The sequence below is a fragment of the Ixodes scapularis genome, unplaced genomic scaffold (genome assembly GCF_016920785.2).
Source record: "Ixodes scapularis isolate PalLabHiFi unplaced genomic scaffold, ASM1692078v2 PGA_scaffold1__304_contigs__length_218370807, whole genome shotgun sequence".
Lineage (NCBI taxonomy): Eukaryota > Metazoa > Arthropoda > Arachnida > Ixodida > Ixodidae > Ixodes > Ixodes scapularis.
This window is the reverse complement of record NW_024609846.1, coordinates 217,221,783-217,504,344: the sequence shown is the minus strand read 5'-3', so window position 1 is coordinate 217,504,344 and position 282,562 is coordinate 217,221,783.

Below are 282,562 nucleotides of genomic sequence, written 5' to 3'. Positions count from 1 at the left end.
GATGCGACTTGTAGTCCTGGCGTCCATGTAGCTAGTACGGTGCACGACCTCATTCTGAAAATGAATAAACAGTTGCGTTTGCTTTTTTTTCGTATAGCTGAGGTACACAAGTTGCCGCACTCTACAGCGGAGAGCATCTTCAACAACTTCAAGGTGACCTTTCTTGACATGATTCGCGCGTTCGCAGCCCAGATTCAACAAAACATCACCCCTGAGTCGGCAGGAAACGAGTTGCGCGTGTTCCTTGCTTCTGACGTCCTGGATGACATATTTCAAGCTGCAAGGAGCATGTACCATAGAGACCAGTTCACCAAGCAACACCTTCCGTACGTAAAGACCGAGAAACACGTGCTTGATGTCGGCGACGCATTCCAGTACGTGCCCATAAATGGTGTATTGCGGAATTTAATGCTGTCCGAGAGCTTCTGCAACCACCTTGACAACGACTTAATAGGCTGGGCAAATTCACCTGTTGTTTCAACAGAGGACATCCGTGCCAATTTTGTACTGTACCGCACTCAAAGATTAGCACTATTTTTTATGAAATTGACGTGCAAGTCCGAAATAAGACTTTGCACAGAAGCCACGTCGAAAGTGCGAAAGTGAATCGGCCTCTAAGTACAGCACTTTATGGGGTAAAACGTGAGTCTCCACTTTTAGGTATTGGGTACTTTGGTGTGACACTACCGGCTTGATGCATGACTTACTTAAAGGATCCATGCATCACGTGCTCATAGAGGTGATGCGGGGCCTCATCAGCAGTAATGTGATCAAGTACTCGGATCTCGATAGCATCACAACATTCAGTTTCGGTACACAGGATATAAAAAGAACAAGCCTGAGGCAATGGAAAAATGCTTTTTAAGTGGTGAAAGTGCCTGCAAGGGTACTGCTCCTCAGAGGTGGTGTCTCTTCGGGTTTTTTTCGCTCATGTTCGGAGACATTGTTCCAGTGAAGAATGAGCACTGGAAAGTGTACCTTCTGCTGAGGAGGATTGTACACATGACATTTTCTGACGAGATTCCACGTGACCACCTGGCGTGTCCGCAAGATGAAATTCGGTATTTCTTGACGGCCTTTGCCACCCTTTACCCAGGCAAAATGATCCCAAAGCTCCATTTTTGGTGCATTATCCACGGCTAATTAACGAACTTGGTCCATTGAAGCAATACTGGTGCATGCGCTATGAAGGCAAGCACCAGTATATTAAGACGATAGCTTCACGCAATCAGAACTTCAAGAACATATGCAAGTCAATTGCACAACGACACCAGTTACTACAGAACTTTGAGCTCTCCAACTTTCAGTTTGATGGTGGTACTCAGACAACAAAGTCTAGGACTGTGAAGCAAGAAGACTTGGCCCCATGTGTGCATGGAGTCTTTTCAGTTGGTGTGTCTGTGTGGGAAGTTGCTTCTGCCACTGTGGAACACTCAGCATACAAAGAATTGGATGTTGTCATCCTAGAGAAACTCCGGTTTCCGACTTTCGGAGAAATTGCAAGGCTGTATGTATATTGCGGTAGCCTGTTTTTACTTGTAAATGTGTTAAGGACTGTGACGTTTAACCCACACCGTTGGTCATATGTTGTCTGCAAGACAGAAGAGGAGAAACTTGTAAGAGCCATGAACCTCGCATCACCCCAGGTTCTTGACCTCTATTCTGAATCCGAGCTGGAGCTAAGGCCTGAAATAATGATTGGTGAGTGAATTGACAGCACTCACTAGTAATGGCTCAGTAGACATGACATCTACGCGTCATTGAAAAGGCTTAAATAAAAGTGTTTATCTTCATTGAGAACTGTCTCCACTCTATTAGTGATTAGGTAATATTACTTATGACATTAATTACCACATTTTAGCTAAATAACCGTGTGGTCACTGTGGTACAGAAGCCTTCACTTCGTGTTTTTCTAGCCCATTAAACAGGTATGGACAGCGGCGTAAATTTAAGAACCAAATCACATGTTTAGATACATTTCGTTCAGCTATAAAAATAACATTCAATATGAAGCTTAATAATTAACTACTCCAAAGGCTTATTCTGGTTGGGCTCAAGCGATATCGAGATAATTTCAGCTTGTAATTCACACTAGCTTTGCCGCTCTGGCTAGTAACTACGCTATTTACTACCTCCGGGATTTTAGAGGTAGTAAATCGTTAGTAGCGGTCAAAGGGATTTAGGAACTGCTGTACTTACTAACTTTTTTAAGAGTAGGAGAGAATTTCCTCAACCGAAGTAGTTTGCAAACAACAACTGCCGCATGTACGCGCCTTCGGGACTGGCCTGAGCCTAGCGTCCCAGATCAGCTTTGTAGATCGGTCTTGCTTGATTTCTTTCTTTCCGCGTTGTTATGCTGAATGAAGATGTTGGTTCCCGCAAAAGCGGCCCCGCTGCTCTGTGAACTGTGCAGCCGTCGTGATGTCGACCATGGTTTCAATACCGAGAAAACTCCTACATAGGTAAGAATTTGCAAGAGATTCGGTTGGAGTCAATCGGGCGTTCGGCTCGCATCACTTTTGCCTGTTTATGTTCCCGTCATTACGCCGCGACGACAAGCTTTGAAGTTTTTCAGTGCACCTCGCCCACCAAACCAAACATTTTTACGTCGGGATTTAATTTGCGCGTCATGACGCTTAGCCACGTAGGTCGCGGACGCAACGTGAAAAAAGAATAACAAGAACAGTAAAGCTGGAAGGGAGAGATATTTATTTTATTGAGTTATTTAGTTCTCACGGCCGCTTATTATTTATGATCGCACATCGATGGACGCTGACAGACGTGTGTGTTGGACTGTGGTTCGTGCACGAAGGAACGCTAAAACGCCGCTTCTATGGTCGTCTCTTCTGAGCGTTGCAGAAGTTTTTAGACGGCGGCTGAATCACAGGCGGACGAGGCGAAAATGGACGCCGACGCGCAGCTTTCGTGTCTGCGACTCACGGCATTGCAGACAACAATAGATATGGTTCACAGTCATTTCGGCGTCTAAAGGGTTGATGGGCTAAGGGGTTTAGGCTGATGGGTCTGACGAGTTGAAAAATAGTGGGGCTGGAGGGATTGTTTGTAGGGTATTTTTGAAGGGTTTTGAAGGCCAGTGAGGTCCCATAATCCTTCAAGGCTGATGGGCCCATTAGATTTTCAATAGGGCCCTCATCGCTTTATTCTTCCAGAGGTGAGCATCGCAGTGCCATGGCGTTTAGTTTGTGCCGTCTTCATGACGCCATGAAATACCCTCTTGAAGCAATTAATTTGCTTCAGGGCATGGGCCTGCTCCTGGATTCTCGTGCGTGCCCAGAGTGCGAAGCTGCGATGACGCTACAAGTCCGCGCTAAATCTGCGGATGGCTACTCGTGGAGATTCGGTGTGTGGATGACTCGTGAGGTGTCCAAGAGGAAGCCGGTCAAGGTTCAGTGCCGGGGCGAAGTCTCGGTACGGAGCGGTTCATTTTTCGAAGGATCCCACCTGACGCTTTCCCAACTCATGAAAATCATCTACCTCTGGTGCAAGAACCTACCGTGCGCCGTCATTCAGCGGGAGACTGATGTCGCAAGTAAGACAATAACTGATTGGACGAGCCTTTGTCGGGAGGTTGTGGTAAATGCCGTCTTTACGCATTCAGAGATGATTGGCGGCGAAGGCGTGACTGTAGAACTAGACGAGAGTATGTTCGGGCGGCGAAGTACCATCGCGAGTATTTAAGGCCGGGCCAGTGGGTTTTCGGTGGTGTGGAGCATGGCAGCGGGTGCTGCTTACTTGTTCCCGTGGAGACCCATGACGCTAAAACCCTGCAAGGGCTAATAGCCGAGTGGGTCCGCCCTGGAACAAGAATAATCACTGACTGTTGGGCTGGCTATCGCAAGCTTGCAGATGACGCTCGCTTCACGCACCTCACCCTCAACCCCAAGCTGCACTTTGTCGACCCGAACACCGGTGTGCACACCAGTACGGTGAAGGGCACCTGGGCCCACGTCAAAAACTCTCTTCCATCTGGACGGCGCGAAAGCCACCATTTCACTGATTACCTTGCAAAGTTTATGTTTTGGAGCAGGGAGAAGGCGCGCGGAAACACTGATAGATTTCAGTCATTTGTCGCCGCGGCCGCCAAAAAACTACAGCCTCGACGCAGACAGGAACCTTTCCTATAGTGCGGAGAACGAGGATTCTGACGGCCCCGGTGACTTCGAGTGATCCGCTGCGCTGAGCCCGACGCCCGCCTGCGTGTATAAAGATGACTTATGCGCCAACCGCTTGTCAAGTGCTTGTTACGTCAGTTATAGGTTATGGTAGTGGTCTAAACGGCCCCTTTCAGGGCCCCCATATTTTGCAAACGGAGCTGTTTTCTCAATGCGGCACCTCGTGTCTCTGTAAAAAGTTCACAGGAAAGACCCAGCAAAGGTATCTGGTCTCAAACTTGGATATCAAGTGTTATGATTCAAATAAAATTGCTCTTGCTTATTTCGCGCCTTTGAACCCAATAAATGCCGCCGTTGCAGTCGTCCCGCGGTGCTGTTGCTTGCTCAATCGCCGTCGGCGTGTCTCAGCTTCGTCGTCTTTGCCAGCACCGCAGCGGCGGAGGTGGTTGATCTGACACACCGTGTTCGGCTTTGGCTAGCAGACGGCGTTCGTAAAATCGCGCCAGCTGTTGCTGGCTTCACGCGGCGGTACCGTGCGTGCTTCCATTCATTTGGCGTTCGTTCCCATGGTGGCGGCGACGAAAGCAGACAAACTTTATATTGCGGAAGAACGCTGCGGCGCAGCGATACCAGGTGCGTTCTAAGGCCCTTCCCGCATGCTTTTCAATGGGCGGAAGGCGAACAAAAAGAGTTCGAAATAAGGACTTAACCCAGAAGGCTGCATTTCTCCAGCACCTCATAATTTGACGAGCCTTACACGAACAGAGCGTTTTTTTTTGTTTTTTTTTTGCCATCCCGCGTCCTGTTTTTTTTTTTTTTTTATTCGTAACATGGGTCTAAAGTATGAAACTGCCGTTCTTTTTGTACTGGTCCTGCTGCAAGGGCCACGACTGTGGGAATTTTTCCACGAGAGAAATTAAAGCGAACGTCTCTTCGTCACTCAGTCTCTTCGTCTTTGTCATCTTCTCTGCCAGATTGACCTGACGCTGGCGGGATGCTAATCGAGCACCACGTGCGCTGTGCGACGGTTCCCTCTTAGCTTGGATTGCAGAGAAAGCTAAGGACGCAAGGTCATTATGTTGAGAGCTGATGATCTTGTGTGGTAGCACGTGCAGTGAAAGCGTCAACCGAAGCTACGAGCTCGGACTCACAGCCCTCACTTCGGTGATACAAAACCATTTTAAAAAGGGAGCCGCACCCAATGAGTTACTCCAAGCCTGCTGTCACGAGTTCATTTCAGAAGTTACTGCCAACTGTGCCTCCCCGACATAATTAACATCGTGTTAGTAGGGTTGTGCGAATACACTATTCTATATTCGCTTTCAGAAGAACTGCACTATTCGTGTTTTTCGAAGTGCTGGTTGCGGCGGGCTAGTCCCGTTGAGTGCGCTTCTTACCGAGCACCGTTGCACTGCGGAGAAGCAATACCCGCAGAAGCGAGCTACGCGTGTGTTGCTTCGCTGCATTTTATCAATGCTCGGTAAGAAGCGCATTCAACAGGATAACCCGCAATGATAAACACTTGGGAAAGTAGAAATATCGCGATTGCCGGCTTGTAAGAAAAGTATAGTGCATTGAACGCGGGATGGTGCACGCGTGCCGGCTGTACTTCAAACAAAATGGAAACTTTTTGAATGTGCATATCTACTTCGTGGTAATAGTTTCAAAATTAAACTTACTGTTATGCAAGAGTATATACTATGTTAGGTGGAGATGCCCTTGCAACCTGCATTCGTCATGCGCGATTCATTCTTTTAGAGCGCAGCTCTTAGGCGCCCGTTTCCGGCTTGAGCGGCGTCGGCGTCGGCGTAATCGCGCGTTGCATTATGGGAAGTTTCCAATAATGACGTCACGAGGGTTACCCTCGTGACGGTTACGCTCACAAGGGTTACGAGGGTTATCCTCACGAGAATTACCCTTACGAGAGTCCCGAGCGTTACCCTCATGAGGGTAACACTCGAGAGCGAGAGTTAGTTACCCTCGAAAGGGTTACCTCACGAGGGTCACGAGGGTTACTCTCACGAGGGTCACGAGGGTTATGAGAGTTACTCTCACGAGAGTCTCGTGACCTCCCCCCCTGAGGTCACGTGACCTCAGGGAGTCACCTATCCCTCAGTACACTTCCATCCTATCCCTGAGTACCCTTCCATCCTCCTCCTCAAGAGCTGCGCTCTAATTCGGCGTTACAGAGAATTGTAAACGGCTTTTTTTTTAAACTCAAATTAAAGAAAGATTATTTATATAGCAAGATTTGTTAATTCACTCAATTGGGCATCTCTATAGGATTCATTTTATGTCAAATCCATCGTTTACTTGCCATCTCAAGACATCAGAACTTCTGAGGTCACAGTTCATAAATATAGACATAATATACTTGGCTTAAAAACGAACAAGTGGAACAACCTTCACGAGTTTAGCTGGGTTTTCGTCTAAGCATTATGCAATGATAGTAAAAAGCGTGGAAAAATATTCGATATTCAAATTGAAAATATTCGGCCAATCCCTCTATTCGCTTCGAACTCAAAATCTACTATTCGCACAAGACTATGTTTTAGTAAGAAATTTCAAGAAAGTGCACGTAAGATGCAGTACGAAGTGAAACATGTTCATACCTTCATTCTCGAGAAATAATTAGTGGGCCACGTCCAGCTTTCATGTAGAAGGCAATCTAACTTCCAGAACAATCAAGTACTCATGGAGAACTACAAAACCTGAAAAAAAAAAAAATGTGGAATGTGATTAGATTATGAACAAGAATGCGATGACAGAATAAACCTTCCAATTTCTACAAACTACGAGATACATGTAAGCGCATTGCAGGAGCCTCATCCTAACTCTGGAGGGCACTAAACGGTGAAACCACCCTGCGACCTAAGGGTCTCTTCAGACGATGCATCTTTTAGGCGCGCAACAGTTTCGCGACACTCAAGTTTCGCGAAATGTGCTCGTTCACAAGTACCGCTTCACGTGCAACAACGATGACGTTTGGACTCGCGAAAATAGTTTGGGTGTTGACCATAACGTGGCGCTTCAGTTGAAAGCTAACATCATCATCATCACCATTAGCCATTCAGCGTCGTGTTCTCCATCTCCCGCCACATTCTCAGAGTCAAAACGCAGGCGAGCTGGTGAGCAATCATAATTAAGAAATAAAACCTTAAGACAAGGAAACAAAAAGGAACATACACACCACCGTCTTAAAGCCAGCACAGCATACTGCTGTCATTTACTTCCATTTACTTAATTTACTCTTAAATTGTCATTTACTAGTTGTTGAATTGTCATTTACTGCCATTTACTTTATTTACTGTTGAATATGTATAATTTGGATGGAGGTTGACAAAGAAGAAGACTCTTGTGGAAGTAAATTAGAGCTACACGCTGTGCTGGTTTTGAGACGGTACTGTGTACGTCCCTTTTTGTTTCCTTGTCTCAAGGTTTTATTTCCTAATTATGACTAAAAATAGACGCGAATTATCATCATCACCAATTACGTCTTCGTCCACCGCTGGAGTTTGTTTCCGATACGCTACTCACTTTTCCTTCAGTGGTGCTTGACGTGCTTGCGGAAGCGCCGGCAGTATCCATCGTTCGTGGTTTCGGGTTTTTTTTCGGATTTGGCTCGGCTACAACACCGGCAGTGAAGTGGACTTCTCAAACAGCTCGCTCCGCCCTCAAAGGCCACGTGAGAGCGTTTCTGAGCGGCCATTGGCGGCGCCCTCAGAGTGATTGACAGGACTCGGCAAAGTTTCAGCAAAAGCTCGCTCCAGAAGCGAGGTGCGCGCGCAACTTTTTTTAGATGCGCGCGTCCTTTGCGGACTCGTTCAGACGGCGCAACCATTTCGCGAAACTACGTTTCGCGACACTAGATGCGCGAGAAAAATGCATCGTGTGAACGGGCCTTAAGATACGAAACCATTTTAACAAAAGTTCGAAAAATGCCTTTGAAGACGGAATTGCCGCGTCCAATGAGTTTCTTCAAGCCTGTTGTCACGAGTTAATATCTGAAGTTTCTGCCAACTGTGCCTTCCAAAGATACTTAAACACCGTGCTAGTAAGAAATTTCAAGCAAGTGCAAATAAGATGCAGTACGAAGTAAAACATGTTCATACCTTTATTCTTGAAATAATTAGTGGGCCACGTCCAGTTTTCACGTGGAAAGCAATCTCTAACTTCCTGAGCAATCAAGTTCATATGAAGAATTACAGAACCTGGAAAAAGAAATGTGTTATGTGATTAGGTTCTGAACAGAATGTGATGCCAGAATAAACCTCCCGATTGCTGCAAACTATGAGTTGCACATAAGCAGTGCTTGAGGTCTCCCGAAAGTTGAGGGGGTCCCTACAAGAAGGGGGGAGGGCGGGGGTCCTGACGAAATGTAATAAATGCACATAAAATAAAACCTACTGCTGACTCTGTCCCCGCCGTACCTGCAGCCCTCAAATTGCTAACCCCCAAATGTCACATCCCTGAAAACAAGCTATTTTATTGCAAGATATGATTTTGATTTCACTAATGCTGGGGCTGTGGAGGAGGGTCTCAGACCATCCGTTAAAATCATTGAGGGGTCCGAGACCCACATAAGACCCCCCGACTTTAAGCCCTGCAAATAAGTGCAGTGCAGGAACCTCAGCTTAATCCTTGCAGATGCTAGACAGTCAAACTAACTTGTGACTTATGCCACGAATCCATTTTAGCAAGGGAATTTTGAAAAATGGCTTCGAAGATGGAGTTGCTGCATTCAATGAGTTTCTTCAAGCCTGCTGTCACAAGTTAACTTCAGATGTTACTGCCAAACGCACCTCCCAGAGATAAACTGGTGCTTAACACCATGTTAGTAAGAAATTTCAGGGAAGTGCACATACGATGCAGTAGGGAGTAAAACACGTGCATACCTTTATTCTCGAGAATTAATTAGTGGGTAACGTCCAGCCTTCATGTGGGAGGCAATCTTCATAACTTCCACAGCAATCAAGTCCATATGAACAACTACAAAACCTGGAAAACAATTGTGAACTGTGGTTAGGTTTTGAATAGAATGCGATGGAAAACTAAACCTCCTGATATCTGCCAACTATGAGTTACACGTAAGTGCACTGCAGGTGCCAGTGTATTTAAGAAAGTGCACCTCCCAGAGATAAACAGGTGCTCGAACACCGCGTTAGTAAGAAATTTCAAGGAAGTGCACACAAGATGCAGTAGGGAGTAAAACACGTGCATACCTTTATTCTTGAGATTTAATTAGAGGTTCTATTCCAGCTTTCCTGTGGAAGGCAATCTTCATAATTTCACAGCAATCAAGTCCGTATGAACAACCACAAACCCTGGAAAAAAATGTGGAATGTGGTCACGTTTTGAATATAATGCGATGACAAGCTAAACCTCCCGATATCTGCCAACTATGAGTTACACGTAAGTGTATTTATTGCAGGTGCCAGTGTGATTTAAGAAAGCTGTAAACCCAAATGAAATTACTTGAAAGGGGCATGGACACAGAAATTAGGAAAGTTAGAGTATTTGTTACATGACAGCACCATAGGTTATTGGACATGCACGAAACATTTCAGAATACTTAAAACTCCAATAATTACAAAATTATTTTTTTAATGTTCGTCGTTTTTATCTGGTGACCAGGATACCTTGACACAACTCCTACTGGGGCGACGGCAGCACGTCCATAAGCCATGTGACTCTGATTGAGACGTCGAACACTCTCTCTTTCATCGTTCTCTACCAGCGTTCGCCACGTCACGCATGTCCGTTACTCAGGCTCTGTACCTGTTTCTTCATCTGCCGTCTCCCTCCAAAAGTGACGTTGAATTCGAAGGAGCAAGATGTGCCAGATATTCCAACTGCCCAAAAATTGGGAGGGAAAAGTGGGGTAAAGGAGCACATTGGGGCGAGGGACGCCTGGGCGCCTTCTGATTTATGCCTGGAAGTGCATACAAGAGATCAACGAGTGGCACCACCTCGCCGCTTGGGACTGACTAGGGACGCTAAAGGGACAAGGCAGATGTCGTCACCGACGCCTGAAAATATGGCTGGCTCGCTGAATAGGTGGACCCGAGGGTCCCGCAACTATTTAAACTTTTTGTGTGAAACTTGTGCGTTCTTTGATAAACAAATTTGGTAGTTTTATCGTAACATGTAATGGGCTTAAGTGACACACTTAGATTTAATTTTTTTCCTTTCCTGAAAAGTCTAGAACCAGTTGAATGCTAAAATAATTTCTACAGCTGTTTCTTGTTTTACACCTGCACATAAATTGTTTATGTGTATGCCAAATTAATGCTTAATCTATTTAGTATGTTGTTATTGCCGCTACAAATTCTTGTTCCCCCCCCCTAATGCATTCCACGAGAATGCCCTTGAGGGTAATGAACTTCAACTGAAGTAACTCCCATGAAACATAGTGTGGATTTTTATGGTGCTCCAACAACCAAAACAGAGCCACAAGTGATCCTACTGGTCAATATAATTAGGAGAAAAATCCATCGTGAATAAAATTGTAGTTTGGCTTGTTGATGCGTCACAAAGGAAACATAATAAACAGGTACGGATAGAAGTGACTCGGCAAAGAAAAGGATCACTCTCAGTGGAGGTTTGCTACCAGGAACTAAACATAAAGCACGAAACATAGAAGACAACTTAAATCATATGGCACCACCTACCCCACATGGATATCAGTTTGTGTATTGACCAGAGAAGGGGAGCGAAAAAAAAAGTTGGAAGAGGAGATACCTCCAGGTGCATTGTGTGGTGGGAAGAATATATGATTTGCTTTTGCGTAGCCTATGCAGGTCAAGCAAAGCCCTATATCAAAGACAGCCCTCGGTGCCGTGTGAACATTTGGCAGTACAGTTACCAGATGCGGTTGCATGACAGTGTTCAATAAGATCATATAACTGCAGGCTATCAGGATAGAATCACAAGGATATGTGGAAGCTGGTGAAATTTCGACTCGTGACAACCACAACTGCTTCCTCATCCGGTCCATCTCTGTTTTAAAAAGGGATCTTGATTACCAATACCAATAATATATACCAATAAACAAAAGCAAGCATCCTCAGCATTCACATAACGTAGGTGGCACAGGGTGATTACTTGTCGTGTCCCTATTGGAAAAACGTACAAGAAACAAACCTGCCGCTTATACAATTCTGGTATGACACCACCATAATTTCTTGGTATTATGTATGCAGCTAGTTTGGTTTGGCGTTCTGCATAACTGGAGATACCGGCACCGCTATGGCTCCGGGTCTGTCTATACTGGCAGCCAGTTTGCTTGCCGATATGATTCCGTGTGGCTGGTATGATTTTGCGTCCGATGACGTAGGCGACCGCCTTCTTTCCAACAAAACGCTTACACCACAGGACCACCGGTATAACTAAATCATACATGCAGAAAGACGACCGCCATCTTCCACCAAAAACGTCCATCGTTCACCACCGGTATCGTACATACACCATGTATGTCGAAAAAGAACATAAGCCGCGTTTACATGAATGCGACTTAGTCGCATTGAATCCAGTTGCCGCATTCAATATATGATCATGTAAACGGCATAATGCGCAAAGCGCATCGCATTTTGGAACGGGAAGGATAATCGCAAGGCGCTCGCTGCAGGAGCGAGTGAACAGCTGAGAACATGGCGGCGGCCAACCTCGTCAGCGGCGCGGAGAGCGGTCCCGCAATTTTTTTTCCCGAGAACAAACGCAAGCTTTTGTTGCGATCATAAGTAAGCGGAATATAGCGGAGCTGCTCGGTGAGGGCGGCCCCGTCCAAACCTTTGCGAAGTACGACTTGCGCGTGCGAAGGGGTCACAATGGCTTCAGTGCAAGCACGAATGACACCCGAGAGCTCCGAGCACTGTAGAGCACTGCATGGTAGCGCAGAACGAGCAGCTCCTACTTCGGTGCCGTTCCTGGCTGCGCAAGAGCCTCTCGGACTCGGGGTCCGGTTGGTCCTGTCGCGATCGGCGAGGTCTGGCGCGGCGAAACGCGGAGGCTTCCTCAAAGCGTGGGCACACACGTCGCCTCTCATTCAGAGTGAACCGGCGGCCCGGCCTGGAGTCCTAAACGCCTTGGTTTTGATGCTTCTTCCGTCTCGCAACTTCTTCCACTGCACCGAAGAGAGCGGACACGATCTTTACTTTCACTGAATGCGTCGAAAGGACTCCACGTGCGATGCACCGGAAAACGTGGTGCGGCTGGTGCCGGAACGGAACTGCGGAACTTCGAGCTTTGAGTTAACGTGCACGGCAAGAAACCGATCGTAACACCAAGCCGCGGATACCGCATCGCCGGTCGACAGCGGCAAACGGCCCGTTGCTCGTACTCGGCAAACTCGGCGTCTTTTCGTGGCCCCTCGCGTCCTCGCAACCAGCCACAAACTCACCAGCCCGCAACCGTAGCGACCGTAGCCGGCGTTGGAGAAAACCGAAACCGAAACCGAAACTTAAGGCTTCCGCCCAGTGACTTCGGTGCTTCCGCTGCCGCGGCTTTTCTAAGGTTCGCGGCTTCCACTTCCGGTCGTCGCGGAGATGGCGAACAATGGCGAAGATAGCGCGATGTGGTTCGTTGGCTCGTTTACGGTTACGGGACAGATGTTTTGCGGTCCGTTTCTACTGCGTCTCTGGTTCTAAACTCGACGGCGCCTCTCATAGTTCAACCAGGTGTGGTCGGCCTGGGTCAGCGCGGTCGGCTCGCCTCGTCCGATCTCCGGACCGCCGGCGACTTCCGAGTTCTTTAGGCCTGGGATCCGAAGGCGTCTGTCTCCGTGAAACGGTAAGCGAATCTCGTCCCGTTTTCGTTCTACTTTTAAACTACGTTTGGTGCGCTACTGTGTAAGCATGCGTGCCAAGTGTTCGTGACAATTTTGAACTAGAATAATTGTGCTTCATTGCGGTTTGTCATTTACCGCAAATGTAAATCGAGCAATGAACGAGGAGTAAATCGAGCAATGAACGAGGAGCCATGCTTGAAAACGATGTATGTACGATGTTAACTTCTACCTGTGCGGCTTTAAAGAAAGTCAAGACTGGTTACGGTTGGATGCGAGGCTGGTCCCAATTCAATGTTAAGCACTTAGAGCGCCTTTCTGAACGGCATGTAAGCAATATAGCGATCAACGAGACGAGCGACGGCGAGAAGCTACGAGTGCCGGCGCCGAGCGACGAAGATTTCACACTCCCGCTGCTTGCGCCGCTCGGTTCTTGGGCTTCTAGAAAACGTCGCTCATCGCCTTGGTCGCTCGCACCAATCGCTTTCATAATGTGTGTGTCGTCGCGCGGCCGTGTTTATTCGAATATAAGTCGACCTTTTTTTTTTCTTTTTTTTTTCGGAAATTGTGACTAAAGAATTTCGACACCTGTATTCGCGACCAAATTTTGCGACCCTACCGGAGGCATGAAGCTATCGAGTCACCGAGCCGGCGTTGCCGTAGAGCCGCGCCGCTTCTTGTTTCAAAAAGCTTTAGGTAACCGAAATGGCTCGCCGCCCGCGGTGGCCCGTGCCGCTCCTCGGGCGTCGGATGTCGACATCGCGCCTCTAGCGTTCCCCTTGCTGGGCAACGGGGAAGGAGAGGAACGCGATGCGCCACGCACTTTACCCTCCATCCTTGCAAACGCGCACACACAAAAAAAAAAAAAGTTACTTTTGTTAGTTGCTTGAGGCGGCTCGGCTCGCGTGTTGCTCATGGCGACACGGCGGCTTTGCTTGCGTCTTTGTAGTTTGTCTTCCGTCGCTTCGCACCTTCTTTCGTTTCCTGTCGTCATTTTACAACGGTGTCAGTGAAGTATTTCTGCGAATACGCGAGGATGTCTACCCAGCTGAAGAAGCTTCGGACGACGATGACATGTCCAGAAGTTCTGACGGTGATGAAGTTTTTGGCATCGCCCCGTGATTTAGCTGAGAGTGATGTAAATAAAGGTTTATTTCTTTCTTTTGCCCAAAATTTCCCCTGTTCTTAAAAATAAAAAAAAAGTCGACCTATATTTGAATTACTTTTTTTTTATTCTCTATGGACCCAGTAAATAGGGTTCGACCTATTTTCGAGTAAATACGGTAACTTTAATTTTTATTTTGGTTTACGTCGGACGCAACTCGAATGCTTGACAGTTACGTTGGGCGTAACTTTAATTTTTATTTCGGGTTCCGTCGGACGTAACGTTAGACACTCCGTTACACTTAAGGAAAATAGGGGCTGCTGGTTCATCATATAAACCAACCATTTGTGTTTAATTAAAATGCATCACTGACCTCAAAAAAAAAAAAATGGTACTGCTATCCTAGAGTTTATGCTATAGGAATGTAGCGCTTCAGATAAATTTGTTAATTTTTACTTTTAGTCCCTGCCCCTCCAGATACCACATCTGGCCTAAAGCAGTGTTCCGGATCTCCTTCCAAGACCTCAGGCGGGTCGTCATTCAATCCATGAGTCGGCGGCGTCTCATGGGCGTGTTGCTGTTGCTTACTGGATGGTGCTACCGAGGGAAAAGTGGTCATGCTTGGGAAAGGCAAGTATGGCCGCCGTAAGTATACATATTGTCTTTACCTTTGCTGGAATCCACTTTTAAGAAATGCACAGTTCGCATGTGTACATCTCTCAATGTTTCCACAGTCGGCTGTGTGTTTTTTTTTTTTTTTGAGTGCTCCAACTCTGCTAGGCTAGATTCTCTAGATCATGCAAATGGGATGCAACACTAAACCACATATGCTCTCGCAACAAGCAGTGCTGTGCAGAAGCACAGTGGAATTTACTCTAGCTTTATAATGCAGCACAAAATAGTTGACTCCAAGTATAGCTACTTTTATGACTCCGTTTAACCAAAAGCTCTGCCGAAACAAACTTGCCGCCTTATAGGTAGTGCAAAAGAACCTCGCGTGCCTAACCTGGAGAAGGGCATTTTTTTATAGGTCAATTTTTTCTTAAACCAATACCTTCAGCCTCCTTGAAATGTTAACATCATGTGACACACGGAAGAACAGTAAACTCTTTAATGTTGGCGAACCTTTAATTTTCGCGGCCTTTAATTTTGCAGAATTCAGTGGCTGCGATTATGTGCTCTCTGACCGATTCGAGAAGAAATAGGGGCCACGAAGATAAGGGGGTTTTACTGTACATCGGAGGAAAGAGGAAGTCACTTTTGTTTGTATGCAAGAGTAAAACCAACAACAACAATCATGGTGTCGACACTTTGTGAGCCTATCTGTGTCTATTGAATGATATCAATTTTGTTTTAGTTCGTTAAACATTGTTGCCTGTACACTGTGGGATGTCGTCTTCAACACGAGCAGTGGTTTTCCCTGAAGTAGGCAGCATGGACGCGTGCCGCAGCGCAACATAGTTCATTTGCAGGTGGTACCGCAGGTTGAAGGATGGTTGGCACAATATGGGGGAATCACAATTCAATGTTCTACCTCGGGCGTAGACAAAATTTGCTCATTCTAAATCATTTTGTCTAAAAATCTGGGATTTGCGATGAATGTACCCGCATGGTTGGAAGGGCCAGACAAGCCTTGTGAGCGCTTCGTTTTCTAGCGTCTCAGTCCTGAACCCACTCACGCACCACATGTGTAGATGCTCCAATACATGGGACCACTTATTTGGAAAATGGTGAATGGCAACTGTTATCTTTATCAGACTTCTGTATTATGGTCAAAGTTGGACTGCCTATTTGCAATACTTTTTCTCACTTAAAAATATGTCATACTAAAATATGTAGAATAGCCGATGACAAAAAGAGAATGACTGGGCGTCCTCCAGCACGTGCTTGTGCTTTTTACCCCACTTTGGACAGATGTGCTCGCTCCAGGTTCATGAGGCGCTGAAACGTCATCGAAGGTAGCAGACGGGCTGGTGGTGGAACAACGGAGACTTCTCCCTGCCTTCCTCATGCTGTCAGTGAGCGTGTACCTCTATACTCTAACTTAGCTTAACCTGCACAGAGCTGAGGAGAATAGGCTTGGCGAGTGCCCTTACTGCATATGCATTTGTACAGCTGAGGCACTTTCTGAATCAAGAACATTGTGTATCTTACCTTCAAAAACACATCATTTTGGGGGTGCAAGAGGAATTGTAAGGCATATCTTTGTTTGTATTGTCCTATTACGTATCGCAGGCACGTAGCCAGGGGGAGGCTTATGAGGCCCGGCCCCCCCCGATATCTTCCATTTTGCATGGGTCCTCCTCTCCCCCCTCCCCCTCATACAGCATTTTGTTATGAGTGGGCCCCCCCTGAAACAAAATCCTGGCTACGTGCCTGACGCATCGACTCCAACTTAATGCGGAGTCGACCCACCTTGTTGATAAATTTAATGCCTGCCAGGTAATTTGTTTTGCATTCAGTTAATATATCAGTATTCAGTTAGGTATCCCAAGTCATTAGTCGTTGAGATGCAGTCTCTCTGTAAGTCAGTCATGTTTAACATTCATAAAACTGCTTGTCAAATAATGGCACTGTCGAGGACATGTACTCGGCTCGAGCAATCGCTGTCCACAAGCTGGTTGTGTGGATACAGGCAGCAAACATCCCGGTTGAAACGTCCTTCCTCGCAATGTAGCTCAAGACTAGGTCAGGGCCCCACTCACAAACGTCTATACTTTGCATCTCTTTAAGCTGGACCACTTTTTACACTACAAGCCATTGCAGCAAAAACAGTGTGACACATGATTATAAGCTCGACGTACCATGGCGTCCAACTTGAAGGTCACATGGCTTGCAGCTTCTGTTGTGGTTAACTTTAAACTGAGATAGTTTGGAATAATGCTCTCGGTTTTTAGTGTTGCCCGGCACGGTTAACAATTTGGTGATATAGTGCTGCATTGAAAAATCTGCATTCGTGACTGTATCACCTTATGAATGCATACTAGCTATTAAACTCTCCATTCTGCAGAGAAATGAAATGCACTTTGCTTCCAATTGCAGCTACTTCTGGAACTTCATGGTATGAAGCACCTTATGGCTGCAAGCTCTGACCGATCTTGTTCTCTGGTCTGCGCAGGCCCATTGCAGGGAGTCACTCCGAGAGCCTCACCAGAGGTTCCTGCCCGTGGTCGTTCTAAATTTTTTTCTTGTAGGTATGCATCCTTTCTGTCTTTCCCTAATGTACTCGGGCGTTTTCTTTTCATTGTCGCAGATTTGCCTCAAAATTGGTTCAGCACAGAAATGGATGCTGTACAACCGTATCCCGCATATTTTGTTCAAGATAACTTTTCTTTGCGAAAGCTAGATTTTTTTTATAAAGGTTAGTTTTTTTTGTTTTTATTTACAAATTTATTTGAGTTTCCATGGGCAACACTAAGACGTTATGCCAAGGGCAAGGACAAGTTCGCTGCTCTAACTTGTTCTCAACTGATTGCAAGAAATTTTGTTAATGTCGTGAAACCTCTTTCCAGCACTTGCTTTGCAGCATGGAAACAAATTATACATGGGACATACTCTTTTTTAGACTGCTTGCTCATTCTGCAGGTCTGCCTTCTATAGATGTCGTGCTACTGGAGAGCAGGCGAATTCGATTGTTGGTTTTGCCATTGCTTTTTTTTAGCTGTTTTCTTAATAGTTCTTGTAAATTTAAAAATTTTCCTAAAAAGCAAGTCGGCAGGAATATCTAGTTTGACTAGTTAGCTGGAAATAATGATCTAGTACCCTTTAGTCAGTAAAATAGATAGTGTATGCCGCTGTTAGTGTCAAGTTGAGATGCACGCTTTTTAGGCATTTTGCGCAGAGTGGTACCCATTTTTATTGGTTAGCCTCTTGGTGCGCCAACTAAACTCTTTCTATCCAGACACCTGCCCTTTGCTTTTATTTGGCAGGCTCTGGCAATAAAATAATATAGTGTTATTCCTCGGTGGCTTAAAAACCTAAAGAAAGAAGTTTCTCCATGTTTAAACGCAAAGTTTTATAAAGGCAAAAATGAATTAAGCCAGTAGCAGACGACACATAGCCTCAACAGTGCTCCGCGCCAACAGCGTTGCGTCAAAATAGTGGTCGTCTCCTTTTTGCTGCCTTCTCTCTCCCTCCTTCGGCGCTCTCCTCCCTTTCCTCCTTTCCGCCACCTTTGTCACCACACCCACTGGCTAAACTCTCCCACTATACGGCTCTGCATTGCAATAGTAGTTTTTTTTATAGTCTTTAGAGTTAAATGTGAATATTTGACAGAAATCTCCCAGGTTGGGGTGAAAGAGGGTTAAATGAATGCATTTGATCATTCGCCTTAATTCAGTACCCATCATTTCAAGGCCTGTGTGGCCTTTTCCTGGGGTGTGTCTATGACTGTGGCTGTGAAGGAGCAGTTTTTTAATAGGTACAAGTACAAAGTATAAAAGCAAAAGGATCTATGTGCTGATCACGAAAGAATATGCTAGCCATTCTAATGTAGCTCTGCCAAGTACTTGATTGTGATTTCTTTTTATTTCCCGCTACTTGGTTGCCTCAAGATCTGGGGATCCTAGTGGCCACAAGCTTGGACTCAATCTTCTTCTTTGGTCCGGCCAGGACCATGGGGGAGGTAATCCCAGCAACAAGAGCATCACAGTATCTCCCTGCCTGTGACTTTCGATTAGCATCACGACAAGGGCGTGCTCATGCCACCAAGTGTTAGGTATGCTACTCGGAATAAGCATTCTTACCTATTCTTGAAGTGAAACAGCAAAAGCACTGCTAAGCCTAAAATGCAAAAAACATTCAAATCTCGGGTTGGATGGAGTTCCAATTACAAAAAGGCGTCTGCAGACATGATTCACATGTGAACTTAAAGCCCACGGATGTAGGTTCGACGGAGTCACAGAAATAACTTCCCGCAGATGGCTTCGCTAGTGCTATACCCAAACAAATTCTTAAAATAATCATTGTGTTACGTTGGTGTCATCAATCTTATGTACCTACCCCACCCAGCAGTCGGGAGATTTGAAATATAAAAAAAATGGGAACTTGCACATTGTCAGCTCTGCAAAGATAATATATTGAACCGAGCATAGCACGTTCAACTTAAGAAAGCAATTCAGTGCAGGCCTAGTTTTAAGGTTCACATATTTGTTACTGCCCTTCGTAATGAAGTAAAAACTGCTGAAGTTGTGGCCCACTACAGGCTTTCTATTAGTGTTAAAAAGTGTTATGGCAGTTTAAACAGCTCGCTCCAAATATTTTCTAGAAATGCATAGGTTTATGGAAATTATTATGTGGATGTTTGCAGACAGTCATGGTGAGACCAATCTTTAGTGCCAAGTGTTCCACTTATTCAGAGTTGGTTGAGTCTGTAAATATTGTAGGTCGCAAATTAAATTTTTATGGTATGCAATGGGCACAATCATACGTAATGACTAGCTCTACCTAGGGGAACTTTATACGTTTACTACGGCAAGATGGTTTCGCAAAACTAAGTATTTAGTTTATTCAACTCCTGCACTAACCTTATCTATAGAAACTTTTTATATTCTTTACGATGCTGAGTTTGGATTCTGGAAGTAGTTTTTCTAGAACTACGCTAGACATTTCCAGTTGATAATTTTTCTCGCAAAGCATTCGAGAGAGCCAAACCCTATAATATACGGATGGAGTTCCAGAATGATGCGACTGGCAGTTTGAAACATTCGGCACTGTAACAGTAATAATGCCATGTCACTTGCCTATGTAATGCTCATTTTCGCAGATCAAACTGCTTTTTCCGTCTGCACTCATTTTCAGTGGACTCATTCAGCGAACTCGCACCCGAGACTGCAGCGCTGGGTTCTGCGAAGTAATTTGAATGAATATAGATGCATCAGGTTTCTTCGAGTGTGCGTCTAACACGTATTCTTCACATTGAATCTGCTACTGTATTTATGACCGTGTCCTTAAATGTATCCACATTCCAGCTTATTTTTATTTTGACGTTTGAGTTTTCTTCAGTACTTTTCTCAACATCTGTGCTTGTTGAGCCGTACTCAAGACCATACATCTTGTCTTTCCCTATTACATTAATATATAAAACTGTTGATGCCGAGTGAGAATTCAAGGTACCGAATCTGTCGTGCGAGTTAAATAAGAACCAATAGAAAGCTCTATAAAGGAAATTTTGTTAAAGGAGGCTGTATAAGCATTAAAATAGCACATGCCATGCTAAAAAAAAAAATACAAATTCTTGTTAGGTATGCAAGGATGACACTGCTGTGCTGTTTCTGATGTGTCACAAAAAAAATCAGTGCCATACAGTGTTCCTTATGGAAGTACAAACTGTCGAATTCAAAGCCCAGAAGTTTTATTCAAGAATGTTCCTCAATACAAATGTATTTAGAGATCTGAGCCACTGACTCATACATGACTATGTGGCGAACATTCATTTTCATGTGCATTATAGTTTACAAGGTCTAGTCTGCATTGATTTATTGCATTCATGCTGAAACTGGGAGGGGTTCTCTGGGTATGAATAAAGATATAAACATTTCTTAAAATCAAAACATTTGAGAACAGACTATACGGCTCTGCATTGCAGTAGTAGTTTTATTTGTAGTCTTTACAGTTGAATGTGAATATTTGACAGAAGTCTCTCAGGTTGGGGCGAAAGAGGGTTAAATGAATGCATTTGATCATTCGCCTTAATTCGGTGCCCATCATTTTAACGCCTACGTGGCCTTGTCCTGGGGGGTGACTGTGACTAAAATAAGAGGATCTATGTGCTGATCACGTAAGAATATGCTAGCCATTCTAATGTAGCTCTGCCAAGTACTTGATTGTGATTTGTTTTTATTTTCAGCTACTTGGGTGCCTCAAGATCTGGAGATCCTAGTGGCCACAAGCTTGGACTCAATCTTTTTCTGTGGTCTGGCCAGGACCATGGGGGAGATAATCCCAGCAACAAGAGCATCGCAGTATCTCCCTGCCTATGACTTTCGATCAGCGTCACGACAGGGGAGTCCTCGTGCCACCAGGTGTTAGGTATGCCACTTGAAATAAGCATTTTTCTTACCTATTACTAGAACAGCAAAAGCACTACTAAGCCTAAAATGCAAAAAAACATATTCAAATATTGGGTTGGATGGAGTTCCAATTACAAAAAGGAGTCTGCAGACATGATTAACATGTGAACTTAAAGCCCGCGGATGTAGGTTCGACGGTGTCACAGAAATAACTTCCCGCAGATCGCCTTGTTCGTGCTTTACCCAAACAAATTCTTAAAATAATCATTGTGTTTCGTTGGTGTCATCAATCTTATGTCCCTACCACACCCAGCAGTCGGGACATGTGAAATATAAAAAAACAGGAACTTGCACGTTCAGCTTAAGAAAAAAATTCAGTGCAGGCCTATATTCATGGTTCACATATGTGTAATTGCTCTTCATAATGAAGTGAAAACTGCTTAAGTTGTGGCCCACTACAGGCTTTCTATTAGTGTTAAAAAGTGTGATAGAAAACATGATTGCGCTTGGAAGATGGGGACATAGGAAGGACAGACACAACAGAGCGCTAACATTCAACTGATTTAATTCAAGAACCTCAGCGTAGAAACAAACTTTGTCACCGCACCACATCTCAACCAATCCGTTCTGCCACGGACCGCAAGTATGCCAACTCCTTATCCGCCAAGTCAATTGACGCCATACTGACACAACTTGTGCCGGAACTATTTATAGTGTCAGCCTCCATAATCTCGCTAACAGTCCTATCTTTGTGCCTCTCAAGAACAGTAGACGAAGCAAATAATTGTTTGCACCCTCAGTCATGACAGTGACACGACAGATCATCACTGCGAGTGCAAACCATTATTTGCTTTGTCTACTGTTCTTGCTAGGCACAAAGATATGACTGTTAGAGAGATTATGGAGGCTGATGCTATAAATAGTTCTGGCACGTGTTGTGTCAGTGTGGCGTCAATTGACTTGGCGGATAAGGAGTTGGCGTACTTGCGGTCCGTGGCAGGGCCACGGATTGGTTGAGATGTGGTGCGGTGACGCAGTGTGTTTTTACGCTGAGGTTCTTGAATTAAATCAGTTGAAAGTTAGCACTCGGTGGTGTCTCTCCTTCCTATGTCCCCGTCTTCAAAGCGCAATTATGTTTTCTAACGTACCGTACCAACTTGCCCAACAATCAGCACTCGTTAAAAAGTGCTATTGTGTTTTAAGCAGCTCGCACCAAATATTTTCTTGAAATACATAGGTTCATGAAAATTATTATGTAGATGTTGGCAGACAGTCATGGTGAGGCCAATCTTTAATGCCAAGTGGTCCACTTATTCAGAGTTAATTGAGTTTGTAAATATTGTATGTCGCTAATTAAATTTTTATGGTATGCAATGGGCACAATCATCCGTAATGACTAGCTCTACCTAGGGGAACTTCATACGTTTACTACGGCAAGATGGTTTCGAAAAACAAAGTATTTAGTTTATTCAACTCCTGCACTAACCTTGTCTTTTTATAACTTTTTATATTCTTTGCGATGCTGAGATAAGATTCTGGAAATAGTTTTTCTAGAACTACTCTAGATATTTCCAGTTCATCATTTTTCTCGCAAAGCATTCGAAAGAGCCAAACCCTGTAATGTACGGAGGGAATTCACAGAATGATGCGACTGACAGTTTGGAACATTCGGCACTGTAACAGTAATAATGACATGTCACTTATGTAATGCTCATTATCGCAGATCAAACTGCTTTTTCCGTCTACACTCATTTTCAGTAGACTGATCCAGCGAACTTCCACCTGAGACTGCAGCGCTGGGTTCTGCAGAGTAATTTGAATGAATAATGATGCAACAGGTTTCTTTGAGCGTGCGTCTAACACATATTCTTTATATTGAATCTGCTAACTGTATTCATGACCATGTCCATAATTGTATCCACATTCCAGCTTATTTTTATTTTGACATTTGAGTTTTCCTCAGTACTTTTCTCAACATCTGTGCTTGTTGAACCGTACTCAAGTCCATACATCTTGTCTTTCGCTATTACATTAATATATAAAACTGTTGATGCCGAGTGAGAATTCAAGGTACCGAATCTGTCGTGCGAGCTAAATAAGAACCAATCAAAAAGCTATACAAAGGAAATTTTGTTAAAGGAGGCTGTATGGGCACTAGAATAGCACATGCCACGCTAAAAAAAAAAAAATACAAATTCTTGTTAGGTATGCAAGGATGACAGTGTTGTGCTGTTTCTGATGTGTCACAAAAAACAAAAAAAATCAGTGCCATACAGTGTTCCTTATGGAAGTACAAACTGTTGAATTCGAAGCACAGAAGTTTTATTCAAGAATGTTCCTCAATACAAATGTATTTTGAGATCTGAGCCACTGACTGATACATGACTATGTGGCAAACATTCATTATTATGTGCATTATAGTTTACTAGGTCTAGTCTGCATTGATTTATTGCATTCATGCTGAAACTGGGACGGGTTCTCTGGGTATGAATAAAGAGATAAACATTTCTTGATATCAAAACATTTGAGAACGGACAAAAGGAATGATCTGAGAACGGTATCTTAGATTCTCTTCTTTTTCTTACAGTATATCTAATGTTCACTTTATTTCACCTGATGCATTTAGTTTTTAGCGCAGCTGTTAGCACCCGTTTCCGCGTTTCGCGGCGTCGCTGTCGGCGTAACCGTTTAACTAAACTTGGCAGGAAATTGAATTAATGTTGTGGTGATGTGACGTTAATATTTCCGCTAAGTCTAGCTGAGAAACTGAATGTTTTTATGGATGACGTGACACGGTCATGCGACGTCATTTTCCCCGCTACTTTTAGCGGAAAAACTGCATTTGTGTTGAGGTTATGTGACATCAATTTCCGCGCTAAATTTATTGGGAAACTTAACCCGCTAAATTTAGTGGGGAAATTTCCCCCTAAATCGGAGGGAGCAGAAGTGGAGGAGGGGAGGGGAAGGAGGGGCATACCCTCCCATCTTCCTCTTCGAGAGCTGTACTGTATTTTCTCATTACAGAGAATTGTAAACGTCTCATATTTCATCTCATGTTTTTTCAACTTTTATATTGCAGGTGCGCTTGCAGCACAAATCTGGGTTGTGCTGATCCTCTACGCACAAGTTAGGAACTCCTGAGTGACAAGAGTGGGAGTTTGTCTGACAGCTCAAGGGACACCATTGTTCAGTATTGAATTTTTAGTTATCTTCTTTTGAGCAAAGTTGAGCTTTGCTGCATGCAGTTCTTCTAAAAATAAATACCTGCAACCAAATTTACCAGGTCACGACATTTTGCCTCTGCTCTTAGTGCTCCTGGTGAGCCTCAGATAAGAGCTTACTGGTGAGCAAACATCATAATTGTTTGAAACCACTCACTGATGTAGGGACTCATTGACATCCGGCATTCCAATGAAACGCTGGATATCCACAAGTCTTTCTTGAACAATGCAAGCGAGAAAGGAAGCATACAATCATATTGTATTGGGGGACATTCTACAGAGTGTTTTTTTTGTATATTTTACAGATTTAAAAAAAAAAAGCTGTAAAAGCTACATTTACGCAGTCTGTACATGTGAGTTATATGGCCAGGGCGGCATGGTATAGAAGGCTAATTTGTAATGATCAGTCGGCTTATTACAGAGATGTGCCAGACTTCTTTCAGAAAACTAGATGGAGGTTCATTCTCGCGTGGTTTTATCCCGCAAATCTGAATATCCCGTTCGTTTTCCACAAAGATATAACTAAACGTGAGAAAACACAAAAAAAACATCCTACCAATAGTGACATCGTAAGAAGACCTTTCAGCCGCCAAGTGTGTGTCGCTTAAGGGCCGCGCGTCCAGTCGCAAGTTTTCTAGGTATATTCTCCTGCATTGGCACCAGTCGTGACACATTTTTCTGCCCCTTTAAAAAATAGCATGTGCGTGCATAGCTTTCATAGGCGCTGAAGATGCGTGAACAAAGATTTTGAAAGCTGCTCTTGTGACGTCGCTCTCTAGGGAAGTGCTTTCAAAGCGCTTTAAAAATGACTCTATGCAGCCTCGATTAATTAAATTGGCAAATAATTTTGATATTTGAGATTCTGGAGGTCAAATGGAGAAGATTTAAAAGTGTTTTCTCAAATACAAAACCGCTTCAGCCTCTCTCTAAGTATAGTATGTTCCTGAAATTTTTAATCAGTGAAAATAGACCCATGGTTCCAATTAGAAACTTCTAAGCATCATCAAAACACACTAAATCAATTTTCTTTGTGAAGATATAAGACAAGAGCAGCATTTTATGGTGTTCTAAAAAAATGGTCAATTTGGACGCGTTTCCAGACTTCGGTTTCTTACCAGAGCGCATCTTTGCACCTACGGTCCTGCTGCCCGGTGGCCGCAGTGCGAAGCCGCCCCCTCGCCTCCCTCGTAGGATGGAGGGAGGCAAGGCGCACGTGTGTTGCGCGTCTAAGCCCCTGGGGAACAGGACCGTGGGCGCAAAGGTGAGCTCTGATAAGAAACTGAAACCTAGAAACTCGTCCAAATAAAGCAGTTTTACAGAATGCGTAAAATGCTACCCCTGCATTATATCCTTCTAAAAAGAGTTGATTTTGTGGTTTTCAGTGACTCAGCAAGTTTCCAATAGAAACCATGGTTTCATTTTCACTAATTAAAAAGTTAATTAACAAATCGTATTTAATTATCTGACTGATCGTTACGACTAGGTCCCTATACTACGTACGCCTGGCCATATAACTCGCCTGCACAAATCGCATTAATTTAGCTTTCACGACCTTTCTAAACATATATGTAAAGCTTAAAACTAAATTGCCGTGTACAACAGTGAAAAGGCGAAACCACCATGTTGGAGCCATATGGCTCCAACCTGCCGGTATCGCCTTTTCGCTGGTATAGGATGTCCCATATTACGTTATCCATGTATGGTTCCGTCCGCCTACGTGGTTCCGCCATAATCCACTACGCCGGTATAGGACGTCCCATAATACGGCACGCTTGTATGGTTCTGCCTACCTGTATCGTTCCGCCGTAATCCACTATACTGGAGCTGCCTTTTCGCTTGTATAGGATGTCCCATATTACGGTTACGCTTGTATGAGCCTTTTCCATCATCTTTCCATCATCAATATTTTCCAACAGGGAAGCGAGAAGGTCTTTTTGAGAATGGTTGTTTTACAAGGCAAAGTGAGAAGGGCGAAAAGAGAACGGGCTCAAATGAGGGGGATTGAAATACGGACGACGAAACGGGAAGGGCCAAATGCAACGGGTCAAAGCGATAAGATCTTTTTGAGAATGGTTGATTTGAGAACGGCCAAGTGAGAAGCGCGAAAAGAGAACGGGCTCAAATGAAGGGCGTTGAATTACGAAGAACGAAAAGGGAAAGGGCCAAATGCAACGGGTCAAAGCGAGAAGATCTTTTTGAGAATGCTTGTTTTGAGAAGAGCCAAGTGAGAAGGGCGAAAAGAGAACGGGTTCAAATAAGGGGCGTTGAAATACGAAGGACGAAACGGGAAAGGGCCAAATGCAACGGGTCGAAGCGAGAAGATCGTTTTGAGAATGGTTGTTTTGAAAAGGGCCAAGTGAGAAGCGCGAAAAGAGAACGGGCTCAAATGAAGGGCGTTGAATTAAATAAGGACGAAACGGGAAAGGGCCAAATGCAACGGGTCAAAGCGAGAAGATCTTTTTGAGAATGCTTGTTTTGAGAAGGGCCAAGTGAGAAGGGCGAAAAGAGAACGGGCTCAAATGAAGGGCGTTGAATTACGAAGGACCAAACTGGAAAGGGCCAAATGCAACGGGTCAAAGCGAAAAGATCTTTTTGAGAATGCTTGTTTTGAGAAGGGCCAAGTGAGAAGGGCGAAAAGAGAACGGGCTCAAATGAAGGGCGTTGAATTACGAAGGACGAAAGGGGAAAGGGCCAAATGCAACGGGTCAAAGCGAAAAGATCTTTTTGAGAATGGTTGTTTTGAGAAGGGCCAAGTGAGAAGCGCGAAAAGAGAACGGGCTCAAATGAAGGGCGTTGAATTACGAAGGACGAAAGGGGAAAGGGCCAAATGCAACGGGTCAAAGCGAGAAGATCTTTTTGAGAATGCTTGTTTTGAGAAGGGCCAAGTGAGAAGGGCGAAAAGAGAACGGGCTCAGATGAAGGGCGTTGAATTACGAACGACGAAAGGGGAAAGGGCCAAATGCAACGGGTCAAAGCGAAAAGATCTTTTTGAGAATGGTTGCTTTGAGAAGGGCCAAGTGGGAAGCGCGAAAAGAGAACGGGTTCAAATAAGGGGCGTTGAAATACGAAGGACGAAACGGGAAAGGGCCAAATGCAACGGGTCAAAGCGAAAAGATCTTTTTGAGAATGGTTGTTTTGAGAAGGGCCAAGTGAGAAGCGCGAAAAGAGAACGGGCTCAAATGAAGGGCGTTGAATTACGAAGGACGAAAGGGGAAAGGGCCAAATGCAACGGGTCAAAGCTAGAAGATCTTTTTGAGAATGCTTATTTTAAAAAGGGCCAAGTGAGAAGCACGAAAAGAGAACGGGCTCAAATAAGGGGCGTTGAAATACGAAGGACGAAACGGGAAAGGGCCAAATGCAACGGGTCAAAGCGAAAAGATCTTTTTGAGAATGGTTGTTTTGAGAAGGGCCAAGTGAGAAGCGCGAAAAGAGAACGGGCTCAAATGAAGGGCGTTGAATTACGAAGGACGAAAGGGGAAAGGGCCAAATGCAACGGGTCAAAGCGAGAAGATCTTTTTGAGAATGCTTGTTTTGAGAAGGGCCAAGTGAGAAGGGCGAAAAGAGAACGGGCTCAGATGAAGGGCGTTGAATTACGAACGACGAAAGGGGAAAGGGCCAAATGCAACGGGTCAAAGCGAAAAGATCTTTTTGAGAATGCTTGTTTTGAGAAGGGCCAAGTGAGAAGGGCGAAAAGAGAACGGGTTCAAATAAGGGGCGTTGAAATACGAAGGACGAAAGGGGAAAGGGCCAAATGCAACGGGTCAAAGCGAGAAGATCGTTTTGAGAATGGTTGTTTTGAGAAGGGCCAAGTGAGAAGCGCGAGAAGAGAACGGGTTCAAATAAGGGGCGTTGAAATACGAAGGACGAAACGGGAAAGGGCCAAATGCAACGGGTCCAAGCGAGAAGATCGTTTTGAGAAATGTTGTTTTGAGAAGGGCCAAGTGAGAAAGGCGAAAAGAGAACGGGCTCAAATGAAGGGCGTTGAATTACGAAGGACGAAAGGGGAAAGGGCCAAATGCAACGGGTCAAAGCGAAAAGATTTTTTTGAGAATGGTTGTTTTGAGAAGGGCCAAGTGAGAAGGGCGAAAAGAGAACGGGTTCAAATAAGGGGCGTTGAAATACGAAGGACGAAACGGGAAAGAGCCAAATGCAACGGGTCAAAGCGAAAAGATGTTTTTGAGAATGGTTGTTTTGAGAAGGGCCAAGTGAGAAGCGCGAAAAGAGAGCGGGCTCAAATGAAGGGCGTTGAATTACGAAGGACGAAACGGGAAAGGGCCAAATGCAGCGGGTCAAAGCGAGAAGATCTTTTTGAGAATGCTTGTTTTGAGAAGGGCCAAGTGAGAAGGGCGAAAAGAGAACGGGTTCAAATAAGGGGCGTTGAAATATGAAGGACGAAACGGGAAAGGGCCAAATGCAACGGGTCCAAGCGAGAAGATCGTTTTGAGAATGGTTGTTTTGAGAAGAGCCAAGTGAGAAGGGCGAAAAGAGAACGGGCTCAAATGAAGGGCGTTGAATTACGAAGGACGAAAGGGGAAAGGGCCAAATGCAACGGGTCAAAGCGAGAAGGTCTTTTTGAGAATGCTTGTTTTGAGAAGGGCCAAGTGAGAAGGGCGAAAAGAGAACGGGTTCAAATAAGGGGCGTTGAAATACGAAGGACGAAACGGGAAAGGGCCAAATGCAACGGGTCAAAGCGAAAAGATCTTTTTGAGAATGGTTGTTTTGAGAGGGGCCAAGTGAGAAGGGCGAAAAGAGAACGGGTTCAAATAAGGGGCGTTGAAATACAAAGGACGAAAGGGGAAAGGGCCAAATGCAACAGGTCAAAGCGAGAAGATCGTTTTGAGAATGGTTGTTTTGAGAAGGGCCAAGTGAGAACCGCGAAAAGAGAACGGGCTCAAATGAAGGGCGTTGAATTACGAAGGACGAAAGGGGAAAGGGAAAAAATGCAACGGGTCAAAGCAAGAAGATCTTTTTGAGAATGCTTGTTTTGAGAAGGGCCAAGTGAGAAGGGCGAAAAGAAAACGGGTTCAAATAAGGGGCGTTGAAATACGAAGGACGAAACGGGAAAGGGCCAAATGCAACGGGTCAAAGCGAAAAGATCTTTTTGAAAATGGTTGTTTTGAGAAGGGCCAAGTGAGAAGGGCGAAAAGAGAACGGGTTCAAATAAGGGGCGTTGAAATACGAAGGACGAAACGGGAAAGGGCCAAATGCAACGGGTCAAAGCTAGAAGATCTTTTTGAGAATGCTTGTTTTGAGAAGGGCCAAGTGAGAAGGGCGAAAAGAGAACGGGTTCAAATAAGGGGCGTTGAAATACGAAGGACGAAACGGGAAAGGGCCAAATGCAACGGGTCAAAGCGAAAAGATATTTTTGAGAATGGTTGTTTTGAGAAGGGCCAAGTGAGAAGCGCGAAAAGAGAACGGGCTCAAATGAAGGGCGTTGAATTACGAAGGACGAAAGGGGAAAGGGCGAAATGCAACGGGTCAAAGCAAGAAGATCTTTTTGAGAATGCTTGTTTTGAGAAGGGCCAAGTGAGAAGGGCGAAAAGAAAACGGGTTCAAATAAGGGGCGTTGAAATACAAAGGACGAAAGGGGAAAGGGCCAAATGCAACGGGTCAAAGCGAGAAGATCGTTTTGAGAATGGTTGTTTTGAGAAGGGCCAAGTGAGAAGCGCGAAAACAGAACGGGTTCAAATAAGGGGCGTTGAAATACGAAGGACGAAACAGGAAAGGGCCAAATGCAACGGGTCAAAGCGAAAAGATCTTTTTGAGAATGCTTGTTTTGAGAAGGGCCAAGTGAGAAGGGCGAAAAGAGAACGGATTCAAATAAGGGGCGTTGAATTACGAAGGACGAAAGGGGAAAGGGCCAAATGCAACGGGTCAAATCGAAAAGATCTTTTTGAGAATGCTTGTTTTGAGAAGGGCCAAGTGAGAAGGGCGAAAAGAGAACGGGTTCAAATAAGGGGCGTTGAAATACGAAGGACGAAAGGGGAAAGGGCCAAATGCAACGGGTCAAAGCGAAAAGATCTTTTTGAGAATGGTTGTTTTGAGAAGGGCCAAGTGAGAAGCGCGAAAAGAGAACGGGCTCAAATGAAGGGCGTTGAATTACGAAGGACGAAAGGGGAAAGGGCCAAATGCAACGGGTCAAAGCAAGAAGATCTTTTTGAGAATGGTTGTTTTGAGAAGGGCCAAGTGAGAAGCGCGAAAAGAGAACGGGTTCAAATAAGGGGCGTTGAAATACAAAGGACGAAAGGGGAAAGGGCCAAATGCAGCGGGTCAAAGCGAGAAGATCGTTTGGAGAATGGTTGTTTTGAGAAGGGCCAAGTGAGAAGCGCGAAAAGAGAACGGGTTCAAATAAGGGGCGTTGAAATACGAAGGACGAAACGGGAAAGGGCCAAATGCAACGGGTCGAAGCGAAAAGATCTTTTTGAGAATGCTTGTTTTGAGAAGGGCCAAGTGAGAAGGGCGAAAAGAGAACGGGTTCCAATAAGGGGCGTTGAATTACGAAGGACGAAAGGGGAAAGGGCCAAATGCAACGGGTCAAAGCGAAAAGATCTTTTTGAGAATGGTTGTTTTGAGAAGGGCCAAGTGAGAAGCGCGAAAAGAGAACGGGTTCAAATAAGGGGCGTTGAAATACGAAGGACGAAACGGGAAAGGGCCAAATGCAACGGGTCAAAGCGAAAAGATCTTTTTGAGAATGGTTGTTTTGAGAAGGGCCAAGTGAGAAGCGCGAAAAGAGAACGGGTTCAAATAAGGGGCGTTGAAATACGAAGGACGAAACGGGAAAGGGCCAAATGGAACGAGTCAAAGCGAAAAGATCTTTTCGAGAATGGTTGTGTTGAGAAGGGCCAAGTGAGAAGGGCGAAAAGAGAACGGGTTCAAATAAGGGGCGTTGAAATACGAAGGACGAAACGGGAAAGGGCCAAATGCAACGGGTCAAATTAAAAAGATCTTTTTCAGAATGGTTGTTTTGAGAAGGGCCAAGTGAGAAGCGCGAAAAGAGAACGGGCTCAATTGAAGGGCGTTGAATTACAAAGGACGAAAGGGGAAAGGGCCAAATGCAACGGGTCAAAGCGAAAAGATCTTTTTGAGAATGGTTGTTTTGAGAAGGGCCAAGTGAGAAGCGCGAAAAGAGAACGGGCTCAAATGAAGGGCGTTGAATTACGAAGGACGAAAGGGGAAAGGGCCAAATGCAACGGGTCAAAGCAAGAAGATCTTTTTGAGAATGCTTGTTTTGAGAAGGGCCAAGTGAGAAGGGCGAAAAGAAAACGGGTTCAAATAAGGGGCGTCGAAATACAAAGGACGAAAGGGGAAAGGGCCAAATGCAACGGGTCAAAGCGAGAAGATCGTTTTGAGAATGGTTGTTTTGAGAAGGGCCAAGTGAGAAGCGCGAAAAGAGAACGGGTTCAAATAAGGGGCGTTGAAATACGAAGGACGAAACGGGAAATGGCCAAATGCAACGGGTCAAAGCGAAAAGATCTTTTTGAGAATGCTTGTTTTGAGAAGGGCCAAGTGAGAAGGGCGAAAAGAGAACGGGTTCAAATAAGGGGCGTTGAATTACGAAGGACGAAAGGGGAAAGCGCCAAATGCAACAGGTCAAATCGAAAAGATCTTTTTGAGAATGGTTGTTTTGAGAAGGACCAAGTGAGAACCGCGAAAAGAGAACAAGTTCAAATAAGGGGCGTTGAAATACGAAGGACGAAAGGGGAAAGGGCCAAATGCAACGGGTCAAAGCAAGAAGATCTTTTTGAGAATGCTTGTTTTGAGAAGGGCCAAGTGAGAAGCGCGAAAAGAGAACGGGTTCAAATAAGGGGCGTTGAAATATGAAGGACGAAACGGGAAAGGGCCAAATGCAACGGGTCAAAGCGAAAAGATCTTTTTGAGAATGCTTGTTTTGAGAAAGGCCAAGTGAGAAGCGCGAAAAGAGAACGGGCTCAAATGAAGGGCGTTGAATTACGAAGGACGAAAGGGGAAAGGGCCAAATGCAACGGGTCAAAGCAAGAAAATCTTTTTGAGAATGCTTGTTTTGAGAAGGGCCAAGTGAGAAGGGCGAAAAGAAAACGGGTTCAAATAGGGGCGTTGAAATACGAAGGACGAAACGAGAAAGGGCAAAATGCAACGGGTCAAAGCGAAAAGATCTTTTTGAGAATGGTTGTTTTGAGAAGGGCCAAGTGAGAAGGGCGAAAAGAGAACGGGTTCAAATAAGGGGCGTTGAAATACGAAGGACGAAACGGGAAAGGGCCAAATGCAACGGGTCAAAGCGAAAAGATCTTTTTGAGAATGCTTGTTTTGAGAAGGGCCAAGTGAGAAGGGCGAAAAGAGAACGGGTTCAAATGAGGGGCGTTGAAATACGAAGGACGAAAGGGGAAAGGGCCAAATGCAACTGGTCAAAGCAAGAAGATCTTTTTGAGAATGCTTGTTTTGAGAAGGGCCAAGTGAGAAGGGCGAAAAGAAAACGGGTTCAAATAAGGGGCGTTGAAATACGAAGGACGAAACGGGAAAGGGCCAAATGCAACGGGTCAAAGCGAAAAGATCTTTTTGAGAATGCTTATTTTGAGAAGGGCCAAGTGAGAAGCGCGAAAAGAGAACGGGCTCAAATGAAGGGCGTTGAATTACGAAGGACGAAAGGGGAAAGGGGCAAATGCAACGGGTCAAAGCAAGAAGATCTTTTTGAGAATGCTTGTTTTGAGAAGGGCCAAGTGAGAAGGGCGAAAAGAAAACGGGTTCAAATAAGGGGCGTTGAAATACAAAGGACGAAAGGGGAAAGGGCCAAATGCAACGGGTCAAAGCGAGAAGATCGTTTTGAGAATGGTTGTTTTGAGAAGGGCCAAGTGAGAAGCGCGAAAAGAGAACGGGTTCAAATAAGGGGCGTTGAAATACGAAGGACGAAACGGGAAAGGGCCAAATGCAACGGGTCGAAGCGAAAAGATCTTTTTGAGAATGCTTGTTTTGAGAAGGGCCAAGTGAGAAGGGCGAAAAGAGAACGGGTTCCAATAAGGGGCGTTGAATTACGAAGGACGAAAGGGGAAAGGGCCAAATGCAACGGGTCAAAGCGAAAAGATCTTTTTGAGAATGGTTGTTTTGAGAAGGGCCAAGTGAGAAGCGCGCAAAGAGAACGGGTTCAAATAAGGGGCGTTGAAATACGAAGGACGAAACGGGAAAGGGCCAAATGCAACGGGTCAAAGCGAAAAGATCTTTTTGAGAATGGTTGTTTTGAGAAGGGCCAAGTGAGAAGCGCGAAAAGAGAACGGGTTCAAATAAGGGGCGTTGAAATACGAAGGACGAAACGGGAAAGGGCCAAATGCAACGAGTCAAAGCGAAAAGATCTTTTCGAGAATGGTTGTGTTGAGAAGGGCCAAGTGAGAAGGGCGAAAAGAGAACGGGTTCAAATAAGGGGCGTTGAAATACGAAGGACGAAACGGGAAAGGGCCAAATGCAACGGGTCAAATTAAAAAGATCTTTTTGAGAATGGTTGTTTTGAGAAGGGCCAAGTGAGAAGCGCGAAAAGAGAACGGGCTCAATTGAAGGGGGTTGAATTACAAAGGACGAAAGGGGAAAGGGCCAAATGCAACGGGTCAAAGCGAAAAGATCTTTTTGAGAATGGTTGTTTTGAGAAGGGCCAAGTGAGAAGCGCGAAAAGAGAACGGGCTCAAATGAAGGGCGTTGAATTACGAAGGACGAAAGGGGAAAGGTCCAAATGCAACGGGTCAAAGCAAGAAGATCTTTTTGAGAATGCTTGTTTTGAGAAGGGCCAAGTGAGAAGGGCGAAAAGAGAACGGGTTCAAATGAGGGGCGTTGAAATACGAAGGACGAAAGGGGAAAGGGCCAAATGCAACTGGTCAAAGCAAGAAGATCTTTTTGAGAATGCTTGTTTTGAGAAGGGCCAAGTGAGAAGGGCGAAAAGAAAACGGGTTCAAATAAGGGGCGTTGAAATACGAAGGACGAAACGGGAAAGGGCCAAATGCAACGGGTCAAAGCGAAAAGATCTTTTTGAGAATGCTTATTTTGAGAAGGGCCAAGTGAGAAGCGCGAAAAGAGAACGGGCTCAAATGAAGAGCGTTGAATTACGAAGGACGAAAGGGGAAAGGGGCAAATGCAACGGGTCAAAGCAAGAAGATCTTTTTGAGAATGCTTGTTTTGAGAAGGGCCAAGTGAGAAGGGCGAAAAGAAAACGGGTTCAAATAAGGGGCGTTGAAATACAAAGGACGAAAGGGGAAAGGGCCAAATGCAACGGGTCAAAGCGAGAAGATCGTTTTGAGAATGGTTGTTTTGAGAAGGGCCAAGTGAGAAGCGCGAAAAGAGAACGGGTTCAAATAAGGGGCGTTGAAATACGAAGGACGAAACGGGAAAGGGCCAAATGCAACGGGTCAAAGCGAAAAGATCTTTTTGAGAATGCTTGTTTTGAGAAGGGCCAAGTGAGAAGGGCGAATAGAGAACGGGTTCCAATAAGGGGCGTTGAATTACGAAGGACGAAAGGGGAAAGGGCCAAATGCAACGGGTCAAAGCGAAAATATCTTTTTGAGAATGGTTGTTTTGAGAAGGGCCAAGTGAGAAGCGCGAAAAGAGAACGGGTTCAAATAAGGGGTGTTGAAATACGAAGGACGAAACGGGAAAGGGCCAAATGCAACGGGTCAAAGCGAAAAGATCTTTTTGAGAATGGTTGTTTTGAGAAGGGCCAAGTGAGAAGCGCGAAAAGAGAACGGGTTCAAATAAGGGGCGTTGAAATACGAAGGACGAAACGGGAAAGGGCCAAATGCAACGAGTCAAAGCGAAAAGATCTTTTCGAGAATGGTTGTGTTGAGAAGGGCCAAGTGAGAAGGGCGAAAAGAGAACGGGTTCAAATAAGGGGCGTTGAAATACGAAGGACGAAACGGGAAAGGGCCAAATGCAACGGGTCAAATTAAAAAGATCTTTTTGAGAATGGTTGTTTTGAGAAGGGCCAAGTGAGAAGCGCGAAAAGAGAACGGGCTCAAATAAGGGGCGTTGAAATACGAAGGACGAAACGGGAAAGGGCCAAATGCAACGGGTCAAAGCGAAAATTCTTTTTGAGAATGGTTGTTTTGAGAAGGGCCAAGTGCGAAGCGCGAAAAGAGAACGGGCTCAAATAAGGGGCGTTGAAATACGAAGGACGAAACGGGAAAGGGCCAAATGCAACGGGTCAAAGCGAAAAGATCTTTTTGAGAATGGTTGTTTTGAGAAGGGCCAAGTGAGAAGCGCGAAAAGAGAACGGGCTCAAATGAAGGGCGTTGAATTACAGAGGACGAAAGGGGAAAGGGCCAAATGCAACGGGTCAAAGCGAAAATATCTTTTTGAGAATGGTTGTTTTATAAAGGGCCAAGTGAGAAGCGCGAAAAGAGAACGGGCTCAAATGAAGGGCGTTGAATTACGAAGGACGAAACGGGAAACGGCCAAATGCAACGGGTCAAAGCGAGAAGATCTTTTTGAGAATGCTTGTTTTGAGAAGGGCCAAGTGAGAAGCGCGAAAAGAGAGCGGGCTCAAATGAAGGGCGTTGAATTACGAAGGACGAAACGGGAAACGGCCAAATGCAACGGCTCAAAGCGAGAAGATCTTTTTGAGAATGCTTGTTTTGAGAAGGGCTAAGTGAGAAGCGCGAAAAGAGAGCGGGTTCAAATAAGGGGCGTTGAAATACGAAGGACGAAACGGGAAAGGGCCAAATGCAACGGGTCAAAGCGAAAGGATCTTTTTGAGAATGCTTGTTTTGAGAAGGTCCAAGTGAGAAGGGCGAAAAGAGAACGGGTTCAAATAAGGGGCGTTGAAATACGAAGGACGAAACGGGAAAGGGCCAAATGCAACGGGTCAAAGCGAAAAGATCTTTTTGAGAATGCTTGTTTTGAGAAGGTCCAAGTGAGAAGGGCGAAAAGAGAACGGGTTCAAATAAGGGGCGTTGAAATACGAAGGACGAAACGGGAAAGGGCCAAATGCAACTGGTCAAAGCAAGAAGATCTTTTTGAGAATGCTTGTTTTGAGAAGGGCCAAGTGAGAAGGGCGAAAAGAAAACGGGTTCAAATAAGGGGCGTTGAAATACGAAGGACGAAACGGGAAAGGGCCAAATGCAACGGGTCAAAGCGAAAAGATCTTTTTGAGAATGCTTATTTTGAGAAGGGCCAAGTGAGAAGCGCGAAAAGAGAACGGGCTCAAATGAAGGGCGTTGAATTACGAAGGACGAAAGGGGAAAGGGGCAAATGCAACGGGTCAAAGCAAGAAGATCTTTTTGAGAATGCTTGTTTTGAGAAGGGCCAAGTGAGAAGGGCGAAAAGAAAACGGGTTCAAATAAGGGGCGTTGAAATACGAAGGACGAAACGGGAAAGGGCCAAATGCAACGGGTCAAAGCGAAAAGATCTTTTTGAAAATGGTTGTTTTGAGAAGGGCCAAGTGAGAAGGGCGAAAAGAGAACGGGTTCAAATAAGGGGCGTTGAAATACGAAGGACGAAACGGGAAAGGGCCAAATGCAACGGGTCAAAGCTAGAAGATCTTTTTGAGAATGCTTGTTTTGAGAAGGGCCAAGTGAGAAGGGCGAAAAGAGAACGGGTTCAAATAAGGGGCGTTGAAATACGAAGGACGAAACGGGAAAGGGCCAAATGCAACGGGTCAAAGCGAAAAGATATTTTTGAGAATGGTTGTTTTGAGAAGGGCCAAGTGAGAAGCGCGAAAAGAGAACGGGCTCAAATGAAGGGCGTTGAATTACGAAGGACGAAAGGGGAAAGGGCGAAATGCAACGGGTCAAAGCAAGAAGATCTTTTTGAGAATGCTTGTTTTGAGAAGGGCCAAGTGAGAAGGGCGAAAAGAAAACGGGTTCAAATAAGGGGCGTTGAAATACAAAGGACGAAAGGGGAAAGGGCCAAATGCAACGGGTCAAAGCGAGAAGATCGTTTTGAGAATGGTTGTTTTGAGAAGGGCCAAGTGAGAAGCGCGAAAACAGAACGGGTTCAAATAAGGGGCGTTGAAATACGAAGGACGAAACAGGAAAGGGCCAAATGCAACGGGTCAAAGCGAAAAGATCTTTTTGAGAATGCTTGTTTTGAGAAGGGCCAAGTGAGAAGGGCGAAAAGAGAACGGATTCAAATAAGGGGCGTTGAATTACGAAGGACGAAAGGGGAAAGGGCCAAATGCAACGGGTCAAATCGAAAAGATCTTTTTGAGAATGCTTGTTTTGAGAAGGGCCAAGTGAGAAGGGCGAAAAGAGAACGGGTTCAAATAAGGGGCGTTGAAATACGAAGGACGAAAGGGGAAAGGGCCAAATGCAACGGGTCAAAGCGAAAAGATCTTTTTGAGAATGGTTGTTTTGAGAAGGGTCAAGTGAGAAGCGCGAAAAGAGAACGGGCTCAAATGAAGGGCGTTGAATTACGAAGGACGAAAGGGGAAAGGGCCAAATGCAACGGGTCAAAGCAAGAAGATCTTTTTGAGAATGGTTGTTTTGAGAAGGGCCAAGTGAGAAGCGCGAAAAGAGAACGGGTTCAAATAAGGGGCGTTGAAATACAAAGGACGAAAGGGGAAAGGGCCAAATGCAGCGGGTCAAAGCGAGAAGATCGTTTTGAGAATGGTTGTTTTGAGAAGGGCCAAGTGAGAAGCGCGAAAAGAGAACGGGTTCAAATAAGGGGCGTTGAAATACGAAGGACGAAACGGGAAAGGGCCAAATGCAACGGGTCGAAGCGAAAAGATCTTTTTGAGAATGCTTGTTTTGAGAAGGGCCAAGTGAGAAGGGCGAAAAGAGAACGGGTTCCAATAAGGGGCGTTGAATTACGAAGGACGAAAGGGGAAAGGGCCAAATGCAACGGGTCAAAGCGAAAAGATCTTTTTGAGAATGGTTGTTTTGAGAAGGGCCAAGTGAGAAGCGCGAAAAGAGAACGGGTTCAAATAAGGGGCGTTGAAATACGAAGGACGAAACGGGAAAGGGCCAAATGCAACGGGTCAAAGCGAAAAGATCTTTTTGAGAATGGTTGTTTTGAGAAGGGCCAAGTGAGAAGCGCGAAAAGAGAACGGGTTCAAATAAGGGGCGTTGAAATACGAAGGACGAAACGGGAAAGGGCCAAATGGAACGAGTCAAAGCGAAAAGATCTTTTCGAGAATGGTTGTGTTGAGAAGGGCCAAGTGAGAAGGGCGAAAAGAGAACGGGTTCAAATAAGGGGCGTTGAAATACGAAGGACGAAACGGGAAAGGGCCAAATGCAACGGGTCAAATTAAAAAGATCTTTTTGAGAATGGTTGTTTTGAGAAGGGCCAAGTGAGAAGCGCGAAAAGAGAACGGGCTCAATTGAAGGGCGTTGAATTACAAAGGACGAAAGGGGAAAGGGCCAAATGCAACGGGTCAAAGCGAAAAGATCTTTTTGAGAATGGTTGTTTTGAGAAGGGCCAAGTGAGAAGCGCGAAAAGAGAACGGGCTCAAATGAAGGGCGTTGAATTACGAAGGACGAAAGGGGAAAGGGCCAAATGCAACGGGTCAAAGCAAGAAGATCTTTTTGAGAATGCTTGTTTTGAGAAGGGCCAAGTGAGAAGGGCGAAAAGAAAACGGGTTCAAATAAGGGGCGTCGAAATACAAAGGACGAAAGGGGAAAGGGCCAAATGCAACGGGTCAAAGCGAGAAGATCGTTTTGAGAATGGTTGTTTTGAGAAGGGCCAAGTGAGAAGCGCGAAAAGAGAACGGGTTCAAATAAGGGGCGTTGAAATACGAAGGACGAAACGGGAAATGGCCAAATGCAACGGGTCAAAGCGAAAAGATCTTTTTGAGAATGCTTGTTTTGAGAAGGGCCAAGTGAGAAGGGCGAAAAGAGAACGGGTTCAAATAAGGGGCGTTGAATTACGAAGGACGAAAGGGGAAAGGGCCAAATGCAACAGGTCAAATCGAAAAGATCTTTTTGAGAATGGTTGTTTTGAGAAGGACCAAGTGAGAACCGCGAAAAGAGAACGGGTTCAAATAAGGGGCGTTGAAATACGAAGGACGAAAGGGGAAAGGGCCAAATGCAACGGGTCAAAGCAAGAAGATCTTTTTGAGAATGCTTGTTTTGAGAAGGGCCAAGTGAGAAGCGCGAAAAGAGAACGGGTTCAAATAAGGGGCGTTGAAATATGAAGGACGAAACGGGAAAGGGCCAAATGCAACGGGTCAAAGCGAAAAGATCTTTTTGAGAATGCTTGTTTTGAGAAAGGCCAAGTGAGAAGCGCGAAAAGAGAACGGGCTCAAATGAAGGGCGTTGAATTACGAAGGACGAAAGGGGAAAGGGCCAAATGCAACGGGTCAAAGCAAGAAAATCTTTTTGAGAATGCTTGTTTTGAGAAGGGCCAAGTGAGAAGGGCGAAAAGAAAACGGGTTCAAATAGGGGCGTTGAAATACGAAGGACGAAACGGGAAAGGGCCAAATGCAACGGGTCAAAGCGAAAAGATCTTTTTGAGAATGGTTGTTTTGAGAAGGGCCAAGTGAGAAGGGCGAAAAGAGAACGGGTTCAAATAAGGGGCGTTGAAATACGAAGGACGAAACGGGAAAGGGCCAAATGCAACGGGTCAAAGCGAAAAGATCTTTTTGAGAATGCTTGTTTTGAGAAGGGCCAAGTGAGAAGGGCGAAAAGAGAACGGGTTCAAATGAGGGGCGTTGAAATACGAAGGACGAAAGGGGAAAGGGCCAAATGCAACTGGTCAAAGCAAGAAGATCTTTTTGAGAATGCTCGTTTTGAGAAGGGCCAAGTGAGAAGGGCGAAAAGAAAACGGGTTCAAATAAGGGGCGTTGAAATACGAAGGACGAAACGGGAAAGGGCCAAATGCAACGGGTCAAAGCGAAAAGATCTTTTTGAGAATGCTTATTTTGAGAAGGGCCAAGTGAGAAGCGCGAAAAGAGAACGGGCTCAAATGAAGGGCGTTGAATTACGAAGGACGAAAGGGGAAAGGGGCAAATGCAACGGGTCAAAGCAAGAAGATCTTTTTGAGAATGCTTGTTTTGAGAAGGGCCAAGTGAGAAGGGCGAAAAGAAAACGGGTTCAAATAAGGGGCGTTGAAATACAAAGGACGAAAGGGGAAAGGGCCAAATGCAACGGGTCAAAGCGAGAAGATCGTTTTGAGAATGGTTGTTTTGAGAAGGGCCAAGTGAGAAGCGCGAAAAGAGAACGGGTTCAAATAAGGGGCGTTGAAATACGAAGGACGAAACGGGAAAGGGCCAAATGCAACGGGTCGAAGCGAAAAGATCTTTTTGAGAATGCTTGTTTTGAGAAGGGCCAAGTGAGAAGGGCGAAAAGAGAACGGGTTCCAATAAGGGGCGTTGAATTACGAAGGACGAAAGGGGAAAGGGCCAAATGCAACGGGTCAAAGCGAAAAGATCTTTTTGAGAATGGTTGTTTTGAGAAGGGCCAAGTGAGAAGCGCGAAAAGAGAACGGGTTCAAATAAGGGGCGTTGAAATACGAAGGACGAAACGGGAAAGGGCCAAATGCAACGGGTCAAAGCGAAAAGATCTTTTTGAGAATGGTTGTTTTGAGAAGGGCCAAGTGAGAAGCGCGAAAAGAGAACGGGTTCAAATAAGGGGCGTTGAAATACGAAGGACGAAACGGGAAAGGGCCAAATGCAACGAGTCAAAGCGAAAAGATCTTTTCGAGAATGGTTGTGTTGAGAAGGGCCAAGTGAGAAGGGCGAAAAGAGAACGGGTTCAAATAAGGGGCGTTGAAATACGAAGGACGAAACGGGAAAGGGCCAAATGCAACGGGTCAAATTAAAAAGATCTTTTTGAGAATGGTTGTTTTGAGAAGGGCCAAGTGAGAAGCGCGAAAAGAGAACGGGCTCAATTGAAGGGCGTTGAATTACAAAGGACGAAAGGGGAAAGGGCCAAATGCAACGGGTCAAAGCGAAAAGATCTTTTTGAGAATGGTTGTTTTGAGAAGGGCCAAGTGAGAAGCGCGAAAAGAGAACGGGCTCAAATGAAGGGCGTTGAATTACGAAGGACGAAAGGGGAAAGGTCCAAATGCAACGGGTCAAAGCAAGAAGATCTTTTTGAGAATGCTTGTTTTGAGAAGGGCCAAGTGAGAAGGGCGAAAAGAGAACGGGTTCAAATGAGGGGCGTTGAAATACGAAGGACGAAAGGGGAAAGGGCCAAATGCAACTGGTCAAAGCAAGAAGATCTTTTTGAGAATGCTTGTTTTGAGAAGGGCCAAGTGAGAAGGGCGAAAAGAAAACGGGTTCAAATAAGGGGCGTTGAAATACGAAGGACGAAACGGGAAAGGGCCAAATGCAACGGGTCAAAGCGAAAAGATCTTTTTGAGAATGCTTATTTTGAGAAGGGCCAAGTGAGAAGCGCGAAAAGAGAACGGGCTCAAATGAAGGGCGTTGAATTACGAAGGACGAAAGGGGAAAGGGGCAAATGCAACGGGTCAAAGCAAGAAGATCTTTTTGAGGATGCTTGTTTTGAGAAGGGCCAAGTGAGAAGGGCGAAAAGAAAACGGGTTCAAATAAGGGGCGTTGAAATACAAAGGACGAAAGGGGAAAGGGCCAAATGCAACGGGTCAAAGCGAGAAGATCGTTTTGAGAATGGTTGTTTTGAGAAGGGCCAAGTGAGAAGCGCGAAAAGAGAACGGGTTCAAATAAGGGGCGTTGAAATACGAAGGACGAAACGGGAAAGGGCCAAATGCAACGGGTCAAAGCGAAAAGATCTTTTTGAGAATGCTTGTTTTGAGAAGGGCCAAGTGAGAAGGGCGAAAAGAGAACGGGTTCCAATAAGGGGCGTTGAATTACGAAGGACGAAAGGGGAAAGGGCCAAATGCAACGGGTCAAAGCGAAAAGATCTTTTTGAGAATGGTTGTTTTGAGAAGGGCCAAGTGAGAAGCGCGAAAAGAGAACGGGTTCAAATAAGGGGTGTTGAAATACGAAGGACGAAACGGGAAAGGGCCAAATGCAACGGGTCAAAGCGAAAAGATCTTTTTGAGAATGGTTGTTTTGAGAAGGGCCAAGTGAGAAGCGCGAAAAGAGAACGGGTTCAAATAAGGGGCGTTGAAATACGAAGGACGAAACGGGAAAGGGCCAAATGCAACGAGTCAAAGCGAAAAGATCTTTTCGAGAATGGTTGTGTTGAGAAGGGCCAAGTGAGAAGGGCGAAAAGAGAACGGGTTCAAATAAGGGGCGTTGAAATACGAAGGACGAAACGGGAAAGGGCCAAATGCAACGGGTCAAATTAAAAAGATCTTTTTGAGAATGGTTGTTTTGAGAAGGGCCAAGTGAGAAGCGCGAAAAGAGAACGGGCTCAAATAAGGGGCGTTGAAATACGAAGGACGAAACGGGAAAGGGCCAAATGCAACGGGTCAAAGCGAAAATTCTTTTTGAGAATGGTTGTTTTGAGAAGGGCCAAGTGCGAAGCGCGAAAAGAGAACGGGCTCAAATAAGGGGCGTTGAAATACGAAGGACGAAACGGGAAAGGGCCAAATGCAACGGGTCAAAGCGAAAAGATCTTTTTGAGAATGGTTGTTTTGAGAAGGGCCAAGTGAGAAGCGCGAAAAGAGAACGGGCTCAAATGAAGGGCGTTGAATTACAGAGGACGAAAGGGGAAAGGGCCAAATGCAACGGGTCAAAGCGAAAATATCTTTTTGAGAATGGTTGTTTTATAAAGGGCCAAGTGAGAAGCGCGAAAAGAGAACGGGCTCAAATGAAGGGCGTTGAATTACGAAGGACGAAACGGGAAACGGCCAAATGCAACGGGTCAAAGCGAGAAGATCTTTTTGAGAATGCTTGTTTTGAGAAGGGCCAAGTGAGAAGCGCGAAAAGAGAGCGGGCTCAAATGAAGGGCGTTGAATTACGAAGGACGAAACGGGAAACGGCCAAATGCAACGGCTCAAAGCGAGAAGATCTTTTTGAGAATGCTTGTTTTGAGAAGGTCCAAGTGAGAAGGGCGAAAAGAGAACGGGTTCAAATAAGGGGCGTTGAAATACGAAGGACGAAACGGGAAAGGGCCAAATGCAACGGGTCAAAGCGAAAGGATCTTTTTGAGAATGCTTGTTTTGAGAAGGTCCAAGTGAGAAGCGCGAAAAGAGAGCGGGTTCAAATAAGGGGCGTTGAAATACGAAGGACGAAACGGGAAAGGGCCAAATGCAACGGGTCAAAGCGAAAGGATCTTTTTGAGAATGCTTGTTTTGAGAAGGTCCAAGTGAGAAGGGCGAAAAGAGAACGGGTTCAAATAAGGGGCGTTGAAATACGAAGGACGAAACGGGAAAGGGCCAAATGCAACGGGTCAAAGCGAAAAGATCTTTTTGAGAATGCTTGTTTTGAGAAGGTCCAAGTGAGAAGGGCGAAAAGAGAACGGGTTCAAATAAGGGGCGTTGAAATACGAAGGACGAAACGGGAAAGGGCCAAATGCAACGTGTCAAAGCGAAAAGATCTTTTTGAGAATGCTTGTTTTGAGAAGGTCCAAGTGAGAAGGGCGAAAAGAGAGCGGGTTCAAATAAGGGGCGTTGAAATACGAAGGACGAAACAGGAAAGGGCCAAATGCAACGGGTCAAATTAAAAAGATCTTTTTGAGAATGGTTGTTTTGAGAAGGGCCAAGTGAGAAGCGCGAAAAGAGAACGGGCTCAATTGAAGGGCGTTGAATTACAAAGGACGAAAGGGGAAAGGGCCAAATGCAACGGGTCAAAGCGAAAAGATCTTTTTGAGAATGGTTGTTTTGAGAAGGGCCAAGTGAGAAGCGCGAAAAGAGAACGGGCTCAAATGAAGGGCGTTGAATTACGAAGGACGAAAGGGGAAAGGTCCAAATGCAACGGGTCAAAGCAAGAAGATCTTTTTGAGAATGCTTGTTTTGAGAAGGGCCAAGTGAGAAGGGCGAAAAGAGAACGGGTTCAAATGAGGGGCGTTGAAATACGAAGGACGAAAGGGGAAAGGGCCAAATGCAACTGGTCAAAGCAAGAAGATCTTTTTGAGAATGCTTGTTTTGAGAAGGGCCAAGTGAGAAGGGCGAAAAGAAAACGGGTTCAAATAAGGGGCGTTGAAATACGAAGGACGAAACGGGAAAGGGCCAAATGCAACGGGTCAAAGCGAAAAGATCTTTTTGAGAATGCTTATTTTGAGAAGGGCCAAGTGAGAAGCGCGAAAAGAGAACGGGCTCAAATGAAGGGCGTTGAATTACGAAGGACGAAAGGGGAAAGGGGCAAATGCAACGGGTCAAAGCAAGAAGATCTTTTTGAGGATGCTTGTTTTGAGAAGGGCCAAGTGAGAAGGGCGAAAAGAAAACGGGTTCAAATAAGGGGCGTTGAAATACAAAGGACGAAAGGGGAAAGGGCCAAATGCAACGGGTCAAAGCGAGAAGATCGTTTTGAGAATGGTTGTTTTGAGAAGGGCCAAGTGAGAAGCGCGAAAAGAGAACGGGTTCAAATAAGGGGCGTTGAAATACGAAGGACGAAACGGGAAAGGGCCAAATGCAACGGGTCAAAGCGAAAATATCTTTTTGAGAATGCTTGTTTTGAGAAGGGCCAAGTGAGAAGGGCGAAAAGAGAACGGGTTCCAATAAGGGGCGTTGAATTACGAAGGACGAAAGGGGAAAGGGCCAAATGCAACGGGTCAAAGCGAAAAGATCTTTTTGAGAATGGTTGTTTTGAGAAGGGCCAAGTGAGAAGCGCGAAAAGAGAACGGGTTCAAATAAGGGGTGTTGAAATACGAAGGACGAAACGGGAAAGGGCCAAATGCAACGGGTCAAAGCGAAAAGATCTTTTTGAGAATGGTTGTTTTGAGAAGGGCCAAGTGAGAAGCGCGAAAAGAGAACGGGTTCAAATAAGGGGCGTTGAAATACGAAGGACGAAACGGGAAAGGGCCAAATGCAACGAGTCAAAGCGAAAAGATCTTTTCGAGAATGGTTGTGTTGAGAAGGGCCAAGTGAGAAGGGCGAAAAGAGAACGGGTTCAAATAAGGGGCGTTGAAATACGAAGGACGAAACGGGAAAGGGCCAAATGCAACGGGTCAAATTAAAAAGATCTTTTTGAGAATGGTTGTTTTGAGAAGGGCCAAGTGAGAAGCGCGAAAAGAGAACGGGCTCAAATAAGGGGCGTTGAAATACGAAGGACGAAACGGGAAAGGGCCAAATGCAACGGGTCAAAGCGAAAATTCTTTTTGAGAATGGTTGTTTTGAGAAGGGCCAAGTGCGAAGCGCGAAAAGAGAACGGGCTCAAATAAGGGGCGTTGAAATACGAAGGACGAAACGGGAAAGGGCCAAATGCAACGGGTCAAAGCGAAAAGATCTTTTTGAGAATGGTTGTTTTGAGAAGGGCCAAGTGAGAAGCGCGAAAAGAGAACGGGCTCAAATGAAGGGCGTTGAATTACAGAGGACGAAAGGGGAAAGGGCCAAATGCAACGGGTCAAAGCGAAAATATCTTTTTGAGAATGGTTGTTTTATAAAGGGCCAAGTGAGAAGCGCGAAAAGAGAACGGGCTCAAATGAAGGGCGTTGAATTACGAAGGACGAAACGGGAAACGGCCAAATGCAACGGGTCAAAGCGAGAAGATCTTTTTGAGAATGCTTGTTTTGAGAAGGGCCAAGTGAGAAGCGCGAAAAGAGAGCGGGCTCAAATGAAGGGCGTTGAATTACGAAGGACGAAACGGGAAACGGCCAAATGCAACGGCTCAAAGCGAGAAGATCTTTTTGAGAATGCTTGTTTTGAGAAGGTCCAAGTGAGAAGGGCGAAAAGAGAACGGGTTCAAATAAGGGGCGTTGAAATACGAAGGACGAAACGGGAAAGGGCCAAATGCAACGGGTCAAAGCGAAAGGATCTTTTTGAGAATGCTTGTTTTGAGAAGGTCCAAGTGAGAAGCGCGAAAAGAGAGCGGGTTCAAATAAGGGGCGTTGAAATACGAAGGACGAAACGGGAAAGGGCCAAATGCAACGGGTCAAAGCGAAAGGATCTTTTTGAGAATGCTTGTTTTGAGAAGGTCCAAGTGAGAAGGGCGAAAAGAGAACGGGTTCAAATAAGGGGCGTTGAAATACGAAGGACGAAACGGGAAAGGGCCAAATGCAACGGGTCAAAGCGAAAAGATCTTTTTGAGAATGCTTGTTTTGAGAAGGTCCAAGTGAGAAGGGCGAAAAGAGAACGGGTTCAAATAAGGGGCGTTGAAATACGAAGGACGAAACGGGAAAGGGCCAAATGCAACGTGTCAAAGCGAAAAGATCTTTTTGAGAATGCTTGTTTTGAGAAGGTCCAAGTGAGAAGGGCGAAAAGAGAGCGGGTTCAAATAAGGGGCGTTGAAATACGAAGGACGAAACAGGAAAGGGCCAAATGCAACGGGTCAAAGCGAAAAGATCTTTTTGAGAATGCTTGTTTTGAGAAGGTCCAAGTGAGAAGAGCGAAAAGAGAACGGGTTCAAATAAGGGGCGTTGAAATACGAAGGACGAAACTGGAAAGGGCCAAATGCAACGAGTCAAAGCGAAAAGATCTTTTTGAGAATGCTTGTTTTGAGAAGGGCCAAGTGAAAAGGGCGAAAAGAGAACGGGTTCAAATAAGGGGCGTTGAAATACGAAGGACGAAACGGGAAAGGGCCAAATGCAACGGCTCAAAGCGAGAAGATCTTTTTGAGAACGGTTGTTTTGAGAAGGGCCAAGTGAGAAGCGCGAAAAGAGAACGGGCTCAAATGAAGGGCGTTGAATTACGAAGGACGAGACGGGAAAGGGCCAAATGCAACGAGTCAAAGCGAGAAGATCGTTTTGAGAATGGTTGTTTTGAGAAGGGCCAAGTGAGAAGCGCGAAAAGAGAACGGGCTCAAATGAAGGGCGTTGAATTAAATAAGGACGAAACGGGAAAGGGCCAAATGCAACGGGTCAAAGCGAAAAGATCTTTTTGAGAATGGTTGTTTTGAGAAGGGCCAAGTGAGAAGCGCGAAAAGAGAACGGGCTCAAATGAAGGGCGTTGAATTACGAAGGACTAAACGGGAAAGGGCCAAATGCAACGGGTCAAAGCGAGAAGACCGTTTTGAGAATGGTTGTTTTGAGAAGGGCCAACTGAGATGCGCGAAAAGAGAACGGGCTCAAATGAAGGGCGTTGAATTACGAAGGACGAAACGGGAAAGGGCCAAATGCAACGGGTCAAAGCGAGACGATTTTTTTGAGAATGCTTGTTTTGAGAAGGGCCAAGTGAGAAGCGCGAAAAGAGAACGGGCTCAAATGAAGGGCGTTGAATTTAATAAGGACAAAACGGGAAAGGGCCAAATGCAACGGGTCAAAGCGAGAAGATCTTTTTGAGAATGCTTGTTTTGAGAAGGGCCAAGTGAGAAGCGCGAAAAGAGAACGGGCTCAAATGAAGGGCGTTGAATTACGAAGGACAAAACGGGAAAGGGCCAAATGCAACGGGTCAAAGCGAGAAGATCTTTTTGAGAATGCTTGTTTTGAGAAGGGCCAAGTGAGAAGGGCGAAAAGAGAACGGGTTCAAATAAGGGGCGTTGAAATACGAAGGACGAAAGGGGAAAGGGCCAAATGCAACGGGTCAAAGCGAGAAGATCGTTTTGAGAATGCTTGTTTTGAGAAGGGCCAAGTGAGAAGGGCGAAAGGAGAACGGGCTCAAATGAAGGGCGTTGAATTAAATAAGGACGAAACGGGAAAGGGCCACAAGCAACGGGTCAAAGCGAAAAGATCTTTTTGAGAATGGTTGTTTTGAGAAGGGCCAAGTGAGAAGCGCGAAAAGAGAACGGGTTCAAATAAGGGGCGTTGAAATACGAAGGACGAAAGGGGAAAGGGCCAAGTGCAACGGGTCAAAGCGAGAAGATCGTTTTGAAAATGCTTGTTTTGAGAAGGGCCAAGTGAGAAGGGCGAAAAGAGAACGGGCTCAAATGAAGGGCGTTGAATTAAATAAGGACGAAACGGGAAAGGGCCAAATGCAACGGGTCAAAGCGAAAAGATCTTTTTGAGAATGGTTGTTTTGAGAAGGGCCAAGTGAGAAGGGCGAAAAGAGAACGGGATCAAATAAGGGGCGTTAAAATACGAAGGACGAAAGGGGAAAGGGCCAAGTGCAACGGGTCAAAGCGAGAAGATCGTTTTGAGAATGCTTGTTTTGAGAAGGGCCAAGTGAGAAGGGCGAAAAGAGAACGGGCTCAAATGAAGGGCGTTGAATTAAATAAGGACGAAACGGGAAAGGGCCAAAAGCAACGGGTCAAAGCGAAAAGATCTTTTTGAGAATGCTTGTTTTGAGAAGGGCCAAGTGAGAAGGGCGAAAAGAGAACGGGTTCAAATGAAGGGCGTTGAAATACGAAGGACGAAACTGGAAAGGGCCAAATGCAACGAGTCAAAGCGAAAAGATCTTTTTGAGAATGCTTGTTTTGAGAAGGGCCAAGTGAGAAGGGCGAAAAGAGAACGGGTTCAAATAAGGGGCGTTGAAATACGAAGGACGAAACGGGAAAGGGGCAAATGCAACGGGTCAAAGCGAGAAGATCTTTTTGAGAATGCTTGTTTTGAGAAGGGCCAAGTGAGAAGGGCGAAAAGAGAACGGGTTCAAATAAGGGGCGTTGAAATACGAAGGACGAAAGGAGAAAGGGCCAAGTGCAACGGGTCAAAGCGAGAAGATCGTTTTGAGAATGCTTGTTTTGAGAAGTTCCAAGTGAGAAGGGCGAAAAGAGAACGGGCTCAAATGAAGGGCGTTGAATTAAATAAGGACGAAACGGGAAAGGGCCAAATGCAACGGGTCAAAGCGAAAAGATCTTTTTGAGAATGGTTGTTTTGAGTAATGCCAAGTGAGAAGGGCGAAAAGAGAACGGGTTCAAATAAGGGGCGTTGAAATACGAAGGACGAAAGGGGAAAGGGCCAAATGCAACTTGTCAAAGCGAGATCTTTTTGAGAATGCTTGTTTTGAGAAGGGCCAAGTGAGAAGCGCGAAAAGAGAACGGGCTCAAATGAAGGGCGTTGAATTACGAAGGACGAAACGGGAAAGGGCCAAATGCAACGGGTCAAAGCGAAAAGATCTTTTTGAGAATGCTTGTTTTGAGAAGGGCCAAGTGAGAAGGGCGAAAAGAGAACGGGTTCAAATGAAGGGCGTTGAAATACGAAGGACGAAACTGGAAAGGGCCAAATGCAACGAGTCAAAGCGAAAAGATCTTTTTGAGAATGCTTGTTTTGAGAAGGGCCAAGTGAGAAGGGCGAAAAGAGAACGGGTTCAAATAAGGGGCGTTGAAATACGAAGGACGAAACGGGAAAGGGGCAAATGCAACGGGTCAAAGCGAGAAGATCTTTTTGAGAATGCTTGTTTTGAGAAGGGCCAAGTGAGAAGGGCGAAAAGAGAACGGGTTCAAATAAGGGGCGTTGAAATACGAAGGACGAAAGGGGAAAGGGCCAAGTGCAACGGGTCAAAGCGAGAAGATCGTTTTGAGAATGCTTGTTTTGAGAAGGGCCAAGTGAGAAGGGCGAAAGGAGAACGGGCTCAAATGAAGGGCGTTGAATTAAATAAGGACGAAACGGGAAAGGGCCAAATGCAACGGGTCAAAGCGAAAAGATCTTTTTGAGAATGGTTGTTTTGAGAAGGGCCAAGTGAGAAGGGCGAAAAGAGAACGGGTTCAAATAAGGGGCGTTGAAATACGAAGGACGAAAGGGGAAAGGGCCAAGTGCAACGGGTCAAAGCGAGAAGATCGTTTTGAGAATGCTTGTTTTGAGAAGGGCCAAGTGAGAAGGGCGAAAGGAGAACGGGCTCAAATGAAGGGCGTTGAATTAAATAAGGACGAAACGGGAAAGGGCCAAATGCAACGGGTCAAAGCGAAAAGATCTTTTTGAGAATGGTTGTTTTGAGAAGGGCCAAGTGAGAAGGGCGAAAAGAGAACGGGTTCAAATAAGGGGCGTTGAAATACGAAGGACGAAAGGGGAAAGGACCAAGTGCAACGGGTCAAACGAGAAGATCGTTTTGAGAATGCTTGTTTTGAGAAGGGCCAAGTGAGAAGGGCGAAAGGAGAACGGGCTCAAATGAAGGGCGCTGAATTAAATAAGGACGAAACGGGAAAGGGCCAAAAGCAACGGGTCAAAGCGAAAAGATCTTTTTGAGAATGGTTGTTTTGAGAAGGGCCAAGTGAGAAGGGCGGAAAGAGAACGGGTTCAAATAAGGGGCGTTGAAATACGAAGGACGAAAGGGGAAAGGGCCAAGTGCAACGGGTCAAAGCGAGAAGATCGTTTTGAGAATGCTTGTTTTGAGAAGGGCCAAGTGAGAAGGGCGAAAAGAGAACGGGCTCAAATGAAGGGCGTTGAATTAAATAAGGACGAAACGGGAAAGGGCCAAATGCAACGGGTCAAAGCGAAAAGATCTTTTTGAGAATGGTTGTTTTGAGTAATGCCAAGTGAGAAGGGCGAAAAGAGAACGGGTTCAAATAAGGGGCGTTGAAATACGAAGGACGAAAGGGGAAAGGGCCAAATGCAACGGGTCAAAGCGAAAAGATCTTTTTGAGAATGGTTGTTTTGAGAAGGGCCAAGTGAGAAGCGCGAAAAGAGAAGGGGCTCAACTGAAGGGCTGTAATTAAATAAGGACGAAACGCGAAAGGGCCGAATGCAACGGGTCAAAGCGAAAAGATCTTTTTGAGAATGGTTGTTTTGAGTAATGCCAAGTGAGAAGGGCGAAAAGAGAACGGGTTCAAATAAGGGGCGTTGAAATACGAAGGACGAAAGGGGAAAGGGCCAAATGCAACGGGTCAAAGCGAAAAGATCTTTTTGAGAATGGTTGTTTTGAGAAGGGCCAAGTGAGAAGCGCGAAAAGAGAACGGGCTCAAATGAAGGGCGTTGAATTAAATAAGGACGAAACGGGAAAGGGCCAAATGCAACGGGTCAAAGCGAAAAGATCTTTTTGAGAATGGTTGTTTTGAGTAATGCCAAGTGAGAAGGGCGAAAAGAGAACGGGTTCAAATAAGGGGCGTTGAAATACGAAGGACGAAAGGGGAAAGGGCCTAGTGCAACGGGTCAAAGCGAAAAGATCGTTTTGAGAATGCTTGTTTTGAGTAATTCCAAGTGAGAAGGGCGAAAAGAGAACGGGTTCAAATAAGGGGCGTTGAAATACGAAGGACGAAAGGGGAGAGGGCCAAGTGCAACGGGTCAAAGCGAAAAGATCTTTTTGAGAATGGTTGTTTTGAGTAATGCCAAGTGAGAAGGGCGAAAAGAGAACGGGTTCAAATAAGGGGCGTTGAAATACGAACGACGAAAGGGGAAAGGGCCAAGTGCAACGGGTCAAAGCGAAAAGATCTTTTCGAGAATGGTTGTTTTGAGTAATGCCAAGTGAGAAGGGCGAAAAGAGAACGGGTTCAAATAAGGGGCGTTGAAATACGAAGGACGAAAGGGGAAAGGGCCAAGTGCAACGGGTCAAAGCGAAAAGATCTTTTTGAGAATGGTTGTTTTGAGTAATGCAAAGTGAGAAGGGCGAAAAGAGAACGGGTTCAAATAAGGGGCGTTGAAATACGAAGGACGAAAGGGGAAAGGGCCAAATGCAACGGGTCAAAGCGAAAAGATCTTTTTGAGAATGGTTGTTTTGAGAAGGGCCAAGTGAGAAGCGCGAAAAGAGAACGGGCTCAAATGAAGGGCGTTGAATTAAATAAGGACGAAACGGGAAAGGGCCAAATGCAACGGGTCAAAGCGAAAAGATCTTTTTGAGAATGGTTGTTTTGAGAAGGGCCAAGTGAGAAGGGCGGAAAGAGACGGGTTCAAATAAGGGGCGTTGAAATACGAAGGACGAAAGGGGAAAGGGCCAAGTGCATCGGGTCAAAGCGAGAAGATCGTTTTGAGAATGCTTATTTTGAGAAGGGCCAAGTGAGAAGGGCGAAAAGAGAACGGGCTCAAATGAAGGGCGTTGAATTAAAAAAGGACGAAACGGGAAAGGGCCAAATGCAACGGGTCAAAGCGAAAAGATCTTTTTGAGAATGGTTGTTTTGAGTAATGCCAAGTGAGAAGGGCGAAAAGAGAACGGGTTCAAATAAGGGGCGTTGAAATACGAAGGACGAAAGGGGAAAGGGCCAAATGCAACGGGTCAAAGCGAAAAGATCTTTTTGAGAATGGTTGTTTTGAGAAGGGCCAAGTGAGAAGCGCGAAAAGAGAAGGGGCTCAACTGAAGGGCTGTAATTAAATAAGGACGAAACGCGAAAGGGCCAAATGCAACGGGTCAAAGCGAAAAGATCTTTTTGAGAATGGTTGTTTTGAGTAATGCCAAGTGAGAAGGGCGAAAAGAGAACGGGTTCAAATAAGGGGCGTTGAAATACGAAGGACGAAAGGGGAAAGGGCCAAATGCAACGGGTCAAAGCGAAAAGATCTTTTTGAGAATGGTTGTTTTGAGAAGGGCCAAGTGAGAAGCGCGAAAAGAGAACGGGCTCAAATGAAGGGCGTTGAATTAAATAAGGACGAAACGGGAAAGGGCCAAATGCAACGGGTCAAAGCGAAAAGATCTTTTTGAGAATGCTTGTTTTGAGTAATTCCAAGTGAGAAGGGCGAAAAGAGAACGGGTTCAAATAAGGGGCGTTGAAATACGAAGGACGAAAGGGGAAAGGGCCAAGTGCAACGGGTCAAAGCGAAAAGATCTTTTTGAGAATGGTTGTTTTGAGTAATGCCAAGTGAGAAGGGCGAAAAGAGAACGGGTTCAAATAAGGGGCGTTGAAATACGAACGACGAAAGGGGAAAGGGCCAAGTGCAACGGGTCAAAGCGAAAAGATCTTTTCGAGAATGGTTGTTTTGAGTAATGCCAAGTGAGAAGGGCGAAAAGAGAACGGGTTCAAATAAGGGGCGTTGAAATACGAAGGACGAAAGGGGAAAGGGCCAAGTGCAACGGGTCAAAGCGAAAAGATCTTTTTGAGAATGGTTGTTTTGAGTAATGCCAAGTGAGAAGGGCGAAAAGAGAACGGGTTCAAATAAGGGGCGTTGAAATACGAAGGACGAAAGGGGAAAGGGCCAAATGCAACGGGTCAAAGCGAAAAGATCTTTTTGAGAATGGTTGTTTTGAGAAGGGCCAAGTGAGAAGCGCGAAAAGAGAACGGGCTCAAATGAAGGGCGTTGAATTAAATAAGGACGAAACGGGAAAGGGCCAAATGCAACGGGTCAAAGCGAAAATATCTTTTTGAGAATGGTTGTTTTGAGTAATGCCAAGTGAGAAGGGCGAAAAGAGAACGGGTTCAAATAAGGAGCGTTGAAATACGAAGGACGAAAGGGGAAAGGGCCAAATGCAACGGGTCAAAGCGAAAAGATCTTTTTGAGAATGGTTGTTTTGAGAAGGGCCAAGTGAGAAGCGCGAAAAGAGAACGGGCTCAAATGAAGGGCGTTGAATTAAATAAGGACGAAACGGGAAAGGGCCAAATGCAACGGGTCAAAGCGAAAAGATCTTTTTGAGAATGGTTGTTTTGAGTAATGCCAAGTGAGAAGGGCGAAAAGAGAACGGGTTCAAATAAGGGGCGTTGAAATACGAAGGACGAAAGGGGAAAGGGCCAAATGCAACTTGTCAAAGCGAGAAGATCTTTTTTTAGAATGCTTGTTTTGAGAAGGGCCAAGTGAGAAGCGCGAAAAGAGAACGGGCTCAAATGAAGGGCGTTGAATTACGAAGGACGAAACGGGAAAGGGCCAAATGCAACGGGTCAAAGCGAAAAGATCTTTTTGAGAATGCTTGTTTTGAGAAGGGCCAAGTGAGAAGGGCGAAAAGAGAACGGGTTCAAATGAAGGGCGTTGAAATACGAAGGACGAAACTGGAAAGGGCCAAACGCAACGAGTCAAAGCGAAAAGATCTTTTTGAGAATGCTTGTTTTGAGAAGGGCCAAGTGAGAAGGGCGAAAAGAGAACGGGTTCAAATAAGGGGCGTTGAAATACGAAGGACGAAACGGGAAAGGGGCAAATGCAACGGGTCAAAGCGAGAAGATCTTTTTGAGAATGCTTGTTTTGAGAAGGGCCAAGATAGAAGGGCGAAAAGAAAACGGGTTCAAATAAGGGGCGTTGAAATACGAAGGACGAAACGGGAAAGGGCCAAATGCAACGGGTCAAAGCGAAAAGATCTTTTTGAGAATGCTTGTTTTGAGAAGGGCCAAGTGAGAAGGGCGAAAAGAGAACGGGTTCAAATAAGGGGCGTTGAAATACGAAGGACGAATCGGGAAGGGGCCAAATGCAACGGGTCAAAGCAAAAAGATCTTTTTGAGAATGGTTGTTTTGAGAAGGGCCAAGTGAGAAGCGCGAAAAGAGAACGGGCTCAAATGAAGGGCGTTGAATTACGAAGGACGAAAGTGGAAAGGGCCAAATGCAACGTGTCAAACCGAGAAGATCTTTTTGAGAATGCTTGTTTTGAGAAGGGCCAAGTGGGAAGGGCGAAAAGAGAACGGGTTCAAATAAGGGGCGTTGAATTACGAAGGACGAAAGGGGAAAGGGCCAAATGCAACGGGTCAAAGCGAAAAGATCTTTTTGAGAATGGTTGTTTTGAGAAGGGCCAAGTGAGAAGCGCGAAAAGAGAACGGGCTCAAATGAAGGGCGTTGAATTACGAAGGACGAAACGGGAAAAGGCCAAATGCAACGGATCAAAGCGAGAAGATCTTTTTGAGAATGCTTGTTTTGAGAAGGGCCAAGTGAGAGGGGCGAAAAGAGAACGGGTTCAAATAAGGGGCGTTGAAATACGAAGGACGAAACGGGAAAGGGCCAAATGCAACGGGTCAAAACGAAAAGATCTTTTTGAGAATGGTTGTTTTGAGAAGGGCCAAGTGAGAAGCGCGAAAAGAGAACGGGCTTAAATGAAGGGCGTTGAATAACGAAGGACGAAAGGGGAAAGGGCCAAATGCAACGGGTCAAAGCGAGAAGATGTTTTTGAGAATGCTTGTTTTGAGAAGGGCCAAGTGAGAAGGGCGAAAAGAGAACGGGTTCAAATAAGGGGCGTTGAAATACGAAGGACGAAACGGGAAAGGGCCAAATGCAACGGGTCAAAGCGAAAAGATCTTTTTGAGAATGGTTGTTTTGAGAAGGGCCAAGTGAGAAGCGCGAAAAGAGAACGGGCTCAAATGAAGGGCGTTGAATTAAATAAGGACGAAACGGAAAAGGGCCAAATGCAACGGGTCAAAGCGAAAAGATCTTTTTGAGAATGGTTGTTTTGAGTAATGCCAAGTGAGAAGGGCGAAAAGAGAACGGGTTCAAATAAGGGGCGTTGAAATACGAAGGACGAAAGGGGAAAGGGCCAAATGCAACTTGTCAAAGCGAGATCTTTTTGAGAATGCTTGTTTTGAGAAGGGCCAAGTGAGAAGCGCGAAAAGAGAACGGGTTCAAATAAGGGGCGTTGAAATACGAAGGACGAAACGGGAAGGGGCCAAATGCAACGGGTCAAAGTGAAAAGATCTTTTTGAGAATGCTTGTTTTGAGAAGGGCCAAGTGAGAAGGGCGAAAAGAGAACGGGTTCAAATAAGGGGCGTTGAAATACGAAGGACGAAACGGGAAAGGGCCAAATGCAACGGGTCAAAGCGAGAAGATCTTTTTGAGAATGCTTGTTTTGAGAAGGGCCAAGTGAGAGGGGCGAAAAGAGAACGGGTTCATATAAGGGGCGTTGAAATACGAAGGACGAAAGGGGAAAGGGCCAAATGCAACGGGTCAAAGCGAAAAGATCTTTTTGAGAATGGTTGTTTTGAGTAATGCCAAGTGAGAAGGGCGAAAAGAGAACGGGTTCAAATAAGGGGCGTTGAAATACGCAGGACGAAAGGGGAAAGGGCCAAATGCAACTTGTCAAAGCGAGAAGATCTTTTTGAGAATGGTTGTTTTGAGAAGGGCCAAGTGAGAATCGCGAAAAGAGAACGGGCTCAAATGAAGAGCGTTGAATTAAATAAGGACGAAACGGGAAAGGGCCAAATGCAACGGGTCAAAGCGAGAAGATCTTTTTGAGAATGCTTGTTTTGAGAAGGGCCAAGTGAGAAGGGCGAAAAGAGAACGGGTTCAAATAAGGGGCGTTGAAATACGAAGGACGAAAGGAGAGAGGGCCAAATGCAACTTGTCAAAGCGAGAAGATCTTTTTGAGAATGGTTGTTTTGAGAAGGGCCAAGTGAGAAGCGCGAAAAGAGAACGGGCTCAAATGAAGGGCGTTGAATTACGAAGGACGAAACGGGAAAGGGCCAAATGCAACGGGTCAAAGCAAGAAGATCTTTTTGAGAATGCTTGTTTTGAGAAGGGCCAAGTGAGAAGGGCGAAAAGAGAACGGGTTCAAATAAGGGGCGTTGAAATACGAAGGAGGAAAGGGGAAAGGGCCAAATGCAACGGGTCAAAGCGAAAAGATCTTTTTGGGAATGGTTGTTTTGAGTAATGCCAAGTGAGAAGGGCGAAAAGAGAACGGGTTCAAATAAGGGGCGTTGAAATACGAAGGACGAAAGGGGAAAGGGCCAAATGCAACGGGTCAAAGCAAGAAGATCTTTTTGAGAATGCTTGTTTTGAGAAGGGCCAAGTGAGAAGGGCGAAAAGAGAACGGGTTCAAATAAGGGGCGTTGAAATACGAAGGACGAAAGGGGAAAGGGCCAAATGCAACGGGTCAAAGCGAAAAGATCTTTTTGAGAATGGTTGTTTTGAGTAATGCCAAGTGAGAAGGGCGAAAAGAGAACGGGTTCAAATAAGGGGCGTTGAAATACGAAGGACGAAAGGGGAAAGGGCCAAATGCAACTTGTCAAAGCGAGAAGATCTTTTTGAGAATGGTTGTTTTGAGAAGGGCCAAGTGAGAAGCGCGAAAAGAGAACGGGCTCAAATGAAGGGCGTTGAATTAAATAAGGACGAAACGGGAAAGGGCCAAATGCAACGGGTCAAAGCGAAAAGATCTTTTTGAGAATGGTTGTTTTGAGTAATGCCAAGTGAGAAGGGCGAAAAGAGAACGGGGTCAAATAAGGGGCGTTGAAATACGAAGGACGAAAGGGGAAAGGGCCAAATGCAACGGGTCAAAGCGAAAAGATCTTTTTGAGAATGGTTGTTTTGAGAAGGGCCAAGTGAGAAGCGCGAAAAGAGAACGGGCTCAAATGAAGGGCGTTGAATTAAATAAGGACGAAACGGGAATGGGCCAAATGCAACGGGTCAAAGCGAGATCTTTTTGAGAATGCTTGTTTTCAGAAGGGCCAAGTGAGAAGGGCGAAAAGAGAACGGGTTCAAATAAGGGGCGTTGAAATACGAAGGACGATAGGGGAAAGGGCCAAATGCAACGGGTCAAAGCGAAAAGATCTTTTTGAGAATGGTTGTTTTGAGAAGGGCCAAGTGAGAAGCGCGAAAAGAGAACGGGCTCAAATGAAGGGCGTTGAATTACGAAGGACGAAACGGGAAAGGGCCAAATGCAACGGGTCAAAGCGAGAAGATCTTTTTGAGAATGGTTGTTTTGAGAAGGGCCAAGTGAGAAGGGCGAAAAGAGAACGGGTTCAAATAAGGGGCGTTGAAATACGAAGGACGAAAGGGGAAAGGGCCAAATGCAACGGGTCAAAGCGAAAAGATCTTTTTGAGAATGGTTGTTTTGAGAAGGGCCAAGTGAGAAGCGCGAAATGAGAACGGGCTCAAATGAAGGGCGTTGAATTACGAAGGACGAAACGGGAAAGGGCCAAATGCAACGGGTCAAAGCAAGAAGATCTTTTTGAGAATGCTTGTTTTGAGAAGGGCCAAGTGAGAAGGGCGAAAAGAGAACGGGTTCAAATCAGGGGCGTTGAAATACGAAGGACGAAAGGGGAAAGGGCCAAATGCAACGGGTCAAAGCGAGAAGATCTTTTTGAGAATGCTTGTTTTGAGATGGGCCAAGTGAGAAGCCCGAAAAGAGAACGGGCTCAAATGAAGGGCGTTGAATTACGAAGGACGAAACGGGAATGGGCCAAATGCAACGGTTCAAAGCGAGAAGATCTTTTTGAAAATGCTTGTTTTGAGAAGGGCCAAGTGAGAAGGGCGAAAAGAGAACGGGTTCAAATAAGGGGCATTGAAATACGAAGGACGAAAGGGGAAAGGGCCAAGTGCAACGGGTCAAAGCGAGAAGATCGTTTTGAGAATGCTTGTTTTGAGAAGGGCCAAGTGAGAAGGGCGAAAAGAGAACGGGCTCAAATGAAGGGCGTTGAATTAAATAAGGACGAAACGGGAAAGGGCCAAATGCAAGGGGTCAAAGCGAAAAGATCTTTTTGAGAATGGTTGTTTTGAGAAGAGCCAAGTGAGAAGCGCGAAAAGAGAACGGGCTCAAATGAAGGGCGTTGAATTAAATAAGGACGAAACGGGAAAGGGCCAAATGCAACGGGTCAAAGCGAAAAGATCTTTTTGAGAATGGTTGTTTTGAGTAATGCCAAGTGAGAAGGGCGAAAAGAGAACGGGTTCAAATAAGGGGCGTTGAAATACGCAGGACGAAAGGGGAAAGGGCCAAATGCAACTTGTCAAAGCGAGAAGATCTTTTTGACAATGGTTGTTTTGAGAAGGGCCAAGTGAGAAGCGCGAAAAGAGAACGGGCTCAAATGAAGGGCGTTGAATTAAATAAGGACGAAACGGGAAAGGGCCAAATGCAACGGGTCAAAGCGAGAAGATCTTTTTGAGAATGCTTGTTTTGAGAAGGGCCAAGTGAGAAGGGCGAAAAGAGAACGGGTTCAAATAAGGGGCGTTGAAATACGAAGGACGAAAGGGGAAAGGGCCAAATGCAACTTGTCAAAGCGAGAAGATCTTTTTGAGAATGGTTGTTTTGAGAAGGGCCAAGTGAGAAGCGCGAAAAGAGAACGGGCTCAAATGAAGGGCGTTGAATAACGAAGGACGAAACGGGAAAGGGCCAAATGCAACGCGTCAAAGCAGGAAGATCTTTTTGATAATGCTTGTTTTGAGAAGGGCCAAGTGAGAAGGGCGAAAAGAGAACGGGTTCAAATAAGGGGCGTTGAAATACGAAGGACGAAAGGGGAAAGGGCCAAATGCAACGGGTCAAAGCGAAAAGATCTTTTTGAGAATGGTTGTTTTGAGTAATGCCAAGTGAGAAGGGCGAAAAGAGAACGGGTTCAAATAAGGGGCGTTGAAATACGAAGGACGAAAGGGGAAAGGGCCAAATGCAACTTGTCAAAGCGAGAAGATCTTTTTGAGAATGGTTGTTTTGAGAAGGGCCAAGTGAGAAGCGCGAAAAGAGAACGGGCTCAAATGAAGGGCGTTGAATTACGAAGGACGAAACGGGAAAGGGCCAAATGCAACGGGTCAAAGCAAGAAGATCTTTCTGAGAATGCTTGTTTTGAGAAGGGCCAAGTGAGAAGGGCGAAAAGAGAACGGGTTCAAATAAGGGGCGTTGAAATACGAAGGACGAAAGGGGAAAGGGCCAAATGCAACGGGTCAAAGCGAAAAGATCTTTTTGAGAATGGTTGTTTTGAGTAATGCCAAGTGAGAAGGGCGAAAAGAGAACGGGTTCAAATAAGGGGCGTTGAAATACGAAGGACGAAAGGGGAAAGGGCCAAATGCAACTTGTCAAAGCGAGAAGATCTTTTTGAGAATGGTTGTTTTGAGAAGGGCCAAGTGAGAAGCGCGAAAAGAGAACGGGCTCAAATGAAGGGCGTTGAATTACGAAGGACGAAACGGGAAAGGGCCAAATGCAACGGGTCAAAGCAAGAAGATCTTTATGAGAATGCTTGTTTTGAGAAGGGCCAAGTGAGAAGGGCGAAAAGAGAACGGGTTCAAATAAGGGGCGTTGAAATACGAAGGACGAAACGGGAAAGGGCCAAATGCAACGGGTCAAAGCGAAAAGATCTTTTTGAGAATGGTTGTTTTGAGAAGGGCCAAGTGAGAAGCGCGAAAAGAGAACGGGCTCAAATGAAGGGCGTTGAATTAAATAAGGACGAAACGGGAAAGGGCCAAATGCAACGGGTCAAAGCGAAAAGATCTTTTTGAGAATGGTTGTTTTGAGTAATGCCAAGTGAGAAGGGCGAAAAGAGAACGGGTTCAAATAAGGGGCGTTGAAATACGAAGGACGAAAGGGGAAAGGGCCAAATGCAACTTGTCAAAGCGAGAAGATCTTTTTGAGAATGGTTGTTTTGAGAAGGGCCAAGTGAGAAGCGCGAAAAGAGAACGGGCTCAAATGAAGGGCGTTGAATTACGAAGGACGAAACGGGAAAGGGCCAAATGCAACGGGTCAAAGCAAGAAGATCTTTCTGAGAATGCTTGTTTTGAGAAGGGCCAAGTGAGAAGGGCGAAAAGAGAACGGGTTCAAATAAGGGGCGTTGAAATACGAAGGACGAAAGGGGAAAGGGCCAAATGCAACGGGTCAAAGCGAAAAGATCTTTTTGAGAATGGTTGTTTTGAGTAATGCCAAGTGAGAAGGGCGAAAAGAGAACGGGTTCAAATAAGGGGCGTTGAAATACGAAGGACGAAAGGGGAAAGGGCCAAATGCAACTTGTCAAAGCGAGAAGATCTTTTTGAGAATGCTTGTTTTGAGAAGGGCCAAGTGAGAAGCGCGAAAAGAGAACGGGCTCAAATGAAGGGCGTTGAATTACGAAGGACGAAACGGGAAAGGGCCAAATGCAACGGGTCAAAGCGAAAAGATCTTTTTGAGAATGCTTGTTTTGAGAAGGGCCAAGTGAGAAGGGCGAAAAGAGAACGGGTTCAAATGAAGGGCGTTGAAATACGAAGGACGAAACTGGAAAGGGCCAAATGCAACGAGTCAAAGCGAAAAGATCTTTTTGAGAATGCTTGTTTTGAGAAGGGCCAAGTGAGAAGGGCGAAAAGAGAACGGGTTCAAATAAGGGGCGTTGAAATACGAAGGACGAAACGGGAAAGGGGCAAATGCAACGGGTCAAAGCGAGAAGATCTTTTTGAGAATGCTTGTTTTGAGAAGGGCCAAGTGAGAAGGGCGAAAAGAGAACGGGTTCAAATAAGGGGCGTTGAAATACGAAGGACGAAACGGGAAAGGGCCAAATGCAACGGGTCAAAGTGAAAAGATCTTTTTGAGAATGCTTGTTTTGAGAAGGGCCAAGTGAGAAGGGCGAAAAGAGAACGGGTTCAAATAAGGGGCGTTGAAATACGAAGGACGAAACGGGAAAGGGCCAAATGCAACGGGTCAAAGCAAAAAGATCTTTTTGAGAATGGTTGTTTTGAGAAGGGCCAAGTGAGAAGCGCGAAAAGAGAACGGGCTCAAATGAAGGGCGTTGAATTACGAAGGACGAAAGTGGAAAGGGCCAAATGCAACGGGTCAAACCGAAAAGATCTTTTTGAGAATGCTTGTTTTGAGAAGGGCCAAGTGGGAAGGGCGAAAAGAGAACGGGTTCAAATAAGGGGCGTTGAATTACGAAGGACGAAAGGGGAAAGGGCCAAATGCAACGGGTCAAAGCGAAAAGATCTTTTTGAGAATGGTTGTTTTGAGAAGGGCCAAGTGAGAAGCGCGAAAAGAGAACGGGCTCAAATGAAGGGCGTTGAATTACGAAGGACGAAACGGGAAAGGGCCAAATGCAACGGGTCAAAGCGAGAAGATCTTTTTGAGAATGCTTGTTTTGAGAAGGGCCAAGTGAGAGGGGCGAAAAGAGAACGGGTTCATATAAGGGGCGTTGAAATACGAAGGACGAAAGGGGAAAGGGCCAAATGCAACGGGTCAAAGCGAAAAGATCTTTTTGAGAATGGTTGTTTTGAGTAATGCCAAGTGAGAAGGGCGAAAAGAGAAAGGGTTCAAATAAGGGGCGTTGAAATACGCAGGACGAAAGGGGAAAGGGCCAAATGCAACTTGTCAAAGCGAGAAGATCTTTTTGAGAATGGTTGTTTTGAGAAGGGCCAAGTGAGAAGCGCGAAAAGAGAACGGGCTCAAATGAAGAGCGTTGAATTAAATAAGGACGAAACGGGAAAGGGCCAAATGCAACGGGTCAAAGCGAGAAGATCTTTTTGAGAATGCTTATTTTGAGAAGGGCCAAGTGAGAAGGGCGAAAAGAGAACGGGTTCAAATAAGGGGCGTTGAAATACGAAGGACGAAAGGAGAGAGGGCCAAATGCAACTTGTCAAAGCGAGAAGATCTTTTTGAGAATGGTTGTTTTGAGAAGGGCCAAGTGAGAAGCGCGAAAAGAGAACGGGCTCAAATGAAGGGCGTTGAATTACGAAGGACGAAACGGGAAAGGGCCAAATGCAACGGGTCAAAGCAAGAAGATCCTTTTGATAATGCTTGTTTTGAGAAGGGCCAAGTGAGAAGGGCGAAAAGAGAACGGGTTCAAATAAGGGGCGTTGAAATACGAAGGACGAAAGGGGAAAGGGCCAAATGCAACGGGTCAAAGCGAAAAGATCTTTTTGGGAATGGTTGTTTTGAGTAATGCCAAGTGAGAAGGGCGAAAAGAGAACGGGTTCAAATAAGGGGCGTTGAAATACGAAGGACGAAAGGGGAAAGGGCCAAATGCAACGGGTCAAAGCAAGAAGATCTTTTTGAGAATGCTTGTTTTGAGAAGGGCCAAGTGAGAAGGGCGAAAAGAGAACGGGTTCAAATAAGGGGCGTTGAAATACGAAGGACGAAAGGGGAAAGGGCCAAATGCAACGGGTCAAAGCGAAAAGATCTTTTTGAGAATGGTTGTTTTGAGAAGGGCCAAGTGAGAAGCGCGAAAAGAGAACGGGCTCAAATGAAGGGCGTTGAATTAAATAAGGACGAAACGGGAAAGGGCCAAATGCAACGGGTCAAAGCGAGAAGATCTTTTTGAGAATGCTTGTTTTGAGAAGGGCCAAGTGAGAAGGGCGAAAAGAGAACGGGTTCAAATAAGGGGCGTTGAAATACGAAGGACGAAAGGGGAAAGGGCCAAATGCAACTTGTCAAAGCGAGAAGATCTTTTTGAGAACGGTTGTTTTGAGAAGGGCCAAGTGAGAAGCGCGAAAAGAGAACGGGTTCAAATAAGGGGCGTTGAAATACGAAGGACGAAAGGGGAAAGGGCCAAATGCAACGGGTCAAACCAAGAAGATCTTTTTGAGAATGCTTGTTTTTAGAAGGGCCAAGTGAGAAGGGCGAAAAGAGAACGGGTTCAAATAAGGGGCGTTGAAATACGAAGGACGAAAGGGGAAAGGGCCAAATGCAACGGGTCAAAGCGAAAAGATCTTTTTGAGAATGGTTGTTTTGAGTAATGCCAAGTGAGAAGGGCGAAAAGAGAACGGGTTCAAATAAGGGGCGTTGAAATACGAAGGACGAAAGGGGAAAGGGCCAAATGCAACTTGTCAAAGCGAGAAGATCTTTTTGAGAATGGTTGTTTTGAGAAGGGCCAAGTGAGAAGCGCGAAAAGAGAACGGGCTCAAATGAAGGGCGTTGAATTAAATAAGGACGAAACGGGAAAGGGCCAAATGCAACGGGTCAAAGCGAAAAGATCTTTTTGAGAATGGTTGTTTTGAGTAATGCCAAGTGAGAAGGGCGAAAAGAGAACGGGTTCAAACAAGGGGCGTTAAAATACGAAGGACGAAAGGGGAAAGGGCCAAATGCAACTTGTCAAAGCGAGAAGATCTTTTTGAGAATGGTTGTTTTGAGAAGGGCCAAGTGAGAAGCGCGAAAAGAGAACGGGCTCAAATGAAGGGCGTTGAATTAAATAAGGACGAAACGGGAAAGGGCCAAATGCAACGGGTCAAAGCGAAAAGATCTTTTTGAGAATGGTTGTTTTGAGTAATGCCAAGTGAGAAGGGCGAAAAGAGAACGGGGTCAAATAAGGGGCGTTGAAATACGAAGGACGAAAGGGGAAAGGGCCAAATGCAACGGGTCAAAGCGAAAAGATCTTTTTGAGAATGGTTGTTTTGAGAAGGGCCAAGTGAGAAGCGCGAAAAGAGAACGGGCTCAAATGAAGGGCGTTGAATTAAATAAGGACGAAACGGGAATGGGCCAAATGCAACGGGTCAAAGCGAGATCTTTTTGAGAATGCTTGTTTTCAGAAGGGCCAAGTGAGAAGGGCGAAAAGAGAACGGGTTCAAATAAGGGGCGTTGAAATACGAAGGACGATAGGGGAAAGGGCCAAATGCAACGGGTCAAAGCGAAAAGATCTTTTTGAGAATGGTTGTTTTGAGAAGGGCCAAGTGAGAAGCGCGAAAAGAGAACGGGCTCAAATGAAGGGCGTTGAATTACGAAGGACGAAACGGGAAAGGGCCAAATGCAACGGGTCAAAGCGAGAAGATCTTTTTGAGAATGGTTGTTTTGAGAAGGGCCAAGTGAGAAGGGCGAAAAGAGAACGGGTTCAAATAAGGGGCGTTGAAATACGAAGGACGAAAGGGGAAAGGGCCAAATGCAACGGGTCAAAGCGAAAAGATCTTTTTGAGAATGGTTGTTTTGAGAAGGGCCAAGTGAGAAGCGCGAAATGAGAACGGGCTCAAATGAAGGGCGTTGAATTACGAAGGACGAAACGGGAAAGGGCCAAATGCAACGGGTCAAAGCAAGAAGATCTTTTTGAGAATGCTTGTTTTGAGAAGGGCCAAGTGAGAAGGGCGAAAAGAGAACGGGTTCAAATAAGGGGCGTTGAAATACGAAGGACGAAAGGGGAAAGGGCCAAATGCAACGGGTCAAAGCGAGAAGATCTTTTTGAGAATGCTTGTTTTGAGAAGGGCCAAGTGAGAAGCCCGAAAAGAGAACGGGCTCAAATGAAGGGCGTTGAATTACGAAGGACGAAACGGGAAAGGGCCAAATGCAACGGGTCAAAGCGAGAAGATCTTTTTGAAAATGCTTGTTTTGAGAAGGGCCAAGTGAGAAGGGCGAAAAGAGAACGGGTTCAAATAAGGGGCGTTGAAATACGAAGGACGAAAGGGGAAAGGGCCAAGTGCAACGGGTCAAAGCGAGAAGATCGTTTTGAGAATGCTTGTTTTGAGAAGGGCCAAGTGAGAAGGGCGAAAAGAGAACGGGCTCAAATGAAGGGCGTTGAATTAAATAAGGACGAAACGGGAAAGGGCCAAATGCAACGGGTCAAAGCGAAAAGATCTTTTTGAGAATGGTTGTTTTGAGAAGAGCCAAGTGAGAAGCGCGAAAAGAGAACGGGCTCAAATGAAGGGCGTTGAATTAAATAAGGACGAAACGGGAAAGGGCCAAATGCAACGGGTCAAAGCGAAAAGATCTTTTTGAGAATGGTTGTTTTGAGTAATGCCAAGTGAGAAGGGCGAAAAGAGAACGGGTTCAAATAAGGGGCGTTGAAATACGCAGGACGAAAGGGGAAAGGGCCAAATGCAACTTGTCAAAGCGAGAAGATCTTTTTGAGAATGGTTGTTTTGAGAAGGGCCAAGTGAGAAGCGCGAAAAGAGAACGGGCTCAAATGAAGGGCGTTGAATTAAATAAGGACGAAACGGGAAAGGGCCAAATGCAACGGGTCAAAGCGAGAAGATCTTTTTGAGAATGCTTGTTTTGAGAAGGGCCAAGTGAGAAGGGCGAAAAGAGAACGGGTTCAAATAAGGGGCGTTGAAATACGAAGGACGAAAGGGGAAAGGGCCAAATGCAACGGGTCAAAGTGAAAAGATCTTTTTGAGAATGGTTGTTTTGAGTAATGCCAAGTGAGAAGGGCGAAAAGAGAACGGGTTCAAATAAGGGGCGTTGAAATACGAAGGACGAAAGGGGAAAGGGCCAAATGCAACTTGTCAAAGCGAGAAGATCTTTTTGAGAATGGTTGTTTTGAGAAGGGCCAAGTGAGAAGCGCGAAAAGAGAACGGGCTCAAATGAAGGGCGTTGAATTACGAAGGACGAAACGGGAAAGGGCCAAATGCAACGGGTCAAAGCAAGAAGATCTTTCTGAGAATGCTTGTTTTGAGGAGGGCCAAGTGAGAAGGGCGAAAAGAGAACGGGTTCAAATAAGGGGCGTTGAAATACGAAGGACGAAAGGGGAAAGGGCCAAATGCAACGGGTCAAAGCGAAAAGATCTTTTTGAGAATGGTTGTTTTGAGTAATGCCAAGTGAGAAGGGCGAAAAGAGAACGGGTTCAAATAAGGGGCGTTGAAATACGAAGGACGAAAGGGGAAAGGGCCAAATGCAACTTGTCAAAGCGAGAAGATCTTTTTGAGAATGGTTGTTTTGAGAAGGGCCAAGTGAGAAGCGCGAAAAGAGAACGGGCTCAAATGAAGGGCGTTGAATTACGAAGGACGAAACGGGAAAGGGCCAAATGCAACGGGTCAAAGCAAGAAGATCTTTATGAGAATGCTTGTTTTGAGAAGGGCCAAGTGAGAAGGGCGAAAAGAGAACGGGTTCAAATAAGGGGCGTTGAAATACGAAGGACGAAACGGGAAAGGGCCAAATGCAACGGGTCAAAGCGAAAAGATCTTTTTGAGAATGGTTGTTTTGAGAAGGGCCAAGTGAGAAGCGCGAAAAGAGAACGGGCTCAAATGAAGGGCGTTGAATTAAATAAGGACGAAACGGGAAAGGGCCAAATGCAACGGGTCAAAGCGAGAAGATCTTTTTGAGAATGGTTGTTTTGAGTAATGCCAAGTGAGAAGGGCGAAAAGAGAACGGGTTCAAATAAGGGGCGTTGAAATACGAAGGACGAAAGGGGAAAGGGCCAAATGCAACTTGTCAAAGCGAGAAGATCTTTTTGAGAATGGTTGTTTTGAGAAGGGCCAAGTGAGAAGCGCGAAAAGAGAACGGGCTCAAATGAAGGGCGTTGAATTAAATAAGGACGAAACGGGAATGGGCCAAATGCAACGGGTCAAAGCGAGATCTTTTTGAGAATGCTTGTTTTCAGAAGGGCCAAGTGAGAAGGGCGAAAAGAGAACGGGTTCAAATAAGGGGCGTTGAAATACGAAGGACGATAGGGGAAAGGGCCAAATGCAACGGGTCAAAGCGAAAAGATCTTTTTGAGAATGGTTGTTTTGAGAAGGGCCAAGTGAGAAGCGCGAAAAGAGAACGGGCTCAAATGAAGGGCGTTGAATTACGAAGGACGAAACGGGAAAGGGCCAAATGCAACGGGTCAAAGCGAGAAGATCTTTTTGAGAATGGTTGTTTTGAGAAGGGCCAAGTGAGAAGGGCGAAAAGAGAACGGGTTCAAATAAGGGGCGTTGAAATACGAAGGACGAAAGGGGAAAGGGCCAAATGCAACGGGTCAAAGCGAAAAGATCTTCTTGAGAATGGTTGTTTTGAGAAGGGCCAAGTGAGAAGCGCGAAATGAGAACGGGCTCAAATGAAGGGCGTTGAATTACGAAGGACGAAACGGGAAAGGGCCAAATGCAACGGGTCAAAGCAAGAAGATCTTTTTGAGAATGCTTGTTTTGAGAAGGGCCAAGTGAGAAGGGCGAAAAGAGAACGGGTTCAAATAAGGGGCGTTGAAATACGAAGGACGAAAGGGGAAAGGGCCAAATGCAACGGGTCAAAGCGAGAAGATCTTTTTGAGAATGCTTGTTTTGAGAAGGGCCAAGTGAGAAGCCCGAAAAGAGAACGGGCTCAAATGAAGGGCGTTGAATTACGAAGGACGAAACGGGAAAGGGCCAAATGCAACGGGTCAAAGCGAGAAGATCTTTTTGAAAATGCTTGTTTTGAGAAGGGCCAAGTGAGAAGGGCGAAAAGAGAACGGGTTCAAATAAGGGGCGTTGAAATACGAAGGACGAAAGGGGAAAGGGCCAAGTGCAACGGGTCAAAGCGAGAAGATCGTTTTGAGAATGCTTGTTTTGAGAAGGGCCAAGTGAGAAGGGCGAAAAGAGAACGGGCTCAAATGAAGGGCGTTGAATTAAATAAGGACGAAACGGGAAAGGGCCAAATGCAACGGGTCAAAGCGAAAAGATCTTTTTGAGAATGGTTGTTTTGAGAAGAGCCAAGTGAGAAGCGCGAAAAGAGAACGGGCTCAAATGAAGGGCGTTGAATTAAATAAGGACGAAACGGGAAAGGGCCAAATGCAACGGGTCAAAGCGAAAAGATCTTTTTGAGAACGGTTGTTTTGAGTAATGCCAAGTGAGAAGGGCGAAAAGAGAACGGGTTCAAATAAGGGGCGTTGAAATACGCAGGACGAAAGGGGAAAGGGCCAAATGCAACTTGTCAAAGCGAGAAGATCTTTTTGAGAATGGTTGTTTTGAGAAGGGCCAAGTGAGAAGCGCGAAAAGAGAACGGGCTCAAATGAAGGGCGTTGAATTAAATAAGGACGAAACGGGAAAGGGCCAAATGCAACGGGTCAAAGCGAGAAGATCTTTTTGAGAATGCTTGTTTTGAGAAGGGCCAAGTGAGAAGGGCGAAAAGAGAACGGGTTCAAATAAGGGGCGTTGAAATACGAAGGACGAAAGGGGAAAGGGCCAAATGCAATGGGTCAAAGTGAAAAGATCTTTTTGAGAATGGTTGTTTTGAGTAATGCCAAGTGAGAAGGGCGAAAAGAGAACGGGTTCAAATAAGGGGCGTTGAAATACGAAGGACGAAAGGGGAAAGGGCCAAATGCAACTTGTCAAAGCGAGAAGATCTTTTTGAGAATGGTTGTTTTGAGAAGGGCCAAGTGAGAAGCGCGAAAAGAGAACGGGCTCAAATGAAGGGCGTTGAATTACGAAGGACGAAACGGGAAAGGGCCAAATGCAACGGGTCAAAGCAAGAAGATCTTTCTGAGAATGCTTGTTTTGAGAAGGGCCAAGTGAGAAGGGCGAAAAGAGAACGGGTTCAAATAAGGGGCGTTGAAATACGAAGGACGAAAGGGGAAAGGGCCAAATGCAACGGGTCAAAGCGAAAAGATCTTTTTGAGAATGGTTGTTTTGAGTAATGCCAAGTGAGAAGGGCGAAAAGAGAACGGGTTCAAATAAGGGGCGTTGAAATACGAAGGACGAAAGGGGAAAGGGCCAAATGCAACTTGTCAAAGCGAGAAGATCTTTTTGAGAATGGTTGTTTTGAGAAGGGCCAAGTGAGAAGCGCGAAAAGAGAACGGGCTCAAATGAAGGGCGTTGAATTACGAAGGACGAAACGGGAAAGGGCCAAATGCAACGGGTCAAAGCAAGAAGATCTTTATGAGAATGCTTGTTTTGAGAAGGGCCAAGTGAGAAGGGCGAAAAGAGAACGGGTTCAAATAAGGGGCGTTGAAATACGAAGGACGAAACGGGAAAGGGCCAAATGCAACGGGTCAAAGCGAAAAGATCTTTTTGAGAATGGTTGTTTTGAGAAGGGCCAAGTGAGAAGCGCGAAAAGAGAACGGGCTCAAATGAAGGGCGTTGAATTAAATAAGGACGAAACGGGAAAGGGCCAAATGCAACGGGTCAAAGCGAAAAGATCTTTTTGAGAATGGTTGTTTTGAGTAATGCCAAGTGAGAAGGGCGAAAAGAGAACGGGTTCAAATAAGGGGCGTTGAAATACGAAGGAAGAAAGGGGAAAGGGCCAAATGCAACTTGTCAAAGCGAGAAGATCTTTTTGAGAATGCTTGTTTTGAGAAGGGCCAAGTGAGAAGCGCGAAAAGAGAACGGGCTCAAATGAAGGGCGTTGAATTACGAAGGACGAAACGGGAAAGGGCCAAATGCAACAGGTCAAAGCGAAAAGATCTTTTTGAGAATGCTTGTTTTGAGAAGGGCCAAGTGAGAAGGGCGAAAAGAGAACGGGTTCAAATGAAGGGCGTTGAAATACGAAGGACGAAACTGGAAAGGGCCAAATGCAACGAGTCAAAGCGAAAAGATCTTTTTGAGAATGCTTGTTTTGAGAAGGGCCAAGTGAGAAGGGCGAAAAGAGAACGGGTTCAAATAAGGGGCGTTGAAATACGAAGGACGAAACGGGAAAGGGGCAAATGCAACGGGTCAAAGCGAGAAGATCTTTTTGAGAATGCTTGTTTTGAGAAGGGCCTAGTGAGAAGGGCGAAAAGAGAACGGGTTCAAATAAGGGGCGTTGAAATACGAAGGACGAAACGGGAAAGGGCCAAATGCAACGGGTCAAAGTGAAAAGATCTTTTTGAGAATGCTTGTTTTGAGAAGGGCCAAGTGAGAAGGGCGAAAAGAGAACGGGTTCAAATAAGGGGCGTTGAAATACGAAGGACGAAACGGGAAAGGGCCAAATGCAACGGGTCAAAGCAAAAAGATCTTTTTGAGAATGGTTGTTTTGAGAAGGGCCAAGTGAGAAGGGCGAAAAGAGAACGGGTTCAAATAAGGGGCGTTGAAATACGAAGGACGAAAGGGGAAAGGGCCAAATGCAACGGGTCAAAGCGAGAAGATCTTTTTGAGAATGCTTGTTTTGAGAAGGGCCAAGTGAGAAGCCCGAAAAGAGAACGGGCTCAAATGAAGGGCGTTGAATTACGAAGGACGAAACGGGAAAGGGCCAAATGCAACGGGTCAAAGCGAGAAGATCTTTTTGAAAATGCTTGTTTTGAGAAGGGCCAAGTGAGAAGGGCGAAAAGAGAACGGGTTCAAATAAGGGGCGTTGAAATACGAAGGACGAAAGGGGAAAGGGCCAAGTGCAACGGGTCAAAGCGAGAAGATCGTTTTGAGAATGCTTGTTTTGAGAAGGGCCAAGTGAGAAGGGCGAAAAGAGAACGGGCTCAAATGAAGGGCGTTGAATTAAATAAGGACGAAACGGGAAAGGGCCAAATGCAACGGGTCAAAGCGAAAATATCTTTTTGAGAATGGTTGTTTTGAGAAGAGCCAAGTGAGAAGCGCGAAAAGAGAACGGGCTCAAATGAAGGGCGTTGAATTAAATAAGGACGAAACGGGAAAGGGCCAAATGCAACGGGTCAAAGCGAAAAGATCTTTTTGAGAATGGTTGTTTTGAGTAATGCCAAGTGAGAAGGGCGAAAAGAGAACGGGTTCAAATAAGGGGCGTTGAAATACGCAGGACGAAAGGGGAAAGGGCAAAATGCAACTTGTCAAAGCGAGAAGATCTTTTTGAGAATGGTTGTTTTGAGAAGGGCCAAGTGAGAAGCGCGAAAAGAGAACGGGCTCAAATGAAGGGCGTTGAATTAAATAAGGACGAAACGGGAAAGGGCCAAATGCAACGGGTCAAAGCGAGAAGATCTTTTTGAGAATGCTTGTTTTGAGAAGGGCCAAGTGAGAAGGGCGAAAAGAGAACGGGTTCAAATAAGGGGCGTTGAAATACGAAGGACGAAAGGGGAAAGGGCCAAATGCAACTTGTCAAAGCGAGAAGATCTTTTTGAGAATGGTTGTTTTGAGAAGTGCCAAGTGAGAAGCGCGAAAAGAGAACGGGCTCAAATGAAGGGCGTTGAATTACGAAGGACGAAACGGGAAAGGGCCAAATGCAACGCGTCAAAGCAGGAAGATCTTTTTGATAATGCTTGTTTTGAGAAGGGCCAAGTGAGAAGGGCGAAAAGAGAACGGGTTCAAATAAGGGGCGTTGAAATACGAAGGACGAAAGGGGAAAGGGCCAAATGCAACGGGTCAAAGCGAAAAGATCTTTTTGAGAATGGTTGTTTTGAGTAATGCCAAGTGAGAAGGGCGAAAAGAGAACGGGTTCAAATAAGGGGCGTTGAAATACGAAGGACGAAAGGGGAAAGGGCCAAATGCAACTTGTCAAAGCGAGAAGATCTTTTTGAGAATGGTTGTTTTGAGAAGGGCCAAGTGAGAAGCGCGAAAAGAGAACGGGCTCAAATGAAGGGCGTTGAATTACGAAGGACGAAACGGGAAAGGGCCAAATGCAACGGGTCAAAGCAAGAAGATCTTTCTGAGAATGCTTGTTTTGAGAAGGGCCAAGTGAGAAGGGCGAAAAGAGAACCGGTTCAAATAAGGGGCGTTGAAATACGAAGGACGAAAGGGGAAAGGGCCAAATGCAACGGGTCAAAGCGAAAAGATCTTTTTGAGAATGGTTGTTTTGAGTAATGCCAAGTGAGAAGGGCTAAAAGAGAACGGGTTCAAATAAGGGGCGTTGAAATACGAAGGACGAAAGGGGAAAGGGCCAAATGCAACTTGTCAAAGCGAGAAGATCTTTTTGAGAATGGTTGTTTTGAGAAGGGCCAAGTGAGAAGCGCGAAAAGAGAACGGGCTCAAATGAAGGGCGTTGAATTACGAAGGACGAAACGGGAAAGGGCCAAATGCAACGGGTCAAAGGAAGAAGATCTTTTTGAGAATGCTTGTTTTGAGAAGGGCCAAGTGAGAAGGGCGAAAAGAGAACGGGTTCAAATAAGGGGCGTTGAAATACGAAGGACGAAAGGGGAAAGGGCCAAATGCAACGGGTCAAAGCGAAAAGATCTTTTTGAGAATGGTTGTTTTGAGTAATGCCAAGTGAGAAGGGCGAAAAGAGAACGGGTTCAAATAAGGGGCGTTGAAATACGAAGGACGAAAGGGGAAAGGGCCAAATGCAACGGGTCAAAGCAAGAAGATCTTTTTGAGAATGCTTGTTTTGAGAAGGGCCAAGTGAGAAGGGCGAAAAGAGAACGGGTTCAAATAAGGGGCGTTGAAATACGAAGGACGAAAGGGGAAAGGGCCAAATGCAACGGGTCAAAGCGAAAAGATCTTTTTGAGAATGGTTGTTTTGAGAAGGGCCAAGTGAGAAGCGCGAAAAGAGAACGGGCTCAAATGAAGGGCGTTGAATTAAATGAGGACGAAACGGGAAAGGGCCAAATGCAACGGGTCAAAGCGAGAAGATCTTTTTGAGAATGCTTGTTTTGAGAAGGGCCAAGTGAGAAGGGCGAAAAGAGAACGGGTTCAAATAAGGGGCGTTGAAATACGAAGGACGAAAGGGGAAAGGGCCAAATGCAACTTGTCAAAGCGAGAAGATCTTTTTGAGAACGGTTGTTTTGGGAAGGGCCAAGTGAGAAGCGCGTAAAGAGAACGGGCTCAAATGAACGGCGTTGAATTACGAAGGACGAAACGGGAAAGGGCCAAATGCAACGGGTCAAAGCAAGAAGATCTTTTTGAGAATGCTTGTTTTGAGAAGGGCCAAGTGAGAAGGGCGAAAAGAGAACGGGTTCAAATAAGGGGCGTTGAAATACGAAGGACGAAAGGGGAAAGGGCCAAATGCAACGGGTCAAAGCGAAAAGATCTTTTTGAGAATGGTTGTTTTGAGTAAAGCCAAGTGAGAAGGGCGAAAAGAGAACGGGTTCAAATAAGGGCGTTGAAATACGAAGGACGAAAGGGGAAAGGGCCAAATGCAACTTGTCAAAGCGAGAAGATCTTTTTGAGAATGGTTGTTTTGAGAAGGGCCAAGTGAGAAGCGCGTAAAGAGAACGGGCTCAAATGAAGGGCGTTGAATTAAATAAGGACGAAACGGGAAAGGGCCAAATGCAACGGGTCAAAGCGAAAAGATCTTTTTGAGAATGGTTGTTTTGAGTAATGCCAAGTGAGAAGGGCGAAAAGAGAACGGGGTCAAATAAGGGGCGTTGAAATACGAAGGACGAAAGGGGAAAGGGCCAAATGCAACGGGTCAAAGCGAAAAGATCTTTTTGAGAATGGTTGTTTTGAGAAGGGCCAAGTGAGAAGCGCGAAAAGAGAACGGGCTCAAATGAAGGGCGTTGAATTAAATAAGGACGAAACGGGAATGGGCCAAATGCAACGGGTCAAAGCGAGATCTTTTTGAGAATGCTTGTTTTCAGAAGGGCCAAGTGAGAAGGGCGAAAAGAGAACGGGTTCAAATAAGGGGCGTTGAAATACGAAGGACGAAAGGGGAAAGGGCCAAATGCAACGGGTCAAAGCGAAAAGATCTTTTTGAGAATGGTTGTTTTGAGTAATGCCAAGTGAGAAGGGCGAAAAGAGAACGGGTTCAAATAAGGGGCGTTGAAATACGAAGGACGAAAGGGGAAAGGGCCAAATGCAACTTGTCAAAGCGAGAAGATCTTTTTGAGAATGGTTGTTTTGAGAAGGGCCAAGTGAGAAGCGCGAAAAGAGAACGGGCTCAAATGAAGGGCGTTGAATTAAATAAGGACGAAACGGGAAAGGGCCAAATGCAACGGGTCAAAGCGAAAAGATCTTTTTGAGAATGGTTGTTTTGAGTAATGCCAATTGAGAAGGGCGAAAAGAGAACGGGTTCAAATAAGGGGCGTTGAAATACGAAGGACGAAAGGGGAAAGGGCCAAATGCAACTTGTCAAAGCGAGAAGATCTTTTTGAGAATGGTTGTTTTGAGAAGGACCAAGTGAGAAGCGCGAAAAGAGAGCGGGCTCAAATGAAGGGCGTTGAATTAAATAAGGACGAAACGGGAAAGGGCCAAATGCAACGGGTCAAAGCGAAAAGATCTTTTTGAGAATGGTTGTTTTGAGTAATGCCAAGTGAGAAGGGCGAAAAGAGAACGGGGTCAAATAAGGGGCGTTGAAATACGAAGGACGAAAGGGGAAAGGGCCAAATGCAACGGGTCAAAGCGAAAAGATCTTTTTGAGAATGGTTGTTTTGAGAAGGGCCAAGTGAGAAGCGCGAAAAGAGAACGGGCTCAAATGAAGGGCGTTGAATTAAATAAGGACGAAACGGGAATGGGCCAAATGCAACGGGTCAAAGCGAGATCTTTTTGAGAATGCTTGTTTTCAGAAGGGCCAAGTGAGAAGGGCGAAAAGAGAACGGGTTCAAATAAGGGGCGTTGAAATACGAAGGACGATAGGGGAAAGGGCCAAATGCAACGGGTAAAAGCGAAAAGATCTTTTTGAGAATGGTTGTTTTGAGAAGGGCCAAGTGAGAAGCGCGAAAAGAGAACGGGCTCAAATGAAGGGCGTTGAATTACGAAGGACGAAACGGGAAAGGGCCAAATGCAACGGGTCAAAGCGATAAGATCTTTTTGAGAATGGTTGTTTTGAGAAGGGCCAAGTGAGAAGGGCGAAAAGAGAACGGGTTCAAATAAGGGGCGTTGAAATACGAAGGACGAAAGGGGAAAGGGCCAAATGCAACGGGTCAAAGCGAAAAGATCTTTTTGAGAATGGTTGTTTTGAGAAGGGCCAAGTGAGAAGCGCGAAATGAGAACGGGCTCAAATGAAGGGCGTTGAATTACGAAGGACGAAACGGGAAAGGGCCAAATGCAACGGGTCAAAGCAAGAAGATCTTTTTGAGAATCCTTGTTTTGAGAAGGGCCAAGTGAGAAGGGCGAAAAGAGAACGGGTTCAAATAAGGGGCGTTGAAATACGAAGGACGAAAGGGGAAAGGGCCAAATGCAACGGGTCAAAGCGAGAAGATCTTTTTGAGAATGCTTGTTTTGAGAAGGGCCAAGTGAGAAGCCCGAAAAGAGAACGGGCTCAAATGAAGGGCGTTGAATTACGAAGGACGAAACGGGAAAGGGCCAAATGCAACGGGTCAAAGCGAGAAGATCTTTTTGAAAATGCTTGTTTTGAGAAGGGCCAAGTGAGAAGGGCGAAAAGAGAACGGGTTCAAATAAGGGGCGTTGAAATACGAAGGACGAAAGGGGAAAGGGCCAAGTGCAACGGGTCAAAGCGAGAAGATCGTTTTGAGAATGCTTGTTTTGAGAAGGGCCAAGTGAGAAGGGCGAAAAGAGAACGGGCTCAAATGAAGGGCGTTGAATTAAATAAGGACGAAACGGGAAAGGGCCAAATGCAACGGGTCAAAGCGAAAAGATCTTTTTGAGAATGGTTGTTTTGAGAAGGGCCAAGTGAGAAGCGCGAAAAGAGAACGGGCTCAAATGAAGGGCGTTGAATTAAATAAGGACGAAACGGGAAAGGGCCAAATGCAACGGGTCAAAGCGAAAAGATCTTTTTGAGAATGGTTGTTTTGAGTAATGCCAAGTGAGAAGGGCGAAAAGAGAACGGGTTCAAATAAGGGGCGTTGAAATACGCCGGACGAAAGGGGAAAGTGCCAAATGCAACTTGTCAAAGCGAGAAGATCTTTTTGAGAATGGTTGTTTTGAGAAGGGCCAAGTGAGAAGCGCGAAAAGAGAACGGGCTCAAATGAAGGGCGTTGAATTAAATAAGGACGAAACGGGAAAGGGCCAAATGCAACGGGTCAAAGCGAGAAGATCTTTTTGAGAATGCTTGTTTTGAGAAGGGCCAAGTGAGAAGGGCGAAAAGAGAACGGGTTCAAATAAGGGGCGTTGAAATACGAAGGACGAAAGGGGAAAGGGCCAAATGCAACTTGTCAAAGCGAGAAGATCTTTTTGAGAATGGTTGTTTTGAGAAGGGCCAAGTGAGAAGCGCGAAAAGAGAACGGGCTCAAATGAAGGGCGTTGAATTACGAAGGACGAAACGGGAAAGGGCCAAATGCAACGGGTCAAAGCAGGAAGATCTTTTTGAGAATGCTTGTTTTGAGAAGGGCCAAGTGAGAAGGGCGAAAAGAGAACGGGTTCAAATAAGGGGCGTTGAAATACGAAGGACGAAAGGGGAAAGGGCCAAATGCAACGGGTCAAAGCGAAAAGATCTTTTTGAGAATGGTTGTTTTGAGTAATGCCAAGTGAGAAGGGCGAAAAGAGAACGGGTTCAAATAAGGGGCGTTGAAATACGAAGGACGAAAGGGGAAAGGGCCAAATGCAACTTGTCAAAGCGAGAAGATCTTTTTGAGAATGGTTGTTTTGAGAAGGGCCAAGTGAGAAGCGCGAAAAGAGAACGGGCTCAAATGAAGGGCGTTGAATTACGAAGGACGAAACGGGAAAGGGCCAAATGCAACGGGTCAAAGCAAGAAGATCTTTTTGAGAATGCTTGTTTTGAGAAGGGCCAAGTGAGAAGGGCGAAAAGAGAACGGGTTCAAATAAGGGGCGTTGAAATACGAAGGACGAAAGGGGAAAGGGCCAAATGCAACGGGTCAAAGCGAAAAGATCTTTTTGAGAATGGTTGTTTTGAGTAATGCCAAGTGAGAAGGGCGAAAAGAGAACGGGTTCAAATAAGGGGCGTTGAAATACGAAGGACGAAAGGGGAAAGGGCCAAATGCAACTTGTCAAAGCGAGAAGATCTTTTTGAGAATGGTTGTTTTGAGAAGGGCCAAGTGAGAAGCGCGAAAAGAGAACGGGCTCAAATGAAGGGCGTTGAATTACGAAGGACGAAACGGGAAAGGGCCAAATGCAACGGGTCAAAGCAAGAAGATCTTTATGAGAATGCTTGTTTTGAGAAGGGCCAAGTGAGAAGGGCGAAAAGAGAACGGGTTCAAATAAGGGGCGTTGAAATACGAAGGACGAAAGGTGAAAGGGCCAAATGCAACGGGTCAAAGCGAAAAGATCTTTTTGAGAATGGTTGTTTTGAGAAGGGCCAAGTGAGAAGCGCGAAAAGAGAACGGGCTCAAATGAAGGGCGTTGAATTAAATAAGGACGAAACGGGAAAGGGCCAAATGCAACGGGTCAAAGCGAGAAGATCTTTTTGAGAATGCTTGTTTTGAGAAGGGCCAAGTGAGAAGGGCGAAAAGAGAACGGGTTCAAATAAGGGGCGTTGAAATACGAAGGACGAAAGGGGAAAGGGCCAAATGCAACTTGTTAAAGCGAGAATATCTTTTTGAGAACGGTTGTTTTGAGAAGGGCCAAGTGAGAAGGGCGAAAAGAGAACGGGTTCAAATAAGGGGCGTTGAAATACGAAGGACGAAAGGGGAAAGGGCCAAATGCAACGGGTCAAAGCGAAAAGATCTTTTTGAGAATGGTTGTTTTGAGTAATGCCAAGTGAGAAGGGCGAAAAGAGAACGGGTTCAAATAAGGGGCGTTGAAATACGAAGGACGAAAGGGGAAAGGGCCAAATGCAACTTGTCAAAGCGAGAAGATCTTTTTGAGAATGGTTGTTTTGAGAAGGGCCAAGTGAGAAGCGCGAAAAGAGAACGGGCTCAAATGAAGGGCGTTGAATTAAATAAGGACGAAACGGGAAAGGGCCAAATGCAACGGGTCAAAGCGAAAAGATCTTTTTGAGAATGGTTGTTTTGAGTAATGCCAAGTGAGAAGGGCGAAAAGAGAACGGGTTCAAATAAGGGGCGTTGAAATACGAAGGACGAAAGGGGAAAGGGCCAAATGCAACTTGTCAAAGCGAGAAGAGCTTTTTGAGAATGGTTGTTTTGAGAAGGGCCAAGTGAGAAGCGCGAAAAGAGAACGGGCTCAAATGAAGGGCGTTGAATTAAATAAGGACGAAACGGGAAAGGGCCAAATGCAACGGGTCAAAGCGAAAAGATCTTTTTGAGAATGGTTGTTTTGAGTAATGCCAAGTGAGAAGGGCGAAAAGAGAACGGGGTCAAATAAGGGGCGTTGAAATACGAATGACGAAAGGGGAAAGGGCCAAATGCAACGGGTCAAAGCGAAAAGATCTTTTTGAGAATGGTTGTTTTGAGAAGGGCCAAGTGAGAAGCGCGAAAAGAGAACGGGCTCAAATGAAGGGCGTTGAATTAAATAAGGACGAAACGGGAATGGGCCAAATGCAACGGGTCAAAGCGAGATCTTTTTGAGAATGCTTGTTTTCAGAAGGGCCAAGTTAGAAGGGCGAAAAGAGAACGGGTTCAAATAAGGGGCGTTGAAATACGAAGGACGATAGGGGAAAGGGCCAAATGCAACGGGTCAAAGCGAAAAGATCTTTTTGAGAATGGTTGTTTTGAGAAGGGCCAAGTGAGAAGCGCGAAAAGAGAACGGGCTCAAATGAAGGGCGTTGAATTACGAAGGACGAAACGGGAAAGGGCCAAATGCAACGGGTCAAAGCGAGAAGATCTTTTTGAGAATGGTTGTTTTGAGAAGGGCCAAGTGAGAAGGGCGAAAAGAGAACGGGTTCAAATAAGGGGCGTTGAAATACGAAGGACGAAAGGGGAAAGGGCCAAATGCAACGGGTCAAAGCGAAAAGATCTTTTTGAGAATGGTTGTTTTGAAAAGGGCCAAGTGAGAAGCGCGAAATGAGAACGGGCTCAAATGAAGGGCGTTGAATTACGAAGGACGAAACGGGAAAGGGCCAAATGCAACGGGTCAAAGCAAGAAGATCTTTTTGAGAATGCTTGTTTTGAGAAGGGCCAAGTGAGAAGGGCGAAAAGAGAACGGGTTCAAATAAGGGGCGTTGAAATACGAAGGACGAAAGGGGAAAGGGCCAAATGCAACGGGTCAAAGCGAAAAGATCTTTTTGAGAATGCTTGTTTTGAGAAGGGCCAAGTGAGAAGCGCGAAAAGAGAACGGGCTCAAATGAAGGGCGTTGAATTACGAAGGACGAAACGGGAAAGGGCCAAATGCAACGGGTCAAAGCGAGAAGATCTTTTTGAAAATGCTTGTTTTGAGAAGGGCCAAGTGAGAAGGGCGAAAAGAGAACGGGTTCAAATAAGGGGCGTTGAAATACGAAGGACGAAAGGGGAAAGGGCCAAGTGCAACGGGTCAAAGCGAGAAGATCGTTTTGAGAATGCTTGTTTTGAGAAGGGCCAAGTGAGAAGGGCGAAAAGAGAACGGGCTCAAATGAAGGGCGTTGAATTAAATAAGGACGAAACGGGAAAGGGCCAAATGCAACGGGTCAAAGCGAAAAGATCTTTTTGAGAATGGTTGTTTTGAGAAGGGCCAAGTGAGAAGCGCGAAAAGAGAACGGGCTCAAATGAAGGGCGTTGAATTAAATAAGGACGAAACGGGAAAGGGCCAAATGCAACGGGTCAAAGCGAGAAGATCTTTTTGAGAATGCTTGTTTTGAGAAGGGCCAAGTGAGAAGGGCGAAAAGAGAACGGGTTCAAATAAGGGGCGTTGAAATACGAAGGACGAAAGGGGAAAGGGCCAAATGCAACTTGTCAAAGCGAGAAGATCTTTTTGAGAATGGTTGTTTTGAGAAGGGCCAAGTGAGAAGCGCGAAAAGAGAACGGGCTCAAATGAAGGGCGTTGAATTACGAAGGACGAAACGGGAAAGGGCCAAATGCAACGGGTCAAAGAGAGAAGATCTTTTTGAGAATGCTTGTTTTGAGAAGGGCCAAGTGAGAAGGGCGAAAAGAGAACGGGTTCAAATAAGGGGCGTTGAAATACGAAGGACGAAAGGGGAAAGGGCCAAGTGCAACGGGTCAAAGCGAGAAGATCGTTTTGAGAATGCTTGTTTTGAGAAGGGCCAAGTGAGAAGGGCGAAAAGAGAACGGGTTCAAATAAGGGGCGTTGAAATACGAAGGACGAAAGGGGAAAGGGCCAAGTGCAACGGGTCAAAGCGAGAAGATCGTTTTGACAATGCTTGTTTTGAGAAGGGCCAAGTGAGAAGGGCGAAAAGAGAACGGGTTGAAATGAGGGGCGTTGAAATACGAAGGACGATAGGGGAAAGGGCCAAATGCAACGGGTCAAAGCGAGAAGATCTTTTTGAGAATGGTTGTTTTGAGAAGGGCCAAGTGAGAAGGGCGAAAAGAGAACCGGTTCAAATAAGGGGCGTTGAAATACGAAGGACGAAAGGGGAAAGGGCCAAATGCAACGGGTCAAAGCGAGAAGATCTTTTTGAGAATGGTTGTTTTGAGAAGGGCCAAGTGAGAAGGGCGAAAAGAGAACGGGTTCAAATAAGGGGCGTTGAAATACGAAGGACGATAGGGGAAAGGGCCAAATGCAACGGGTCAAAGCGAAAAGATCTTTTTGAGAATGGTTGTTTTGAGTAATGGCAAGTGAGAAGGGCGAAAAGAGAACGGGTTCAAATAAGGGGCGTTGAAATACGAAGGACGAAAGGGGAAAGGGCCAAATGCAACTTGTCAAAGCGAGATCTTTTTGAGAATGGTTGTTTTGAGAAGGGCCAAGTGAGAAGCGCGAAAAGAGAACGGGCTCAAATGAAGGGCTTTGAATTACGAAGGACGAAACGGGAAAGGGCCAAATGCAACGGGTCAAAGCAAGAAGATCTTTTTGAGAATGCTTGTTTTGAGAAGGGCCAAGTGAGAAGGGCGAAAAGAGAACGGGTTCAAATAAGGGGCGTTGAAATACGAAGGACGAAAGGGGAAAGGGCCAAATGCAACGGGTCAAAGCGAAAAGATCTTTTTGAGAATGGTTGTTTTGAGAAGGGCCAAGTGAGAAGCGCGAAAAGAGAACGGGCTCAAATGAAGGGCGTTGAATTAAATAAGGACGAAACGGGAAAGGGCCAAATGCAACGGGTCAAAGCGAGAAGATCTTTTTGAGAATGCTTGTTTTGAGAAGGGCCAAGTGAGAAGGGCGAAAAGAGAACGGGTTCAAATAAGGGGCGTTGAAATACGAAGGACGAAAGGGGAAAGGGCCAAATGCAACTTGTCAAAGCGAGAAGATCTTTTTGAGAATGGTTGTTTTGAGAAGGGCCAAGTGAGAAGCGCGAAAATAGAACGGGCTCAAATGAAGGGCGTTGAATTACGAAGGACGAAACGGGAAAGGGCCAAATGCAACGGGTCAAAGAGAGAAGATCTTTTTGAGAATGCTTGTTTTGAGAAGGGCCAAGTGAGAAGGGCGAAAAGAGAACGGGTTCAAATAAGGGGCGTTGAAATACGAAGGACGAAAGGGGAAAGGGCCAAGTGCAACGGGTCAAAGCGAGAAGATCGTTTTGAGAATGCTTGTTTTGAGAAGGGCCAAGTGAGAAGGGCGAAAAGAGAACGGGTTCAAATAAGGGGCGTTGAAATACGAAGGACGAAAGGGGAAAGGGCCAAGTGCAACGGGTCAAAGCGAGAAGATCGTTTTGACAATGCTTGTTTTGAGAAGGGCCAAGTGAGAAGGGCGAAAAGAGAACGGGTTCAAATAAGGGGCGTTGAAATACGAAGGACGATAGGGGAAAGGGCCAAATGCAACGGGTCAAAGCGAGAAGATCTTTTTGAGAATGGTTGTTTTGAGAAGGGCCAAGTGAGAAGGGCGAAAAGAGAACGGGTTCAAATAAGGGGCGTTGAAATACGAAGGACGATAGGGGAAAGGGCCAAATGCAACGGGTCAAAGCGAAAAGATCTTTTTGAGAATGGTTGTTTTGAGAAGGGCCAAGTGAGAAGGGCGAAAAGAGAACGGGTTCAAATAAGGGGCGTTGAAATACGAAGAACGAAAGGGGAAAGGGCCAAGTGCAACGGGTCAAAGCGAGAAGATCGTTTTGAGAATGCTTGTTTTGAGAAGGGCCAAGTGAGAAGGGCGAAAAGAGAACGGGCTCAAATGAAGGGCGTTGAATTACGAAGGACGAAAGGGGAAAGGGCCAAATGCAACGGGTCAAAGCGAAAAGATCTTTTTGAGAATGGTTGTTTTGAGAAGGGCCAAGTGAGAAGCGCGAAAAGAGAACGGGCTCAAATGAAGGGCGTTGAATTAAATAAGGACGAAACGGGAATGGGCCAAATGCAACGGGTCAAAGCGAGAATATCGTTTTGAGAATGGTTGTTTTGAGAAGGGCCAAGTGAGAAGCGCGAAAAGAGAACGGGCTCAAATGAAGGGCGTTGAATTACGAAGGACGAAACGGGAAAGGGCCAAATGCAACGGGTCAAAGCGAAAAGATCTTTTTGAGAATGGTTGTTTTGAGAAGGGCCAAGTGAGAAGCGCGAAAAGAGAACGGGCTCAAATGAAGGGCATTGAAATACGAAGGACGAAAGGGGAAAGGGCCAAATGCAACGGGTCAAAGCGAGAAGATCGTTTTGAGAATGCTTGTTTTGAGAAGGGCCAAGTGAGAAGGGCGAAAAGAGAACGGGCTCAAATGAAGGGCGTTGAATTACGAAGGACGAAAGGGGAAAGGGCCAAATGCAACGGGTCAAAGCGAAAAGATCTTTTTGAGAATGGTTGTTTTGAGAAGGGCCAAGTGAGAAGCGCGAAAAGAGAACGGGCTCAAATGAAGGGCGTTGAATTAAATAAGGACGAAACGGGAAAGGGCCAAATGCAACGGGTCAAAGCGAGAAGATCTTTTTGAGAATGCTTGTTTTGAGAAGGGCCAAGTGAGAACGGCGAAAAGAGAACGGGTTCAAATAAGGGGCGTTGAAATACGAAGGACGAAAGGGGAAAGGGCCAAATGCAACTTGTCAAAGCGAGAAGATCTTTTTGAGAATGGTTGTTTTGAGAAGGGCCAAGTGAGAAGCGCGAAAAGAGAACGGGCTCAAATGAAGGGCGTTGAATTACGAAGGACGAAACGGGAAAGGGCCAAAGGCAACGGGTCAAAGCAAGAAGATCTTTTTGAGAATGGTTGTTTTGAGAAGGGCCAAGTGAGAAGGGCGAAAAGAGAACGGGTTCAAATAAGGGGCGTTGAAATACGAAAGACGAAAGGGGAAAGGGCCAAGTGCAACGGGTCAAAGCGAGAAGATCGTTTTGAGAATGCTTGTTTTGAGAAGGGCCAAGTGAGAAGGGCGAAAAGAGAACGGGTTCAAATAAGGGGCGTTGAAATACGAAGGACGAAAGGGGAAAGGGCCAAGTGCAACGGGTCAAAGCGAGAAGATCGTTTTGAGAATGCTTGTTTTGAGAAGGGCCAAGTGAGAAGGGCGAAAAGAGAACGGGTTCAAATAAGGGGCGTTGAAATACGAAGGACGAAAGGGGAAAGGGCCAAATGCAACGGTTCAAAGCGAGAAGATATTTTTGAGAATGGTTGTTTTGAGAAGCGCCAAGTGAGAAGGGCGAAAAGAGAACGGGTTCAAATAAGGGGCGTTGAAATACGAAGGACGATAGGGGAAAGGGCCAAATGCAACGGGTCAAAGCGAAAAGATCTTTTTGAGAATGGTTGTTTTGAGAAGGGCCAAGTGAGAAGGGCGAAAAGAGAACGGGTTCAAATAAGGGGCGTTGAAATACGAAGGACGAAAGGGGAAAGGGCCAAGTGCAACGGGTCAAAGCGAGAAGATTGTTTTGAGAATGCTTGTTTTGAGAAGGGCCAAGTGAGAAGGGCGAAAAGAGAACGGGCTCAAATGAAGGGCGTTGAATTACGAAGGACGAAAGGGGAAAGGGCCAAATGCAACGGGTCAAAGCGAAAAGATCTTTTTGAGAATGGTTGTTTTTGAGAAGGGCCAAGTGAGAAGCGCGAAAAGAGAACGGGCTCAAATGAAGGGCGTTGAATTAAATAAGGACGAAACGGGAATGGGCCAAATGCAACGGGTCAAAGCGAGAAGATCGTTTTGAGAACGGTTGTTTTGAGAAGGGCCAAGTGAGAAGCGCGAAAAGAGAACGGGCTCAAATAAAGGGCGTTGAATTACGAAGGACGAAACGGGAAAGGGCCAAATGCAACGGGTCAAAGCGAAAAGATCTTTTTGAGAATGATTGTTTTGAGAAGGGCCAAGTGAGAAGCGCGAAAAGAGAACGGGCTCAAATGAAGGGCGTTGAAATACGAAGGACGAAAGGGGAAAGGGCCAAATGCAACGGGTCAAAGCGAGAAGATCGTTTTGAGAATGCTTGTTTTGAGAAGGGCCAAGTGAGAAGGGCGAAAAGAGAACGGGCTCAAATGAAGGGCGTTGAATTACGAAGGACGAAACGGGAAAGGGCCAAATGCAACGGGTCAAAGCGAGAAGATCTTTTTGGGAATGCTTGTTTTGAGAAGGGCCAAGTGAGAAGCGCGAAAAGAGAACGGGCTCAAATGAAGGGCGTTGAATTACGAAGGACGAAACGGGAAAGGGCCAAATGCAACGGGTCAAAGCGAGAAGATCTTTTTGAAAGTGCTTGTTTTGAGAAGGGCCAAGTGAGAAGGGCGAAAAGAGAACGGGTTCAAATAAGGGGCGTTGAAATACGAAGGACGAAAGGGGAAAGGGCCAAGTGCAACGGGTCAAAGCGAGAAGATCGTTTTGAGAATGCTTGTTTTGAGAAGGGCCAAGTGAGAAGGGCGAAAAGAGAACGGGCTCAAATGAAGGGCGTTGAATTAAATAAGGACGAAACGGGAAAGGGCCAAATGCAACGGGTCAAAGCGAAAAGATCTTTTTGAGAATGGTTGTTTTGAGAAGGGCCAAGTGAGAAGCGCGAAAAGAGAACGGGCTCAAATGAAGGGCGTTGAATTAAATAAGGACGAAACGGGAAAGGGCCAAATGCAACGGGTCAAAGCGAAAAGATCTTTTTGAGAATGGTTGTTTTGAGTAATGCCAAGTGAGAAGGGCGAAAAGAGAACGGGTTCAAATAAGGGGCGTTGAAATACGCAGGACGAAAGGGGAAAGGGCCAAATGCAACTTGTCAAAGCGAGAAGATCTTTTTGAGAATGGTTGTTTTGAGAAGGGCCAAGTGAGAAGCGCGAAAAGAGAACGGGCTCAAATGAAGGGCGTTGAATTAAATAAGGACGGAACGGGAAAGGGCCAAATGCAACGGGTCAAAGCGAGAAGATCTTTTTGAGAATGCTTGTTTTGAGAAGGGCCAAGTGAGAAGGGCGAAAAGAGAACGGGTTCAAATAAGGGGCGTTGAAATACGAAGGACGAAAGGGGAAAGGGCCAAATGCAACTTGTCAAAGCGAGAAGATCTTTTTGAGAATGGTTGTTTTGAGAAGGGCCAAGTGAGAAGGGCGAAAAGAGAACGGGTTCAAATAAGGGGCGTTGAAATACGAAGGACGAAAGGGGAAAGGGCCAAGTGCAACGGGTCAAAGCGAGAAGATCGTTTTGAGAATGCTTGTTTTGAGAAGGGCCAAGTGAGAAGGGCGAAAAGAGAACGGGTTCAAATAAGGGGCGTTGAAATACGAAGGACGAAAGGGGAAAGGGCCAAATGCAACGGGTCAAAGCGAAAAGATCTTTTTGAGAATGGTTGTTTTGAGAAGGGCCAAGTGAGAAGCGCGAAAAGAGAACGGGCTCAAATGAAGGGCGTTGAATTAAATAAGGACGAAACGGGAAAGGGCCAAATGCAACGGGTCAAAGCGAGAAGATCTTTTTGAGAATGCTTGTTTTGAGAAGGGCCAAGTGAGAAGGGCGAAAAGAGAACGGGTTCAAATAAGGGGCGTTGAAATACGAAGGACGAAAGGGGAAAGGGCCAAATGCAACTTGTCAAAGCGAGAAGATCTTTTTGAGAATGGTTGTTTTGAGAAGGGCCAAGTGAGAAGCGCGAAAAGTGAACGGGCTCAAATGAAGGGCGTTGAATTACGAAGGACGAAACGGGAAAGGGCCAAATGCAACGGGTCAAAGCAAGAAGATCTTTTTGAGAATGCTTGTTTTGAGAAGGGCCAAGTGAGAAGGGCGAAAAGAGAACGGGTTCAAATAAGGGGCGTTGAAATACGAAGGACGATAGGGGAAAGGGCCAAATGCAACGGGTCAAAGCGAGAAGATCTTTTTGAGAATGGTTGTTTTGAGAAGGGCCAAGTGAGAAGGGCGAAAAGAGAACCGGTTCAAATAAGGGGCGTTGAAATACGAAGGACGAAAGGGGAAAGGGCCAAATGCAACGGGTCAAAGCGAGAAGATCTTTTTGAGAACGGTTGTTTTGAGAAGGGCCAAGTGAGAAGGGCGAAAAGAGAACGGGTTCAAATAAGGGGCGTTGAAATACGAAGGACGATAGGGGAAAGGGCCAAATGCAACGGGTCAAAGCGAAAAGATCTTTTTGAGAATGGTTGTTTTGAGAAGGGCCAAGTGAGAAGGGCGAAAAGAGAACGGGTTCAAATAAGGGGCGTTGAAATACGAAGGACGAAAGGGGAAAGGGCCAAGTGCAACGGGTCAAAGCGAGAAGATCATTTTGAGAATGCTTGTTTTGAGAAGGGCCAAGTGAGAAGGGCGAAAAGAGAACGGGCTCAAATGAAGGGCGTTGAATTACGAAGGACGAAAGGGGAAAGGGCCAAATGCAACGGGTCAAAGCGAAAAGATCTTTTTGAGAATGGTTGTTTTGAGAAGGGCCAAGTGAGAAGCGCGAAAAGAGAACGGGCTGAAATGAAGGGCGTTGAATTAAATAAGGACGAAACGGGAAAGGGCCAAATGCAACGGGTCAAAGCGAAAAGATCTTTTTGAGAATGGTTGTTTTGAGAAGGGCCAAGTGAGAAGCGCGAAAAGAGAACGGGTTCAAATAAGGGGCGTTGAAATACGAAGGACGATAGGGGAAAGGGCCAAATGCAACGGGTCAAAGCGAAAAGATCTTTTTGAGAATGGTTGTTTTGAGAAGGGCCAAGTGAGAAGGGCGAAAAGAGAACGGGTTCAAATAAGGGGCGTTGAAATACGAAGGACGAAAGGGGAAAGGGCCAAGTGCAACGGGTCAAAGCGAGAAGATCATTTTGAGAATGCTTGTTTTGAGAAGGGCCAAGTGAGAAGGGCGAAAAGAGAACGGGTTCAAATAAGGGGCGTTGAAATACGAAGGACGATAGGGGAAAGGGCCAAATGCAACGGGTCAAAGCGAAAAGATCTTTTTGAGAATGCTTGTTTTGAGAAGGGCCAAGTGAGAAGGGCGAAAAGAGAACGGGTTCAAATAAGGGGCGTTGAAATACGAAGGACGATAGGGGAAAGGGCCAAATGCAACGGGTCAAAGCGAAAAGATCTTTTTGAGAATGGTTGTTTTGAGAAGGGCCAAGTGAGAAGGGCGAAAAGAGAACGGGTTCAAATAAGGGGCGTTGAAATACGAAGGACGAAAGGGGAAAGGGCCAAGTGCAACGGGTCAAAGCGAGAAGATCATTTTGAGAATGCTTGTTTTGAGAAGGGCCAAGTGAGAAGGGCGAAAAGAGAACGGGCTCAAATGAAGGGCGTTGAAATACGAAGGACGAAAGGGGAAAGGGCCAAATGCAACGGGTCAAAGCGAGAATATCGTTTTGAGAATGGTTGTTTTGAGAAGGGCCAAGTGAGAAGCGCGAAAAGAGAACGGGCTCAAATGAAGGGCGTTGAATTACGAAGGACGAAACGGGAAAGGGCCAAATGCAACGGGTCAAAGCGAAAAGATCTTTTTGAGAATGGTTGTTTTGAGAAGGGCCAAGTGAGAAGCGCGAAAAGAGAACGGGCTCAAATGAAGGGCATTGAAATACGAAGGACGAAAGGGGAAAGGGCCAAATGCAACGGGTCAAAGCGAGAAGATCGTTTTGAGAATGCTTGTTTTGAGAAGGGCCAAGTGAGAAGGGCGAAAAGAGAACGGGCTCAAATGAAGGGCGTTGAATTACGAAGGACGAAAGGGGAAAGGGCCAAATGCAACGGGTCAAAGCGAAAAGATCTTTTTGAGAATGGTTGTTTTGAGAAGGGCCAAGTGAGAAGCGCGAAAAGAGAACGGGCTCAAATGAAGGGCGTTGAATTAAATAAGGACGAAACGGGAAAGGGCCAAATGCAACGGGTCAAAGCGAGAAGATCTTTTTGAGAATGCTTGTTTTGAGAAGGGCCAAGTGAGAAGGGCGAAAAGAGAACGGGTTCAAATAAGGGGCGTTGAAATACGAAGGACGAAAGGGGAAAGGGCCAAATGCAACTTGTCAAAGCGAGAAGATCTTTTTGAGAATGGTTGTTTTGAGAAGGGCCAAGTGAGAAGCGCGAAAAGAGAACGGGCTCAAATGAAGGGCGTTGAATTACGAAGGACGAAACGGGAGAGGGCCAAATGCAACGGGTCAAAGCAAGAAGATCTTTTTGAGAGTGGTTGTTTTGAGAAGGGCCAAGTGAGAAGGGCGAAAAGAGAACGGGTTCAAATAAGGGGCGTTGAAATACGAAGGACGAAAGGGGAAAGGGCCAAGTGCAACGGGTCAAAGCGAGAAGATCGTTTTGAGAATGCTTGTTTTGAGAAGGGCCAAGTGAGAAGGGCGAAAAGAGAACGGGTTCAAATAAGGGGCGTTGAAATACGAAGGACGATAGGGGAAAGGGCCAAATGCAACGGGTCAAAGCGAGAAGATCTTTTTGAGAATGGTTGTTTTGAGAAGGGCCAAGTGAGAAGGGCGAAAAGAGAACGGGTTCAAATAAGGGGCGTTGAAATACGAAGGACGAAAGGGGAAAGGGCCAAATGCAACGGTTCAAAGCGAGAAGATCTTTTTGAGAATGGTTGTTTTGAGAAGGGCCAAGTGAGAAGGGCGAAAAGAGAACGGGTTCAAATAAGGGGCGTTGAAATACGAAGGACGATAGGGGAAAGGGCCAAATGCAACGGGTCAAATCGAAAAGATCTTTTTGAGAATGGTTGTTTTGAGAAGGGCCAAGTGAGAAGGGCGAAAAGAGAACGGGTTCAAATAAGGGGCGTTGAAATACGAAGGACGAAAGGGGAAACGGCCAAGTGCAACGGGTCAAAGCGAGAAGATCGTTTTGAGAATGCTTGTTTTGAGAAGGGCCAAGTGAGAAGGGCGAAAAGAGAACGGGCTCAAATGAAGGGCGTTGAATTACGAAGGACGAAAGGGGAAAGGGCCAAATGCAACGGGTCAAAGCGAAAAGATCTTTTTGAGAATGGTTGTTTTTGAGAAGGGCCAAGTGAGAAGCGCGAAAAGAGAACGGGCTCAAATGAAGGGCGTTGAATTAAATAAGGACGAAACGGGAATGGGCCAAATGCAACGGGTCAAAGCGAGAAGATCGTTTTGAGAATGGTTGTTTTGAGAAGGGCCAAGTGAGAAGCGCGAAAAGAGAACGGGCTCAAATAAAGGGCGTTGAATTACGAAGGACGAAACGGGAAAGGGCCAAATGCAACGGGTCAAAGCGAAAAGATCTTTTTGAGAATGGTTGTTTTGAGAAGGGCCAAGTGAGAAGCGCGAAAAGAGAACGGGCTCAAATGAAGGGCGTTGAAATACGAAGGACGAAAGGGGAAAGGGCCAAATGCAACGGGTCAAAGCGAGAAGATCGTTTTGAGAATGCTTGTTTTGAGAAGGGCCAAGTGAGAAGGGCGAAAAGAGAACGGGCTCAAATGAAGGGCGTTGAATTACGAAGGACGAAAGGGGAAAGGGCCAAATGCAACGGGTCAAAGCGAAAAGATCTTTTTGAGAATGGTTGTTTTGAGAAGGGCCAAGTGAGAACCGCGAAAAGAGAACGGGCTCAAATGAAGGGCGTTGAATTAAATAAGGACGAAACGGGAAAGGGCCCAATGCAACGGGTCAAAGCGAGAAGATCTTTTTGAGAATGCTTGTTTTGAGAAGGGCCAAGTGAGAAGGGCGAAAAGAGAACGGGCTCAAATGAAGGGCGTTGAATTACGAAGGACGAAACGGGAAAGGGCCAAATGCAACGGGTCAAAGCGAGAAGATCTTTTTGGGAATGCTTGTTTTGAGAAGGGCCAAGTGAGAAGCGCGAAAAGAGAACGGGCTCAAACGAAGGGCGTTGAATTACGAAGGACGAAACGGGAAAGGGCCAAATGCAACGGGTCAAAGCGAGAAGATCTTTTTGAAAATGCTTGTTTTGAGAAGGGCCAAGTGAGAAGGGCGAAAAGAGAACGGGTTCAAATAAGGGGCGTTGAAATACGAAGGACGAAAGGGGAAAGGGCCAAGTGCAACGGGTCAAAGCGAGAAGATCGTTTTGAGAATGCTTGTTTTGAGAAGGGCCAAGTGAGAAGGGCGAAAAGAGAACGGGCTCAAATGAAGGGCGTTGAATTAAATAAGGACGAAACGGGAAAGGGCCAAATGCAACGGGTCAAAGCGAAAAGATCTTTTTGAGAATGGTTGTTTTGAGAAGGGCCAAGTGAGAAGCGCGAAAAGAGAACGGGCTCAAATGAAGGGCGTTGAATTAAATAAGGACGAAACGGGAAAGGGCCAAATGCAACGGGTCAAAGCGAAAAGATCTTTTTGAGAATGGTTGTTTTGAGTAATGCCAAGTGAGAAGGGCGAAAAGAGAACGGGTTCAAATAAGGGGCGTTGAAATACGCAGGACGAAAGGGGAAAGGGCCAAATGCAACTTGTCAAAGCGAGAAGATCTTTTTGAGAATGGTTGTTTTGAGAAGGGCCAAGTGAGAAGCGCGAAAAGAGAACGGGCTCAAATGAAGGGCGTTGAATTAAATAAGGACGAAACGGGAAAGGGCCAAATGCAACGGGTCAAAGCGAGAAGATCTTTTTGAGAATGCTTGTTTTGAGAAGGGCCAAGTGAGAAGGGCGAAAAGAGAACGGGTTCAAATAAGGGGCGTTGAAATACGAAGGACGAAAGGGGAAAGGGCCAAATGCAACTTGTCAAAGCGAGAAGATCTTTTTGAGAATGGTTGTTTTGAGAAGGGCCAAGTGAGAAGGGCGAAAAGAGAACGGGTTCAAATAAGGGGCGTTGAAATACGAAGGACGAAAGGGGAAAGGGCCAAGTGCAACGGGTCAAAGCGAGAAGATCGTTTTGAGAATGCTTGTTTTGAGAAGGGCCAAGTGAGCAGGGCGAAAAGAGAACGGGTTCAAATAAGGGGCGTTGAAATACGAAGGACGAAAGGGGAAAGGGCCAAATGCAACGGGTCAAAGCGAAAAGATCTTTTTGAGAATGGTTGTTTTGAGAAGGGCCAAGTGAGAAGCGCGAAAAGAGAACGGGCTCAAATGAAGGGCGTTGAATTAAATAAGGACGAAACGGGAAAGGGCCAAATGCAACGGGTCAAAGCGAGAAGATCTTTTTGAGAATGCTTGTTTTGAGAAGGGCCAAGTGAGAAGGGCGAAAAGAGAACGGGTTCAAATAAGGGGCGTTGAAATACGAAGGACGAAAGGGGAAAGGGCCAAATGCAACTTGTCAAAGCGAGAAGATCTTTTTGAGAATGGTTGTTTTGAGAAGGGCCAAGTGAGAAGCGCGAAAAGTGAACGGGCTCAAATGAAGGGCGTTGAATTACGAAGGACGAAACGGGAAAGGGCCAAATGCAACGGGTCAAAGCAAGAAGATCTTTTTGAGAATGCTTGTTTTGAGAAGGGCCAAGTGAGAAGGGCGAAAAGAGAACGGGTTCAAATAAGGGGCGTTGAAATACGAAGGACGAAAGGGGAAAGGGCCAAGTGCAACGGGTCAAAGCGAGAAGATCGTTTTGAGAATGCTTGTTTTGAGAAGGGCCAAGTGAGAAGGGCGAAAAGAGAACGGGCTCAAATGAAGGGCGTTGAATTACGAAGGACGAAAGGGGAAAGGGCCAAATGCAACGGGTCAAAGCGAAAAGATCTTTTTGAGAATGGTTGTTTTGAGAAGGGCCAAGTGAGAACCGCGAAAAGAGAACGGGCTCAAATGAAGGGCGTTGAATTAAATAAGGACGAAACGGGAAAGGGCCCAATGCAACGGGTCAAAGCGAGAAGATCTTTTTGAGAATGCTTGTTTTGAGAAGGGCCAAGTGAGAAGGGCGAAAAGAGAACGGGCTCAAATGAAGGGCGTTGAATTACGAAGGACGAAACGGGAAAGGGCCAAATGCAACGGGTCAAAGCGAGAAGATCTTTTTGGGAATGCTTGTTTTGAGAAGGGCCAAGTGAGAAGCGCGAAAAGAGAACGGGCTCAAATGAAGGGCGTTGAATTACGAAGGACGAAACGGGAAAGGGCCAAATGCAACGGGTCAAAGCGAGAAGATCTTTTTGAAAATGCTTGTTTTGAGAAGGGCCAAGTGAGAAGGGCGAAAAGAGAACGGGTTCAAATAAGGGGCGTTGAAATACGAAGGACGAAAGGGGAAAGGGCCAAGTGCAACGGGTCAAAGCGAGAAGATCGTTTTGAGAATGCTTGTTTTGAGAAGGGCCAAGTGAGAAGGGCGAAAAGAGAACGGGCTCAAATGAAGGGCGTTGAATTAAATAAGGACGAAACGGGAAAGGGCCAAATGCAACGGGTCAAAGCGAAAAGATCTTTTTGAGAATGGTTGTTTTGAGAAGGGCCAAGTGAGAAGCGCGAAAAGAGAACGGGCTCAAATGAAGGGCGTTGAATTAAATAAGGACGAAACGGGAAAGGGCCAAATGCAACGGGTCAAAGCGAAAAGATCTTTTTGAGAATGGTTGTTTTGAGTAATGCCAAGTGAGAAGGGCGAAAAGAGAACGGGTTCAAATAAGGGGCGTTGAAATACGCAGGACGAAAGGGGAAAGGGCCAAATGCAACTTGTCAAAGCGAGAAGATCTTTTTGAGAATGGTTGTTTTGAGAAGGGCCAAGTGAGAAGCGCGAAAAGAGAACGGGCTCAAATGAAGGGCGTTGAATTAAATAAGGACGAAACGGGAAAGGGCCAAATGCAACGGGTCAAAGCGAGAAGATCTTTTTGAGAATGCTTGTTTTGAGAAGGGCCAAGTGAGAAGGGCGAAAAGAGAACGGGTTCAAATAAGGGGCGTTGAAATACGAAGGACGAAAGGGGAAAGGGCCAAATGCAACTTGTCAAAGCGAGAAGATCTTTTTGAGAATGGTTGTTTTGAGAAGGGCCAAGTGAGAAGGGCGAAAAGAGAACGGGTTCAAATAAGGGGCGTTGAAATACGAAGGACGAAAGGGGAAAGGGCCAAGTGCAACGGGTCAAAGCGAGAAGATCGTTTTGAGAATGCTTGTTTTGAGAAGGGCCAAGTGAGAAGGGCGAAAAGAGAACGGGTTCAAATAAGGGGCGTTGAAATACGAAGGACGAAAGGGGAAAGGGCCAAATGCAACGGGTCAAAGCGAAAAGATCTTTTTGAGAATGGTTGTTTTGAGAAGGGCCAAGTGAGAAGCGCGAAAAGAGAACGGGCTCAAATGAAGGGCGTTGAATTAAATAAGGACGAAACGGGAAAGGGCCAAATGCAACGGGTCAAAGCGAGAAGATCTTTTTGAGAATGCTTGTTTTGAGAAGGGCCAAGTGAGAAGGGCGAAAAGAGAACGGGTTCAAATAAGGGGCGTTGAAATACGAAGGACGAAAGGGGAAAGGGCCAAATGCAACTTGTCAAAGCGAGAAGATCTTTTTGAGAATGGTTGTTTTGAGAAGGGCCAAGTGAGAAGCGCGAAAAGTGAACGGGCTCAAATGAAGGGCGTTGAATTACGAAGGACGAAACGGGAAAGGGCCAAATGCAACGGGTCAAAGCAAGAAGATCTTTTTGAGAATGCTTGTTTTGAGAAGGGCCAAGTGAGAAGGGCGAAAAGAGAACGGGTTCAAATAAGGGGCGTTGAAATACGAAGGACGAAAGGGGAAAGGGCCAAGTGCAACGGGTCAAAGCGAGAAGATCGTTTTGAGAATGCTTGTTTTGAGAAGGGCCAAGTGAGAAGGGCGAAAAGAGAACGGGTTCAAATAAGGGGCGTTGAAATACGAAGGACGAAAGGGGAAAGGGCCAAGTGCAACGGGTCAAAGCGAGAAGATCGTTTTGACAATGCTTGTTTTGAGAAGGGCCAAGTGAGAAGGGCGAAAAGAGAACGGGTTCAAATAAGGGGCTTTGAAATACGAAGGACGATAGGGGAAAGGGCCAAATGCAACGGGTCAAAGCGAGAAGATCTTTTTGAGAATGGTTGTTTTGAGAAGGGCCAAGTGAGAAGGGCGAAAAGAGAACCGGTTCAAATAAGGGGCGTTGAAATACGAAGGACGAAAGGGGAAAGGGCCAAATGCAACGGGTCAAAGCGAGAAGATCTTTTTGAGAATGGTTGTTTTGAGAAGGGCCAAGTGAGAAGGGCGAAAAGAGAACGGGTTCAAATAAGGGGCGTTGAAATACGAAGGACGATAGGGGAAAGGGCCAAATGCAACGGGTCAAAGCGAAAAGATCTTTTTGAGAATGGTTGTTTTGAGAAGGGCCAAGTGAGAAGGGCGAAAAGAGAACGGGTTCAAATAAGGGGCGTTGAAATACGAAGGACGAAAGGGGAAAGGGCCAAGTGCAACGGGTCAAAGCGAGAAGATCGTTTTGAGAATGCTTGTTTTGAGAAGGGCCAAGTGAGAAGGGCGAAAAGAGAACGGGCTCAAATGAAGGGCGTTGAATTACGAAGGACGAAAGGGGAAAGGGCCAAATGCAACGGGTCAAAGCGAAAAGATCTTTTTGAGAATGGTTGTTTTGAGAAGGGCCAAGTGAGAAGCGCGAAAAGAGAACGGGCTCAAATGAAGGGCGTTGAATTAAATAAGGACGAAACGGGAATGGGCCAAATGCAACGGGTCAAAGCGAGAATATCGTTTTGAGAATGGTTGTTTTGAGAAGGGCCAAGTGAGAAGCGCGAAAAGAGAACGGGCTCAAATGAAGGGCGTTGAATTACGAAGGACGAAACGGGAAAGGGCCAAATGCAACGGGTCAAAGCGAAAAGATCTTTTTGAGAATGGTTGTTTTGAGAAGGGCCAAGTGAGAAGCGCGAAAAGAGAACGGGCTCAAATGAAGGGCATTGAAATACGAAGGACGAAAGGGGAAAGGGCCAAATGCAACGGGTCAAAGCGAGAAGATCGTTTTGAGAATGCTTGTTTTGAGAAGGGCCAATTGAGAAGGGCGAAAAGAGAACGGGCTCAAATGAAGGGCGTTGAATTACGAAGGACGAAAGGGGAAAGGGCCAAATGCAACGGGTCAAAGCGAAAAGATCTTTTTGAGAATGGTTGTTTTGAGAAGGGCCAAGTGAGAAGCGCGAAAAGAGAACGGGCTCAAATGAAGGGCGTTGAATTAAATAAGGACGAAACGGGAAAGGGCCAAATGCAACGGGTCAAAGCAATAGATCTTTTTGAGAATGCTTGTTTTGAGAAGGGCCAAGTGAGAAGGGCGAAAAGAGAACGGGTTCAAATAAGGGGCGTTGAAATACGAAGGACGAAAGGGGAAAGGGCCAAATGCAACTTGTCAAAGCGAGAAGATCTTTTTGAGAATGGTTGTTTTGAGAAGGGCCAAGTGAGAAGCGCGAAAAGAGAACGGGCTCAAATGAAGGGCGTTGAATTACGAAGGACGAAACGGGAAAGGGCCAAATGCAACGGGTCAAAGCAAGAAGATCTTTTTGAGAATGGTTGTTTTGAGAAGGGCCAAGTGAGAAGGGCGAAAAGAGAACGGGATCAAATAAGGGGCGTTGAAATACGAAGGACGAAAGGGGAAAGGGCCAAGTGCAAAGGGTCAAAGCGAGAAGATCGTTTTGAGAATGCTTGTTTTGAGAAGGGCCAAGTGAGAAGGGCGAAAAGAGAACGGGTTCAAATAAGGGGCGTTGAAATACGAAGGACGATAGGGGAAAGGGCCAAATGCAACGGGTCAAAGCGAAAAGATCTTTTTGAGAATGCTTGTTTTGAGAAGGGCCAAGTGAGAAGGGCGAAAAGAGAACGGGTTCAAATAAGGGGCGTTGAAATACGAAGGACGATAGGGGAAAGGGCCAAATGCAACGGGTCAAAGCGAAAAGATCTTTTTGAGAATGGTTGTTTTGAGAAGGGCCAAGTGAGAAGGGCGAAAAGAGAACGGGTTCAAATAAGGGGCGTTGAAATACGAAGGACGAAAGGGGAAAGGGCCAAGTGCAACGGGTCAAAGCGAGAAGATCATTTTGAGAATGCTTGTTTTGAGAAGGGCCAAGTGAGAAGGGCGAAAAGAGAACGGGCTCAAATGAAGGGCGTTGAAATACGAAGGACGAAAGGGGAAAGGGCCAAATGCAACGGGTCAAAGCGAGAATATCGTTTTGAGAATGGTTGTTTTGAGAAGGGCCAAGTGAGAAGCGCGAAAAGAGAACGGGCTCAAATGAAGGGCGTTGAATTACGAAGGACGAAACGGGAAAGGGCCAAATGCAACGGGTCAAAGCGAAAAGATCTTTTTGAGAATGGTTGTTTTGAGAAGGGCCAAGTGAGAAGCGCGAAAAGAGAACGGGCTCAAATGAAGGGCATTGAAATACGAAGGACGAAAGGGGAAAGGGCCAAATGCAACGGGTCAAAGCGAGAAGATCGTTTTGAGAATGCTTGTTTTGAGAAGGGCCAAGTGAGAAGGGCGAAAAGAGAACGGGCTCAAATGAAGGGCGTTGAATTACGAAGGACGAAAGGGGAAAGGGCCAAATGCAACGGGTCAAAGCGAAAAGATCTTTTTGAGAATGGTTGTTTTGAGAAGGGCCAAGTGAGAAGCGCGAAAAGAGAACGGGCTCAAATGAAGGGCGTTGAATTAAATAAGGACGAAACGGGAAAGGGCCAAATGCAACGGGTCAAAGCGAGAAGATCTTTTTGAGAATGCTTGTTTTGAGAAGGGCCAAGTGAGAAGGGCGAAAAGAGAACGGGTTCAAATAAGGGGCGTTGAAATACGAAGGACGAAAGGGGAAAGGGCCAAATGCAACTTGTCAAAGCGAGAAGATCTTTTTGAGAATGGTTGTTTTGAGAAGGGCCAAGTGAGAAGCGCGAAAAGAGAACGGGCTCAAATGAAGGGCGTTGAATTACGAAGGACGAAACGGGAGAGGGCCAAATGCAACGGGTCAAAGCAAGAAGATCTTTTTGAGAGTGGTTGTTTTGAGAAGGGCCAAGTGAGAAGGGCGAAAAGAGAACGGGTTCAAATAAGGGGCGTTGAAATACGAAGGACGAAAGGGGAAAGGGCCAAGTGCAACGGGTCAAAGCGAGAAGATCGTTTTGAGAATGCTTGTTTTGAGAAGGGCCAAGTGAGAAGGGCGAAAAGAGAACGGGTTCAAATAAGGGGCGTTGAAATACGAAGGACGATAGGGGAAAGGGCCAAATGCAACGGGTCAAAGCGAGAAGATCTTTTTGAGAATGGTTGTTTTGAGAAGGGCCAAGTGAGAAGGGCGAAAAGAGAACGGGTTCAAATAAGGGGCGTTGAAATACGAAGGACGAAAGGGGAAAGGGCCAAATGCAACGGTTCAAAGCGAGAAGATCTTTTTGAGAATGGTTGTTTTGAGAAGGGCCAAGTGAGAAGGGCGAAAAGAGAACGGGTTCAAATAAGGGGCGTTGAAATACGAAGGACGATAGGGGAAAGGGCCAAATGCAACGGGTCAAATCGAAAAGATCTTTTTGAGAATGGTTGTTTTGAGAAGGGCCAAGTGAGAAGGGCGAAAAGAGAACGGGTTCAAATAAGGGGCGTTGAAATACGAAGGACGAAAGGGGAAACGGCCAAGTGCAACGGGTCAAAGCGAGAAGATCGTTTTGAGAATGCTTGTTTTGAGAAGGGCCAAGTGAGAAGGGCGAAAAGAGAACGGGCTCAAATGAAGGGCGTTGAATTACGAAGGACGAAAGGGGAAAGGGCCAAATGCAACGGGTCAAAGCGAAAAGATCTTTTTGAGAATGGTTGTTTTTGAGAAGGGCCAAGTGAGAAGCGCGAAAAGAGAACGGGCTCAAATGAAGGGCGTTGAATTAAATAAGGACGAAACGGGAATGGGCCAAATGCAACGGGTCAAAGCGAGAAGATCGTTTTGAGAATGGTTGTTTTGAGAAGGGCCAAGTGAGAAGCGCGAAAAGAGAACGGGCTCAAATAAAGGGCGTTGAATTACGAAGGACGAAACGGGAAAGGGCCAAATGCAACGGGTCAAAGCGAAAAGATCTTTTTGAGAATGGTTGTTTTGAGAAGGGCCAAGTGAGAAGCGCGAAAAGAGAACGGGCTCAAATGAAGGGCGTTGAAATACGAAGGACGAAAGGGGAAAGGGCCAAATGCAACGGGTCAAAGCGAGAAGATCGTTTTGAGAATGCTTGTTTTGAGAAGGGCCAAGTGAGAAGGGCGAAAAGAGAACGGGCTCAAATGAAGGGCGTTGAATTACGAAGGACGAAAGGGGAAAGGGCCAAATGCAACGGGTCAAAGCGAAAAGATCTTTTTGAGAATGGTTGTTTTGAGAAGGGCCAAGTGAGAACCGCGAAAAGAGAACGGGCTCAAATGAAGGGCGTTGAATTAAATAAGGACGAAACGGGAAAGGGCCCAATGCAACGGGTCAAAGCGAGAAGATCTTTTTGAGAATGCTTGTTTTGAGAAGGGCCAAGTGAGAAGGGCGAAAAGAGAACGGGCTCAAATGAAGGGCGTTGAATTACGAAGGACGAAACGGGAAAGGGCCAAATGCAACGGGTCAAAGCGAGAAGATCTTTTTGGGAATGCTTGTTTTGAGAAGGGCCAAGTGAGAAGCGCGAAAAGAGAACGGGCTCAAACGAAGGGCGTTGAATTACGAAGGACGAAACGGGAAAGGGCCAAATGCAACGGGTCAAAGCGAGAAGATCTTTTTGAAAATGCTTGTTTTGAGAAGGGCCAAGTGAGAAGGGCGAAAAGAGAACGGGTTCAAATAAGGGGCGTTGAAATACGAAGGACGAAAGGGGAAAGGGCCAAGTGCAACGGGTCAAAGCGAGAAGATCGTTTTGAGAATGCTTGTTTTGAGAAGGGCCAAGTGAGAAGGGCGAAAAGAGAACGGGCTCAAATGAAGGGCGTTGAATTAAATAAGGACGAAACGGGAAAGGGCCAAATGCAACGGGTCAAAGCGAAAAGATCTTTTTGAGAATGGTTGTTTTGAGAAGGGCCAAGTGAGAAGCGCGAAAAGAGAACGGGCTCAAATGAAGGGCGTTGAATTAAATAAGGACGAAACGGGAAAGGGCCAAATGCAACGGGTCAAAGCGAAAAGATCTTTTTGAGAATGGTTGTTTTGAGTAATGCCAAGTGAGAAGGGCGAAAAGAGAACGGGTTCAAATAAGGGGCGTTGAAATACGCAGGACGAAAGGGGAAAGGGCCAAATGCAACTTGTCAAAGCGAGAAGATCTTTTTGAGAATGGTTGTTTTGAGAAGGGCCAAGTGAGAAGCGCGAAAAGAGAACGGGCTCAAATGAAGGGCGTTGAATTAAATAAGGACGAAACGGGAAAGGGCCAAATGCAACGGGTCAAAGCGAGAAGATCTTTTTGAGAATGCTTGTTTTGAGAAGGGCCAAGTGAGAAGGGCGAAAAGAGAACGGGTTCAAATAAGGGGCGTTGAAATACGAAGGACGAAAGGGGAAAGGGCCAAATGCAACTTGTCAAAGCGAGAAGATCTTTTTGAGAATGGTTGTTTTGAGAAGGGCCAAGTGAGAAGGGCGAAAAGAGAACGGGTTCAAATAAGGGGCGTTGAAATACGAAGGACGAAAGGGGAAAGGGCCAAGTGCAACGGGTCAAAGCGAGAAGATCGTTTTGAGAATGCTTGTTTTGAGAAGGGCCAAGTGAGCAGGGCGAAAAGAGAACGGGTTCAAATAAGGGGCGTTGAAATACGAAGGACGAAAGGGGAAAGGGCCAAATGCAACGGGTCAAAGCGAAAAGATCTTTTTGAGAATGGTTGTTTTGAGAAGGGCCAAGTGAGAAGCGCGAAAAGAGAACGGGCTCAAATGAAGGGCGTTGAATTAAATAAGGACGAAACGGGAAAGGGCCAAATGCAACGGGTCAAAGCGAGAAGATCTTTTTGAGAATGCTTGTTTTGAGAAGGGCCAAGTGAGAAGGGCGAAAAGAGAACGGGTTCAAATAAGGGGCGTTGAAATACGAAGGACGAAAGGGGAAAGGGCCAAATGCAACTTGTCAAAGCGAGAAGATCTTTTTGAGAATGGTTGTTTTGAGAAGGGCCAAGTGAGAAGCGCGAAAAGTGAACGGGCTCAAATGAAGGGCGTTGAATTACGAAGGACGAAACGGGAAAGGGCCAAATGCAACGGGTCAAAGCAAGAAGATCTTTTTGAGAATGCTTGTTTTGAGAAGGGCCAAGTGAGAAGGGCGAAAAGAGAACGGGTTCAAATAAGGGGCGTTGAAATACGAAGGACGAAAGGGGAAAGGGCCAAGTGCAACGGGTCAAAGCGAGAAGATCGTTTTGAGAATGCTTGTTTTGAGAAGGGCCAAGTGAGAAGGGCGAAAAGAGAACGGGCTCAAATGAAGGGCGTTGAATTACGAAGGACGAAAGGGGAAAGGGCCAAATGCAACGGGTCAAAGCGAAAAGATCTTTTTGAGAATGGTTGTTTTGAGAAGGGCCAAGTGAGAACCGCGAAAAGAGAACGGGCTCAAATGAAGGGCGTTGAATTAAATAAGGACGAAACGGGAAAGGGCCCAATGCAACGGGTCAAAGCGAGAAGATCTTTTTGAGAATGCTTGTTTTGAGAAGGGCCAAGTGAGAAGGGCGAAAAGAGAACGGGCTCAAATGAAGGGCGTTGAATTACGAAGGACGAAACGGGAAAGGGCCAAATGCAACGGGTCAAAGCGAGAAGATCTTTTTGGGAATGCTTGTTTTGAGAAGGGCCAAGTGAGAAGCGCGAAAAGAGAACGGGCTCAAATGAAGGGCGTTGAATTACGAAGGACGAAACGGGAAAGGGCCAAATGCAACGGGTCAAAGCGAGAAGATCTTTTTGAAAATGCTTGTTTTGAGAAGGGCCAAGTGAGAAGGGCGAAAAGAGAACGGGTTCAAATAAGGGGCGTTGAAATACGAAGGACGAAAGGGGAAAGGGCCAAGTGCAACGGGTCAAAGCGAGAAGATCGTTTTGAGAATGCTTGTTTTGAGAAGGGCCAAGTGAGAAGGGCGAAAAGAGAACGGGCTCAAATGAAGGGCGTTGAATTAAATAAGGACGAAACGGGAAAGGGCCAAATGCAACGGGTCAAAGCGAAAAGATCTTTTTGAGAATGGTTGTTTTGAGAAGGGCCAAGTGAGAAGCGCGAAAAGAGAACGGGCTCAAATGAAGGGCGTTGAATTAAATAAGGACGAAACGGGAAAGGGCCAAATGCAACGGGTCAAAGCGAAAAGATCTTTTTGAGAATGGTTGTTTTGAGTAATGCCAAGTGAGAAGGGCGAAAAGAGAACGGGTTCAAATAAGGGGCGTTGAAATACGCAGGACGAAAGGGGAAAGGGCCAAATGCAACTTGTCAAAGCGAGAAGATCTTTTTGAGAATGGTTGTTTTGAGAAGGGCCAAGTGAGAAGCGCGAAAAGAGAACGGGCTCAAATGAAGGGCGTTGAATTAAATAAGGACGAAACGGGAAAGGGCCAAATGCAACGGGTCAAAGCGAGAAGATCTTTTTGAGAATGCTTGTTTTGAGAAGGGCCAAGTGAGAAGGGCGAAAAGAGAACGGGTTCAAATAAGGGGCGTTGAAATACGAAGGACGAAAGGGGAAAGGGCCAAATGCAACTTGTCAAAGCGAGAAGATCTTTTTGAGAATGGTTGTTTTGAGAAGGGCCAAGTGAGAAGGGCGAAAAGAGAACGGGTTCAAATAAGGGGCGTTGAAATACGAAGGACGAAAGGGGAAAGGGCCAAGTGCAACGGGTCAAAGCGAGAAGATCGTTTTGAGAATGCTTGTTTTGAGAAGGGCCAAGTGAGAAGGGCGAAAAGAGAACGGGTTCAAATAAGGGGCGTTGAAATACGAAGGACGAAAGGGGAAAGGGCCAAATGCAACGGGTCAAAGCGAAAAGATCTTTTTGAGAATGGTTGTTTTGAGAAGGGCCAAGTGAGAAGCGCGAAAAGAGAACGGGCTCAAATGAAGGGCGTTGAATTAAATAAGGACGAAACGGGAAAGGGCCAAATGCAACGGGTCAAAGCGAGAAGATCTTTTTGAGAATGCTTGTTTTGAGAAGGGCCAAGTGAGAAGGGCGAAAAGAGAACGGGTTCAAATAAGGGGCGTTGAAATACGAAGGACGAAAGGGGAAAGGGCCAAATGCAACTTGTCAAAGCGAGAAGATCTTTTTGAGAATGGTTGTTTTGAGAAGGGCCAAGTGAGAAGCGCGAAAAGTGAACGGGCTCAAATGAAGGGCGTTGAATTACGAAGGACGAAACGGGAAAGGGCCAAATGCAACGGGTCAAAGCAAGAAGATCTTTTTGAGAATGCTTGTTTTGAGAAGGGCCAAGTGAGAAGGGCGAAAAGAGAACGGGTTCAAATAAGGGGCGTTGAAATACGAAGGACGAAAGGGGAAAGGGCCAAGTGCAACGGGTCAAAGCGAGAAGATCGTTTTGAGAATGCTTGTTTTGAGAAGGGCCAAGTGAGAAGGGCGAAAAGAGAACGGGTTCAAATAAGGGGCGTTGAAATACGAAGGACGAAAGGGGAAAGGGCCAAGTGCAACGGGTCAAAGCGAGAAGATCGTTTTGACAATGCTTGTTTTGAGAAGGGCCAAGTGAGAAGGGCGAAAAGAGAACGGGTTCAAATAAGGGGCTTTGAAATACGAAGGACGATAGGGGAAAGGGCCAAATGCAACGGGTCAAAGCGAGAAGATCTTTTTGAGAATGGTTGTTTTGAGAAGGGCCAAGTGAGAAGGGCGAAAAGAGAACCGGTTCAAATAAGGGGCGTTGAAATACGAAGGACGAAAGGGGAAAGGGCCAAATGCAACGGGTCAAAGCGAGAAGATCTTTTTGAGAATGGTTGTTTTGAGAAGGGCCAAGTGAGAAGGGCGAAAAGAGAACGGGTTCAAATAAGGGGCGTTGAAATACGAAGGACGATAGGGGAAAGGGCCAAATGCAACGGGTCAAAGCGAAAAGATCTTTTTGAGAATGGTTGTTTTGAGAAGGGCCAAGTGAGAAGGGCGAAAAGAGAACGGGTTCAAATAAGGGGCGTTGAAATACGAAGGACGAAAGGGGAAAGGGCCAAGTGCAACGGGTCAAAGCGAGAAGATCGTTTTGAGAATGCTTGTTTTGAGAAGGGCCAAGTGAGAAGGGCGAAAAGAGAACGGGCTCAAATGAAGGGCGTTGAATTACGAAGGACGAAAGGGGAAAGGGCCAAATGCAACGGGTCAAAGCGAAAAGATCTTTTTGAGAATGGTTGTTTTGAGAAGGGCCAAGTGAGAAGCGCGAAAAGAGAACGGGCTCAAATGAAGGGCGTTGAATTAAATAAGGACGAAACGGGAATGGGCCAAATGCAACGGGTCAAAGCGAGAATATCGTTTTGAGAATGGTTGTTTTGAGAAGGGCCAAGTGAGAAGCGCGAAAAGAGAACGGGCTCAAATGAAGGGCGTTGAATTACGAAGGACGAAACGGGAAAGGGCCAAATGCAACGGGTCAAAGCGAAAAGATCTTTTTGAGAATGGTTGTTTTGAGAAGGGCCAAGTGAGAAGCGCGAAAAGAGAACGGGCTCAAATGAAGGGCATTGAAATACGAAGGACGAAAGGGGAAAGGGCCAAATGCAACGGGTCAAAGCGAGAAGATCGTTTTGAGAATGCTTGTTTTGAGAAGGGCCAATTGAGAAGGGCGAAAAGAGAACGGGCTCAAATGAAGGGCGTTGAATTACGAAGGACGAAAGGGGAAAGGGCCAAATGCAACGGGTCAAAGCGAAAAGATCTTTTTGAGAATGGTTGTTTTGAGAAGGGCCAAGTGAGAAGCGCGAAAAGAGAACGGGCTCAAATGAAGGGCGTTGAATTAAATAAGGACGAAACGGGAAAGGGCCAAATGCAACGGGTCAAAGCAATAGATCTTTTTGAGAATGCTTGTTTTGAGAAGGGCCAAGTGAGAAGGGCGAAAAGAGAACGGGTTCAAATAAGGGGCGTTGAAATACGAAGGACGAAAGGGGAAAGGGCCAAATGCAACTTGTCAAAGCGAGAAGATCTTTTTGAGAATGGTTGTTTTGAGAAGGGCCAAGTGAGAAGCGCGAAAAGAGAACGGGCTCAAATGAAGGGCGTTGAATTACGAAGGACGAAACGGGAAAGGGCCAAATGCAACGGGTCAAAGCAAGAAGATCTTTTTGAGAATGGTTGTTTTGAGAAGGGCCAAGTGAGAAGGGCGAAAAGAGAACGGGATCAAATAAGGGGCGTTGAAATACGAAGGACGAAAGGGGAAAGGGCCAAGTGCAAAGGGTCAAAGCGAGAAGATCGTTTTGAGAATGCTTGTTTTGAGAAGGGCCAAGTGAGAAGGGCGAAAAGAGAACGGGTTCAAATAAGGGGCGTTGAAATACGAAGGACGAAAGGGGAAAGGGCCAAGTGCAACGGGTCAAAGCGAGAAGATCGTTTTGACAATGCTTGTTTTGAGAAGGGCCAAGTGAGAAGGGCGAAAAGAGAACGGGTTCAAATAAGGGGCGTTGAAATACGAAGGACGATAGGGGAAAGGGCCAAATGCAACGGGTCAAAGCGAGAAGATCTTTTTGAAAATGGTTGTTTTGAGAAGGGCCAAGTGAGAAGGGCGAAAAGAGAACGGGTTCAAATAAGGGGCGTTGAAATACGAAGGACGAAAGGGGAAAGGACCAAATGCAACGGTTCAAAGCGAGAACATCTTTTTGAGAATGGTTGTTTTGAGAAGGGCCAAGTGAGAAGGGCGAAAAGAGAACGGGTTCAAATAAGGGGCGTTGAAATACGAAGGACGATAGGGGAAAGGGCCAAATGCAACGGGTCAAAGCGAAAAGATCTTTTTGAGAATGGTTGTTTTGAGAAGGGCCAAGTGAGAAGGGCGAAAAGAGAACGGGTTCAAATAAGGGGCGTTGAAATACGAAGGACGAAAGGGGAAAGGGCCAAGTGCAACGGGTCAAAGCGAGAAGATCGTTTTGAGAATGCTTGTTTTGAGAAGGGCCAAGTGAGAAGGGCGAAAAGAGAACGGGCTCAAATGAAGGGCGTTGAATTACGAAGGACGAAAGGGGAAAGGGCCAAATGCAACGGGTCAAAGCGAAAAGATCTTTTTGAGAATGGTTGTTTTTGAGAAGGGCCAAGTGAGAAGCGCGAAAAGAGAACGGGCTCAAATGAAGGGCGTTGAATTAAATAAGGACGAAACGGGAAAGGGCCAAATGCAACGGGTCAAAGCGAAAAGATCTTTTTGAGAATGGTTGTTTTGAGTAATGCCAAGTGAGAAGGGCGAAAAGAGAACGGGTTCAAATAAGGGGCGTTGAAATACGCAGGACGAAAGGGGAAAGGGCCAAATGCAACTTGTCAAAGCGAGAAGATCTTTTTGAGAATGGTTGTTTTGAGAAGGGCCAAGTGAGAAGCGCGAAAAGAGAACGGGCTCAAATGAAGGGCGTTGAATTAAATAAGGACGAAACGGGAAAGGGCCAAATGCTACGCGTCAAAGCGAGAAGATCTTTTTGAGAATGCTTGTTTTGAGAAGGGCCAAGTGAGAAGGGCGAAAAGAGAACGGGTTCAAATAAGGGGCGTTGAAATACGAAGGACGAAAGGGGAAAGGGCCAAATGCAACTTGTCAAAGCGAGAAGATCTTTTTGAGAATGGTTGTTTTGAGAAGGGCCAAGTGAGAAGCGCGAAAAGAGAACGGGCTCAAATGAAGGGCGTTGAATTAAATAAGGACGAAACGGGAAAGGGCCAAATGCAACGGGTCAAAGCGAGAAGATCTTTTTGAGAATGCTTGTTTTGAGAAGGGCCAAGTGAGAAGGGCGAAAAGAGAACGGGTTCAAATAAGGGGCGTTGAAATACGAAGGACGAAAGGGGAAAGGGCCAAATGCAACTTGTCAAAGCGAGAAGATCTTTTTGAGAATGGTTGTTTTGAGAAGGGCCAAGTGAGAAGGGCGAAAAGAGAACGGGTTCAAATAAGGGGCGTTGAAATACGAAGGACGAAAGGGGAAAGGGCCAAGTGCAACGGGTCAAAGCGAGAAGATCGTTTTGACAATGCTTGTTTTGAGAAGGGCGAAGTGAGAAGGGCGAAAAGAGAACGGGTTCAAATAAGAGGCGTTGAAATACGAAGGACGAAAGGGGAAAGGGCCAAGTGCAACGGGACAAAGCGAGAAGATCGTTTTGAGAATGCTTGTTTTGAGAAGGGCCAAGTGAGAAGGGCGAAAAGAGAACGGGTTCAAATAAGGGGCGTTGAAATACGAAGGACGAAAGGGAAAAGGGCCAAGTGCAACGGGTCAAAGCGAGAAGATCGTTTTGACAATGCTTGTTTTGAGAAGGGCCAAGTGAGAAGGGCGAAAAGAGAACGGGTTCAAATAAGGGGCGTTGAAATACGAAGGACGATAGGGGAAAGGGCCAAATGCAACGGGTCAAAGCGAGAAGATCTTTTTGAGAATGGTTGTTTTGAGAAGGGCCAAGTGAGAAGGGCAAAAAGAGAACGGGTTCAAATAAGGGGCGTTGAAATACGAAGGACGAAAGGGGAAAGGGCCAAATGCAACGGGTCAAAGCGAGAAGATCTTTTTGAGAATGGTTGTTTTGAGAAGGGCCAAGTGAGAAGGGCGAAAAGAGAACGGGTTCAAATAAGGGGCGTTGAAATACGAAGGACGATAGGGGAAAGGGCCAAATGCAACGGGTCAAAGCGAGAAGATCTTTTTGAGAATGGTTGTTTTGAGAAGGGCCAAGTGAGAAGGGCGAAAAGAGAACGGGTTCAAATAAGGGGCGTTGAAATACGAAGGACGATAGGGGAAAGGGCCAAATGCAACGGGTCAAAGCGAAAAGATCTTTTTGAGAATGGTTGTTTTGAGAAGGGCCAAGTGAGAAGCGCGAAATGAGAACGGGCTCAAATGAAGGGCGTTGAATTACGAAGGACGAAACGGGAAAAAGCCAAATGCAACGGGTCAAAGCAAGAAGATCTTTTTGAGAATGCTTGTTTTGAGAAGGGCCAAGTGAGAAGGGCGAAAAGACAACGGGTTCAAATAAGGGGCGTTGAAATACGAAGGACGAAAGGGGAAAGGGCCAAATGCAACGGGTCAAAGCGAAAAGATCTTTTTGAGAATGGTTGTTTTGAGAAGGGCCAAGTGAGAAGCGCGAAAAGAGAACGGGCTCAAATAAAGGGCGTTGAATTACGAAGGACGAAACGGGAAAGGGCCAAATGCAACGGGTCAAAGCGAAAAGATCTTTTTGAGAATGGTTGTTTTGAGAAGGGCCAAGTGAGAAGCGCGAAAAGAGAACGGGCTCAAATGAAGGGCGTTGAAATACGAAGGACGAAAGGGGAAAGGGCCAAATGCAACGGGTCAAAGCGAGAAGATCGTTTTGAGAATGCTTGTTTTGAGAAGGGCCAAGTGAGAAGGGCGAAAAGAGAACGGGCTCAAATGAAGGGCGTTGAATTACGAAGGACGAAAGGGGAAAGGGCCAAATGCAACGGGTCAAAGCGAAAAGATCTTTTTGAGAATGGTTGTTTTTGAGAAGGGCCAAGTGAGAAGCGCGAAAAGAGAACGGGCTCAAATGAAGGGCGTTGAATTAAATAAGGACGAAACGGGAATGGGCCAAATGCAACGGGTCAAAGCGAGAAGATCGTTTTGAGAATGGTTGTTTTGAGAAGGGCCAAGTGAGAAGCGCGAAAAGAGAACGGGCTCAAATAAAGGGCGTTGAATTACGAAGGACGAAACGGGAAAGGGCCAAATGCAACGGGTCAAAGCGAAAAGATCTTTTTGAGAATGGTTGTTTTGAGAAGGGCCAAGTGAGAAGCGCGAAAAGAGAACGGGCTCAAATGAAGGGCGTTGAAATACGAAGGACGAAAGGGGAAAGGGCCAAATGCAACGGGTCAAAGCGAGAAGATCGTTTTGAGAATGCTTGTTTTGAGAAGGGCCAAGTGAGAAGGGCGAAAAGAGAACGGGCTCAAATGAAGGGCGTTGAATTACGAAGGACGAAAGGGGAAAGGGCCAAATGCAACGGGTCAAAGCGAAAAGATCTTTTTGAGAATGGTTGTTTTGAGAAGGGCCAAGTGAGAACCGCGAAAAGAGAACGGGCTCAAATGAAGGGCGTTGAATTAAATAAGGACGAAACGGGAAAGGGCCCAATGCAACGGGTCAAAGCGAGAAGATCTTTTTGAGAATGCTTGTTTTGAGAAGGGCCAAGTGAGAAGGGCGAAAAGAGAACGGGCTCAAATGAAGGGCGTTGAATTACGAAGGACGAAACGGGAAAGGGCCAAATGCAACGGGTCAAAGCGAGAAGATCTTTTTGGGAATGCTTGTTTTGAGAAGGGCCAAGTGAGAAGCGCGAAAAGAGAACGGGCTCAAACGAAGGGCGTTGAATTACGAAGGACGAAACGGGAAAGGGCCAAATGCAACGGGTCAAAGCGAGAAGATCTTTTTGAAAATGCTTGTTTTGAGAAGGGCCAAGTGAGAAGGGCGAAAAGAGAACGGGTTCAAATAAGGGGCGTTGAAATACGAAGGACGAAAGGGGAAAGGGCCAAGTGCAACGGGTCAAAGCGAGAAGATCGTTTTGAGAATGCTTGTTTTGAGAAGGGCCAAGTGAGAAGGGCGAAAAGAGAACGGGCTCAAATGAAGGGCGTTGAATTAAATAAGGACGAAACGGGAAAGGGCCAAATGCAACGGGTCAAAGCGAAAAGATCTTTTTGAGAATGGTTGTTTTGAGAAGGGCCAAGTGAGAAGCGCGAAAAGAGAACGGGCTCAAATGAAGGGCGTTGAATTAAATAAGGACGAAACGGGAAAGGGCCAAATGCAACGGGTCAAAGCGAAAAGATCTTTTTGAGAATGGTTGTTTTGAGTAATGCCAAGTGAGAAGGGCGAAAAGAGAACGGGTTCAAATAAGGGGCGTTGAAATACGCAGGACGAAAGGGGAAAGGGCCAAATGCAACTTGTCAAAGCGAGAAGATCTTTTTGAGAATGGTTGTTTTGAGAAGGGCCAAGTGAGAAGCGCGAAAAGAGAACGGGCTCAAATGAAGGGCGTTGAATTAAATAAGGACGAAACGGGAAAGGGCCAAATGCAACGGGTCAAAGCGAGAAGATCTTTTTGAGAATGCTTGTTTTGAGAAGGGCCAAGTGAGAAGGGCGAAAAGAGAACGGGTTCAAATAAGGGGCGTTGAAATACGAAGGACGAAAGGGGAAAGGGCCAAATGCAACTTGTCAAAGCGAGAAGATCTTTTTGAGAATGGTTGTTTTGAGAAGGGCCAAGTGAGAAGGGCGAAAAGAGAACGGGTTCAAATAAGGGGCGTTGAAATACGAAGGACGAAAGGGGAAAGGGCCAAGTGCAACGGGTCAAAGCGAGAAGATCGTTTTGAGAATGCTTGTTTTGAGAAGGGCCAAGTGAGCAGGGCGAAAAGAGAACGGGTTCAAATAAGGGGCGTTGAAATACGAAGGACGAAAGGGGAAAGGGCCAAATGCAACGGGTCAAAGCGAAAAGATCTTTTTGAGAATGGTTGTTTTGAGAAGGGCCAAGTGAGAAGCGCGAAAAGAGAACGGGCTCAAATGAAGGGCGTTGAATTAAATAAGGACGAAACGGGAAAGGGCCAAATGCAACGGGTCAAAGCGAGAAGATCTTTTTGAGAATGCTTGTTTTGAGAAGGGCCAAGTGAGAAGGGCGAAAAGAGAACGGGTTCAAATAAGGGGCGTTGAAATACGAAGGACGAAAGGGGAAAGGGCCAAATGCAACTTGTCAAAGCGAGAAGATCTTTTTGAGAATGGTTGTTTTGAGAAGGGCCAAGTGAGAAGCGCGAAAAGTGAACGGGCTCAAATGAAGGGCGTTGAATTACGAAGGACGAAACGGGAAAGGGCCAAATGCAACGGGTCAAAGCAAGAAGATCTTTTTGAGAATGCTTGTTTTGAGAAGGGCCAAGTGAGAAGGGCGAAAAGAGAACGGGTTCAAATAAGGGGCGTTGAAATACGAAGGACGAAAGGGGAAAGGGCCAAGTGCAACGGGTCAAAGCGAGAAGATCGTTTTGAGAATGCTTGTTTTGAGAAGGGCCAAGTGAGAAGGGCGAAAAGAGAACGGGCTCAAATGAAGGGCGTTGAATTACGAAGGACGAAAGGGGAAAGGGCCAAATGCAACGGGTCAAAGCGAAAAGATCTTTTTGAGAATGGTTGTTTTGAGAAGGGCCAAGTGAGAACCGCGAAAAGAGAACGGGCTCAAATGAAGGGCGTTGAATTAAATAAGGACGAAACGGGAAAGGGCCCAATGCAACGGGTCAAAGCGAGAAGATCTTTTTGAGAATGCTTGTTTTGAGAAGGGCCAAGTGAGAAGGGCGAAAAGAGAACGGGCTCAAATGAAGGGCGTTGAATTACGAAGGACGAAACGGGAAAGGGCCAAATGCAACGGGTCAAAGCGAGAAGATCTTTTTGGGAATGCTTGTTTTGAGAAGGGCCAAGTGAGAAGCGCGAAAAGAGAACGGGCTCAAATGAAGGGCGTTGAATTACGAAGGACGAAACGGGAAAGGGCCAAATGCAACGGGTCAAAGCGAGAAGATCTTTTTGAAAATGCTTGTTTTGAGAAGGGCCAAGTGAGAAGGGCGAAAAGAGAACGGGTTCAAATAAGGGGCGTTGAAATACGAAGGACGAAAGGGGAAAGGGCCAAGTGCAACGGGTCAAAGCGAGAAGATCGTTTTGAGAATGCTTGTTTTGAGAAGGGCCAAGTGAGAAGGGCGAAAAGAGAACGGGCTCAAATGAAGGGCGTTGAATTAAATAAGGACGAAACGGGAAAGGGCCAAATGCAACGGGTCAAAGCGAAAAGATCTTTTTGAGAATGGTTGTTTTGAGAAGGGCCAAGTGAGAAGCGCGAAAAGAGAACGGGCTCAAATGAAGGGCGTTGAATTAAATAAGGACGAAACGGGAAAGGGCCAAATGCAACGGGTCAAAGCGAAAAGATCTTTTTGAGAATGGTTGTTTTGAGTAATGCCAAGTGAGAAGGGCGAAAAGAGAACGGGTTCAAATAAGGGGCGTTGAAATACGCAGGACGAAAGGGGAAAGGGCCAAATGCAACTTGTCAAAGCGAGAAGATCTTTTTGAGAATGGTTGTTTTGAGAAGGGCCAAGTGAGAAGCGCGAAAAGAGAACGGGCTCAAATGAAGGGCGTTGAATTAAATAAGGACGAAACGGGAAAGGGCCAAATGCAACGGGTCAAAGCGAGAAGATCTTTTTGAGAATGCTTGTTTTGAGAAGGGCCAAGTGAGAAGGGCGAAAAGAGAACGGGTTCAAATAAGGGGCGTTGAAATACGAAGGACGAAAGGGGAAAGGGCCAAATGCAACTTGTCAAAGCGAGAAGATCTTTTTGAGAATGGTTGTTTTGAGAAGGGCCAAGTGAGAAGGGCGAAAAGAGAACGGGTTCAAATAAGGGGCGTTGAAATACGAAGGACGAAAGGGGAAAGGGCCAAGTGCAACGGGTCAAAGCGAGAAGATCGTTTTGAGAATGCTTGTTTTGAGAAGGGCCAAGTGAGAAGGGCGAAAAGAGAACGGGTTCAAATAAGGGGCGTTGAAATACGAAGGACGAAAGGGGAAAGGGCCAAATGCAACGGGTCAAAGCGAAAAGATCTTTTTGAGAATGGTTGTTTTGAGAAGGGCCAAGTGAGAAGCGCGAAAAGAGAACGGGCTCAAATGAAGGGCGTTGAATTAAATAAGGACGAAACGGGAAAGGGCCAAATGCAACGGGTCAAAGCGAGAAGATCTTTTTGAGAATGCTTGTTTTGAGAAGGGCCAAGTGAGAAGGGCGAAAAGAGAACGGGTTCAAATAAGGGGCGTTGAAATACGAAGGACGAAAGGGGAAAGGGCCAAATGCAACTTGTCAAAGCGAGAAGATCTTTTTGAGAATGGTTGTTTTGAGAAGGGCCAAGTGAGAAGCGCGAAAAGTGAACGGGCTCAAATGAAGGGCGTTGAATTACGAAGGACGAAACGGGAAAGGGCCAAATGCAACGGGTCAAAGCAAGAAGATCTTTTTGAGAATGCTTGTTTTGAGAAGGGCCAAGTGAGAAGGGCGAAAAGAGAACGGGTTCAAATAAGGGGCGTTGAAATACGAAGGACGAAAGGGGAAAGGGCCAAGTGCAACGGGTCAAAGCGAGAAGATCGTTTTGAGAATGCTTGTTTTGAGAAGGGCCAAGTGAGAAGGGCGAAAAGAGAACGGGTTCAAATAAGGGGCGTTGAAATACGAAGGACGAAAGGGGAAAGGGCCAAGTGCAACGGGTCAAAGCGAGAAGATCGTTTTGACAATGCTTGTTTTGAGAAGGGCCAAGTGAGAAGGGCGAAAAGAGAACGGGTTCAAATAAGGGGCTTTGAAATACGAAGGACGATAGGGGAAAGGGCCAAATGCAACGGGTCAAAGCGAGAAGATCTTTTTGAGAATGGTTGTTTTGAGAAGGGCCAAGTGAGAAGGGCGAAAAGAGAACCGGTTCAAATAAGGGGCGTTGAAATACGAAGGACGAAAGGGGAAAGGGCCAAATGCAACGGGTCAAAGCGAGAAGATCTTTTTGAGAATGGTTGTTTTGAGAAGGGCCAAGTGAGAAGGGCGAAAAGAGAACGGGTTCAAATAAGGGGCGTTGAAATACGAAGGACGATAGGGGAAAGGGCCAAATGCAACGGGTCAAAGCGAAAAGATCTTTTTGAGAATGGTTGTTTTGAGAAGGGCCAAGTGAGAAGGGCGAAAAGAGAACGGGTTCAAATAAGGGGCGTTGAAATACGAAGGACGAAAGGGGAAAGGGCCAAGTGCAACGGGTCAAAGCGAGAAGATCGTTTTGAGAATGCTTGTTTTGAGAAGGGCCAAGTGAGAAGGGCGAAAAGAGAACGGGCTCAAATGAAGGGCGTTGAATTACGAAGGACGAAAGGGGAAAGGGCCAAATGCAACGGGTCAAAGCGAAAAGATCTTTTTGAGAATGGTTGTTTTGAGAAGGGCCAAGTGAGAAGCGCGAAAAGAGAACGGGCTCAAATGAAGGGCGTTGAATTAAATAAGGACGAAACGGGAATGGGCCAAATGCAACGGGTCAAAGCGAGAATATCGTTTTGAGAATGGTTGTTTTGAGAAGGGCCAAGTGAGAAGCGCGAAAAGAGAACGGGCTCAAATGAAGGGCGTTGAATTACGAAGGACGAAACGGGAAAGGGCCAAATGCAACGGGTCAAAGCGAAAAGATCTTTTTGAGAATGGTTGTTTTGAGAAGGGCCAAGTGAGAAGCGCGAAAAGAGAACGGGCTCAAATGAAGGGCATTGAAATACGAAGGACGAAAGGGGAAAGGGCCAAATGCAACGGGTCAAAGCGAGAAGATCGTTTTGAGAATGCTTGATTTGAGAAGGGCCAATTGAGAAGGGCGAAAAGAGAACGGGCTCAAATGAAGGGCGTTGAATTACGAAGGACGAAAGGGGAAAGGGCCAAATGCAACGGGTCAAAGCGAAAAGATCTTTTTGAGAATGGTTGTTTTGAGAAGGGCCAAGTGAGAAGCGCGAAAAGAGAACGGGCTCAAATGAAGGGCGTTGAATTAAATAAGGACGAAACGGGAAAGGGCCAAATGCAACGGGTCAAAGCAATAGATCTTTTTGAGAATGCTTGTTTTGAGAAGGGCCAAGTGAGAAGGGCGAAAAGAGAACGGGTTCAAATAAGGGGCGTTGAAATACGAAGGACGAAAGGGGAAAGGGCCAAATGCAACTTGTCAAAGCGAGAAGATCTTTTTGAGAATGGTTGTTTTGAGAAGGGCCAAGTGAGAAGCGCGAAAAGAGAACGGGCTCAAATGAAGGGCGTTGAATTACGAAGGACGAAACGGGAAAGGGCCAAATGCAACGGGTCAAAGCAAGAAGATCTTTTTGAGAATGGTTGTTTTGAGAAGGGCCAAGTGAGAAGGGCGAAAAGAGAACGGGATCAAATAAGGGGCGTTGAAATACGAAGGACGAAAGGGGAAAGGGCCAAGTGCAAAGGGTCAAAGCGAGAAGATCGTTTTGAGAATGCTTGTTTTGAGAAGGGCCAAGTGAGAAGGGCGAAAAGAGAACGGGTTCAAATAAGGGGCGTTGAAATACGAAGGACGAAAGGGGAAAGGGCCAAGTGCAACGGGTCAAAGCGAGAAGATCGTTTTGACAATGCTTGTTTTGAGAAGGGCCAAGTGAGAAGGGCGAAAAGAGAACGGGTTCAAATAAGGGGCGTTGAAATACGAAGGACGATAGGGGAAAGGGCCAAATGCAACGGGTCAAAGCGAGAAGATCTTTTTGAAAATGGTTGTTTTGAGAAGGGCCAAGTGAGAAGGGCGAAAAGAGAACGGGTTCAAATAAGGGGCGTTGAAATACGAAGGACGAAAGGGGAAAGGACCAAATGCAACGGTTCAAAGCGAGAACATCTTTTTGAGAATGGTTGTTTTGAGAAGGGCCAAGTGAGAAGGGCGAAAAGAGAACGGGTTCAAATAAGGGGCGTTGAAATACGAAGGACGATAGGGGAAAGGGCCAAATGCAACGGGTCAAAGCGAAAAGATCTTTTTGAGAATGGTTGTTTTGAGAAGGGCCAAGTGAGAAGGGCGAAAAGAGAACGGGTTCAAATAAGGGGCGTTGAAATACGAAGGACGAAAGGGGAAAGGGCCAAGTGCAACGGGTCAAAGCGAGAAGATCGTTTTGAGAATGCTTGTTTTGAGAAGGGCCAAGTGAGAAGGGCGAAAAGAGAACGGGCTCAAATGAAGGGCGTTGAATTACGAAGGACGAAAGGGGAAAGGGCCAAATGCAACGGGTCAAAGCGAAAAGATCTTTTTGAGAATGGTTGTTTTTGAGAAGGGCCAAGTGAGAAGCGCGAAAAGAGAACGGGCTCAAATGAAGGGCGTTGAATTAAATAAGGACGAAACGGGAAAGGGCCAAATGCAACGGGTCAAAGCGAAAAGATCTTTTTGAGAATGGTTGTTTTGAGTAATGCCAAGTGAGAAGGGCGAAAAGAGAACGGGTTCAAATAAGGGGCGTTGAAATACGCAGGACGAAAGGGGAAAGGGCCAAATGCAACTTGTCAAAGCGAGAAGATCTTTTTGAGAATGGTTGTTTTGAGAAGGGCCAAGTGAGAAGCGCGAAAAGAGAACGGGCTCAAATGAAGGGCGTTGAATTAAATAAGGACGAAACGGGAAAGGGCCAAATGCTACGCGTCAAAGCGAGAAGATCTTTTTGAGAATGCTTGTTTTGAGAAGGGCCAAGTGAGAAGGGCGAAAAGAGAACGGGTTCAAATAAGGGGCGTTGAAATACGAAGGACGAAAGGGGAAAGGGCCAAATGCAACTTGTCAAAGCGAGAAGATCTTTTTGAGAATGGTTGTTTTGAGAAGGGCCAAGTGAGAAGCGCGAAAAGAGAACGGGCTCAAATGAAGGGCGTTGAATTAAATAAGGACGAAACGGGAAAGGGCCAAATGCAACGGGTCAAAGCGAGAAGATCTTTTTGAGAATGCTTGTTTTGAGAAGGGCCAAGTGAGAAGGGCGAAAAGAGAACGGGTTCAAATAAGGGGCGTTGAAATACGAAGGACGAAAGGGGAAAGGGCCAAATGCAACTTGTCAAAGCGAGAAGATCTTTTTGAGAATGGTTGTTTTGAGAAGGGCCAAGTGAGAAGGGCGAAAAGAGAACGGGTTCAAATAAGGGGCGTTGAAATACGAAGGACGAAAGGGGAAAGGGCCAAGTGCAACGGGTCAAAGCGAGAAGATCGTTTTGACAATGCTTGTTTTGAGAAGGGCGAAGTGAGAAGGGCGAAAAGAGAACGGGTTCAAATAAGAGGCGTTGAAATACGAAGGACGAAAGGGGAAAGGGCCAAGTGCAACGGGACAAAGCGAGAAGATCGTTTTGAGAATGCTTGTTTTGAGAAGGGCCAAGTGAGAAGGGCGAAAAGAGAACGGGTTCAAATAAGGGGCGTTGAAATACGAAGGACGAAAGGGAAAAGGGCCAAGTGCAACGGGTCAAAGCGAGAAGATCGTTTTGACAATGCTTGTTTTGAGAAGGGCCAAGTGAGAAGGGCGAAAAGAGAACGGGTTCAAATAAGGGGCGTTGAAATACGAAGGACGATAGGGGAAAGGGCCAAATGCAACGGGTCAAAGCGAGAAGATCTTTTTGAGAATGGTTGTTTTGAGAAGGGCCAAGTGAGAAGGGCAAAAAGAGAACGGGTTCAAATAAGGGGCGTTGAAATACGAAGGACGAAAGGGGAAAGGGCCAAATGCAACGGGTCAAAGCGAGAAGATCTTTTTGAGAATGGTTGTTTTGAGAAGGGCCAAGTGAGAAGGGCGAAAAGAGAACGGGTTCAAATAAGGGGCGTTGAAATACGAAGGACGATAGGGGAAAGGGCCAAATGCAACGGGTCAAAGCGAGAAGATCTTTTTGAGAATGGTTGTTTTGAGAAGGGCCAAGTGAGAAGGGCGAAAAGAGAACGGGTTCAAATAAGGGGCGTTGAAATACGAAGGACGATAGGGGAAAGGGCCAAATGCAACGGGTCAAAGCGAAAAGATCTTTTTGAGAATGGTTGTTTTGAGAAGGGCCAAGTGAGAAGCGCGAAATGAGAACGGGCTCAAATGAAGGGCGTTGAATTACGAAGGACGAAACGGGAAAAAGCCAAATGCAACGGGTCAAAGCAAGAAGATCTTTTTGAGAATGCTTGTTTTGAGAAGGGCCAAGTGAGAAGGGCGAAAAGACAACGGGTTCAAATAAGGGGCGTTGAAATACGAAGGACGAAAGGGGAAAGGGCCAAATGCAACGGGTCAAAGCGAAAAGATCTTTTTGAGAATGGTTGTTTTGAGAAGGGCCAAGTGAGAAGCGCGAAAAGAGAACGGGCTCAAATAAAGGGCGTTGAATTACGAAGGACGAAACGGGAAAGGGCCAAATGCAACGGGTCAAAGCGAAAAGATCTTTTTGAGAATGGTTGTTTTGAGAAGGGCCAAGTGAGAAGCGCGAAAAGAGAACGGGCTCAAATGAAGGGCGTTGAAATACGAAGGACGAAAGGGGAAAGGGCCAAATGCAACGGGTCAAAGCGAGAAGATCGTTTTGAGAATGCTTGTTTTGAGAAGGGCCAAGTGAGAAGGGCGAAAAGAGAACGGGCTCAAATGAAGGGCGTTGAATTACGAAGGACGAAAGGGGAAAGGGCCAAATGCAACGGGTCAAAGCGAAAAGATCTTTTTGAGAATGGTTGTTTTGAGAAGGGCCAAGTGAGAACCGCGAAAAGAGAACGGGCTCAAATGAAGGGCGTTGAATTAAATAAGGACGAAACGGGAAAGGGCCAAATGCAACGGGTCAAAGCGAGAAGATCTTTTTGAGAATGCTTGTTTTGAGAAGGGCCAAGTGAGAAGGGCGAAAAGAGAACGGGTTCAAATAAGGGGCGTTGAAATACGAAGGACGAAAGGGGAAAGGGCCAAATGCAACTTGTCAAAGCGAGAAGATCTTTTTGAGAATGGTTGTTTTGAGAAGGGCCAAGTGAGAAGCGCGAAAAGTGAACGGGCTCAAATGAAGGGCGTTGAATTACGAAGGACGAAACGGGAAAGGGCCAAATGCAACGGGTCAAAGCAAGAAGATCTTTTTGAGAATGCTTGTTTTGAGAAGGGCCAAGTGAGAAGGGCGAAAAGAGAACGGGTTCAAATAAGGGGCGTTGAAATACGAAGGACGAAAGGGGAAAGGGCCAAGTGCAACGGGTCAAAGCGAGAAGATCGTTTTGAGAATGCTTGTTTTGAGAAGGGCCAAGTGAGAAGGGCGAAAAGAGAACGGGTTCAAATAAGGGGCGTTGAAATACGAAGGACGAAAGGGGAAAGGGCCAAGTGCAACGGGTCAAAGCGAGAAGATCGTTTTGACAATGCTTGTTTTGAGAAGGGCCAAGTGAGAAGGGCGAAAAGAGAACGGGTTCAAATAAGGGGCGTTGAAATACGAAGGACGATAGGGGAAAGGGCCAAATGCAACGGGTCAAAGCGAGAAGATCTTTTTGAGAATGGTTGTTTTGAGAAGGGCCAAGTGAGAAGGGCAAAAAGAGAACGGGTTCAAATAAGGGGCGTTGAAATACGAAGGACGAAAGGGGAAAGGGCCAAATGCAACGGGTCAAAGCGAGAAGATCTTTTTCAGAATGGTTGTTTTGAGAAGGGCCAAGTGAGAAGGGCGAAAAGAGAACGGGTTCAAATAAGGGGCGTTGAAATACGAAGGACGATAGGGGAAAGGGCCAAATGCAACGGGTCAAAGCGAGAAGATCTTTTTGAGAATGGTTGTTTTGAGAAGGGCCAAGTGAGAAGGGCGAAAAGAGAACGGGTTCAAATAAGGGGCGTTGAAATACGAAGGACGATAGGGGAAAGGGCCAAATGCAACGGGTCAAAGCGAAAAGATCTTTTTGAGAATGGTTGTTTTGAGAAGGGCCAAGTGAGAAGCGCGAAATGAGAACGGGCTCAAATGAAGGGCGTTGAATTACGAAGGACGAAACGGGAAAGGGCCAAATGCAACGGGTCAAAGCAAGAAGATCTTTTTGAGAATGCTTGTTTTGAGAAGGGCCAAGTGAGAAGGGCGAAAAGAGAACGGGTTCAAATAAGGGGCGTTGAAATACGAAGGACGAAAGGGGAAAGGGCCAAATGCAACGGGTCAAAGCGAAAAGATCTTTTTGAGAATGGTTGTTTTGAGAAGGGCCAAGTGAGAAGCGCGAAAAGAGAACGGGCTCAAATGAAGGGCGTTGAATTAAATAAGGACGAAACGGGAATGGGCCAAATGCAACGGGTCAAAGCGAGAAGATCTTTTTGAGAATGCTTGTTTTGAGAAGGGCCAAGTGAGAAGGGCGAAAAGAGAACGGGTTCAAATAAGGGGCGTTGAAATACGAAGGACGATAGGGGAAAGGGCCAAATGCAACGGGTCAAAGCGAAAAGATCTTTTTGAGAATGGTTGTTTTGAGAAGGGCCAAGTGAGAAGCGCGAAAAGAGAACGGGCTCAAATGAAGGGCGTTGAATTACGAAGGACGAAACGGGAAAGGGCCAAATGCAACGGGTCAAAGCGAGAAGATCTTTTTGAGAATGGTTGTTTTGAGAAGGGCCAAGTGAGAAGGGCGAAAAGAGAACGGGTTCAAATAAGGGGCGTTGAAATACGAAGGACGAAACGGGAAAGGGCCAAATGCAACGCGCCAAAGCGAGATCTTTTTGAGAATGCTTGTTTTGAGAAGGGCCAAGTGAGAAGGGCGAAAAGAGAACGGGTTCAAATAAGGGGCGTTGAAATACGAAGGACGAAACGGGAAAGGGCCAAATGCAACAGGTCAAAGCGAGATCTTTTTGAGAATGCTTGTTTTGAGAAGGGCCAAGTGAGAAGGGCGAAAAGAGAACGGGTTCAAATTAGGGGCGTTGAATTACGAAGGACGAAACGGGAAAGGGCCAAATGCAACGGGTCAAAGCGAGAAGATCTTTTTGAGAATGCTTGTTTTGAGAAGGGCCAAGTGAGAAGGGCGAAAAGAGAACGGGTTCAAATAAGGGGCGTTGAATTACGAAGGACGAAACGGGAAAGGGCCAAATGCAACGGGTCAAAGCGAGATCTTTTTGAGAATGCTTGTTTTGAGAAGGGCCAAAGGGCGAAAAGAGAACGGGTTCAAATTAGGGGCGTTAAATTACGAAGGACGAAACGGGAAAGGGCCAAATGCAACGGGTCAAAGCGAGAAGATCTTTTTGAGAATGCTTGTTTTGAGAAGGACCAAGTGAGAAGGGCGAAAAGAGAACGGGTTCAAATAAGGGGCGTTGAAATACGAAGGACGAAAGGGGAAAGGGCCAAATGCAACGGGTCAAAGCGAGAAGATCGTTTTGAGAATGCTTGTTTTGAGAAGGGCCAAGTGAGAAGGGCGAAAGGAGAACGGGCTCAAATGAAGGGCGTTGAATTAAATAAGGACGAAACGGGAAAGGGCCAAATGCAACGGGTCAAAGCGAAAAGATCTTTTTGAGAATGGTTGTTTTGAGAAGGGCCAAGTGAGAAGCGCGAAAAGAGAACGGGCTCAAATGAAGGGCGTTGAATTAAATAAGGACGAAACGGGAAAGGGCCAAATGCAACGGGTCAAAGCGAAAAGATCTTTTTGAGAATGGTTGTTTTGAGAAGGGCCAAGTGAGAAGGGCGAAAAGAGAACGGGTTCAAATAAGGGGCGTTGAAATACGAAGGACGAAAGGGGAAAGGGCCAAGTGCAACGGGTCAAACCGAGAAGATCGTTTTGAGAATGCTTGTTTTGAGAAGGGCCAAGTGAGAAGGGCGAAAAGAGAACGGGCTCAAATGAAGGGCGTTGAATTACGAAGGACGAAAGGGGAAAGGGCCAAATGCAACGGGTCAAATCGAAAAGATCTTTTTGAGAATGGTTGTTTTGAGAAGGGCCAAGTGAGAAGCGCGAAAAGAGAACGGGCTCAAATGAAGGGCGTTGAATTAAATAAGGACGAAACGGGAATGGGCCAAATGCAATGGGTCAAAGCGAGAAGATCGTTTTGAGAATGGTTGTTTTGAGAAGGGCCAAGTGAGAAGCGCGAAAAGAGAACGGGCTCAAATGAAGGGCGTTGAATTAGGAAGGACGAAACGGGAAAGGGCCAAATGCAACGGGTCAAAGCGGGAAGATCTTTTTGAGAATGCTTGTTTTGAGAAGGGCCAAGTGAGAAGGGCGAAAAGAGAACGGGTTCAAATAAGGGGCGTTGAAATACGAAGGACGAAAGGGGAAAGGGCCAAGTGCAACGGGTCAAAGCGAGAAGATCGTTTTGACAATGCTTGTTTTGAGAAGGGCCAAGTGAGAAGGGCGAAAAGAGAACGGGTTCAAATAAGGGGCGTTGAAATACGAAGGACGATAGGGGAAAGGGCCAAATGCAACGGGTCAAAGCGAGAAGATCTTTTTGAGAATGGTTGTTTTGAGAAGGGCCAAGTGAGAAGGGCAAAAAGAGAACGGGTTCAAATAAGGGGCGTTGAAATACGAAGGACGAAAGGGGAAAGGGCCAAATGCAACGGGTCAAAGCGAGAAGATCTTTTTCAGAATGGTTGTTTTGAGAAGGGCCAAGTGAGAAGGGCGAAAAGAGAACGGGTTCAAATAAGGGGCGTTGAAATACGAAGGACGATAGGGGAAAGGGCCAAATGCAACGGGTCAAAGCGAGAAGATCTTTTTGAGAATGGTTGTTTTGAGAAGGGCCAAGTGAGAAGGGCGAAAAGAGAACGGGTTCAGATAAGGGGCGTTGAAATACGAAGGACGATAGGGGAAAGGGCCAAATGCAACGGGTCAAAGCGAAAAGATCTTTTTGAGAATGGTTGTTTTGAGAAGGGCCAAGTGAGAAGCGCGAAATGAGAACGGGCTCAAATGAAGGGCGTTGAATTACGAAGGACGAAACGGGAAAGGGCCAAATGCAACGGGTCAAAGCAAGAAGATCTTTTTGAGAATGCTTGTTTTGAGAAGGGCCAAGTGAGAAGGGCGAAAAGAGAACGGGTTCAAATAAGGGGCGTTGAAATACGAAGGACGAAAGGGGAAAGGGCCAAATGCAACGGGTCAAAGCGAAAAGATCTTTTTGAGAATGGTTGTTTTGAGAAGGGCCAAGTGAGAAGCGCGAAAAGAGAACGGGCTCAAATGAAGGGCGTTGAATTAAATAAGGACGAAACGGGAATGGGCCAAATGCAACGGGTCAAAGCGAGAAGATCTTTTTGAGAATGCTTGTTTTGAGAAGGGCCAAGTGAGAAGGGCGAAAAGAGAACGGGTTCAAATAAGGGGCGTTGAAATACGAAGGACGATAGGGGAAAGGGCCAAATGCAACGGGTCAAAGCGAAAAGATCTTTTTGAGAATGGTTGTTTTGAGAAGGGCCAAGTGAGAATCGCGAAAAGAGAACGGGCTCAAATGAAGGGCGTTGAATTACGAAGGACGAAACGGGAAAGGGCCAAATGCAACGGGTCAAAGCGAGAAGATCTTTTTGAGAATGGTTGTTTTGAGAAGGGCCAAGTGAGAAGGGCGAAAAGAGAACGGGTTCAAATAAGGGGCGTTGAAATACGAAGGACGAAACGGGAAAGGGCCAAATGCAACGCGCCAAAGCGAGATCTTTTTGAGAATGCTTGTTTTGAGAAGGGCCAAGTGAGAAGGGCGAAAAGAGAACGGGTTCAAATAAGGGGCGTTGAAATACGAAGGACGAAACGGGAAAGGGCCAAATGCAACAGGTCAAAGCGAGATCTTTTTGAGAATGCTTGTTTTGAGAAGGGCCAAGTGAGAAGGGCGAAAAGAGAACGGGTTCAAATTAGGGGCGTTGAATTACGAAGGACGAAACGGGAAAGGGCCAAATGCAACGGGTCAAAGCGAGAAGATCTTTTTGAGAATGCTTGTTTTGAGAAGGGCCAAGTGAGAAGGGCGAAAAGAGAACGGGTTCAAATAAGGGGCGTTGAATTACGAAGGACGAAACGGGAAAGGGCCAAATGCAACAGGTCAAAGCGAGATCTTTTTGAGAATGCTTGTTTTGAGAAGGGCCAAAGGGCGAAAAGAGAACGGGTTCAAATTAGGGGCGTTAAATTACGAAGGACGAAACGGGAAAGGGCCAAATGCAACGGGTCAAAGCGAGAAGATCTTTTTGAGAATGCTTGTTTTGAGAAGGACCAAGTGAGAAGGGCGAAAAGAGAACGGGTTCAAATAAGGGGCGTTGAAATACGAAGGACGAAACGGGAAAGGGCCAAATGCAACGGGTCAAAGCGAAAAGATCTTTTTGAGAATGGTTGTTTTGAGAAGGGCCAAGTGAGAAGCGCGAAAAGAGAACGGGCTCAAATGAAGGGCGTTGAATTAAATAAGGACGAAACGGGAAAGGGCCAAATGCAACGGGTCAAAGCGAAAAGATCTTTTTGAGAATGGTTGTTTTGAGAAGGGCCAAGTGAGAAGGGCGAAAAGAGAACGGGTTCAAATAAGGGGCGTTGAAATACGAAGGACGAAAGGGGAAAGGGCCAAGTGCAACAGGTCAAACCGAGAAGATCGTTTTGAGAATGCTTGTTTTGAGAAGGGCCAAGTGAGAAGGGCGAAAAGAGAACGGGCTCAAATGAAGGGCGTTGAATTACGAAGGACGAAAGGGGAAAGGGCCAAATGCAACGGGTCAAATCGAAAAGATCTTTTTGAGAATGGTTGTTTTGAGAAGGGCCAAGTGAGAAGCGCGAAAAGAGAACGGGCTCAAATGAAGGGCGTTGAATTAAATAAGGACGAAACGGGAATGGGCCAAATGCAATGGGTCAAAGCGAGAAGATCGTTTTGAGAATGGTTGTTTTGAGAAGGGCCAAGTGAGAAGCGCGAAAAGAGAACGGGCTCAAATGAAGGGCGTTGAATTAGGAAGGACGAAACGGGAAAGGGCCAAATGCAACGGGTCAAAGCGGGAAGATCTTTTTGAGAATGCTTGTTTTGAGAAGGGCCAAGTGAGAAGGGCGAAAAGAGAACGGGTTCAAATAAGGGGCGTTGAAATACGAAGGACGAAAGGGGAAAGGGCCAAGTGCAACGGGTCAAAGCGAGAAGATCGTTTTGAGAATGCTTGTTTTGAGAAGGGCCAAGTGAGAAGGGCGAAAAGAGAACGGGCTCAAATGAAGGGCGTTGAATTAAATAAGGACGAAACGGGAAAGGGCCAAATGCAACGGGTCAAAGCGAAAAGATCTTTTTGAGAATGGTTGTTTTGAGAAGGGCCAAGTGAGAAGCGCGAAAAGAGAACGGGCTCAAATGAAGGGCGTTGAATTAAATAAGGACGAAACGGGAAAGGGCCAAATGCAACGGGTCAAAGCGAAAAGATCTTTTTGAGAATGGTTGTTTTGAGTAATGCCAAGTGAGAAGGGCGAAAAGAGAACGGGTTCAAATAAGGGACGTTGAAATACGAAGGACGAAAGGGGAAAGGGCCAAATGCAACTTGTCAAAGCGAGAAGATCTTTTTGAGAATGGTTGTTTTGAGAAGGGCCAAGTGAGAAGCGCGAAAAGAGAACGGGCTCAAATGAAGGGCGTTGAATTAAATAAGGACGAAACGGGAAAGGGCCAAATGCAACGGGTCAAAGCGAAAAGATCTTTTTGAGAATGGTTGTTTTGAGTAATGCCAAGTGAGAAGGGCGAAAAGAGAACGGGTTCAAATAAGGGGCGTTGAAATACGAAGGACGAAAGGGGAAAGGGCCAAATGAAACTTGTCAAAGCGAGAAGATCTTTTTGAGAATGGTTGTTTTGAGAAGGGCCAAGTGAGAAGCGCGAAAAGAGAACGGGCTCAAATGAAGGGCGTTGAATTAAATCAGGACGAAACGGGAAAGGGCCAAATGCAACGGGTCAAAGCGAGAAGATCTTTTTGAGAATGCTTGTTTTGAGAAGGGCCAAGTGAGAAGGGCGAAAAGAGAACGGGTTCAAATAAGGGGCGTTGAAATACGAAGGACGAAAGGGGAAAGGGCCAAATGCAACGGGTCAAAGCGAAAAGATCTTTTTGAGAATGGTTGTTTTGAGAAGGGCCAAGTGAGAAGCGCGAAAAGAGAACGGGCTCAAATGAAGGGCGTTGAATTAAATAAGGACGAAACGGGAATGGGCCAAATGCAACGGGTCAAAGCGAGAAGATCTTTTTGAGAATGCTTGTTTTGAGAAGGGCCAAGTGAGAAGGGCGAAAAGAGAACGGGTTCAAATAAGGGGCGTTGAAATACGAAGGACGATAGGGGAAAGGGCCAAATGCAACTTGTCAAAGCGAAAAGATCTTTTTGAGAATGGTTGTTTTGAGAAGGGCCAAGTGAGAAGCGCGAAAAGAGAACGGGCTCTAATGAATGGCGTTGAATTACGAAGGACGAAACGGGAAAGGGCCAAATGCAACGGGTCAATGCGAGATCTTTTTGAGAATGGTTGTTTTTAGAAGGGCCAAGTGAGAAGGGCGAAAAGAGAACGGGTTCAAATAAGGGGCGTTGAAATACGAAGGACGAAAGGGGAGAGGGCCAAATGCAACGGGTCAAATCGAAAAGATCTTTTTGAGAATGGTTGCTTTGAGAAGGGCCAAGTGAGAAGCGCGAAATGAGAACGGGCTCAAATGAAGGGCGTTGAATTACGAAGGACGAAACGAGAAAGGGCCAAATGCAACGGGTCAAAGCAAGAAGATCTTTTCGAGAATGCTTGTTTTGAGAAGGGCCAAGTGAGAAGGGCGAAAAGAGAACGGGTTCAAATAAGGGGCGTTGAAATACGAAGGACGAAAGGGGAAAGGGCCAAATGCAACGGGTCAAAGCGAAAAGATCTTTTTGAGAATGGTTGTTTTGAGAAGGGCCAAGTGAGAAGCGCGAAAAGAGAACGGGCTCAAATGAAGGGCGTTGAATTAAATAAGGACGAAACGGGAATGGGCCAAATGCAACGGGTCAAAGCGAGAAGATCTTTTGAGAATGCTTGTTTTGAGAAGGGCCAAGTGAGAAGGGCGAAAAGAGAACGGGTTCAAATAAGGGGCGTTGAAATACGAAGGACGATAGGGGAAAGGGCCAAATGCAACGGGTCAAAGCGAAAAGATCTTTTTGAGAATGGTTGTTTTGAGAAGGGCCAAGTGAGAAGCGCGAAAAGAGAACGGGCTCAAATGAAGGGCGTTGAATTACGAAGGACGAAACGAGAAAGGGCCAAATGCAACGCGCCGAAGCGAGATCTTTTTGAGAATGCTTGTTTTGAGAAGGGCCAAGTGAGAAGGGCGAAAAGAGAACGCGTTCAAATAAGGGGCGTTGAAATACGAAGGACGATAGGGGAAAGGGCCAAATGCAACAGGTCAAAGCGAGATCTTTTTGAGAATGCTTCTTTTGAGAAGGGCCAAGTGAGAAGGGCGAAAAGAGAACGGGTTCAAATTAGGGGCGTTGAATTACGAAGGACGAAACGGGAAAGGGCCAAATGCAACGGGTCAAAGCAAGAAGATCTTTTTGAGAATGCTTGTTTTGAGAAGGGTCAAGTGAGAAGGGCGAAAAGAGAACGGGTTCAAATAAGGGGCGTTGAATTACGAAGGACGAAACGGGAAAGGGCCAAATGCAACAGGTCAAAGCGAGATCTTTTTGAGAATGCTTGTTTTGAGAAGGGCCAAGTGAGAAGGGCGAAAAGAGAACGGGTTCAAATTAGGGGCGTTGAATTACGAAGGACGAAACGGGAATGGGCCAAATGCAACGGGTCAAAGCGAGAAGATCTTTTTGAGAATGCTTGTTTTGAGAAGGGCCAAGTGAGAAGGGCGAAAAGAGAACGGGTTCAAATAAGGGGCGTTGAAATACGAAGGACGATAGGGGAAAGGGCCAAATGCAACGGGTCAAAGCGAAAAGATCTTTTTGAGAATGGTTGTTTTGAGAAGGGCCAAGTGAGAAGCGCGAAAAGAGAACGGGCTCAAATGAAGGGCGTTGAATTACGAAGGACGAAACGGGAAAGGGCCAAATGCAACGGGTCAAAGCGAGAAGATCTTTTTGAGAATGGTTGTTTTGAGAAGGGCCAAGTGAGAAGGGCGAAAAGAGAACGGGTTCAAATAAGGGGCGTTGAAATACGAAGGACGAAAGGGGAAAGGGCCAAATGCAACGGGTCAAAGCGAAAAGATCTTTTTGAGAATGGTTGTTTTGAGAAGGGCCAAGTGAGAAGCGCGAAATGGGAACGGGCTCAAATGAAGGGCGTTGAATTACGAAGGACGAAACGGGAAAGGGCCAAATGCAACGGGTCAAAGCAAGAAGATCTTTTTGAGAATTTTTGTATTGAGAAGGGCCAAGTGAGAAGGGCGAAAAGAGAACGGGTTCAAATAAGGGGCGTTGAAATACGAAGGACGAAAGGGGAAAGGGCCAAATGCAACGGGTCGAAGCGAAAAGATCTTTTTGAGAATGGTTGTTTTGAGAAGGGCCAAGTGAGAACCGCGAAAAGAGAACGGGCTCAAATGAAGGGCGTTGAATTAAATAAGGACGAAACGGGAATGGGCCAAATGCAACGGGTCAAAGCGAGAAGATCTTTTTGAGAATGCTTGTTTTGAGAAGGGCCAAGTGAGAAGGGCGAAAAGAGAACGGGTTCAAATAAGGGCCGTTGAAATACGAAGGACGATAGGGGAAAGGGCCAAATGCAACGGGTCAAAGCGAAAAGATCTTTTTGAGAATGGTTGTTTTGAGAAGGGCCAAGTGAGAAGCGCGAAAAGAGAACGGGCTCAAATGAAGGGCGTTGAATTACGAAGGACGAAACGGGAAAGGGCCAAATGCAACGGGTCAAAGCGAGAAGATCTTTCTGAGAATGGTTGTTTTGAGAAGGGCCAAGTGAGAAGGGCGAAAAGAGAACGGGTTCAAATAAGGGGCGTTGAAATACGAAGGACGAAACGGGAAAGGGCCAAATGCAACGCGCCAAAGCGAGATCTTTTTGAGAAGGGTTGTTTTGAGAAGGGCCAAGTGAGAAGGGCGAAAAGAGAACGGGTTCCAATAAGGGGCGTTGAAATACGAAGGACGAAACGGGAAAGGGCCAAATGCAACAGGTCAAAGCGAGATCTTTTTGAGAATGCTTGTTTTGAGAAGGGCCAAGTGAGAAGGGCGAAAAGAGAACGGGTTCAAATTAGGGGCGTTGAATTACGAAGGACGAAACGGGAAAGGGCGAAATGCAACGGGTCAAAGCGAGAAGATCTTTTTGAGAAGGCTTGTTTTGAGAAGGGCCAAGTGAGAAGGGCGAAAAGAGAACGGGTTCAAATAAGGGGCGTTGAATTACGAAGGACGAAACGGGAAAGGGCCAAATGCAACAGGTCAAAGCGAGATCTTTTTGAGAATGCTTGTTTTGAGAAGGGCCAAGTGAGAAGGGCGAAACGAGAACGGGTTCAAATTAGGGGCGTTGAATTACGAAGGACGAAACGGGAAAGGGCCAAATGCAACGGGTCAAAGCGAGAAGATCTTTTTGAGAATGCTTGTTTTGAGAAGGGCCAAGTGAGAAGGGCGGAAAGAGAACGGGTTCAAATTAGGGGCGTTGAAATACGAAGGACGAAACGGGAAAGGGCCAAATGCAACGGGTCAAGGCGAGAACATCTTTTTGAGAATGCTTGTTTTGAGAAGGGCCAAGTGAGAAGGGCGAAAAGAGAACGGGTTCAAATTAGGGGCGTTGAAATACGAAGGACGAAACGGGAAAGGGCCAAATGCAACGGGTCAAAGCGAAAAGACCTTTTTGAGAATGCTTGTTTTGAGAAGGTCCAAGTGAGAAGGGCGAAAAGAGAACGGGTTCAAATAAGGGGCGTTGAAATACGAAGGACGAAACGGGAAAGGGCCAAATGCAACGGGTCAAAGCGAAAAGATCTTTTTGAGAATGCATGTTTTGAGAAGGTCCAAGTGAGAAGGGCGAAAAGAGAACGGGTTCAAATAAGGGGCGTTGAAATACGAAGGACGAAACGGGAAAGGGCCAAATGCAACGGGTCAAAGCGAAAAGATCTTTTTGAGAATGCTTGTTTTGAGAAGGTCCAAGTGAGAAGGGCGAAAAGAGAACGGGTTCAAATAAGGGGCGTTGAAATACGAAGGACGAAACGGGAAAGGGCCAAATGCAACGGGTCAAAGCGAGAAGATCGTTTTGAGAATGGTTGTTTTGAAAAGGGCCAAGTGAGAAGCGCGAAAAGAGAACGGGATCAAATGAAGGGCGTTGAATTAAATAAGGACGAAACGGGAAAGGGCCAAATGCAACGGGTCAAAGCAAGAAGATCTTTTTGAGAATTTTTGTATTGAGAAGGGCCAAGTGAGAAGGGCGAAAAGAGAACGGGTTCAAATAAGGGGCGTTGAAATACGAAGGACGAAAGGGGAAAGGGCCAAATGCAACGGGTCGAAGCGAAAAGATCTTTTTGAGAATGGTTGTTTTGAGAAGGGCCAAGTGAGAACCGCGAAAAGAGAACGGGCTCAAATGAAGGGCGTTGAATTAAATAAGGACGAAACGGGAATGGGCCAAATGCAACGGGTCAAAGCGAGAAGATCTTTTTGAGAATGCTTGTTTTGAGAAGGGCCAAGTGAGAAGGGCGAAAAGAGAACGGGTTCAAATAAGGGCCGTTGAAATACGAAGGACGATAGGGGAAAGGGCCAAATGCAACGGGTCAAAGCGAAAAGATCTTTTTGTGAATGGTTGTTTTGAGAAGGGCCAAGTGAGAAGCGCGAAAAGAGAACGGGCTCAAATGAAGGGCGTTGAATTACGAAGGACGAAACGGGAAAGGGCCAAATGCAACGGGTCAAAGCGAGAAGATCTTTCTGAGAATGGTTGTTTTGAGAAGGGCCAAGTGAGAAGGGCGAAAAGAGAACGGGTTCAAATAAGGGGCGTTGAAATACGAAGGACGAAACGGGAAAGGGCCAAATGCAACGCGCCAAAGCGAGATCTTTTTGAGAAGGGTTGTTTTGAGAAGGGCCAAGTGAGAAGGGCGAAAAGAGAACGGGTTCCAATAAGGGGCGTTGAAATACGAAGGACGAAACGGGAAAGGGCCAAATGCAACAGGTCAAAGCGAGATCTTTTTGAGAATGCTTGTTTTGAGAAGGGCCAAGTGAGAAGGGCGAAAAGAGAACGGGTTCAAATTAGGGGCGTTGAATTACGAAGGACGAAACGGGAAAGGGCGAAATGCAACGGGTCAAAGCGAGAAGATCTTTTTGAGAAGGCTTGTTTTGAGAAGGGCCAAGTGAGAAGGGCGAAAAGAGAACGGGTTCAAATAAGGGTCGTTGAATTACGAAGGACGAAACGGGAAAGGGCCAAATGCAACAGGTCAAAGCGAGATCTTTTTGAGAATGCTTGTTTTGAGAAGGGCCAAGTGAGAAGGGCGAAACGAGAACGGGTTCAAATTAGGGGCGTTGAATTACGAAGGACGAAACGGGAAAGGGCCAAATGCAACGGGTCAAAGCGAGAAGATCTTTTTGAGAATGCTTGTTTTGAGAAGGGCCAAGTGAGAAGGGCGGAAAGAGAACGGGTTCAAATTAGGGGCGTTGAAATACGAAGGACGAAACGGGAAAGGGCCAAATGCAACGAATCAAGGCGAGAACATCTTTTTGAGAATGCTTGTTTTGAGAAAAGCCAAGTGAGAAGGGCGAAAAGAGAACGGGTTCAAATTAGGGGCGTTGAAATACGAAGGACGAAACGGGAAAGGGCCAAATGCAACGGGTCAAAGCGAAAAGACCTTTTTGAGAATGCTTGTTTTGAGAAGGTCCAAGTGAGAAGGGCGAAAAGAGAACGGGTTCAAATAAGGGGCGTTGAAATACGAAGGACGAAACGGGAAAGGGCCAAATGCAACGGGTCAAAGCGAAAAGATCTTTTTGAGAATGCTTGTTTTGAGAAGGTCCAAGTGAGAAGGGCGAAAAGAGAACGGGTTCAAATAAGGGGCGTTGAAATACGAAGGACGAAACGGGAAAGGGCCAAATGCAACGGGTCAAAGCGAAAAGATCTTTTTGAGAATGCTTGTTTTGAGAAGGTCCAAGTGAGAAGGGCGAAAAGAGAACGGGTTCAAATAAGGGGCGTTGAAATACGAAGGACGAAACGGGAAAGGGCCAAATGCAACGGGTCAAAGCGAAAAGATCTTTTCGAGAATGCTTGTTTTGAGAAGGTCCAAGTGAGAAGAGCGAAAAGAGAACGGGTTCAAATAAGGGGCGTTGAAATACGAAGGACGAAACGGGAAAGGGCCAAATGCAACGGGTCAAAGCGAAAAGATCTTTTTGAGAATGGTTGTTTTGAGAAGGGCCAAGTGAGAAGGGCGAAAAGAGAACGGGTTCAAATAAGGGGCGTTGAAATACGAAGGACGAAACGGGAAAGGGCCAAATGCAACGGGTCAAAGCGAAAATATCTTTTTGAGAATGCTTGTTTTGAGAAGGGCAAAGTGAGAAGGGCGAAAAGAGAACGGGTTCAAATAAGGGGCGTTGAAATACGAAGGACGAAACGGGAAAGGGCCAAATGCAACGGCTCAAAGCGAGAAGATCTTTTTTAGAACGGTTGTTTTGAGAAGGGCCAAGTGAGAAGCGCGAAAAGAGAACGGGCTCAAATGAAGGGCGTTGAATTACGAAGGACGAGACGGGAAAGGGCCAAATGCAACGGGTCAAAGCGAGAAGATCGTTTTGAGAATGGTTGTTTTGAGAAGGGCCAAGTGAGAATCGCGAAAAGAGAACGGGCTCAAATGAAGGGCGTTGAATTAAATAAGGACGAAACGGGAAAGGGCCAAATGCAACGGGTCAAAGCGAAAAGATCTTTTTGAGAATGGTTGTTTTGAGAAGGGCCAAGTGAGAAGCGCAAAAAGAGAACGGGCTCAAATGAAGGGCGTTGAATTACGAAGGACAAAACGGGAAAGGGCCAAATGCAACGGGTCAAAGCGAGAAGATCTTTTTGAGAATGCTTGTTTTGAGAAGGGCCAAGTGAGAAGGGCGAAAAGAGAACGGGTTCAAATAAGGGGCGTTGAAATACGAAGGACGAAAGGGGAAAGGGCCAAATGCAACGGGTCAAAGCGAGAAGATCGTTTTGAGAATGCTTGTTTTGAGAAGGGCCAAGTGAGAAGGGCGAAAGGAGAACGGGCTCAAATGAAGGGCGTTGAATTAAATAAGGGCGAAACGGGAAAGGGCCACAAGCAACGGGTCAAAGCGAAAAGATCTTTTTGAGAATGGTTGTTTTGAGAAGTACCAAGTGAGAAGCGCGAAAAGAGAACGGGTTCAAATAAGGGGCGTTGAAATACGAAGGACGAAAGGGGAAAGGGCCAAGTGCAACGGGTCAAAGCGAGAAGATCGTTTTGAAAATGCTTGTTTTGAGAAGGGCCAAGTGAGAAGGGCGAAAAGAGAACGGGCTCAAATGAAGGGCGTTGAATTAAATAAGGACGAAACGGGAAAGGGCCAAATGCAACGGGTCAAAGCGAAAAGATCTTTTTGATAATGGTTGTTTTGAGAAGGGCCAAGTGAGAAGGGCGAAAAGAGAACGGGTTCAAATAAGGGGCGTTGAAATACGAAGGACGAAAGGGGAAAGGGCCAAGTGCAACGGGTCAAAGCGAGAAGATCGTTTTGAGAATGCTTGTTTTGAGAAGGGCCAAGTGAGAAGGGCGAAAAGAGAACGGGCTTAAATGAAGGGCGTTGAATTAAATAAGGACGAAACGGGAAAGGGCCAAAAGCAACGGGTCAAAGCGAAAAGATCTTTTTGAGAATGGTTCATTTGAGAAGGGCCAAGTGAGAAGCGTGAAAAGAGAACGGGTTCAAATACGGGGCGTTGAAATACGAAGGACGAAAGGGGAAAGGGCCAAGTGCAACGGGTCAAAGCGAGAAGATCGTTTTAAAAATGCTTGTTTTGAGAAGGGCCAAGTGAGAAGGGCGAAAAGAGAACGGGCTCAAATGAAGGGCGTTGAATTAAATAAGGACGAAACGGGAAAGGGCCAAATGCAACGGGTCAAAGCGAGAAGATCTTTTTGAGAATGGTTGTTTTGAGAAGGGCCATGTGAGAAGGGCGAAAAGAGAACGGGTTCAAATAAGGGGCGTTGAAATACGAAGGACGAAAGGGGAAAGGGCCAAGTGCAACGGGTCAAAGCGAGAAGATCGTTTTGAGAATGCTTGTTTTGAGAAGGGCCAAGTGAGAAGGGCGAAAAGAGAACGGGCTCAAATGAAGGGCGTTGAATTAAATAAGGACGAAACGGGAAAGGGCCAAATGCAACGGGTCAAAGCGAAAAGATCTTTTTGAGAATAGTTGTTTTGAGAAGGGCCAAGTGAGAAGCGCGAAAAGAGAACGGGCTCAAATGAAGGGCGTTGAATTACCAAGGACGAAAGTGGAAAGGGCCAAATGCAACGGGTCAAACCGAGAAGATCTTTTTGAGAATGCTTGTTTTGAGAAGGGCCAAGTGGGAAGGGCGAAAAGAGAACGGGTTCAAATAAGGGGCGTTGAATTACGAAGGACGAAAGGGGAAAGGGCCAAATGCAACGGGTCAAAGCGAAAAGATCTTTTTGAGAATGGTTGTTTTGAGAAGGGCCAAGTGAGAAGCGCGAAAAGAGAACGGGCTCAAATGAAGGGCGTTGAATTACGAAGGACGAAACGGGAAAGCGCCAAATGCAACGGGTCAAAGCGAGAAGATCTTTTTGAGAATGCTTGTTTTGAGAAGGGCCAAGTGAGAGGGGCGAAAAGAGAACGGGTTCAATTAAGGGGCGTTGAAATACGAAGGACGAAACGGGAAAGGGCCAAATGCAACGGGTCAAAACGAAAAGATCTTTTTGAGAATGGTTGTTTTGAGAAGGGCCAAGTGAGAAGCGCGAAAAGAGAACGGGCTTAAATGAATGGCGTTGAATAACGAAGGACGAAAGGGGAAAGGGCCAAATGCAACGGGTCAAAGCGAGAAGACGTTTTTGAGAATGCTTGTTTTGAGAAGGGCCAAGTGAGAAGGGCGAAAAGAGAACGGGTTCAAATAAGGGACGTTGAAATACGAAGGACGAAACGGGTAAGGGCCAAATGCAACGGGTCAAAGCGAAAAGATCTTTTTGAGAATGGTTGTTTTGAGAAGGGCCAAGTGAGAAGCGCGAAAAGAGAACGGGCTCAAATGAAGGGCGTTGAATTAAATAAGGACGAAACGGGAAAGGGCCAAATGCAACGGGTCAAAGCGAAAAGATCTTTATGAGAATGGTTGTTTTGAGTAATGCCAAGTGAGAAGGGCGAAAAGAGAACGGGTTCAAATAAGGGGCGTTGAAATACGAGGGACGAAAGGGGAAAGGGCCAAATGCAACTTGTCAAAGCGAGAAGATCTTTTTGAGAATGCTTGTTTTGAGAAGGGCCAAGTGAGAAGCGCGAAAAGAGAACGGGCTCAAATGAAGGGCGTTGAATTACGAAGGACGAAACGGGAAAGGGCCAAATGCAACGGGTCAAAGCGAAAAGATCTTTTTGAGAATGCTTGTTTTGAGAAGGGCCAAGTGAGAAGGGCGAAAAGAGAACGGGTTCGAATGAAGGGCGTTGAAATACGAAGGACGAAACTGGAAAGGGCCAAATGCAACGAGTCAAAGCGATAAGATCTTTTTGAGAATGCTTGTTTTCAGAAGGGCCAAGTGAGAAGGGCGAAAAGAGAACGGGTTCAAATAAGGGGCGTTGAAATACGAAGGACGAAACGGGAAAGGGCCAAATGCAACGGGTCAAAGCGAGATCTTTTTGAGAATGGTTGTTTTGAGAAGGGCCAAGTGAGAAGCGCGAAAAGAGAACGGGCTCAAATGAAGGGCGTTGAATTACGAAGGACGAAAGGGGAAAGGGCCAAATGCAACGGGTCAAATCGAGAAGATCTTTTTGAGAATGCTTGTTTTGAGAAGGGCCAAGTGAGAAGGGCGAAAAGAGAACGGGTTCAAATAAGGGGTGTTGAAATACGAAGGACGAAACGGGAAAGGGCCAAATGCAACGGGTCAAAGCGAAAAGATCTTTTTGAGAATGGTTGTTTTGAGAAGGGCCAAGTGAGAAGCGCGAAAAGAGAACGGGTTCAAATGAAGGGCGTTGAATTACGAAGGACGAAAGGGGAAAGGGCCGAATGCAACGGGTCAAAGCGAGAAGATCGTTTTGAGAATGGTTGTTTTGAAAAGGGCCAAGTGAGAAGCGCGAAAAGAGAACGGGCTCAAATGATGGGCGTTGAATTAAATAAGGACGAAACGGGAAAGGGCCAAATGCAACGGGTCAAAGCGAGAAGATCTTTTTGAGAATGCTTGTTTTGAGAAGGGCCAAGTGAGAAGCGCGAAAAGAGAACGGGCTTAAATGAAGGGCGTTGAATAACGAAGGACGAAAGGGGAAAGGGCCAAATGCAACGGGTCAAAGCGAGAAGATGTTTTTGAGAATGCTTGTTTTGAGAAGGGCCAAGTGAGAAGGGCGAAAAGAGAACGGGTTCAAATAAGGGGCGTTGAAATACGAAGGACGAAACGGGAAAGGGCCAAATGCAACGGGTCAAAGCGAAAAGATCTTTTTGAGAATGGTTGTTTTGAGAAGGGCCAAGTGAGAAGCGCGAAAAGAGAACGGGCTCAAATGAAGGGCGTTGAATTAAATAAGGACGAAACGGGAAAGGGCCAAATGCAACGGGTCAAAGCGAAAAGATCTTTTTGAGAATGGTTGTTTTGAGTAATGCCAAGTGAGAAGGGCGAAAAGAGAACGGGTTCAAATAAGGGGCGTTGAAATACGAAGGACGAAACGGGAAAGGGCCAAATGCAACGGGTCAAAGCGAAAAGATCTTTTTGAGAATGGTTGTTTTGAGAAGGGCCAAGTGAGAAGCGCGAAAAGAGAACGGGCTCAAATGAAGGGCGTTGAATTACGAAGGACGAAACGGGAAAGGGCCAAATGCAACGTGTCAAAGCGAGAAGATCTTTTTGAGAATGCTTGTTTTGAGAAGGGCCAAGTGAGAAGGGCGAAAAGAGAACGGGTTCAAATAAGGGGCGTTGAAATACGAAGGACGAAACGGGAAAGGGCCAAATGCAACGGGTCAAAGCGAGATCTTTTTGAGAATGGTTGTTTTGAGAAGGGCCAAGTGAGAAGCGCGAAAAGAGAACGGGCTCAAATGAAGGGCGTTGAATTACGAAGGACGAAAGGGGAAAGGGCCAAATGCAACGGGTCAAATCGAGAAGATCTTTTTGAGAATGCTTGTTTTGAGAAGGGCCAAGTGAGAAGGGCGAAAAGAGAACGGGTTCAAATAAGGGGTGTTGAAATACGAAGGACGAAACGGGAAAGGGCCAAATGCAACGGGTCAAAGCGAAAAGATCTTTTTGAGAATGGTTGTTTTGAGAAGGGCCAAGTGAGAAGCGCGAAAAGAGAACGGGTTCAAATGAAGGGCGTTGAATTACGAAGGACGAAAGGGGAAAGGGCCGAATGCAACGGGTCAAAGCGAGAAGATCGTTTTGAGAATGGTTGTTTTGAAAAGGGCCAAGTGAGAAGCGCGAAAAGAGAACGGGCTCAAATGATGGGCGTTGAATTAAATAAGGACGAAACGGGAAAGGGCCAAATGCAACGGGTCAAAGCGAGAAGATCTTTTTGAGAATGCTTGTTTTGAGAAGGGCCAAGTGAGGAGGGCGAAAAGAGAACGGGCTCAAATGAAGGGCGTTGAATTACGAAGGACGAAACGGGAAAGGGCCAAATGCAACGGGTCAAAGCGAGAAGATCTTTTTGAGAATGCTTGTTTTGAGAAGGGCCAAGTGAGAAGCGCGAAAAGAGAACGGGCTCAAATGAAGGGCGTTGAATTAAATAAGGACGAAACGGGAAAGGGCCAAATGCAACGGGTCAAAGCGAAAAGATCTTTTTGAGAATGGTTGTTTTGAGAAGGGCCAAGTGAGAAGCGCGAAAAGAGAACGGGCTCAAATGAAGGGCGTTGAATTACGAAGGACGAAAGGGGAAAGGGCCAAATGCAACGGGTCAAAGCGAGAAGATCGTTTTGAGAATGGTTGTTTTGAGAAGGGCCAAGTGAGAAGCGCGAAAAGAGAACGGGTTCAAATGAAGGGCGTTGAATTAAATAAGGACGAAACGGGAAAGGGCCAAATGCAACGGGTCAAAGCGAGAAGATCTTTTTGAGAATGCTTGTTTTGAGAAGGGCCAAGTGAGAAGGGCGAAATGAGAACGGGTTCAAATAAGGGGCGTTGAAATACGAAGGACGAAACGGGAAAGGGCCAAATGCAACGGGTCAAAGCGAAAAGATCTTTTTGAGAATGGTTGTTTTGAGAAGGGGCAAGTGAGAAGCGCGAAAAGAGAACGGGTTCAAATGAAGGGCGTTGAATTACGAAGGACGAAAGGGGAAAGGGCCAAATGCAACGGGTCAAAGCGAGAAGATCGTTTTGAGAATGGTTGTTTTGAAAAGGGCCAAGTGAGAAGCGCGAAAAGAGAACGGGATCAAATGAAGGGCGTTGAATTAAATAAGGACGAAACGGGAAAGGGCCAAATGCAACGGGTCAAAGCGAGAAGATCTTTTTGAGAATGCTTGTTTTGAGAAGGGCCAAGTGAGAAGGGCGAAAAGAGAACGGGCTCAAATGAAGGGCGTTGAATTACGAAGGACGAAACGGGAAAGGGCCAAATGCAACGGGTCAAAGCGAGAAGATCTTTTTGAGAATGCTTGTTTTGAGAAGGGCCAAGTGAGAAGCGCGAAAAGAGAACGGGCTCAAATGAAGGGCGTTGAATTAAATAAGGACGAAACGGGAAAGGGCCAAATGCAACGGGTCAAAGCGAAAAGATCTTTTTGAGAATGGTTGTTTTGAGAAGGGCCAAGTGAGAAGCGCGAAAAGAGAGCGGGTTCAAATAAGGGGCGTTGAAATACGAAGGACGAAACGGGAAAGGGCCAAATGCAACGGGTCAAAGCAAAAAGATCTTTTTGAGAATGGTTGTTTTGAGAAGGGCCAAGTGAGAAGCGCGAAAAGAGAACGGGCTCAAATGAAGGGCGTTGAATTACGAAGGACGAAACGGGAAAGGTCCAAATGCAACGGGTCAAAGCGAAAAGATCTTTTTGAGAATGGTTGTTTTGAGAAGGGCCAAGTGAGAAGCGCGAAAAGAGAACGGGCTAAAATGAAGGGCGTTGAATTACGAAGGACGAAAGGGGAAAGGGCCAAATGCAACGGGTCAAAGCGAGAAGATCGTTTTGAGAATGGTTGTTTTGAGAAGGGCCAATTGAGAAGCGCGAAAAGAGAACGGGCTCAAATGAAGGGCGTTGAATTACGAAGGACGAAAGAGGAAAGGGCCAAATGCAACGGGTCAAAGCGAGAAGATCGTTTTGAGAATGGTTGTTTTGAGAAGGGCCAAGTGAGAAGCTCGAAAAGAGATCGGGCTCAAATGAAGGGCGTTGAATTACGAAGGACGAAACGGGTAAGGGCCAAATGCAACGGGTCAAAGCGAGAAGATCGTTTTGAGAATGGTTGTTTTGAGAAGGGCCAAGTGAGAAGCGCGAAAAGAGAACGGGCTCAAATGAAGGGCGTTGAATTACGAAGGACGAAAGGGGAAAGGGCCAAATCCAACGGGTCAAAGCGAAAAGATCTTTTTGAGAATGGTTGTTTTGAGAAGGGCCAAGTGAGAAGGGCGAAAAGAGAACGGGCTCAAATGAAGGGCGTTGAATTAAATAAGGACGAAACGGGAAAGGGCCAAATGCAACGGGTCAAAGCGAAAAGATCTTTTTGAGAATGGTTGTTTTGAGAAGGGCCAAGTGAGAAGGGCGAAAAGAGAACGGGTTCAAATAAGGGGCGTTGAAATACGAAGGACGAAAGGGGAAAGGGCCAAGTGCAACGGGTCAAAGCGAAAAGATCGTTTTGAGAATGGTTGTTTTGAGAAGGGCCAAGTGAGAAGCGCGAAAAGAGAACGGGCTCAAATGAAGGGCGTTGAATTACGAAGGACGAAACGGGAAAGGGCCAAATGCAACGGGTCAAAGCGAGAAGATCTTTCTGAGAATGGTTGTTTTGAGAAGGGCCAAGTGAGAAGGGCGAAAAGAGAACGGGTTCAAATAAGGGGCGTTGAAATACGAAGGACGAAACGGGAAAGGGCCAAATGCAACGCGCCAAAGCGAGATCTTTTTGAGAAGGGTTGTTTTGAGAAGGGCCAAGTGAGAAGGGCGAAAAGAGAACGGGTTCCAATAAGGGGCGTTGAAATACGAAGGACGAAACGGGAAAGGGCCAAATGCAACAGGTCAAAGCGAGATCTTTTTGAGAATGCTTGTTTTGAGAAGGGCCAAGTGAGAAGGGCGAAAAGAGAACGGGTTCAAATTAGGGGCGTTGAATTACGAAGGACGAAACGGGAAAGGGCGAAATGCAACGGGTCAAAGCGAGAAGATCTTTTTGAGAAGGCTTGTTTTGAGAAGGGCCAAGTGAGAAGGGCGAAAAGAGAACGGGTTCAAATAAGGGGCGTTGAATTACGAAGGACGAAACGGGAAAGGGCCAAATGCAACAGGTCAAAGCGAGATCTTTTTGAGAATGCTTGTTTTGAGAAGGGCCAAGTGAGAAGGGCGAAACGAGAACGGGTTCAAATTAGGGGCGTTGAATTACGAAGGACGAAACGGGAAAGGGCCAAATGCAACGGGTCAAAGCGAGAAGATCTTTTTGAGAATGCTTGTTTTGAGAAGGGCCAAGTGAGAAGGGCGGAAAGAGAACGGGTTCAAATTAGGGGCGTTGAAATACGAAGGACGAAACGGGAAAGGGCCAAATGCAACGGGTCAAGGCGAGAACATCTTTTTGAGAATGCTTGTTTTGAGAAGGGCCAAGTGAGAAGGGCGAAAAGAGAACGGGTTCAAATTAGGGGCGTTGAAATACGAAGGACGAAACGGGAAAGGGCCAAATGCAACGGGTCAAAGCGAAAAGACCTTTTTGAGAATGCTTGTTTTGAGAAGGTCCAAGTGAGAAGGGCGAAAAGAGAACGGGTTCAAATAAGGGGCGTTGAAATACGAAGGACGAAACGGGAAAGGGCCAAATGCAACGGGTCAAAGCGAAAAGATCTTTTTGAGAATGCTTGTTTTGAGAAGGTCCAAGTGAGAAGGGCGAAAAGAGAACGGGTTCAAATAAGGGGCGTTGAAATACGAAGGACGAAACGGGAAAGGGCCAAATGCAACGGGTCAAAGCGAAAAGATCTTTTTGAGAATGCTTGTTTTGAGAAGGTCCAAGTGAGAAGGGCGAAAAGAGAACGGGTTCAAATAAGGGGCGTTGAAATACGAAGGACGAAACGGGAAAGGGCCAAATGCAACGGGTCAAAGCGAAAAGATCTTTTCGAGAATGCTTGTTTTGAGAAGGTCCAAGTGAGAAGAGCGAAAAGAGAACGGGTTCAAATAAGGGGCGTTGAAATACGAAGGACGAAACGGGAAAGGGCCAAATGCAACGGGTCAAAGCGAAAAGATCTTTTTGAGAATGGTTGTTTTGAGAAGGGCCAAGTGAGAAGGGCGAAAAGAGAACGGGTTCAAATAAGGGGCGTTGAAATACGAAGGACGAAACGGGAAAGGGCCAAATGCAACGGGTCAAAGCGAAAAGATCTTTTTGAGAATGCTTGTTTTGAGAAGGGCAAAGTGAGAAGGGCGAAAAGAGAACGGGTTCAAATAAGGGGCGTTGAAATACGAAGGACGAAACGGGAAAGGGCCAAATGCAACGGCTCAAAGCGAGAAGATCTTTTTTAGAACGGTTGTTTTGAGAAGGGCCAAGTGAGAAGCGCGAAAAGAGAACGGGCTCAAATGAAGGGCGTTGAATTACGAAGGACGAGACGGGAAAGGGCCAAATGCAACGGGTCAAAGCGAGAAGATCGTTTTGAGAATGGTTGTTTTGAGAAGGGCCAAGTGAGAATCGCGAAAAGAGAACGGGCTCAAATGAAGGGCGTTGAATTAAATAAGGACGAAACGGGAAAGGGCCAAATGCAACGGGTCAAAGCGAAAAGATCTTTTTGATAATGGTTGTTTTGAGAAGGGCCAAGTGAGAAGGGCGAAAAGAGAACGGGTTCAAATAAGGGGCGTTGAAATACGAAGGACGAAAGGGGAAAGGGCCAAGTGCAACGGGTCAAAGCGAGAAGATCGTTTTGAGAATGCTTGTTTTGAGAAGGGCCAAGTGAGAAGGGCGAAAAGAGAACGGGCTTAAATGAAGGGCGTTGAATTAAATAAGGACGAAACGGGAAAGGGCCAAAAGCAACGGGTCAAAGCGAAAAGATCTTTTTGAGAATGGTTCATTTGAGAAGGGCCAAGTGAGAAGCGTGAAAAGAGAACGGGTTCAAATACGGGGCGTTGAAATACGAAGGACGAAAGGGGAAAGGGCCAAGTGCAACGGGTCAAAGCGAGAAGATCGTTTTAAAAATGCTTGTTTTGAGAAGGGCCAAGTGAGAAGGGCGAAAAGAGAACGGGCTCAAATGAAGGGCGTTGAATTAAATAAGGACGAAACGGGAAAGGGCCAAATGCAACGGGTCAAAGCGAGAAGATCTTTTTGAGAATGGTTGTTTTGAGAAGGGCCATGTGAGAAGGGCGAAAAGAGAACGGGTTCAAATAAGGGGCGTTGAAATACGAAGGACGAAAGGGGAAAGGGCCAAGTGCAACGGGTCAAAGCGAGAAGATCGTTTTGAGAATGCTTGTTTTGAGAAGGGCCAAGTGAGAAGGGCGAAAAGAGAACGGGCTCAAATGAAGGGCGTTGAATTAAATAAGGACGAAACGGGAAAGGGCCAAATGCAAAGGGTCAAAGCGAAAAGATCTTTTTGAGAATAGTTGTTTTGAGAAGGGCCAAGTGAGAAGCGCGAAAAGAGAACGGGCTCAAATGAAGGGCGTTGAATTACCAAGGACGAAAGTGGAAAGGGCCAAATGCAACGGGTCAAACCGAGAAGATCTTTTTGAGAATGCTTGTTTTGAGAAGGGCCAAGTGGGAAGGGCGAAAAGAGAACGGGTTCAAATAAGGGGCGTTGAATTACGAAGGACGAAAGGGGAAAGGGCCAAATGCAACGGGTCAAAGCGAAAAGATCTTTTTGAGAATGGTTGTTTTGAGAAGGGCCAAGTGAGAAGCGCGAAAAGAGAACGGGCTCAAATGAAGGGCGTTGAATTACGAAGGACGAAACGGGAAAGCGCCAAATGCAACGGGTCAAAGCGAGAAGATCTTTTTGAGAATGCTTGTTTTGAGAAGGGCCAAGTGAGAGGGGCGAAAAGAGAACGGGTTCAAATAAGGGGCGTTGAAATACGAAGGACGAAACGGGAAAGGGCCAAATGCAACGGGTCAAAACGAAAAGATCTTTTTGAGAATGGTTGTTTTGAGAAGGGCCAAGTGAGAAGCGCGAAAAGAGAACGGGCTTAAATGAATGGCGTTGAATAACGAAGGACGAAAGGGGAAAGGGCGAAATGCAACGGGTCAAAGCGAGAAGACGTTTTTGAGAATGCTTGTTTTGAGAAGGGCCAAGTGAGAAGGGCGAAAAGAGAACGGGTTCAAATAAGGGACGTTGAAATACGAAGGACGAAACGGGTAAGGGCCAAATGCAACGGGTCAAAGCGAAAAGATCTTTTTGAGAATGGTTGTTTTGAGAAGGGCCAAGTGAGAAGCGCGAAAAGAGAACGGGCTCAAATGAAGGGCGTTGAATTAAATAAGGACGAAACGGGAAAGGGCCAAATGCAACGGGTCAAAGCGAAAAGATCTTTATGAGAATGGTTGTTTTGAGTAATGCCAAGTGAGAAGGGCGAAAAGAGAACGGGTTCAAATAAGGGGCGTTGAAATACGAGGGACGAAAGGGGAAAGGGCCAAATGCAACTTGTCAAAGCGAGAAGATCTTTTTGAGAATGCTTGTTTTGAGAAGGGCCAAGTGAGAAGCGCGAAAAGAGAACGGGCTCAAATGAAGGGCGTTGAATTACGAAGGACGAAACGGGAAAGGGCCAAATGCAACGGGTCAAAGCGAAAAGATCTTTTTGAGAATGCTTGTTTTGAGAAGGGCCAAGTGAGAAGGGCGAAAAGAGAACGGGTTCGAATGAAGGGCGTTGAAATACGAAGGACGAAACTGGAAAGGGCCAAATGCAACGAGTCAAAGCGAAAAGATCTTTTTGAGAATGCTTGTTTTCAGAAGGGCCAAGTGAGAAGGGCGAAAAGAGAACGGGTTCAAATAAGGGGCGTTGAAATACGAAGGACGAAACGGGAAAGGGCCAAATGCAACGGGTCAAAGCGAGATCTTTTTGAGAATGGTTGTTTTGAGAAGGGCCAAGTGAGAAGCGCGAAAAGAGAACGGGCTCAAATGAAGGGCGTTGAATTACGAAGGACGAAAGGGGAAAGGGCCAAATGCAACGGGTCAAATCGAGAAGATCTTTTTGAGAATGCTTGTTTTGAGAAGGGCCAAGTGAGAAGGGCGAAAAGAGAACGGGTTCAAATAAGGGGTGTTGAAATACGAAGGACGAAACGGGAAAGGGCCAAATGCAACGGGTCAAAGCGAAAAGATCTTTTTGAGAATGGTTGTTTTGAGAAGGGCCAAGTGAGAAGCGCGAAAAGAGAACGGGTTCAAATGAAGGGCGTTGAATTACGAAGGACGAAAGGGGAAAGGGCCGAATGCAACGGGTCAAAGCGAGAAGATCGTTTTGAGAATGGTTGTTTTGAAAAGGGCCAAGTGAGAAGCGCGAAAAGAGAACGGGCTCAAATGATGGGCGTTGAATTAAGTAAGGACGAAACGGGAAAGGGCCAAATGCAACGGGTCAAAGCGAGAAGATCTTTTTGAGAATGCTTGTTTTGAGAAGGGCCAAGTGAGAAGCGCGAAAAGAGAACGGGCTTAAATGAAGGGCGTTGAATAACGAAGGACGAAAGGGGAAAGGGCCAAATGCAACGGGTCAAAGCGAGAAGATGTTTTTGAGAATGCTTGTTTTGAGAAGGGCCAAGTGAGAAGGGCGAAAAGAGAACGGGTTCAAATAAGGGGCGTTGAAATACGAAGGACGAAACGGGAAAGGGCCAAATGCAACGGGTCAAAGCGAAAAGATCTTTTTGAGAATGGTTGTTTTGAGAAGGGCCAAGTGAGAAGCGCGAAAAGAGAATGGGCTCAAATGAAGGGCGTTGAATTAAATAAGGACGAAACGGGAAAGGGCCAAATGCAACGGGTCAAAGCGAAAAGATCTTTTTGAGAATGGTTGTTTTGAGTAATGCCAAGTGAGAAGGGCGAAAAGAGAACGGGTTCAAGTAAGGGGCGTTGAAATACGAAGGACGAAACGGGAAAGGGCCAAATGCAACGGGTCAAAGCGAAAAGATCTTTTTGAGAATGGTTGTTTTGAGAAGGGCCAAGTGAGAAGCGCGAAAAGAGAACGGGCTCAAATGAAGGGCGTTGAATTACGAAGGACGAAACGGGAAAGGGCCAAATGCAACGTGTCAAAGCGAGAAGATCTTTTTGAGAATGCTTGTTTTGAGAAGGGCCAAGTGAGAAGGGCGAAAAGAGAACGGGTTCAAATAAGGGGCGTTGAAATACGAAGGACGAAACGGGAAAGGGCCAAATGCAACGGGTCAAAGCGAGATCTTTTTGAGAATGGTTGTTTTGAGAAGGGCCAAGTGAGAAGCGCGAAAAGAGAACGGGCTCAAATGAAGGGCGTTGAATTACGAAGGACGAAAGGGGAAAGGGCCAAATGCAACGGGTCAAATCGAGAAGATCTTTTTGAGAATGCTTGTTTTGAGAAGGGCCAAGTGAGAAGGGCGAAAAGAGAACGGGTTCAAATAAGGGGTGTTGAAATACGAAGGACGAAACGGGAAAGGGCCAAATGCAACGGGTCAAAGCGAAAAGATCTTTTTGAGAATGGTTGTTTTGAGAAGGGCCAAGTGAGAAGCGCGAAAAGAGAACGGGTTCAAATGAAGGGCGTTGAATTACGAAGGACGAAAGGGGAAAGGGCCGAATGCAACGGGTCAAAGCGAGAAGATCGTTTTGAGAATGGTTGTTTTGAAAAGGGCCAAGTGAGAAGCGCGAAAAGAGAACGGGCTCAAATGATGGGCGTTGAATTAAATAAGGACGAAACGGGAAAGGGCCAAATGCAACGGGTCAAAGCGAGAAGATCTTTTTGAGAATGCTTGTTTTGAGAAGGGCCAAGTGAGGAGGGCGAAAAGAGAACGGGCTCAAATGAAGGGCGTTGAATTACGAAGGACGAAACGGGAAAGGGCCAAATGCAACGGGTCAAAGCGAGAAGATCTTTTTGAGAATGCTTGTTTTGAGAAGGGCCAAGTGAGAAGCGCGAAAAGAGAACGGGCTCAAATGAAGGGCGTTGAATTAAATAAGGACGAAACGGGAAAGGGCCAAATGCAACGGGTCAAAGCGAAAAGATCTTTTTGAGAATGGTTGTTTTGAGAAGGGCCAAGTGAGAAGCGCGAAAAGAGAACGGGCTCAAATGAAGGGCGTTGAATTACGAAGGACGAAAGGGGAAAGGGCCAAATGCAACGGGTCAAAGCGAGAAGATCGTTTTGAGAATGGTTGTTTTGAGAAGGGCCAAGTGAGAAGCGCGAAAAGAGAACGGGTTCAAATGAAGGGCGTTGAATTAAATAAGGACGAAACGGGAAAGGGCCAAATGCAACGGGTCAAAGCGAGAAGATCTTTTTGAGAATGCTTGTTTTGAGAAGGGCCAAGTGAGAAGGGCGAAATGAGAACGGGTTCAAATAAGGGGCGTTGAAATACGAAGGACGAAACGGGAAAGGGCCAAATGCAACGGGTCAAAGCGAAAAGATCTTTTTGAGAATGGTTGTTTTGAGAAGGGGCAAGTGAGAAGCGCGAAAAGAGAACGGGTTCAAATGAAGGGCGTTGAATTACGAAGGACGAAAGGGGAAAGGGCCAAATGCAACGGGTCAAAGCGAGAAGATCGTTTTGAGAATGGTTGTTTTGAAAAGGGCCAAGTGAGAAGCGCGAAAAGAGAACGGGATCAAATGAAGGGCGTTGAATTAAATAAGGACGAAACGGGAAAGGGCCAAATGCAACGGGTCAAAGCGAGAAGATCTTTTTGAGAATGCTTGTTTTGAGAAGGGCCAAGTGAGAAGGGCGAAAAGAGAACGGGCTCAAATGAAGGGCGTTGAATTACGAAGGACGAAACGGGAAAGGGCCAAATGCAACGGGTCAAAGCGAGAAGATCTTTTTGAGAATGCTTGTTTTGAGAAGGGCCAAGTGAGAAGCGCGAAAAGAGAACGGGCTCAAATGAAGGGCGTTGAATTAAATAAGGACGAAACGGGAAAGGGCCAAATGCAACGGGTCAAAGCGAAAAGATCTTTTTGAGAATGGTTGTTTTGAGAAGGGCCAAGTGAGAAGCGCGAAAAGAGAGCGGGTTCAAATAAGGGGCGTTGAAATACGAAGGACGAAACGGGAAAGGGCCAAATGCAACGGGTCAAAGCAAAAAGATCTTTTTGAGAATGGTTGTTTTGAGAAGGGCCAAGTGAGAAGCGCGAAAAGAGAACGGGCTCAAATGAAGGGCGTTGAATTACGAAGGACGAAACGGGAAAGGTCCAAATGCAACGGGTCAAAGCGAAAAGATTTTTTTGAGAATGGTTGTTTTGAGAAGGCCCAAGTGAGAAGCGCGAAAAGAGAACGGGCTAAAATGAAGGGCGTTGAATTACGAAGGACGAAAGGGGAAAGGGCCAAATGCAACGGGTCAAAGCGAGAAGATCGTTTTGAGAATGGTTGTTTTGAGAAGGGCCAATTGAGAAGCGCGAAAAGAGAACGGGCTCAAATGAAGGGCGTTGAATTACGAAGGACGGAAGAGGAAAGGGCCAAATGCAACGGGTCAAAGCGAGAAGATCGTTTTGAGAATGGTTGTTTTGAGAAGGGCCAAGTGAGAAGCTCGAAAAGAGATCGGGCTCAAATGAAGGGCGTTGAATTACGAAGGACGAAACGGGTAAGGGCCAAATGCAACGGGTCAAAGCGAGAAGATCGTTTTGAGAATGGTTGTTTTGAGAAGGGCCAAGTGAGAAGCGCGAAAAGAGAACGGGCTCAAATGAAGGGCGTTGAATTACGAAGGACGAAAGGGGAAAGGGCCAAATCCAACGGGTCAAAGCGAAAAGATCTTTTTGAGAATGGTTGTTTTGAGAAGGGCCAAGTGAGAAGGGCGAAAAGAGAACGGGCTCAAATGAAGGGCGTTGAATTAAATAAGGACGAAACGGGAAAGGGCCAAATGCAACGGGTCAAAGCGAAAAGATCTTTTTGAGAATGGTTGTTTTGAGAAGGGCCAAGTGAGAAGGGCGAAAAGAGAACGGGTTCAAATAAGGGGCGTTGAAATACGAAGGACGAAAGGGGAAAGGGCCAAGTGCAACGGGTCAAAGCGAAAAGATCGTTTTGAGAATGCTTGTTTTGAGTAATGCCAAGTGAGAAGGGCGAAAAGAGACCGGGTTCAAATAAGGGGCGTTGAAATACGAAGGACGAAAGGGGAAAGGGCCAAGTGCAACGGGTCAAAGCGAAAAGATCTTTTTGAGAATGGTTGTTTTGAGTAATGCCAAGTGAGAAGGGCGAAAAGAGAACGGGTTCAAATAAGGGGCGTTGAAATACGAAGGACGAAAGGGGAAAGGGCCAAGTGCAACGGGTCAAAGCGAAAAGATCTTTTTGAGAATGGTTGTTTTGAGTAATGCCAAGTGAGAAGGGCGAAAAGAGAACGGGTTCAAATAAGGGGCGTTGAAATACGATGGACGAAAGGGGAAAGGGCCAAGTGCAACGGGTCAAAGCGAAAAGATCTTTTTGAGAATGGTTGTTTTGAGTAATGCCAAGTGAGAAGGGCGAAAGAGAACGGGTTCAAATAAGGGGCGTTGAAATACGAAGGACGAAAGGGGAAAGGGCCAAATGCAACGGGTCAAAGCGAAAAGATCTTTTTGAGAATGGTTGTTTTGAGAAGGGCCAAGTGAGAAGCGCGAAAAGAGAACGGGCTAAAATGAAGGGCGTTGAATTACGAAGGACGAAAGGGGAAAGGGCCAAATGCAACGGGTCAAAGCGAGAAGATCGTTTTGAGAATGGTTGTTTTGAGAAGGGCCAATTGAGAAGCGCGAAAAGAAAACGGGCTCAAATGAAGGGCGTTGAATTACGAAGGACGAAAGAGGAAAGGGCCAAATGCAACGGGTCAAAGCGAGAAGATAGTTTTGAGAATGGTTGTTTTGAGAAGGGCCAAGTGAGAAGCTCGAAAAGAGATCGGGTTTAAATGAAGGGCGTTGAATTACGAAGGACGAAACGGGTAAGGGCCAAATGCAACGGGTCAAAGCGAGAAGATCGTTTTGAGAATGGTTGTTTTGAGAAGGGCCAAGTGAGAAGCGCGAAAAGAGAACGGGCTCAAATGAAGGGCGTTGAATTACGAAGGACGAAAGGGGAAAGGGCCAAATCCAACGGGTCAAAGCGAAAAGATCTTTTTGAGAATGGTTGTTTTGAGAAGGGCCAAGTGAGAAGGGCGAAAAGAGAACGGGCTCAAATGAAGGGCGTTGAATTAAATAAGGACGAAACGGGAAAGCGCCAAATGCAACGGGTCAAAGCGAAAAGATATTTTTGAGAATGGTTGTTTTGAGAAGGGCCAAGTGAGAAGGGCGAAAAGAGAACGGGTTCAAATAAGGGGTGTTGAAATACGAAGGACGAAAGGGGAAAGGGCCAAGTGCAACGGGTCAAAGCGAAAAGATCGTTTTGGGAATGCTTGTTTTGAGTAATGCCAAGTGAGAAGGGCGAAAAGAGAGCGGGTTCAAATAAGGGGCGTTGAAATACGAAGGACGAAAGGGGAAAGCGCCAAGTGCAACGGGTCAAAGCGAAAAGATCTTTTTGAGAATGGTTGTTTTGAGTAATGCCAAGTGAGAAGGGCGAAAAGAGAACGGGTTCAAATAAGGGGCGTTGAAATACGAAGGACGAAAGGGGAAAGGGCCAAGTGCAACGGGTCAAAGCGAAAAGATCTTTTTGAGAATGGTTGTTTTGAGTAATGCCAAGTGAGAAGGGCGAAAAGAGAACGGGTTCAAATAAGGGGCGTTGAAATACGATGGACGAAAGGGGAAAGGGCCAAGTGCAACGGGTCAAAGCGAAAAGATCTTTTTGAGAATGGTTGTTTTGAGTAATGCCAAGTGAGAAGGGCGAAAGAGAACGGGTTCAAATAAGGGGCGTTGAAATACGAAGGACGAAAGGGGAAAGGGCCAAATGCAACGGGTCAAAGCGAAAAGATCTTTTTGAGAATGGTTGTTTTGAGAAGGGCCAAGTGAGAAGCGCGAAAAGAGAACGGGCTCGAATGAAGGGCGTTGAATTAAATAAGGACGAAACGGGAAAGGGCCAAATGCAACGGGTCAAAGCGAAAAGATCTTTTTGAGAATGGTTGTTTTGAGTAATGCCAAGTGAGAAGGGCGAAAAGAGAACGGGTTCAAATAAGGGGCGTTGAAATACGAAGGACGAAAGGGGAAAGGGCCAAATGCAACGGGTCAAAGCGAAAAGATCTTTTTGAGAATGGTTGTTTTGAGAAGGGCCAAGTGAGAAGCGCGAAAAGAGAACGGGCTCAAATGAAGGGCGTTGAATTAAATAAGGACGAAACGGGAAAGGGCCAAATGCAACGGGTCAAAGCGAAAAGATCTTTTTGAGAATGGTTGTTTTGAGTAATGCCAAGTGAGAAGGGCGAAAAGAGAACGGGTTCAAATAAGGGGCGTTGAAATACGAAGGACGAAAGGGGAAAGGGCCAAATGCAACTTGTCAAAGCGAGAAGATCTTTTTGAGGATGCTTGTTTTGAGAAGGGCCAAGTGAGAAGCGCGAAAAGAGAACGGGCTCAAATGAAGGGCGTTGAATTACGAAGGACGAAACGGGAAAGGGCCAAATGCAACGGGTCAAAGCGAAAAGATCTTTTTGAGAATGCTTGTTTTGAGAAGGGCCAAGTGAGAAGGGCGAAAAGAGAACGGGTTCAAATGAAGGGCGTTGAAATACGAAGGACGAAACTGGAAAGGGCCAAATGCAACGAGTCAAAGCGAAAAAATCTTTTTGAGAATGCTTGTTTTGAGAAGGGCCAAGTGAGAAGGGCGAAAAGAGAACGGGTTCAAATAAGGGGCGTTGAATTACGAAGGACGAAACGGGAAAGGGGCAAATGCAACGGGTCAAAGCGAGAAGATCTTTTTGAGAATGCTTGTTTTGAGAAGGGCCAAGTGAGAAGGGCGAAAAGAGAACGGGTTCAAATAAGGGGCGTTGAAATACGAAGGACGAAAGGGGAAAGGGCCAAGTGCAACGGGTCAAAGCGAGAAGATCGTTTTGAGAATGCTTGTTTTGAGAAGGGCCAAGTGAGAAGGGCGAAAAGAGAACGGGCTCAAATGAAGGGCGTTGAATTAAATAAGGACGAAACGGGAAAGGGCCAAATGCAACGGGTCAAAGCGAAAAGATCTTTTTGAGAATGGTTGTTTTGAGTAATGCCAAGTGAGAAGGGCGAAAAGAGAACGGGTTCAAATAAGGGGCGTTGAAATACGAAGGACGAAAGAGGAAAGGGCCAAATGCAACTTGTCAAAGCGAGAAGATCTTTTTGAGAATGCTTGTTTTGAGAAGGGCCAAGTGAGAAGCGCGAAAAGAGAACGGGCTCAAATGAAGGGCGTTGAATTACGAAGGACGAAACGGGAAAGGGCCAAATGCAACGGGTCAAAGCGAAAAGATCTTTTTGAGAATGCTTGTTTTGAGAAGGGCCAAGTGAGAAGGGCGAAAAGAGAACGGGTTCAAATGAAGGGCGTTGAAATACGAAGGACGAAACTGGAAAGGGCCAAATGCAACGAGTCAAAGCGAAAAGATCTTTTTGAGAATGCTTGTTTTGAGAAGGGCCAAGTGAGAAGGGCGAAAAGAGAACGGGTTCAAATAAGGGGCGTTGAAATACGAAGGACGAAACGGGAAAGGGGCAAATGCAACGGGTCAAAGCGAGAAGATCTTTTTGAGAATGCTTGTTTTGAGAAGGGCCAAGTGAGAAGGGCGAAAAGAGAACGGGTTCAAATAAGGGGCGTTGAAATACGAAGGACGAAAGGGGAAAGGGCCAAGTGCAACGGGTCAAAGCGAGAAGATCGTTTTGAGAATGCTTGTTTTGAGAAGGGCCAAGTGAGAAGGGCGAAAGGAGAACGGGCTCAAATGAAGGGCGTTGAATTAAATAAGGACGAAACGGGAAAGGGCCAAATGCAACGGGTCAAAGCGAAAAGATCTTTTTGAGAAGGGCCAAGTGAGAAGGGCGAAAAGAGAACGGGTTCAAATAAGGGGCGTTGAAATACGAAGGACGAAAGGGGAAAGGGCCAAGTGCAACGGGTCAAAGCGAGAAGATCGTTTTGAGAATGCTTGTTTTGAGAAGGGCCAAGTGAGAAGGGCGAAAAGAGAACGGGCTCAAATGAAGGGCGTTGAATTAAATAAGGACGAAACGGGAAAGGGCCAAATGCAACGGGTCAAAGCGAAAAGATCTTTTTGAGAATGGTTGTTTTGAGTAATGCCAAGTGAGAAGGGCGAAAAGAGAACGGGTTCAAATAAGGGGCGTTGAAATACGAAGGACGAAAGGGGAAAGGGCCAAATGCAACGGGTCAAAGCGAAAAGATCTTTTTGAGAATGGTTGTTTTGAGAAGGGCCAAGTGAGAAGCGCGAAAAGAGAAGGGGCTCAACTGAAGGGCTGTAATTAAATAAGGACGAAACGGGAAAGGGCCAAATGCAACGGGTCAAAGCGAAAAGATCTTTTTGAGAATGGTTGTTTTGAGTAATGCCAAGTGAGAAGGGCGAAAAGAGAACGGGTTCAAATAAGGGGCGTTGAAATACGAAGGACGAAAGGGGAAAGGGCCAAATGCAACGGGTCAAAGCGAAAAGATCTTTTTGAGAATGGTTGTTTTGAGAAGGGCCGAGTGAGCAGCGCGAAAAGAGAACGGGCTCAAATGAAGGGCGTTGAATGAAATAAGGACGAAACGGGAAAGGGCCAAATGCAACGGGTCAAAGCGAAAAGATTTTTTGAGAATGGTTGTTTTGAGTAATGCCAAGTGAGAAGGGCGAAAAGAGAACGGGTTCAAATAAGGGGCGTTGAAATACGAAGGACGAAAGGGGAAAGGGCCAAGTGCAACGGGTCAAAGCGAAAAGATCGTTTTGAGAATGCTTGTTTTGAGTAATGCCAAGTGAGAAGGGCGAAAAGAGAACGGGTTCAAATAAGGGGCGTTGAAATACGAAGGACGAAAGGGGAAAGGGCCAAGTGCAACGGGTCAAAGCGAAAAGATCTTTTTGAGAATGGTTGTTTTGAGTAATGCCAAGTGAGAAGGGCGAAAAGAGAACGGGTTCAAATAAGGGGCGTTGAAATACGAAGGACGAAAGGGGAAAGGGCCAAATGCAACGGGTCAAAGCGAAAAGATCTTTTTGAGAATGGTTGTTTTGAGAAGGGCCAAGTGAGAAGCTCGAAAAGAGATCGGGCTCAAATGAAGGGCGTTGAATTACGAAGGACGAAACGGGTAAGGGCCAAATGCAACGGGTCAAAGCGAGAGGATCGTTTTGAGAATGGTTGTTTTGAGAAGGGCCAATTGAGAAGCGCGAAAAGAGAACGGGCTCAAATGAAGGGCGTTGAATTACGAAGGACGAAAGAGGAAAGGGCCAAATGCAACGGGTCAAAGCGAGAAGATCGTTTTGAGAATGGTTGTTTTGAGAAGGGCCAAGTGAGAAGCTCGAAAAGAGATCGGGCTCAAATGAAGGGCGTTGAATTACGAAGGACGAAACGGGTAAGGGCCAAATGCAACGGGTCAAAGCGAGAAGATCGTTTTGAGAATGGTTGTTTTGAGAAGGGCCAAGTGAGAAGCGCGAAAAGAGAACGGGCTCAAATGAAGGGCGTTGAATTACGAAGGACGAAAGGGGAAAGGGCCAAATCCAACGGGTCAAAGCGAAAAGATCTTTTTGAGAATGGTTGTTTTGAGAAGGGCCAAGTGAGAAGGGCGAAAAGAGAACGGGCTCAAATGAAGGGCGTTGAATTAAATAAGGACGAAACGGGAAAGGGCCAAATGCAACGGGTCAAAGCGAAAAGATATTTTTGAGAATGGTTGTTTTGAGAAGGGCCAAGTGAGAAGGGCGAAAAGAGAACGGGTTCAAATAAGGGGCGTTGAAATACGAAGGAAGAAAGGGGAAAGGGCCAAGTGCAACGGGTCAAAGCGAAAAGATCGTTTTGAGAATGCTTGTTTTGAGTAATGCCAAGTGAGAAGGGCGAAAAGAGAACGGGTTCAAATAAGGGGCGTTGAAATACGAAGGACGAAAGGGGAAAGCGCCAAGTGCAACGGGTCAAAGCAAAAAGATCTTTTTGAGAATGGTTGTTTTGAGTAATGCCAAGTGAGAAGGGCGAAAAGAGAACGGGTTCAAATAAGGGGCGTTGAAATACGAAGGACGAAAGGGGAAAGGGCCAAGTGCAACGGGTCAAAGCGAAAAGATCTTTTTGAGAATGGTTGTTTTGAGTAATGCCAAGTGAGAAGGGCGAAAAGAGAACGGGTTCAAATAAGGGGCGTTGAAATACGATGGACGAAAGGGGAAAGGGCCAAGTGCAACGGGTCAAAGCGAAAAGATCTTTTTGAGAATGGTTGTTTTGAGTAATGCCAAGTGAGAAGGGCGAAAGAGAACGGGTTCAAATAAGGGGCGTTGAAATACGAAGGACGAAAGGGGAAAGGGCCAAATGCAACGGGTCAAAGCGAAAAGATCTTTTTGAGAATGGTTGTTTTGAGAAGGGCCAAGTGAGAAGCGCGAAAAGAGAACGGGCTCGAATGAAGGGCGTTGAATTAAATAAGGACGAAACGGGAAAGGGCCAAATGCAACGGGTCAAAGCGAAAAGATCTTTTTGAGAATGGTTGTTTTGAGTAATGCCAAGTGAGAAGGGCGAAAAGAGAACGGGTTCAAATAAGGGGCGTTGAAATACGAAGGACGAAAGGGGAAAGGGCCAAATGCAACGGGTCAAAGCGAAAAGATCTTTTTGAGAATGGTTGTTTTGAGAAGGGCCAAGTGAGAAGCGCGAAAAGAGAACGGGCTCAAATGAAGGGCGTTGAATTAAATAAGGACGAAACGGGAAAGGGCCAAATGCAACGGGTCAAAGCGAAAAGATCTTTTTGAGAATGGTTGTTTTGAGTAATGCCAAGTGAGAAGGGCGAAAAGAGAACGGGTTCAAATAAGGGGCGTTGAAATACGAAGGACGAAAGGGGAAAGGGCCAAATGCAACTTGTCAAAGCGAGAAGATCTTTTTGAGGATGCTTGTTTTGAGAAGGGCCAAGTGAGAAGCGCGAAAAGAGAACGGGCTCAAATGAAGGGCGTTGAATTACGAAGGACGAAACGGGAAAGGGCCAAATGCAACGGGTCAAAGCGAAAAGATCTTTTTTTGAATGCTTGTTTTGAGAAGGGCCAAGTGAGAAGGGCGAAAAGAGAACGGGTTCAAATGAAGGGCGTTGAAATACGAAGGACGAAACTGGAAAGGGCCAAATGCAACGAGTCAAAGCGAAAAGATCTTTTTGAGAATGCTTGTTTTGAGAAGGGCCAAGTGAGAAGGGCGAAAAGAGAACGGGTTCAAATAAGGGGCGTTGAAATACGAAGGACGAAACGGGAAAGGGGCAAATGCAACGGGTCAAAGCGAGAAGATCTTTTTGAGAATGCTTGTTTTGAGAAGGGCCAAGTGAGAAGGGCGAAAAGAGAACGGGTTCAAATAAGGGGCGTTGAAATACGAAGGACGAAAGGGGAAAGGGCCAAGTGCAACGGGTCAAAGCGAGAAGATCGTTTTGAGAATGCTTGTTTTGAGAAGGGCCAAGTGAGAAGGGCGAAAAGAGAACGGGCTCAAATGAAGGGCGTTGAATTAAATAAGGACGAAACGGGAAAGGGCCAAATGCAACGGGTCAAAGCGAAAAGATCTTTTTGAGAATGGTTGTTTTGAGTAATGCCAAGTGAGAAGGGCGAAAAGAGAACGGGTTCAAATAAGGGGCGTTGAAATACGAAGGACGAAAGAGGAAAGGGCCAAATGCAACTTGTCAAAGCGAGAAGATCTTTTTGAGAATGCTTGTTTTGAGAAGGGCCAAGTGAGAAACGCGAAAAGAGAACGGGCTCAAATGAAGGGCGTTGAATTACGAAGGACGAAACGGGAAAGGGCCAAATGCAACGGGTCAAAGCGAAAAGATCTTTTTGAGAATGCTTGTTTTGAGAAGGGCCAAGTGAGAAGGGCGAAAAGAGAACGGGTTCAAATGAAGGGCGTTGAAATACGAAGGACGAAACTGGAAAGGGCCAAATGCAACGAGTCAAAGCGAAAAGATCTTTTTGAGAATGCTTGTTTTGAGAAGGGCCAAGTGAGAAGGGCGAAAAGAGAACGGGTTCAAATAAGGGGCGTTGAAATACGAAGGACGAAACGGGAAAGGGGCAAATGCAACGGGTCAAAGCGAGAAGATCTTTTTGAGAATGCTTGTTTTGAGAAGGGCCAAGTGAGAAGGGCGAAAAGAGAACGGGTTCAAATAAGGGGCGTTGAAATACGAAGGACGAAAGGGGAAAGGGCCAAGTGCAACGGGTCAAAGCTAGAAGATCGTTTTGAGAATGCTTGTTTTGAGAAGGGCCAAGTGAGAAGGGCGAAAGGAGAACGGGCTCAAATGAAGGGCGTTGAATTAAATAAGGACGAAACGGGAAAGGGCCAAATGCAACGGGTCAAAGCGAAAAGATCTTTTTGAGAAGGGCCAAGTGAGAAGGGCGAAAAGAGAACGGGTTCAAATAAGGGGCGTTGAAATACGAAGGACGAAAGGGGAAAGGGCCAAGTGCAACGGGTCAAAGCGAGAAGATCGTTTTGAGAATGCTTGTTTTGAGAAGGGCCAAGTGAGAAGGGCGAAAAGAGAACGGGCTCAAATGAAGGGCGTTGAATTAAATAAGGACGAAACGGGAAAGGGCCAAATGCAACGGGTCAAAGCGAAAAGATCTTTTTGAGAATGGTTGTTTTGAGTAATGCCAAGTGAGAAGGGCGAAAAGAGAACGGGTTCAAATAAGGGGCGTTGAAATACGAAGGACGAAAGGGGAAAGGGCCAAATGCAACGGGTCAAAGCGAAAATATCTTTTTGAGAATGGTTGTTTTGAGAAGGGCCAAGTGAGAAGCGCGAAAAGAGAAGGGGCTCAACTGAAGGGCTGTAATTAAATAAGGACGAAACGGGAAAGGGCCAAATGCAACGGGTCAAAGCGAAAAGATCTTTTTCAGAATGGTTGTTTTGAGTAATGCCAAGTGAGAAGGGCGAAAAGAGAACGGGTTCAAATAAGGGGCGTTGAAATACGAAGGACGAAAGGGGAAAGGGCCAAATGCAACGGGTCAAAGCGAAAAGATCTTTTTGAGAATGGTTGTTTTGAGAAGGGCCGAGTGAGCAGCGCGAAAAGAGAACGGGCTCAAATGAAGGGCGTTGAATTAAATAAGGACGAAACGGGAAAGGGCCAAATGCAACGGGTCAAAGCGAAAAGATTTTTTGAGAATGGTTGTTTTGAGTAATGCCAAGTGAGAAGGGCGAAAAGAGAACGGGTTCAAATAAGGGGCGTTGAAATACGAAGGACGAAAGGGGAAAGGGCCAAGTGCAACGGGTCAAAGCGAAAAGATCTTTTTGAGAATGGTTGTTTTGAGTAATGCCAAGTGAGAAGGGCGAAAAGAGAACGGGTTCAAATAAGGGGCGTTGAAATACGAAGGACGAAAGGGGAAAGGGCCAAATGCAACGGGTCAAAGCGAAAAGATCTTTTTGAGAATGGTTGTTTTGAGAAGGGCCAAGTGAGAAGCTCGAAAAGAGATCGGGCTCAAATGAAGGGCGTTGAATTACGAAGGACGAAACGGGTAAGGGCCAAATGCAACGGGTCAAAGCGAGAGGATCGTTTTGAGAATGGTTGTTTTGAGAAGGGCCAATTGAGAAGCGCGAAAAGAGAACGGGCTCAAATGAAGGGCGTTGAATTACGAAGGACGAAAGAGGAAAGGGCCAAATGCAACGGGTCAAAGCGAGAAGATCGTTTTGAGAATGGTTGTTTTGAGAAGGGCCAAGTGAGAAGCTCGAAAAGAGATCGGGCTCAAATGAAGGGCGTTGAATTACGAAGGACGAAACGGGTAAGGGCCAAATGCAACGGGTCAAAGCGAGAAGATCGTTTTGAGAATGGTTGTTTTGAGAAGGGCCAAGTGAGAAGCGCGAAAAGAGAACGGGCTCAAATGAAGGGCGTTGAATTACGAAGGACGAAAGGGGAAAGGGCCAAATCCAACGGGTCAAAGCGAAAAGATCTTTTTGAGAATGGTTGTTTTGAGAAGGGCCAAGTGAGAAGGGCGAAAAGAGAACGGGCTCAAATGAAGGGCGTTGAATTAAATAAGGACGAAACGGGAAAGGGCCAAATGCAACGGGTCAAAGCGAAAAGATATTTTTGAGAATGGTTGTTTTGAGAAGGGCCAAGTGAGAAGGGCGAAAAGAGAACGGGTTCAAATAAGGGGCGTTGAAATACGAAGGACGAAAGGGGAAAGGGCCAAGTGCAACGGGTCAAAGCGAAACGATCGTTTTGAGAATGCTTGTTTTGAGTAATGCCAAGTGAGAAGGGCGAAAAGAGAACGGGTTCAAATAAGGGGCGTTGAAATACGAAGGACGAAAGGGGAAAGCGCCAAGTGCAACTGGTCAAAGCGAAAAGATCTTTTTGAGAATGGTTGTTTTGAGTAATGCCAAGTGAGAAGGGCGAAAAGAGAACGGGTTCAAATAAGGGGCGTTGAAATACGAAGCACGAAAGGGGAAAGGGCCAAGTGCAACGGGTCAAAGCGAAAAGATCTTTTTGAGAATGGTTGTTTTGAGTAATGCCAAGTGAGAAGGGCGAAAAGAGAACGGGTTCAAATAAGGGGCGTTGAAATACGATGGACGAAAGGGGAAAGGGCCAAGTGCAACGGGTCAAAGCGAAAAGATCTTTTTGAGAATGGTTGTTTTGAGTAATGCCAAGTGAGAAGGGCGAAAGAGAACGGGTTCAAATAAGGGGCGTTGAAATACGAAGGACGAAAGGGGAAAGGGCCAAATGCAACGGGTCAAAGCGAAAAGATCTTTTTGAGAATGGTTGTTTTGAGAAGGGCCAAGTGAGAAGCGCGAAAAGAGAACGGGCTCGAATGAAGGGCGTTGAATTAAATAAGGACGAAACGGGAAAGGGCCAAATGCAACGGGTCAAAGCGAAAAGATCTTTTTGAGAATGGTTGTTTTGAGTAATGCCAAGTGAGAAGGGCGAAAAGAGAACGGGTTCAAATAAGGGGCGTTGAAATACGAAAGACGAAAGGGGAAAGGGCCAAATGCAACGGGTCAAAGCGAAAAGATCTTTTTGAGAATGGGTGTTTTGGGAAGGGCCAAGTGAGAAGCGCGAAAAGAGAACGGGCTCAAATGAAGGGCGTTGAATTAAATAAGGACGAAACGGGAAAGGGCCAAATGCAACGGGTCAAAGCGAAAAGATCTTTTTGAGAATGGTTGTTTTGAGTAATGCCACGTGAGAAGGGCGAAAAGAGAACAGGTTCAAATAAGGGGCGTTGAAATACGAAGGACGAAAGGGGAAAGGGCCAAATGCAACTTGTCAAAGCGAGAAGATCTTTTTGAGGATGCTTGTTTTGAGAAGGGCCAAGTGAGAAGCGCGAAAAGAGAACGGGCTCAAATGAAGGGCGTTGAATTACGAAGGACGAAACGGGAAAGGGCCAAATGCAACGGGTCAAAGCGAAAAGATCTTTTTGAGAATGCTTGTTTTGAGAAGGGCCAAGTGAGAAGGGCGAAAAGAGAACGGGTTCAAATGAAGGGCGTTGAAATACGAAGGACGAAACTGGAAAGGGCCAAATGCAACGAGTCAAAGCGAAAAGATCTTTTTGAGAATGCTTGTTTTGAGAAGGGCCAAGTGAGAAGGGCGAAAAGAGAACGGGTTCAAATAAGGGGCGTTGAAATACGAAGGACGAAACGGGAAAGGGGCAAATGCAACGGGTCAAAGCGAGAAGATCTTTTTGAGAATGCTTGTTTTGAGAAGGGCCAAGTGAGAAGGGCGAAAAGAGAACGGGTTCAAATAAGGGGCGTTGAAATACGAAGGACGAAAGGGGAAAGGGCCAAGTGCAACGGGTCAAAGCGAGAAGATTGTTTTGAGAATGCTTGTTTTGAGAAGGGCCAAGTGAGAAGGGCGAAAAGAGAACGGGCTCAAATGAAGGGCGTTGAATTAAATAAGGACGAAACGGGAAAGGGCCAAATGCAACGGGTCAAAGCGAAAAGATCTTTTTGAGAATGGTTGTTTTGAGTAATGCCAAGTGAGAAGGGCGAAAAGAGAACGGGTTCAAATAAGGGGCGTTGAAATACGAAGGACGAAAGGGGAAAGGGCCAAATGCAACTTGTCAAAGCGAGATCTTTTTGAGAATGCTTGTTTTGAGAAGGGCCAAGTGAGAAGCGCGAAAAGAGAACGGGCTCAAATGAAGGGCGTTGAATTACGAAGGACGAAACGGGAAAGGGCCAAATGCAACGGGTCAAAGCGAAAAGATCTTTTTGAGAATGCTTGTTTTGAGAAGGGCCAAGGTAGAAGGGCGAAAAGAGAACGGGTTCAAATGAAGGGCGTTGAAATACGAAGGACGAAACTGGAAAGGGCCAAATGCAACGAGTCAAAGCGAAAAGATCTTTTTGAGAATGCTTGTTTTGAGAAGGGCCAAGTGAGAAGGGCGAAAAGAGAACGGGTTCAAATAAGGGGCGTTGAAATACGAAGGACGAAACGGGAAAGGGGCAAACGCAACGGGTCAAAGCGAGATCTTTTTGAGAATGCTTGTTTTGATAAGGGCCAATTGAGAAGGGCGAAAAGAGAACGGGTTCAAATAAGGGGCGTTGAAATACGAAGGACGAAAGGGGAAAGGGCCAAGTGCAACGGGTCAAAGCGAGAAGATCGTTTTGAGAATGCTTGTTTTGAGAAGGGCCAAGTGAGAAGGGCGAAAGGAGAACGGGCTCAAATGAAGGGCGTTGAATTAAATAAGGACGAAACGGGAAAGGGCCAAATGCAACGGGTCAAAGCGAAAAGATCTTTTTGAGAAGGGCCAAGTGAGAAGGGCGAAAAGAGAACGGGTTCAAATAAGGGGCGTTGAAATACGAAGGACGAAAGGGGAAAGGGCCAAGTGCAACGGGTCAAAGCGAGAAGATCGTTTTGAGAATGCTTGTTTTGAGAAGGGCCAAGTGAGAAGGGCGAAAAGAGAACGGGCTCAAATGAAGGGCGTTGAATTAAATAAGGACGAAACGGGAAAGGGCCAAATGCAACGGGTCAAAGCGAAAAGATCTTTTTGAGAATGGTTGTTTTGAGTAATGCCAAGTGAGAAGGGCGAAAAGAGAACGGGTTCAAATAAGGGGCGTTGAAATACGAAGGACGAAAGGGGAAAGGGCCAAATGCAACGGGTCAAAGCGAAAATATCTTTTTGAGAATGGTTGTTTTGAGAAGGGCCAAGTGAGAAGCGCGAAAAGAGAAGGGGCTCAACTGAAGGGCTGTAATTAAATAAGGACGAAACGGGAAAGGGCCAAATGCAACGGGTCAAAGCGAAAAGATCTTTTTGAGAATGGTTGTTTTGAGTAATGCCAAGTGAGAAGGGCGAAAAGAGAACGGGTTCAAATAAGGGGCGTTGAAATACGAAGGACGAAAGGGGAAAGGGCCAAATGCAACGGGTCAAAGCGAAAAGATCTTTTTGAGAATGGTTGTTTTGAGAAGGGCCGAGTGAGCAGCGCGAAAAGAGAACGGGCTCAAATGAAGGGCGTTGAATTAAATAAGGACGAAACGGGAAAGGGCCAAATGCAACGGGTCAAAGCGAAAAGATCTTTTTGAGAATGGTTGTTTTGAGTAATGCCAAGTGAGAAGGGCGAAAAGAGAACGTGTTCAAATAAGGGGCGTTGAAATACGAAGGACGAAAGGGGAAAGGGCCAAGTGCAACGGGTCAAAGCGAAAAGATCGTTTTGAGAATGCTTGTTTTGAGTAATGCCAAGTGAGAAGGGCGAAAAGAGAACGGGTTCAAATAAGGGGCGTTGAAATACGAAGGACGAAAGGGGAAAGGGCCAAGTGCAACGGGTCAAAGCGAAAAGATCTTTTTGAGAATGGTTGTTTTGAGTAATGCCAAGTGAGAAGGGCGAAAAGAGAACGGGTTCAAATAAGGGGCGTTGAAATACGAAGGACGAAAGGGGAAAGGGCCAAATGCAACGGGTCAAAGCGAAAAGATCTTGTTGAGAATGGTTGTTTTGAGAAGGGCCGAGTGAGAAGCGCGAAAAGAGAACGGGCTCAAATAAAGGGCGTTGAATTAAATAGGGACGAAACGGGAAAGGGCCAAATGCAACGGGTCAAAGCGAAAAGATCTTTTTGAGAATGGTTGTTTTGAGTAATGCCAAGTGAGAAGGGCGAAAAGAGAACGGGTTCAAATAAGGGGCGTTGAAATACGAAGGACGAAAGGGGAAAGGGCCAAGTGCAACGGGTCAAAGCGAAAAGATCTTTTTGAGAATGCTTGTTTTGAGAAGGCCCAAGTGAGAAGGGCGAAAAGAGAACGGGCTCAAATGAAGGGCGTTGAATTAAATAAGGACGAAACGGGAAAGGGCCAAATGCAACGGGTCAAAGCGAAAAGATCTTTTTGAGAATGGTTGTTTTGAGTAATGCCAAGTGAGAAGGGCGAAAAGAGAACGGGTTCAAATAAGGGGCGTTGAAATACGAAGGACGAAAGGGGAAAGGGCCAAGTGCAACGGGTCAAAGCGAAAAGATCGTTTTGAGAATGCTTGTTTTGAGTAATGCCAAGTGAGAAGGGCGAAAAGAGAACGGGTTCAAATAAGGGGCGTTGAAATACGAAGGACGAAAGGGGAAAGGGCCAAGTGCAACGGGTCAAAGCGAAAAGATCTTTTTGAGAATGGTTGTTTTGAGTAATGCCAAGTGAGAAGGGCGAAAAGAGAACGGGTTCAAATAAGGGGCGTTGAAATACGAAGGACGAAAGGGGAAAGGGCCAAATGCAACGGGTCAAAGCGAAAAGATCTTTTTGAGAATGGTTGTTTTGAGAAGGGCCGAGTGAGAAGCGCGAAAAGAGAACGGGCTCAAATGAAGGGCGTTGAATTAAATAAGGACGAAACGGGAAACGGCCAAATGCAACGGGTCAAAGCGAAAAGATCTTTTTGAGAATGGTTGTTTTGAGTAATGCCAAGTGAGAAGGGCGAAAAGAGAACGGGTTCAAATAAGGGGCGTTGAAATACGAAGGACGAAAGGGGAAAGGGCCAAGTGCAACGGGTCAAAGCGAAAAGATCTTTTTGAGAATGCTTGTTTTGAGAAGGGCCAAGTGAGAAGTGCGAAAAGAGAACGGGCTCAAATGAAGGGCGTTGAATTAAATAAGGACGAAACGGGAAAGGGCCAAATGCAACGGGTCAAAGCGAAAAGATCTTTTTGAGAATGGTTGTTTTGAGTAATGCCAAGTGAGAAGGGCGAAAAGAGAACGGGTTCAAATAAGGGGCGTTGAAATACGAAGGACGAAAGGGGAAAGGGCCAAGTGCAACGGGTCAAAGCGAAAAGATCTTTTTGAGAATGGTTGTTTTGAGTAATGCCAAGTGAGAAGGGCGAAAAGAGAACGGGTTCAAATAAGGGGCGTTGAAATACGAAGGACGAAAGGGGAAAGGGCCAAATGCAACGGGTCAAAGTGAAAAGATCTTTTTGAGAATGGTTGTTTTGAGAAGGGCCGAGTGAGAAGCGCGAAAAGAGAACGGGCTCAAATGAAGGGCGTTGAATTAAATAAGGACGAAACGGGAAAGGGCCAAATGCAACTGGTCAAAGCGAAAAGATCTTTTTGAGAATGGTTGTTTTGAGTAATGCCAAGTGAGAAGGGCGAAAAGAGAACGGGTTCAAATAAGGGGCGTTGAAATACGAAGGACGAAAGGGGAAAGGGCCAAGTGCAACGGGTCAAAGCGAAAAGATCGTTTTGAGAATGCTTGTTTTGAGTAATGCCAAGTGAGAAGGGCGAAAAGAGAACGGGTTCAAATAAGGGGCGTTGAAATACGAAGGACGAAAGGGGAAAGGGCCAAGTGCAACGGGTCAAAGCGAAAAGATCTTTTTGAGAATGGTTGTTTTGAGTAATGCCAAGTGAGAAGGGCGAAAAGAGAACGGGTTCAAATAAGGGGCGTTGAAATACGAAGGACGAAAGGGGAAAGGGCCAAGTGCAACGGGTCAAAGCGAAAAGATCTTTTTGAGAATGGTTGTTTTGAGTAATGCCAAGTGAGAAGGGCGAAAAGAGAACGGGTTCAGATAAGGGGCGTTGAAATACGAAGGACGAAAGGGGAAAGGGCCAAATGCAACGGGTCAAAGCGAAAAGATCTTTTTGAGAATGGTTGTTTTGAGAAGGGCCAAGTGAGAAGCGCGAATAGAGAACGGGCTCAAATGAAGGGCGTTGAATTAAATAAGGACGAAACGGGAAAGGGCCAAATGCAACGGGTCAAAGCGAAAAGATCTTTTTGAGAATGGTTGTTTTGAGTAATGCCAAGTGAGAAGGGCGAAAAGAGAACGGGTTCAAATAAGGAGCGTTGAAATACGAAGGACGAAAGGGGAAAGGGCCAAATGCAACGGGTCAAAGCGAAAAGATCTTTTTGAGAATGGTTGTTTTGAGAAGGGCCAAGTGAGAAGCGCGAAAAGAGAACGGGCTCAAATGAAGGGCGTTGAATTAAATAAGGACGAAACGGGAAAGGGCCAAATGCAACGGGTCAAAGCGAAAAGATCTTTTTGAGAATGGTTGTTTTGAGTAATGCCAAGTGAGAAGGGCGAAAAGAGAACGGCTTCAAATAAGGGGCGTTGAAATACGAAGGACGAAAGGGGAAAGGGCCAAATGCAACTTGTCAAAGCGAGAAGATCTTTTTGAGAATTCTTGTTTTGAGAAGGGCCAAGTGAGAAGCGCGAAAAGAGAACGGGCTCAAATGAAGGGCGTTGAATTACGAAGGACGAAACGGGAAAGGGCCAAATGCAACGAGTCAAAGCGAAAAGATCTTTTTGAGAATGCTTGTTTTGAGAAGGGCCAAGTGAGAATGGCGAAAAGAGAACGGGTTCAAATAAGGGGCGTTGAAATACGAAGGACGAAACGGGAAAGGGGCAAATGCAACGGGTCAAAGCGAGAAGATCTTTTTGAGAATGCTTGTTTTGAGAAGGGCCAAGTGAGAAGGGCGAAAAGAAAACGGGTTCAAATAAGGGGCGTTGAAATACGAAGGACGAAACGGGAAAGGGCCAAATGCAACGGGTCAAAGCGAAAAGATCTTTTTGAGAATGCTTGTTTTGAGAAGGGCCAAGTGAGAAGGGCGAAAAGAGAACGGGTTCAAATAAGGGTCGTTGAAATACGAAGGACGAAACGGGAAAGGGCCAAATGCAACGGGTCAAAGCAAAAAGATCTTTTTGAGAACGGTTGTTTTGAGAAGGGCCAAATGAGAAGCGCGAAAAGAGAACGGGCTCAAATGAAGGGCGTTGAATTACCAAGGACGAAAGTGGAAAGGGCCAAATGCAACGGGTCAAACCGAGAAGATCTTTTTGAGAATGCTTGTTTTGAGAAGGGCCAAGTGGGAAGGGCGAAAAGAGAACGGGTTCAAATAAGGGGCGTTGAATTACGAAGTACGAAAGGGGAAAGGGCCAAATGCAACGGGTCAAAGCGAAAAGATCTTTTTGAGAATGGTTGTTTTGAGAAGGGCCAAGTGAGAAGCGCGAAAAGAGAACGGGCTCAAATGAAGGGCGTTGAATTACGAAGGACGAAACGGGAAAGCGCCAAATGCAACGGGTCAAAGCGAGAAGATCTTTTTGAGAATGCTTGTTTTGAGAAGGGCCAAGTGAGAGGGGCGAAAAGAGAACGGGTTCAATTAAGGGGCGTTGAAATACGAAGGACGAAACGGGAAAGGGCCAAATGCAACGGGTCAAAACGAAAAGATCTTTTTAAGATTGTTGTTTTGAGAAGGGCCAAGTGAGAAGCGCGAAAAGAGAACGGGCTTAAATGAAGGGCGTTGAATAACGAAGGACGAAAGGGGAAAGGGCCAAATGCAACGGGTCAAAGCGAGAAGATGTTTTTGAGAATGCTTGTTTTGAGAAGGGCCAAGTGAGAAGGGCGAAAAGAGAACGGGTTCAAATAAGGGACGTTGAAATACGAAGGACGAAACGGGAAAGGGCCAAATGCAACGGGTCAAAGCGAAAAGATCTTTTTGAGAATGGTTGTTTTGAGAAGGGCCAAGTGAGAAGCGCGAAAAGAGAACGGGCTCAAATGAAGGGCGTTGAATTAAATAAGGACGAAACGGGAAAGGGCCAAATGCAACGGGTCAAATCGAGAAGATCTTTTTGAGAATGCTTGTTTTGAGAAGGGCCAAGTGAGAAGGGCGAAAAGAGAACGGGTTCAAATAAGGGGTGTTGAAATACGAAGGACGAAACGGGAAAGGGCCAAATGCAACTTGTCAAAGCGAGAAGATCTTTTTGAGAATGCTTGTTTTGAGAAGGGCCAAGTGAGAAGCGCGAAAAGAGAACGGGCTCAAATGAAGGGCGTTGAATTAAATAAGGACGAAACGGGAAAGGGCCAAATGCAACGGGTCAAAGCGAAAAGATCTTTTTGAGAATGGTTGTTTTGAGGAATGCCAAGTGAGAAGGGCGAAAAGAGAACGTGTTCAAATAAGGGGCGTTGAAATACGAAGGACGAAAGGGGAAAGGGCCAAGTGCAACGGGTCAAAGCGAAAAGATCGTTTTGAGAATGCTTGTTTTGAGTAATGCCAAGTGAGAAGGGCGAAAAGAGAACGGGTTCAAATAAGGGGCGTTGAAATACGAAGGACGAAAGGGGAAAGGGCCAAGTGCAACGGGTCAAAGCGAAAAGATCTTTTTGAGAATGGTTGTTTTGAGTAATGCCAAGTGAGAAGGGCGAAAAGAGAACGGGTTCAAATAAGGGGCGTTGAAATACGAAGGACGAAAGGGGAAAGGGCCAAATGCAACGGGTCAAAGCCAAAAGATCTTGTTGAGAATGGTTGTTTTGAGAAGGGCCGAGTGAGAAGCGCGAAAAGAGAACGGGCTCAAATAAAGGGCGTTGAATTAAATAAGGACGAAAGGGGAAAGGGCCAAATGCAACGGGTCAAAGCGAAAAGATCTTTTTGAGAATGGTTGTTTTGAGTAATGCCAAGTGAGAAGGGCGAAAAGAGAACGGGTTCAAATAAGGGGCGTTGAAATACGAAGGACGAAAGGGGAAAGGGCCAAGTGCAACGGGTCAAAGCGAAAAGATCTTTTTGAGAATGCTTGTTTTGAGAAGGGCCAAGTGAGAAGGGCGAAAAGAGAACGGGCTCAAATTAAGGGCGTTGAATTAAATAAGGACGAAACGGGAAAGGGCCAAATGCAACGGGTCAAAGCGAAAAGATCTTTTTGAGAATGGTTGTTTTGAGTAATGCCAAGTGAGAAGGGCGAAAAGAGAACGGGTTCAAATAAGGGGCGTTGAAATACGAAGGACGAAAGGGGAAAGGGCCAAGTGCAACGGGTCAAAGCGAAAAGATCGTTTTGAGAATGCTTGTTTTGAGTAATGCCAAGTGAGAAGGGCGAAAAGAGAACGGGTTCAAATAAGGGGCGTTGAAATACGAAGGACGAAAGGGGAAAGGGCCAAGTGCAACGGGTCAAAGCGAAAAGATCTTTTTGAGAATGGTTGTTTTGAGTAATGCCAAGTGAGAAGGGCGAAAAGAGAACGGGTTCAAATAAGGGGCGTTGAAATACGAAGGACGAAAGGGGAAAGGGCCAAATGCAACGGGTCAAAGCGAAAAGATCTTTTTGAGAATGGTTGTTTTGAGAAGGGCCGAGTGAGAAGCGCGAAAAGAGAACGGGCTCAAATGAAGGGCGTTGAATTAAATAAGGACGAAACGGGAAAGGGCCAAATGCAACGGGTCAAAGCGAAAAGATCTTTTTGAGAATGGTTGTTTTGAGTAATGCCAAGTGAGAAGGGCGAAAAGAGAACGGGTTCAAATAAGGGGCGTTGAAATACGAAGGACGAAAGGGGAAAGGGCCAAGTGCAACGGGTCAAAGCGAAAAGATCTTTTTGAGAATGCTTGTTTTGAGAAGGGCCAAGTGAGAAGGGCGAAAAGAGAACGGGCTCAAATGAAGGGCGTTGAATTAAATAAGGACGAAACGGGAAAGGGCCAAATGCAACGGGTCAAAGCGAAAAGATCTTTTTGAGAATGGTTGTTTTGAGTAATGCCAAGTGAGAAGGGCGAAAAGAGAACGGGTTCAAATAAGGGGCGTTGAAATACGAAGGACGAAAGGGGAAAGGGCCAAGTGCAACGGGTCAAACCGAAAAGATCTTTTTGAGAATGGTTGTTTTGAGTAATGCCAAGTGAGAAGGGCGAAAAGAGAACGGGTTCAAATAAGGGGCGTTGAAATACGAAGGACGAAAGGGGAAAGGGCCAAATGCAACGGGTCAAAGTGAAAAGATCTTTTTGAGAATGGTTGTTTTGAGAAGGGCCGAGTGAGAAGCGCGAAAAGAGAACGGGCTCAAATGAAGGGCGTTGAATTAAATAAGGACGAAACGGGAAAGGGCCAAATGCAACGGGTCAAAGCGAAAAGATCTTTTTGAGAATGGTTGTTTTGAGTAATGCCAAGTGAGAAGGGCGAAAAGAGAACGGGTTCAAATAAGGGGCGTTGAAATACGAAGGACGAAAGGGGAAAGGGCCAAGTGCAACGGGTCAAAGCGAAAAGATCGTTTTGAGAATGCTTGTTTTGAGTAATGCCAAGTGAGAAGGGCGAAAAGAGAACGGGTTCAAATAAGGGGCGTTGAAATACGAAGGACGAAAGGGGAAAGGGCCAAGTGCAACGGGTCAAAGCGAAAAGATCTTTTTGAGAATGGTTGTTTTGAGTAATGCCAAATGAGAAGGGCGAAAAGAGAACGGGTTCAAATAAGGGGCGTTGAAATACGAAGGACGAAAGGGGAAAGGGCCAAGTGCAACGGGTCAAAGCGAAAAGATCTTTTTGAGAATGGTTGTTTTGAGTAATGCCAAGTGAGAAGGGCGAAAAGAGAACGGGTTCAGATAAGGGGCGTTGAAATACGAAGGACGAAAGGGGAAAGGGCCAAATGCAACGGGTCAAAGCGAAAAGATCTTTTTGAGAATGGTTGTTTTGAGAAGGGCCAAGTGAGAAGCGCGAATAGAGAACGGGCTCAAATGAAGGGCGTTGAATTAAATAAGGACGAAACGGGAAAGGGCCAAATGCAACGGGTCAAAGCGAAAAGATCTTTTTGAGAATGGTTGTTTTGAGTAATGCCAAGTGAGAAGGGCGAAAAGAGAACGGGTTCAAATAAGGAGCGTTGAAATACGAAGGACGAAAGGGGAAAGGGCCAAATGCAACGGGTCAAAGCGAAAAGATCTTTTTGAGAATGGTTGTTTTGAGAAGGGCCAAGTGAGAAGGGCGAAAAGAAAACGGGTTCAAATAAGGGGCGTTGAAATACGAAGGACGAAACGGGAAAGGGCCAAATGCAACGGGTCAAAGCGAAAAGATCTTTTTGAGAATGGTTGTTTTGAGTAATGCCAAGTGAGAAGGGCGAAAAGAGAACGGCTTCAAATAAGGGGCGTTGAAATACGAAGGACGAAAGGGGAAAGGGCCAAATGCAACTTGTCAAAGCGAGAAGATCTTTTTGAGAATTCTTGTTTTGAGAAGGGCCAAGTGAGAAGCGCGAAAAGAGAACGGGCTCAAATGAAGGGCGTTGAATTACGAAGGACGAAACGGGAAAGGGCCAAATGCAACGAGTCAAAGCGAAAAGATCTTTTTGAGAATGCTTGTTTTGAGAAGGGCCAAGTGAGAATGGCGAAAAGAGAACGGGTTCAAATAAGGGGCGTTGAAATACGAAGGACGAAACGGGAAAGGGGCAAATGCAACGGGTCAAAGCGAGAAGATCTTTTTGAGAATGCTTGTTTTGAGAAGGGCCAAGTGAGAAGGGCGAAAAGAAAACGGGTTCAAATAAGGGGCGTTGAAATACGAAGGACGAAACGGGAAAGGGCCAAATGCAACGGGTCAAAGCGAAAAGATCTTTTTGAGAATGCTTGTTTTGAGAAGGGCCAAGTGAGAAGGGCGAAAAGAGAACGGGTTCAAATAAGGGGCGTTGAAATACGAAGGACGAAACGGGAAAGGGCCAAATGCAACGGGTCAAAGCAAAAAGATCTTTTTGAGAACGGTTGTTTTGAGAAGGGCCAAGTGAGAAGCGCGAAAAGAGAACGGGCTCAAATGAAGGGCGTTGAATTACCAAGGACGAAAGTGGAAAGGGCCAAATGCAACGGGTCAAACCGAGAAGATCTTTTTGAGAATGCTTGTTTTGAGAAGGGCCAAGTGGGAAGGGCGAAAAGAGAACGGGTTCAAATAAGGGGCGTTGAATTACGAAGTACGAAAGGGGAAAGGGCCAAATGCAACGGGTCAAAGCGAAAAGATCTTTTTGAGAATGGTTGTTTTGAGAAGGGCCAAGTGAGAAGCGCGAAAAGAGAACGGGCTCAAATGAAGGGCGTTGAATTACGAAGGACGAAACGGGAAAGCGCCAAATGCAACGGGTCAAAGCGAGAAGATCTTTTTGAGAATGCTTGTTTTGAGAAGGGCCAAGTGAGAGGGGCGAAAAGAGAACGGGTTCAATTAAGGGGCGTTGAAATACGAAGGACGAAACGGGAAAGGGCCAAATGCAACGGGTCAAAACGAAAAGATCTTTTTAAGATTGTTGTTTTGAGAAGGGCCAAGTGAGAAGCGCGAAAAGAGAACGGGCTTAAATGAAGGGCGTTGAATAACGAAGGACGAAAGGGGAAAGGGCCAAATGCAACGGGTCAAAGCGAGAAGATGTTTTTGAGAATGCTTGTTTTGAGAAGGGCCAAGTGAGAAGGGCGAAAAGAGAACGGGTTCAAATAAGGGACGTTGAAATACGAAGGACGAAACGGGAAAGGGCCAAATGCAACGGGTCAAAGCGAAAAGATCTTTTTGAGAATGGTTGTTTTGAGAAGGGCCAAGTGAGAAGCGCGAAAAGAGAACGGGCTCAAATGAAGGGCGTTGAATTAAATAAGGACGAAACGGGAAAGGGCCAAATGCAACGGGTCAAATCGAGAAGATCTTTTTGAGAATGCTTGTTTTGAGAAGGGCCAAGTGAGAAGGGCGAAAAGAGAACGGGTTCAAATAAGGGGTGTTGAAATACGAAGGACGAAACGGGAAAGGGCCAAATGCAACTTGTCAAAGCGAGAAGATCTTTTTGAGAATGCTTGTTTCGAGAAGGGCCAAGTGAGAAGCGCGAAAAGAGAACGGGCTCAAATGAAGGGCGTTGAATTACGAAGGACGAAACGGGAAAGGGCCAAATGCAACGGGTCAAAGCGAAAAGATCTTTTTGAGAATGCTTGTTTTTGAGAAGGGCCAAGTGAGAAGGGCGAAAAGAGAACGGGTTCAAATGAAGGGCATTGAAATACGAAGGACGAAACTGGAAAGGGCCAAATGCAACGAGTCAAAGCGAAAAGATCTTTTTGAGAATGCTTGTTTTGAGAAGGGCCAAGTGAGAAGGGCGAAAAGAGAACGGGTTCAAATAAGGGGCGTTGAAATACGAAGGACGAAACGGGAAAGGGGCAAATGCAACGGGTCAAAGCGAGAAGATCTTTTTGAGAATGCTTGTTTTGAGAAGGGCCAAGTGAGAAGGGCGAAAAGAGAACGGGTTCAAATAAGGGGCGTTGAAATACGAAGGACGAAACGGGAAAGGGCCAAATGCAACGGGTCAAAGCGAAAAGATCTTTTTGAGAATGCTTGTTTTGAGAAGGGCCAAGTGAGAAGGGCGAAAAGAGAACGGGTTCAAATAAGGGGCGTTGAAATACGAAGGACGAAACGGGAAAGGGCCAAATGCAACGGGTCAAAGCAAAAAGATCTTTTGGAGAATGGTTGTTTTGAGAAGGGCCAAGTGAGAAGCGCGAAAAGAGAACGGGCTCAAATGAAGGGCGTTGAATTACGAAGGACGAAAGTGGAAAGGGCCAAATGCAACGGGTCAAACCGAAAAGATCTTTTTGAGAATGCTTGTTTTGAGAAGGGCCAAGTGGGAAGGGCGAAAAGAGAACGGGTTCAAATAAGGGGCGTTGAATTACGAAGGACGAAAGGGGAAAGGGCCAAATGCAACGGGTCAAATCGAAAAGATCTTTTTGGGAATGGTTGTTTTGAGAAGGGCCAAGTGAGAAGCGCGAAAAGAGAACGGGCTCAAATGAAGGGCGTTGAATTACGAAGCACGAAACGGGAAAGGGCCAAATGCAACGGGTCAAAGCGAGAAGATCTTTTTGAGAATGCTTGTTTTGAGAAGGGCCAAGTGAGAGGGGCGAAAAGAGAACGGGTTCAAATAAGGGGCGTTGAAATACGAAGGACGAAACGGGAAAGGGCCAAATGCAACGGGTCAAAGCGAAAATATCTTTTTGAGAATGGTTGTTTTGAGAAGGGCCAAGTGAGAAGCGCGAAAAGAGAACGGGCTTAAATGAAGGGCGTTGAATAACGAACGACGAAAGGGGAAAGGGCCAAATGCAACGGGTCAAAGCGAGAAGATGTTTTTGAGAATGCTTGTTTTGAGAAGGGCCAAGTGAGAAGGGCGAAAAGAGAACGGGTTCAAATAAGGGGCGTTGAAATACGAAGGACGAAACGGGAAAGGGCCAAATGCAACGGGTCAAAGCGAAAAGATCTTTTTGAGAATGGTTGGTTTGAGAAGGGCCAAGTGAGAAGCGCGAAAGGAGAACGGGCTCAAATGAAGGGCGTTGAATTACGAAGGACGAAACGGGAAAGGGCCAAATGCAACGTGTCAAAGCGAGAAGATCTTTTTGAGAATGCTTGTTTTGAGAAGGGCCAAGTGAGAAGGGCGAAAAGAGAACGGGTTCAAATAAGGGGCGTTGAAATACGAAGGACGAAACGGGAAAGGGCCAAATGCAACGGGTCAAAGCGAGATCTTTTTGAGAATGGTTGTTTTGAGAAGGGCCAAGTGAGAAGCGCGAAAAGAGAACGGGCTCAAATGAAGGGCGTTGAATTACGAAGGACGAACAGGGAAAGGGCCAAATGCAACGGGTCAAATCGAGAAGATCTTTTTGAGAATGCTTGTTTTGAGAAGGGCCAAGTGAGAAGGGCGAAAAGAGAACGGGTTCAAATAAGGGGTGTTGAAATACGAAGGACGAAACGGGAAAGGGCCAAATGCAACGGGTCAAAGCGAAAAGATCTTTTTGAGAATGGTTGTTTTGAGAAGGGCCAAGTGAGAAGCGCGAAAAGAGAACGGGTTCAAATGAAGGGCGTTGAATTACGAAGGACGAAAGGGGAAAGGGCCGAATGCAACGGGTCAAAGCGAGAAGATCGTTTTGAGAATGGTTGTTTTGAAAAGGGCCAAGTGAGAAGCGCGAAAAGAGAACGGGCTCAAATGATGGGCGTTGAATTAAATAAGGACGAAACGGGAAAGGGCCAAATGCAACGGGTCAAAGCGAGAAGATCTTTTTGAGAATGCTTGTTTTGAGAAGGGCCAAGTGAGAAGGGCGAAAAGAGAACGGGTTCAAATAAGGGGCGTTGAAATACGAAGGACGAAAGGGGAAAGGGCCAAGTGCAACGGGTCAAAGCGAAAAGATCTTTTTGAGAATGCTTGTTTTGAGAAGGGCCAAGTGAGAAGGGCGAAAAGAGAACGGGTTCAAATAAGGGGCGTTGAAATACGAAGGACGAAAGGGGAAAGGGCCAAGTGCAACGGGTCAAAGCGAAAAGATCTTTTTGAGAATGGTTGTTTTGAGTAATGCCAAGTGAGAAGGGCGAAAAGAGAACGGGTTCAAATAAGGGGCGTTGAAATACGAAGGACGAAAGGGGAAAGGGCCAAATGCAACGGGTCAAAGCGAAAAGATCTTTTTGAGAATGGTTGTTTTGAGAAGGGCCGAGTGAGAAGCGCGAAAAGAGAACGGGCTCAAATGAAGGGCGTTGAATTAAATAAGGACGAAACGGGAAAGGGCCAAATGCAACGGGTCAAAGCGAAAAGATCTTTTTGAGAATGGTAGTTTTGAGTAATGCCAAGTGAGAAGGGCGAAAAGAGAACGGGTTCAAATAAGGGGCGTTGAAATACGAAGGACGAAAGGGGAAAGGGCCAAGTGCAACGGGTCAAAGCGAAAAGATCTTTTTGAGAATGCTTGTTTTGAGAAGGGCCAAGTGAGAAGGGCGAAAAGAGAACGGGCTCAAATGAAGGGCGTTGAATTAAATAAGGACGAAACGGGAAAGGGCCAAATGCAACGGGTCAAAGCGAAAAGATCTTTTTGAGAATGGTTGTTTTGAGTAATGCCAAGTGAGAAGGGCGAAAAGAGAACGGGTTCAAATAAGGGGCGTTGAAATACGAAGGACGAAAGGGGAAAGGGCCAAGTGCAACGGGTCAAAGCGAAAAGATCTTTTTGAGAATGGTTGTTTTGAGTAATGCCAAGTGAGAAGGGCGAAAAGAGAACGGGTTCAAATAAGGGGCGTTGAAATACGAAGGACGAAAGGGGAAAGGGCCAAATGCAACGGGTCAAAGTGAAAAGATCTTTTTGAGAATGGTTGTTTTGAGAAGGGCCGAGTGAGAAGCGCGAAAAGAGAACGGGCTCAAATGAAGGGCGTTGAATTAAATAAGGACGAAACGGGAAAGGGCCAAATGCAACGGGTCAAAGCGAAAAGATCTTTTTGAGAATGGTTGTTTTGAGTAATGCCAAGTGAGAAGGGCGAAAAGAGAACGGGTTCAAATAAGGGGCGTTGAAATACGAAGGACGAAAGGGGAAAGGGCCAAGTGCAACGGGTCAAAGCGAAAAGATCGTTTTGAGAATGCTTGTTTTGAGTAATGCCAAGTGAGAAGGGCGAAAAGAGAACGGGTTCAAATAAGGGGCGTTGAAATACGAAGGACGAAAGGGGAAAGGGCCAAGTGCAACGGGTCAAAGCGAAAAGATCTTTTTGAGAATGGTTGTTTTGAGTAATGCCAAGTGAGAAGGGCGAAAAGAGAACGGGTTCAAATAAGGGGCGTTGAAATACGAAGGACGAAAGGGGAAAGGGCCAAGTGCAACGGGTCAAAGCGAAAAGATCTTTTTGAGAATGGTTGTTTTGAGTAATGCCAAGTGAGAAGGGCGAAAAGAGAACGGGTTCAGATAAGGGGCGTTGAAATACGAAGGACGAAAGGGGAAAGGGCCAAATGCAACGGGTCAAAGCGAAAAGATCTTTTTGAGAATGGTTGTTTTGAGAAGGGCCAAGTGAGAAGCGCGAATAGAGAACGGGCTCAAATGAAGGGCGTTGAATTAAATAAGGACGAAACGGGAAAGGGCCAAATGCAACGGGTCAAAGCGAAAAGATCTTTTTGAGAATGGTTGTTTTGAGTAATGCCAAGTGAGAAGGGCGAAAAGAGAACGGGTTCAAATAAGGAGCGTTGAAATACGAAGGACGAAAGGGGAAAGGGCCAAATGCAACGGGTCAAAGCGAAAAGATCTTTTTGAGAATGGTTGTTTTGAGAAGGGCCAAGTGAGAAGGGCGAAAAGAAAACGGGTTCAAATAAGGGGCGTTGAAATACGAAGGACGAAACGGGAAAGGGCCAAATGCAACGGGTCAAAGCGAAAAGATCTTTTTGAGAATGGGTGTTTTGAGTAATGCCAAGTGAGAAGGGCGAAAAGAGAACGGCTTCAAATAAGGGGCGTTGAAATACGAAGGACGAAAGGGGAAAGGGCCAAATGCAACTTGTCAAAGCGAGAAGATCTTTTTGAGAATTCTTGTTTTGAGAAGGGCCAAGTGAGAAGCGCGAAAAGAGAACGGGCTCAAATGAAGGGCGTTGAATTACGAAGGACGAAACGGGAAAGGGCCAAATGCAACGAGTCAAAGCGAAAAGATCTTTTTGAGAATGCTTGTTTTGAGAAGGGCCAAGTGAGAATGGCGAAAAGAGAACGGGTTCAAATAAGGGGCGTTGAAATACGAAGGACGAAACGGGAAAGGGGCAAATGCAACGGGTCAAAGCGAGAAGATCTTTTTGAGAATGCTTGTTTTGAGAAGGGCCAAGTGAGAAGGGCGAAAAGAAAACGGGTTCAAATAAGGGGCGTTGAAATACGAAGGACGAAACGGGAAAGGGCCAAATGCAACGGGTCAAAGCGAAAAGATCTTTTTGAGAATGCTTGTTTTGAGAAGGGCCAAGTGAGAAGGGCGAAAAGAGAACGGGTTCAAATAAGGGGCGTTGAAATACGAAGGACGAAACGGGAAAGGGCCAAATGCAACGGGTCAAAGCAAAAAGATCTTTTTGAGAACGGTTGTTTTGAGAAGGGCCAAGTGAGAAGCGCGAAAAGAGAACGGGCTCAAATGAAGGGCGTTGAATTACCAAGGACGAAAGTGGAAAGGGCCAAATGCAACGGGTCAAACCGAGAAGATCTTTTTGAGAATGCTTGTTTTGAGAAGGGCCAAGTGGGAAGGGCGAAAAGAGAACGGGTTCAAATAAGGGGCGTTGAATTACGAAGTACGAAAGGGGAAAGGGCCAAATGCAACGGGTCAAAGCGAAAAGATCTTTTTGAGAATGGTTGTTTTGAGAAGGGCCAAGTGAGAAGCGCGAAAAGAGAACGGGCTCAAATGAAGGGCGTTGAATTACGAAGGACGAAACGGGAAAGCGCCAAATGCAACGGGTCAAAGCGAGAAGATCTTTTTGAGAATGCTTGTTTTGAGAAGGGCCAAGTGAGAGGGGCGAAAAGAGAACGGGTTCAATTAAGGGGCGTTGAAATACGAAGGACGAAACGGGAAAGGGCCAAATGCAACGGGTCAAAACGAAAAGATCTTTTTAAGATTGTTGTTTTGAGAAGGGCCAAGTGAGAAGCGCGAAAAGAGAACGGGCTTAAATGAAGGGCGTTGAATAACGAAGGACGAAAGGGGAAAGGGCCAAATGCAACGGGTCAAAGCGAGAAGATGTTTTTGAGAATGCTTGTTTTGAGAAGGGCCAAGTGAGAAGGGCGAAAAGAGAACGGGTTCAAATAAGGGACGTTGAAATACGAAGGACGAAACGGGAAAGGGCCAAATGCAACGGGTCAAAGCGAAAAGATCTTTTTGAGAATGGTTGTTTTGAGAAGGGCCAAGTGAGAAGCGCGAAAAGAGAACGGGCTCAAATGAAGGGCGTTGAATTAAATAAGGACGAAACGGGAAAGGGCCAAATGCAACGGGTCAAATCGAGAAGATCTTTTTGAGAATGCTTGTTTTGAGAAGGGCCAAGTGAGAAGGGCGAAAAGAGAACGGGTTCAAATAAGGGGTGTTGAAATACGAAGGACGAAACGGGAAAGGGCCAAATGCAACTTGTCAAAGCGAGAAGATCTTTTTGAGAATGCTTGTTTTGAGAAGGGCCAAGTGAGAAGCGCGAAAAGAGAACGGGCTCAAATGAAGGGCGTTGAATTACGAAGGACGAAACGGGAAAGGGCCAAATGCAACGGGTCAAAGCGAAAAGATCTTTTTGAGAATGCTTGTTTTTGAGAAGGGCCAAGTGAGAAGGGCGAAAAGAGAACGGGTTCAAATGAAGGGCGTTGAAATACGAAGGACGAAACTGGAAAGGGCCAAATGCAACGAGTCAAAGCGAAAAGATCTTTTTGAGAATGCTTGTTTTGAGAAGGGCCAAGTGAGAAGGGCGAAAAGAGAACGGGTTCAAATAAGGGGCGTTGAAATACGAAGGACGAAACGGGAAAGGGGCAAATGCAACGGGTCAAAGCGAGAAGATCTTTTTGAGAATGCTTGTTTTGAGAAGGGCCAAGTGAGAAGGGCGAAAAGAGAACGGGTTCAAATAAGGGGCGTTGAAATACGAAGGACGAAACGGGAAAGGGCCAAATGCAACGGGTCAAAGCGAAAAGATCTTTTTGAGAATGCTTGTTTTGAGAAGGGCCAAGTGAGAAGGGCGAAAAGAGAACGGGTTCAAATAAGGGGCGTTGAAATACGAAGGACGAAACGGGAAAGGGCCAAATGCAACGGGTCAAAGCAAAAAGATCTTTTGGAGAATGGTTGTTTTGAGAAGGGCCAAGTGAGAAGCGCGAAAAGAGAACGGGCTCAAATGAAGGGCGTTGAATTACGAAGGACGAAAGTGGAAAGGGCCAAATGCAACGGGTCAAACCGAAAAGATCTTTTTGAGAATGCTTGTTTTGAGAAGGGCCAAGTGGGAAGGGCGAAAAGAGAACGGGTTCAAATAAGGGGCGTTGAATTACGAAGGACGAAAGGGGAAAGGGCCAAATGCAACGGGTCAAATCGAAAAGATCTTTTTGGGAATGGTTGTTTTGAGAAGGGCCAAGTGAGAAGCGCGAAAAGAGAACGGGCTCAAATGAAGGGCGTTGAATTACGAAGCACGAAACGGGAAAGGGCCAAATGCAACGGGTCAAAGCGAGAAGATCTTTTTGAGAATGCTTGTTTTGAGAAGGGCCAAGTGAGAGGGGCGAAAAGAGAACGGGTTCAAATAAGGGGCGTTGAAATACGAAGGACGAAACGGGAAAGGGCCAAATGCAACGGGTCAAAGCGAAAATATCTTTTTGAGAATGGTTGTTTTGAGAAGGGCCAAGTGAGAAGCGCGAAAAGAGAACGGGCTTAAATGAAGGGCGTTGAATAACGAACGACGAAAGGGGAAAGGGCCAAATGCAACGGGTCAAAGCGAGAAGATGTTTTTGAGAATGCTTGTTTTGAGAAGGGCCAAGTGAGAAGGGCGAAAAGAGAACGGGTTCAAATAAGGGGCGTTGAAATACGAAGGACGAAACGGGAAAGGGCCAAATGCAACGGGTCAAAGCGAAAAGATCTTTTTGAGAATGGTTGGTTTGAGAAGGGCCAAGTGAGAAGCGCGAAAGGAGAACGGGCTCAAATGAAGGGCGTTGAATTACGAAGGACGAAACGGGAAAGGGCCAAATGCAACGTGTCAAAGCGAGAAGATCTTTTTGAGAATGCTTGTTTTGAGAAGGGCCAAGTGAGAAGGGCGAAAAGAGAACGGGTTCAAATAAGGGGCGTTGAAATACGAAGGACGAAACGGGAAAGGGCCAAATGCAACGGGTCAAAGCGAGATCTTTTTGAGAATGGTTGTTTTGAGAAGGGCCAAGTGAGAAGCGCGAAAAGAGAACGGGCTCAAATGAAGGGCGTTGAATTACGAAGGACGAAAGGGGAAAGGGCCAAATGCAACGGGTCAAATCGAGAAGATCTTTTTGAGAATGCTTGTTTTGAGAAGGGCCAAGTGAGAAGGGCGAAAAGAGAACGGGTTCAAATAAGGGGTGTTGAAATACGAAGGACGAAACGGGAAAGGGCCAAATGCAACGGGTCAAAGCGAAAAGATCTTTTTGAGAATGGTTGTTTTGAGAAGGGCCAAGTGAGAAGCGCGAAAAGAGAACGGGTTCAAATGAAGGGCGTTGAATTACGAAGGACGAAAGGGGAAAGGGCCGAATGCAACGGGTCAAAGCGAGAAGATCGTTTTGAGAATGGTTGTTTTGAAAAGGGCCAAGTGAGAAGCGCGAAAAGAGAACGGGCTCAAATGATGGGCGTTGAATTAAATAAGGACGAAACGGGAAAGGGCCAAATGCAACGGGTCAAAGCGAGAAGATCTTTTTGAGAATGCTTGTTTTGAGAAGGGCCAAGTGAGAAGGGCGAAAAGAGAACGGGCTCAAATGAAGGGCGTTGAATTACGAAGGACGAAAGGGGAAAGGGCCAAATGCAACGGGTCAAAGCGAAAAGATCTTTTTGAGAATGGTTGTTTTGAGAAGGGCCAAGTGAGAAGCGCGAAAAGAGAACGGGCTCAAATGAAGGGCGTTGAATTACGAAGGACGAAACGGGAAAGCGCCAAATGCAACGGGTCAAAGCGAGAAGATCTTTTTGAGAATGCTTGTTTTGAGAAGGGCCAAGTGAGAGGGGCGAAAAGAGAACGGGTTCAAATAAGGGGCGTTGAAATATGAAGGACGAAACGGGAAAGGGCCAAATGCAACGGGTCAAAACGAAAAGATCTTTTTGAGAATGGTTGTTTTGAGAAGGGCCAAGTGAGAACCGCGAAAAGAGAACGGGCTTAAATGAAGGGCGTTGAATAACGAAGGACGAAAGGGGCAAGGGCCAAATGCAACGGGTCAAAGCGAGAAGATGTTTTTGAGAATGCTTGTTTTGAGAAGGGCCATGTGAGAAGGGCGAAAAGAGAACGGGTTCAAATAAGGGGCGTTGAAATACGAAGGACGAAACGGGAAAGGGCCAAATGCAACGGGTCAAAGCGAAAAGATCTTTTTGAGAATGGTTGTTTTGAGAAGGGCCAAGTGAGAAGCGCGAAAAGAGAACGGGCTCAAATGAAGGGCGTTGAATTAAATAAGGACGAAACGGGAAAGGGCCAAATGCAACGGGTCAAAGCGAAAAGATCTTTTTGAGAATGGTTGTTTTGAGTAATGCCAAGTGAGAAGGGCGAAAAGAGAACGGGTTCAAATAAGGGGCGTTGAAATACGAAGGACGAAAGGGGAAAGGGCCAAATGCAACTTGTCAAAGCGAGAAGATCTTTTTGAGAATGCTTATTTTGAGAAGGGCCAAGTGAGAAGCGCGAAAAGAGAACGGGCTCAAATGAAGGGCGTTGAATTACGAAGGACGAAACGGGAAAGGGCCAAATGCAACGGGTCAAAGCGAAAAGATCTTTTTGAGAATGGTTGTTTTGAGTAAGGCCAAGTGAGAAGGGCGAAAAGAGAACGGGTTCAAATAAGGGGCGTTGAAATACGAAGGACGAAAGGGGAAATGGCCAAGTGCAACGGGTCAAAGCGAAAAGATCTTTTTGAGAATGGTTGTTTTGAGTAATGCCAAGTGAGAAGGGTGAAAAGAGAACGGGTTCAAATAAGGGGCGTTGAAATACGATGGACGAAAGGGGAAAGGGCCAAGTGCAACGGGTCAAAGCGAAAAGATCTTTTTGAGAATGGTTGTTTTGAGTAATGCCAAGTGAGAAGGGCGAAAAGAGAACGGGTTCAAATAAGGGGCGTTGAAATACGAAGGACGAAAGGGGAAAGGGCCAAATGCAACGGGTCAAAGCGAAAAGATCTTTTTGAGAATGGTTGTTTTGAGAAGGGCCAAGTGAGAAGCGCGAAAAGAGAACGGGCTCAAATGAAGGGCGTTGAATTAAATAAGGACGAAACGTTAAAGGGCCAAATGCAACGGGTCAAAGCGAAAAGATCTTTTTGAGAATGGTTGTTTTGAGTAATGCCAAGTGAGAAGGGCGAAAAGAGAACGGGTTCAAATAAGGAGCGTTGAAATACGAAGGACGAAAGGGGAAAGGGCCAAATGCAACGGGTCAAAGCGAAAAGATCTTTTTGAGAATGGTTGTTTTGAGAAGGGCCAAGTGAGAAGCGCGAAAAGAGAACGGGCTCAAATGAAGGGCGTTGAATTAAATAAGGACGAAACGGGAAAGGGCCAAATGCAACGGGTCAAAGCGAAAAGATCTTTTTGAGAATGGTTGTTTTGAGTAATGCCAAGTGAGAAGGGCGAAAAGAGAACGGGTTCAAATAAGGGGCGTTGAAATACGAAGGACGAAAGGGGAAAGGGCCAAATGCAACTTGTCAAAGCGAGAAGATCTTTTTGAGAATGCTTGTTTTGAGAAGGGCCAAGTGAGAAGCGCGAAAAGAGAACGGGCTCAAATGAAGGGCGTTGAATTACGAAGGACGAAACGGGAAAGGGCCAAATGCAACGGGTCAAAGCGAAAAGATCTTTTTGAGAATGCTTGTTTTGAGAAGGGCCAAGTGAGAAGGGCGAAAAGAGAACGGGTTCAAATGAAGGGCGTTGAAATAGGAAGGACGAAACTGGAAAGGGCCAAATGCAACGAGTCAAAGCGAAAAGATCTTTTTGAGAATGCTTGTTTTGAGAAGGGCCAAGTGAGAATGGCGAAAAGAGAACGGGTTCAAATAAGGGGCGTTGAAATACGAAGGACGAAACGGGAAAGGGGCAAATGCAACGGGTCAAAGCGAGAAGATCTTTTTGAGAATGCTTGTTTTGAGAAGGGCCAAGTGAGAAGGGCGAAAAGAAAACGGGTTCAAATAAGGGGCGTTGAAATACGAAGGACGAAACGGGAAAGGGCCAAATGCAACGGGTCAAAGCGAAAAGATCTTTTTGAGAATGCTTGTTTTGAGAAGGGCCAAGTGAGAAGGGCGAAAAGAGAACGGGTTCAAATAAGGGGCGTTGAAATACGAAGGACGAAACGGGAAAGGGCCAAATGCAATGGGTCAAACCAAAAAGATCTTTTTGAGAATGGTTGTTTTGAGAAGGGCCAAGTGAGAAGCGCGAAAAGAGAACGGGCTCAAATGAAGGGCGTCGAATTACCAAGGACGAAAGTGGAAAGGGCCAAATGCAACGGGTCAAACCGAGAAGATCTTTTTGAGAATGCTTGTTTTGAGAAGGGCCAAGTGGGAAGGGCGAAAAGAGAACGGGTTCAAATAAGGGGCGTTGAATTACGAAGGACGAAAGGGGAAAGGGCCAAATGCAACGGGTCAAAGCGAAAAGATCTTTTTGAGAATGGTTGTTTTGAGAAGGGCCAAGTGAGAAGCGCGAAAAGAGAACGGGCTCAAATGAAGGGCGTTGAATTACGAAGGACGAAACGGGAAAGCGCCAAATGCAACGGGTCAAAGCGAGAAGATCTTTTTGAGAATGCTTGTTTTGAGAAGGGCCAAGTGAGAGGGGCGAAAAGAGAACGGGTTCAATTAAGGGGCGTTGAAATACGAAGGACGAAACGGGAAAGGGCCAAATGCAACGGGTCAAAACGAAAAGATCTTTTTGAGAATGGTTGTTTTGAGAAGGGCCAAGTGAGAAGCGCGAAAAGAGAACGGGCTTAAATGAAGGGCGTTGAATAACGAGGGACGAAAGGGGAAAGGGCCAAATGCAACGGGTCAAAGCGAGAAGATGTTTTTGAGAATGCTTGTTTTGAGAAGGGCCAAGTGAGAAGGGCGAAAAGAGAACGGGTTCAAATAAGGGACGTTGAAATACGAAGGACGAAACGGGAAAGGGCCAAATGCAACGGGTCAAAGCGAAAAGATCTTCTTGAGAATGGTTGTTTTGAGAAGGGCCAAGTGAGAAGCGCGAAAAGAGAACGGGCTCAAATGAAGGGCGTTGAATTAAATAAGGACGAAACGGGAAAGGGCCAAATGCAACGGGTCAAAGCGAAAAGATCTTTTTGAGAATGGTTGTTTTGAGTAATGCCAAGTGAGAAAGGCGAAAAGAGAACGGGTTCAAATAAGGGGCGTTGAAATACGAAGGACGAAAGGGGAAAGGGCCAAATGCAACTTGTCAAAGCGAGAAGATCTTTTTGAGAATGCTTGTTTTGAGAAGGGCCAAGTGAGAAGCGCGAAAAGAGAACGGGCTCAAATGAAGGGCGTTGAATTACGAAGGACGAAACGGGAAAGGGCCAAATGCAACGGGTCAAAGCGAAAAGATCTTTTTGAGAATGCTTGTTTTGAGAAGGGCCAAGTGAGAAGGGCGAAAAGAGAACGGGTTCAAATGAAGGGCGTTGAAATAGGAAGGACGAAACTGGAAAGGGCCAAATGCAACGAGTCAAAGCGAAAAGATCTTTTTGAGAATGCTTGTTTTGAGAAGGGCCAAGTGAGAATGGCGAAAAGAGAACGGGTTCAAATAAGGGGCGTTGAAATACGAAGGACGAAACGGGAAAGGGGCAAATGCAACGGGTCAAAGCGAGAAGATCTTTTTGAGAATGCTTGTTTTGAGAAGGGCCAAGTGAGAAGGGCGAAAAGAAAACGGGTTCAAATAAGGGGCGTTGAAATACGAAGGACGAAACGGGAAAGGGCCAAATGCAACGGGTCAAAGCGAAAAGATCTTTTTGAGAATGCTTGTTTTGAGAAGGGCCAAGTGAGAAGGGCGAAAAGAGAACGGGTTCAAATAAGGGGCGTTGAAATACGAAGGACGAAACGGGAAAGGGCCAAATGCAACGGGTCAAACCAAAAAGATCTTTTTGAGAATGGTTGTTTTGAGAAGGGCCAAGTGAGAAGCGCGAAAAGAGAACGGGCTCAAATGAAGGGCGTCGAATTACCAAGGACGAAAGTGGAAAGGGCCAAATGCAACGGGTCAAACCGAGAAGATCTTTTTGAGAATGCTTGTTTTGAGAAGGGCCAAGTGGGAAGGGCGAAAAGAGAACGGGTTCAAATAAGGGGCGTTGAATTACGAAGGACGAAAGGGGAAAGGGCCAAATGCAACGGGTCAAAGCGAAAAGATCTTTTTGAGAATGGTTGTTTTGAGAAGGGCCAAGTGAGAAGCGCGAAAAGAGAACGGGCTCAAATGAAGGGCGTTGAATTACGAAGGACGAAACGGGAAAGCGCCAAATGCAACGGGTCAAAGCGAGAAGATCTTTTTGAGAATGCTTGTTTTGAGAAGGGCCAAGTGAGAGGGGCGAAAAGAGAACGGGTTCAATTAAGGGGCGTTGAAATACGAAGGACGAAACGGGAAAGGGCCAAATGCAACGGGTCAAAACGAAAAGATCTTTTTGAGAATGGTTGTTTTGAGAAGGGCCAAGTGAGAAGCGCGAAAAGAGAACGGGCTTAAATGAAGGGCGTTGAATAACGAGGGACGAAAGGGGAAAGGGCCAAATGCAACGGGTCAAAGCGAGAAGATGTTTTTGAGAATGCTTGTTTTGAGAAGGGCCAAGTGAGAAGGGCGAAAAGAGAACGGGTTCAAATAAGGGACGTTGAAATACGAAGGACGAAACGGGAAAGGGCCAAATGCAACGGGTCAAAGCGAAAAGATCTTTTTGAGAATGGTTGTTTTGAGAAGGGCCAAGTGAGAAGCGCGAAAAGAGAACGGGCTCAAATGAAGGGCGTTGAATTAAATAAGGACGAAACGGGAAAGGGCCAAATGCAACGGGTCAAAGCGAAAAGATCTTTTTGAGAATGGTTGTTTTGAGTAATGCCAAGTGAGAAAGGCGAAAAGAGAACGGGTTCAAATAAGGGGCGTTGAAATACGAAGGACGAAAGGGGAAAGGGCCAAATGCAACTTGTCAAAGCGAGAAGATCTTTTTGAGAATGCTTGTTTTGAGAAGGGCCAAGTGAGAAGCGCGAAAAGAGAACGGGCTCAAATGAAGGGCGTTGAATTACGAAGGACGAAACGGGAAAGGGCCAAATGCAACGGGTCAAAGCGAAAAGATCTTTTTGAGAATGCTTGTTTTGAGAAGGGCCAAGTGAGAAGGGCGAAAAGAGAACGGGTTCAAATGAAGGGCGTTGAAATAGGAAGGACGAAACTGGAAAGGGCCAAATGCAACGAGTCAAAGCGAAAAGATCTTTTTGAGAATGCTTGTTTTGAGAAGGGCCAAGTGAGAATGGCGAAAAGAGAACGGGTTCAAATAAGGGGCGTTGAAATACGAAGGACGAAACGGGAAAGGGGCAAATGCAACGGGTCAAAGCGAGAAGATCTTTTTGAGAATGCTTGTTTTGAGAAGGGCCAAGTGAGAAGGGCGAAAAGAAAACGGGTTCAAATAAGGGGCGTTGAAATACGAAGGACGAAACGGGAAAGGGCCAAATGCAACGGGTCAAAGCGAAAAGATATTTTTGAGAATGCTTGTTTTGAGAAGGGCCAAGTGAGAAGGGCGAAAAGAGAACGGGTTCAAATAAGGGGCGTTGAAATACGAAGGACGAAACGGGAAAGGGCCAAATGCAACGGGTCAAACCAAAAAGATCTTTTTGAGAATGGTTGTTTTGAGAAGGGCCAAGTGAGAAGCGCGAAAAGAGAACGGGCTCAAATGAAGGGCGTCGAATTACCAAGGACGAAAGTGGAAAGGGCCAAATGCAACGGGTCAAACCGAGAAGATCTTTTTGAGAATGCTTGTTTTGAGAAGGGCCAAGTGGGAAGGGCGAAAAGAGAACGGGTTCAAATAAGGGGCGTTGAATTACGAAGGACGAAAGGGGAAAGGGCCAAATGCAACGGGTCAAAGCGAAAAGATCTTTTTGAGAATGGTTGTTTTGAGAAGGGCCAAGTGAGAAGCGCGAAAAGAGAACGGGCTCAAATGAAGGGCGTTGAATTACGAAGGACGAAACGGGAAAGCGCCAAATGCAACGGGTCAAAGCGAGAAGATCTTTTTGAGAATGCTTGTTTTGAGAAGGGCCAAGTGAGAGGGGCGAAAAGAGAACGGGTTCAATTAAGGGGCGTTGAAATACGAAGGACGAAACGGGAAAGGGCCAAATGCAACGGGTCAAAACGAAAAGATCTTTTTGAGAATGGTTGTTTTGAGAAGGGCCAAGTGAGAAGCGCGAAAAGAGAACGGGCTTAAATGAAGGGCGTTGAATAACGAGGGACGAAAGGGGAAAGGGCCAAATGCAACGGGTCAAAGCGAGAAGATGTTTTTGAGAATGCTTGTTTTGAGAAGGGCCAAGTGAGAAGGGCGAAAAGAGAACGGGTTCAAATAAGGGACGTTGAAATACGAAGGACGAAACGGGAAAGGGCCAAATGCAACGGGTCAAAGCGAAAAGATCTTTTTGAGAATGGTTGTTTTGAGAAGGGCCAAGTGAGAAGCGCGAAAAGAGAACGGGCTCAAATGAAGGGCGTTGAATTAAATAAGGACGAAACGGGAAAGGGCCAAATGCAACGGGTCAAAGCGAAAAGATCTTTTTGAGAATGGTTGTTTTGAGTAATGCCAAGTGAGAAAGGCGAAAAGAGAACGGGTTCAAAAAAGGGGCGTTGAAATACGAAGGACGAAAGGGGAAAGGGCCAAATGCAACTTGTCAAAGCGAGAAGATCTTTTTGAGAATGCTTGTTTTGAGAAGGGCCAAGTGAGAAGCGCGAAAAGAGAACGGGTTCAAATGAAGGGCGTTGAAATACGAAGGACGAAACTGGAAAGGGCCAAATGCAACGAGTCAAAGCGAAAAGATCTTTTTGAGAATGCTTGTTTTGAGAAGGGCCAAGTGAGAAGGGCGAAAAGAGAACGGGTTCAAATAAGGGGCGTTGAAATACGAAGGACGAAACGGGAAAGGGGCAAATGCAACGGGTCAAAGCGAGAAGATCTTTTTGAGAATGCTTGTTTTGAGAAGGGCCAAGTGAGAAGGGCGAAAAGAGAACGGGTTCAAATAAGGGGCGTTGAAATACGAAGGACGAAACGGGAAAGGGCCAAATGCAACGGGTCAAAGCGAAAAGATCTTTTTGAGAATGCTTGTTTTGAGAAGGGCCAAGTGAGAAGGGCGAAAAGAGAACGGGTTCAAATAAGGGGCGTTGAAATACGAAGGACGAAACGGGAAAGGGCCAAATGCAACGGGTCAAAGCAAAAAGATCTTTTTGAGAATGGTTGTTTTGAGAAGGGCCAAGTGAGAAGCGCGAAAAGAGAACGGGCTCAAATGAAGGGCGTTGAATTACGAAGGACGAAAGTGGAAAGGGCCAAATGCAACGGGTCAAACCGAAAAGATCTTTTTGAGAATGCTTGTTTTGAGAAGGGCCAAGTGGGAAGGGCGAAAAGAGAACGGGTTCAAATAAGGGGCGTTGAATTACGAAGGACGAAAGGGGAAAGGGCCAAATGCAACGGGTCAAAGCGAAAAGATCTTTTTGAGAATGGTTGTTTTGAGAAGGGCCAAGTGAGAAGCGCGAAAAGAGAACGGGCTCAAATGAAGGGCGTTGAATTACGAAGGACGAAACGGGAAAGGGCCAAATGCAACGGGTCAAATCGAGAAGATCTTTTTGAGAATGCTTGTTTTGAGAAGGGCCAAGTGAGAGGGGCGAAAAGAGAACGGGTTCAAATAAGGGGCGTTGAAATACGAAGGACGAAACGGGAAAGGGCCAAATGCAACGGGTCAAAGCGAAAATATCTTTTTGAGAATGGTTGTTTTGAGAAGGGCCAAGTGAGAAGCGCGAAAAGAGAACGGGCTTAAATGAAGGGCGTTGAATAACGAACGACGAAAGGGGAAAGGGCCAAATGCAACGGGTCAAAGCGAGAAGATGTTTTTGAGAATGCTTGTTTTGAGAAGGGCCAAGTGAGAAGGGCGAAAAGAGAACGGGTTCAAATAAGGGGCGTTGAAATACGAAGGACGAAACGGGAAAGGGCCAAATGCAACGGGTCAAAGCGAAAAGATCTTTTTGAGAATGGTTGTTTTGAGAAGGGCCAAGTGAGAAGCGCGAAAAGAGAACGGGCTCAAATGAAGGGCGTTGAATTACGAAGGACGAAACGGGAAAGGGCCAAATGCAACGTGTCAAAGCGAGAAGATCTTTTTGAGAATGCTTGTTTTGAAAAGGGCCAAGTGAGAAGGGCGAAAAGAGAACGGGTTCAAATAAGGGGCGTTGAAATACGAAGGACGAAACGGGAAAGGGCCAAATGCAACGGGTCAAAGCGAGATCTTTTTGAGAATGGTTGTTTTGAGAAGGGCCAAGTGAGAAGCGCGAAAAGAGAACGGGCTCAAATGAAGGGCGTTGAATTACGAAGGACGAAAGGGGAAAGGGCCAAATGCAACGGGTCAAATCGAGATCTTTTTGAGAATGCTTGTTTTGAGAAGGGCCAAGTGAGAAGGGCGAAAAGAGAACGGGTTCAAATAAGGGGTGTTGAAATACGAAGGACGAATCGGGAAAGGGCCAAATGCAACGGGTCAAAGCGAAAAGTTCTTTTTGAGAATGGTTGTTTTGAGAAGGGCCAAGTGAGAAGCGCGAAAAGAGAACGGGTTCAAATGAAGGGCGTTGAATTACGAAGGACGAAAGGGGAAAGGGCCGAATGCAACGGGTCAAAGCGAGAAGATCGTTTTGAGAATGGTTGTTTTGAAAAGGGCCAAGTGAGAAGCGCGAAAAGAGAACGGGCTCAAATGATGGGCGTTGAATTAAATAAGGACGAAACGGGAAAGGGCTAAATGCAACGGGTCAAAGCGAGAAGATCTTTTTGAGAATGCTTGTTTTGAGAAGGGCCAAGTGAGAAGGGCGAAAAGAGAACGGGCTCAAATGAAGGGCGTTGAATTACGAAGGACGAAAGGGGAAAGGGCCAAATGCAACGGGTCAAAGCGAAAAGATCTTTTTGAGAATGGTTGTTTTGAGAAGGGCCAAGTAAGAAGCGCGAAAAGAGAACGGGCTCAAATGAAGGGCGTTGAATTACGAAGGACGAAACGGGAAAGCGCCAAATGCAACGGGTCAAAGCGAGAAGATCTTTTTGAGAATGCTTGTTTTGAGAAGGGCCAAGTGAGAGGGGCGAAAAGAGAACGGGTTCAAATGAAGGGCGTTGAAATACGAAGGACGAAACTGGAAAGGGCCAAATGCAACGAGTCAAAGCGAAAAGATCTTTTTGAGAATGCTTGTTTTGAGAAGGGCCAAGTGAGAAGGGCGAAAAGAGAACGGGTTCAAATAAGGGGCGTTGAAATACGAAGGACGAAACGGGAAAGGGGCAAATGCAACGGGTCAAAGCGAGAAGATCTTTTTGAGAATGCTTGTTTTGAGAAGGGCCAAGTGAGAAGGGCGAAAAGAGAACGGGTTCAAATAAGGGGCGTTGAAATACGAAGGACGAAACGGGAAAGGGCCAAATGCAACGGGTCAAAGCGAAAAGATCTTTTTGAGAATGCTTGTTTTGAGAAGGGCCAAGTGAGAAGGGCGAAAAGAGAACGGGTTCAAATAAGGGGCGTTGAAATACGAAGGACGAAACGGGAAAGGGCCAAATGCAACGGGTCAATGCAAAAAGATCTTTTTGAGAATGGTTGTTTTGAGAAGGGCCAAGTGAGAAGCGCAAAAAGAGAACGGGCTCAAATGAAGGGCGTTGAATTACGAAGGACGAAAGTGGAAAGGGCCAAATGCAACGGGTCAAACCGAAAAGATCTTTTTGAGAATGCTTGTTTTGAGAAGGGCCAAGTGGGAAGGGCGAAAAGAGAACGGGCTCAAATGAAGGGCGTTGAATTACGAAGGACGAAACGGGAAAGGGCCAAATGCAACGGGTCAAAGCGAGAAGATCTTTTTGAGATTGCTTGTTTTGAGAAGGGCCAAGTGAGAGGGGCGAAAAGAGAACGGGTTCAAATAAGGGGCGTTGAAATACGAAGGACGAAACGGGAAAGGGCCAAATGCAACGGGTCAAAGCGAAAAGATCTTTTTGAAAATGGTTGTTTTGAGAAGGGCCAAGTGAGAAGCGCGAAAAGAGAACTGGCTTAAATGAAGGGCGTTGAATAACGAAGGACGAAAGGGGAAAGGGCCAAATGCAACGGGTCAAAGCGAGAAGATGTTTTTGAGAATGCTTGTTTTGAGAAGGGCCAAGTGAGAAGGGCGAAAAGAGAACGGGTTCAAATAAGGGGCGTTGAAATACGAAGGACGAAACGGGAAAGGGCCAAATGCAACGGGTCAAAGCGAAAAGATCTTTTTGAGAATGGTTGTTTTGAGAAGGGCCAAGTGAGAAGCGCGAAAAGAGAACGGGCTCAAATGAAGGGCGTTGAATTACGAAGGACGAAACGGGAAAGGGCCAAATGCAACGTGTCAAAGCGAGAAGATCTTTTTGAGAATGCTTGTTTTGAGAAGGGCCAAGTGAGAAGGGCGAAAAGAGAACGGGTTCAAATAAGGGGCGTTGAAATACGAAGGACGAAACGGGAAAGGGCCAAATGCAACGGGTCAAAGCGAGATCTTTTTGAGAATGGTTGTTTTGAGAAGGGCCAAGTGAGAAGCGCGAAAAGAGAACGGGCTCAAATGAAGGGCGTTGAATTACGAAGGACGAAAGGGGAAAGGGCCAAATGCAACGGGTCAAATCGAGATCTTTTTGAGAATGCTTGTTTTGAGAAGGGCCAAGTGAGAAGGGCGAAAAGAGAACGGGTTCAAATAAGGGGTGTTGAAATACGAAGGACGAAACGGGAAAGGGCCAAATGCAACGGGTCAAAGCGAAAAGATCTTTTTGAGAATGGTTGTTTTGAGAAGGGCCAAGTGAGAAGCGCGAAAAGAGAACGGGTTCAAATGAAGGGCGTTGAATTACGAAGGACGAAAGGGGAAAGGGCCGAATGCAACGGGTCAAAGCGAGAAGATCGTTTTGAGAATGGTTGTTTTGAAAAGGGCCAAGTGAGAAGCGCGAAAAGAGAACGGGCTCAAATGATGGGCGTTGAATTAAATAAGGACGAAACGGGAAAGGGCCAAATGCAACGGGTCAAAGCGAGAAGATCTTTTTGAGAATGCTTGTTTTGAGAAGGGCCAAGTGAGAAGGGCGAAAAGAGAACGGGCTCAAATGAAGGGCGTTGAATTACGAAGGACGAAACGGGAAAGGGCCAAATGCAACGGGTCAAAGCGAGAAGATCTTTTTGAGAATGCTTGTTTTGAGAAGGGCCAAGTGAGAAGCGCGAAAAGAGAACGGGCTCAAATGAAGGGCGTTGAATTAAATAAGGACGAAACGGGAAAGGGCCAAATGCAACGGGTCAAAGCGAAAAGATCTTTTTGAGAATGGTTGTTTTGAGAAGGGCCAAGTGAGAAGCGCGAAAAGAGAACGGGCTCAAATGAAGGGCGTTGAATTACGAAGGACGAAAGGGGAAAGGGCCAAATGCAACGGGTCAAAGCGAGAAGATCGTTTTGAGAATGGTTGTTTTGAGAAGGGCCAAGTGAGAAGCGCGAAAAGAGAACGGGCTCAAATGAAGGGCGTTGAATTAAATAAGGACGAAACGGGAAAGGGCCAAATGCAACGGGTCAAAGCGAGAAGATCTTTTTGAGAATGCTTGTTTTGAGAAGGGCCAAGTGAGAAGGGCAAAAAGAGAACGGGTTCAAATAAGGGGCGTTGAAATACGAAGGACGAAACGGGAAAGGGCCAAATGCAACGGGTCAAAGCGAAAATATCTTTTTGAGAATGGTTGTTTTGAGAAGGGCCAAGTGAGAAGCGCGAAAAGAGAACGGGTTCAAATGAAGGGCGTTGAATTACGAAGGACGAAAGGGGAAAGGGCCGAATGCAACGGGTCAAAGCGAGAAGATCGTTTTGAGAATGGTTGTTTTGAAAAGGGCCAAGTGAGAAGCGCGAAAAGAGAACGGGCTCAAATGATGGGCGTTGAATTAAATAAGGACGAAACGGGAAAGGGCCAAATGCAACGGGTCAAAGCGAGAAGATCTTTTTGAGAATGCTTGTTTTGAGAAGGGCCAAGTGAGAAGGGCGAAAAGAGAACGGGCTCAAATGAAGGGCGTTGAATTACGAAGGACGAAAGGGGAAAGGGCCAAATGCAACGGGTCAAAGCGAAAAGATCTTTTTGAGAATGGTTGTTTTGAGAAGGGCCAAGTAAGAAGCGCGAAAAGAGAACGGGCTCAAATGAAGGGCGTTGAATTACGAAGGACGAAACGGGAAAGCGCCAAATGCAACGGGTCAAAGCGAGAAGATCTTTTTGAGAATGCTTGTTTTGAGAAGGGCCAAGTGAGAGGGGCGAAAAGAGAACGGGTTCAAATAAGGGGCGTTGAAATACGAAGGACGAAACGGGAAAGGGCCAAATGCAACGGGTCAAAACGAAAAGATCTTTTTGAGAATGGTTGTTTTGAGAAGGGCCAAGTGAGAAGCGCGAAAAGAGAACGGGCTTAAATGAAGGGCGTTGAATAACGAAGGACGAAAGGGGAAAGGGCCAAATGCAACGGGTCAAAGCGAGAAGATGTTTTTGAGAATGCTTGTTTTGAGAAGGGCCAAGTGAGAAGGGCGAAAAGAGAACGGGTTCAAATAAGGGGCGTTGAAATACGAAGGACGAAACGGGAAAGGGCCAAATGCAACGGGTCAAAGCGAAAAGATCTTTTTGAGAATGGTAGTTTTGAGAAGGGCCAAGTGAGAAGCGCGAAAAGAGAACGGGCTCAAATGAAGGGCGTTGAATTACGAAGGACGAAACGGGAAAGGGCCAAATGCAACGTGTCAAAGCGAGAAGATCTTTTTGAGAATGCTTGTTTTGAGAAGGGCCAAGTGAGAAGGGCGAAAAGAGAACGGGTTCAAATAAGGGGCGTTGAAATACGAAGGACGAAACGGGAAAGGGCCAAATGCAACGGGTCAAAGCGAGATCTTTTTGAGAATGGTTGTTTTGAGAAGGGCCAAGTGAGAAGCGCGAAAAGAGAACGGGCTCAAATAAAGGGCGTTGAATTACGAAGGACGAAAGGGGAAAGGGCCAAATGCAACGGGTCAAATCGAGAAGATCTTTTTGAGAATGCTTGTTTTGAGAAGGGCCAAGTGAGAAGGGCGAAAAGAGAACGGGTTCAAATAAGGGGTGTTGAAATACGAAGGACGAAACGGGAAAGGGCCAAATGCAACGGGTCAAAGCGAAAAGATCTTTTTGAGAATGGTTGTTTTGAGAAGGGCCAAGTGAGAAGCGCGAAAAGAGAACGGGTTCAAATGAAGGGCGTTGAATTACGAAGGACGAAAGGGGAAAGGGCCGAATGCAACGGGTCAAAGCGAGAAGATCGTTTTGAGAATGGTTGTTTTGAAAAGGGCCAAGTGAGAAGCGCGAAAAGAGAACGGGCTCAAATGATGGGCGTTGAATTAAATAAGGACGAAACGGGAAAGGGCCAAATGCAACGGGTCAAAGCGAGAAGATCTTTTTGAGAATGCTTGTTTTGAGAAGGGCCAAGTGAGAAGGGCGAAAAGAGAACGGGCTCAAATGAAGGGCGTTGAATTACGAAGGACGAAACGGGAAAGGGCCAAATGCAACGGGTCAAAGCGAGAAGATCTTTTTGAGAATGCTTGTTTTGAGAAGGGCCAAGTGAGAAGCGCGAAAAGAGAACGGGCTCAAATGAAGGGCGTTGAATTAAATAAGGACGAAACGGGAAAGGGCCAAATGCAACGGGTCAAAGCGAAAAGATCTTTTTGAGAATGGTTGTTTTGAGAAGGGCCAAGTGAGAAGCGCGAAAAGAGAACGGGCTCAAATGAAGGGCGTTGAATTACGAAGGACGAAAGGGGAAAGGGCCAAATGCAACGGGTCAAAGCGAGAAGATCGTTTTGAGAATGGTTGTTTTGAGAAGGGCCAAGTGAGAAGCGCGAAAAGAGAACGGGCTCAAATGAAGGGCGTTGAATTAAATAGGGACGAAACGGGAAAGGGCCAAATGCAACGGGTCAAAGCGAGAAGATCTTTTTGAGAATGCTTGTTTTGAGAAGGGCCAAGTGAGAAGGGCGAAAAGAGAACGGGTTCAAATAAGGGGCGTTGAAATACGAAGGACGAAACGGGAAAGGGCCAAATGCAACGGGTCAAAGCGAAAAGATCTTTTTGAGAATGGTTGTTTTGAGAAGGGCCAAGTGAGAAGCGCGAAAAGAGAACGGGTTCAAATGAAGGGCGTTGAATTACGAAGGACGAAAGGGGAAAGGGCCGAATGCAACGGGTCAAAGCGAGAAGATCGTTTTGAGAATGGTTGTTTTGAAAAGGGCCAAGTGAGAAGCGCGAAAAGAGAACGGGCTCAAATGATGGGCGTTGAATTAAATAAGGACGAAACGGGAAAGGGCCAAATGCAACGGGTCAAAGCGAGAAGATCTTTTTGAGAATGCTTGTTTTGAGAAGAGCCAAGTGAGAAGCGCGAAAAGAGAACGGGCTCAAATGAAGGGCGTTGAATTACGAAGGACGAAACGGGAAAGGGCCAAATGCAACGGGTCAAAGCGAAAAGATCTTTTTGAGAATGGTTCTTTTGAGAAGGGCCAAGTAAGAAGCGCGAAAAGAGAACGGGCTCAAATGAAGGGCGTTGAATTACGAAGGACGAAACGGGAAAGCGCCAAATGCAACGGGTCAAAGCGAGAAGATCTTTTTGAGAATGCTTGTTTTGAGAAGGGCCAAGTGAGAGGGGCGAAAAGAGAACGGGTTCAAATAAGGGGCGTTGAAATACGAAGGACGAAACGGGAAAGGGCCAAATGCAACGGGTCAAAACGAAAATATCTTTTTGAGAATGGTTGTTTTGAGAAGGGCCAAGTGAGAAGCGCGAAAAGAGAACGGGCTTAAATGAAGGGCGTTGAATAACGAAGGACGAAAGGGGAAAGGGCCAAATGCAACGGGTCAAAGCGAGAAGATGTTTTTGAGAATGCTTGTTTTGAGAAGGGCCAAGTGAGAAGGGCGAAAAGAGAACGGGTTCAAATAAGGGGCGTTGAAATACGAAGGACGAAACGGGAAAGGGCCAAATGCAACGGGTCAAAGCGAAAAGATCTTTTTGAGAATGGTAGTTTTGAGAAGGGCCAAGTGAGAAGCGCGAAAAGAGAACGGGCTCAAATGAAGGGCGTTGAATTACGAAGGACGAAACGGGAAAGGGCCAAATGCAACGTGTCAAAGCGAGAAGATCTTTTTGAGAATGCTTGTTTTGAGAAGGGCCAAGTGAGAAGGGCGAAAAGAGAACGGGTTCAAATAAGGGGCGTTGAAATACGAAGGACGAAACGGGAAAGGGCCAAATGCAACGGGTCAAAGCGAGATCTTTTTGAGAATGGTTGTTTTGAGAAGGGCCAAGTGAGAAGCGCGAAAAGAGAACGGGCTCAAATAAAGGGCGTTGAATTACGAAGGACGAAAGGGGAAAGGGCCAAATGCAACGGGTCAAATCGAGAAGATCTTTTTGAGAATGCTTGTTTTGAGAAGGGCCAAGTGAGAAGGGCGAAAAGAGAACGGGTTCAAATAAGGGGTGTTGAAATACGAAGGACGAAACGGGAAAGGGCCAAATGCAACGGGTCAAAGCGAAAAGATCTTTTTGAGAATGGTTGTTTTGAGAAGGGCCAAGTGAGAAGCGCGAAAAGAGAACGGGTTCAAATGAAGGGCGTTGAATTACGAAGGACGAAAGGGGAAAGGGCCGAATGCAACGGGTCAAAGCGAGAAGATCGTTTTGAGAATGGTTGTTTTGAAAAGGGCCAAGTGAGAAGCGCGAAAAGAGAACGGGCTCAAATGATGGGCGTTGAATTAAATAAGGACGAAACGGGAAAGGGCCAAATGCAACGGGTCAAAGCGAGAAGATCTTTTTGAGAATGCTTGTTTTGAGAAGGGCCAAGTGAGAAGGGCGAAAAGAGAACGGGCTCAAATGAAGGGCGTTGAATTACGAAGGACGAAACGGGAAAGGGCCAAATGCAACGGGTCAAAGCGAGAAGATCTTTTTGAGAATGCTTGTTTTGAGAAGGGCCAAGTGAGAAGCGCGAAAAGAGAACGGGCTCAAATGAAGGGCGTTGAATTAAATAAGGACGAAACGGGAAAGGGCCAAATGCAACGGGTCAAAGCGAAAAGATCTTTTTGAGAATGGTTGTTTTGAGAAGGGCCAAGTGAGAAGCGCGAAAAGAGAACGGGCTCAAATGAAGGGCGTTGAATTACGAAGGACGAAAGGGGAAAGGGCCAAATGCAACGGGTCAAAGCGAGAAGATCGTTTTGAGAATGGTTGTTTTGAGAAGGGCCAAGTGAGAAGCGCGAAAAGAGAACGGGCTCAAATGAAGGGCGTTGAATTAAATAAGGACGAAACGGGAAAGGGCCAAATGCAACGGGTCAAAGCGAGAAGATCTTTTTGAGAATGCTTGTTTTGAGAAGGGCCAAGTGAGAAGGGCGAAAAGAGAACGGGTTCAAATAAGGGGCGTTGAAATACGAAGGACGAAACGGGAAAGGGCCAAATGCAACGGGTCAAAGCGAAAAGATCTTTTTGAGAATGGTTGTTTTGAGAAGGGCCAAGTGAGAAGCGCGAAAAGAGAACGGGTTCAAATGAAGGGCGTTGAATTACGAAGGACGAAAGGGGAAAGGGCCGAATGCAACGGGTCAAAGCGAGAAGATCGTTTTGAGAATGGTTGTTTTGAAAAGGGCCAAGTGAGAAGCGCGAAAAGAGAACGGGCTCAAATGATGGGCGTTGAATTAAATAAGGACGAAACGGGAAAGGGCCAAATGCAACGGGTCAAAGCGAGAAGATCTTTTTGAGAATGCTTGTTTTGAGAAGAGCCAAGTGAGAAGCGCGAAAAGAGAACGGGCTCAAATGAAGGGCGTTGAATTACGAAGGACGAAACGGGAAAGGGCCAAATGCAACGGGTCAAAGCGAAAAGATCTTTTTGAGAATGGTTCTTTTGAGAAGGGCCAAGTAAGAAGCGCGAAAAGAGAACGGGCTCAAATGAAGGGCGTTGAATTACGAAGGACGAAACGGGAAAGCGCCAAATGCAACGGGTCAAAGCGAGAAGATCTTTTTGAGAATGCTTGTTTTGAGAAGGGCCAAGTGAGAGGGGCGAAAAGAGAACGGGTTCAAATAAGGGGCGTTGAAATACGAAGGACGAAACGGGAAAGGGCCAAATGCAACGGGTCAAAACGAAAATATCTTTTTGAGAATGGTTGTTTTGAGAAGGGCCAAGTGAGAAGCGCGAAAAGAGAACGGGCTTAAATGAAGGGCGTTGAATAACGAAGGACGAAAGGGGAAAGGGGCAAATGCAACGGGTCAAAGCGAGAAGATGTTTTTGAGAATGCTTGTTTTGAGAAGGGCCAAGTGAGAAGGGCGAAAAGAGAACGGGTTCAAATAAGGGGCGTTGAAATACGAAGGACGAAACGGGAAAGGGCCAAATGCAACGGGTCAAAGCGAAAAGATCTTTTTGAGAATGGTTGTTTTGAGAAGGGCCAAGTGAGAAGCGTGAAAAGAGAACGGGCTCAAATGAAGGGCGTTGAATTAAATAAGGACGAAACGGGAAAGGGCCAAATGCAACGGGTCAAAGCGAAAAGATCTTTTTGAGAATGGTTGTTTTGAGTAATGCCAAGTGAGAAGGGCGAAAAGAGAACGGGTTCAAATAAGGGGCGTTGAAATACGAAGGACGAAAGGGGAAAGGGCCAAATGCAACTTGTCAAAGCGAGAAGATCTTTTTGAGAATGCTTGTTTTGAGAAGGGCCAAGTGAGAAGCGCGAAAAGAGAACGGGCTCAAATGAAGGGCGTTGAATTACGAAGGACGAAACGGGAAAGGGCCAAATGCAACGGGTCAAAGCGAAAAGATATTTTTGAGAATGCTTGTTTTGAGAAGGGCCAAGTGAGAAGGGCGAAAAGAGAACGGGTTCAAATGAAGGGCGTTGAAATACGAAGGACGAAACTGGAAAGGGCCAAATGCAACGAGTCAAAGCGAAAAGATCTTTTTGAGAATGCTTGTTTTGAGAAGGGCCAAGTGAGAAGGGCGAAAAGAGAACGGGTTCAAATAAGGGGCGTTGAAATACGAAGGACGAAACGGGAAAGGGGCAAATGCAACGGTTCAAAGCGAGAAGATCTTTTTGAGAATGCTTGTTTTGAGAAGGGCCAAGTGAGAAGGGCGAAAAGAGAACGGGTTCAAATAAGGGGCGTTGAAATACGAAAAACGAAACGGGAAAGGGCCAAATGCAACGGGTCAAAGCGAAAAGATCTTTTTGAGAATGCTTGTTTTGAGAAGGGCCAAGTGAGAAGGGCGAAAAGAGAACGGGTTCAAATAAGGGGCGTTGAAATACGAAGGACGAAACGGGAAAGGGCCAAATGCAACGGGTCAATGCAAAAAGACCTTTTTGAGAATGGTTGTTTTGAGAAGGGCCAAGTGAGAAGCGCAAAAAGAGAACGGGCTCAAATGAAGGGCGTTGAATTACGAAGGACGAAAGTGGAAAGGGCCAAATGCAACGGGTCAAACCGAAAAGATCTTTTTGAGAATGCTTGTTTTGAGAAGGGCCAAGTGGGAAAGGCGAAAAGAGAACGGGCTCAAATGAAGGGCGTTGAATTACGAAGGACGAAACGGGAAAGGGCCAAATGCAACGGGTCAAAGCGAGAAGATCTTTTTGAGATTGCTTGTTTTGAGAAGGGCCAAGTGAGAGGGGCGAAAAGAGAACGGGTTCAAATAAGGGGCGTTGAAATACGAAGGACGAAACGGGAAAGGGCCAAATGCAACGGGTCAAAGCGAAAAGATCTTTTTGAAAATGGTTGTTTTGAGAAGGGCCAAGTGAGAAGCGCGAAAAGAGAACGGGCTTAAATGAAGGGCGTTGAATAACGAAGGACGAAAGGGGAAAGGGCCAAATGCAACGGGTCAAAGCGAGAAGATGTTTTTGAGAATGCTTGTTTTGAGAAGGGCCAAGTGAGAAGGGCGAAAAGAGAACGGGTTCAAATAAGGGGCGTTGAAATACGAAGGACGAAACGGGAAAGGGCCAAATGCAACGGGTCAAAGCGAAAAGATCTTTTTGAGAATGGTTGTTTTGAGAAGGGCCAAGTGAGAAGCGCGAAAAGAGAACGGGCTCAAATGAAGGGCGTTGAATTACGAAGGACGAAACGGGAAAGGGCCAAATGCAACGTGTCAAAGCGAGAAGATCTTTTTGAGAATGCTTGTTTTGAGAAGGGCCAAGTGAGAAGGGCGAAAAGAGAACGGGTTCAAATAAGGGGCGTTGAAATACGAAGGACGAAACGGGAAAGGGCCAAATGCAACGGGTCAAAGCGAGATCTTTTTGAGAATGGTTGTTTTGAGAAGGGCCAAGTGAGAAGCGCGAAAAGAGAACGGGCTCAAATGAAGGGCGTTGAATTACGAAGGACGAAAGGGGAAAGGGCCAAATGCAACGGGTCAAATCGAGAAGATCTTTTTGAGAATGCTTGTTTTGAGAAGGGCCAAGTGAGAAGGGCGAAAAGAGAACGGGTTCAAATAAGGGGTGTTGAAATACGTAGGACGAAACGGGAAAGGGCCAAATGCAACGGGTCAATGCGAAAAGATCTTTTTGAGAATGGTTGTTTTGAGAAGGGCCAAGTGAGAAGCGCGAAAAGAGAACGGGTTCAAATGAAGGGCGTTGAATTACGAAGGACGAAAGGGGAAAGGGCCGAATGCAACGGGTCAAAGCGAGAAGATCGTTTTGAGAATGGTTGTTTTGAAAAGGGCCAAGTGAGAAGCGCGAAAAGAGAACGGGCTCAAATGATGGGCGTTGAATTAAATAAGGACGAAACGGGAAAGGGCCAAATGCAACGGGTCAAAGCGAGAAGATCTTTTTGAGAATGCTTGTTTTGAGAAGGGCCAAGTGAGAAGGGCGAAAAGAGAACGGGCTCAAATGAAGGGCGTTGAATTACGAAGGACGAAACGGGAAAGGGCCAAATGCAACGGGTCAAAGCGAGAAGATCTTTTTGAGAATGCTTGTTTTGAGAAGGGCCAAGTGAGAAGCGCGAAAAGAGAACGGGCTCAAATGAAGGGCGTTGAATTAAATAAGGACGAAACGGGAAAGGGCCAAATGCAACGGGTCAAAGCGAAAAGATCTTTTTGAGAATGGTTGTTTTGAGAAGGGCCAAGTGAGAAGCGCGAAAAGAGAACGGGCTCAAATGAAGGGCGTTGAATTACGAAGGACGAAAGGGGAAAGGGCCAAATGCAACGGGTCAAAGCGAGAAGATCGTTTTGAGAATGGTTGTTTTGAGAAGGGCCAAGTGAGAAGCGCGAAAAGAGAACGGGCTCAAATGAAGGGCGTTGAATTAAATAAGGACGAAACGGGAAAGGGCCAAATGCAACGGGTCAAAGCGAGAAGATCTTTTTGAGAATGCTTGTTTTGAGAAGGGCCAAGTGAGAAGGGCGAAAAGAGAACGGGTTCAAATAAGGGGCGTTGAAATACGAAGGACGAAACGGGAAAGGGCCAAATGCAACGGGTCAAAACGAAAAGATCTTTTTGAGAATGGTTGTTTTGAGAAGGGCCAAGTGAGAAGCGCGAAAAGAGAACGGGCTTAAATGAAGGGCGTTGAATAACGAAGGACGAAAGGGGAAAGGGCCAAATGCAACGGGTCAAAGCGAGAAGATCTTTTTGAGAATGCTTGTTTTGAGAAGGGCCAAGTGAGAAGGGCGAAAAGAGAACGGGTTCAAATAAGGGGCGTTGAAATACGAAGGACGAAACGGGAAAGGGCCAAATGCAACGGGTCAAAGCGAGATCTTTTTGAGAATGGTTGTTTTGAGAAGGGCCAAGTGAGAAGCGCGAAAAGAGAACGGGCTCAAATGAAGGGCGTTGAATTACGAAGGACGAAAGGGGAAAGGGCCAAATGCAACGGGTCAAATCGAGAAGATCTTTTTGAGAATGCTTGTTTTGAGAAGGGCCAAGTGAGAAGGGCGAAAAGAGAACGGGTTCAAATAAGGGGTGTTGAAATACGAAGGACGAAACGGGAAAGGGCCAAATGCAACGGGTCAAAGCGAAAAGATCTTTTTGAGAATGGTTGTTTTGAGAAGGGCCAAGTGAGAAGCGCGAAAAGAGAACGGGTTCAAATGAAGGGCGTTGAATTACGAAGGACGAAAGGGGAAAGGGCCGAATGCAACGGGTCAAAGCGAGAAGATCGTTTTGAGAATGGTTGTTTTGAAAAGGGCCAAGTGAGAAGCGCGAAAAGAGAACGGGCTCAAATGATGGGCGTTGAATTAAATAAGGACGAAACGGGAAAGGGCCAAATGCAACGGGTCAAAGCGAGAAGATCTTTTTGAGAATGCTTGTTTTGAGAAGGGCCAAGTGAGAAGGGCGAAAAGAGAACGGGCTCAAATGAAGGGCGTTGAATTACGAAGGACGAAACGGGAAAGGGCCAAATGCAACGGGTCAAAGCGAGAAGATCTTTTTGAGAATGCTTGTTTTGAGAAGGGCCAAGTGAGAAGCGTGAAAAGAGAACGGACTCAAATGAAGGGCGTTGAATTAAATAAGGACGAAACGGGAAAGGGCCAAATGCAACGGGTCAAAGCGAAAAGATCTTTTTGAGAATGGTTGTTTTGAGAAGGGCCAAGTGAGAAGCGCGAAAAGAGAACGGGCTCAAATGAAGGGCGTTGAATTACGAAGAACGAAAGGGGAAAGGGCCAAATGCAACGGGTCAAAGCGAGAAGATCGTTTTGAGAATGGTTGTTTTGAGAAGGGCCAAGTGAGAAGCGCGAAAAGAGAACGGGCTCAAATGAAGGGCGTTGAATTAAATAAGGACGAAACGGGAAAGGGCCAAATGCAACGGGTCAAAGCGAGAAGATCTTTTTGAGAATGCTTGTTTTGAGAAGGGCCAAGTGAGAAGGGCGAAAAGAGAACGGGTTCAAATAAGGGGCGTTGAAATACGAAGGACGAAACGGGAAAGGGCCAAATGCAACGGGTCAAAGCGAAAAGATCTTTTTGAGAATGGTTGTTTTGAGAAGGGCCAAGTGAGAAGCGCGAAAAGAGAACGGGTTCAAATGAAGGGCGTTGAATTACGAAGGACGAAAGGGGAAAGGGCCGAATGCAACGGGTCAAAGCGAGAAGATCGTTTTGAGAATGGTTGTTTTGAAAAGGGCCAAGTGAGAAGCGCGAAAAGAGAACGGGCTCAAATGATGGGCGTTGAATTAAATAACGACGAAACGGGAAAGGGCCAAATGCAACGGGTCAAAGCGAGAAGATCTTTTTGAGAATGCTTGTTTTGAGAAGGGCCAAGTGAGAAGGGCGAAAAGAACACGGGCTCAAATGAAGGGCGTTGAATTACGAAGGACGAAAGGGGAAAGGGCCAAATGCAACGGGTCAAAGCGAAAAGATCTTTTTGAGAATGGTTGTTTTGAGAAGGGCCAAGTAAGAAGCGCGAAAAGAGAACGGGCTCAAATGAAGGGCGTTGAATTACGAAGGACGAAACGGGAAAGCGCCAAATGCAACGGGTCAAAGCGAGAAGATCTTTTTGAGAATGCTTGTTTTGAGAAGGGCCAAGTGAGAGGGGCGAAAAGAGAACGGGTTCAAATAAGGGGCGTTGAAATACGAAGGACGAAACGGGAAAGGGCCAAATGCAACGGGTCAAAACGAAAAGATCTTTTTGAGAATGGTTGTTTTGAGAAGGGCCAAGTGAGAAGCGCGAAAAGAGAACGGGCTTAAATGAAGGGCGTTGAATAACGAAGGACGAAAGGGGAAAGGGGCAAATGCAACGGGTCAAAGCGAGAAGATGTTTTTGAGAATGCTTGTTTTGAGAAGGGCCAAGTGAGAAGGGCGAAAAGAGAACGGGTTCAAATAAGGGGCGTTGAAATACGAAGGACGAAACGGGAAAGGGCCAAATGCAACGGGTCAAAGCGAAAAGATCTTTTTGAGAATGGTTGTTTTGAGAAGGGCCAAGTGAGAAGCGCGAAAAGAGAACGGGCTCAAATGAAGGGCGTTGAATTAAATAAGGACGAAACGGGAAAGGGCCAAATGCAACGGGTCAAAGCGAAAAGATCTTTTTTAGAATGGTTGTTTTGAGTAATGCCAAGTGAGAAGGGCGAAAAGAGAACGGGTTCAAATAAGGGGCGTTGAAATACGAAGGACGAAAGGGGAAAGGGCCAAATGCAACTTGTCAAAGCGAGAAGATCTTTTTGAGAATGCTTGTTTTGAGAAGGGCCAAGTGAGAAGCGCGAAAAGAGAACGGGCTCAAATGAAGGGGGTTGAATTACGAAGGACGAAACGGGAAAGGGCCAAATGCAACGGGTCAAAGCGAAAAGATATTTTTGAGAATGCTTGTTTTGAGAAGGGCCAAGTGAGAAGGGCGAAAAGAGAACGGGTTCAAATGAAGGGCGTTGAAATACGAAGGACGAAACTGGAAAGGGCCAAATGCAACGAGTCAAAGCGAAAAGATCTTTTTGAGAATGCTTGTTTTGAGAAGGGCCAAGTGAGAAGGGCGAAAAGAGAACGGGTTCAAATAAGGGGCGTTGAAATACGAAGGACGAAACGGGAAAGGGGCAAATGCAACGGGTCAAAGCGAGAAGATCTTTTTGAGAATGCTTGTTTTGAGAAGGGCCAAGTGAGAAGGGCGAAAAGAGAACGGGTTCAAATAAGGGGCGTTGAAATACGAAGGACGAAACGGGAAAGGGCCAAATGCAACGGGTCAAAGCAAAAAGATCTTTTTGAGAATGGTTGTTTTGAGAAGGGCCAAGTGAGAAGCGCAAAAAGAGAACGGGCTCAAATGAAGGGCGTTGAATTACGAAGGACGAAAGTGGAAAGGGCCAAATGCAACGGGTCAAACCGAAAAGATCTTTTTGAGAATGCTTGTTTTGAGAAGGGCCAAGTGGGAAGGGCGAAAAGAGAACGGGCTCAAATGAAGGGCGTTGAATTACGAAGGACGAAACGGGAAAGGGCCAAATGCAACGGGTCAAAGCGAGAAGATCTTTTTGAGAATGGTTGTTTTGAGAAGGGCCAAGTGAGAAGCGCGAAAAGAGAACGGGCTCAAATGAAGGGCGTTGAATTACGAAGGACGAAAGGGGAAAGGGCCAAATGCAACGGGTCAAAGCGAGAAGATCGTTTTGAGAATGGTTGTTTTGAGAAGGGCCAAGTGAGAAGCGCGAAAAGAGAACGGGCTCAAATGAAGGGCGTTGAATTAAATAAGGACGAAACGGGAAAGGGCCAAATGCAACGGGTCAAAGCGAGAAGATCTTTTTGAGAATGCTTGTTTTGAGAAGGGCCAAGTGAGAAGGGCGAAAAGAGAACGGGTTCAAATAAGGGGCGTTGAAATACGAAGGACGAAACGGGAAAGGGCCAAATGCAACGGGTCAAAACGAAAAGATCTTTTTGAGAATGGTTGTTTTGAGAAGGGCCAAGTGAGAAGCGCGAAAAGAGAACGGGCTTAAATGAAGGGCGTTGAATAACGAAGGACGAAAGGGGAAAGGGCCAAATGCAACGGGTCAAAGCGAGAAGATCTTTTTGAGAATGCTTGTTTTGAGAAGGGCCAAGTGAGAAGGGCGAAAAGAGAACGGGTTCAAATAAGGGGCGTTGAAATACGAAGGACGAAACGGGAAAGGGCCAAATGCAACGGGTCAAAGCGAGATCTTTTTGAGAATGGTTGTTTTGAGAAGGGCCAAGTGAGAAGCGCGAAAAGAGAACGGGCTCAAATGAAGGGCGTTGAATTACGAAGGACGAAAGGGGAAAGGGCCAAATGCAACGGGTCAAATCGAGAAGATCTTTTTGAGAATGCTTGTTTTGAGAAGGGCCAAGTGAGAAGGGCGAAAAGAGAACGGGTTCAAATAAGGGGTGTTGAAATACGAAGGACGAAACGGGAAAGGGCCAAATGCAACGGGTCAAAGCGAAAAGATCTTTTTGAGAATGGTTGTTTTGAGAAGGGCCAAGTGAGAAGCGCGAAAAGAGAACGGGTTCAAATGAAGGGCGTTGAATTACGAAGGACGAAAGGGGAAAGGGCCGAATGCAACGGGTCAAAGCGAGAAGATCGTTTTGAGAATGGTTGTTTTGAAAAGGGCCAAGTGAGAAGCGCGAAAAGAGAACGGGCTCAAATGATGGGCGTTGAATTAAATAAGGACGAAACGGGAAAGGGCCAAATGCAACGGGTCAAAGCGAGAAGATCTTTTTGAGAATGCTTGTTTTGAGAAGGGCCAAGTGAGAAGGGCGAAAAGAGAACGGGCTCAAATGAAGGGCGTTGAATTACGAAGGACGAAACGGGAAAGGGCCAAATGCAACGGGTCAAAGCGAGAAGATCTTTTTGAGAATGCTTGTTTTGAGAAGGGCCAAGTGAGAAGCGTGAAAAGAGAACGGGCTCAAATGAAGGGCGTTGAATTAAATAAGGACGAAACGGGAAAGGGCCAAATGCAACGGGTCAAAGCGAAAAGATCTTTTTGAGAATGGTTGTTTTGAGAAGGGCCAAGTGAGAAGCGCGAAAAGAGAACGGGCTCAAATGAAGGGCGTTGAATTACGAAGGACGAAAGGGGAAAGGGCCAAATGCAACGGGTCAAAGCGAGAAGATCGTTTTGAGAATGGTTGTTTTGAGAAGGGCCAAGTGAGAAGCGCGAAAAGAGAACGGGCTCAAATGAAGGGCGTTGAATTAAATAAGGACGAAACGGGAAAGGGCCAAATGCAACGGGTCAAAGCGAGAAGATCTTTTTGAGAATGCTTGTTTTGAGAAGGGCCAAGTGAGAAGGGCGAAAAGAGAACGGGTTCAAATAAGGGGCGTTGAAATACGAAGGACGAAACGGGAAAGGGCCAAATGCAACGGGTCAAAGCGAAAAGATCTTTTTGAGAATGGTTGTTTTGAGAAGGGCCAAGTGAGAAGCGCGAAAAGAGAACGGGTTCAAATGAAGGGCGTTGAATTACGAAGGACGAAAGGGGAAAGGGCCGAATGCAACGGGTCAAAGCGAGAAGATCGTTTTGAGAATGGTTGTTTTGAAAAGGGCCAAGTGAGAAGCGCGAAAAGAGAACGGGCTCAAATGATGGGCGTTGAATTAAATAACGACGAAACGGGAAAGGGCCAAATGCAACGGGTCAAAGCGAGAAGATCTTTTTGAGAATGCTTGTTTTGAGAAGGGCCAAGTGAGAAGGGCGAAAAGAACACGGGCTCAAATGAAGGGCGTTGAATTACGAAGGACGAAAGGGGAAAGGGCCAAATGCAACGGGTCAAAGCGAAAAGATCTTTTTGAGAATGGTTGTTTTGAGAAGGGCCAAGTAAGAAGCGCGAAAAGAGAACGGGCTCAAATGAAGGGCGTTGAATTACGAAGGACGAAACGGGAAAGCGCCAAATGCAACGGGTCAAAGCGAGAAGATCTTTTTGAGAATGCTTGTTTTGAGAAGGGCCAAGTGAGAGGGGCGAAAAGAGAACGGGTTCAAATAAGGGGCGTTGAAATACGAAGGACGAAACGGGAAAGGGCCAAATGCAACGGGTCAAAACGAAAAGATCTTTTTGAGAATGGTTGTTTTGAGAAGGGCCAAGTGAGAAGCGCGAAAAGAGAACGGGCTTAAATGAAGGGCGTTGAATAACGAAGGACGAAAGGGGAAAGGGGCAAATGCAACGGGTCAAAGCGAGAAGATGTTTTTGAGAATGCTTGTTTTGAGAAGGGCCAAGTGAGAAGGGCGAAAAGAGAACGGGTTCAAATAAGGGGCGTTGAAATACGAAGGACGAAACGGGAAAGGGCCAAATGCAACGGGTCAAAGCGAAAAGATCTTTTTGAGAATGGTTGTTTTGAGAAGGGCCAAGTGAGAAGCGCGAAAAGAGAACGGGCTCAAATGAAGGGCGTTGAATTAAATAAGGACGAAACGGGAAAGGGCCAAATGCAACGGGTCAAAGCGAAAAGATCTTTTTTAGAATGGTTGTTTTGAGTAATGCCAAGTGAGAAGGGCGAAAAGAGAACGGGTTCAAATAAGGGGCGTTGAAATACGAAGGACGAAAGGGGAAAGGGCCAAATGCAACTTGTCAAAGCGAGAAGATCTTTTTGAGAATGCTTGTTTTGAGAAGGGCCAAGTGAGAAGCGCGAAAAGAGAACGGGCTCAAATGAAGGGGGTTGAATTACGAAGGAGGAAACGGGAAAGGGCCAAATGCAACGGGTCAAAGCGAAAAGATATTTTTGAGAATGCTTGTTTTGAGAAGGGCCAAGTGAGAAGGGCGAAAAGAGAACGGGTTCAAATGAAGGGCGTTGAAATACGAAGGACGAAACTGGAAAGGGCCAAATGCAACGAGTCAAAGCGAAAAGATCTTTTTGAGAATGCTTGTTTTGAGAAGGGCCAAGTGAGAAGGGCGAAAAGAGAACGGGTTCAAATAAGGGGCGTTGAAATACGAAGGACGAAACGGGAAAGGGGCAAATGCAACGGGTCAAAGCGAGAAGATCTTTTTGAGAATGCTTGTTTTGAGAAGGGCCAAGTGAGAAGGGCGAAAAGAGAACGGGTTCAAATAAGGGGCGTTGAAATACGAAGGACGAAACGGGAAAGGGCCAAATGCAACGGGTCAAAGCAAAAAGATCTTTTTGAGAATGGTTGTTTTGAGAAGGGCCAAGTGAGAAGCGCAAAAAGAGAACGGGCTCAAATGAAGGGCGTTGAATTACGAAGGACGAAAGTGGAAAGGGCCAAATGCAACGGGTCAAACCGAAAAGATCTTTTTGAGAATGCTTGTTTTGAGAAGGGCCAAGTGGGAAGGGCGAAAAGAGAACGGGCTCAAATGAAGGGCGTTGAATTACGAAGGACGAAACGGGAAAGGGCCAAATGCAACGGGTCAAAGCGAGAAGATCTTTTTGAGAATGCTTGTTTTGAGAAGGGCCAAGTGAGAGGGGCGAAAAGAGAACGGGTTCAAATAAGGGGCGTTGAAATACGAAGGACGAAACGGGAAAGGGCCAAATGCAACGGGTCAAAGCGAAAAGATCTTTTTGAAAATGGTTGTTTTGAGAAGGGCCAAGTGAGAAGCGCGAAAAGAGAATGGGCTTAAATGAAGGGCGTTGAATAACGAAGGACGAAAGGGGAAAGGGCCAAATGCAACGGGTCAAAGCGAGAAGATGTTTTTGAGAATGCTTGTTTTGAGAAGGGCCAAGTGAGAAGGGCGAAAAGAGAACGGGTTCAAATAAGGGGCGTTGAAATACGAAGGACGAAACGGGAAAGGGCCAAATGCAACGGGTCAAAGCGAAAAGATCTTTTTGAGAATGGTTGTTTTGAGAAGGCCCAAGTGAGAAGCGCGAAAAGAGAACGGGATCAAATGAAGGGCGTTGAATTACGAAGGACGAAACGGGAAAGGGCCAAATGCAACGTGTCAAAGCGAGAAGATCTTTTTGAGAATGCTTGTTTTGAGAAGGGCCAAGTGAGAAGGGCGAAAAGAGAACGGGTTCAAATAAGGGGCGTTGAAATACGAAGGACGAAACGGGAAAGGGCCAAATGCAACGGGTCAAAGCGAGATCTTTTTGAGAATGGTTGTTTTGAGAAGGGCCAAGTGAGAAGCGCGAAAAGAGAACGGGCTCAAATGAAGGGCGTTGAATTACGAAGGACGAAAGGGGAAAGGGCCAAATGCAACGGGTCAAATCGAGAAGATCTTTTTGAGAATGCTTGTTTTGAGAAGGGCCAAGTGAGAAGGGCGAAAAGAGAACGGGTTCAAATAAGGGGTGTTGAAATACGAAGGACGAAACGGGAAAGGGCCAAATGCAACGGGTCAAAGCGAAAAGATCTTTTTGAGAATGGTTGTTTTGAGAAGGGTCAAGTGAGAAGCGCGAAAAGAGAACGGGTTCAAATGAAGGGCGTTGAATTACGAAGGACGAAAGGGGAAAGGGCCGAATGCAACGGGTCAAAGCGAGAAGATCGTTTTGAGAATGGTTGTTTTGAAAAGGGCCAAGTGAGAAGCGCGAAAAGAGAACGGGCTCAAATGATGGGCGTTGAATTAAATAAGGACGAAACGGGAAAGGGCCAAATGCAACGGGTCAAAGCGAGAAGATCTTTTTGAGAATGCTTGTTTTGAGAAGGGCCAAGTGAGAAGGGCGAAAAGAGAACGGGCTCAAATGGAGGGCGTTGAATTACGAAGGACGAAACGGGAAAGGGCCAAATGCAACGGGTCAAAGCGAGAAGATCTTTTTGAGAATGCTTGTTTTGAGAAGGGCCAAGTGAGAAGCGCGAAAAGAGAACGGGCTCAAATGAAGGGCGTTGAATTAAATAAGGACGAAACGGGAAAGGGCCAAATGCAACGGGTCAAAGCGAAAAGATCTTTTTGAGAATGGTTGTTTTGAGAAGGGCCAAGTGAGAAGCGCGAAAAGAGAACGGGCTCAAATGAAGGGCGTTGAATTACGAAGGACGAAAGGGGAAAGGGCCAAATGCAACGGGTCAAAGCGAGAAGATCGTTTTGAGAATGGTTGTTTTGAGAAGGGCCAAGTGAGAAGCGCGAAAAGAGAACGGGCTCAAATGAAGGGCGTTGAATTAAATAAGGACGAAACGGGAAAGGGCCAAATGCAACGGGTCAAAGCGAGAAGATCTTTTTGAGAATGCTTGTTTTGAGAAGGGCCAAGTGAGAAGGGCGAAAAGAGAACGGGTTCAAATAAGGGGCGTTGAAATACGAAGGACGAAACGGGAAAGGGCCAAATGCAACGGGTCAAAGCGAAAAGATCTTTTTGAGAATGGTTGTTTTGAGAAGGGCCAAGTGAGAAGCGCGAAAAGAGAACGGGTTCAAATGAAGGGCGTTGAATTACGAAGGACGAAAGGGGAAAGGGCCAAATGCAACGGGTCAAAGCGAGAAGATCGTTTTGAGAATGGTTGTTTTGAAAAGGGCCAAGTGAGAAGCGCGAAAAGAGAACGTGATCAAATGAAGGGCGTTGAATTAAATAAGGACGAAACGGGAAAGGGCCAAATGCAACGGGTCAAAGCGAGAAGATCTTTTTGAGAATGCTTGTTTTGAGAAGGGCCAAGTGAGAAGGGCGAAAAGAGAACGGGCTCAAATGAAGGGCGTTGAATTACGAAGGACGAAACGGGAAAGGGCCAAATGCAACGGGTCAAAGCGAGAAGATCTTTTTGAGAATGCTTGTTTTGAGAAGGGCCAAGTGAGAAGCGCGAAAAGAGAACGGGCTCAAATGCAGGGCGTTGAATTAAATAAGGACGAAACGGGAAAGGGCCAAATGCAACGGGTCAAAGCGAAAAGATCTTTTTGAGAATGGTTGTTTTGAGAAGGGCCAAGTGAGAAGCGCGAAAAGAGAGCGGGTTCAAATAAGGGGCGTTGAAATACGAAGGACGAAACGGGAAAGGGCCAAATGCAACGGGTCAAAGCAAAAAGATCTTTTTGAGAATGGTTGTTTTGAGAAGGGCCAAGTGAGAAGCGCGAAAAGAGAACGGGCTCAAATGAAGGGCGTTGAATTACGAAGGACGAAACGGGAAAGGTCCAAATGCAACGGGTCAAATCAAAAAGATCTTTTTGAGAATGGTTGTTTTGAGAAGGGCCAAGTGAGAAGCGCGAAAAGAGAACGGGCTAAAATGAAGGGCGTTGAATTACGAAGGACAAAAGGGGAAAGGGCCAAATGCAACGGGTCAAAGCGAGAAGATCGTTTTGAGAATGGTTGTTTTGAGAAGGGCCAATTGAGAAGCGCGAAAAGAGAACGGGCTCAAATGAAGGGCGTTGAATTACGAAGGACGAAACGGGTAAGGGCCAAATGCAACGGGTCAAAGCGAGAAGATCGTTTTGAGAATGGTTGTTTTGAGAAGGGCCAAGTGAGAAGCGCGAAAAGAGAACGGGCTCAAATGAAGGGCGTTGAATTAGGAAGGACGAAAGGGGAAAGGGCCAAATGCAACGGGTCAAAGCGAGAAGATCGTTTTGAGAATGGTTGTTTTGAGAAGGGCCAAGTGAGAAGCGCGAAAAGAGAACGGGCTCAAATGAAGGGCGTTGAATTACGAAGGACGAAACGGGAAAGGGCCATTGCAACGGGTCAAAGCGAGAAGATCTTTTTGAGAATGCTTGTTTTGAGAAGGGCCAAGTGAGAAGCGCGAAATGAGAACGGGCTCAAATGAAGGGCGTTGAATTACGAAGGACGAAACGGGAAAGGGCCAAATGCAACGGGTCAAAGCAAGAAGATCTTTTTGAGAATGCTTGTTTTGAGAAGGGCCAAGTGAGAAGGGCGAAAGAGAACGGGTTCAAATAAGGGGCGTTGAAATACGAAGGACGAAAGGGGAAAGGGCCAAATGCAACGGGTCAAAGCGAAAAGATCTTTTTGAGAATGGTTGTTTTGAGAAGGGCCAAGTGAGAAGCGCGAAAAGAGAACGGGCTCAAATGAAGGGCGTTGAATTAAATAAGGACGAAACGGGAATGGGCCAAATGCAACGGGTCAAAGCGAGAAGATCTTTTTGAGAATGCTTGTTTTGAGAAGGGCCAAGTGAGAAGGGCGAAAAGAGAACGGGTTCAAATAAGGGGCGTTGAAATACGAAGGACGATAGGGGAAAGGGCCAAATACAACGGGTCAAAGCGAAAAGATCTTTTTGAGAATGGTTGTTTTGAGAAGGGCCAAGTGAGAAGCGCGAAAAGAGAACGGGCTCAAATGAAGGGCGTTGAATTACGAAGGTCGAAAGGGGAAAGGGCCAAATGCAACGGGTCAAAGCGAGAAGATCGTTTTGAGAATGGTTGTTTTGAGAAGGGCCAAGTGAGAAGCGCAAAAAGAGAACGGGCTCGAATGAAGGGCGTTGAATTAAATAAGGACGAAACGGGAAAGGGCCAAATGCAACGGGTCAAAGCGAGAAGATCTTTTTGAGAATGCTTGTTTTGAGAAGGGCCAAGTGAGAAGGGCGAAAAGAGAACGGGTTCAAATAAGGGGCGTTGAAATACGAAGGACGAAACGGGAAAGGGCCAAATGCAACGGGTCAAAGCGAAAAGATCTTTTTGAGAATGGTTGTTTTGAGAAGGGCCAAGTGAGAAGCGCGAAAAGAGAACGGGTTCAAATGAAGGGCGTTGAATTACGAAGGACGAAAGGGGAAAGGGCCAAATGCAACGGGTCAAAGCGAGAAGATCGTTTTGAGAATGGTTGTTTTGAAAAGGGCCAAGTGAGAAGCGCGAAAAGAGAACGGGATCAAATGAAGGGCGTTGAATTAAATAAGGACGAAACGGGAAAGGGCCAAATGCAACGGGTCAAAGCGAGATCTTTTTGAGAATGCTTGTTTTGAGAAGGGCCAAGTGAGAAGGGCGAAAAGAGAACGGGCTCAAATGAAGGGCGTTGAAATACGAAGGACGAAACGGGAAAGGGCCTAATGCAACGGGTCAAAGCGAGAAGATCTTTTTGAGAATGCTTGTTTTGAGAAGGGCCAAGTGAGAAGCGCGAAAAGAGAACGGGCTCAAATGAAGGGCGTTGAATTAAATAAGGACGAAACGGGAAAGGGCCAAATGCAACGGGTCAAAGCGAAAAGATCTTTTTGAGAATGGTTGTTTTGAGAAGGGCCAAGTGAGAAGCGCGAAAAGAGAACGGGCTCAAATGAAGGGCGTTGAATTACGAAGGACGAAAGGGGAAAGGGCCTAATGCAACGGGTCAAAGCGAGAAGATCGTTTTGAGAATGGTTGTTTTGAGAAGGGCCAAGTGAGAAGCGCGAAAAGAGAACGGGCTCAAATGAAGGGCGTTGAATTAAATAAGGACGAAACGGGAAAGGGCCAAAAGCAACCGGTCAAAGCGAGAAGATCTTTTTGAGAATGCTTGTTTTGAGAAGGGCCAAGTGAGAAGGGCGAAAAGAGAGCGGGTTCAAATAAGGGGCGTTGAAATACGAAGGACGAAACGGGAAAGGGCCAAATGCAACGGGTCAAAGCAAAAAGATCTTTTTGAGAATGGTTGTTTTGAGAAAGGCCAAGTAAGAAGCGCGAAAAGAGAACGGGCTCAAATGAAGGGCGTTGAATTACGAAGGACGAAACGGGAAAGGTCCAAATGCAACGGGTCAAAGCGAGAAGATCGTTTTGAGAATGGTTGCTTTGAGAAGGGCCAAGTGAGAAGCGCGAAAAGAGAACGGGCTCAAATGAAGGGCGTTGAATTAAATAAGGACTGAACGGGAAAGGGCCAAATGCAACGGGTCAAAGCGAGAAGATCGTTTTGAGAATTGTTGTTTTGAGAAGGGCCAAGTGAGAAGCGCGAAAAGAGAACGGGCTCAAATGAAGGGCGTTCAATTAAAAAAGGACGAAACGGGAAAGGGCCAAATGCAACGGGTCAAAGCGAAAAGATCTTTTTGAGAATGGTTGTTTTGAGAAGGGCCAAGTGAGAAGCGCGGAAAGAGAACGGGCTCAAATGAAGGGCGTTGAATTACGAAGGACGAAACGGGAAAGGGCCAAATGCAACGGGTCAAGGCGAGAAGATCGTTTTGAGAATGGTTGTTTTGAGAAGGGCCAAGTGAGAAGCGCGGAAAGAGAATGGGCTCAAATGAAGGGCGTTGAATTAAATAAGGACGAAACGGGAAAGGGCCAAATGCAACGGGTCAAAGCGAAAAGATCTTTTTGAGAATGGTTGTTTTGAGAAGGGCCAAGTGAGAATCGCGAAAAGAGAACGGGCTAAAATGAAGGGCGTTGAATTACGAAGGACGAAAGGGGAAAGGGCCAAATGCAACGGGTCAATGCGAGAAGATCGTTTTGAGAATGGTTGTTTTGAGAAGGGCCAATTGAGAAGCGCGAAAAGAGAACGGGCTCACATGAAGGGCGTTAAATTACGAAGGACGAAAGAGGAAAGGGCCAAATGCAACGGGTCAAAGCGAGAAGATCGTTTTGAGAATGGTTGTTTTGAGAAGGGCCAAGTGAGAAGCTCGAAAAGAGATCGGGCTCAAATGAAGGGCGTTGAATTACGAAGGACGAAACGGGAAAGGGCCAAATGCAACGGGTCAAAGCGAGAAGATCGTTTTGAGAATGGTTGTTTTGAGAAGGGCCAAGTGAGAAGCTCGAAAAGAGATCGGGCTCAAATGAAGGGCGTTGAATTACGAAGGACGAAAGGGGAAAGGGCCAAATGCAACGGGTCAAAGCGAAAAGATCTTTTTGAGAATGGTTGTTTTGAGAAGGGCCAAATGAGAAGCGCGAAAAGAGAACGGGCTAAAATGAAGGGCGTTGAATTACGAAGGACGAAAGGGGAAAGGGCCAAATGCAACGGGTCAAAGCGAGAAGATCGTTTTGAGAATGGTTGTTTTGAGAAGGGCCAATTGAGAAGCGCGAAAAGAGAACGGGCTCAAATGAAGGGCGTTGAATTACGAAGGACGAAAGAGGAAAGGGCCAAATGCAACGGGTCAAAGCGAGAAGATCGTTTTGAGAATGGTTGTTTTGAGAAGGGCCAAGTGAGAAGCGCGAAAAGAGAACGGGCTCAAATGAAGGGCGTTGAATTACGAAGGACGAAAGGGGAAAGGGCCAAATCCAACGGGTCAAAGCGAAAAGATCTTTTTGAGAATGCTTGTTTTGAGAAGGGCCAAGTGAGAAGCGCGAAAAGAGAACGGGCTCAAATGAAGGGCGTTGAATTACGAAGGACGAAAGGGGAAAGGGCCAAATGCAACGGGTCAAAGCGAGAAGATCGTTTTGAGAATGGTCGTTTTGAGAAGGGCCAAGTGAGAAGCGCGAAAAGAGAACGGGCTCAAATGAAGGGCGTTGAATTACGAAGGACGAAACCGGAAAGGGCCAAATGCAACGGGTCAAAGCGAGAAGATCGTTTTGAGAATGGTTGTTTTGAGAAGGGCCAAGTGAGAAGCGCGAAAAGAGAACGGGCTCAAATGAAGGGCGTTGAATTACGTAGGACGAAACGGGAAAGGGCCAAATGCAACGGGTCAAAGCGAGACGATATTTTTGAGAATGCTTGTTTTGAGAAGGGCCAAGTGAGAAGCGCGAAAAGAGAACGGGCTCAAATGAAGGGCGTTGAATTAAATAAGGACGAAACGGGAAAGGGCCAAATGCAACGGGTCAAAGCGAGAAGATCTTTTTGAGAATGCTTGTTTTGAGAAGGGCCAAGTGAGAAGCGCGAAAAGAGAACGGGCTCAAATGAAGGGCGTTGAATTACGAAGGACAAAACGGGAAAGGGCCAAATGCAACGGGTCAAAGCGAGAAGATCTTTTTGAGAATGCTTGTTTTGAGAAGGGCCAAGTGAGAAGGGCGAAAAGAGAACGGGTTCAAATAAGGGGCGTTGAAATACGAAGGACGAAAGGGGAAAGGGCCAAATGCAACGGGTGAAAGCGAGAAGATCGTTTTGAGAATGCTTGTTTTGAGAAGGGCCAAGTGAGAAGGGCGAAAGGAGAACGGGCTCAAATGAAGGGCGTTGAATTAAATAAGGACGAAACGGGAAAGGGCCAAATGCAACGGGTCAAAGCGAAAAGATCTTTTTGAGAATGGTTGTTTTGAGAAGGGCCAAGTGAGAAGCGCGAAAAGAGAACGGGCTCAAATGAAGGGCGTTGAATTAAATAAGGACGAAACGGGAAAGGGCCAAATGCAACGGGTCAAAGCGAAAAGATCTTTTTGAGAATGGTTGTTTTGAGAAGGGCCAAGTGAGAAGCGCGAAAAGAGAACGGGCTCAAATGAAGGGCGTTGAATTACGAAGGACGAAACCGGAAAGGGCCAAATGCAACGGGTCAAAGCGAGAAGATCGTTTTGAGAATGGTTGTTTTGAGAAGGGCCAAGTGAGAAGCGCGAAAAGAGAACGGGCTCAAATGAAGGGCGTTGAATTACGTAGGACGAAACGGGAAAGGGCCAAATGCAACGGGTCAAAGCGAGACGATATTTTTGAGAATGCTTGTTTTGAGAAGGGCCAAGTGAGAAGCGCGAAAAGAGAACGGGCTCAAATGAAGGGCGTTGAATTAAATAAGGACGAAACGGGAAAGGGCCAAATGCAACGGGTCAAAGCGAGAAGATCTTTTTGAGAATGCTTGTTTTGAGAAGGGCCAAGTGAGAAGCGCGAAAAGAGAACGGGCTCAAATGAAGGGCGTTGAATTACGAAGGACAAAACGGGAAAGGGCCAAATGCAACGGGTCAAAGCGAGAAGATCTTTTTGAGAATGCTTGTTTTGAGAAGGGCCAAGTGAGAAGGGCGAAAAGAGAACGGGTTCAAATAAGGGGCGTTGAAATACGAAGGACGAAAGGGGAAAGGGCCAAATGCAACGGGTGAAAGCGAGAAGATCGTTTTGAGAATGCTTGTTTTGAGAAGGGCCAAGTGAGAAGGGCGAAAGGAGAACGGGCTCAAATGAAGGGCGTTGAATTAAATAAGGACGAAACGGGAAAGGGCCAAATGCAACGGGTCAAAGCGAAAAGATCTTTTTGAGAATGGTTGTTTTGAGAAGGGCCAAGTGAGAAGCGCGAAAAGAGAACGGGCTCAAATGAAGGGCGTTGAATTAAATAAGGACGAAACGGGAAAGGGCCAAATGCAACGGGTCAAAGCGAAAAGATCTTTTTGAGAATGGTTGTTTTGAGAAGGGCCAAGTGAGAAGGGCGAAAAGAGAACGGGTTCAAATAAGGGGCGTTGAAATACGAAGGACGAAAGGGGAAAGGGCCAAATGCAACGGGTCAAAGCGAGAAGATCGTTTTGAGAATGCTTGTTTTGAGAAGGGCCAAGTGAGAAGGGCGAAAAGAGAACGGGCTCAAATAAGGGGCGTTGAAATACGAAGGACGAAAGGGGAAAGGGCCAAATGCAACGGGTCAAAGCGAAAAGATCTTTTTGAGAATGGTTGTTTTGAGAAGGGCCAAGTGAGAAGCGCGAAAAGAGAACGGGCTCAAATGAAGGGCGTTGAATTAAATAAGGACGAAACGGGAATGGGCCAAATGCAACGGGTCAAAGCGAGAAGATCTTTTTGAGAATGCTTGTTTTGAGAAGGGCCAAGTGAGAAGGGCGAAAAGAGAACGGGTTCAAATAAGGGGCGTTGAAATACGAAGGACGAAACGGGAAAGGGCCAAATGCAACAGGTCAAAGCGAAAAGATCTTTTTGAGAATGGTTGTTTTGAGAAGGGCCAAGTGAGAAGCGCGAAAAGAGAACGGGCTCAAATGAAGGGCGTTGAATTACGAAGGACGAAACGGGAAAGGGCCATTGCAACGGGTCAAAGCGAGAAGATCTTTTTGAGAATGCTTGTTTTGAGAAGGGCCAAGTGAGAAGCGCGAAATGAGAACGGGCTCAAATGAAGGGCGTTGAATTACGAAGGACGAAACGGGAAAGGGCCAAATGCAACGGGTCAAAGCAAGAAGATCTTTTTGAGAATGCTTGTTTTGAGAAGGGCCAAGTGAGAAGGGCGAAAAGAGAACGGGTTCAAATAAGGGGCGTTGAAATACGAAGGACGAAAGGGGAAAGGGCCAAATGCAACGGGTCAAAGCGAAAAGATCTTTTTGAGAATGGTTGTTTTGAGAAGGGCCAAGTGAGAAGCGCGAAAAGAGAACGGGCTCAAATGAAGGGCGTTGAATTAAATAAGGACGAAACGGGAATGGGCCAAATGCAACGGGTCAAAGCGAGAAGATCTTTTTGAGAATGCTTGTTTTGAGAAGGGCCAAGTGAGAAGGGCGAAAAGAGAACGGGTTCAAATAAGGGGCGTTGAAATACGAAGGACGATAGGGGAAAGGGCCAAATACAACGGGTCAAAGCGAAAAGATCTTTTTGAGAATGGTTGTTTTGAGAAGGGCCAAGTGAGAAGCGCGAAAAGAGAACGGGCTCAAATGAAGGGCGTTGAATTACGAAGGACGAAACGGGAAAGGGCCAAATGCAACGAATGAAAGCGAGAAGATCGTTTTGAGAATGCTTGTTTTGAGAAGGGCCAAGTGAGAAGGGCGAAAGGAGAACGGGCTCAAATGAAGGGCGTTGAATTAAATAAGGACGAAACGGGAAAGGGCCAAATGCAACGGGTCAAAGCGAAAAGATCTTTTTGAGAATGGTTGTTTTGAGAAGGGCCAAGTGAGAAGGGCGAAAATAGAACGGGTTCAAATAAGGGGCGTTGAAATACGAAGGACGAAACGGGAAAGGGCCAAATGCAACGGGTCAAATCGAGAAGATCTTTTTGAGAATGCTTGTTTTGAGAAGGGCCAAGTGAGAAGGGCGAAAGGAGAACGGGCTCAAATGAAGGGCGTTGAATTACGAAGGACGAAACGGGAAAGGGCCAAATGCAACGGGTCAAAGCGAAAATATCTTTTTGAGAATGGTTGTTTTGAGAAGGGCCAAGTGAGAAGGGCGAAAAGAGAACGGGTTCAAATAAGGGGCGTTGAAATACGAAGGACGAAACGGGAAAGGGCCAAATGCAACGGGTCAAAGCGAGAAGATATTTTTGAGAATGCTTGTTTTGAGAAGGGCCAAGTGAGAAGGGCGAAAGGAGAACGGGCTCAAATGAAGGGCGTTGAATTACGAAGGACGAAACGGGAAAGGGCCAAATACAACGGGTCAAAGCGAGAAGATCGTTTTGAGAATGGTTGTTTTGAGAAGGGCCAATTGAGAAGCGCGAAAAGAGAACGGGCTCAAATGAAGGGCGTTGAATTACGAAGGACGAAAGAGGAAAGGGCCAAATGCAACGGGTCAAAGCGAGAAGATCGTTTTGAGAATGGTTGTTTTGAGAAGGGCCAAGTGAGAAGCGCGAAAAGAGAACGGGCTCAAATGAAGGGCGTTGAATTACGAAGGACGAAAGGGGAAAGGGCCAAATCCAACGGGTCAAAGCGAAAAGATCTTTTTGAGAATGCTTGTTTTGAGAAGGGCCAAGTGAGAAGCGCGAAAAGAGAACGGGCTCAAATGAAGGGCGTTGAATTACGAAGGACGAAAGGGGAAAGGGCCAAATGCAACGGGTCAAAGCGAGAAGATCGTTTTGAGAATGGTCGTTTTGAGAAGGGCCAAGTGAGAAGCGCGAATTGAGAACGGGCTCAAATGAAGGGCGTTGAATTACGAAGGACGAAACGGGAAAGGGCCAAATGCAACAGGTCAAAGCGAGAAGATCGTTTTGAGAATGGTTGTTTTGAGAAGGGCCAAGTGAGAAGCGCGAAAAGAGAACGGGCTCAAATGAAGGGCGTTGAATTACGAAGGACGAAACGGGAAAGGGCCAAATGCAACGGGTCAAAGCGAGACGATATTTTTGAGAATGCTTGTTTTGAGAAGGGCCAAGTGAGAAGCGCGAAAAGAGAACGGGCTCAAATGAAGGGCGTTGAATTAAATAAGGACGAAACGGGAAAGGGCCAAATGCAACGGGTCAAAGCGAGAAGATCTTTTTGAGAATGCTTGTTTTGAGAAGGGCCAAGTGAGAAGCGCGAAAAGAGAACGGGCTCAAATGAAGGGCGTTGAATTACGAAGGACAAAACGGGAAAGGGCCAAATGCAACGGGTCAAAGCGAGAAGATCTTTTTGAGAATGCTTGTTTTGAGAAGGGCCAAGTGAGAAGGGCGAAAAGAGAACGGGTTCAAATAAGGGGCGTTGAAATACGAAGGACGAAAGGGGAAAGGGCCAAATGCAACGGGTCAAAGCGAGAAGATCGTTTTGAGAATGCTTGTTTTGAGAAGGGCCAAGTGAGAAGGGCGAAAGGAGAACGGGCTCAAATGAAGGGCGTTGAATTAAATAAGGACGAAACGGGAAAGGGCCAAATGCAACGGGTCAAAGCGAAAAGATCTTTTTGAGAATGGTTGTTTTGAGAAGGGCCAAGTGAGAAGCGCGAAAAGAGAACGGGCTCAAATGAAGGGCGTTGAATTAAATAAGGACGAAACGGGAAAGGGCCAAATGCAACGGGTCAAAGCGAAAAGATCTTTTTGAGAATGGTTGTTTTGAGAAGGGCCAAGTGAGAAGGGCGAAAAGAGAACGGGTTCAAATAAGGGGCGTTGAAATACGAAGGACGAAAGGGGAAAGGGCCAAGTGCAACGGGTCAAAGCGAGAAGATCGTTTTGAGAATGCTTGTTTTCAGAAGGGCCAAGTGAGAAGGGCGAAAAGAGAACGGGCTCAAATGAAGGGCGTTGAATTAAATATGGACGAAACGGGAAAGGGCCAAATGCAACAGGTCAAAGCGAAAAGATCTTTTTGAGAATGGTTGTTTTGAGAAGGGCCAAGTGAGAAGCGCGAAAAAAGAACGGGCTCAAATGAAGGGCGTTGAATTAAATAAGGACGAAACGGGAAAGGGCCAAATGCAACGGGTCAAAGCGAAAAGATATTTTTGAGAATGGTTGTTTTGAGTAATGCCAAGTGAGAAGGGCGAAAAGAGAACGGGTTCAAATAAGGTTCGTTGAAATACGAAGGACGAAAGGGGAAAGGGCCAAATGCAACTTGTCAAAGCGAGAAGATCTTTTTGAGAATGCTTGTTTTGAGAAGGGCCAAGTGAGAAGCGCGAAAAGAGAACGGGCTCAAATGAAGGGCGTTGAATTACGAAGGACGAAACGGGAAAGGGCCATTGCAACGGGTCAAAGCGAGAAGATCTTTTTGAGAATGCTTGTTTTGAGAAGGGCCAAGTGAGAAGTGCGAAATGAGAACGGGCTCAAATGAAGGGCGTTGAATTACGAAGGACGAAACGGGAAAGGGCCAAATGCAACGGGTCAAAGCAAGAAGATCTTTTTGAGAATGCTTGTTTTGAGAAGGGCCAAGTGAGAAGCGCGAAAAGAGAACGGGCTCAAATGAAAGGCGTTGAATTAAATAAGGACGAAACGGGAATGGGCCAAATGCAACGGGTCAAAGCGAGAAGATCTTTTTGAGAATGCTTGTTTTGAGAAGGGCCAAGTGAGAAGGGCGAAAAGAGAACGGGTTCAAATAAGGGGCGTTGAAATACGAAGGACGATAGGGGAAAGGGCCAAATACAACGGGTCAAAGCGAAAAGATCTTTTTGAGAATGGTTGTTTTGAGAAGGGCCAAGTGAGAAGCGCGAAAAGAGAACGGGCTCAAATGAAGGGCGTTGAATTACGAAGGACGAAACGGGAAAGGGCCAAATGCAACGAATCAAAGCGAGAAGATCGTTTTGAGAATGCTTGTTTTGAGAAGGGCCAAGTGAGAAGGGCGAAAGGAGAACGGGCTCAAATGAAGGGCGTTGAATTAAATAAGGACGAAACGGGAAAGGGCCAAATGCAACGGGTCAAAGCGAAAAGATCTTTTTGAGAATGGTTGTTTTGAGAAGGGCCAAGTGAGAAGGGCGAAAATAGAACGGGTTCAAATAAGGGGCGTTGAAATACGAAGGACGAAACGGGAAAGGGCCAAATGCAACGGGTCAAATCGAGAAGATCTTTTTGAGAATGCTTGTTTTGAGAAGGGCCAAGTGAGAAGGGCGAAAGGAGAACGGGCTCAAATGAAGGGCGTTGAATTACGAAGGACGAAACGGGAAAGGGCCAAATGCAACGGGTCAAAGCGAAAATATCTTTTTGAGAATGGTTGTTTTGAGAAGGGCCAAGTGAGAAGGGCGAAAAGAGAACGGGTTCAAATAAGGGGCGTTGAAATACGAAGGACGAAACGGGAAAGGGCCAAATGCAACGGGTCAAAGCGAGAAGATCGTTTTGAGAATGGTTGTTTTGAGAAGGGCCAATTGAGAAGCGCGAAAAGAGAACGGGCTCAAATGAAGGGCGTTGAATTACGAAGGACGAAAGAGGAAAGGGCCAAATGCAACGGGTCAAAGCGAGAAGATCGTTTTGAGAATGGTTGTTTTGAGAAGGGCCAAGTGAGAAGCGCGAAAAGAGAACGGGCTCAAATGAAGGGCGTTGAATTACGAAGGACGAAAGGGGAAAGGGCCAAATCCAACGGGTCAAAGCGAAAAGATCTTTTTGAGAATGCTTGTTTTGAGAAGGGCCAAGTGAGAAGCGCGAAAAGAGAACGGGCTGAAATGAAGGGCGTTGAATTACGAAGGACGAAAGGGGAAAGGGCCAAATGCAACAGGTCAAAGCGAGAAGATCGTTTTGAGAATGGTTGTTTTGAGAAGGGCCAAGTGAGAAGCGCGAAAAGAGAACGGGCTCAAATGAAGGGCGTTGAATTACGAAGGACGAAACGGGAAAGGGCCAAATACAACGGGTCAAAGCGAGAAGATCGTTTTGAGAATGGTCGTTTTGAGAAGGGCCAAGTGAGAAGCGCGAAAAGAGAACGGGCTCAAATGAAGGGCGTTGAATTACGAAGGACGAAACGGGAAAGGGCCAAATGCAACAGGTCAAAGCGAGAAGATCGTTTTGAGAATGGTTGTTTTGAGAAGGGCCAAGTGAGAAGCGCGAAAAGAGAACGGGCTCAAATGAAGGGCGTTGAATTACGAAGGACGAAACGGGAAAGGGCCAAATGCAACGGGTCAAAGCGAGACGATATTTTTTAGAATGCTTGTTTTGAGAAGGGCCAAGTGAGAAGCGCGAAAAGAGAACGGGCTCAAATGAAGGGCGTTGAATTAAATAAGGACGAAACGGGAAAGGGCCAAATGCAACGGGTCAAAGCGAGAAGATCTTTTTGAGAATGCTTGTTTTGAGAAGGGCCAAGTGAGAAGCGCGAAAAGAGAACGGGCTCAAATGAAGGGCGTTGAATTACGAAGGACAAAACGGGAAAGGGCCAAATGCAACGGGTCAAAGCGAGAAGATCTTTTTGAGAATGCTTGTTTTGAGAAGGGCCAAGTGAGAAGGGCGAAAAGAGAACGGGTTCAAATAAGGGGCGTTGAAATACGAAGGACGAAAGGGAAAGGGCCAAATGCAACGGGTCAAAGCGAGAAGATCGTTTTGAGAATGCTTGTTTTGAGAAGGGCCAAGTGAGAAGGGCGAAAGGAGAACGGGCTCAAATGAAGGGCGTTGAATTAAATAAGGACGAAACGGGAAAGGGCCAAATGCAACGGGTCAAAGCGAAAAGATCTTTTTGAGAATGGTTGTTTTGAAAAGGGCCAAGTGAGAAGCGCGAAAAGAGAACGGGCTCAAATGAAGGGCGTTGAATTAAATAAGGACGAAACGGGAAAGGGCCAAATGCAACGGGTCAAAGCGAAAAGATCTTTTTGAGAATGGTTGTTTTGAGAAGGGCCAAGTGAGAAGGGCGAAAAGAGAACGGGTTCAAATAAGGGGCGTTGAAATACGAAGGACGAAAGGGGAAAGGGCCAAGTGCAACGGGTCAAAGCGAGAAGATCGTTTTGAGAATGCTTGTTTTGAGAAGGGCCAAGTGAGAAGGGCGAAAAGAGAACGGGCTCAAATGAAGGGCGTTGAATTAAATAAGGACGAAACGGGAAAGGGCCAAATGCAACAGGTCAAAGCGAAAAGATCTTTTTGAGAATGGTTGTTTTGAGAAGGGCCAAGTGAGAAGCGCGAAAAGAGAACGGGCTCAAATGAAGGGCGTTGAATTAAATAAGGACGAAACGGCAAAGGGCCAAATGCAACGGGTCAAAGCGAAAAGATATTTTTGAGAATGGTTGTTTTGAGTAATGCCAAGTGAGAAGGGCGAAAAGAGAACGGGTTCAAATAAGGTTCGTTGAAATACGAAGGACGAAAGGGGAAAGGGCCAAATGCAACTTGTCAAAGCGAGAAGATCTTTTTGAGAATGCTTGTTTTGAGAAGGGCCAAGTGAGAAGCGCGAAAAGAGAACGGGCTCAAATGAAGGGCGTTGAATTACGAAGGACGAAACGGGAAAGGGCCATTGCAACGGGTCAAAGCGAGAAGATCTTTTTGAGAATGCTTGTTTTGAGAAGGGCCAAGTGAGAAGCGCGAAATGAGAACGGGCTCAAATGAAGGGCGTTGAATTACGAAGGACGAAACGGGAAAGGGCCAAATGCAACGGGTCAAAGCAAGAAGATCTTTTTGAGAATGCTTGTTTTGAGAAGGGCCAAGTGAGAAGGGCGAAAAGAGAACGGGTTCAAATAAGGGGCGTTGAAATACGAAGGACGAAAGGGGAAAGGGCCAAATGCAACGGGTCAAAGCGAAAAGATCTTTTTGAGAATGGTTGTTTTGAGAAGGGCCAAGTGAGAAGCGCGAAAAGAGAACGGGCTCAAATGAAGGGCGTTGAATTAAATAAGGACGAAACGGGAATGGGCCAAATGCAACGGGTCAAAGCGAGAAGATCTTTTTGAGAATGCTTGTTTTGAGAAGGGCCAAGTGAGAAGGGCGAAAAGAGAACGGGTTCAAATAAGGGGCGTTGAAATACGAAGGACGAAAGGGGAAAGGGCCAAATGCAACGGGTCAAAGCGAAAAGATCTTTTTGAGAATGGTTGTTTTGAGAAGGGCCAAGTGAGAAGCGCGAAAAGAGAACGGGCTCAAATGAAGGGCGTTGAATTAAATAAGGACGAAACGGGAATGGGCCAAATGCAACGGGTCAAAGCGAGAAGATCTTTTTGAGAATGCTTGTTTTGAGAAGGGCCAAGTGAGAAGGGCGAAAAGAGAACGGGTTCAAATAAGGGGCGTTGAAATACGAAGGACGATAGGGGAAAGGGCCAAATGCAACGGGTCAAAGCGAAAAGATCTTTTTGAGAATGGTTGTTTTGAGAAGGGCCAAGTGAGAAGCGCGAAAAGAGAACGGGCTCAAATGAAGGGCGTTGAATTAAATAAGGACGAAACGGGAATGGGCCAAATGCAACGGGTCAAAGCGAGAAGATCTTTTTGAGAATGGTTGTTTTGAGAAGGGCCAAGTGAGAAGCGCGAAAAGAGAACGGGCTCAAATGAAGGGCGTTGAATTACGAAGGACGAAACGGGAAAGGGCCAAATGCAACGAATCAAAGCGAGAAGATCGTTTTGAGAATGCTTGTTTTGAGAAGGGCCAAGTGAGAAGGGCGAAAGGAGAACGGGCTCAAATGAAGGGCGTTGAATTAAATAAGGACGAAACGGGAAAGGGCCAAATGCAACGGGTCAAAGCGAAAAGATCTTTTTGAGAATGGTTGTTTTGAGAAGGGCCAAGTGAGAAGGGCGAAAATAGAACGGGTTCAAATAAGGGGCGTTGAAATACGAAGGACGAAAGGGGAAAGGGCCAAATGCAACGGGTCAAAGCGAAAAGATCTTTTTGAGAATGGTTGTTTTGAGAAGGGCCAAGTGAGAAGCGCGAAAAGAGAACGGGCTCAAATGAAGGGCGTTGAATTAAATAAGGACGAAACGGGAATGGGCCAAATGCAACGGGTCAAAGCGAGAAGATCTTTTTGAGAATGCTTGTTTTGAGAAGGGCCAAGTGAGAAGGGCGAAAAGAGAACGGGTTCAAATAAGGGGCGTTGAAATACGAAGGACGATAGGGGAAAGGGCCAAATACAACGGGTCAAAGCGAAAAGATCTTTTTGAGAATGGTTGTTTTGAGAAGGGCCAAGTGAGAAGCGCGAAAAGAGAACGGGCTCAAATGAAGGGCGTTGAATTACGAAGGACGAAACGGGAAAGGGCCAAATGCAACGAATCAAAGCGAAAATATCTTTTTGAGAATGGTTGTTTTGAGAAGGGCCAAGTGAGAAGGGCGAAAAGAGAACGGGTTCAAATAAGGGGCGTTGAAATACGAAGGACGAAACGGGAAAGGGCCAAATGCAACGGGTCAAAGCGAGAAGATCTTTCTGAGAATGCTTGTTTTGAGAAGGGCCAAGTGAGAAGGGCGAAAGGAGAACGGGCTCAAATGAAGGGCGTTGAATTACGAAGGACGAAACGGGAAAGGGCCAAATACAACGGGTCAAAGCGAGAAGATCGTTTTGAGAATGGTTGTTTTGAGAAGGGCCAATTGAGAAGCGCGAAAAGAGAACGGGCTCAAATGAAGGGCGTTGAATTAAATAAGGACGAAACGAGAAAGGGCCAAATGCAACGGGTCAAAGCGAAAAGATCTTTTTGAGAATGGTTGTTTTGAGAAGGGCCAAGTGAGAAGCGCGAAAAAAGAACGGGTTCAAATAAGGGGCGTTGAAATACGAAGGACGAAAGGGGAAAGGGCCAAGTGCAACGGGTCAAAGCGAGAAGATCGTTTTGAGAATGCTAGTTTTGAGAAGGGCCAAGTGAGACGGGCGAAAAGAGAACGGGCTCAAATGAAGGGCGTTGAATTAAATAAGGACGAAACGGGAAAGGGCCAAATGCAACGGGTCAAAGCGAAAAGATCTTTTTGAGAATGGTTGTTTTGAGAAGGGCCAAGTGAGAAGCGCGAAAAGAGAACGGGCTCAAATGAAGGGCTTTGAATTAAATAAGGACGAAACGGGAAAGGGCCAAATGCAACGGGTCAAAGCGAAAAGATCTTTTTGAGAATGGTTGTTTTGAGTAATGCCAAGTGAGAAGGGCGAAAAGAGAACGGGTTCAAATAAGGGGCGTTGAAATACGCAGGACGAAAGGGGAAAGGGCCAAATGCAACTTGTCAAAGCGAGAAGATCTTTTTGAGAATGGTTGTTTTGAGAAGGGCCAAGTGAGAAGCGCGAAAAGAGAACGGGCTCAAATGAAGAGCGTTGAATTAAATAAGGACGAAACGGGAAAGGGCCAAATGCAACGGGTCAAAGCGAGAAGATCTTTTTGAGAATGCTTGTTTTGAGAAGGGCCAAGTGAGAAGGGAGAAAAGAGAACGGGTTCAAATAAGGGGCGTTGAAATACGAAGGACGAAAGGGGAAAGGGCCAAATGCAACTTGTCAAAGCGAGAAGATCTTTTTGAGAATGCTTGTTTTGAGAAGGGCCAAGTGAGAAGGGCGAAAAGAGAACGGGTTCAAATAAGGGGCGTTGAAATACGAAGGACGAAAGGGGAAAGGGCCAAATGCAACGGGTCAAAGCGAAAAGATCTTTTTGAGAATGGTTGTTTTGAGTTATGCCAAGTGAGAAGGGCGAAAAGAGAACGGGTTCAAATAAGGGGCGTTGAAATACAAAGGACGAAAGGGGAAAGGGCCAAATGCAACTTGTCAAAGCGAGAAGATCTTTTTGAGAATGGTTGTTTTGAGAAGGGCCAAGTGAGAAGCGCGAAAAGAGAACGGGCTCAAATGAAGGGCGTTGAATTACGAAGGACGAAACGGGAAAGGGCCAAATGCAACGGGTCAAAGCAAGAAGATCTTTTTGAGAATGCTTGTTTTGAGAAGGGCCAAGTGAGAAGGGCGAAAAGAGAACGGGTTCAAATAAGGGGCGTTGAAATACGAAGGACGAAAGGGAAAAGGGCCAAATGCAACGGGTCAAAGCGAAAAGATCTTTTTGAGAATGGTTGTTTTGAGAAGGGCCAAGTGAGAAGCGCGAAAAGAGAACGGGCTCAAATGAAGGGCGTTGAATCAAATAAGGACGAAACGGGAAAGGGCCAAATGCAACGGGTCAAAGCGAGAAGATCTTTTTGAGAATGCTTGCTTTGAGAAGGGCCAAGTGAGAAGGGCGAAAAGAGAACGGGTTCAAATAAGGGGCGTTGAAATACGAAGGACGAAAGGGGAAAGGGCCAAATGCAACTTGTCAAAGCGAGAAGATCTTTTTGAGAATGGTTGTTTTGAGAAGGGCCAAGTGAGAAGCGCGAAAAGAGAACGGGCTCAAATGAAGGGCGTTGAATTACGAAGGACGAAACGGGAAAGGGCCAAATGCAACGGGTCAAAGCAAGAAGATCTTTTTGAGAATGCTTGTTTTGAGAAGGGCCAAGTGAGAAGGGCGAAAAGAGAACGGGTTCAAATAAGGGGCGTTGAAATACGAAGGACGAAAGGGGAAAGGGCCAAATGCAACGGGTCAAAGCGAAAAGATCTTTTTGAGAATGGTTGTTTTGAGTAATGCCAAGTGAGAAGGGCGAAAAGAGAACGGGTTCAAATAAGGGGCGTTGAAATACGAAGGACGAAAGGGGAAAGGGCCAAATGCAACTTGTCAAAGCGAGAAGATCTTTTTGAGAATGGTTGTTTTGAGAAGGGCCAAGTGAGAAGCGCGAAAAGAGAACGGGCTCAAATGAAGGGCGTTGAATTAAATAAGGACGAAACGGGAAAGGGCCAAATGCAACGGGTCAAAGCGAAAAGATCTTTTTGAGAACGGTTGTTTTGAGTAATGCCAAGTGAGAAGGGCGAAAAGAGAACGGGTTCAAATAAGGGGCGTTGAAATACGAAGGACGAAAGGGGAAAGGGCCAAATGCAACTTGTCAAAGCGAGAAGATCTTTTTGAGAATGGTTGTTTTGAGAAGGGCCAAGTGAGAAGCGCGAAAAGAGAACGGGCTCAAATGAAGGGCGTTGAATTAAATAAGGACGAAACGGGAAAGGGCCAAATGCAACGGGTCAAAGCGAGAAGATCTTTTTGAGAATGGTTGTTTTGAGTAATGCCAAGTGAGAAGGGCGAAAAGAGAACGGGTTCAAATAAGGGGCGTTGAAATACGAAGGACGAATGGGGAAAGGGCCAAATGCAACTTGTCAAAGCGAGAAGATCTTTTTGAGAATGGTTGTTTTGAGAAGGGCCAAGTGAGAAGCGCGAAAAGAGAACGGGCTCAAATGAAGGGCGTTGAATTAAATAAGGACGAAACGGGAAAGGGCCAAATGCAACGGGTCAAAGCGAAAAGATCTTTTTGAGAATGTTTGTTTTGAGTAATGCCAAGTGAGAAGGGCGAAAAGAGAACGGGGTCAAATAAGGGGCGTTGAAATACGAAGGACGATAGGGGAAAGGGCCAAATGCAACGGGTCAAAGCGAAAGGATCTTTTTGAGAATGGTTGTTTTGAGAAGGGCCAAGTGAGAAGCGCGAAAAGAGAACGGGCTCAAATGAAGGGCGTTGAATTACGAAGGACGAAACGGGAAAGGGCCAAAGGCAACGGGTCAAAGCGAGAAGATCTTTTTGAGAATGGTTGTTTTGAGAAGGGCCAAGTGAGAAGGGCGAAAAGAGAACGGGTTCAAATAAGGGGCGTTGAAATACGAAGGACGAAAGGGGAAAGGGCCAAATGCAACGGGTCAAACCGAAAAGATCTTTTTGAGAATGGTTGTTTTGAGAAGGGCCAAGTGAGAAGCGCGAAAAGAGAACGGGCTCAAATGAAGGGCGTTGAATTAAATAAGGACGAAACGGGAAAGGGCCAAATGCAACGGGTCAAAGCGAAAAGATCTTTTTGAGAATGGTTGTTTTGAGAAGGGCCAAGTGAGAAGCGCGAAAAGAGAACGGGCTCAAATGAAGGGCGTTGAATTAAATAAGGACGAAACGGGAAAGGGCCAAATGCAACGGGTCAAAGCGAAAAGATCTTTTTGAGAATGGTTGTTTTGAGTAATGCCAAGTGAGAAGGGCGAAAAGAGAACGGGTTCAAATAAGGGTCGTTGAAATACGCAGGACGAAAGGGGAAAGGGCCAAATGCAACTTGTCAAAGCGAGAAGATCTTTTTGAGAATGGTTGTTTTGAGAAGGGCCAAGTGAGAAGCGCGAAAAGAGAACGGGCTCAAATGAAGGGCGTTGAATTAAATAAGGACGAAACGGGAAAGGGCCAAATGCAACGGGTCAAAGCGAGAAGATCTTTTTGAGAATGCTTGTTTTGAGAAGGGCCAAGTGAGAAGGGCGAAAAGAGAACGGGTTCAAATAAGGGGCGTTGAAATACGAAGGACGAAAGGGGAAAGGGCCAAATGCAACTTGTCAAAGCGAGAAGATCTTTTTGAGAATGGTTGTTTTGAGAAGGGCCAAGTGAGAAGCGCGAAAAGAGAACGGGCTCAAATGAAGGGCGTTGAATTACGAAGGACGAAACGGGAAAGGGCCAAATGCAACGGGTCAAAGCAAGAAGATCTTTTTGAGAATGCTTGTTTTGAGAAGGGCCAAGTGAGAAGGGCGAAAAGAGAACGGGTTCAAATAAGGGGCGTTGAAATACGAAGGACGAAAGGGGAAAGGGCCAAATGCAACGGGTCAAAGCGGAAAGATCTTTTTGAGAATGGTTGTTTTGAGTAATGCCAAGTGAGAAGGGCGAAAAGAGAACGGGTTCAAATAAGGGGCGTTGAAATACGAAGGACGAAAGGGGAAAGGGCCAAATGCAACTTGTCAAAGCGAGAAGATCTTTTTGAGAATGGTTGTTTTGAGAAGGGCCAAGTGAGAAGCGCGAAAAGAGAACGGGCTCAAATGAAGGGCGTTGAATTACGAAGGACGAAACGGGAAAGGGCCAAATGCAACGGGTCAAAGCAAGAAGATCTTTTTGAGAATGCTTGTTTTGAGAAGGGCCAAGTGAGAAGGGCGAAAAGAGAACGGGTTCAAATAAGGGGCGTTGAAATACGAAGGACGAAAGGGGAAAGGGCCAAATGCAACGGGTCAAAGCGAAAAGATCTTTTTGAGAATGGTTGTTTTGAGAAGGGCCAAGTGAGAAGCGCGAAAAGGGAACGGGCTCAAATGAAGGGCGTTGAATTAAATAAGGACGAAACGGGAAAGGGCCAAATGCAACGGGTCAAAGCGAGAAGATCTTTTTGAGAATGCTTGTTTTGAGAAGGGCCAAGTGAGAAGGGCGAAAAGAGAACGGGTTCAAATAAGGGGCGTTGAAATACGAAGGACGAAAGGGGAAAGGGCCAAATGCAACTTGTCAAAGCGAGAAGATCTTTTTCAGAATGGTTGTTTTGAGAAGGGCCAAGTGAGAAGCGCGAAAAGAGAACGGGCTCAAATGAAGGGCGTTGAATTACGAAGGACGAAACGGGAAAGGGCCAAATGCAACGGGTCAAAGCAAGAAGATCTTTTTGAGAATGCTTGTTTTGAGAAGGGCCAAGTGAGAAGGGCGAAAAGCGAACGGGTTCAAATAAGGGGCGTTGAAATACGAAGGACGAAAGGCGAAAGGGCCAAGTGCAACGGGTCAAAGCGAGAAGATCGTTTTGAGAATGCTTGTTTTGAGAAGGGCCAAGTGAGAAGGGCGAAAAGAGAACGGGTTCAAATAAGGGGCGTTGAAATACGAAGGACGAAAGGGGAAAGGGCCAAGTGCAACGGGTCAAAGCGAGAAGATCGTTTTGAATATGCTTGTTTTGAGAAGGGCCAAGTGAGAAGGGCGAAAAGAGAACGGGTTCAAATAAGGGGCGTTGAAATACGAAGGACGATAGGGGAAAGGGCCAAATGCAACGGGTCAAAGCGAGAAGATCTTTTTGAGAATGGTTGTTTTGAGAAGGGCCAAGTGAGAAGGGCGAAAAGAGAACGGGTTCAAATAAGGGGCGTTGAAATACGAAGGACGAAAGGGGAAAGGGCCAAATGCAACGGGTCAAAACGAGAAGATCTTTTTGAGAATGGTTGTTTTGAGAAGGGCCAAGTGAGAAGGGCGAAAAGAGAACGGGTTCAAATAAGGGGCGTTGAAATACGAAGGACGATAGAGGAAAGGGCCAAATGCAACGGGTCAAAGCGAAAAGATCTTTTTGAGAATGGTTGTTTTGAGAAGGGCCAAGTGAGAAGGGCGAAAAGAGAACGGGTTCAAATAAGGGGCGTTGAAATACGAAGGACGAAAGGGGAAAGGGCCAAGTGCAACGGGTCAAAGCGAGAAGATCGTTTTGAGAATGCTTGTTTTGAGAAGGGCCAAGTGAGAAGGGCGAAAAGAGAACGGGCTCAAATGAAGGGCGTTGAATTACGAAGGACGAAAGGGGAAAGGGCCAAATGCACCGGGTCAAAGCGAAAAGATCTTTTTGAGAATGGTTGTTTTGAGAAGGGCCAAGTGAGAAGCGCGAAAAGAGAACGGGCTCAAATGAAGGGCGTTGAATTAAATAAGGACGAAACGGGAATGGGCCAAATGCAACGGGTCAAAGCGAGAAGGTCGTTTTGAGAATGGTTGTTTTGAGAAGGGCCAAGTGAGAAGCGCGAAAAGAGAACGGGCTCAAATGAAGGGCGTTGAATTACGAAGGACGAAACGGGAAAGGGCCAAATGCAACGGGTCAAAGCGAAAAGATCTTTTTGAGAATGGTTGTTTTGAGAAGGGCCAAGTGAGAAGCGCGAAAAGAGAACGGGCTCAAATGAAGGGCATTGAAATACGAAGGACGAAAGGGGGAAGGGCCAAATGCAACGGGTCAAAGCGAGAAGATCGTTTTGAGAATGCTTGTTTTGAGAAGGGCCAAGTGAGAACCGCGAAAAGAGAACGGGCTCAAATGAAGGGCGTTGAATTACGAAGGACGAAAGGGGAAAGGGCCAAATGCAACGGGTCAAAGCGAAAAGATCTTTTTGAGAATGGTTGTTTTGAGAAGGGCCAAGTGAGAAGCGAGAAAAGAGAACGGGCTCAAATGAAGGGCGTTGAATTAAATAAGGACGAAACGGGAAAGGGCCAAATGCAACGGGTCAAAGCGAGAAGATCTTTTTGAGAATGCTTGTTTTGAGAAGGGCCAAGTGAGAAGGGCGAAAAGAGAACGGGTTCAAATAAGGGGCGTTGAAATACGAAGGACGAAAGGGGAAAGGGCCAAATGCAACTTGTCAAAGCGAGAAGATCTTTTTGAGAATGGTTGTTTTGAGAAGGGCCAAGTGAGAAGCGCGAAAAGAGAACGGGCTCAAATGAAGGGCGTTGAATTACGAAGGACGAAACGGGAAAGGGCCAAATGCAACGGGTCAAAGCAAGAAGATCTTTTTGAGAATGGTTGTTTTGAGAAGGGCCAAGTGAGAAGGGCGAAAAGAGAACGGGTTCAAATAAGGGGCGTTGAAATACGAAGGACGAAAGGGGAAAGGGCCAAGTGCAACGGGTCAAAGCGAGAAGATCGTTTTGAGAATGCTTGTTTTGAGAAGGGCCAAGTGAGAAGGGCGAAAAGAGAACGGGTTCAAATAAGGGGCGTTGAAATACGAAGGACGAAAGGGGAAAGGGCCAAGTGCAACGGGTCAAAGCGAGAAGATCGTTTTGACAATGCTTGTTTTGAGAAGGGCCAAGTGCGAAGGGCGAAAAGAGAACGGGTTCAAATAAGGGGCGTTGAAATACGAAGGACGATAGGGGAAAGGGCATAATGCAACCGGTCAAAGCGAGAAGATCTTTTTGAGAATGGTTGTTTTGAGAAGGGCCAAGTGAGAAGGGCGAAAAGAGAACGGGTTCAAATAAGGGGCGTTGAAATACGAAGGACGAAAGGGGAAAGGGCCAAGTGCAACGGGTCAAAGCGAGAAGATCGTTTTGAGAATGCTTGTTTTGAGAAGGGCCAAGTGAGAAGGGCGAAAAGAGAACGGGTTCAAATAAGGGGCGTTGAAATACGAAGGACGATAGGGGAAAGGGCCAAATGCAACGGGTCAAAGCGAAAAGATCTTTTTGAGAATGGTTGTTTTGAGAAGGGCCAAGTAAGAAGGGCGAAAAGAGAACGGGTTCAAATAAGGGGTGTTGAAATACGAAGGACGAAAGGGGAAAGGGCCAAGTGCAACGGGTCAAAGCGAGAAGATCGTTTTGAGAATGCTTGTTTTGAGAAGGGCCAAGTGAGAAGGGCGAAAAGAAAACGGGCTCAAATGAAGGGCGTTGAATTACGAAGGACGAAACGGGAAAGGGCCAAATGCAACGGGTCAAAGCGAAAAGATCTTTTTGAGAATGGTTGTTTTGAGAAGGGCCAAGTGAGAAGCGCGAAAAGAGAACGGGCTCAAATGAAGGGCATTGAAATACGAAGGACGAAAGGGGAAAGGGCCAAATGCAACGGGTCAAAGCGAGAAGATCGTTTTGAGAATGCTTGTTTTGAGAAGGGCCAAGTGAGAAGGGCGAAAAGAGAACGGGCTCAAATGAAGCGCGTTGAATTACGAAGGACGAAAGAGGAAAGGGCCAAATGCAACGGGTCAAAGCGAAAAGATCTTTTTGAGAATGGTTGTTTTGAGAAGGGCCAAGTGAGAAGCGCGAAAAGAGAACGGGCTCAAATGAAGGGCGTTGAATTGAATAAGGACGAAACGGGAAAGGGCCAAATGCAACGGGTCAAAGCGAGAAGATCTTTTTGAGAATGCTTGTTTTGAGAAGGGCCAAGTGAGAAGGGCGAAAAGAGAACGGGTTCAAATAAGGGGCGTTGAAATACGAAGGACGAAAGGGGAAAGGGCCAAATGCAACTTGTCAAAGCGAGAAGATCTTTTTGAGAATGGTTGTTTTGAGAAGGGCCAAGTGAGAAGCGCGAAAAGAGAACGGGCTCAAATGAAGGGCGTTGAATTACGAAGGACGAAACGGGAAAGGGCCAAATGCAACGGGTCAAAGCAAGAAGATCTTTTTGAGAATGGTTGTTTTGAGAAGGGCCAAGTGAGAAGGGCGAAAAGAGAACGGGTTCAAATAAGGGGCGTTGAAATACGAAGGACGAAAGGGGAAAGGGCCAAGTGCAACGGGTCAAAGCGAGAAGATCGTTTTGAGAATGCTTGTTTTAAAAAGGGCCAAGTGAGAAGGGCGAAAAGAGAACGGGTTCAAATAAGGGGCGTTGAAATACGAAGGACGAAAGGGGAAAGGGCCAAGTGCAACGGGTCAAAGCGAGAAGATCGTTTTGACAATGCTTGTTTTGAGAAGGGCCAAGTGAGAAGGGCGAAAAGAGAACGGGTTCAAATAAGGGGCGTTGAAATACGAAGGACGATAGGGGAAAGGGCCAAATGCAACGGGTCAAAGCGAGAAGATCTTTTTGAGAATGGTTGTTTTGAGAAGGGCCAAGTGAGAAGGGCGAAAAGAGAACGGGTTCAAATAAGGGGCGTTGAAATACGAAGGACGAAAGGGGAAAGGGCCAAATGCAACGGGTCAAAGCGAGAAGATCTTTTTGAGAATGGTTGTTTTGAGAAGGGCCAAGTGAGAAGGGCGAAAAGAGAACGGGTTCAAATAAGGGGCGTTGAAATACGAAAGACGATAGGGGAAAGGGCCAAATGCAACGGGTCAAAGCGAAAAGATCTTTTTGAGAATGGTTGTTTTGAGAAGGGCCAAGTGAGAAGGGCGAAAAGAGAACGGGTTCAAATAAGGGGTGTTGAAATACGAAGGACGAAAGGGGAAAGGGCCAGGTGCAACGGGTCAAAGCGAGAAGATCGTTTTGAGAATGCTTGTTTTGAGAAGGGCCAAGTGAGAAGGGCGAAAAGAGAACGGGCTCAAATGAAGGGCGTTGAATTACGAAGGACGAAAGGGGAAAGGGCCAAATGCAACGGGTCAAAGCGAAAAGATCTTTTTGAGAATGGTTGTTTTTGAGAAGGGCCAAGTGAGAAGCGCGAAAAGAGAACGGGCTCAAATGAAGGGCGTTGAATTAAATAAGGACGAAACGGGAATGGGCCAAATGCAACGGGTCAAAGCGAGAAGATCGTTTTGAGAATGGTTGTTTTGAGAAGGGCCAAGTGAGAAGCGCGAAAAGAGAACGGGCTCAAATGAAGGGCGTTGAATTACGAAGGACGAAACGGGAAAGGGCCAAATGCAACGGGTCAAAGCGAAAAGATCTTTTTGAGAATGGTTGTTTTGAGAAGGGCCAAGTGAGAAGCGCGAAAAGAGAACGGGCTCAAATGAAGGGCGTTGAAATACGAAGGACGAAAGGGGAAAGGGCCAAATGCAACGGGTCAAAGCGAGAAGATCGTTTTGAGAATGCTTGTTTTGAGAAGGGCCAAGTGAGAAGGGCGAAAAGAGAACGGGCTCAAATGAAGGGCGTTGAATTACGAAGGACGAAACGGGAAAGGGCCAAATGCAACGGGTCAAAGCGAAAAGATCTTTTTGAGAATGGTTGTTTTGAGAAGGGCCAAGTGAGAACCGCGAAAAGAGAACGGGCTCAAATGAAGGGCGTTGAATTAAATAAGGACGAAACGGGAAAGGGCCAAATGCAACGGGTCAAAGCGAGAAGATCGTTTTGAGAATGCTTGTTTTGAGAAGGGCCAAGTGAGAAGGGCGAAAAGAGAACGGGCTCAAATGAAGGGCGTTGAATTACGAAGGACGAAACGGGAAAGGGCCAAATGCAACGGGTCAAAGCGAGAAGATCTTTTTGGGAATGCTTGTTTTGAGAAGGGCCAAGTGAGAAGCGCGAAAAGAGAACGGGCTCAAATGAAGGGCGTTGAATTACGAAGGACGAAACGGGAAAGGGCCAAATGCAACGGGTCAAAGCGAGAAGATCTTTTTGAAAATGCTTGTTTTGAGAAGGGCCAAGTGAGAAGGGCGAAAAGAGAACGGGTTCAAATAAGGGGCGTTGAAATACGAAGGACGAAAGGGGAAAGGGCCAAGTGCAACGGGTCAAAGCGAGAAGATCGTTTTGAGAATGCTTGTTTTGAGAAGGGCCAAGTGAGAAGGGCGAAAAGAGAACGGGCTCAAATGAAGGGCGTTGAATTAAATAAGGACGAAACGGGAAAGGGCCAAATGCAACGGGTCAAAGCGAAAAGATCTTTTTGAGAATGGTTGTTTTGAGAAGGGCCAAGTGAGAAGCGCGAAAAGAGAACGGGCTCAAATGAAGGGCGTTTAATTAAATAAGGACGAAACGGGAAAGGGCCAAATGCAACGGGTCAAAGCGAAAAGATCTTTTTGAGAATGGTTGTTTTGAGTAATGCCAAGTGAGAAGGGCGAAAAGAGAACGGGTTCAAATAAGGGGCGTTGAAATACGCAGGACGAAAGGGGAAAGGGCCAAATGCAACTTGTCAAAACGAGAAGATCTTTTTGAGAATGGTTGTTTTGAGAAGGGCCAAGTGAGAAGCGCGAAAAGAGAACGGGCTCAAATGAAGGGCGTTGAATTAAATAAGGACGAAACGGGAAAGGGCCAAATGCAACGGGTCAAAGCGAGAAGATCTTTTTGAGAATGCTTGTTTTGAGAAGGGCCAAGTGAGAAGGGCGAAAAGAGAACGGGTTCAAATAAGGGGCGTTGAAATACGAAGGACGAAAGGGGAAAGGGCCAAATGCAACTTGTCAAAGCGAGAAGATCTTTTTGAGAATGGTTGTTTTGAGAAGGGCCAAGTGAGAAGGGCGAAAAGAGAACGGGTTCAAATAAGGGGCGTTGAAATACGAAGGACGAAAGGGGAAAGGGCCAAGTGCAACGGGTCAAAGCGAGAAGATCGTTTTGAGAATGCTTGTTTTGAGAAGGGCCAAGTGAGAAGGGCGAAAAGAGAACGGGTTCAAATAAGGGGCGTTGAAATACGAAGGACGAAAGGGGAAAGGGCCAAATGCAACGGGTCAAAGCGAAAAGATCTTTTTGAGAATGGTTGTTTTGAGAAGGGCCAAGTGAGAAGGGCGAAAAGAGAACGGGTTCAAATAAGGGGCGTTGAAATACGAAGGACGAAAGGGGAAAGGGCCAAGTGCAACGGGTCAAAGCGAGAAGATCGTTTTGAGAATGCTTGTTTTGAGAAGGGCCAAGTGAGAAGGGCGAAAAGAGAACGGGTTCAAATAAGGGGCGTTGAAATACGAAGGACGAAAGGGGAAAGGGCCAAGTGCAACGGGTCAAAGCGAGAAGATCGTTTTGACAATGCTTGTTTTGAGAAGGGCCAAGTGAGAAGGGCGAAAAGAGAACGGGTTCAAATAGGGGCGTTGAAATACGAAGGACGATAGGGGAAAGGGCCAAATGCAACGGGTCAAAGCGAGAAGATCTTTTTGAGAATGGTTGTTTTGAGAAGGGCCAAGTGAGAAGGGCGAAAAGAGAACGGGTTCAAATAAGGGGCGTTGAAATACGAAGGACGAAAGGGGAAAGGGCCAAATGCAACGGGTCAAAGCGAGAAGATCTTTTTGAGAATGGTTGTTTTGAGAAGGGCCAAGTGAGAAGGGCGAAAAGAGAACGGGTTCAAATAAGGGGCGTTGAAATACGAAGGACGATAGGGGAAAGGGCCAAATGCAACGGGTCAAAGCGAAAAGATCTTTTTGAGAATGGTTGTTTTGAGAAGGGCCAAGTGAGAAGGGCGAAAAGAGAACGGGTTCAAATAAGGGGCGTTGAAATACGAAGGACGAAAGGGGAAAGGGCCAAGTGCAACGGGTCAAAGCGAGAAGATCGTTTTGAGAATGCTTGTTTTGAGAAGGGCCAAGTGAGAAGGGCGAAAAGAGAACGGGCTCAAATGAAGGGCGTTGAATTACGAAGGACGAAAGGGGTAAGGGCCAAATGCAACGGGTCAAAGCGAAAAGATCTTTTTGAGAATGGTTGTTTTTGAGAAGGGCCAAGTGAGAAGCGCGAAAAAAGAACGGGCTCAAATGAAGGGCGTTGAATTAAATAAGGACGAAACGGGAATGGGCCAAATGCAACGGGTCAAAGCGAGAAGATCGTTTTGAGAATGGTTGTTTTGAGAAGGGCCAAGTGAGAAGCGCGAAAAGAGAACGGGCTCAAATGAAGGGCGTTGAATTACGAAGGACGAAACGGGAAAGGGCCAAATGCAACGGGTCAAAGCGAAAAGATCTTTTTTTGAATGGTTGTTTTGAGAAGGGCCAAGTGAGAAGCGCGAAAAGAGAACGGGCTCAAATGAAGGGCGTTGAAATACGAAGGACGAAAGGGGAAAGGGCCAAATGCAACGGGTCAAAGCGAGAAGATCGTTTTGAGAATGCTTGTTTTGAGAAGGGCCAAGTGAGAAGGGCGAAAAGAGAACGGGCTCAAATGAAGGGCGTTGAATTACGAAGGACGAAAGGGGAAAGGGCCAAATGCAACGGGTCAAAGCGAAAAGATCTTTTTGAGAATGGTTGTTTTGAGAAGGGCCAAGTGAGAACCGCGAAAAGAGAACGGGCTCAAATGAAGGGCGTTGAATTAAATAAGGACGAAACGGGAAAGGGCCAAATGCAACGGGTCAAAGCGAGAAGATCTTTTTGAGAATGCTTGTTTTGAGAAGGGCCAAGTGAGAAGGGCGAAAAGAGAACGGGCTCAAATGAAGGGCGTTGAATTACGAAGGACGAAACGGGAAAGGGCCAAATGCAACGGGTCAAAGCGAGAAAATCTTTTTGGGAATGCTTGTTTTGAGAAGGGCCAAGTGAGAAGCGCGAAAAGAGAACGGGCTCAAATGAAGGGCGTTGAATTACGAAGGACGAAACGGGAAAGGGCCAAATGCAACGGGTCAAAGCAAGAAGATCTTTTTGAAAATGCTTGTTTTGAGAAGGGCCAAGTGAGAAGGGCGAAAAGAGAACGGGTTCAAATAAGGGGCGTTGAAATACGAAGGACGAAAGGGGAAAGGGCCGAGTGCAACGGGTCAAAGCGAGAAGGGCGAAAAGAGAACGGGCTCAAATGAAGGGCGTTGAATTAAATAAGGACGAAACGGGAAAGGGCCAAATGCAACGGGTCAAAGCGAAAAGATCTTTTTGAGAATGGTTGTTTTGAGAAGGGCCAAGTGAGAAGCGCGAAAAGAGAACGGACTCAAATGAAGGGCGTTGAATTAAATAAGGACGAAACGGGAAAGGACCAAATGCAACGGTTCAAAGCGAAAAGATCTTTTTGAGAATGGTTGTTTTGAGTAATGCCAAGTGAGAAGGGCGAAAAGAGAACGGGTTCAAATAAGGGTCGTTGAAATACGCAGGACGAAAGGGGAAAGGGCCAAATGCAACTTGTCAAAGCGAGAAGATCTTTTTGAGAATGGTTGTTTTGAGAAGGGCCAAGTGAGAAGCGCGAAAAGAGAACGGGCTCAAATGAAGGGCGTTGAATTAAATAAGGACGAAACGGGAAAGGGCCAAATGCAACGGGTCAAAGCGAGAAGATCTTTTTGAGAATGCTTGTTTTGAGAAGGGCCAAGTGAGAAGGGCGAAAAGAGAACGGGTTCAAATAAGGGGCGTTGAAATACGAAGGACGAAAGGGGAAAGGGCCAAATGCAACTTGTCAAAGCGAGAAGATCTTTTTGAGAATGGTTGTTTTGAGAAGGGCCAAGTGAGAAGGGAGAAAAGAGAACGGGTTCAAATAAGGGGCGTTGAAATACGAAGGACGAAAGGGGAAAGGGCCAAGTGCAACGGGTCGAAGCGAGAAGATCGTTTTGAGAATGCTTGTTTTGAGAAGGGCCAAGTGAGAAGGGCGAAAAGAGAACGGGTTCAAATAAGGGGCATTGAAATACGAAGGACGAAAGGGGAAAGGGCCAAATGCAACGGGTCAAAGCGAGATCTTTTTGAGAATGGTTGTTTTGAGAAGGGCCAAGTGAGAACCGCGAAAAGAGAACGGGCTCAAATGAAGGGCGTTGAATTACGAAGGACGAAACGGGAAAGGGCCAAATGCAACGGGTCAAAGCAAGAAGATCTTTTTGAGAATGCTTGTTTTGAGAAGGGCCAAGTGAGAAGGGCGAAAAGAGAACGGGTTCAAATAAGGGGCGTTGAAATACGAAGGACGAAAGGGGAAAGGGCCAAGTGCAACGGGTCAAAGCGAGAAGATCGTTTTGAGAATGCTTGTTTTGAGAAGGGCCAAGTGAGAAGGGCGAAAAGAGAACGGGTTCAAATAAGGGGCGTTGAAATACGAAGGACGAAAGGGGAAAGGGCCAAATGCAACGGGTCAAAGCGAAAAGATCTTTTTGAGAATGGTTGTTTTGAGAAGGGCCAAGTGAGAAGGGCGAAAAGAGAACGGGTTCAAATAAGGGGCGTTGAAATACGAAGGACGAAAGGGGAAAGGGCCAAGTGCAACGGGTCAAAGCGAGAAGATCGTTTTGAGAATGCTTGTTTTGAGAAGGGCCAAGTGAGAAGGGCGAAAAGAGAACGGGTTCAAATAAGGGGCGTTGAAATACGAAGGACGAAAGGGGAAAGGGCCAAGTGCAACGGGTCAAAGCGAGAAGATCGTTTTGACAATGCTTGTTTTGAGAAGGGCCAAGTGAGAAGGGCGAAAAGAGAACGGGTTCAAATAGGGGCGTTGAAATACGAAGGACGATAGGGGAAAGGGCCAAATGCAACGGGTCAAAGCGAGAAGATCTTTTTGAGAATGGTTGTTTTGAGAAGGGCCAAGTGAGAAGGGCGAAAAGAGAACGGGTTCAAATAAGGGGCGTTGAAATACGAAGGACGAAAGGGGAAAGGGCCAAATGCAACGGGTCAAAGCGAGAAGATCTTTTTGAGAATGGTTGTTTTGAGAAGGGCCAAGTGAGAAGGGCGAAAAGAGAACGGGTTCAAATAAGGGGCGTTGAAATACGAAGGACGATAGGGGAAAGGGCCAAATGCAACGGGTCAAAGCGAAAAGATCTTTTTGAGAATGGTTGTTTTGAGAAGGGCCAAGTGAGAAGGGCGAAAAGAGAACGGGTTCAAATAAGGGGCGTTGAAATACGAAGGACGAAAGGGGAAAGGGCCAAGTGCAACGGGTCAAAGCGAGAAGATCGTTTTGAGAATGCTTGTTTTGAGAAGGGCCAAGTGAGAAGGGCGAAAAGAGAACGGGCTCAAATGAAGGGCGTTGAATTACGAAGGACGAAAGGGGTAAGGGCCAAATGCAACGGGTCAAAGCGAAAAGATCTTTTTGAGAATGGTTGTTTTTGAGAAGGGCCAAGTGAGAAGCGCGAAAAAAGAACGGGCTCAAATGAAGGGCGTTGAATTAAATAAGGACGAAACGGGAATGGGCCAAATGCAACGGGTCAAAGCGAGAAGATCGTTTTGAGAATGGTTGTTTTGAGAAGGGCCAAGTGAGAAGCGCGAAAAGAGAACGGGCTCAAATGAAGGGCGTTGAATTACGAAGGACGAAACGGGAAAGGGCCAAATGCAACGGGTCAAAGCGAAAAGATCTTTTTTTGAATGGTTGTTTTGAGAAGGGCCAAGTGAGAAGCGCGAAAAGAGAACGGGCTCAAATGAAGGGCGTTGAAATACGAAGGACGAAAGGGGAAAGGGCCAAATGCAACGGGTCAAAGCGAGAAGATCGTTTTGAGAATGCTTGTTTTGAGAAGGGCCAAGTGAGAAGGGCGAAAAGAGAACGGGCTCAAATGAAGGGCGTTGAATTACGAAGGACGAAAGGGGAAAGGGCCAAATGCAACGGGTCAAAGCGAAAAGATCTTTTTGAGAATGGTTGTTTTGAGAAGGGCCAAGTGAGAACCGCGAAAAGAGAACGGGCTCAAATGAAGGGCGTTGAATTAAATAAGGACGAAACGGGAAAGGGCCAAATGCGACGGGTCAAAGCGAGAAGATCTTTTTGAGAATGCTTGTTTTGAGAAGGGCCAAGTGAGAAGGGCGAAAAGAGAACGGGCTCAAATGAAGGGCGTTGAATTACGAAGGACGAAACGGGAAAGGGCCAAATGCAACGGGTCAAAGCGAGAAAATCTTTTTGGGAATGCTTGTTTTGAGAAGGGCCAAGTGAGAAGCGCGAAAAGAGAACGGGCTCAAATGAAGGGCGTTGAATTACGAAGGACGAAACGGGAAAGGGCCAAATGCAACGGGTCAAAGCAAGAAGATCTTTTTGAAAATGCTTGTTTTGAGAAGGGCCAAGTGAGAAGGGCGAAAAGAGAACGGGTTCAAATAAGGGGCGTTGAAATACGAAGGACGAAAGGGGAAAGGGCCGAGTGCAACGGGTCAAAGCGAGAAGGGCGAAAAGAGAACGGGCTCAAATGAAGGGCGTTGAATTAAATAAGGACGAAACGGGAAAGGGCCAAATGCAACGGGTCAAAGCGAAAAGATCTTTTTGAGAATGGTTGTTTTGAGAAGGGCCAAGTGAGAAGCGCGAAAAGAGAACGGACTCAAATGAAGGGCGTTGAATTAAATAAGGACGAAACGGGAAAGGACCAAATGCAACGGTTCAAAGCGAAAAGGTCTTTTTGAGAATGGTTGTTTTGAGTAATGCCAAGTGAGAAGGGCGAAAAGAGAACGGGTTCAAATAAGGGTCGTTGAAATACGCAGGACGAAAGGGGAAAGGGCCAAATGCAACTTGTCAAAGCGAGAAGATCTTTTTGAGAATGGTTGTTTTGAGAAGGGCCAAGTGAGAAGCGCGAAAAGAGAACGGGCTCAAATGAAGGGCGTTGAATTAAATAAGGACGAAACGGGAAAGGGCCAAATGCAACGGGTCAAAGCGAGAAGATCTTTTTGAGAATGCTTGTTTTGAGAAGGGCCAAGTGAGAAGGGCGAAAAGAGAACGGGTTCAAATAAGGGGCGTTGAAATACGAAGGACGAAAGGGGAAAGGGCCAAATGCAACTTGTCAAAGCGAGAAGATCTTTTTGAGAATGGTTGTTTTGAGAAGGGCCAAGTGAGAAGGGCGAAAAGAGAACGGGTTCAAATAAGGGGCGTTGAAATACGAAGGACGAAAGGGGAAAGGGCCAAGTGCAACGGGTCGAAGCGAGAAGATCGTTTTGAGAATGCTTGTTTTGAGAAGGGCCAAGTGAGAAGGGCGAAAAGAGAACGGGTTCAAATAAGGGGCATTGAAATACGAAGGACGAAAGGGGAAAGGGCCAAATGCAACGGGTCAAAGCGAAAAGATCTTTTTGAGAATGGTTGTTTTGAGAAGGGCCAAGGGAGAAGCGCGAAAAGAGAACGGGCTCAAATGAAGGGCGTTGAATTAAATAAGGACGAAACGGGAAAGGGCCAAATGCAACGGGTCAAAGCGAGAAGATCTTTTTGAGAATGCTTGTTTTGAGAAGGGCCAAGTGAGAAGGGCGAAAAGAGAACGCGTTGAAATAAGGGGCGTTGAAATACGAAGGACGAAAGGGGAAAGGGCCAAATGCAACTTGTCAAAGCGAGATCTTTTTGAGAATGGTTGTTTTGAGAAGGGCCAAGTGAGAACCGCGAAAAGAGAACGGGCTCAAATGAAGGGCGTTGAATTACGAAGGACGAAACGGGAAAGGGCCAAATGCAACGGGTCAAAGCAAGAAGATCTTTTTGAGAATGCTTGTTTTGAGAAGGGCCAAGTGAGAAGGGCGAAAAGAGAACGGGTTCAAATAAGGGGCGTTGAAATACGAAGGACGAAAGGGGAAAGGGCCAAGTGCAACGGGTCAAAGCGAGAAGATCGTTTTGAGAATGCTTGTTTTGAGAAGGGCCAAGTGAGAAGGGCGAAAAGAGAACGGGTTCAAATAAGGGGCGTTGAAATACGAAGGACGAAAGGGGAAAGGGCCAAGTGCAACGGGTCAAAGCGAGAAGATCGTTTTGACAATGCTTGTTTTGAGAAGGGCCAAGTGAGAAGGGCGAAAAGAGAACGGGTTCAAATAAGGGGCGTTGAAATACGAAGGACGATAGGGGAAAGGGCCAAATGCAACGGGTCAAAGCGAGAAGATCTTTTTGAGAATGGTTGTTTTGAGAAGGGCCAAGTGAGAAGGGCGAAAAGAGAACGGGTTCAAATAAGGGGCGTTGAAATACGAAGGACGATAGGGGAAAGGGCCAAATGCAACGGGTCAAAGCGAAAAGATCTTTTTGAGAATGGTTGTTTTGAGAAGGGCCAAGTGAGAAGCGCGAAATGAGAACGGGCTCAAATGAAGGGCGTTGAATTACGAAGGACGAAACGGGAAAGGGCCAAATGCAACGGGTCAAAGCAAGAAGATCTTTTTGAGAATGCTTGTTTTGAGAAGGGCCAAGTGAGAGGGGCGAAAAGAGAACGGGTTCAAATAAGGGGCGTTGAAATACGAAGGACGAAAGGGGAAAGGGCCAAATGCAACGGGTCAAAGCGAAAAGATCTTTTTGAGAATGGTTGTTTTGAGAAGGGCCAAGTGAGAAGCGCGAAAAGAGAACGGGCTCAAATGAAGGGCGTTGAATTAAATAAGGACGAAACGGGAATGGGCCAAATGCAACGGGTCAAAGCGAGAAGATCTTTTTGAGAATGCTTGTTTTGAGAAGGGCCACGTGAGAAGGGCGAAAAGAGAACGGGTTCAAATAAGGGGCGTTGAAATACGAAGGACGATAGGTGAAAGGGCCAAATGCAACGGGTCAAAGCGAAAAGATCTTTTTGAGAATGGTTGTTTTGAGAAGGGCCAAGTGAGAAGCGCGAAAAGAGAACGGGCTCAAATGAAGGGCGTTGAATTACGAAGGACGAAACGGGAAAGGGCCAAATGCAACGGGTCAAAGCGAGAAGATCTTTTTGAGAATGGTTGTTTTGAGAAGGGCCAAGTGAGAAGGGCGAAAAGAGAACGGGTTCAAATAAGGGGCGTTGAAATACGAAGGACGAAACGGGAAAGGGCCAAATGCAACGCGCCAAAGCGAGATCTTTTTGAGAATGCTTGTTTTGAGAAGGGCCAAGTGAGAAGGGCGAAAAGAGAACGGGTTCAAATAAGGGGCGTTGAAATACGAAGGACAATAGGGGAAAGGGCCAAATGCAACGGGTCAAAGCGAAAAGATCTTTTTGAGAATGGTTGTTTTGAGAAGGGCCAAGTGAGAAGCGCGAAATGAGAACGGGCTCAAATGAAGGGCGTTGAATTACGAAGGACGAAACGGGAAAGGGCCAAATGCAACGGGTCAAAGCAAGAAGATCTTTTTGAGAATGCTTGTTTTGAGAAGGGCCAAGTGAGAGGGGCGAAAAGAGAACGGGTTCAAATAAGGGGCGTTGAAATACGAAGGACGAAAGGGGAAAGGGCCAAATGCAACGGGTCAAAGCGAAAAGATCTTTTTGAGAATGGTTGTTTTGAGAAGGGCCAAGTGAGAAGCGCGAAAAGAGAACGGGCTCAAATGAAGGGCGTTGAATTAAATAAGGACGAAACGGGAATGGGCCAAATGCAACGGGTCAAAGCGAGAAGATCTTTTTGAGAATGCTTGTTTTGAGAAGGGCCACGTGAGAAGGGCGAAAAGAGAACGGGTTCAAATAAGGGGCGTTGAAATACGAAGGACGAAAGGGGAAAGGGCCAAGTGCAACGGGTCAAAGCGAGAAGATCTTTTTGAGAATGCTTGTTTTGAGAAGGGCCAAGTGAGAAGGGCGAAAAGAGAACGGGTTCAAATAAGGGGCGTTGAAATACGAAGGACGATAGGGGAAAGGGCCAAATGCAACGGGTCAAAGCGAAAAGATCTTTTTGAGAATGGTTGTTTTGAGAAGGGCCAAGTGAGAAGCGCGAAATGAGAACGGGCTCAAATGAAGGGCGTTGAATTACGAAGGACGAAACGGGAAAGGGCCAAATGCAACGGGTCAAAGCGAGAAGATCTTTTTGAGAATGGTTGTTTTGAGAAGGGCCAAGTGAGAAGCGCGAAAAGAGAACGGGCTCAAATGAAGGGCGTTGAATTAAATAAGGACGAAACGGGAATGGGCCAAGTGCAACGGGTCAAAGCGAGAAGATCGTTTTGAGAATGCTTGTTTTGAGAAGGGCCAAGTGAGAAGGGCGAAAAGAGAACGGGTTCAAATAAGGGGCGTTGAAATACGAAGGACGAAAGGGGAAAGGGCCAAGTGCAACGGGTCAAAGCGAGAAGATCTTTTTGAGAATGCTTGTTTTGAGAAGGGCCAAGTGAGAAGGGCGAAAAGAGAACGGGTTCAAATAAGGGGCGTTGAAATACGAAGGACGATAGGGGAAAGGGCCAAATGCAACGGGTCAAAGCGAGAAGATCTTTTTGAGAATGGTTGTTTTGAGAAGGGCCAAGTGAGAAGGGCGAAAAGAGAACGGGTTCAAATAAGGGGCGTTGAAATACGAAGGACGATAGGGGAAAGGGCCAAATGCAACGGGTCAAAGCGAAAAGATCTTTTTGAGAATGGTTGTTTTGAGAAGGGCCAAGTGAGAAGCGCGAAATGAGAACGGGCTCAAATGAAGGGCGTTGAATTACGAAGGACGAAACGGGAAAGGGCCAAATGCAACGGGTCAAAGCAAGAAGATCTTTTTGAGAATGCTTGTTTTGAGAAGGGCCAAGTGAGAGGGGCGAAAAGAGAACGGGTTCAAATAAGGGGCGTTGAAATACGAAGGACGAAAGGGGAAAGGGCCAAATGCAACGGGTCAAAGCGAAAAGATCTTTTTGAGAATGGTTGTTTTGAGAAGGGCCAAGTGAGAAGCGCGAAAAGAGAACGGGCTCAAATGAAGGGCGTTGAATTAAATAAGGACGAAACGGGAATGGGCCAAATGCAACGGGTCAAAGCGAGAAGATCTTTTTGAGAATGCTTGTTTTGAGAAGGGCCACGTGAGAAGGGCGAAAAGAGAACGGGTTCAAATAAGGGGCGTTGAAATACGAAGGACGATAGGTGAAAGGGCCAAATGCAACGGGTCAAAGCGAAAAGATCTTTTTGAGAATGGTTGTTTTGAGAAGGGCCAAGTGAGAAGCGCGAAAAGAGAACGGGCTCAAATGAAGGGCGTTGAATTACGAAGGACGAAACGGGAAAGGGCCAAATCCAACGGGTCAAAGCGAGAAGATCTTTTTGAGAATGGTTGTTTTGAGAAGGGCCAAGTGAGAAGGGCGAAAAGAGAACGGGTTCAAATAAGGGGCGTTGAAATACGAAGGACGAAACGGGAAAGGGCCAAATGCAACGCGCCAAAGCGAGATCTTTTTGAGAATGCTTGTTTTGAGAAGGGCCAAGGGAGAAGGGCGAAAAGAAAACGGGTTCAAATTAGGGGCGTTGAATTACGAAGGACGAAACGGGAAAGGGCCAAATGCAACGGGTCAAAGCGAGAAGATCTTTTTGAGAATGCTTGTTTTGAGAAGGGCCAAGTGAGAAGGGCGAAAAGAGAACGGGTTCAAATAAGGGGCGTTGAATTACGAAGGACGAAACGGGAAAGGGCCAAATGCAACAGGTCAAAGCGAGATCTTTTTGAGAATGCTTGTTTTGAGAAGGGCCAAGTGAGAAGGGCGAAAAGAGAACGGGTTCAAATTAGGGGCGTTGAATTACGAAGGACGAAACGGGAAAGGGCCAAATGCAACGGGTCAAAGCGAGAAGATCTTTTTGAGAATGCTTGTTTTGAGAAGGGCCAAGTGAGAAGGGCGGAAAGAGAACGGGTTCAAATTAGGGGCGTTGAAATACGAAGGACGAAACGGGAAAGGGCCAAATGCAACGGGTCAAGGCGAGAACATCTTTTTGAGAATGCTTGTTTTGAGAAGGGCCAAGTGAGAAGGGCGAAAAGAGAACGGGTTCAAATTAGGGGCGTTGAAATACGAAGGACGAAACGGGAAAGGGCCAAATGCAAAGCGTCAAAGCGAGAAGATCTTTTTGAGAATGCTTGTTTTGAGAAGGACCAATTGAGAAGGGCGAAAAGAGAACGGGTTCAAATTAGGGGCGTTGAAATACGAAGGACGAAACGGGAAAGGGCCAAATGCAACGGGTCAAAGTGAGAGGATCTTTTTGAGAATGCTTGTTTTTGACCGGAGCGCCCTCTCGTCTATAAACGTTGAGCCAATGCATGCAAAGTTTAACGCGATTATAAACGCATTTGACCGCAGCGCCCTCTCCTGTATAGAAGTTGAGCGGTTACATGCAACGTTTCATCCATGACATCCCCAGCTCTTTAGTAACTACCACATCTCAGAGCCCCCTACTCGTCCCGCAGTCGTGGCCGAGTGGAGGTTAATGCGCTGGACTAGAAATTCATTGGGGTCTCCCCGCACATGTTCGAATCCTGTCGACTGCAAACATTTTTTTTTCTTTTTATGTTAGCACGGACGCCGGACGGACGGACGGACGGACGGAAGGCTAGACCCTAAGGAGCTTCGCCCCTAAAAACGGCCTCCCGCGGCAGAGGGACGCGCGGCTTGCGCCCTCGTGTGCTCGCCGCGGGATCTCCTATCTCCACCCACGGCGTTGGAGCCTCGGTTCGGCTGCCACCGCGCGCACGGTCTTCTCGTACAGCGCCGGCAAAATGAAAGCTGCGCCCGACGATCGTGGCGAGTGGCGCATTCCGGAGGGGCTGGCGCGTAGACGGAACTATACGTAGCGCTGATTGGTTGCTTGTGGCCCTGTTGACACTGATAGAGACGCCGACTAGACCCTCGATAGAGAAAGCAAAACAGGGATGGGCAAAATACATGCAGATATGCATCGAAATAAAATACAAAATACTTCGTCAAAAGTGTATTTAATTACAAATCTAATTACATTTCCAAAAAAGCATTTAAATACAAGATACAAATACAACCAAATGTATTCGGTCTCCTCCAAGTACTTTTCCAAATAAATTCTTCAAAATTTGCGTCAGCGACTTTAGGGCTTCTGCAACGGGTTTCTGGGTATCTCATTTTAATTTCGCATGGCACACTCGGGAGTTAGTGCGCGAGGCTCTAGTAACGTAATAGAAATATAATCACAAAAAAAATGTAATCAGCTTGGACGTAATAGGTGAAAAAAAAACAGAGCTTCAAGCAGCTTTTTTTTTTATTACATTTTAGTATAGAGTGGGGTCTCAAACACGCGGCTTGCGGGCCGCATGCGGCTCACGAGTCGCTGGGACGCGGCCCGCGGGCGACGGTCTGCAAGCCCTCGTTCCCATGCACTGAGCGCAAGAAATGGCATGCGCTATAATGATATCATGTTGCAGATTTATTTTCGCTTAAACATAGCTCTGCTCTTATAACGTATCCACACAGTTACCATTGTGCTTTCATTTGCCTTGAGTCTTCTTTTTTTTTCCCCAAATATTGTCACGTTAGTCACCCGTACCACAATTTCGCTTTGGGGCTCCAAGCGCGAGCACTTTGTTCAAGGACATACTTCGCTCAGCAGAGGAATGGTCAAAGGTAAAGCTAAGAGCTTGAGATTTCTTCCTTCAGAAAAAATCGCCATTCGACTACAATTATTTTTTTAGACTGCTGCTATCAAGAATTCCCTAGAAACAAAGCACTGTGATATGAAGAGATTTCTTCCTCTTTTAAAGAAATCTAGAGCTTGAATAATTCCCGAGTGAATTGGTGAACAAAAACAGCAGTGTGAATGCTCTCTTAGGAGCAGTGCCCATTTAATTATTGTTATCACATCAGGCAAGGGCCCAAATTAGTCGTATAAAGAAAGCAAAACTGAAGATGTCAGTACCTACACCGGGAGATTACAAAAAAAAAAAAAAGCGAGAGCATGACCTTTAAGCCCCGCCCGCCCCCCTCCCTCCCCCCCCCCCCCCCCCCCCCCTAAGTTGGCCCTCGACCTTTCGGGGGATGGGGTAATTGGCCCTCGCACTCAAATCAGTTTGAGACCCCTAGACCAACAAAGAACCGAGACGACCAAGATGCGCACCACTAGCTAGAGAATATTTTATTGTTGCAACTCGCACCAGTTACGAAAATATGGACGAGCCGCGCATTTAGAATGTTCCAGGCAAAAATATGGATGGAAATCAGGCTGTAAAGCATCACAAGTTGTCACAGGCACTTAATTATTTAGGCAGTCTGCCTGTGAACGTCGATTTCGTCACTATTTTTGCTTTGGACTAGCACCGTAATCACAAAGTTACTAAACGCTTGTGCTTGATTGAGAGACACTGCATTCAGTGCAGAACGTAGTTTTCTTCTTGCTCTGGAGAGTGACAATAAATTTAAGGGATGTATTTTCGCCCACAAAATTGTATTTAATTACAATTGTATTTGAAATACCCACGTTTTAGTATTTAAATACACACGTCAAATACATTACCTAATTTGTAATTAAATACAAATGCAAAATACACAAAGTATTTGAAATACGTATTTCAAATACTTGTATTTGAAATACTGCCCATCCCTGAAGAATAATATAGCTGACATTGGAGGATCTTAGATAGAAGCGTCCATTTCTCGCGGAAAATAGTCTATGTATGTCTATAGACAAACATACATATAGCTATAACCGTCTATGGCCCTCTATATTCGGCGATAAAAAAATTATGACACTAGTTAAAGGGGCACTGACACATCAAAATCATATTTTTTTTTATTATCCGAAACGATTGAAAACGATGCCGGGACATTACCCTCAAAATTTGAAATTTGGGAGTTCAGTATTTGTGAAGTCAAAAAACAATTTCCAAATGCCGAATTCGAAGTTCCCGCGCGATCGGCGCCGGTGCCTTGACGTCAAAAATCGCGGAGACCTGAGGGTCGACTTTCTTTCACCACTCCCTGCTGTTGCCAAGGCGAGGAGGAAAGGAGTGAGCGGCGACGTTACGGCGGACCGGTTTTGAGCGGTGTCGCCTGTTTTCCGTTGGAGGATACAAATCCAGGAGACGGCACCACAACGAACTCCCGATTTTTGGTATTTCAAAAAGAAGGGCCGTAGTGCGTTCGAAAATGCGTTAAAAAACATGTTTTACGATTGCCGTAATTAAATGTTATAGAGATGTCGCCTACAAAGCTTCTAAATTTCCTGATTTTTGACGTCACCGATCAAAAGAAGCGAGGAGGCGAGAGGCGGGAAAATCAAACGCCAAAAATAAAAAGGCGCGCGCGCGCGCGGGAAAATTTTTTTTCGCGATGCGGTTTTTTTTTTTTGCGTGTCTATGACTGCAACTTGCATCGTTTTAGACAATAAAAATAAATACGACCTTTGGGGTGTCAGTGCCCCTTTAAAACCCTCAACAAAAAGTTTTTTTTTTTTGTTTTTGTTTTTTATGGCACATAGGTTAGAGATTTGTAACCGTAACATTTCCTTTAAACGGCTATAGAAATCTGTATTTATCCGAAACTAGCCACATTAAATTATTCAAATGCTCCATAGCCGGTTACAGATAGGTTTATATCTCCAAGGCTATAGAGGTTTGACCATTCGGTTGTCTGTAGCCTGCTAGAGAAAAGTATCAATGTATTTAAAGCTCTAGACCCGCGGACACTTAATTGCTTGTAGATAGCTATAGACAAGGGTCTGTCCCAAAAGCTAAAGAAAGGCAACCATTTAATTTCCTGTAGCCAGCAATAGTTATTGCCTCAGAGCTATCCGACGCGCAGGCTCGTCTGCTTCTTGCACAGCTAAGGGTTGCTTCTGCTTCTTGCACAAGTGTTGAAACAAATAGTGGGTAGACCTGGAGGCATCTAGCATCGAGGTCTACCCACTATCCTTTCAATCAAACTTAATTAGAGCTCGGTGTTGTTCTGACGTCACGGCATATCCTGCACTAGAAGCAGACAACTTGCTCTTCCTATAGACGCACGACCCTTCACTGGTCTGCAGCCATCCATAGAAATGCGCTGTTGCTGATTTTTCTTTTTTTTAATTTTATTATAAGATATTAAAGTCGTTTGAGCTTCTTCGAGCCCACAAATCTACAATGTGTTCTCCTCGTGGTTGGCAGAGATGGTTTATTTGATGACAGCCCTATAAATTGAAGCTACGAATGAAAAAAAAATATTACGACCTAAACCGTACCATACATTTCGCAGCACGCCGATGATAGCACAAATATATATATATATATATATATATATATATATATATTGCAAGGGCCGTGTACATGCAGCAAAGAAACTGTATCATTTCTTAAACAGTATAATAATAAAAACAACAAGGATGCAAAGATTCTGACCGCTGAATTTAAAGAACGCGAATCTAACAGTGTACCCATAATTTTAAATTTCTTGTTAATATATATTTATTTCCGGACATCGTGCGCAGAAAGGAGTCGCGGTTAATTCTGCATTTGAATTTAAAATGTGCATTATACGATGTAAAGCAGAGGATATTCATACTTCCCGTTTTTTGTATTCACTTTGGGGCTTGGCGATGTCTTTTGAACTTTCAAAACTAAACTTCATGTAGCTGTCCTGCTCACTCGGTGTTTAAAGCAGAGTAGACGCAAAGCTGTTCTAGGCCAAGCTTGTCTCCGGTTAGGGTCACCTGGTCACAGCCTCCAAGCTGGTGATAAGGCAGAGCACGGCACCTACCTGAAGGCCACTTGTTGGTAGGCCACACACAGAGCATCCACTGCACTATCAGTATCAACTTTGCGACGAACTTACAAGACGATACAAGTGATAAATCCTCTCGCTGTGTTCATTCTTGGGATGCTCCCTGAAAATTATCATTTTGTCAGCGCTCTGAGTTCTGGCCATAAAGGAGCTCCTGCTTTCCTACTCTTCTCTCTCTCTCTCTCTCTCTCTCTAAGCAAAGAGGGTGGTTGAAGTTGCGTGCTCGCCGGACCAATTAACCGTAGGCTTTTTGTTACTTGATTCGGCTCTCTGTGCGTGTGATTACGTGGTAAAAGATTGACGGATAACGCAGTAGAGTTTCCCAATCCCGGATTGCCTGCATGCAGAACTTGTTGTGTTTGTGCTGCGGCCTGAGGGGCTACCATGGATTTCGGTGGTAAATGGTCCGAAAAGTCCTACGCTTATGTCGGCAACCAGCAATTTCTTCAAAGAGGCCAATAAATTTTTGTGACGCGTGCATTGTTCGGCTCGGCAAATGACAGCTTGTGCCACATCGCGTTGAATATTCACGGAGCACTTTTCGTTTTTGTGTTTGTGTGGTTTTACTGCAGTACCCGCGTCGACATATACCTCGGATTGCATCTTTCAAGTTCGCTTTTTTCATTACATGTGCACCGCAATCTACTTCTTGGATACGATTCACCGTTTTTTTACCGGTACTTTTACGGATTACCTCTAAGAGTATGCAGTATCTATTTTCCCGGCAGCAGCGAGAATAATTTCCCCGAAGTTCCACCGGCAGTCGTCTCCCAGATGCTATTTGAATTCACGTGACAACAGCCAGTAAAATACTGACTTTCTTAATTTCCCGGCGTGTAGTGGAAACACCTGTCATGGATAACTTTTCGTGGATACATGTTTCATGAACGTACGTTTCGTTGCCACTAACGTTCCTTCAACATTCATTACGCGAATTGAACACTGTAGGGACATATTGGTTGTCGTGTACCGTGCGCGAACCTCCAAGAACGTAAGAGACGAGGTCGAGGTGAACGTTTGTTTTCCGCTCTTTTAATATGGCGTCTCTCGCCGAACAAGCGTTGCCAGACTTCTTTCAGTCTCTGAACACGACACCTTCCCTTTTAAAACCTATTGTCTATATCGTGCCGGTGCTCTAGAGATCCTTCCGCTTCTGGTCACCCGGCCGTTATTGCTGCCAGATGAAGCTGGTGGTCCCTTGTCTGCGACCATACTGGGTGTGGTGTCTTGTCTCGCAGTCTGCAGATGTCTGGTAGTGCGACGTAATGCACCATGTTCAGTCTGCACCAGGTATGACCGTGGTTCGCGGGTCTGCTGTAGCACCACTTCTTGGTGTGCGGCGTTTGCGTACATCCAGACTGCCGATCTCGGTGCCAATTCAGCTCTGTCTCTTGCTCTTTGACGCTTGTTGTAGTGGCTTGCCTCTATGGCTTTCACTACGTTGTGACGCTGCCTATAGCGAGCAGTGTATTTCCAGTTGGGCGTCAGAAGCTTCGGTGACACAGGAACTGTAGACTTCAGTCGTCGTTCCATCAACAGTTCCGCTGGCAAATAGCCCTCCTTTCCTGGCGTAGTCCTGTGAGCCAGAAGAGCCTGTGCAGGGACCTCGGACTTCCTAAGCGGGTTCTTTACGGTTTGGACGGCTCCTTCTGCCTCGCCATTGCTTTGAGGATAGTAGGGACTTAACGTTACTTCTCACGCTTTCCACTTGTGTGTAAAGCACTTGAATTCGCTTGATGCAAACTGGGGTCCACCGTCGGAACGAATGACCTCCGGGATTTCAAATCGTGCGAATATTTCACTCAGTGCTTCGATGACGTCTTTTGACGTCGTCTTGCTTAAGCTCAAAGAACCTGGAGAAGTAGTAAATGACCACCAAGTAGTTTTTCCCGTCCAACAGGAACAGATCCATACCGATTTCCTGCCATGGGCGTTCGGGCAGATGTGTCAGGATTATGGGCTCTGCACCTGGTTGCCGGAACTTCTGGCAGGTAGGGCACAGGTTGACGTAATCGGGGATCTGTTGACTGACGCCTGGCCACCAAACCAAGTCCCTTACCCTGGCTCGACATCTCACGATGGCCTGGTGTCTACTGTGCAGGCGTTCGAAAATGTCTTGCCGCATTACAGGTGGAATAGCAAGTCTGCTTTTCCTCATCAGGAGTCCTTGAACTGTGGTAAGTTCTAATGCCACGCTCCCGTACTTCCCTGCTTCGGGTGTCAAGTCTATGAGCACCGGCCACTGGCTTTTGCAGTAGAGCATGATCCGTGCCGTGGTCACATCCTTAATCTATTCGGACCTGAGTCTGTCGAGTAGTTCAGATGACACAGGCAAGAGTTCCAGGGCTAAGAGTTCATACTCTTTTATGTAGGATTCCTCCTTGTCTGTGAGGCTTGCTTGGGATGTGTGGAGCTTCCGCGATAGTACGTCGGCGGTGTGCATCTCCTTGCCTGGTGTGTGAGATATTGTGAAGTCGTTCTCCAGGATCCCTCATCCGCAAGCGTTGTAGACGTGGTGTCATCGGGTGGTTCTCAGTTGAACCCGTTCGCATTTCTACCTTCTCGTTTTTACCTTCTCATTTCAACCGAGCGCAAAACAACTTTCGCGTTTCTCCCTTTCTCATTTAAACCGTTCTCAAAACAAACTTTCGGGTTTTGACCCTTCTCAAAACGACTTTTCTCATTTTAACCTTTCTCATTTCAAATTTTCTCAAAACATACTTTCTGGTTTTGACCATTGTCAGAAAGACTTTTCTCATTTTAACCTCTCTCATTTCGAACCCAAATTAATCCAACATCATGATCTCGCAATCTTTCTGCGGTATTTATGGCGAATTCGGGTAATTAATTGCCTTCGAGCCCTTGCCTGTTGCACCGGCGACCAAAAACGCGCCAGCGGCGCATCACGTCTCCAACCGAATGCAAAGTACAATGAACAGGCGTTTTTGGGTCGCGAGTGAGCTCTGTTAACTTCTTCTTCGATCATTCTATGGTACCATGAGCACGCTGCATACGCCAACAACATAAATTACGACTCTTTGCGATATGTGTAAACAGAGGCGGCTTCACAAAACTTTTCAAAATATTGGCATTACCACAAGTCCGTACAGCTGACAGAATATTAAAATATAAAATCAATGAAAGGGCAGATCTATAAATCAGTGTGGTGCTGCCCGCACGCGCGTCAAATTTTAATAAACTTCGTCTGGATTTTCGATTAACTGTTGCCACGGAGGCTTGCTAGCGTCGCTTTCCATATTCTGCTTACTGTTAGTAGAGAGTTTTTGTCGATCGTTCCCATGACTCCGATAACGATACCCGATACTCCGCCACCGCCTTCCTTGCGCATGCATAGTATCGTTATCGCGGCTATCGGGGGTATCGGAACGATCTACTAAAACTTTCTAGTACCTTTTTTGGAATCCTCAGTCTTCTCATTGCACCCACCCTCCTTGAAATTGTCATGCGTGTTTAAGTTTCAAACTGCATCACTATGCATACTTTCTTTTTCAGCGGTGTAATACCTTGTTATTACAGAGTTGTAAAATAAAATGATGTATGATGCAGCCCGTGTCTCAAAGAAAACATACCTTGCTCAGGCTGGATAAATTCTTCCAAAAATTTTTACTTTCTTTGAAACATAGATTATCTTTCGCTTCGTTGTTTTTGCTATCTTGTCTCAGAGCACAAAAGGGTGCCTGTCTCGATGGCTTCGTTTGCCACTCGAACCCGCTATTTGCCGCCTCAGCGAGCATTGTTTCGTTTGGTTCCCTATCCCGATTCGGATGTGACGATACCGGATACAGTCTGGCAGACAAGCTGCCCGACCTCTTGGAGCTCGGGAAAACTTCTGCCAGTACACGCCTGAGAAGCGCAACCCGAAAAGCTTGCACTCACCAGCCTTTGACCACGCGAACGCCCTTGCCGAAGATATGGGAAAATATTTTTTTCAGGGAAAATGACCATCCGAATTGGCCATTACAAGCAATAACACACGACTAGCACAATGATCCATCCGCTCCAAACGACGACATCTTAACGACATACAGCGACAGGAGAGAATTGAAGTACCGAATCTGCGCTAGCACTTTTGAGACCACGTCACCATGTGACCACGTAGCTACGTCAACAGACTCGGGGTGGCACGCAGGCATAAGGAAAATTGTTTCATGTGCTATGCAAGAGATGGTGCCGCTTCGCTTCATCTTCAACCTTCATCCTCAACTGTTTTTCCTTCTTTCTATACCTCACTACGGTGTTCAAATGACAACGGGTTCAAATGAGAAAGGGTCGAAACGCGAAAGGTTAAAACGCGAAGGGTGTTTTGCGAATGGGTTCAGACGAGAAGGGTTCAAATGAGAATGAGTTCAAATGAGACGGGTATAAATAAGAAAGGGTCGAAACGTGAAAGGTTAAAACGAGAAGGGCGTTTTGCGAATGGGTTCAAACGAGAAGTGTTCAAATAAGAGTGGGTTGTTTCGAGATACACCCGGCGTCATCTAGTCTAGTCATTTTGTTGAGAACAACGGTCCCAGTGGTTTGTGGTACAGTTCCACGTGAAATCTCAGTCTTAGTAGGTACATTCGGAAGTGTTCGCATGCCCATGTGAGAGCGAGCGCTTCCTTTTCTACTCGAGTGTATTTTTGTCCCGCTTCCGTCATGGCTTGAGAAGCGTAAGCCACAAGAAGTCTTTTGCCATCTTGGTCTTCCTGTAGCAGTACAGACCCAAGTCCGCATGATGACGCATTCGATGAAAGAGTGATCTGCGCTTGAGGATTATAGTAAGCGAGGACCGGAGTCGTACTCAGTTCGGCCTTGATTTGTTGAAAGGCGTTCTCTTGTGGTTCCCCCCAATACCAACTTGCGTCGCTGTGTAGCAAGTCCCTCAGCGGCCTTGTCTTTTGTGCCGTCATGGGAAGGAATTTTGCCAGATGGTTGACCATTTCTAGGAAAGACCGCAGCTCTTCAGGTTTAAAGGTACTGGCATGTTGGTCACAGCTGCTGTCTTCTGTGGGTCAGCTGTGATGCGTGTGCTGTCCACGATGTGACCCAAGAGCTTGACTTTGTTTTTTACAATTTGACATATTTGTTCTTGCTTAGGGCGGCTCCTGCGTTGCGTAGACATTGAAGTACCTGCTCGAGGTTCCTGTCATGTTCTTTCCTGTCAGTCCCGAACACCAATATGTCGTCCATGTGACATACTTGACCTGGTATACCCTCGACAAATCGGAGCATCTCTTTCTGGAAGAATTCAGGTGCTGTTGAGATACCAAATGGCAGCCGTTGGAGCTGGAAGCATCCTACGGGCGTGATGAACGTTGTCAGTTTCTTGGATTCGGGTGTCAAGGGAACCTGCCAGTAACCCGCGTCTGCGCTCAGCTTGCTAAAAATACGCGCTCCAGCGAGCTTTGCCAAGTTCTCTACGACTGTGGGCATAATGACGCGTTCTCGAATGACCTGGTTGTTGAGCTCTGTGCAGTCGACACAGATCCTCAGGCTGTCGTCTTTTTTCTTTGCGACTACCATTGGCGCACACCATTCCGTTGCGTGCTGTACCTGTTGGATCCCTCCCAAATCCAGCATTCGCTGTATCTCCTGACGAACTTTTGGAGGGATTGAGATAGGCACACGTCGAGGATATGTGATCGCAAAGGGCTTGGCATCAGGGTGAAGTGCGATCTTGTACGTTGTCTTCATTGTTCCCAGACGATCCTCCAGAAGCGATTCGTATTCCTTTGGACAATGGCTGCTGGTAGTGCTGATCTCATGCATTGCCGGGAGCACGTTGAGTGCTTGAATCGCTGAACGTCCCAGTAATGCGAAGTGGAGACCTTCAGCAACAAAGATGTTCTGCTGGGTCGTCTTGTCGTTCCACTGGGTTGACGAGATGAACTGTCCAAGGGTGGGGAGGTGTGCTCTTCCTATCGTGAGAAGCTTGTTGTTGGCCATCGTCAGGGTACGCATGGCACATTCATCATATTCTGTGGCGGGAATCACCGTGACATCTGCACCGGTGACGACCTTGAATGTCAGCGTCTTTTGTCCAATTCTGGTTCTTACCGTCCATGGTCGTCCGTTCCTTGAGTGTAGCACCTGTCCCACGAATAGCTCCTCCACAGCGGAGTTTCTTTGCCTCCCATTGTTGCTTGAGCGTGCATGTGTTGGACGGTCTCTGACCATGCACACCGCTTGAAAATGGCCAGTTTTCTTGCATCTATTGAACTGCATCTATTGCATTTCTTCCCCTTTGCTGGGCACTGCGTCTTGCTATATCTCAGAGTGCCGTCACACCATCTGCAGGACCACGATGTTTCGACGCTGTCGGTAGCTTTTTATGTTCGCGGTGCGGTGGACAATAACGGCCTCCTCGCTTTTGAACTTCGTCGACGTCGGCACGCGCTGCCTCGTGACCACGCAGTTCATGCTGTTGACGCTTAACTGTTTCGGAGTTACGAGCCACCGCAATCGCTCCTTGTAGCGTTAGTCTTGCGTCAAGTTGAAGCTTTTCACTCAACTTATTATCTAGGAGGCCCACGACCAGCCGATCTCTGATCAGGTCTTCCCTGAGGCTTCCGTAGTCGGAGGTGTCTGCCATCCTGCGCAAGTCTGTTATGAATGCCTCCGCTGCCTCGTGCGTTTCTTGTTTCCTCATGTTAAACTTTGCCCGTTCAAATATGACGTTCGTATGATGAATTAAGAGGGCTTCAAACCTTTCTTTCACTGTATCGTAGACGTTTAGTTCGTCCGCTGACAGCTTCAGTGAAAATATAACGCCCTCGGCCTCTCGTCCCATAGCGTAGAGAAATGTGTTCACCTGGGTCGTTTGGTCTCGTAGATGGAGCCCGGAGATGATGCGATAGCGTTCCCATTGTGCGATCCACCTCCTCCAGTCGTTTGGGTCTCTAAAGTCGAGCTTCGCCGGAGTTTCAACGGCGAACGGGTTGAAGAACGAAGCCTCGCCCGCTTGTGCAGCGGTATCTCCCGCTTGAGAAGGCCCCGGCTGGTTTTCTGCCATCGGAAACCGACTCCAGCCAGTCTCTTCGGAGGCGTCGGCTCGAATCTCACCGCTGCCACCATGTCGTGTACCGTGTGCGAACCTCCAAGAGCGTAAGAGACGAGATCGAGGTGAACGTTTGTTTCCCGCTCTTTTGATATGGTGTCTCTCGCCGAACCAGCATTGCCAGACTTCTTTCAGTATCTGGACACGACAGATGGGTGTCTATAACTGAGGCACGTGTAAACCGACTCAGCCCAACCGTTCATGCCACTTCGAGGCGACAGTTTAAGCGCGCTCGTTACAAAAGCGTTAACCCACCTGGTCCACCCGGACACGTCGCTTCGCGGCGATAGTATCCGGGGTGGCTCATTTTAGATTAAAAGCTAATCTCAGCTCTATGTGAAACGATCTGTAGGTGAAACATCGTTCGATGAACTGAATGTCACCGCCAATGAGAGGCGACTGCCAGTAGAATTTCGGGGAAATTATTCTCTCGGCGGCCGGAAGAATAGATGCTGCCCTAGAATTACCCCGATTCTTGATTGCTTTGCACTCCTTGTCTACGGAATAGGCTGTGCGTAATAAACTTCTAGGATATTACAAAACAATGCCCTATGTCTGTTTGCCTGTCTATTCCCAAGCATGTGGGCAAGTAGATTTTTTAAGGTGTTTCGACCATGTTTTAAATAGGTTTATTAAGTTCTACACGTTTTAAATAAGTTTGAGACGTCCAAACTTCTTTTTATATCCAGCAACAAGGTCGGCGCTTTTATTTGCTAAGATGTAGCGACAACAAATAATTTGTTTTACATTTTATACGATTGCGGTAAACAGGAAACACTGTAAGCAGCTATAGCAATGTGGGACCGATAGGGCGAGTTATATAATAACCTATGTCAGACCGTAGGAAAGCCAATAGGCGGCTAAGGTAACAATATGTAAAGCTATAGCGCGATGTGCAAAAAGAATCATTGGACGAGCTATGGAATAAGCTATACCAGCCCCTGCAGAGGGCAATATGGGTGCTAAAAAGACATAGGAAACGTCATAGGCGGCTATACCACGCTGGCTAGAAAAATGCATAGAGTAACCCCTAGAAATCTCTATAGCCAACCATACAAGAAGCTATAGGTGACTAAAGCAACCAAGGGGAAACTATCAGCAGCCATAGCTCGCTGGAAAAAGAGATCCATAAAAAAATGAAAGACGTGTACAATTAATTCCCTGTAATGCCGAATTAGAGCGCAGCTCTTGAGGAGGAGAGGAGGCTATGCCCTTCACATCCTCCGTACCCTCCCCTCCTCCTCTCCTTCTCCTTCTCCCCTTCTCCTCCTCCCCTTCTCCTCCCCATCCTTCATCCTCCTCCTCTCCTCCTCCCTTCGTCCCCCCTCCCTCCCCCCTCGTGACGTCATTCGGGACCTTCGCGACGTCATGAGGGTCATGTGAAGGTCGTGACTTTCGTCGTGAAGGCCACGACGAAGGTCACGAGTGACGGTCACGAAGGTCACTGTGAAGGTTGTAACCTTCGTCGTGACCTTCCCGAGTGACGTCACGGTCACTCGTGACCCTCGTGACGTCACGTGTGATGTCATTATGGGAAACTTCCCATAATGCAATGCGCGGTTACGCCCACGGCGACGGCGTCGCTGCTCAAGCCGGAAACGAGAGGCTAAGAGCTGCGCTCTAAAAAGCCATACAAATCTATAACAGACCGTACAAGAAGCAATATATGGGTAAAGGAACCATAGCCATAGGAATCTCTATAGCATATCATACAAGAAGCTATAGAGGGCTAAAAAAACTACAAGAGAAGCCATGGGCGGCTGTACAAACATGCTGGCTAAAGACACCCATAGAAATATCTATAAGAGACCATACAAGGAGCTATAGACGGCTAAAGAAACCAAAGGAAATGCTATGTAGCTATAGCATGCTGGCTAAAAAGATTCATAAAATAAACCAAACAAAATTCTAAAGTTAACCATTGACAACGCTATTACTCGGGCCTCTATTGTTCCTAATATATATCAATGACCTACCATCATCAATTAAATCGACAATTAGACTATTCGCTGATGGCTGAGTTATTTACCGGAACATTAATACACCTAATGATCACAATATTGTCCAAGACGATTTAGATACGATATCATCATGGTGTTACCGATAGCAGATGAACATTAACACTCGTAAATGCAAACAAATGTCCGTAACTAAATCCTCCACTAAAACACTAACCCAATACTCATTACTTTCACAACCACAAGAACACTCATTTTCGTACAAGTATTTGGGCGTGTATTTTACAGACTCGTTATCATGGATTGAGCAAATAACAAATAGCGCACTAAAAACACTTGTTTTCATTAGGTGGGCATTATATATAGCTTCCATTGAAACAAAACTACTCGCGTACAAAACATTTAATCCTCCCAAAATTAGAATACGCAAGCATAATTTGGAATCCACACATAAGTTACCTAATCTCGAGGCTCGAATCTTCAGAACAAAGCAGCCAGATTTATATGCAGTGATTATTCACCCGAAACTAGTGTCTCCGCTTTAAAAGCTAACATAAATCCTCCTCATCTAGAAAGAAGACGAAAAATAGCCCGATTGTTTTTTTTTTTTGTTGTTTTTTTTTTCAAGATGTATATTAGTCAGATTCCGATTTTCAATCTACTTACTGCCGGGCTGCCAATTTTATATCATCTATATTAGATAATTCCCGCAGGATTCAACCCTTTCAGTGGGCACGGCGACTCCACCAGGACTATGCGCCTAAACAACCCTTTCGCTTTTTTCGTCCAGATACTGGCAGTGCAAGTGGCTTTTCCGATTCTCGCAACTGGGCGAGGAACAGTCATCGAACGACCTGCGACGAACCGGGACTGCGTATCGCTTTGGACCACGCCAGTACGCGCTGACAAAGCAACAATCAACAATCCCACGGCGGACAATTTTTTGCATCGACAACTTCGGCTAGCCCCATCGATAACGTCATCGCAGTCAACGCTGGATACAAAACTACGCCCACACTTGGGAGTCGTCAGTGGGCACGGCGACTCCACCAGGACTATGCGCCTATAAACAACCCTTTCGCTCTTTTCGTCCAGATACTGGCGGTGCAAGTGGCTTTTCCGATTCTCGCAACTGTGCGAGGAGCAGTCATCGAACGACCTGCGACGAACCGGGACTGCGTATCGCTTTGGACCACGCCAGTACGCGCTGACAAAGCAACAATCAACAATCCCACGGCGGACAATTTTTTGCATCGGCAACTTCGGCAAGCCCCATCGATAACGTCATCGCAGTCAACGCTGGATACAAAACTACGCCCACACTTGGGACTCGTCAGTGGGCACAGCGACTCCACCAGGACTATGCGCCTAAACAGCCCTTTCGCTCTTTTCGTCCAGGTAAGAGACGAACGTTACGAACAGTGCTATAGTAGCAATGATGTTTGTCTGTTCGAGTTGCCGTGCCCACGGCCATTGTGCGATGTTATTCGCCTTTGTAGGAGTGTATTTAGTATGCGGACCCGACATGGCTCAGCTTACGGAACAGCTGCAGATAATCGCCAGAGACGTGAAAGATATCAAAGAAGGGAAGGCTGTGACGGACTCACTAATAGCAGAAACGGGAGACTGACCACAATCGAACAAAGAGTGGACAGCCTGACCGAGCTGACAGCAACTGTGACGGCCTTCCAGGATAAGATCTTGTCTCTTGACAAGAATGTCAACTTTCTAATGGCTAAAATTGATGACTTAGAAAACCGGAGCAGACGTAATAACTTGATTGTGTGCGGAATTCACGAATCAACGGATGAGGATAACACCTTTCTTGAAAACTTTGTGGAGAAGGATGTGTTTCAAAGTATCCTGAAAGTTCAAACTGCTGGAGTAGAAAGAATACATCGACTGGGCAGGAAAAGCCCAAACAAAACCAGGCCAATCATTCTTAAACTGCTTGATGGTAGGGACAAAACTAAAATTTTGACCAGTTGCCGGCTTCTGAAGGGTTCGGCTTATAGCATTTCGGAAGATGTTTCCCCACGAGTGCAACAAATTCGAAAAAAGCTATGGGAAAGTTCCGAAGACCTACGAAAAAATGGCGATAAAGTTATCTTATCTTTCGACAAAATAAAAATAAATGGCAAGGCCTTTCGCTGGGATGACAGTGCGAACAAAAGAGTGCCACTAAACTATACCAGGCACGAAGATACTAATTGACTACGGGCCAGTACCCTCCCCCCCCCCCCCCCCCCAGTTTTAGACCGGTTTCCGTCAACTGCTCCCGAAAATAATCCTTGTACTGTAACTAATAATCCCCGCACCGTAGCTAATAAAGCGCTTAGATTAATTAACTTAAATGCTAGAAGCATTGTAAATAAAACGGTTGAAATCGAAGATATAATTCTCAGTTATGACCCCGATATAATAATAGTTACTGAGACTTGGCTCACGGATAGTATATCTGATATTGAGATTGTTCCGCAGTCTTATAAAATTGTTCGTAAGGACCGTTCCTCCCGAGGAGGGGGGGGGGGGTCGCAATCGTTATTAAAAATAGCATCGATTTTTTTCCAGCTAAATACGAAGTTCACAGCTGAGGTTCTATGGGTGAAACTTTTTCTCTGTAACTCATTTCTTCTTGTTGGAGCTGTTTACAGGCCACCAAGTGCTGGCATAGCTGTGATGTATGAACTTCAAGACTTCTTACAAGAGCAATCTAAGAGTTTCATGAATATAATAATGGGGGGTGACTTCAATCTCCCAAACATCGATTGGCCTTCGATGACCACAGTGGCCTCTTGTAAACATTCTGATGCTTTAATTGATATCGCCTTCGCATATAACCTAACACAAATAGTGTCAAGTCCCACTCGCATCACAGATTCTACTAGTTCGATCCTTGATCTTGTTTTTGTTTCTCAGAATTTGTATGTTGCCGATGATCACTGTGTGGTCACAGAGGGTTTATCCGACCACCATATGGTTGTTTTTGATTGTCCGGGACTTGTCCCCAAACGTTGTCTTGATAAGAGAGCAAAGTTTAAGGACTATAATAGAGCACAAGACGAAAGTATAATAGATTACCTCGAGCTATCGTTCGACAGATTTGCTGATAGGGCTTCAGTTCCGGGATGCGATATAGACGAACTATGGTGCACTTTTCAAAATGCGGTGCACACGTGTATAGAAAGATTTGTGCCATCTCGTAGGAAGCGAACTAAAAAGAATAACCCATGGATCACAAGGGAGATTTTACAAATCAAAAGGAAAGCCAATAGGCTAAGCAGAAAACGCGGAAAAAAAAATAGAATTGACTGCCTTACGTCATAAATTGAGAACATTCATTAAGAATTCCAAGTATGAGTATTTCAACGTTAAAATGTCGAACTTCCTTCGTAACGATCCCCAGAAGTTTTGGAGGCATATATCGGGTTCAAGACACTCAGTTAACAAGATCATTCAACATGGGAGGGAATTCGTTGATAATAGTTCAATCGCGAAGATATTTAACGACTACTTTGCCTCTGTGTACACCACAAGTGACAGCTTCTTTCCTGAGTTCTCGATTAAACTCGCTCACGTACCAGACATACAACTATCAGAGGAGGGAATCTTCTCTGCGTTACTAAATTTGAATACAAAAAAGTCTTGCGGTCCAGACAAAATTCCTAATGTGTTTTTAAAAAGGTACGGTGAGTGGTGTTCTAAATTTTGTTTTCTAATTTATAGCAGATCGCTAGAGAGAGGGGTGGTACCTAATCAGTGGAAAGTGGCAAAAGTTATACCCATTCATAAGAAAAGAGATAAACATGACGCATCGAATTATAGGCCCGTTTCCTTGCTCTGCTCGTGCAGCAAGGTTCTAGAGCATTTTTTTATTTAGTAATCTCGTGTCACATTTTGAATCGAATAATTTTTTATCAGAGAGCCAGCATGGTTTCCGGCGTGGCTACTCTACGGTAACTCAGCTCCTTTATATAGTAAATGAACTTGCAAAAGTCGTTGACAAGGTGGGGGGGGGCAAATGGATGTAGTATTCCTAGATTTCGCCAAGGCTTTTGATCGCCTGTCACACAGCAAACTACTTATCAAGCTAAGAGTGATTCTAGGAAACGATAATCTTTTGCGATGGTTGGATTCATACTTGAGCAACCGTCATCAGTTCGTTGAAGTAGGTGGGGCTTGTTCCCCAATTGTATCAGTTATCTCGGGCGTTCCGCAAGGATCGGTGCTGGGCCCGCTGCTCTTTCTTGTTTTTCTAAACGATTTGACGGTTGATGAGCGTATACACTGCCGGTTTTTCGCAGATGACTGTGTGCTTTTTACTGAAATAGCTTCAAGCAATGACCAACTTAATTTAAACAAGTGCCTGTGTTCAATTTCTCAATGGTGTAACGAATGGCAAATGTTGCTAAACAGCTCGAAAAGTGTACAAATGAGAGTAATGGGCAAGAGGTCACCCTTGGAATTTAACTGCTGTATACAAAACTCACCTTTACAAGTTCCTCAGTTGGAACAGCCACATATCCTGGACTGCTCAGAAGGCATCAGCAAAGCTATGGTCATTGAAGAGGCGGCTGAAGCACTGTACCCCTGAAACCAAGCTAGCAATCTACACGACAGTAATACGACCTGTCTTAGAATACGCGGATGTTGTTTGGGACCCTGCGACTAAACTTAATATTGATCGACTCGAGGGGGTACAGAAGAAAGCCCTGCGCTTCATTTACAACGAGTACAGGAGAATGAGTTCTATCACTAACTTGTACAATAGGTCGAAAATTGAGCTTCTTTCAACCCGGCGCAAAATTAATCGTCTAAAGCTTTTGTATACCATTGTACACGACTCATCTCGCCTTTCATTCGAGAGATTTATGCAATTTAACACATCCCGTCACACACGACACAAGCACTCCAACACTATTGTGGTACCTTACAGCAGAACCCAATGTTTAAAAAACTACTTTTTCGTACGAACCATTAACGAATGGAACAGTCTTCCTGCCAAGATTACCAATGTCTCGTCCGTTCAGGAATTCGCCTCATCACTACAGCGTTATTTCTTAGATGTGCAGTCCTAGATGTTTTTCCTTTTGCTAGCTTGCAATGTGGTTTTCTTCTTGTGTGTTGCCCTGTGTGCCCTCTCCTGCCCTGGCTGCCAAATGGCAGCCGGCAGTATGTCTAAATAAATAAATAAAATACTAACACTTTCATCTTTTCTTCCTTAGTACTCTGCACCACTGACTGAAACAAACTACCCGACCATATTGTAACTCAGCGATATCCTATTTCATTTAAGAAGTGCATTAATTTGTGTAACGGTGAACCTTGATATGGTAAAACTGCATCATAACAATAACATGATATTAAGCGTTTTTTTGTGTGTTTTTTTTTGTATGCGTGTGTGTCATTTTTACTTGTTCGTATCTATTTTTTATGTAAATTACTTTTTTGTCTTAATTTTTGAATCCCCCTGATGTAATTCCTCTTAGGATGCCTTTGAGGTGAATAAAATGAAATGAAATGAATGCCTCTGCATCACTTATCCGATCGTTACTGTAGTTCATTTTATCTAATCCTACTACTTCGATTATTGCCATTTCATAGGGATCATTTTTTTTTATACAACTCCCGTGTTGTTCAGAGATAATTACACCACAAAGTGTATCGCTTAAAAATATAACCCTTCTGTCTCAAGATATCGCATACTTGCAATTCAGTACAATAATTGTATGTTATAATAATTTTCCTGCGTTCTAAAATTTCTTCTTTAAATCACTCGGCGTTCACAGCTCACATGTTAGCTCATAAAAAATAAATAGTGCGAAAACCCACTTTTCTACAACTTCTAAGCTGGGCGCGAAGCTTTCAGCTGAGCTCTATGGCGCGGCGCACGTCAGCCTGCTGCCGTTACGTCACTGGACGCATGTTCTGGTCTTCTCCTCGAGGTGGTGTTGGGTAAAGAAGGTTTTTTGGACGAGAAGGGAAGAAGAATACGCCACTTTTCGCAGATGCAGGGACTTTAGCCTCCCGTCGGCCAAAGCGCCAACTAGATTTTTATTTACGAACTGTTTCAGCCATAGAGTACGGTGGAACGCCATCTAGACGCTGCGCTTCGAAACATACGTATCGCATAGAATACAATGCAGTTACCAAAGCAGCCGTCCGGCGCGTCGAACGACCGGAGGCAACACCTCCTAGAAGGGAAGGCCGCAGAAGCTCCGAGTGGTTACGTCACAATGTCGGAGAAGGAAGGCCATAACGCAACTGCGTAAAAAAATATTTAAAAACATTGTTGTGCGGCGCAGTAGTGTTTGAGCGCGTTTATCAACATAAATATATGTTTTAAAAGCGCAGTCTTGTACAATGTATTATCTATATAACATATAAACGTAATATGCACGAACTCCACTCTGTTACGTCACAGCGTGGTGGTGGCGCATCGGGCACACTTCCGGTCTGGGGCTGTGGGCGGAAGTCCCCTTCTGAGACGTGTCTTCCTGCGTTGTTTTGAAGAAATAAAAAACAAAAAAAACTGCCTTCTCGTCAAAACGCCGCGAATGGAGCTGTACCAAAAGGGTCAAAAAAGGTTTGCAGGTCAGTTTTCATGTACTCGGTTCCTCCGAGAGCGTGGATATGTGCCTTGAAAAGGGAAAGCCAGACACCGTCAGACCACGATTGCTTGGGCGGGAAGCACTTTGGGTTGAATTCACGGATACTTGTGGTCATCAGATTTATTTGTTTTGTTCCAACATGAACTCCGGAAAACCGTCAAGTTGTACGGACCCCCCGCCGGACTTCGTTCAGTGCGTCTCCGAGTTCAAATGGCCGCTTGATCGTTCGAACTGTCGTCTGCTCCTTCGAACGTTTCTGCTTGTTTTCTCCTCTTTTAGAGGACACCGGCCCGTAGACAAAATGTTGGCCCGGTACTTGCGATAAGAAGTAAGTGTAGACCTCAAAATGCTTACGTTTGAAGGTTGGTAAGCAGGCTCGATGTAAACAGTAGATACAATGGGATGTTGATCATTGCTACCAGCGGCCGTCACCGATTTGTTATGCCTGATTCACTGGGTCCGATTCTGCTTGCGATTTTCAGTATCGACGTCGACCATCTCAGCTACGGTTCACGCTTTTGCAGCCCGAGCGACGTCGCGACTGAAAATTGCGAGTGAAATCTCATCATGCAAATCGGGCTTTAGCGTCCATTCTACGGCGTCCACGCGGAATGAATCGCCCATGTCACATCACTCACGCGACGTTTTGCGGAGTAACAAGCCTAGTTAATTTCGCTGAGGCCGCTAAAGTAGTCGGACATTGCCCAGAAAGACGTAGAATCAACAATTCGAACGCGAAAAAGGGCAGGGGGACCCACAGCGACGCCGACAACATCACATTTCAAAGATTTGTTTAAGGGCGACGGCGAGTTTCTTGCCCACACTCCATCGCACAGGCGCGGCGCTGATGGCGTCCGCTGGGGCGCTCCGGTTTGTTTGTAAACATGATTTGGTGTATAGAAGGTGTTACCAAGGTTGAATGAACCAAATTTATGTTTATGGTTATCCCCGTAACCGCGCGACTATGTGAAGTCCCGCAGCTCCGCGCACATTTCGAATGATCCGGCTCCGATGCGACATCATCTTCCCTCATACGGGCTCCGATTCTGGTAAATTTACGTTGTGTGTGAGCTGCTGACTGTCTGAAAAGGAACGCTGAGACATTTGAGAAAGGAAGGGAACCAAAATAAATCAGTCATCGCCGCAGGGAACGCACACGAGCAAGAGATGGGTCGACAAGGTTAAGCCTTTCCTGTCACACTGCTGCCGCTACTCTCGTGCGTGGATCTTTTGATGCATTTCTTCCCGTTGTTTTTCTCTCGTCGCCGCAGTCTCGGGTAGTTCTTTTGTTTTCGCTTGATACTACGACATTTACGTGGGTTCGCGGAACAAGTCCTGCTACGGTTTGAGTGACGTGTCGCAACTAGCCAACGATGGCACATGGTAATTTACCGATAGACCTTTCTCTCGGCAGAGAGATTTCTTGGAGCCTGTGTTCAAATGGTTTCGTGACGGATATTGTGGGACGTACGGATAAAATCGACAGGTGAGTAGAAACTTATTTACGAATTTTCTTCGTCATGTAGAACGCAAATAAAGTGTCGCAGTCGTTTTTTTTTTATTTATTTAAATCTTGTGATAGAATGGAATCTCGTTCTTCGTCGTTATCCATGTGCAGTTGCGTCCACATATGTAAATATCCGTGATAATATTCTAGTTTTCACTGGAAGGTGAATAACAAGTTTGCGTTATTGAAAGTGCGTTATTTTTGCTTATGTGTTTATTTATACTAATGTTATGTTATTGCCTTTACTGCGTTTATACTAGAATCTTAACTGTATTAAGGTAATACTATCATTTTATACAAAATAAGTTATATTTTGTTCTAAGGCAGCTCTAGCCCACAGGGAGAAATTATTTTACTGTAAATAATAAGTCTAGTAACCCTGCCGCACGAAAAAGTTAATATATTTTTCCTAAATGATACGGGATTTAATCAGCTGGCGGTCTTGTGTGATTATACAAGCGTCGCAAGCCGATTTGTCGACCCCATATTGTCACGAATGACGAGGTGAAACAAAGAATAACTGGAGAAACAGAAAAGTTTAATGGGGGCGAACTTGTGCCCTAAAATAAACGAAAGCAAACAGAAGATTACAGCAGAGCGTCGTGGGCGTCGAAGTCGGCGGAAGAGCAGAGTCGAACGCTGGGGCGAAACTGGCCCTGGCTCGCAACGCGAAGCCACTTATGTACACGAGTGGGCTTCTGGAATAATCTGCGCAGAAAGTTCGACGCACAGAACAATCAGGAATCTCGAAATTACCAGAACAATAAGTTTCAGGGATAAGCAAAAGACACGTCGCTCCCAGGAATCGAACCCTGCCTTTTCGCGTGAGAGGCATGTACGATAATCGTTAGGCCACGCGCGCGCCGCCTACTTGGCCAGCTGCGCGCGCGGCATTACTCCCCCCTTTAAAAAGTAGATCGCCCCGATGCAACACAAAACAAAACAAAATAAAAAAGAACGATAAACTAAGGAGTCATTTGGAACACATTCACAGTCCTATCGAGCGTAGTACGGCTTCAGGCGCATGACGTGGACGACTTAATGTCCTGGTGGGCGGCGTGATGATGTTCTTGTTCCGTCGGGTATCACCTCGTATCTAAGATCGCCAAGTCGACGCAGTACCTTGTAGGGTCCAAAATACCGTTTTAGAAGCTTCTCGCTGAGACCACGCCGGCGAATCGGCGTCCAGACCCATACTCTGTCTCCGGGCTGGAAGTGGACGTCCCGACGACGAAGGTTGTAGCGGCCCGTGTCGACACATTGCTCGCCAGACACATCCGGTGTCTGGCGAGCTATCGGACTTTTTTTGTCCGTTGGACTGCCACCAAGGCGTCGTCGGTTCCGTCGCCAGCCGGTTTATGGGGTAACATCGCGTCTAGCATTGACGCTACTTTCTTACCATGAACGAGTTGAAATGGTGTCACCCCGGTGGTCTCTTGCACGGCCGTGTTGTAGGCAAATGTGACGTACGGCAACACCTCGTCCCATGTCTTGTGCTCCACGTCGACGTACATGGAGATCATGTCGGCGATTGTCTTGTTAAAGGGGCACTCAAGCGGTTTTTAGAGAAGCTACTTTTTGGTGCGATGGCGTTAAGGAAGTGTCAGTGAATAAGTATCTTCAGTTTTAGAAGGCAGAACCGCCTATTAATCACACAGGAATAAAATACGTGCGGACTCTTTTCTGTACTTGCGAGGACCAATGAAATTATCGTATGTTTGAAAATTTTGGCGGTCTTTGTAAAGTTTGGCTAAAGAAACAATTTTCAGTTCATTTAAATATGCTGTGCATGATAATTGCACAAAACGTAAAATATTTCTAGTTTAGAATACGCGATAGTGCAATTATCGTTTCACAAACAAGGGACTACGTTTTCTCCTTGCCTTCCTCCGCGGGGGGTGAATTTCCCCAGGGATGCGGGGAAGCGCACTTATCTCCGCGCGTTGCAGGCCGGTCTGGGCCGGTCGTGCCGGTCGCGGTAGCCACTGTAGTCGCGGGCCGGCCGGCTCCTTCTATCCGCAAACGTGGTGTCGGTGGGGATCATCGGCGTGGACCGCGTGGTGAAAGCTCATCGTTCCGCGTAAAAGCGCTATCCTTGACTGTGAATTTTCGTCGTGTGTCGCTATGATAACCCAGCACGTACTAGAAGGGAAGATCCACCTACGCGTGCGGCGATGTCGTGGCGGTACTCTCAAGACAGCAGAAACGCCGGTGCCGTCGTGTTTGTTTACTTCGACTGCAGTGGTGCTTTCTTAGCATTTGTGTCCTCGAACATCGCCCGGATTTCTTATTTGGCGCATTTCATGCGTGTGCTCAAGTTCAAGGTGTTACTAGCGCGTACCGTATAAGGGATGCGAATTTTCACGCGTTTTCATCACCGGAGAAAAGTGATTAGTGTTAGCAATCCTGAACGCTCGCAACGTCTATCTGATTACGAAATCATATTTCTACGTTGCTATATCGCTGCTAAGATTACATTGTCTTTTATAATCGTAGAAAAGGTATGTGACGATATTTGTACTATTGCAATGTCGTGTATTACAGTCGTGGTCGTCCAAGACAGCGGACTGCATTGTTTTATTTTCTTTTTTTCATCCACTGTACCCTGCAAGCCTATAAAAAAAAATAATAATAAAGCATTAGGCTATAGAAAACTGTTACGGCATTGAGTAGCGGTGCGTCCCCTTTTTAGAGGGGCCGCTGAAACAGCTGACGGCGGCGTATAGAAGCGGTCGCCGTGCTGACGACCCGCTGCGCTTGTTGTAGTGGTCGGTCCGGTCGCCCCGGTTGCAACGGACGCAGTCGTAGGTTCGCGCTCGTTGCACATGTCTGAATCAGCCTTCCCCCCGTCCTCCCGAGGCGAAAGTCAACGTGGCGACATCATTTGACATCACGTACCAGAGGTAACGCTGCGATGTCAAACGTTGGTTACGACTTGCCCCAACCGCAAATCGAAGAACGCCCGAAAAGGCCTGCGTTTCGTCGTCCTCGGAACCCGAACATGACTCCGAAGCGCTGCTATCGTCCACATCGCACGTCGGAGTGGCGGCATAGGAAATCATCCCCAGGTCGGCTGTCCGCCGAAGAATTTCAACCTCTATCGGCGTCAGGTCCTCGAGCGTAGAGAAATCGGCCATGATCGAAGCTCGAATGACAAAGAGGTTCGGCCGATGCGGCTACCTCGGGATCACTGCGCGACGGAACGTCGTCCAACGCCATTGGCCCTAGATCCTTTCGATAAGCGTGCGAGGACCAATGAGAGTGGTTTCGTTTTCGGATGGATCCGAGGTTTGGCGGCCTTCAATTACATTTTTATTAAAGAAAAATTCACCGTATGACTATACTTTTTGGTTTTTAGGGATACTTAGGGCGTCTAAATTCAGCTGTCATCATCAAAACACGAACTTAAAATCCACTTGAGTGCCCCTTCAAAGGGGCACTCAAATGGATTTTAAGTTCGTGTTTAAGTGTGTAGTGGTCGGTCCGGGGCGACCGGACCGACCACTACAACAAGCGCAGCGGGTCGTCAGCACGGCGACCGCTTCTATACGCCGCCGTCAGCTGTTTCAGCGGCCCCTCTAAAAAGGGGACGCACCGCTATTCAATGCCGTAACAGTTTTCTATAGCCTAAAGCTTTATTATTATTTTTTCTTGATAGGCTTGCAGGGTACAGTGGATGAAAAAAAGAAAATAAAACAATGCAGTCCGCCGTCTTGGACGATCACGACTGTAATACACGACATTGCAATAGTACAAATATCGCCGCATACCTTTTCTACGATTATAAAAGACAATGTAATCTTAGCAGTGATATAGCAACGTAGAAATATGATTTCGTAATCAGATAGACGTTGCGAGCGTTCAGGATTGCTAACACTAATCACTTTTCTCCGGTGATGAAAACGCGTGAAAATTCGCATCCTTTATACGGTACGCGCTAGTAACACCTTGAACTTGAGCACACGCATGAAATGCGCCAAATAAGAAATCCGGGCGATGTTCGAGGACACAAATGCTAAGAAAGCACCACTGCAGTCGAAGTAAACAAACACGACGGCACCGGCGTTTCTGCTGTCTTGAGAGTACCGCCACGACATCGCCGCACGCGTAGGTGGATCTTCCCTTCTAATACGTGCTGGGTTATCATAGCGACACACGACGAAAATTCAGAGTCAAGGATAGCGCTTTTACGCGGAACGATGAGCTTTCACCACGCGGTCCACGCCGATGATCACCACCGACGCCACGTTTGCGGATAGAAGGAGCCGGCCGGCCCGCGACTACAGTGGCTACCGCGACCGGCACGACCGGCCCAGACCGGCCTGCAACGCGCGGAGATAAGTGCGCTTCCCCGCACCCCTGGGGAAATTCACCCCCCGCGGAGGAAGACAAGGAGAAAACGTAGTCCCTTGTTTGTGAAATGATAATTGCACTATCGCGTATTCTAAACTAGAAATATTTTACGTTTTGTGAAATTATCATGCACAGCATATTTAAATGAACTGAAAATTGTTTCTTTAGCCAAACTTTACAAAGACCGCCAAACTTTTCAAACATACGATAATTTCATTGGTCCTCGCAGAAAAGTACAGAAAAGAGTCCGCACGTATTTTATTCCTGTGTGATTAATAGGCGGTTCTGCCTTCTAAAACTGAAGATACTTATTCACTGACATTTCCTTAACGCCATCGCACCAAAAAGTAGCTTCTCCAAAAACCGCTTGACTGCCCCTTTAAGCCGCTCCGTCAGCCCGTTGGTCTGCGGTTGGTACGCAGTGGTACGACGATGGCTGGTGTGACTGAGCCGAGGGATTTCTCGGGTCAGCTGTGCCATGAACGATGATCCGCGATCTGTAATCAGAACTTCGGGAGCGCCATGCCGGAGGACGATGGACTCGATGAAAATCTTAACGACTTCAGCAGCTGTACCTGAATGAAGGGCTTTCGTTTCAGCGTACCGCTTGAGATAATCTGTGGCGACGATTATCCACCGGTTTGCCAGGGTCGACGGCGGAAAAGGACCAAGTAGATCTATTCCGATCTGCTGGAACGGTGCAGTTGGAGGAGGAATAGGCTGCAGGAGACCTGCCAGCTTCGTTGGCGGTTTCTTGCGTCGCTGGCACTCGTGGCAGGAGCGGGTGTAGAGGTGGACGGTTTTGGGGAGATTGGGCCAGTAATACTTTTCGCGAATACGGTCCAATGTCCGGCTGTAACCAAGGTGTCCGGACGTAGGGTCGTCGTGACACGATTGAAAGACCTCGTCTCGAAGGTCGGCCGGGATTACCAGCAGCCACGGCGAGTTGCTGTCCCCAAAGTTCTCTTTACAGAGGTCACCTTATCGAAGGGCGAAGGTCGGCAGGGTTCGTGAGAAAACACGGGGCACGGTACTCCCCCGCCCTTCCAGGTGCTGAATTAATGCGCGCAACTCAGGATCGTTCCGTTGACGTCGTGCCAGGTCGTCGGTGGTCACTGCTCTTAGGAAGCACTCGTCGTCATTCTCGTCACTGCGGCCGGAAGGTGTTTCGACAGGGGCCCTGGACAAGCAGTCGTCGTCGCTGTGCTTGTGGCCTGACTTGTAGACTACAGTCATGTTGAACTCCTGTAGTCGGAGACTCCATCGAGCGAGGCGTCCTGAAGGGTCCTTGAGGTTCGCAAGCCAGCAGTGCGAGTGGTGGTCTCTGACTACGCGGAACGGGCTCCCGTCAAAGTACGGGCGGAACTTCGTGATTGCCCAGACGACCGCAAGACACTCCTTTTCAGTCGTGGAGTAATTTTTCTCCGATTTGGACAGCGTCCGACTTGCGTAGGCGATAACCCGCTCGGTGCCTTCTTGCACTTGAACCAGTACCGCTCCACGTCCTGCATTACTAGCGTCCGTGTGAATCTCGGTTTCCGCATCCTGATCAAAGTGTCCTAGGACAGGAGGAGTCTGGAGTCTTCGCTTCAGCTCGTCGAATGCCTGCTGCTGTTCCTCGGCCCATTCGAATTTCTTGGCATCCTTCGTGAGGTTTGTGAGCGGTACGGAAATCCTTGCGAAATCCCGAACGAAGCGTCGATAGTAGGCACAAAGTCCGAGGAATCTTCACACGGCCTTCTTGCCTTTCGGCGTCGGGAATGCCGCGACGGCGCGAGTCTTCTCGAGGTCTGGGCGGACGCCTTCGTTACTAACCACGTAGCCTAGGAACTTCAGTTCGTCATAGGCGAACGGGCACTTTGACGCCTTGAGGGTGAGCCCGGCGGTCTCTATGGCTTGGAGAACAGCTCGGAGTCGTCGCAAGTGCTCGTCGAAGTCAGTTGAAAACACTACGACGTCGTCAAGGTAGACAAGATAGCTCTGCCACTTCAGCCCTGCCAGTACGGTGTCCATGACACGCTGGAACGTTGCTGGTGCCGTGCATAGTCCGAAGGGCATCACTTTGAACTCGTACAGTCCATCCGGCGTGACGAAGGCTGTCTTGTCTCGGTCCCGTTCGTCGACTTCGGTCTGCCAGTAGCTGCTTTTCAGGTCCATCGATGAGAAATATCGAGAGTGGCGCAGCCGGTCTAGAGTGGCGCCAATGCGGGGGAGTGGGTAGACATCTTTCTTCGTCACCGCGTTCAGCTGCCGGCAGTCCACGCAGAACCTAAGCGTTCCGTCCTTCTTAACCAGCCCGACTGGAGAGGCCCACGGACTATTTGAAGGTTGGATTATGCCGTCTCCCAGCATCTCTTAAAATTGCTCCTGGATTACCTCCCTCTCTTTAACGAAGACTCGGTACGGTGATCGATGCACAGGGCACGCGTCATCCTCGATAACGATGCGGTGCTTCGCAACGGCGGTTTGGCGTACCTTCGACGACGCCGCAAAGCAGTTGCGGTATTCGGCGAGGAGGTTAAGCAGCTGCCGTCGTTTCGGGCCTGGAAGCTTAGGGTCAATGTCGAGCTGCGCTGGCGACGTACTGTCTTCCTGAGGTGGCAAGGTTTCGTCAGTAATCACGGCAATTTCGGCGGCGTTTCGAAGTTCCTCGACGTGGCCCACGGCTGCACCTTTCGTTAGGTGTTGCGTTTCATTTTGGAAGTTCGTCACGAGGACCACAGTCCGCCCATCCTGAAGTTCAGCTATCCTCTTGCGACGCCTATTCCTCTTCCCAGGAGCAATTAAAGGTTGCCTTCCACGACAACTTCGCCGCAGTTAGCTGTATCGGCCACGACTGGTACGACAACACTTGATCGCGGCGGCAGGTTCACGTGGTCGGCGGCGACTCGGACGGCGGGTGACGCAGTTCGGGGTTCTTTTTAAGGCGAAACAGGCTTCCGCAGCGTCAATCTGTTCTCGCCCAGGTCGATGACGGCGCCGTATTCGCACGGAAAGTCCATGCCGAGAATGACATCTCTGGAACAGTCTTGTACAACAACGAATTTCACAGGGCACGTTTCGCCGTGAATTTCGACGCGAGCAGTGAAACTTCCGACTGGCGTGATAAGGTGCCCTTCGGTGGTTCGGATTTGTGGTCCTCCCCAGGGCGGTTGTAACTTTTCGCAGGCGGCGAGAAAGCCTCCCACTCATGACTGAGTCGTCTGCTCCGGTGTCCACGAGTGCCGATGCGTCGTAGCCGTCGATAGCAACATTTAGGTTGTTGGACACCGTTGAAGGAGCTTCGTTGCGATGCATGGCGTCGGGAGAGTGGGAGCGCTCCAGCGATCTTAGAGGCTCTTTACTTTGGTCGTCTTCGGCAACGCCACCTCCAGGCGTTGCCACACTTAGTTTTCCCGACGAGATAGGGGGGACAGACTGTCCCGACGAGAGCGGCGGAAAGGCAAAAGCGCACGTCGAGGCAAAGGCGAACGGGAACCTCGGGGTGGAGTCGGCACCGGGGACAGGGGTCGTCGAAGATACTCCTCGATGTCTCTCGGTCGCTTCCCAAGACGAGGTCGCGGGTCGCTCGGCGCGAAGCCTCGCAGGCCCATTTGTCGGTACGGGCACCTCCGGTAGACGGGATCGGCCTCGCCGCAGTGATAACACAGCGGTCGTCGATCGGCCGTGCGCCAGACATCTCTCTACCTAGGCGCCGGTTGTTCAGTGCGGACGAGCTGGGGTTGCCCTTCCCGACGTCGGAAAGTCTGCGGCTCTGGTAGGTCACGTCGAGATGGCGTCGAATACTCCCGGGCAGCGGGAGCTGGTCTCCGAGCTACCGCGGCGTATTTCAGAGAAGGCTCCTCGGGTACTGCTGCGCTGGCAGGAGCCTCAGGTTGAATGCCCGCTGAACTTCCTCGCGGACAACTTCGGCTATTGACAGCGAAGCAGGCTGGTGGGCAGCACGCAGGAACTTCTTGATTTCCTCCCGGACGACGTACCGGATGATGTCGCGGATGTCCGGGATGCTACAGCTGGATGGCGAGAGGGCAGCGAAGCCGGGAAGTCTCTGGTAGTGTGAGGCCCGTGCGTGAAGGGCACGTTCGATGTTGGTGGCCTCAGTGATGAAACCTTCGACGGTGGTAGGCGGGCTCCGCACGAGGCCCCCGAAGATGTTTTCTTTCACGCCCCGCATTAGGACCCGCAACTTTTTCTCTTCGGGAGCGTTTTGGTCGGCGCGGTTCATGAGGCGGAGAACGTCTTCGACGAAGCTTGTGACGCTCTCGTTTGGCCCTTGGTGTCTTGCTTGGAGAAGTTCTTCGGCACGCTGTCGTCGCTGCTGGTTGGCAAAGGTGCGTCGCAGCTCGGCCTGGAATTCTTCCCACGACGAAATCGACGCTTCGTGGTTCTCGAACCAGGTGCTTGCCGTGCCTTCCAGAGCGAAGTAGACATTCTGAAGGCACTGCTCCAGTGTCCATCGGTTATGGCGAGCCACTCGTTCGTAATGCGGTAGCCAACCCTCAACGTCCTCGTGGATCTCCCCGTGGAAGGGCGTCGGGGTCCGGGTTGCGACGGGCAGGTAAGTGATGGTAGAAGCGGCCGGGGTCTGCGACTACTGGTCGTCCATTGTCGCCCTCGTTGGCTGCTTGGTCCTGGGTGGCAGAAGTCCGTGTTCCGGGTGTAGACCTTGGATGCGGCGACTCGATCGGGTCTCGATCTGGTCTTCGTTGGATCCTCGGGAGCTAGGGTTCAGACTTGTAATGCGGAAACTCGGAGGGCTATGCTGCACGGACCATGCGGTACCCCGCACCTGCACCAAAATGTCACGAATGACAAGGTGAAACAAAGAATAACTGGGGAAACTGAAAAGTTTAGTGGAGCGAACTTGTGCTTAAAAATAAAAGAAAGGAAACAGAAGATTACAGCAGAGCGTCGCGGGCGTCGAAGTCGGCGGAAGAGCAGAGTCGAACGCTGGGGCGAAACTGACCCTGGCTCGCTACGCGAAGCCCCTTATGTACACGAGTGGGCTTCTGGAACCTGCCTTTTTGCGTGAGAGGCAGGTACGACAACCATAAGGCCACGCGCGCGCTGCCTACTTGGGCAGCTGCGCGCGCGGTAATATATTAATTTGATCGAAATTACATTAATTTTGCCATGTGACCGGGGTATGATGCAAGAATTCAGTGACTGCATGCGATAACATCGCTTACATGATCATGACACTTGTCTAGCCGTGTCCGCGTTGACTACGTCTACATGATTTTTAACTGTGATCTGTTTTGATATGTCCAATCACTGCGTGTCTCGCCATTTGTCGAAGTATTTCTGTATAAAATATGCATTCCTACAACAATAATTGCGTGGCTCAATGTTTTCGACTTAAAAGAATCACATTTTCCCATAGACGTCTTATAGGCATACCTTCTGCCATTTCGTACTGATTATTTAGCGGTATAGTATTTTGCCCATGTAATAAAATGATTTCTAGACCCGTTGCTATGTGGAGCTTTCATTTTAGCTAATAAGACACGCGCGTGTGACTAAAAGCACGTTGACGTTCGATCCACGTTCGTTGCCTTCGCTTCGACGCGTGCCCCCGATGGCCTTCCTTTGCGACGTCACGAGAAGACGGCCTTCTACTAGGATGTGTTGCGGGAGGCGAGTCGTGGTGAGTGAGGGAGGGTGCTGCTCGTGCATGCAGGTCTATGAGCAGTTCCCAATAAACCGCAGCTCCACCGCGACGTGACGTCACGCGGGTGCTGCGGCAGTGTTCCTTGACAAAAAGCTAACCAGCTTGCAGACCTCTAAAGAGTAGCTGGTCGCATCTTTAAAATCGGTTTCAGTGCAGTACGCGGCCTCACTTTGACGTAATATTTCGGCTGTGGTCATATTCTGTGCCATTAAAGCAATACCAGTCATTTATTTTGGTTTCGTTTTCGACCGGAGTTCGAGCCAGTGCTTCAACGCACTGAATGTTGGCAACCAAAGTGTCTCCAGCATATGTGTCCAGGATGCCTCGAAAGTAAAAAAAGGGTCAAGTGACTCAAACATGCCCCCAGTTGCACTTCTTGAGATTCGTCGTCAACAAAGCCACTCACCATGCTTCTACAGGGTGCGGCCGTAAACACTTTGACATTTGGCAAGACTAGCAAAAATCGATTTCCAAACGTACATACCTGAAATTGGGTACACGAGCGTCATTTATTTCAAAGTTTTCTGCCTATTTTTTAAGACGTCAACTCGGGAGTAGTGAATTATAATAAAGATAACAGAAATGGCAGACGTGCATTTCTGTTATCCGCCCGTTCGCCGTCTGCAATCTGGTTCGCGACGCCGCTCCCAGGTGGCGCACTGAACGCAAAAGCGCGGGAAACGCCGCACGAAAGACTGGCGTCGTGCAAGATAGTCGCGATAAAAAGTGATTTTAACGAAATATATGAACGATTATGCCCTTTTACTTGAAATTTAGAAGCTGGCGGACGTCCTCGTTTAAAACATATATTCTAAATCAGACGAATGTGTGTCTTCCTTTGTCGTCTGCTTATCTGTTGAAGGGTCCGTCCCCGGTGAAAGACTCGACCTTGGAATCAAGAGTGCCGCTGCTGCGGCATCTTGATTGCTCCCATTTATTATTTTTGTTGCACTATCCGCTGCAGTTATTGTGAAAATATTTTCCGCGCCGCCCTGCGATGTCGCAATACTCGGCAAATGAGTGTTCCCAGGCAGTGAAGTGGTACGCGCGGAACGGAACTCGGTGGCAACAGCACAACGAACATTTCGCACTGCATTTCATAAACGCCCACCTTCACGCCCGACAATTTTGACTTGGGCGGATTGTTTTGCGAGCGGAGAAGACTTTAAAAAGAAGAATCCAGTCAGTGAACGTGAGAGCCTGCTGAAAAATGAGGAGCTCCTTGAAGCGGTGCTTGCTGTTTTCGATAGCGACCCGCAATTGTCAACAAGACGAGCATCAGGCTGTTTGGAATTTCGGAAAAAAGCGTACGACGGATTCTGCGGAAAAAGCATTTTCGCCCGTACAGGATGAAAGTTGTCCAAGCCCTGCGCGACGGCGACAGCGTCCGACGTTTAGAATTTCGCAAGGCGGAGTTGTTGCGAATTAAGAGCGACCTGCGATTTCTTTTATTTAGTGACGAAGCAAACTTTCATCTTGATGGAGGTGTGAACCGCCAGAACAGCAGGATATGGGCTCGCAATATCCCTCATGCCGTAGACGAACGGGCATCTCCATTCACCGAAGGTGACAGTGTGGAAGTGTGATTTGGCGTAAAGGCATAGTGGGCCCCTTCTTTTTCGATGCACCGTAAACGCAGATGCCTACTTGGACATGCTGAAAACGGAAATGCTCCCTGAACCTGAAAGGTTCCACATGAAAAAAGAAAACTGCATATTTATGCAGGATGGGGCGGCTTCCCATTACGCAAAGAGTGTGAGGGCATGGCTCAATAACACATTCCCCTGGGCGGTGGATGGGTCGGGGATGAGATTATATGGACTGGCCTCCACGATCCCCCGGCTTAAATATGTACGACTTTTTCGTATGGGGATTAACAAAAGGACTTGCCTACAAGAAGAGGATCCCCAGCGCATGGAAGAGCTGAAAGAAAAAAATTCTGGGCGCGTTCCTCGAGATCGACGATGGGATGCGCGAAAGGAGTTTCCTGGCGTACAAAGCTCGACTTCGACTTTGGGTGTCTGTGAACGGCGGGCACCTTGAATCGGCCGAACCCTAGTCGTTTAAAGGGCCGCTGCAGCATCAACATTATTTCAAGTCGCCGTGACAGAAGAGGCGTATCAGAACATGCATTTTTCAAGAACAAACAATTGAATGAACGCACGACTTCCATTTCCTGACGGAATTTAAACTATTAGTTTCCCTTTAACCATTGTCTCTCATGCTGCTTGCGGCACGCGGAGAGCAAAGTAGAGGCTGCTGATAGAGGTACCAATGAGAAACCAGCAAAAAGACGACTATCTCTCTCAAATACAAACCATTTTATAACCGGCCCGCCGAAATTACTCTAGCGCCATAAATATTGCTCCAATTAATATTATTACTTTTTTTACAAATTATTATTATTATTAATAATATTATTTGACAATAATATTAGTCCTCACAACGGGGACAAAAATAGGGGTGAGCAACAAAGGTGAACATAAAATAGCCACGCAGAACATGGTGTACAACATAACATTACCAGCGTACTGTACGGTTATAATATCAAACACTATGGAAACACACTCACAAAAAGTACACAAAGCACTGTGAGCAACAGATTTAGATACATAAATTTCACAATAACTTTTTCAGACCTCTCATAAATTCAGAAACGGCTGCAACAGTGCTTTCTGGCAGCGCACTCCTTTATCGTTCGGGGGAAATATGAATTTTTAAAGCAATTTTTGGCGCAGCGATATTCTTCAAGTGTTCTAGACTGCTTGTTTCACGTAATTCTAGAGGTATGGTGTATTATCAATCTATCTTTGTCTAGCAGAAGTGTCTCGTTTAAAATCAAGTAATATGTCTTGCGACATGTGTGTTAGTTATGCCCCAGCTGTATGAAAAAAAAAATATTATTTTATTAATTCAGCGGCCCGGCAAAAATAAGAATGAAATGATAATTCAAAACGAACTTGTCTGCAACGGTAGCAGCACCACTTGCTATTCAAGGCTGTTAATAAATGATTTCGTCACATCATGGTATCTTTGCTTACATGACGATTTGTCAAAACTTGACTTGAAAGAGGTAATTTCAACAATCGTTCATATATTTCGTTAAAATCGCTTTTTATCGCGATTATCTTGCCCGACGCCAGCCTTTCGTTCGGCGTTTCCCGCGTTTTTGTTTTTGCGTTCAGTGCGCCACCTGGGAGCGGCGTCGCGAACCAGATTGCAGACGGCGAACACTTTGCAAGCCTGGCTCCAGGCCGCTGCCATCTTACTCGCTGAGGTGCGCTTGCCCTTACAAAAAACTGTGATGCTTGTCTGTTGAAACCCCGCAGGGGGCACCTGTGAAAGCAGGTGTTTGGAAAGTGGCGTCTCCACGGACCCCCAGCCATGCGGGTTCGCCCGCCCACGTCGGGCTGTGCGTGGCTTTCCCGTGTCCGGGGAAAAGGGCATCCTGGTGGTTGAGCCGAGCCCGGGGTAGGTTTGTACCCTTCGGGGCCCCCCGGGTGAGACAATACACCACTTCGGCCCCCGCTTCCCGTAGACGGGTGTCCTGGCTTGGCCCGACCAGGATGATTCAGTCAGTCGCCTTTTCTTCTACTATCCCCTCCCTTCTTTCTCCTTTCTCTGCTCTTCTCTTTTTCATTCTCACCTTCTTTGGCGGCAAGGGCTAACCTTGGGTGGAGACAGATACCTTTCTCGAACCACACTTGGTTATAGTTACTTGGTAGCACTGGTAGTGTAGCATACAAGCCATAGTTGCTATGGGGTGCTACCTACCCCCTTGTTGGGCTCGGTCGTGGGTGGTGCGCCACAGTTTCTGAACATCCTCCGCCTTTCATGGCTTCCTCAAACCCTAAACCGGTTCGGGACGAACCTCTAAGAGGCAGCGTCCAGAACCACAGACCATGGAAAAAGAAACTGTCGAAACATTTTCAAAGTTTTTTGCTATTCACTCCCATGACGAGCAAAAAGCTGTAGCAAAGATGTCACCCTTTATTGGCGCCAGTGTGCTAGAAAACCTTGTTGGATTTTCTTACCAGGGCAAGAAACTACACTCGGAAGACCTTCTTGTTGAAGTGAACACTAAAAAGCAAAGTGAAGCGCTTCTCAGACTGACCAACATTGTGGACGTGGAGGTGTCGGTGAGCCCTCACCGTACACTAAACACGGTCCGTGGTGTCCTGTCTGAAGAAGCCTTTCTTTACACCAGTGAAGATGAACTTCTTGAGGGACTAAAAAGTTCAGGTGTCGTCGATGTCAGACGCATAGTGTTCCGCAATAATGGTGAAAATATCCCTTCAAAACATGTTATCCTCACTTTTGAAAGACGGGCACTCCCGGAGACGGTCAAAGCCGGTTACCTCAACTGTCGCATCCGCCGATACATCCCCAACCCCCAGCAGTGTTTCCGTTGCCAGCGCTTTGGCCACGGATCACGCAGCTGTCGTGGGAAGGAGACATGTGCCAGGTGTGGAAATGAAGGTCACGTGTCTGATGGTTGCGAGGCAGAGGCACGCTGCGCGAATGGCAGAGGACCACATCCTGCCTACTACCGAAGCTGCCCCCTCTAGAAGCAAGAGAAGGACATTCTCGCAGTTAAGGTTAAAGAAAACCTGTCGTACGCAGGATGCAAAGAAGCGCTTTTCCTTCCTAAGGGAGGTTATGCCGAGGTGGTGCGCAGGGGCCCTGCAACACGCTCGGAGACTAAGGCCACTCAGGTCTCTCCTGAGATCTTGGTTGCCGACCTAAAGGCCCCATCCCCACAACAGAGGCAGCATGCTGCTCCCCTAGGCAAAGACGGGCCGGCGATAGCCGTGGCCCTCCCTTTCAAGACGGTGGCGAGGAGTCAGCAGGCTCACCCTTCTCGCGGAGAGGGCGCTCCAGCTGACTCCTCTGCTCAGGGCACGCCAGCACTGGCTGTACCTGTCAACACAGGCCACACTCCTAAGGAGAAGAAAAAGCAAGTACCTCAGCCTCGGTCTCTGGAGAGACAGCCAGGAACCAATTAGGCGCTGCGTTGGTCGCATGCAGCTCCCTTGTCGGGAAACGAGGTGGAACAGATGGACGGGGTAGAACCCCTCCCCTGTTCTTCAACCACCCTTCCACCCAGTTCTGATCGTGGCCGCGGATCGGGGCCTCGCGGCACGGACCCTCCCAGGCCGGCAGGCAAGTCTGCCTGCAAGGCTCAGGAAAACACTGGCGCTGCCTTGTCTGCCCCCTCGTCGACTCCGGGTTCTGACCAGGACGAGATGGAGTGGCAGACTACTAAGAAACAAAAATAGAAAAAACCCGTAATTCCTCCGAAGTGAAGCAACTGACTCACCCTTCCATGTGCTCCGGTTTTTGTCCCTAAAATGGCTTCAATACTCGTACAGTGGAACTGCCGTGGCCTTCTAAGAAACCTGGACGATGTAGAGCATCTTCTGGAGGAGTACAAGTCACGAGCGCTGTGCTTGCAAGAGACTCATTTGAGTCCCAGTCGCACTAATTTTCTGAGACGTTACCAGGTTTTCCGGAGGGATCGCCCGGGCTCTGGCAATTCTTCTGGTGGAGTTGCGGTGGTCCTCCCGAGAGACGTTCCCTGCACAGAG